Genomic DNA, 288,358 nt, shown 5'->3' with positions numbered 1-288,358 from the left:
GCAATCCTCTTTCAGTGAGTTTGGTGGTCCTATGAATATCATATGAATGTATCTATGAGGAGCTATATCAGAATTTTCAAATTGGTTCCATTGGTCAGTGTGTCTCTCCTTGTGTCAGTACCATGTTGTTTTCACTACTGTACTATGTTTTGAAGTAAGGTAGTGTAATTCCTCCAATTTTGTTTTTTCTTTTTCAATATGTCTTTGGCTATTCGGGGCCTCTTTCCTTTCCAAATAAATTTCTTAGCGAGTTTTTCTAGTTCATTAAAGAATGTTGTGTTGATTTTCATTGGGATTGCATTGAATGTGTAGATCAGTTTTGGTAGGATAGACATATTAATAATATTTAGCCTTCTTATCCATGAACAGGGAGTATTCTTCCATTTATTTAAGTCTTCTTTGATTTCCTTGAACAGTGTTGTGTAGTTTTCTGTGTATAAATTTTTTACATCTTTAGTTAAATTTATTTCTAGGTATTTGATTTTTCAATTTACTATTGTAAAAGGTATTTTTTCTTGATTTCCTCCTCAGGTTTTTCATTAGTGTTGTACAGACATGCTACTGATTTTTGCGCATTGATCTCATAATCTGTGACATTACTGAACTCATTTATAAATTCCAGAAGCTTTGTTGTAGATTTCTCAGGGTTTTCTATGTATAGGGTCATATCATCTGCAAATAGTGGAATTTTCACTTCTTCCTTTCCAATTTGAATGCCTTTTATGTCTGGTTCTTGCCTCAATGCTCAGGCAAGTACTTCTAACGCAATATTAAATAGAAGGGGTAATAATGGGCATCCTTGTCTTGTTCCTGATCTTAAAGGGAAAGATTTTCAGATTTCAAAATTGTAAATGATGTTAACTGGGGGTTTTCCATATATATCTTTTATCATGTTCAGAAAGTTTCCCTCTACCCCAATCTTTTGCAGAGTTTTTATTAAGAAATAGTGCTGTATTTTGTCAAATGCTTTTTCTGCATCTATAGATATGATCATGTGATTTTTTTACTTCAATCTGTTTATGTGGTGTTTACATTAATGTATTTTCTTATGTTGAACCATCCTTGCACACGAGGAATGAATTCCTCCTGGTCATCGTGTATAATTCGTTTAATGTGCTGCTGAATATGATTAGTAAGTATTTTATTGAGGATTTCCACATCTATGTTCATTAGAGAGATTGGTCTGTAATTTTCCTTTCCTGTGGTGTCTTTGTTCAGCTTTGATATTAGGGCAATATTGGCATCATAGTGTAAGTTAGGCAATGTTCTTCTGTTTCAATTTTTTGGAAGAGTTTCAGCATATTGGTGTTAGTTCTTTATGGAAAGTTTGGTAGAATTCACTTCTGAAGCCATCTGGCCCAGAACTCTTCTTAGTTGGGAGGCTTTTGATGACTGATTCTATATCTTTACTTGTGGTTGATTTGTTGAGATTGTCAGTTTCCTCTTTCAATAATGTAGGTTGCTTATGTGTTTCCAGGAATTTGTCCATTTTCTCTGAATTTTCATTTTTGTTGGAATATAGTTTTTCAAAGTATCCTCTTATGATAGTCTTTTTTCTGTGGGGTCAGTGGTGATATCCCCTTTCTCATTTTTTTTCTGTATTTCCATCTTTTTTTTTTTTTTCTTGTTAGTCTAGCTAAGGGTTTGTCAATTTTATAGATCTTGTCAAAGAACTGGCTCTTGGTTTTGTTTATTTTTTCAAGTGCTTTCTTATTTTTTCATTTAGTTCTGCTCTGATCTTTGTTATTTCTTTCCTTTTCCTTTGGGTTTAGTTTGTCATTGTTTTTTTACTAAATCCTCCAACTGTGAAGTTAGTTCTTCAATTTTAACTTTTCTTTTATCACGTGTGAATTTATGGCTATAAATTGCCCTCTCAGTACCACTTTTGCTGCATCCCATAAGTTTTGATATGTGCATTATCATTTTCATTTGTTTCATGGTAGTTACTGATTTCTTTTGAGAGTTCCTCCGTGACCCACTGTTTTTCTAAGAGTGTGTTATTTAACTTTCATATCTTGTTGCCAAATCCGGGTCTCTTCATTCCACTGTAGTCAGAGAAATTATTTTGTATGATTTCGAACTTTGAATTCATTGAGACTTTCTCAGCACTATCCTGTTGTCTATCTTGGAGAATGATCCATGTGCACTTGAGAAGAATGTGTATCCTGATTTATTTGGGTGTAATGTTCTGTATATGTCTATTAGGTCCAGTTCCTCTAATATATTTTCAAAGTCTTTTCTTCTTTATTGATTTTCTTTTGAGATGTTCTGTCCAAAGGTGATAGTGGTGTATTAAAGTTCCCCACTATAACTGTAGAGGCTTCAATTCCTTCCCTTAGTTTCTCCAGTGTTTGTCTTACATATATGTGGGCACCCTTGTTAGGAGTGTATTGTTTTTTGTTTGTTTTTGTTTTTGTTTTTGTTTTTAAAGATGTATTTATTTATTTCTCTCCCCTTCCCCCCACAACAGTTGTCTGTTCTCTGTCTTTTTGCTGCATTTTCTTTGTCCACTTCTGTTGTCAGTGGCACTGGAATCTGTGTTTCTTTTTGTTGCATCATCTTGCTGTGTCAGCTCTCTGTGTGTGCAGTGCCATTCCTGAGTAGGCTGCACTTTCTTTCACACTGAGCAGCTCTCCTTACAGGGTGCACTCCTAATGCTTGGGGCTCCCCTACACGGGGACACCCCTGAGTGGCACAACAATCCTTGTGCGCATCAGCACTGTGCATGGGCCAGCTCCACATGGGTCGAGGAGGCCCCAAGCAGGCCCAGGGTTTGAACCGTGGACCTCCCATGTGGTAGACAGATACCCTAATCACTGGGCCAAGTCTGCTTCCCAGGAGCATAAATGTTTATACCTGTTCTTTCCTTTTTGAATGATTATCCCTTTAATATGTAGTGTCCATATTTGTCTCTCACAATTATTTTGCATTTAAAGTCTATTTTGTCTGATATTAACATAGTTACTCCTGCATTTTTGGTTATTATTTGCCTGTAAGATGTTTTCCAGACATTCACTTTCAACCTCCTTGAATCCCTAGGTCTAAGATGTTTTTCATGTAGACAACATATAGATGGATCATACTTTTTTTATCCAATCTTCCAGTCTGAGTCCCTTGACAGGTGAGTTTAACCCATTGACATTCAGTGTTATCACTTTCAAGGAATTATTTATATTAGCCGTATTTTCTTTGGATTTGTGTTTGTTATATTTTGTTTGGTTTTTAACTTTTTTGTCTTTTTATTGTTCTTACACTCTCCTCCAACTCTGTCTCTCCTGTTCTTTCCTCCTATAGACCTTCCTTTAGTATTTCTTGAAGGGCAGGATTCTTGTTGGTATAATCTATTAATTTCTGTTTATCTGTGAATATTTGAACTCTCTATGATATTGAATGTCAGTTTAGGTGGACAGAGTATTTTTTTTGGAAATTCTTTTCTTTTAGTACTTTGACTATATCATGCCACTGCCTTCTTGCCTCCTTGGTTTGAAATGAGCAATCAGCACTTAATTTTATGAAGCCTCCTTTGTATGTGATGTTTCTCTTTTCTCCTGCTGCTTTTAGTATTTTCTCTTTGTCTCGAGCATTGGATAATTTGACAAGTATATGTCTTTGGGTAGGCCTGTTGGGATTTATGCTATTTAGGGTGCATTTTGCTTCCTGGATGTGGACATTCATCTCCCTCAATAGGTTTGGGAGGTTTTCACCCATTATTTCCTCCAAAATCCCTTCTGTTCCCTTTCCCTTCTCTTCTTATCCTGGGATGCCTATAATGCATATGTTTTCACATTTTGCATTGTCATTCAGGTCCCAAAGTCCCTGTTGATTTTTTCTCTCTTTTTATCTATCAATTCTACTGTCTGTTTGATTTAGGATGTACTGTCTTCCATAATGGAACATCACTAGTTCTTTTCTCTCCCTCTTCAAATCTGCTGTTACTTGCTGAGAGTATTTTTGATTTCTTGGATTGTGCTGTTACTCCCCATCATATCCATTGTCTTTTTTTTGCATGATTGCAATTTCTTCTGTATGCTCTCCAAGTGTTTTCTTCATAGTCTTATCTCTTCATTCACCTCATTAAATTGGCCCCTATTAAATGTTTTTTTAAAATTTTGTAATAATATTACATTAAAAATATATATATATGAGGTCCCTTTGAACCCTACCACCCCCCACCCTACCTCTCCCCCCCCCCCCCCGGCAACACTCCTTCCCATCATCATGACATATCCATTGCATTTGGCAAATACATGTTTGGGCACCTCTGCACCTCATGGTCAATGGTCCACATCATGGCCCATACTCTCCCCCATTCCATCCAGTGGGCCCTGTGAGGATTTACAATGTCCGGTGATTGCCCCTGAAGCACCATCCAGAGCAGCTCCATGTCCCAAAGACGCCTCCACCTCTCATCTCTTCCTGCCTTTCCCCATACCCATCAGCCATCATGTCCACTTTTCTCAATCCAATGCCACCTTTTCTATGTGGACATTGGATTGGTTGTGTCCATTGCACCTCTATGTCAAGAGGAGGCTCAGATTCCACATGGATGCTGGATGCAATCCTCCCACTTTCAGTTGTAATCACTCTAGGCTCCATGGTGTGGTGGTTGTCCTTCTTCAACTCCATCTTAGCTGAGTGTTTGATGTTCTGCTCTTCTTCCTACTTTTTAGTTTGTTCATTTCTTTGAGTCATGTTTTCCTGATAATTGGTTTGGTTTGTAGTTTTTTGTTGCTGTCTGGTCATCATTTTATCTTGTTAGGTTGATTAGCTTCTTTGTCTAGTGTCAGGGTTTAATTAGTTGGTGCTTTTCATGTGTGTTAAGTATTCTCTTTGGCATTTTGTTCTTCTTATTCTATTTCTGTCCTGTTGGCTAAGTTAACTAAAGGAAAATATTAGGGTAAGTGAAAGCAAAAAGAGTAAGAAAAGAAAAAAGTATAATAGTAGTATTGTTAGTAAATATTAGCAGAACCATGTGAAATCTAGAAGAATGGGTATTAGACTCATATAAGCTGTGTAGAGTTATAACAGTAAGAAAAATGGAGTATCTATAATGAGACAGTAACCTGAATATGGTGAGGAATATAGTATGAATTAAAAGACCAGTGTGGTCAGGAAAGTGGGAAGAGAAAGGAAAGGACAATAATATAGAGAGTGAATAAAAGACAGAAAACAGTACAAAGGTATTAGAAATAAAAATTGGGGGCTAAATTAAGAGCAGTGGAATGTAAGAGAAACACTAAATGATGGAGGATAGAAAGATGTAGAGGAAAGGGGTTTGTAGTGGTAGCCAAAATCAGTACACACAGAAAAGTGGAAATAGAGGATGAGGAAACACAGCAAATGTGAATCACTCCCTGCCACACCTAATATAAAAAATATAAAAAAGAAGAGAAAGGGAAAAAATGGGGGAAAGTGGGGGTGGAAATTCAATCAAGAAAAGGCGATGAAGAGGAAGAGGATGAGGAGGAGGAGAAGGAGGACGGGGAGGAGGAAAGGGCTGTGGCGTTATAAAGAGGAAGGAAAAACAAAAAAATAAACCAATAAAAAAAACCAACGTTTCAAGCAAGGAATCCTCTTTGCATTTAAATAAAATGCTTAGGGGTCTGACCTTCCCCCTTTCTCCCTTCTCTCTCTCCCAGGGCAGCAGGAAAGCTGTGTGAGGTGTCCAGTAGGAGAATCAAGTGGGTCCTTGGTGAACCAAATCACCAGAGAAAACAATGTCTCTTAATTTCCAAAGAGAGCATGCCCACACATCACCAGAAACACCAAATATGCTAATGGAAGTTTTCAAAACACATCTTACAGTCCATCTCCCTTAGATGTACTACAGGAGGGCTAGTTGATTTTTTTTTTAAGATTTATTTATTTATTTATTTCTCTCCTCTTCCCCCCACCCCAGTTTTCTGTGTCTATTTGCTGTGTCTTCTTTGTCCTGCTTCTGTTGTCAGTGGCACGGGAATCTGTGTTTCTTTTTGTTGCATCATCTTGTTGTGTCAGCTCTCCGTGTGTGCGGCACCAATCCTGGGCAGACTGCACTTTCTTTCATGCTGGGTGGCTCTCCTTACAGGGCGCACTCTTTGCACATGGGGCTCCCCTATATGGGGGACCCTCCTGAGTAGCAGGGTACTATTTGCGTGCATCAGCACTGCGCATGGGCCAGCTCCACACAGGTCAAGGAGGCCCGGGGGTTTGAACCGCAGACCTCCCATGTGGTAGGCAGACACTATAACAACTGGGCCATGTCTGCTGCCTAGTTGATTTTCTGACTCCACCTTCTCCCAGACCAAGTTTCCGATCCCAGCACTTTTAGGTAAATTGGGCTTTCTCAGCAGATTTGCCTTTCCTTTCTTCCCCAGTTTTCCCCAAGCAAGCTGGAATGCTCCTCAGCTCAAAAAAAAAGGGGGGGAGTGGCAGGACATGAAAATTGAACCCCCATCTCATTTGGCCCCTCTGCACCTCCCACCAAAACACTCCAACTCACAGAGTCACTCCAAAACTGAACGGCTAGTGTATTCCCTTACCGCAGGGAGCACTGGATTTGGGAGAATGCTGGATTTGGGAGTGGGAAGTCTGGGATATTGTCGGCTTGGGGTCTGTGGGTCTGTGGAATGTGGGCTGTGGTGGCTTAGGGGTCATGGACCTGGGGAGCATTCTTCTGGGGAACACAGGGCTTGGGAATGTCGCCCGCACTACTAACAGTCCAGGGAATGCCCTAGGGGGAAGAGTCCCACCTCTCCACAACTTCTGACCTCAGTGTTAGAAACCCACAATTCTACCCTTAGCAAGCAGGACTTCTGTTCCAGTCTCTCCAAATCAATGTCCAAACACTTCCTGCCTTGCAAGTCCCCAAAACAGCCCACTGCAGCAAGATTCCAACTGTACTCAGCCAGCCTTTTGCAGGAACAATTATGAAGTGCATTCACTCAGGTGCCATCTTGTCCCACCCATCAGCTATCATCTTTTAATATCTCCATTTGTTCATCCCAGCTTGTCCTTAAAGAGAAAGTACGTCTGCCTCATTATCTAAAAAAGATGAAGAAATGCACTTGCTAGCTGTTCTTTAATCCTCCCCTGGTTAGCCATGTATATCACTTTGGCTGCTTATATCCTCCCGACAGTGAACTCCAACACTTGGTCTTGCTGGATTTGGGCAGGATCAGGTCTCGAACCTAATGCCAGGTTGCCTAAGTTTGTTTTTTTTCCTTACTTTTTATCTCTGGGTGGGTAACAAAAGGAAGCATTTCTACCAACTACAAGGCACAAGGTAGAAAGTACAGTTAAGAGAATGCAGCACATATGCAGAGTATGTTGGAAAACCCAGTAACCCCCAAGCTCACTGACTCCAGGAACTCAGACTGGGTGAAAGCAGCTTCAATTGAGTCTCTACAGACCCTTCACACACCTTCCATCCTGTGCAAGACACCTGGTCATTCTGGCGGAGGTGTGAAGATAAGTCAGCCTGGTTGTTGTCCACAGCCACCCTGCTAAGGCCAGCAAGGCAATCCTTAGTATTGTCTTAAAGTTCTTAAGAACTCCAGGGGTGCCATGCTAAAAGAACTTGGCTCATGGCTGCTGGAAATCCTGGTGTGCCTGTGCTCCAAATCACTTTACAGGATGGGAAGGACAGAAAACCTCCCAGTATGGGCTCAGGGCTCCTGCTCACACACCACCACTGGCCAGTACAAGCCCCCCACACCTGAGCTTCCTCCCACTGCAGCCTTCAAGCTTGTCCGCTTCTGGTGAGGACACAGGTTGCCCTGGTCCACTGTGGCCTTCACTTCTGTGGAAAGCATCACCTCCAGTATGGCTTCTACACTCCTAGGTTAACAAGAAGCCCAAACCATGGCCAGTGATAAAGTTTTCAGTGTTTGGTACTGTGAAAACTGGATATCTCTTTGGGTTAAAAATAAACTTGTATTTTCCCACTTCATTGCAGACAAAAGAAAATTCTGGATGGATTTTAAAAGGTAAGTGAAAAAACAGCTCTAAGGGCCTTTTTATCATCAAAGCAATGGGGAGAAATCAAAAAGAAAATATCAAACACTTTGACTATATGCATTAGTCAACAAAAGTGGTACTGATGCAAAGTACAAGAAATCTGTTGGCATTGACAAAGGGGGTTTATTTTGGGTAGAAGCTTACAGTCGCAAGACCATAAAGTGTAAGTTATTTTCCTCACCAAAGTCTGTTACCACATGTTGGAGCAAGATGGTTGCTGGTCTCTGTGAGGATTCAGCCTTCTTCTTCAGACTCCATGGTCCCAGCTTCTTCTGGTCTCAGCTGTAGGCTGGCATAAGGCTTGTCTCTCTGTCTGGGGCTTGTTTCTTTATGGGCTTGGCTGCTCTGGTGTCGCCACAAGGTCAACTGTAGACCATCAGGTTCTCTTTCTTCCCAGGCCTCTGCCATGTCTATGGAGCCATCTCTGTTCCTCTGTGTTCTTCTCCTGTGTGTTTACTTCCCTGGGATCCAGCATCAAAACTCCAACTACTTCCTTTGCCATGTCTTTTTCTCAGTGAGTCCATGCCCACCAAGGGGGTGAAGACTCAATGTCCTACTGACATGGGCCATTTCAACCCCTGATCATAATTTAATAAAGTAAAAGTGAAACCTCTGAAGTTAATACAATCTATTATGCCCATAGGAAGAGACCAGTTTACAAACATAATCCAATATCTATGTTTGGAATTCATAAACAGTATCAAATGGCTACACTATATAAAAATTAAAGATATTTGAATTAACCAAATAAAATCCAATATTTTAAGAAATGTAATACACCATGGAGAGATCACATTATCTTTAACATACATAACGTAGGATGTTGATTGGCCAAGAGTCACCTCTAGCTGGCAGTGTTATGTCCTCTTGAAGGAAACTTTGTAGGTAAACCCCCAGACCAGAAGACCCTTCAGGAACCCAAGGAAGTCCAACATCCCACCCACTCTTCTGGCATGATACAAGGTCAATTCAGAACTTGGTCTCCTGTCAGGGAAAGTTCTGGAATCCAGACCCTCCCCTCTGAGGTTCAGAGTTACTGCCCAGCCCACTTGAGGCCAGCTGGAAAGAAAAAAGATAACATGGTCCCCATCACTCACATCACCTCCATATGCCCAGTAAGTTAAGGACTTTGAAGGAAGCTGGGCTCATGGTCATTCTGTGGCTTAAGTCCTTCCTGGCCAGCCCACCAGTGGAACACATGTGTGGCTGGAGAAGAGCCACAGTGTCCAACACATAGACCAGGCCTCCAGACACCTGGTGGAGAGGTGGGAGGCACCTTCCTCTCTCACACCTGAAAGCCAGGTGCCAAAGGGGACAGGGCAGCAGGTCAGCCAGCAGGGGGCAGCGCTAACAGCAGGGGAACAAGGAAACAGAAGATCCTCATGGAAAAGGCTGGGCTTGTGCTTCCTCTGACCCTTCTGAGCTGAGTTAACCCCAAGGTTCTTATTCTGAGAGAAAGATCCTACAGGGGAAGGATGGACTCAAGAACAGAACATGCAATCATCCTACACTGAATGTAAGAGCTAATGGCACTTTATTTTGTTCCCTAAGCTGGAGATAACCAGCATAATAGAGTATGCTATGCAACATTATTGAAAAATGCCCATTTCTTTTCCTAATCAGTTCTAAATCTCTCTTTAAAGTAAGAAAGATGAGTAAACAGCAATGCCTGTCCCCCAAGCCCTGGATTAGTTACCAGGAGCCTATCATAGTTCAGAATAACTTTCCTTAGCAATGCTGGTGGATGTTATCAGAATCTTAGACAGCTCTTCCTCGTGGGGATTTCGCATATTCAGAACTTTTGAAGAACAAAATGAAATTTTCTATCACAGAAAAATAAAGAAAAAAGTATTCATCACCATCCAGCCTCAGTTAGTAACATGACTATCCATTTCCAACAACTAATCAAACTGAAAAATCTGCTTTTCCTTGATTCGTTTCACCAATTTTTCTTCTTTCCTCTTTTTTTCTTTCACTACTTTATGGACTGAAGCAGAATATCATTAATAAAACCGACCCAGATTTACATGCTACCACAAAACGGAGCTTCTGGGTTTATTGGTATTTCATTATTACCATTTCTCAAGGGATTTCTTGTTTCACACAGGATGTTACTTTTAAAACACAAAGCAAAAGGAACCCCACTTACTTTTCTCTCTTGATATCCATTTGGCCCTTTGTGTTTTGAGTATTGTTGAAATTGAGTGTTTCCTGATACTGGTTTGGCCCTTGCTGTCTACCATCAGTTTTCCCACAGAAAATAGCTGAGGTGTGAACAAAGTGCAGGGTGACACAGAAGGAGGGTTGCTGAGGTCGTTGGTGCTGGGGGTAGGAAACAGACATAACAGCGGAGGAGACCTTGCTACTGCAGGTAGATAGAGCTGCTGGCTGAAAGGGCACTTGGTAGGAGAAGCAAGGGCTTTCTAACAGTGGGAAGTGGAGCCAGAGACACAACCCCAGAGTGTTCTTCAGGATCAGCTGAGTGGTAGATGGCACCAATAGCCAATTCTCCTCCACTCCTGGTCACCCACAGGAGTAACCATCCCTGCTCCTCTGCTAGGTGCTTGCATGTGACCAAGGAGCCATGCGCAACTCTTCAGGCAGAAGCATGTAAGCACCCATGGCCAGGAGCTCCAGAGACTTCACACTGAAAGGACTACAGCCTGAGTGCTGACCCTCCCTCCACCTGGGTTCCTGAGACTGGACTGAGCAGAGCCTCCCTGCCACACACACACACACACACACACACACACACACAAACACACACACCTTGGCATGGGAAGTCTATCTTTACTTTTAGCCACTGTCTCAGTTTGCCAGGGCTAGTCTGACAATGCCCCAGAACTGCTTATTTAAGCCCCCAGGTTGAAGGTTCTAGCATGTGCCTCTCTGACAGTGATCAGATCAGGAAGGAAAGGCTTGGCCCAGTGGACCCAGTCCTTAGCAAAAGGGCACTGACCATCACTAGCCAAAGCCAATTAGTCTATGGGGTGCAGCAGTGCTCCAAAATGTATTCACCAAATACAATGAATGTGCCACACTAATGAAAGAGGTTGTTGATGTGGGAGGAGTGGAGTGAGGCGGTTGGGGGTATATGGGAACCTCTTATATTTTTTGAATGTAACATTTTTTGTGATCTATGTATCTTCAAAAAATACAACTAAAAAATTGATAGGGGTGGGGGTGGGGAGTGGGGTATATGGGAACCTCTTATGTTTTTTAATGTAACGATTTGTGTGATCTATTAACTTTGAAAAATATAATTAAAAAATAAAAAAATAAAAACTAACAAGTAATTTGAGCTCCACCGACCCAGGGCTTACTGTGAGCCACTGTATGCGCACTAAGCACATTCATTCTCTTAAGTGGTCCATGAGGTCAGTTCTGTTTGATCTGTTCTAGAATGGCAAAGTGAGACAGAGAGGCTGTGACTTGTGAAGGCTCCAAAGCTAGTCACCATAGAGCTGATACTTCCACTCGGGGCTCCTCAGCCTGGGCTGCTAACCAACACACTGACTACTGTTAACTGTGCTCCAAGGAAATTGATTTAGGAATTAATTTGATCAGCTTTAGTACAGAGTTTGATCAGCTGTAGTACAGAATTCACCCTCTTTATGAGCAATGATCCCAAGGTCAGAGAAACCGCTCCTGGAGCCCTGGAGCTGATCAGACACCAGTGCCCATAATCCCAATACCATGGTGTGAACAATGGTTCAAATAGACTTTGAAATGCCTTTTGCTGTTCTTGTTGCTTTTAAGGCTCTTTTCTTTAGATTTTAATTAATATTTATTTCAGTTGCATCATTTCCTTTTGGCATGCACAAAGCCCCAGGACTTGAATTTGCCTGTAACCTCAGCTAACCAAAACTGCCCTGAAATGCTTTAAACACATAAAATCCCATTTGAATGCATGCGTTCTAAAGACAGTTACCAGACATTGTATGTCCTCCCATGGCCCAGTGGGTGGACTGTGGGAGAGTGTGGGCTATAATGTGGACCATTGACCATGAGATGCAGTGGTGCTCAGAGATGTATTCACCAAATGCAATGAATGTCTCATGATGACGGAGGAGATTGTTGCTATGGGGGGAGGAGAGGGGTGAGGGGAGTGGGGGATATATGTGGACCTATATTTTTTGAATGTAATATTATAAAATAATACAAAAAAATAAATAAATAAAGACATTTCCCATTTTCCAGGAGGCAATAAGGCATTCGAGCAGCAGTCAGCGACTTTCTTTCTGGAGGGCCAGGGGGGAACTCTTCTGGCCCTGTGGGCTCTGTCATTATCACTCAACCCCAACATCCTGCACAGGAACGTTAGAGAAATGAATGGGTGTGGGTGTGTTCTAATAAAACTTAATCAAAACAGGCAGACGGCCAGATTTGGCCTGCAGGCCTTAGTTTGCTGACCCTGTCATATAGAAAAGTGTGCTTATGGCTCATTCCTGATGTCCCACCAAGAGATAGAGCCCTGGTCACTTCTTACCTCGGGGCCCCTCTCTGGCCCTTGTTCAGTTAGCCCTGGAAGGTGGGGCCATTTATCAGACCGCCAAATTCTGGAAGGAGACACTGAGTCTTCAGGCTCACTCTGCCCTTCTCCCTCTTGGGCCTGGCCCGCAGGGGGCAGGGGCTCTGCTCTGCATTTCTACCACATTTAAGCTTCAGAATCCACAAGCCCCACTGTGCAGTCCTCAGCGGTACCTTCCATCAGTGACACCCCATCGAGGAGCAGTCTACAGTCCACCTTATGGAAAGGGACTCCTCAAAGGTACAAACAAAACCGTGTAGTGTGAACTGTCTTTGTTATGCTGAAAATCCAGATGAATTTTATATTCTCTAGATAAAGAAGATTTGAACAACTTCATACACCAAGAGTCTTGACTTTTTGACTATTATCTCATGATGGCCATCAACTCACTGGCAGTTTCATAGGTACCGTAGACTCAAAATGTAAACCCCACTTAGTAGTGAAACTATTTACAGTTGTTCAAAAGCTATTGCTCACAGGAAGAAAACAGATGAGGTGTGTGTTTACAGAAGGTCAGGAACCCTTCCATTCCACCCCCCTCCTGTTTTAATGGCCAGCAGAGACAGGTACATTGTCAGACGGCCCCAGAAGTCCCCTTCCTCCATCCAGTTCTTCCACAGGCTAGAAGCCAGGCAGAGGGGTACCTCAGATTCAAGAGACATCCCGGGGGGCAGGCTGAGGGCCATGGTTGCTTCAACTGGAAACTACGCTTCTGTGTGTGAAGTGAAGCTCATGAGACTCAAGGGGCCTCCCATCAGTACTCGAGAAAGAGTTGACCTGAACTGGGGACTCGCCTGGGCACCACTGATAGTGGGTAGCTAGGAGAAGAGGAAGGAGGCATTTTGCGGGATTATTTTTTTTTTTTTATTTTTTATTTTTTATTTTTTAAAATTATTTATTTATTTTTTTAAATTACATTATGAAAATTTGAGGTCCCATTCAACCCCACCGCCCCCGCCCCCCACTCCCCCCACAGCAACACTCTCTCCCATCATCATGACACATCCATTGCACCTGGTAAGTTCATCTCTGAGCATCACTGCACCCCATAGTCAATGGTCCACATCATACCCCAGACTCTCTCACGTTCCATCCAGTGGGCCCTGGGGGTATCTATAATGTCCCGTAATTGTCCGTGAAGCACTATCCAGGACAACTCCACGTCCCTAATTATTTTATACACCATTAACTTCCTTTCCAAGGGAATCTGTGTTCCACGTTATGGGTTGAGCTGTGTACCCCAAAAAGATACCTTGAAGTCCTAATCCTGGGTACCTGGGAACACGAACTTTTTGCAAAAGCGTTATTGCAAGCAGAATCATTTAAATTGAATGAGGCTGACTGCAGTGGGTGGACCCTTAGTCCAGGATGGCTGGTGTCTTTAGAGGGGGGTGGACACAGACAAAAGTGGGGGGCGGGAGCACCATGGGAAAAGAGACAGAGCAGGCCATAGGGTGACTGAGGAGGCACTGAAAACCCAAGGCTTGCTGGCCAAGGGACAGGCGCCCCAGCGGCCAGGACTGACACACCAGCAGGGCCCACGCACTTGCGGCTTCAGCCTGCCGGGCTGAGAGAGCCGTTTCTGGTGTTTTTAGCCACCCAGTTCATGGCACTTGTGACAGCAGCCTGAGAAAAGTGAGATGTCCCTCTTCTGGCAGTCCCATCCCTCCAGGAGGCCTGAGGGATAGCCCAGGTGCCCAGCTGTCCGCCAGGCTGAGGGTCCCCAATCAAGGCTTTTATCTAATCAGATGCCCTGAGGAACACCCTGGGACGGACAGAAACAATGTTGAAAAGAAAGGAATGGGTGACCTGGACAACTCTGAACACCCTTCTCTTCCTTCCTTCCGCCCTCTCTTAGGGCTTTGGCTGCTTAGACCCCCGAGGTCTTCCCACCAACCACACCTTCCCAGAGGGGCCGGGCCAGACGGTGCAGACCTATTCCTGGTTCTCCTTGTCGGTGGGAAGGCGGCCCGAGGGTTCCAGTGGCCCAGGACCGTCCATCAGCCTGGTTGCTTATTCATGGCCACGGGAACCACCGCACATACTGCTCAGGGGGCCGCATCCTGCACACGGGATAGCCTCGGGGCTCCCTTTCTAGACTGTCCGCACACCCCCGGATTGCTGCAAGGCCCCTCCAGCCCGGGGGAGGGGTGCCTCTGTGTCTTGCAGTACTAAAAGCTCTGCTCTTTCGGGTCCAGGCGCCCATCTCACCGACCCTGCCGAGCAGCCCCTGCCCCCACCACCCCCAGGCGCCCCATCGAGTCTTCCTCCCTGGTGAGCACTCCCTCCTTGCCCGCCCCCCACTTGACCTTCCCGGTAGCCCTTTCCCACTATGATATCCTGCTCCCACCCCCACAGAAGCATCCCCCACCCTGCCCGGGTCCCGCCCCCACGCCCTTGCTTGGCCCCCAGATCCCTTCCACGCAGTGCCGCTGGGTGTCCAGTCCCCGCTCCGGGTGGCACAGCCCTGCCCCAGCCCCTCCCTGGAAGGGGAACGCTGCCCCCAGCACCGCCTCACCCCCGCCGCGCGGTGCCGCCCCTCCCGCCTCACCCGGGCCTGGAGGGAGAAGTAGCTGCGCTCCTTGGGGTCCAGGCGCCGCTGCCGCACGTAGCTGAAGGCGGACTGCGCGGAGATGGGCGGCGGCCCTGGCGTACCCCGCAGCGTGGCGGCGGTGATCTCCTCCTCATCCGCCAGGCCGCCCGCGTCCAGCTTCTCCGCCCAGGCCATGTCGGTCCCACCCGGCCGGGTGCCCCGCCCGAGTCCGCCTCCCTGGCTGCCCGGCGCCCGCGTTCAGCAGTTGCCGGGGAACCGCGGTCTCGCGTCACAAATCTGGGTGGCGGGCGTAGGGCTGGGGCGCAGGGCCAGGGGCGCAGGGCGGAGGGCGCAGCTGGGCTGGGGATGGGACCGTGCCCTCCCGTCTCCTTGCGGGTCCCTGGAGGGCCCACTTGGGACACAAGGAGTCGCGTCTGCTGGACTGGGGGCCTGCGCCGGCTTGCCCTTGCCCTTGCCCTTGCGCTCCCGGAGGGTTCCAAGCGGGCTGTCAGGTAGAAGTGCAGGCCACGCCACCGCGGCATCTGAAACTCTCCAGGAGCCGCGGAACAGTAGTGGAAGACTCAGGTGGAATTCACTGCCATGGTATATTAACTCAGTGTGTCCGCAGCAGCATCGTGTCAACGTGCAACGAGTTGGTTTTCAGCGCCTCGGTCACCACGAGGGGCAGAGCTCACCGTACTGGCAGGTACTGTTGTGCAGCGGCACAAATCGAATCCATTCAAGTGGTATCTGGCAAAACTGAGCTGTTCCGCAGCGCTCTGCTGTTTCTTGAGTCAAATGCTGGTTCAAGGGGTGTGTTCCTTCTGTCGAAAATTCGCTTAACTCTCAAGCCTGGGATGTGTGTATATCAGTAAAAAGGAAAAGGAGAACTAAACAGGCCTTGGGTATACTTTAACCAGGGCAGCTCTAGGAAGACTGGCTTGAAACATAAATGATAATGAGGGGCAAGACTTGTGAAATCTGGGGAACAGTCGGTCATTCCAGGCAGAGGGAAGAGCATCTGTGGTGGCCCTGAGGCCGAGCCCATTGATGTGCAGGCGGCAGAAAGGGAGGACAATGACGGTGCAGCTTTCAGAAGGGGTAGGCAGCAAGGAGTGCAGGTGGACAGGCAGGCAGGGGAGGGGGCGGTCTCAGGCCCGGACCAACGAGCACCCCTCTCAGGAGGCTTCTTGCCTGTATGTCCTTGATTCAGGCAGAGGTTTCAGAGATTTTTCAGTACCATGTCCTTGATGCTAATTAACAAAAGCAATAACCACACACTTACAGTGGCACCCCTAGAAGTAGAGCACCCTAGAAATATGGCACCCCTAGAAGTACAGCACACCTAGCAGTAGGGAACCCTAGAATTATGGCACCCCTAGAAGTATGACCCAGCAAGCCAGTCTGTGCTCCTCCTACACCACCTTACACATGGACACAACCATTCTAAGGTCCACAGGATGGAGGAATAGAGTATGGATTGGAGTGGACTTACTGATATTTCTATTCATGAACTATTGTGATTAGTAATTGAAGAAAATGTGGCATTGGTGTGGAGAAAGTGGCCATGTTGGCTGCTGGGGGTGGGAGTGGGAGGAAGAAATGTAAATGTGGGGGCATTTTCGGGATTTGGAGTTGTCCTGGGTGTTGCTGCAGGGACAGTTACTGGGTATTGTATGTCCTCCCATGGCGCACTGGGTGGACTGTGGGAGAGTGTGGGCTATGGTGTGGACGACTGACCATGAGGTGCAGCGGTACTCAGAGTTGTATTCACCAAATGCAATGAATGTCTCATGATGATGGAAGAGATTGTTGTTATGGGGGTTGGAGTGGGGTGAGGGGGGTGGGGGGTATAGGGTGTGACAAGGAGGGACAAGAGAGCTCACAGAAGGCAGAAGTGACACTGGGCTTGGTCTGGGTAGCAAAGAGGGACTGTGGAAGGGTTTCCGAGGCATAGTATGATCCAGAATAGTGCTCAGGCCCAAAGCTTTGAAATGCTCTAAGAACTGTAAGTGAGACCACTTCACAGGTTTCCCAGAGATGTGAGAATCATTTTGGCCTGGCCCCCAGGTGAGCGGGAATTCACTTGGGTATATGAACACATCCGAATCGATTGCACCTCTCTCCTGGTCAATCTTTCATTTGCTTCTATTTGTCTCATTCCTTCTCTGCAAAGAAGCATAAAATTTAAAAGTGAACTTAGAGCTCTAGAACTCATAGAGTTTCAATAACCTATACTAAAGCTTAAAAAGCCTTAAAAAGTAAAGATAAAGAGATCTAAAATGTTACAGCATGATGGGGTCATGCGATGGTTTATCACCATCCAGTTGGTGCCGAGTCATTGGATGATGCAAGCCCTGGCCTGCCAGTGTGAGGGCATTCTGTAGGTGGCTTTAGACCATTAGGCAGTTGCAGCTATGGCTGATGACATCCACAAACAAGGGCGACTGCCTTCAGCAAGGAGGGGACTCCCATCACCCCAGCAGCTGGAGGTCTTAAAGCAACAACAAGGCCCTCAGCATTGGCAAATCCTTTCTCGCCTTCTCCAGCTTCTCCCAAGGAAGTCATCCCCTGTGCTGTCTCCAATGCATGGCCTGCCCTAGGAAATCTGAACTTGCCTATCCCCAGGGTCACTGAGCCAATTCTACTAACAAATCCCTCCCTATTTACGTATGGACCCATATCCTGTTGGCTGTTTCTTCAGAGAATCCTAATACTGGTAGAAATGCAGACGTTACTAGCTAATATGTCCTGTGATTACTTTGTGGTGGGACTTTTTCTAAATGTTTTTATGTGTATTAACTCATTTCATCCTTATTTTTTGATTAACCATTTGGAAATGAGGCCCAAGGTCATACAATTTGCAAGAGAGGTTGAAATCAACCCCACGTGCCTGACTCCTGAACACAGATTCTCAGTCCTCTGTTACATTGCTGCTCAGACCAGGTTCAACTCTCATCTTCACCCGTGGTTCTGTATCCAAGGCAGTCATTGACCATCTGTGAGCTTTGGAGAGGAAACACTGCCCAAGTCCAAGGCCCCTGGAAATCATACAAGCCTGTGTTCAAGTGCTTAGCATAGAGCTCAGCACAGAGCGGGTGAGAAGTAAATGGAAGCTCCTTTCCCTGTCCAAGGCCCCGGAACTAGCCAGAGGTAGAAACCCAGTCTCCAAACTGTGCGGCCCTTTCCACATCTGCCTGCCTTGTCTCACTCTCCCCTCAAGCTTTAATCTGACCGTAATTGGAGAGTGAAGCATCTGTACTTCACTAAATACAATGTAATTCACGCATGATTTACATTTTAGATTTTCCCCCAATCAAACCTGCCCCCTTACAACCCTACCTAAATTTACTTTACTTCATTGTATATTTAAAAAGAGAATACTCCTGAATATATATATACTTAAAGATTTTATTTTAATTTACCCCTCTCCCTGGTTGTTTGCACTTGCTGTCTGCTCATCTTCCTTTTAGGAGGCACTGGGAACCGATCCCTAGGCCTCCAATGTGGGAGGGAGGCACCTAATTACTCAAACCACCTCTGCTCCATTTCATATGTCTCATTGTGTTTCTTCACTGTGTCTCTTACTGCATCATCTTGTTGCATCAGCTAACTGAGTCATCTTGTTGCATCAGCTCACCAAGTCAGCTAGTCCTGTCAGCTTGCTATTTGGCTCATCATCTTTACGAGGCACTGGGAACTGAACCTGGGATCTACCACAGTGTGGGTATGAGTCCAGCTGCTTAAGACACATCCACTTCCCTATATTTTATTAAAGGATTATATCTGTATAATTCTACAATTATAAATGTTATAGTAATCCAAAGTGCTGTCATCTGTTTTCCCATTGCTCCTCCTCACCATACATTATATCTGCTAACAAAGTACATCAGGAAATGGGAAAAAAAACATTTCTTATATTTGTAGGAGGAGGAAATGAAGGTCTCTAAAAAGCATACTCTTTTCATTTAGCAGATAACTGTTACAAGATGGCAGATTTAAAAATAGTCATTCATTGTATTCATTTATTATACTTGATCGATTCTGTTTGACATATAAAATCAAGTATCTATGATACTAATATTAAATTGAACTTTAATTTTAAATCAATCACTGACACTTGGTATTCACGGTATAGGGAAAATAAAGGCTCCTTTCATGTCTCTGTAAGATCTAGACAGATCCTTTTCAGATCACCAAATAGTCCATAATTCTGCAAAATGGCTAATTCACAAATAAGGCTCTTTTTATGCTGAGACCCATAAAAACACAACTTCTTTCATGATCTGAGTTCTGAAGTCACTATTCCTTCTTGTCAGCACTGAACCCCGGGGTTTTGAGAAAACAATTTTCTTGATAAAGATTTGATAAATTCAAGCCTTGATTTTAGCATCTCAGCCTCATGAAAATGGATCTGTTATGGGAAGAATAAAAAAAAAAAGGAACTGGCTAGTATAATCCTTCACAATTGAAATTACCGTGTTGAACTTGTTTGTCTCTAAGAACCTGCCCACAAATACTTGCACACACATAAGAATGGAAGCTCCTTGCGGGCAAAGTCACAGTTATCTTACTTGCGTACTCCCAGAGCCCAGAACAATGCTTAGTACATAATAAGAGCTCAATAAATATTAGTTGCTTAAATAAGAGGGATATTTAAAGGATCAAAGATGATCCCTGTCCTCAAAGACACAATCAATACTAGAAGTATGCAACAAGCCAATACAGAGTGTGAAGAAAATCAACATTCCAGCCCTCAGAGGAGGTCAGGGTTTTAGGTTGTGGGGAAAGAAGAGACCTGAGTGGGGTGTTGCTGAATGGACAGAATTTAGTCATGAGGAGATGCTGTCTGGAGGGAGAAGGGGGCACCTGGTCAAAGGAGCAAGGGGAGAGAGAATGGAGTGGGTTAGGTGGAAGGGAAGAGACCGCCAGCTTGAGACAGGTAACAAGGTGCAGCCTCAGGGGATCTCAAAAGTCAGAGCAGAGGAGGTTCTACTGTATCCCGTGAGTAGGAAAGAAACAAGGCTTCTGCTCACAGGCTGGCATGCTGAGGGTTTTCAGAAGATTAGTCTGGGGTGTGCAAGATGAACTGGACAAGAGTAAGCCAGACAGGAAACCGGGAAGCAGACTAGCACCAATACCTTAGAGAACTTGGGAAATTCATCTACATTCTAGTCACTCATCATCATAATGCCTTATTAAGTAACTTACAAAGGAAACAATAAGGTCTTAGACATTAGGTAGTGATGAAGATACTGGTTTTAGTGAGTCATCCTGTCCATTCTTACACTTACATCAGGGGGAAATTAAAACAGATATTCCAATAATTTAATAACTCTAAAAGCAGAGTTGAGCATATCTTATGAAGAATATAGGCATATTCTGCTTTTGGAAAACTGAAGATCAGAAAATTCTGTATTTCAAGGGAAGCAGACTTGGCCCAGTGGTTAGTGCATCTGTCTACCACATGGGAAGTCCATGGTTCAAACCCCGGGCCTCCTTGACCCGTGTGGAGCTGGCCCATGCACAGTGCTGATGCACGCAAGGAGTGCTGTGCCATGCAGGGGTGTTCCCCGCATAGGGGAGCCCCACATGCAAGGAGTGTGCCCCATAAGGAGAGCAACCCAGCATAAAAGAAAGTGCAGCCTGCCCAGGAATGGTGCTGCACACACGGGGAGCTGACACAACAGGATGACGAAACCAAAAGAGACACAGATTCCCATGCCACTGACAACAACAGAAGTAGACAAAGAAGATGCAGCAAATAGACACAGAGAACAGACAACCGGGGTGGGGGTTGGGAGGGGAGAGAAATAAATAAAATAGATAAATCTTAAAAAAAGAAAGAAAAATCTGTATTTCAAAACATAAGCCAAAGATTTAAAAAAATATCAAGTACACTGAAAAGCCTAATTAACAAAGTGGGTACTTCAATTAGAGATATGAGATTCTCAGCCCACTGTCCTAGCAGAATACTTAGGACCCTGGAAAAAGCAAGTATGAATGCGGGATTACTTTGGGGGGTGGAGGGAATGGACCCATACCTGGACAACTTGATAACCAAGTAAATGGAGTTGCCGTTGTTTAATAGCCTCTTTTCCTAGTAAATTTTTGCTGTTAAAACAAACTCTTTTGGGGCCATTAATGCATAGTGCTACTCTGAAGAAAAAATCAAAGAGAAATAATCTTAGTTTTTATTTTTTATTTTTTATTTTATTTTTTATTTTTTTAATGACTTTGTAATAATATTACATTAAAAATATATATGTGAGGTCCCATTCAACCCCATCTCCCACCCCACCTCTCCCCCACCCAGCAACACTCGTTCCCATCATCATGACACATCCATTGGATTTGGTAAGTACATCTTTGGGCACCTCTGCACCTCATAGTCAATGGTCCACATCATGGCCCATACTCTCCTCCATTCCATCCAGTGGGCCCTGTGAGGATTTACGATGTCTGGTGATTGCCTCTGAAGCACCATCCAGGGCAGCTCCATGTCCCAAAGACGCCTCCACCTCTCATCTCTTCCTGCCTTACCCCATACCCATCAGCCACCATGTCCACTTTTCCCAATCCAATGCTACCTCTTCTATGTGGACATTGGATTGGTTGTGTCCATTGCACCTCTATTAAACTTAGTTTTTATAACAATCCAAAACATTATTTTTTTGGCCAAAATTTACTCAAAATGTGGCTTTTCCTAATGGCCAATACTCTCACATCAATCATGAATGAGTTACTCTTTAGTCTATTGAAAAAGTACTTGGCTTAATTAATGGTGCTGTTTATAAAATATTACAAGGAATTTCCAGAAAACATATCCTGAAATGTAGTTTTAATTTCTGGAATCATCTATTTTTCTCACCTTTTTAAGAAAATGATCCTTTCCTATTCACCTCAACAGGCCTTTTAATATAAAAACTAGAACAATTTCTTTATCTTTTGTGTACATCTTCATCAACTGTAAAAGGTAATACAAATCCTTCTTTATCTAATTTAATTTCAATATCTAGTGAGAGAAGGAAAAAATTCTTCATGTGATACCCTCACAAACACTATCTTCCTTTACTACTTTGTTCTGTTTTGATTTCTTCCAAACTGTATTTACCAATAGGACAGAAGGCTGCAAAGTAATGACCACAACCGAATGAGGATGTTCACTCACTCAGCTTCAAGAACAAGCCTGTCAGCCTGAAATTAAGGAGGCTTCCTGGGCTAAAGCAAGGAGTAGGTCCTCAAATTAACAGGGGAAGAGTAGGAACCACACACTTTCTCCTTCTCCTTACAAATGGTGGCACACTTTCAATTCAGACAGTGAAGAAAATGTTCTAAGTTCAGCAAAATTAGACAACTAAGCAGCTCAACACATCCCTCTCTTCCATGTCTCCTGACAGCTAATGCAGCCCATGACCATGGCACCCCACAACTGCAACATGTGACCAAGGGGAGTAGCTGGAGTTCCCTTCCCAGCCCTCTGGTATATGCCATTCCTTCCGTAGAAAGGACCATGAGAGCAGGAGAGGTGGAACATGTGACCATTTGAAGCCTATCAGAGATGGTTCTCTTTGAGATGATTTTTAATTGATGAAAGGAAGGACTTCGACTCAAAGTCAGCATAGTTCAGCAGCTATTTCTGGGAGGATTTGTGTGCTTATATCTGTGCTAATGTGGTAGCCACCAGATATGGGAGGCTTTGGAGCACTTGAAATGTGATATATGATTAGGGAAATGAAGTATAAACTTTACTTATGTTTAATGTAAATTTAAGTAGCCATCTGCACTAGTGGCTACTATACTGGACAGTGCAGGCCTAGACTATAAGAGCAGCTCAACAGACATGAGCACTTACTGTGTTATTCCCTCATTTATTCCTTCTTACCATAAGTGTTTGAGGTCAATATTCTTCTTACTCACATTTTACAGATGAGGAAGCAAACAGAAAAAGGTTAAAAAGGGTAAGTACACTGTGCAAAGACATTCTGCTACTCTGTGGCAAGCTGGATTCAAATACAGTCTATATACTATATTCTACCGTCTACACTCTAGAGCCTCATGTGGGGCAGGGAAGATTCCATTTTGCATTCTGTGGCTACTAAGCTCCACCTGTCTCCCAAAGAGATAACAACCACTAAGGTTCTCTAAATAAATCCCCTGTTACTTACCTACTGTATACCAATAGGTTATTAACATTTTGGAAGCAAAGTAGGATCTTGCTCCTAAAAGGGCGATCAATTCAATTACCAGAGATTTATGAAAGTGAAAATCCACAGGGGTCTCCAGGGAATGGTATGGAGTAAAAAATGATTTCATTTGATATTTAGGAAGGAGTTTGGGATCCTAAAAATCATATATTCAAATATGAGAGAAAAATAAGATACAAAACCAGAGAATAAAGTGAAGGTAGTGAGTTACCTATGTATAAAAGTTTGATACAAAATTCCTTTAATGAATGATATTTTTCTAGGACTTAGGACTGATATCTTTCTTAACACAGCAATAAAAATATTCTTGTTATAGTTAAAGTCTAATAGCTCAACATATTCTTAAAATGTGTTTTAAAAGTAGTCACTGAAAAAAGAACAATAAACATCATGACAATGCTGTCAAATTCAAGAAACATCTCTGAAACTCTCAGAATTGCTTTAAGGAGGACACTCAGTTAAAATTTTTAATCCAAGAAGAAATGATAAAACTGACATCTCAATTCAATAAATAAAGGATTGCAATGGAACAACTAGTGCTGGAAAATTAGTTATCTGTCTAGTAAAGAAGAGTTAAACTCTTACCAAACATCAGACTATGAGCATATCTCCTTTTACTGAGTTTTGCTTTATTGCACTTTGCAGATATTGTGTTTGTTTGTTTTTTTAAATAAACTGAGGGTTTGTGGCAATCCTGGGTCAAGCAAGTCTATCAGTTCCAGTTTTCCAACAATGTGTGCTTTCTTCATCTGTGTCACATTTTAATTGAGGTATATACATTTAAAAATAAAAATAATGCTTTTGCATATTTAAAAGGCTATAGTACATGTGCACTGGGAAACAAAAACATGCATGTAACTCACTTTATTATGGTGGCCTGAAACTCAACCAGCCAAATGTCTGAGGTATACCTATATAATAAATCACAGGTGGATTAAAGATCCAATGGGGAAAAATTAGTAAATATTTGCACTAACACATATTTGGTGAAATACTCTTATGCATGATGGAAAAGTCAGGAACCATTAAAAGACAGGTAGATTTGGTCACACAAAACTTAAAAACACAAAGCAATAGAAAGATGAATAAGGGAGCAGGAAGGCAATACCTAGGAAATACAAATGGCCAATAAACATTTGACAAAATGCTCAACTTCATTACTGCTCACTCAAATGCAATTTAAATACATGACAAGACACCCTTTTCCACTGAACTCAGTGGCAAAAGCTAACAGGACTAAAAAAACACAGCCACCTTCACTCACTGCTGGGGAGGTGTGACATCTACCATTCAGAGTCACTACTGACATTTCACCAGTGGTCCCACTCTTAACATTCTAGTCTGCAGCTTAAAGGAACATGGGCTGCAGTAGAATGGCACACAAGGGTGTTTACTACAGCACTGCTGATAGAGACCAAAGTTGGAAAGATCCTGAAAGATCATAAGCTGGGAAACTGGTGAGTAAGTCCCATAAAATACTGCACCACTTTGAGGAAGAACATATTTGTTCCACACACATTGGCCTTGAGGAAGGTCTATGTATACTGTACATAATGGTAAATTATATGATATACTGGACATAAAGAGAAAAGAAAATTGGTTTATATATTTGTGTATGTTGGGCATAGAAAGCACAGTTACAAATTTGTTATTTCAGGGAAGGGAGGTGTTTGGGGTTAACTAATTTTAGTGTTTATATGCCTTGGCATTGTTAAAAATGTTTTAAAAGAAAAGAGTAACGACTTTCCACTTCTTTACCTTTTACCAGAATATGATCCTGAGTCAAGTTTGAAGGACAAAGCAGAAGGTGATGAAGTTTGTTGGGTCTATTTCCAATCACACAAAAAAGATGTGCTGTGAAGTTTATGAGAGTGAATCTTTATAGCACAGATACCACCTAAAATAAAGTCTACCAGAGAAGAGTGAAATTTCTGACTTGGTTAAAAAATACACTCAGAAATAATTAGGATTTGTAGAGTTCAGAGATTCAGACTTTTTAATCAAATGGCTATTGTGCGTGCTAAGCCATTTAAAACCCTTGAAATGAATCAAGGAATATTAAGATTTGTATGCCTTCAACACTTGAAACCATCTAGAAATCTAACACAGCAGGAATTGGTCCTATAGGACAAGACAGAAATGGGGTCAATTTATCAAAGAAAAGGCCAGCTGTTGCACCTAGCTCCAAGTAAATGAAAGTTTTCCCTTTTAATAAAGTTATGGAGACAGGTCAAAAGAGAAGCGACTTAGTTTTCAGAAGGGGCACAAGAAACCTGTTTGCCCTCCTTGAAATAATGCCATACACCTTTTGTTTTTACCTTATAGAAAGGATATTCTATGACTGAGAATAAGTAAAGTTGTGTCAGTTGTGCTAGCCTCAGTCTGTCCAGATATGATTCTTCACCTGAAATGAAAACATCCCAATCAGTTATGCTTGAATTTTGGTACATGTAATGAAAAAAATCATGAACATACAGCACTAATTCATTCATTCCAGAAGTGTGATGTATTTTTAAGTGACACTAGAAAGTGAAGTTGTTAGAATTATGCTCTCATGCTTGTTTAACCAATGACATCTCATTTTGACTTCTATGAACCCAAGCTCCTACCTTCTGCCCCTTTGCATGATTCAGGCAGCTACAGCAGCAGACCCCTGCTAATGGGAGCATCTCAATGATCCCCTACAGGAGCATGAATGGCCCATTGAGGTGCTGATGTCTTCCACCTATGGGAAGCACATCCACCAGCCCATCAAGCCACTGAACCACCACCATGGCTGTGCCAACCACGTGAGGGCTGACTTCTACAGGAAGAACGACATCCCCAGCATCAATTCTCCTGGCTTTGGGTACTTTTCTCCAGTCTGAGGCTCACCCCAGGCTCCAAAGGCCCAGGGTCTCCTTTTACAGGGGGTGGGGAACCTAGGGCCTTATATCCTGGTTCTGCTGACATCTAGAAACTGCAGAGATGCCCCCATCTGGCCTTATGGTGGGGACAATGAAAGACAAGCAGCTTCCATAAGGGCCCTTGGTCAAGAGCCTGGAAGACACCTTTAGGATATAGGCACATCCAGCAGGTGGACTTTTACATGAGACTATTTCAGATTAAGTGATGCTGGTGACTCATTGACTGCAGGCACCTTCACAACATTAAAAATACCCCCCCACCTTAAGTGACTGGGATTTCTGTTCATGGATTCTCTGCATTTGTATTTGGGGAGGGGTGTGCAGTTATTTTCCTAATAGTCACAGAAGCCACTACTACCTGATATTATCTCTAGTGTACCTAAAACAATGCTTGCATTTTACTTTCTTCAAGAGGAAATATCAGGAAAGTTACATTTTAGCACAATTGAACTCTAGATATACTGCAATGCACTTTCTCCCCAATGATCTGAACTGCAAATAATGGAATTTTGTTCACTCGAGGACAAAATCCCTAGGAGGATGGATGGCCCTGGTGTCCAGCATTTTCTGTTGTCACCCTGTAAGTGAGAAGCAGCTGAGGTCATGAGGAAAGCATGGGGCTTGGCATTCACCAGGGTTGGGTAAAATTCTGGCTCCTCCTTTTTCTAGCTCTGAGGTCTAGTGTAAGTCATGTCATCTCTTTGAGCCTACATTCCCCCATCTTTACAGTGGGGAATGCTAACCTCATCTGTCTGAGTCTGGCTGGTTGACTGTGACACATACCATAGGCAGCAGGAATTCAGTGTCTCAGGGTTTGGAGGCTAGACATCAAATCAAGGGATTAGCAGCCACATGGTCGTGCAGGGGGGCATCCTACTGGCTCAAACTCTGCTCATCACATGGCCATCTGAATCCTGTGGTCTCCACTTCTGCACAGGGGTCCATCTGCCTAGATCCTCTCCTTGTGAGGTCTCCAGTCCGGTAGGATGAAGGCCCTCCTGGCTCAATTTGGTTTTATCTTAAAAGGATCTTAGAGATTCTTCCAAATAGCTCCCACCCACAGCACCAGGGACCAGGATTTGAATGTGTCTTGGGGAATATGAGTCAGCCCCCATCACTAAGTCTGTGAGGGGCTTGGTGTGCTCCTGGAGTTGGTCATGAAACAGGTGGCCCTGTGGTACACCACCCTGCTCAACAATCGTGGTGATGATCACCAACTTTGGGTGGTTTTTAAGGCAGTCACTTTTAACCTCATTTGGAAATGTTTACTTTGGATAGAATATGAAAAATTGTTTGAGTGTTAAGATACTATCTATATTTTTAATGAAGTGATCCCTTGGAAAAGATAATCCCTCATCTTTTGTGATTAAATTCTCCAGTTTAGTAGTTGAAAGGTAGGTGATTCAGTTGATTTCAACCCTGATTCCTCAATCATTGGTTTTATTGTTTTGAAGACCAGGTCATTCTCAAAGGACACATGACATTGAATTACTGGTAATTTCAAGGCTGAGTGACTTCTAAATATGTCTTTATTAATTCGAAGCCAGCTTTTTTCACAATATTTGCCTTTTATTTTTTTCAAACAATTAACAATATTTTATTCAGAATGCCTTTGGGTCCATGATATCATATTAGTAATGCCATAAAAGAAAATATATAAAGTTTGGGTTATAGACATTTTTGTAAATAACTCTTTCTTCAGTCTAGATTACCAAGAAAAACAATGCATCTGTGGGAGATGCCTTCATCTGAAAGTGACAGCAATAAATTAATTTCAAACTTAAGTTATTTTCCTTTAGTTTAAATTAGACCTTTAACCTTTTAGTGCTTACTTTTAATAAGCAGGGTTTGAAATGGGCAAGATTTCAAAAGCTCTCATGTTTGTTAGACAGCTAGGGAAATTAAATGTATTTCTGTAGATGAGACATTTTCAACTTAAATGTGTTAAGTATGCCGATTAGAGCTATATCAAGCAGAAACATATTCTTAGATTAAAATAATTTGTTTTACTTAATCAGATATCCACCATTAGTCAAAAATGAATTTTCTATTGTTAGACATATCTAGAGCAAGGGGAAGTGGAGTGGTTGCTGGCTTTAAGAATTGCACATTGAGTTTGGAAAAAGAATATTATAGAGAATTCAAGACAAAGCCTAGTCATTTCTAAACAGATGCTTTGAAATACTGGAATTTTAAAGGGTGTGGACTTAAAGTGTTTTTGTGTTTTCTAAAGATTTTATTATTTATTTACTTATTCATTTATTTATTTAATTTATCTCTATATTTCTCACCCTCTCATTGTTTGTACTCACTGCCTGCTCTCTATGTCTAGTGTTTATTTTTGTTTTTGTTTCTTTTAGGAGGCATCTAGAACAGAACCCAGGATCTCTCATATGGGTGGGAGGTGTTCAGCCACTTGAGATACATCTGCTCCCTGCTTGTAGCATCTTTTGTAGTGTTTCCTCATTGTGTTGTCTCATTGTGTCATTTTGTTGTGTCAACTTGCTGCACCAACACTTTGCATCAGCTCTCTGTCTTGTTAGTTTTCTTTAAGAGACACTGGGAACTGAAGCCAGGACTTCCCAAGTGGTGCCCAACTGCTTGAGCCAATTCTGCTTCCCCTAAAGTGCTTGTAATGAAAGAATACTTCCTACAAAGCTTAAGCGTTTAGAAGAACTTTGAGTATGGGCATTTTTACTCACCTATGGATGTCACTGTTCATTGGCTTGACAGAAGTGAACTCCAAGGCTTCTGATTTGCATTTTTAGTTCATAGAGTTGTTCAGTTGCCTGAAGCTTTGCATAGGTTTTACTCTGTCTTGGAATTCAGGGAAGAGGCAATTTTCCATTCCATTCTTGCCTCAGCCATTGGACAACTGTGAAAATTTGGAGATGTCCCTTATCCTCTCTGCAATTCAGTTTTGTTTTTGTAAAATACAGGGGCTGGTCTAGTGCCTGGACTCTCAGCCACAGGGTCTCAAGATTGACCTTGAATCAGAGTCTCCTGGACAACTGTTAACTAAAACAGCCTGCCCTATCCCTGGACTTTCTGATTCAGCAGGTCTGGATCTGGGTCTGAGAATTTGCCTTTCTAACAAATTCCCAGGTGATGCTGTGGCTGCTAGTAGGTGGGTTGGGGGAACCCCACTTAGCCAGGCCCTTGTATGCATAGAGTTTCATCAGGTAGACTCTGATCATAATGCTGATTGCTTTTAAGGCCTATTGGTTAGAAAGACTGCTGATAAAGCCTCAGGAAAGAAAAATCTTCCCTTTGTGTTCTTTTTGCCATAAACCCCAAATTGAGATAATCTCATGGGGGTAGAGGGGAGGGACCATATTTGAGAGGATTTAGCAATCACTAGCTGTGGACATTTCCATGGGCTAGCAAAGGGGACGGCTGTGCTACCTCAGGAAGGTCTCTATGACATGGGCTATGGGTGGGAGGCTCTTTGTCTCTTCAGAGATAAATTAAACTGTCTGACTTGTGGGTGTGAAATGGTAAGAGGCTGCAGTCCTGCCCTTGGTGACAATGGCAACATCTCCAGTCCCAGGAAACAGTTTAACAATGCAAGGTCTATAAACTTTAAGTATTAAGGGGAAATGTAAACCAAATATGCTAAAAGCTTATCTAGAATGTATGAAGTCCATGCTAAAACCTAACCTAGGATGTGGAAGATATATATGCTAATTCAAGCCTATTGAGAACTGAAACAAAGGGACCATTTAATGTTTCCTCCATATAAAAGGGATTCAAAAATCTTGTTCAGGGCTCAGGATTGAAACAGAAAGCTCCTGAGTCCGACCACCATCAATAAACCATTTTTCCTTCTCAAAATCATTCCTGAGTCCTGGCCTCTCTATACACAAATAATTGAACCTCTCTCAAATTCTACAACAATATCATACTATTTTCTGTCTTTTAACCATTTATTTCACCCTTTGTAATAATCTTCATTTCAACACTCTTCTCCAAGTCTCTCTCTTTTTTTCCCTTTCAGGATGCAGTAGTCCCTTTTGTATCTCTTGTAAGTCTTTTGGTAACATTCTATTAGTGTTCATTTTATTTTCCTGTGAAAACTTTGGACTCACCCTCATTTTTGAAGTTCAGTTTTACCAGATACAAAATTCTTGGCTGATGGTTTTTCTTTTTAAGTACATTAAGTACTTCATACCACTTTCTTCTCTTCTTCATGGTTTCAGATGTGAGGGCAGCACTTAATCTTACTGAGGTTCTATTGCATGTGATGCTTTTCTTTTCCTGCTTTCAGAATTCTTTTTATCTCTTATGTTTGTCATTCTGAATAGCAGGTGTCTCAGAGTAGGTCTATTTGGATTTACTCTACTTCTGGTGCATTGTCCTTCTTGGATTTTGATATTTATATCTTTCATAAGGGTTGGGAAGTTTCCATTTGCTATTCCCTCAAATATTCTTTCTACCCCTTTTCCATTCTCTTCTTCTGGGAAACCAACAGTGTAAATTTGTGTACTTTGCATTGTTTTTTGATTTCTTGAACACTTGTTTCACTTTTTCCACTGTCTTCTCTTTTACTCTCCTGTCTTTTCCAGTTCAGGTGTTCTGTTTTTGAAATCACTAATTCTGTCATTGAACATTGAAAATCTGCATTTATTGCCTCTAATGTATTTTTAAATTCATTGAACTATATCACTCATACATAAACATACATAAACAGTAAGTGTATAATAGTTGTAAACTTACAAAACATATATAACATCAAACAAACATATATAATATCTCACCCTACCACCAATAACTTATATTATTTTTAAAACTTTTTAACTAATAAAAAGTATTGTCAAAATATTACTACTAAACAATTTTCCCCTAACCAATCCAATTATTATCTTTACATCATTCATATATGAGCATACATAAACAATTAAGTGTATAGTATAAGTTGTGAACTTACCAAGCAAACCTGCATAACATCATACAGGGGTCCCATACATCAACCCTCCACCAACACCTTGCACTGTCATGAGACATTTGTTACAAATTATGAAAGAATATTGTCAAAATCTTACTATTAATCATAGTCCTTATATTACATTTGTTGTGTTTTCCCCCAACCCACCTCATTATTTTTTAAATATTTTCTATGACAGAAGTTGTAACCTTATAAAAAATCATGCATATGTGCAGAATTCCCAAACAACACCCTCCATCAACACACCACAATGTGGTGTGTGTCATTTGCTACAGATGAAATAATATCAACTGATTGTTACCATGTCCATAGTGTACATTTGGCTCACTTTTTCTGTACTGCCTCAGTACCAACACAGTACATCTTTCACACAGATGCAAGAATATTATATTATTACTACTAACCACAGTCCATAGGTCACTCCAGCTGTGTTTTTCCCATCCTTCTCCATATTCCCAACACCCAGCAGTAGTGATCTACATTTGTTTTACCTAACAAAGGACACTCTTGCATCTGTATCATCAATCACAATTTTCACCCACCTCTTAGTTTACTATGCTACTCAGTTCCTAGATTATTTCCTAGCATACTGTCAATTGGCATTTTCAGAACTAGACTACCATTTTCAGCCACATCTCCATTTATAAACTAGCTGTTACTCACTGTGTGTTACCATCCACTCTATATATTTCCATACCTTTACAGTAAAGCTAATTAAAAATTCTACATACATTAAACATCAGTAGTCCACTCAGTCCTTCTCTTATCTCTTCTAAGAATCCACCACCCACCACCAGGTATTGAAGATATGTTCCTAAAATGTCTTCTATAAGTTTTATGGTGCTTGCTTTTATTTTCAGTTTGTGATATATTTTGAGTTAATTTTTGGATAAGGTGTGAGATAGGAGTCCTCTTTCCTATTGTCAGCTATGGATGTCCAATATTTTCAGTGCCATTTGTTGAGTGGATTGTTCTGTCCAAGCTGTGTGACTTTGACAGGCTAGTAAAAAATCACTTGAATATATATGTGAGTCTGTTTCTGAACCATGAATTTGATTCCATTGGTCTATTGTGTCTGTCTTTAGGCTAGAACCATGCTATTTTTACCACTATATGTAGGTATTATGATTTAAAGTCTGGAGATGAGGGCTTGCTTTTCTTTTTTATGATGTTTCTGGCTATTCAGGACTCCTTACCATCCCAAATAAATTTAATGATTGTGTTTTCAATTTTTTCTTTAATGCTGGTGGAATTTTTATTAGGATTGCATTAAGTTTATATATCAACTTGAGTAGAATTGACATCTTGATGATATTTAGTCTTCCAATCCATGAGCATGGAATGTTCTCCCAGTTATTTAGGCCATTTTTGAATTGTTTTAACACTGAGTTGCAGTTTTCTGAATACAAGTGCTTTGCAACTTTGGTTAGGTTTATCCCTGACTATTGAGTTTTATCTGTTATATTATATTTTCACCACTCTTTGACAGTATTAGTTACTTTTATTGATATAATCTTCATTTCTATACTTTCTTCCAGGCCCCTCTCTCCCGTCTTTTCTTTTCAGGCTCTAGCACACCCTTTAGTATTTCCAAAAAATCTGGTCTCTTGCTTAGAAATTCTCTCAGTTTCTGTTCATCTGTGAATATTCTAATCTCACCCTCATTTTTGAATGACAGACTTGCTGGATATAAGATTCTTGGCAGAAAGTTTTTCTCTTGTAGTATCTTAAATATATCAGACCACTGTCTTCTTGCCTCCATGATTTCTGGTGAGAAATCAGCATATACTCTTATTGGATATCCCTTATATGTTATGTATTTCTTTTCTCTTGTTGCTCTCAGAATTCTCTGTCTTAGGCCCTTGACATTTTGATGAATATGTGTCTCGGAGTTGGTCTATTTGGATATTTTTTGGATGGAAGTACATTGTGCTTCTTGGACAGGGATCTGTCCTTCAATAAGGTTGGGAAATTATCTACCATTTTTTCTTCAAATATTTCTTCTGCCCCTTTTCCCTTCATTTCTCCTTCTGGGACACCCATGACTTTTATGTTTGCATGCTTTTGCTGTCATTTCTTTCCCCAAGACCTTGTTCAATTTTTTTCCATTCTTTTCTTCATCTGTTCTTTTATATGTTCACTTTCAGAGGCCATTTCTTCAAGTTCACCAATCCTTTCTTCTGCCTCCTCAAATCTGCTCTTATATGATTCCAATGTTTTTAAAATTTCATTGATTGCACCTTTCATTCCCGTAAGATCTGCTATTTTTCTATGTATGTTTTCAAATTCTTCTTCGTGCTCATCCAGTGTCTTCTTTTTTATTTTTTATATTTTGTCTTTATTTTTTATTTTAATATTACATTAAAAAAAATGAGGTCCCCATATACCCCCAACTCCCTCCCTCCCCCTCCCCCCATAGCAACAACCTCCTCCATCATCATGAGACATTCATTGCATTTGTTGAACACATCTCTGAGCACCACTGCACCTCATGGTCAATGGTCCACATTATAGCCCACACTCTCACACGTTCAATCCAGTGGGCCATGGGAAGACATACAATGTCCAGTAACTGTCCCTGCAGCATCACCCAGGACAACTCCAAGTCCCAAAAACACCTCCAGTGTCTTCTTAATATCCTTAATCTCTTTGGCCATCTCATTGAATTTATTAAGAAGATCTCTTTGAACATCTATAATTAGTTGTCTCAACTCCATTATGTGATCTGTACGCTTATCTTGTTTCTTTAACTGGGTCATAGCTTCCTATTTCTTGGTGTGGATTGTACTATTTTTGTTGGTGTCTTGGCATCTGGCTTACTAGAGAATTTATTCTGGGTGCAGTTTTTCTCTTTAGTTTAGGGCTTCCTATCATTTCTCCCTTGCTGGTTGAGCAGTAGGATCCAAGCATGTAGTTGGTGCTGTAAGCTATGGAGGCTCAAGCTGCCCTCATTGTGCCAGGGGCCAATGAAGCTTCTTCCAACTTTCTCCTTTGCCAGGGGTAGGAACAGAGTCACAGCTATGTAGAATAACCCAAGTGCAGGCCTAGACTGTAGTTGCCCAGAGAGACTGATGAAGCTTCATAACTTTTTCTCCCTGCCTGGGACAGGGATGGAGCTGCAGGTGTGGGCAGCACTCTATACAGTGCAGGTCATAGATGACTACAGTTGCCCTGGTAGACTTCTGATTTTTCAGTCTTTTACAGCCAAAGTTACCTGCAGTTACCTGTATAGGCTGGTGCAGGGCTCCTCAGGCTTCTCCCTGCCAGAGGCAGGGCTGAAAGCCTAGGTGGGCTGCAGGCTGATCTGCATGAAAGAAACTGGTTCCTGCCAACACTGAGAATTTCAGTCAGCCTGGCTTCCCCTCAGGCTGGAGGTGAAGTCAGAATGATGGCTACTGGCCTCTTTTTGACTTGGGCTGGTTCACACCCCAGCTTTTCCCAGGGTTATATCTTAGCCAGCTGAGCCTACCAATCAGCAGCCCAAATTGGCAGCCAACTGTCTCCTCCTTCCCTATTTCTGGGAAATGGAGCTTCCAATTCCAGCCACAGAATAGCCTCTGGGGTGGCTCCTGCAGCCAGAGTAGGATAGTCACCAGCCTCCACGGCTTGGCTGGTAATTTCCCAGAGAGGCTGATGCAGGTCTCTGCAGCTTCCTCCCTGCTGAATAAGGCACTGGGGCCTAGGCTTGAGCTGTAATATGATCTGGGTGGGAAGAAGCCGGTCCCCACCAGCACTGGGATCCTCAGTCTACCCCGCTTCCCCTCATACCAGGCGCAGAGTTAAGTTGGTGGCTCCCCACCTCTTTCTGACTTGGACAGTCTCAAACTTTAGCTGTTCTCAGGATTATATCATAGCACACTGAATTTACTCATCAGTAGCTGAAATTCGTGCCCAGCTGACTCTTCCTCCCCCATTTTGGGGAAGTGGAGCTTTCAGTTCCAGCCATGGAACAGCTCCCAAGGTGGCTTGTGCCTTCAGTGGATGATAAGCACCGAACTCCGTGGCATGGAGTACTCTACTTATGAGTCTTCTCTGAAGATTCATCTTGAGATGAATCATCTACTCCTTCAAGGACATTGCAGGATGCTCTTCTGGCTTCCTGGAGCACCCAAAGAGGTGCTTCAGCTAGCTCCAGAGAGCTCTCTGTGTTTACTAAGTGCCCCGTAGCAGGAGCTGATTCTAGGAGCTCCTTACCCTGCCGCCATCTTGCTGGTTCCTCTAATATATATTTTATATATATATAAATATTTTAAAGATACATAGATTACACAAAATGTTACATTAAAAAATATGGGAGGTTCCCATATGGCCCACCCCCACATCCCCCACTTTTCCTTCATCAACTACTTCTTTCATTAGTGTGGTGCATTCATTGTATTTGCTGAATACATTTTGGAACACTGCTACACAGCATGAATTATAGTTTATGGTGTGGATTACACTACCCCAGTCCACCTAGTGGGTTATGTCCCTGCAATATCATTCAGGATAACTCCATGTCCCCAAAAAGCCCCATATCACACCTCTTACTCCCTCCCCCTGCCCTCAGTAGCTTCCATGCCCACAATCTCCACATCAGTGACATAATTTTCTTCCATTGCTAGAGTCACAGTAGTTCTATAGTAGAATACCAGCAAGCCCACTAAAATCTGTAATATATTCCTCCATCCTGTGTAACTTGGGATGGAGATGTACACTCCACCTCTAGAATCAAGTGGGGACTTAGATTCCACATGACTGATGGATGCAATTCTCCTGCTTGCAGTTGTAGACATTCTTGGTTGCCTGGTGCGGTGGTTGACCATTATACTTCCCCATCAGCTGATCTGGGTAAGTCCAAGGAAACACAGAGTAGGTGTTCCAACTCTGTCGATGTTCAGGGCCCAGATGACACATGGACCATCCAGAGATTCCAGTCTTCTGAGCATACACAAACTGCAGCATCAGTCACAGGTTCAGTAAAAATGACAGAAGAGGCATGTGTAGAGAAGTCACATCTGAGTCCAACTCCATCACAGTCAGGAGCACAAATTCCAAAGTAAGGCCCACTGCAAGGCAATGAATTCCACAGTCATCTGTCATGACTATAGGACCTGTGTGTCTCTGTAGCCCTCAGGAGCACCAGTATCTGGGGTTGTATCTACTTTGGCTGTCTTTCAGATCCTACTGAGATGTGCATTAGTGCGACCCCTCTGATGACCTTCCAACTCATTTTGAAATCTCTTAGCCCTATAAATTAATTTGTCTTTACCACTTCCCCCTTTGATTTAAGGTCTTTTTCTAGTTGCATCACCAGCAGGTGATTGGTAGCAATCCATCAGCACTAGGTAGGCTCATCCCCGAGTGTCATGTCCCACGCTGGGGAGAAGGCAGTGCATTTACATGCTGAGTTTGGCTTAGAGAGTGGCCACATTTGAGCAACATGGAGGCTCTGAGGAGGTAACTCTTAGGCACCCTGCAGCTCATGGCCTAGTTTAAATATCAAGCACAGAAGCTCATAAGCATAGTCATCAGTACAAAGGGCCCATCATTGGGCCATTCTTCTTCATGGGTCTTTTCCCTTGCACCTGGGGGATTATGCTCTTCCACTGGGGGATGCAACAGAGCTCCCCAGGATGGGAACTCAGCACTCCCTCAGTTGTCATGTGTAACTCTATTCACTATGACAATATCCAATGAACATCTGAACATATCTATATATCCTATATGCATACCCTGGAGAACTCCCTCCCACCCATATATTCCCTTTCAATGACACCCCTCACCAGTACTCTTCCCCTGTCATAGTGGATCCTCTCTGTAATCCAAAACTTCTTCAAAAATTAAGTCTAATATATTGCCAAATCCAATTAGAAGGATAATGAAACAGTATTGACATGCTTATAGATTAGACATAGAATTTATAATAATTTAGAAAAACTAAAATAAAGAAATAAATTGGGATGTTAAAAAATGAAAAATATCATAAAACTTTGTTCCTGATGTTCTGTGTTTCATCATTGTAATAGGTGTTGCCCTGCAAGTACAGTGGCAAGGCAATCTCTTCCATTCCTTCTGCAGTATCTACATCATTTTAAAAAATTTTAATTTTAACTTCTAAAGTTTTAGATCACAATAAAATCACATATACAATTAGGGGACCCCCATATACCCAATATCAAACCCTTTTCCCCCTTCCTCAGCAATGATCTTTTTACATGTGCATGTTGCATTTGCTACAGCTGATGTACAGATTTTAAAATATAACTATTAACCATGATTCTGTTATGGCTAACATTATGGCTTATATTTTAGACTGTATACTTTTTGGTTACTGTATAGTTTACATTATGTTTTACATTTTTGACTATTCACTTTTATAAATTTTTGGTGAAATTTAACAGGGCTTACATCCATTTTTGTAAGATCTTGTGGAACACTTCCATTGCCCTCCAGTAAACCCCACTTCCATCTATTCTATTCCTCTCTCCCACTCCCCTCAGGGCCCACAGCGACAACCAAGCCTCACTGCTTGGAGAACAAGATTCATAGATACTTACAACAATGCTGAGGGCTTGACACTCTAGTCTATCCTCCCCCTTTGGGAACCACCCATGCTCTTGAGAGACACCTTCTCCTCTGTTTGAGAACATCAGGCCTCCCCAGGATGGGCGTACAATACCTTCCCACTCATTGTAAGTATCTCCACCCACTAATAAAACACAATATGACAAGATGAACCCTCACACACTCCCTAGAAGTCTGTCCCAGGTACATCCTGTGCCAAATGTTCCCCATCAAACACCTTAAACAAGTATCCTTTCCTTAATATATTTTCTAAAGAGTTTTCTCAACATGTAGTTTTAATCACATACCTGACAATCTCCCATGTTCTCCCCCTCCCCCAACCCTTGTCCTCAACTACATAGGCCAGCTGACCCACCCTCCCAATCCTAACCCCCCAAGCCTTCAAAACCCCACCCAATAGTATACCTATGCCCTCATCTTATCCCTTCACTCCACAAAAACTTACCCACATTTTATCATAGATTTCTCTCATGTAGACATCAGCTCACACACACACACACACACACACACACACACATTTCCTATAAGCATATCGTCCAGTCTCTAGCTCTCTGAAACAGTCTGTTTTGCTTAATTCATGTCAGATAAGATATGTAGTATTTGTCCTTCAATGTTTGGGTTACCTACTCAATGTAAGGTCCTCAAGGTTCATCCATGTTATCACTTGTGTTAGTACTGTATTCTTTCTTACAGATGAGTAGTATTCTGTTGTATGTATATACTACATTTTGTTTATCCATTCATCTTTTGATGGGCATTTGGGTTGATTCCAACTTTTGGCAAAAGTGAATAATGCTGCTATGAACATTGGTGTGCATGTTTCAGTTTATGTCCTGGTTTTCAGTTCTTCTGGGGATATACCGAGCAGTAAAATTGCTGGTCATATGGCAAATCTATAGCTAGTTTTTGAGGAACTGCCAAACTGTCATCCAGAAAGGCTGGATTCTTCTACATTTCCACCAATGGTGGATAAGGGTTCCCATTCATCTGCATCCTCTCCAACACTTGCACTTCTCTATTTCTTTAATAGCCTCAAGTCTAATTGGTAAGATGGTATCTCATTGTAGCTTTGCTATGTATTTCCCTAATAGGTAGTGATGTTGAGCATCTTTTCATGTGTCTTTTATCCATTTGTATTTCTTCTTTGGAGAAACATCTGCTCAAATCTCTTGCCCACATTTTGAATCGGTTGTTTGTCTTTTTATTTTTGAGAAATAGGATTTTTTATATATGTTGGATATTAGGATCCTATCAGATATATGGTTACTAAATATTTTCTTCCATTGGGTAAGCTGTCTTTTACTTTCTTGATAATCTCCTTTGAGGTGCAAAATGCTTTAATTTTGAGGAGGTCCCATTTATCTATTTTTTTTTGCTTTTGTGTTTTGGGTGTGAAGTTCATGTAGCAATTTCCTATTACAAGTTCCTGTAGATGCTTCCCTACATTGTCTTCCAAGGTCTTTATGGTCTTGGCTCTTATATTTAGATCTCTCATTTATTTGAGTTGATTTTTGTATAAGGCATGAGTTGGTAATCCTCTCGTTCCTTTGCATATGGATATCCAGTTCTCCAAGGACCATTTGTTTAAGAGGCCATTCTTCCCAGTTTAGTGGACTTTGTACTTTCTTGAATATCAGATGACTGTATATATGAGGATGTGTGTCTGAACTCTCAATTCAGTTTCATTGGTCAGTGTGTCTATCCTTCTGCCAATACGATGTTGTTTTGACCACTGTAGCTTTATTGTATGATTTAACATCAGGTAATATTGTTCCTCACATTTAATTTTTCGTTTTCAAATGTCTTTGACTGTTTGGGGCCACTTTCCCCTCTAAATAAATTTCATAGTTAGACATTCCAGTTCATTAAAAAATGGGTTTGCATTAACTGTGTAGATGAGTTTGTATAGGATAGTCATCTTAATGATGTTTATTCTTCCTATTCATGAACAGGGAGTATTCTTCCATTTATTTAAGTGTTCTTTGATTTCCTTTAACAATGTTGTGTAGTTTTCTCTAATATAAGTCCTTTACATGTTTAAATTTATTCCTAGGTATTTGATTTTTTAATTGGTATTGCAAATGGTATTTTTTTCTTGATTTCCTCCTCAGATTGTTTAATATTGGTGTGGAGAAATCCTACTGATTTTTACACATTTGATATTATACCCTGTGACTTTACTGAACACATTTATAAGTTCTAGAAGCTTTGTTTTAGATTTCTCATGGCTTTCTATGTAGAGAATCATGTCATCTGCAAAGAGTGAAATTTTACCTCTTCCTTTCCAATTTGGATACCTTTTATATCTGTTTCTTGCCTCATGCCCGACAAGGTACTTCTAACACAATTTTAAATGGGAGAGGTGATAATTGGTATTCTTGTCTTGTTCCTAATCTTAGAGGGAAAGATTTTACAATTTCAACATGTATATGATGTTAGATGTGTGTTTTTCATATATATCCTTTATCCTGTTCAGAAAGTTTCCTTCTATTCTTATCTTTTGCAGTATTTTTATTGGGAAAGGGTGGGTATTTTGTCAAATGCTTTTTTCTACATCTATAGACATGATCATGTGATTTTTATTTGACCTGATTATATGGTGTATTACTCTGATTAATTTTCTTATGTTTAGATTTCATTGCATACTAGGGATGAAATCCACTTTGTCATGGTGGATAATTCATTTGATGTGTTGCTGAATACAATTAGCAAGTATTTTGTTAAGGATTTTAGTATATAGGTTCATTTGAGAGTTTGGTCTGTTAATTTCCTTTCTTGTGGTGTCTTTGTTTGCCTTTGGTATTATGGTAATGTTGACATCCTAGAATGAGTTACACAATGTTTCTTTTATTTCAATTTTTTGTAAGAGTTTAAGCAGAATTGGAGGTAGTTCCTTCCAGATGTTTGGTGGAAGTCACCTGCGAGGCTGTCTGACCCAGGGCTCTCCATATTTGGGTGGATTTAATGACAGGTTTTTTCTCTTTACTTGTGATTGGTTTGTTGAGATCATCAGTTTCTTCCTTTGTAAATGTCAACTGCTTATGTGCTCTTGTTGGTATATAGTTTTTCAAAATATTCTCCTATGATTCTTTTTATTTCTGTAGGTTCAGTGGTAATATCCCCTTTCTCATTTCTTATTTTGTCTATTCACATCTTTGGTCTTTTTTCTGTGTTAAAAAAAAACACAGGAAAAAGCTAAGGGTTTGTCAATTTTATTGTTTTTTTCAAAGAACTAACTCCTTGTTTTGTTTATTTTTTCTAGTGCTTTCTTATTTTCTTTTTCATTTAATTCTGCTCTGATCTTTGTTATTTCTTTCTTTCTTCTTCCTTTGGGGTTATTTATTCTTTCAACAATTCCTCTAAATGTGCAGTTATTTGTTTGATTTTAGCTACTTTTTCTCTTATGATATATGAATTTATGGCTAAGAATTTCCCTCTCAGTACAGCTTTTGCTGCATCCCATAAGTTTTAATATGTTGTGTTACCATTTTCACTTATTTCAAAGTAGTTGCTGATTTCTTTTGAGATTTCCTCCTGGGCCCACTGTTTGTCTAAGAGTGTGTTGCTTGACTTCCTTATCCTTGTGCCTAATCTGGTTCTCCAGCCCTTGCAGACTTTCAGTTTCATCCCACTGTGGTCAGAGAAATTATTTTGTATGATTCCAATCTTTCTGAATTCATTGAGACTTTCTCTGTGGCCTAGCCTGTGGTCTATCTGGGAGAATGATCCATATGCACTTGAGAAGAATGTATTTATGCTGTATTTTGTTGTAGTGCTCTGCATATGTCTATTAGGTTCAGATCCTCTAATAAATTATTCAAATCTTTGTTTCTTTATTGATTCTCTGTCAAGATGTTCTGTCTAGTGATGATAATGGTATATTAAAGTCTCCCACAATGATTGTGGAGTCATCTATTCCTCCATTTAGTTTATCCAGTGTGTGCCTCATGTATTTTGAGGCACTCTGATTAGGTGCATAAATATTTATGATTGTTCTTTCTTGATAGATTACCACTTTTACTAATATGTAGTGCCCATTTTTGTCTCTCACAATAGTTTTGTTTTTAAAGTCTGTTTTGTCTGATATTAGTATAGTTACTTTTGCCTTTTTTGGTTATTAGTTGCTTGTAATATTATTTTTCAGCTATTCACTTTCAACCTTCTTGAATCACTGGGTCTATGGTGAATTTCATATAGACAGCATATAGATTGGTCACATTTCCTTATCCATTCTGCCAATCTGTGTCTCTTGACAGGTGAATTTAATCCATTAACATTCAGCGTTATTACTCACAAGAAATTACTTACATTAGCCATATTTTCTTTGAAGTTGTGTGTGTCATATGTTATTTTTATTTCTTTTTTGTCTCTTATGTTCGTCTTAAACTGTCCTCCAACACCGACTTCAGTTTTTTTCTTTCAAGCTACAGAATTCCCCTTCGTATTTCTTGAAGAGCACATTCATTATTGGCATTCACTGTTAGTTTCTGTTTATCTGTGAATATTTTGAGCTCTCCATCAATTTTGAATGCCAGTTCTACTCAATAGAGTATTCTTGGCTGGAAAATTTTTTCTTTTAGTATCTTGACTATGTCATACTACTGTCTTCTTGCATCCATGTTTTCAGATGAGAAATCAGCACTTAATCTTATTGAGCCTCCCTTGTGTTCAATGGTTCTCTTTTTTCTTGCTGCTTTCAATATTTTCTCTTTGTCTTGAGCATCAGATAATTTCGCAGATATGTTTTGTATTAGGTCTTTGGGATTTATACTGTTCGGGTTGTGCTGTGATTCCTGGGCATGTACCATCCATCTCCCTCAGTAAGTTTGGGAATTTTTCAGCCATTATTTCCTCCAAAAAACCTTCTGTCCCCTTTCCCTTATCTTCTCCTTCTGGGATATTTGTGCATTTTGTGTTGTCATTCAGATCCCTAAGTCTCAATTGGATTTCTTCTAAATTCTTATCTAATAATTCTACTCTTTCTTTGATTTCAAATTTAATGTTTTCCACCTCAATGATTCTTTCCTCTGCCTATTCAATTCTGGTGTTATTTGCTTAGAGTGTTTTTTTTTTAATTTATTTTTTATTTCTTGGATTGTGCCATTCGTTACCAACAATTCTGTTATCTTTTTCCATATGTTTACAATTTCTTTAGTAGGCTCTGCAAGTGTTTTCTTAATATCCTTAATCTCTTCTTTCACTTCATTATAATGAGCCATGATATTAGTTTGGACATCTTTGTTTAGTTGTTCAAAGTTCTGCTCCTCTTTCTGGTTTTAAGTTTTTTTCATTGGTGTGAGCCATGTCTTCCTGATTATTGGTATGTTTTGTAATTTTTTGCTGCTCTCTGCTCATCATTTTATCTTGATGGGTATCTTCAGTTGGTTATGTCCTCCATGTAGTCTCAGGTTTTATTTAGTTGCTGTTTTTGTGGGTGTATTAAGTTTTCTATTTTACACTTTGTTCTTCTTATTCTATTTCCTTGTTGTTGTCTAGGTTCCCTTGAATGAAAAAGTTTACATCCAGGGGAAGCAAAAGAAGTTAAAAAGAAGATTTAATAGTAATATTGATAGTAAATGTTAGGAGAAGAATCATATAAGACCTAAGAGATTGAATATTAAACTAATGTAACTGTGTAGAAATACAGGAATAAAAAAGTGGTGCACCTACAAGGAAATGGGAAACTGAATATCAAAAAGAATATAGTGTGAATTAACAGGTCAGTGTGATGAAGAGAGAGGGAAACAGAAAAGAAAGGATAAAAATAGAAAGGTAATAAAGGATAGAAAACAGAACGGTTAGAATTAAAAAGTAAGGAAAATTGGGGATTAAACAAAGGTAATTGGAATGTAAGGACAACAACAGAAGGTAGAAGTTAGAAAGATGCAGGAGGGAAATGAGACAGCATTGATTGCCAAAATAAGTACACACAGAAATGAGAAAATCAAGAAAGTGGAATCACACCAATCAAGAAACAAGCTGGCAGCATCGAAATGACTCTCAGTCTCTTTGAAAGAGAGCACCCACACCTTGCTGGGAACCCTAAATATGCTCTTGGAAGCTTATTAAGCACTTCCTACTGTCCCCCTCCCTTAGAGGAGTTGCACAGGACTAGTTAATTGCCTGGCTCCACCTTCTCCCAGACCAATTTTCCCTATCCCAGGGAGGCTAGGTAAATCAGACGGCCTCAGCAGATTTACCTCTCCCATCTTCCTGGTTTCTCCAGAGGCCAGCTGGTATGCTTCTGAAAGCTAAAAAAAGGGGGGTCCAGACCATAGAACCCACACTCAGAGGATCCCTCTCCACCTTTCAACAGAACCCTCCCACTCTCAGAATTTGTCTCTTTTAGATGACTGACTGGCAAGGGTCAGGGAGTGCTGTGGCTCCTGCCCTGAGGGAGGGGCTCAGCTGTCCAATAGCTCCTGCATGAAGCATCAGAAACTCATGGTTTGACCTTGCACAATCACGCTTTTTGTTATGCTCTCTGCAGATGGATGCCCTTAAGCCTCCTGCTTTTTGGGTTCCCAAAACAGCTCAGTCAGGAAGGATTTTGCTGAACTCAGTTGTTTTACTTAGGAGAGATGATGTAAGTGTACTTAATCTGTCACCATCTTGCCTCTCTCCATTTTTTTTTCTTGATTGAATTTTTTATACAAAGTCTTTGTTAATTTCAGAAGAAAAGAAGTTAATATAGGAAGGAAGAGAAGTTGGGAAGAGTGCTGGTGAAGGAAGGGATGGGTCTGTGTGAAAGGACCTTTGTGCAGGAATGCCAAACCCAGCAGTTAGACAGGGTGAAGGACATGTCACTGCTATTTGATAGGATTTGTTATCTTGTTGGTGAATGAATTGCAGTTGCTTAAAGAATTTTATCATATCACAGTTTACATAATGATTTCAAGTACTTTTCACAAGTGAATCAATTTTCTCAGTTTATTCAACTATTTTAAAAGCAGAAATCTGGGAATGATATCTATCCTTTCCCCCCACATACCAACTAACTCTGTAGGGCACAGCTTTCTACTGGGATTCCCTCATTTTTGTCTGGAGCCAGAACCCTCAGCCCAGAAGAGAAGTGGCTCTTCTCATTCAAGACCCCCAGCACTTGCCCTCTGAATTTGAGTCATTTTCTGGTTGCATAGCAAACAGGAAATCTGCTTCTCCTCCCTTGGGTCTGACCAAGGCCACCAGACATTGAGCAGTGGGGCCAGGGCTGATGAGACCACAGTAAGCAGTAGCCATGTTTAAGGGTAAAGAACACATGTTGAGGTCTGGACCTCAGAAATTCAGGGTCACCCTATTCCTCTCTGCACCCCACCTTGGTCTGCAGGCAACATCTTCAGACTATCACACATAGCTTCAGAGAGAGGGAACCCACCCCATTCCCCACAGACAAAACACCAAAGGTCAGCCCGAATAGGGGTCCTGAATGTGAAAGAGAGCCCAGTGTTGACCCTGGTTCTCCCTTGCCTCTTCACGTTTATGGGTCTTGGTCTGTCCCTTTCCTTCACATGGCCTCAGTGTCCCCATCCCTAAATGAGGGCCTAGGACTCATATGTCAGTTGTAGAATTGGAATAGAGCCTGAGGGAGCTTTTGTTGATTCACTATCTTTTACCTTATTTATCCTTGAGTAAGCCAGCATAAGCAAACTATGTCTAGAATTAAATTCATGATCATCTTTGGGAATGGTTATTATGAAAAGGAAACTAATATTTTAATCACAGATATTTTCTTGTTTAAAAATTATTTCAAAGCTGTTTTGACTCTTGACCCCTAACTGAAATCCTAAAATGACTGGGCATAAATAAGACATTAACAGAGTAAGGGATTTATTGTTCTTTTTTATTCTCCCAATTACTATGAACAATTAAAAGAATCAGGGAGTTATTGTTAAGTAAAAACAGTTCAGGAGAGTGACTGTGGCTCATGTATTGAGTGCCTGTCTCTGACATGGGAGATCCTGGGTTTGGTTCCTGGTGCCTTTTGAAAAACACAACAAAAAAGAAACACCAAGGAAACAAATGAAAAAAAACCCTCAGGGGATAAGTGATGATTTCTCACTTAAAATGTCCCAGGTTCAATCTCTGGCCCTGGAACTTCAAAAAAACCCACCACATCACAAAAATTCAAAGCCCCTTACCTGGCAGATCCAGTCACAGAAATTCCTCTATTGTTTTATTTTTCCATAAATAATATAACACCAGTTTGTTATTTCATTTATATACCAAACTCTCCTAACTGGCTCTCCTGTTCATAGAAATCCTTTAAATAAAATACATTCCAAGAACTAAAAGCATCTGTAAGTAGTTAAGATTTCTACTTTGAAATCATCATCAGGACTAACAGGGATGCCTAGGCCCGCCATGACCCTGGACCACCACGTGGCATTAATCTGCATCTTCTGCCCACAGGATCAGAGCTGTGAAAGGGGGACTGTGTATCTGTGGGTCTCGGGCCCAGGAGGAACAGGACTCAGAGAAGGTGACCACGCAGGGGATGGCTGGTGGGGAAAGACAGAGAATGAGCAGGATTCTGCTGACCAAAAACAGCATTTGTCCTGAGCTTATGGAGGAATGGGAGGGTTAGGGACTATATAAAAAGGACAGGGAGGGGGAAAGGAGTTGTCTTAAATTTTCGTGTTTCCATGCAAAAAAAAATCATGTACAATTGTGTTAAAGCACCTGTAAACAGAGTGATAGAGAGGGTATATTGTGTACTTTTAAGTTAATATGCATAGACAAATATAAATAGGTAAAAATTAATATTGTTGTGAATGTGTCTGTAGGTAAATATAGCCACAGTTAGTTTGGCCTCACTGGCCCCAGGGCCTATAGTCAGTCTTATTTAGGCAACTGCGTGAAGTAGGAAACAGGGTTGTGGTCTGTAGACCAGGACAGAAAGTGGTCATAAGAGACCCAGGTGGGACTTTGCCTTGATTTAGGAGTCCCCATGGGAGTTTACTTTAAGAAAGTCAGTTGACATTAAAAAAAGGATCAGGAAGCCATTATAAATGGGAAACATGTCATGGGGAGTCAAGAAGGAGGAACAGGTGCCAGAGAGCATCCTCCCTTCACCCAGACTCTTCTCTCCATATTTTATCCCAGCTCCAGCTGTCACACCCAGGCTCCGATTGTAGCACCGGGGACATCTTGATCACACATATGTGATGTTACACTGGGGCACCACTTCACATCACCCTCCTCCCCCCAGGTGCTTGGCTCCCTCCATGGAGTCCCCACCCTCTCAGAGCCCTCCCTCTCTTATGCCCATCAACTCTCTGCTGTGTCCTTTTAGGAAATGTCCACAGAGATCTAGAAAGTTCATCTGGGTAGAAGCTAAATGTCTGCCTCCATGCCAGTGAATCTCTAATAGGGGTAGGAAAAGTGAGGAATGGGATTTGCCCCAGACTGGGGGTTTCCCAGAGGCCCTCTAATTTTCAACCTGCGACCTGGGTGGGGGGGGGGGAGTAGTTGAAAGAAGCCTGTGGCTGTATCCCATACTCCATTTACACTGATGCTTCTAGCTTTCAGAATGTCTGCATTTGAAAGAAGTGATTGAAATCTGCTATGGGTTTGGGAGCAAAGGTAAGGGATTGTATCATTTTTTTCTATCTGGTTGCACCATCCTCTTTTTGGTGCTTCATTTTGCATGTGGGGTCAGGGGCTGCACCTCACTGCACAGGTCTGGGATGCCTTTATTTTTTAACAGGAGGTTCCAGGAATTGAACCTGAGTCCTACATATGGTAAATGGGAGCTCAATTGCTTGAGCCACAGCTGCTTCCTTAGAGTTGCATCTGAAACGATCAACCAAGCCTGAAGCCATCTATAGGAAATTATTCTCAGATAACTAAAAGAACTTCATTAATGCCACATTTGGCAACCTGCACTAAATTCCTGTGACAGGTGACATCCTTCCATCTAAGCTCAGAAGCTTCCTGTGGAATAACAGTGTGAGGACTGGTCTCTAAAGGTAAGTTCATTCTTAAGCTGAAATTCAACAAGTGTTTTAGGCAAAGTCCCCATAGTGGTGACCCATTTGGGGATGAGACCTTTATCCTGGGATTGCCCTTCATATATCTCTGCTTTGGGATCTGGTTTTGGCTGTGAAAATCCTGGGGAGGCCTGTGGAAGGAGGTTGGTAAGGGAAGACCATACGATGGCCAGCCAGTGGCCACTATATGGAGCTGATGCCACCCTTGACCTGAGAACACAGAGACCGCTGATCTCCAGATCTTGGGAAAGGGCAAATGGGAACCATCTGTGATCTTATGTATGCAATTGTCAGGGATTCTGTTTATTCCAGGCAAGGTGTTAAGACATTAATAACAATACTACGGGAAGTAATACCAATAGAAGTGACTACTAGTCACTGCTTTCGGATAAGAATTGTTTCAATATTCACAGTTCCTCAAGGGGCAGGGGACTGGGCTTTTTATACAGGAGGAGGAGGCAGGGACACTTCTGTAAAGGTGTGTGGACCCATGTAGAGTGGGTGCCTGGGTTTGATCTGTGACTGATGTGTGACCCTCCCTCCTGCTGATAGCTCACTGGCCCAAGACTTGCTGGCAGTAGGAGCCTTGGTTGATCCAGGCTGCCTGGTAACATGGGCAGAGGGATTTCCTCACAAAAAATGTTCCATGACTGTGTCAAACGGGCCTCCCCAAGGCTGGAGATATACTCAGGGTATCTTCTATCACAAGGCTCAAAGAAAAGTTCTGTCCATAGCATCATCTGCATCTTTTTATGTAAAAACGTGGCCTTATGAATTGTTGGTGGGAATCTGCCTTGTCTATCAGCCAGCTCTGCAGAGAACTGTCTCTCTCCTTTTGTATGTAAATAGAGGAGGGCCTCAGAGTCTTTAGTGTTAGGAGTCAATTACCTCTGTCTCTTTTCTTTCTGGAATGAGAGGGGCCACTCACACCCCCAGTTACACTTACCAGGCTGCCCTTTCTCCTCATTCCTCTATTTTTCACCCTGTTCATGATCATTTTTATTGTTATTTTTTTGAGTTCTTGTGACCAAGAAAACAGCTGCTTAAAGATTTGTGTACAAGATTGTATGTGGAAATATTTTCCATTCTCTTGAGTAAATATTTACAAGTGGGACTAAAGGAATATTTGTTAAGTGTATGATTTACTTTAGAAGAAACTGATATTATATTCCAAAGTGGCAGTTTTGTTTTGTTTGGTATTCATATGAGTAAAACATATGAGTTCCTGTTGTTCTGCATTCATGCCACTATTTGATATTCTCTTTTTTTCAAACTAGTGGTAGTGGTGTCCTACGAGGTTCTAATTTGCATTTCCCTCATGGCTAATATGTAGAACTTTTTTTCATGTATTTTTTCCTACCTATGTATTTTTTTAAAAGGTACTATTAGGATCACTTAGCTATTTCTAAAATTAGAATGTTTGTATTCTTATAGTTGAGGTTTTTTCTAATGGTCAGAGAAGAAGCTTCCTTCCTTCATTTTTCTCCCCATTGAAAGTAACTGTGACATTCAGAACATAGCCTGCTGCAAACTCACAATGAGACATTTAATCATGAGCTGTACTAGGTTAGACATGCTCATGATTAACCAGGAATATAGATTCATGTGTTATGTTTCATTTTTAATTCTCCATCAATGATAGAAACAGGAGAATATATATGGTTGAGTTTTGAGTATTCTTTGTATATATCTCTAAGGAAGAAATACAAATGGCCAAAAAGCACATGAAAAGATCCACAGTTCTGTGGTAACCGCTCTGGTCAAGGGCAGTCTGGGGCACCTCCCTGAAAAAAAACCCTCTTCCAAGTCCCGAGCTTATATTGACTTGCTTAGGCTAAGAGGCGCCTTGTGTTCCCACAATGGACACAGCTGGGGATGGTTGAAACAAAAGGCTGAGTGAGTGTTGTGCAGTGTCAACACACAGAGGAAACATGGGAAGCACAGAAAGTAGGACCCCATTAAGTTATATGCAGTAAAACTTTCCCTGAGTTTTCCACGAAGATGTGGCATAAAGTTCTAACCAGGAAATGTTAGAATGCTTTGTGAACTACAATGGCTGGCTTTTGGCATGGGCTGGCCCCAGGAGGGCACCTTTGACCCCGGATCATCTGTAAAGTCCATGAGATGTTAACGAGAAAACCAGAGTGCCCTGGCCAGTTCCCCTACATTGATGCCTGGCAGGACACTGCCAAGTCAAAGTCCGCCCTAGTTAAGGGTGAGTAAGGAAGCCAGGACTTGCCTGTTACAGAAGCCCACAGGTGCTGTCTGAGGAACCAGGCCAAACAGGTGCCTTGCAAAGGGTCCAGAGAAAGTAAGCCCCAAATCTAGTGACAACCCACCCATTCTAGAGGGGCCACCAACTTATGAGATTGTTCCTACAGTGCCAGTGCCGAGGAGTGGGGATGAGCCAATTTTCCCAAGCAATGCAACCTCGCTGCCCCGACTGCCATCTCCACTGCCATCCTCCCTGAGCAGTATGACCTCGCTACCCTGACAGCTATCTCCACTGCCATCCTTCCTGAACAGCGTGACCTCACTGCCCCCACACCCACCGTCCTCCCTGAGCAGCGCTACCTCGCAGCCGTACCTGCAGCCGCTTCCACAGCCATTCCCACAGCCGATTCTGCAGCTGCTTTCTCCAAGCAACACAGCCCAGCTGTTCCTACAGCCCCTCCCACAGTCCTTTCCACAGCCGGTTCAGTTCCACGGCCACTTTCTCCAAGAAACAGGAGCCAGCTGCTCCTGCAGCTGTTTCCACAGCCGGTTTCGCAGCTGCTTTCTCCAAGCAACACAGCGCAGCTGCTGCAGCAGCCGCTCCCACAGCAGGTTCTGCTGGCAATTTCTCCAAGCAACATGGCCCAGCCACTCCCGCAGCCACTCCCACAGCCGCTTTCTCCAAACAGTGCAGCCTCTGCACCTCTGCAATGGCTGTCTCCACCAATCTTGACCACTGGCAGCATAGTGCTGGCCATCACTCAGGAGGAGTCCCTAAAAGATAGCAACTCAGACCAAGAGGAGCCCCAGGGACAGGTGGAGCAGGGAGAAGTGACACCCTGCAGCTACCTCTCTCTGAAGTCTGGGCTCCAATTTATTATGATGCTGATGACCATATACAAGGAGGACACTTCACTACTACTGATCTCTTTATCTGGAAAAGTCACACCCCACATACCTGGAGAAGCCTCAGGTCATGATGGACCTCTTCCAGTCTATCATTCAAACCTGCAAACCCCCCTGGGCTGACTGACTGAGAGCAGCTCCTTATGACCTTACTCAACTTCAAGGAGAGAATGTGAGTCACAAAAGGAGCTTTCACCTGGCTTAAAGAGCACCCATCTGGTGGAAGCCTGGACAGGGATCAATATGCCCACACTCAGTTCCCAGACAAGGACCCCCAATGGGATCCCAATGACATGACCAGGCCCAACTGTTTAGAAACTTTCCATAGGGCCTTAGTTGAAGGTTTCAGAGCTGGGAGACAAAAGGTAGTAAACATGGCAAAGACCACCCAAGTCCTACAGACTCTCGAGGGAAGTTGGCTCAATTCTGACAGGATTGACTCCTGACATTTATTTCAAACTTTGGGGTGTGATACGATACTACTTTTGTTGTTGATTTTCAATTTGTTCTACTTTTTAGTCATGGTAGCTCTTTGCAGTGCATCCTATTGCTCTTTACTATAACCCTATCATTGACGGGTTTATTTTACATCTATTTACTTTTTGGTACTACAAAATATTCCAGATCCTTCTTGCATATTTCTTTCCTAGAAAGAGCAATTTCTCTAAGAAGGCATTTATTGGAGAATGGTTTTAAAACCTAAAGTCTTGGCATTATCTCTGCTCATTGTTACTGCAGCCTTGAGGGCCTCTCTGCAGAGAGTGTAAGGAAATATATGTGTATATACTAAGATGTGTACATGCACATATCTAGAACAACAAGAAACCTCCCCTTTAAGAAATTCTAAAGAGAATTCTGCAGGAAGAAAGGAAAAAACAGGACAGGCAGAGATCGAGGAGAGTGGAAGAGCAACAAAAAAGACAAAAAGACAAGGGAAAAAAAAGCACACAAAATATGACAAACACAACTCCAATCAAAATATGGCTAACACAAATAATTCCTTGAAAGTGATAACACTGAATGTCAACGAAATTAACTCACCTATCAAAAGATTCAGACTGGGACATTGGATAAAGGAATATGACCCATCTATATGCTGTCTACAAGAGACACATCTTAGACCCAGAGACTCATGGAGGTTGAAAGTGAATGGTTGGAAAATAATCTTACAAGCAAACAATAATCAAAAAATTGCAGGAGTAGCTATATTAATATTAGACAAAATAGACTTTAAATGCAAACAATGTTGAGAGACAAAGAAGGATACTACATTTTAGTAAAAGGGAAAATCTGTCAAGAAGATCAAAGAATCATAAATATTTATGCTCCTAACAAGGGGGCCTCTAAATACGTGAGGCAAACGCTGGAAAAACTAAGTGAAAGAATAGATGCATCTACAATTATAGTGGGGGATTTTAATACACCACTATCAACACTGGACAGAACATCTCAAAAGAGAATCACTAAAGAAACAAAACATTTGAACAGTATATTAGAGGAGCTGGATCTAATAGACATATATAGGTCATTACACCCAAACACAGCAGGATATACATTTTTCTCAAGTGCACATGGATCATTCTCCAGGATAGACCATATGCTAGGCCACAAAGAAAGGCTTAATGAATTCAGAAAGATCGAAATCATACAAAATAATATCTCTGACCACAGTGGAGTGAAGCTGGAAATTTGCAAGGGCCAGAGGCCCAGATTTCAGACCATGATTTGGAAATTAAACAGCACACTCTTAGAAAAAGAGTGGGTCAAAGAGGAAATCTCAAAAGAAATCAAAGACTACCTTGAAACAAATGATAATGATAACACAACATACAAAAATTTATGGGATGCAACAAAAGCAGTACTGAGAGGGAAATTGATAGCCATAAATTCGTATATCAAAAAGAAGAAAGAGCAAAAATTTAAGAACTAACTGCACATTTGGAGGAATTAGAAAAACAACAACAAAGTAATCTAATAGGAAGAAGAAGGAAGGAAATAACAAAGATAAGAGCAGAACTAAACAAAATAAAAAATAAGAAAGTACTTGAAAAGATCAACAAGACCAAGAACTGTTTTTTTGAGAAAATCAATAAAATTGACAAACCTTTAGCGAGACTAAAAGTAAAAAAAGAAAAAAGATGCAAATACACAAAATAAGAAATGAGAAAGGCGATATTACCACTGACCCCACAGAAATAAAGACTATCATAAGAGGATACTTTGAAAAAACTATATTCCAACAAAAATGAGAATTCAGAGGAAATGGACAAATTCCTAGAAACACATAAGCAGCCCATATTGACAAAAGAAGAAATTGATGATCTCAACAAACCAATCACTAGTAAAGAGATAGAATCAGTCATAAAAACCTCCCAACTAAGAAGAGCCCAGGGCAAGACGGCTTCACAGGTGAATTCTACAAAACATTCCAGAAAGAACAAACACCAATCCTGCTGAAACTATTTCAAAAAATTGAAACAGAAGGAACATTGCTGAACTCCTTCTATGATGCCAACATTACCCTAGTACCAAAGCCAAAGACACCACAAGAAAAGAAAATGACAGACCAATTTCTCTAATGAACCTAGACGCAAAAATACTTAACAAAATACTTGCTCATTGTATTCAACAACACATTAAACGAATTATACACCATGACCAAGTGAGATTCATTCCAGGTATGCAAGGATGGTTCAACATAAGAAAATCAATCAAATGTAATACACCATATAAATAGATTGAAGGAAAAAAATCACATGATTATAACTATAGATGCAGAAAAACCATTTGACAAAATACAGCACACTTTCTTGATAAAAATCCTCCAAAAGATCGGAATACAAGGAAATTTTTTGAACATGATAAAGAGTATATATGAAAAACCCACAGCCAACATCGTTTACAATGGAGAAATCCTAAATTCCTTCTCTCTAAAGTCAGGAGGAAGACAAGGATGCCCATTGTCTCCCCTTCTATTTAACATTGTCTTAGAAGTACTTGCTGAAACACTGAGGCAAGAACCAGATATAAAAGGTATTCAAATTGGAAAGGAAGAAGTCAAAATTTCATTATTTGAAGATGACATGATCCTATACATAGAAAACCCTGAGAGATCTACAACAAAGCTTCCAGGACTCATAAATGTGTTTAGTAAAATAGCAGGTTATAAGTTCAATGTGCAAAAATCAGTAGCATTTTTGTACACCAATAATGAGCATGATCAGGAGGATATCAGGAAACAAATACCATTTACAACAGTAAGTAAAAAAATAAAATATTTAGGAATAAATTTAACTAAAGATGTAAAAAACTTATACACTGAGAACTATACAAGACTGTTCAAGGAAATCAAAGAAGACCTAAATAAATGGAAGAATATTACCTGTTCATGGATAGGAAGACTAAATATTACTAAGATGTCTATTCTACAAAAACTGATCTACACATTCAATGCAATCCCAATAAAAACCAACACAGCCTTCTTTAAGGAACTAGAAAAACTAACTATGAAATTTATGTAGAAAGGAAAGAGGTCCAAATAGCCAAGGACATATTGAAAATGAAAAACGAAATTGGAGGAATCACACTACCTGACTTCAAAACATACTACAAAGCAACAGTAGTGAAAACAGCATGATATTGGCATAAGGAGAGACACACAGACCAATGGAATCGAATTGAAAGTTATGATATAGGACCTCATATATATAGCCATTATAATATGTGATAAAGCCACCAAACCCTCTCAAATGGGAGAGAATGGCCTATTCAACAAATGGTGTCTGGAGAACTGGATCTCCAGATGTAGAAGAATGAAAGAGGATTACCATCTCACACCTTATACAAAGATCAACTCAAGATGGATCAAAGACCTAAATATAAGAGCCAAGACCATAAAGACCTTGGAAAGCAGTGTAGGGAAACATCTACAGGACCTTGTAATAGAAAATGGCTTCATGAATATCACACCAAAAGTACGAGCAGCAAAAGAACTAATAGATAAATGGGACTTCCTCAAAATTAAAGCCTTCTGCACCTCAAAGGAGTTTGTCAAGAAAGTAAAAAGGGAACCCACACAATGGGAGAAAATATTTGGTAACCATATATCTGATAAGAGACTTATAACTTGCATATATAAAGAACTCATATATCTTGAAAATAAAAAGATAAACAACCCGTTAAGAAATGGGAAAAAGATTTAAACAGAACTTTTCCATAGAAGAAATACAAATGGCTAAAAAGCACATGAAAAAATGCTCCAAATCTCTAGCTATCAGGGAAATGCAAATCAAAATTACAATGAGGTACCATCTTATTCCCATAAGATTGGCAGCTATGAAAAAAACAGAAGACTACAAATGCTGGAGAGGATGTGAAGAAAGGGGAACACTCATCCACTGCTGGTGGGAATGCAGAAGGATCCAGCCATTCTGGATGACAGTTTGGTGGTTTCTCAAAAAACTAACCATAGATTTGCCATATGACCCAGCAAAACCACTCCTGGGTTTATACCCAGCAGAACTGAAAACAAGGACACAAACCGATATATGCACACCAATGTTCATAGCAGTATTGTTCACTATCGCCAAAAGTTGGAATCAACCCAAATGCCCATCAACAGACGAGTGGATCAATAAAATGAGGTATATACATACAATGGAATACTACGCAGCTGTAAGAACAAATACACTACAAACACACGTGATAACATGGATGAATCTTGAGAACCTTATGTTGAGTGAAGCAACCCAGGCATTGAAGGACAAATACTACATGACCTCAATGATATGAAATAAGCAAGCTGCTCAAAGAGCTAGAGACTGGAAGATAGGCTTACAGGAAATCGGGGGGTGGAGGAAGGATGTGAGCCGACGTCTGCAGGTGTGAAATCTATGATGAGCTGATGGTAAGTATGAGCACAAAGAAGAGATAAAATGGGGGCAAGGGGTTGCCTTTGGGTGGGGATTTGCAGATTTGAGGGGGGCTAGGGATGGGTGGATGGGTAATATTGCCCAAAAATTGGGAGGAGGGAGGGGCAACATATGAACATAGGAGAGAGTCAGGTGTTGGTTAAGAGTAAAATACTGAGAAAATCGTATCAAAATATAATCAGGAGTGTTACCTGTTTAGGATGCTCGGAGGGAATGGTCTGATGCAGGATGGACTCCTGGGGAATGTCTGAATGCTCATTTTGCCAGGGTGGGTTGCAAGGGGTAGAGACCCAAGTAGTGAGAGTGGGGGTGGACCCACATCCTGGGGAGGACTAATGCCATCAAATAGAGGGAACTGTATCTCTTGAGAGAAAGGGTGGCTCCCAGGGCATTAGGGCAGCTGAGCAAGTCAGGCCCTGAACACTGTTGCAATTATCTCTGTACGTGGCTCCTTGGGAAATGGAGGTTGACTGTCACTTTGGGCCACAAGGGGAGGGGAAAATGGATGTTGAATGGATAGAACCAAGGTAAATGTAGGGATAAGAGAGGAGTTTCATGAGAGTACACAAGGATGGATATAAAACATGTAATATTACACCATAAACATATAGGGGACGACAGACTAATAATGTAAACCATAATGTAAAACATAGGATAACTAAAAATTTAGAAACCTGTGTATCCTAAAGTATGGACCACGATGTAAGCACAGATGTCACCTTGTTTGAAAGCTATTGTCTCAGAGTCTGTACATCAGTTTCAGTAAATATGATATGAATAAGTTATTAGAATATCACTGTGGAAGGGAAAAGGTTTTATGGTGGATGTGTGGGAGTACTGTATATAATGTATATATGAATTACTGTGATCTAGGGCTCTTGTGAAGAGAAGCTCAATATTTAGGAGAAAAGAAAAGAAAAAGAGAGGACATAGACACTGAGGAAAAGACGGAAGTACTTGCCTTGCCTATTTGCATACAGGGCAACACTTACTGCCGTGATGGAAGGTAAAACATCCAAAACAAAGCTTTTGCATTTTTAAATTTTTTGATACCCCAATTTATTTTTACCTTAATTTTTCCAAGTTAATATGTATTCTATATCTAACCTTTAAACTCATCACTATATTCCATTTTACTATTAATGGAACCTGGCAATATATTGGGTTTCACTTTTCATGATGTTTTGGATCACAGAGAGGTTCATCAATGGCAGGGGAGGAATACTGGTGTGGGATGTTATTGACAGGGGACACATGGTTGGCAGGATGTTCTACAGGGCATATATCCAGGGTACATAAAAATGTTTGGATATTTTCATAGTGGATACAATTAAAAACAACTGAGGGAGTGCTGAGTTCCTAGCCAGGGGAGCTCTACCACAGCACCTAAAGGAACATTAACAATCCCCCAAGTGCAATAGCAAAGACCAAAAAATAAGTAAGGTCCAACAATGAGCCCTTGATACTAATGATTATGCTTGTGAGCCTGTGCACCTGAAATAAGAATAAGGCCTAGAGCTGCAGGGTGCCTAAGAGTTACCTCCTGAGAGCCTTCATGTTGCTCAAATGTGGCCAGTCTTGAAGCCAAACTCAGCATGTAAATGTGTTGCCTCCCCCTCAGATTGGGACATGACTCCCAGGAATGAGCCTCCCTGGCATGGAGGGATTACTACCAAGTACCAGCTGATGATGTAACTAGAAAATGACCTTGAATAATAGGTCAACTCGCACCAGCAAAATATCTCAATCTACATAGAATACCAGGAGTTAAAAATGCTGTGTGACCTGAATCAAAGGGGGAAATGGAAAGGACAAATTAGTCTATATGGCTGTGAGTCTCCAAAAAGATCCAGGAGATTATCAAAGGGGTTGCCCTTATGCATTCCTCAGCAGAGTTCCAGTGACAGATAAAGTAGATACAACCCCGGGTATTGGTTCTTTGGAGGGCTACAGAGATCCACAGGTCCTATGGTCATGGCACTTGGAGTTCAGTGCCATGTCAGTTGGCCCTACTTTGGAGTTTGTGTTTCTGTGTGATGGAGCTGGACTCAGATGTGATCTTTGTTCACAAGCCTCTCCTGTTGATATAGATGTGAGGTGGACACAACCATTCCAAGGTCCACAGGATGGACGAATAGAGTATGGATTAGAGTGGACTTACTGATATTCTATTCATGAAATATTGTGATTAGTAATCGAAGAAAATGTGGCATTGGTGTAGAGGAAGCGGCCATGGTGGCTGCTGGGGGTAGGGAATGGGAGGAAGAGATGAGATGTGGGGGCATTTTCAGGACTTGAGGTTGTCCTGGGTGGTGCTGCATGGACAGTTACCAGACATTGTATGTCCCCCCATGGCCCAGTGGGTGGAATATGGGAGAGTGTGAGCTATGATGTGGACCATTGACCATGAGGTGCAGTGGTGCTCAGAGATGTATTCACCAAATGCAATGAATGTATCATGATGATGGAGGAGGTTGTTGTTATGGGGGGGAAGTAGGGTGAGGGGGTTGGGGGGTGTACGGGGACCTCATATTTTTTAAATGTAATATTAAAAAATAAAGACAAAAATATAAATGATATTCACCTATTCCTAGAAAAATAAAAGTTGCCAAAAAATAGGCCCCCAAAATAAAAAATCTGAAAAGATTCATATCTTCTTCAGTGATTGAATCTATAGATTAAAACATTCTCATAAATTTTCATATTGACCAATGGCCTTATTGGTGAATTCCACTAAACTTTCAAGGAAAAATTAATACTTATTTCTTCAAACTTTTCCAAGGAATAGGAAAAAAATGGGAAAATATCTCCATTTATGATTATGGCTTAACATTTGTATCAAAATCTTATAAGGCCATTAAAAATAGGAAATTTACAGGTTTCTAGCTTTTTGAAACATAAGCTCACATATCATAAAAAAATAATCTGCAGTCTAATTCCAGCAATATTTTATAAAGAGGATTTATCCTGGCAAAGCAAGGTAATTCAGTATATGTACCCCCTGAAAAGTAGAAACTGTCATCTCAGTCAATGAAGGAAAATACTTAATAAAATTCAACACCCACCAGTGATTTTAGAACAAACAACAAAAGCATAACTTATCAAATAAAAATTGAGAAGAACCATCTTCATCCTTTAAAAGATACTTCCTGAAAACTAACACAAATTTCACATCATATTGAAGTATTTCATGCCTGGGAGATCAATAACAAAACAAAAATTTTCAATATTAACACATCTAACAATGCACTGGAGATCCTTCCCAAAGCAATATTGGCAAGAAAAAGATTGGAAGGAATAATTAATTGAAAGGATAAAGTAAAATTGACATAATTTGGAAAGGAGTTTATTGCATAAGTTGAAGATCTGGAAGATTTTATAAACTCAGTTTAGTGGTCTGAATACAAGGGTAATATAAAAGCTTCTTATATATGCAACTCATAGGGCTTTATAAAATGAAACTTCCAAACATGATATTTAAAATATCTTGAAAGTATTAAATGCCTAAAAATAATATTTAGGAAACTTTGGAAAGACTTCTGTATAATAAAGGTATCAAGAAAAATTTAAAGAAAACTAAATAAATGGAGGGATGAACCATGTTCATAATTGAAAGGACTGAATATTGTAAAGATATCATTATTCTCCAAGTTGATTGACTGAGTCAATGCAATTGTTATCACAATCACAACTTTATGGGGCAATTACAACTTATTAAATCATTCCTATGAGATCATTTTCAAAAAGCTTTGCTAAGACAAACTTTAAAACAAAGAGTGAAATGGGAATGTATATTCTACCTGTTTCTTTTTTTAAGTCACTATAATGTTGTTTCATCATAAGGACAAAAAGGAAATAAAATGAACCAAATGACATATCTAGAAACAAATTGGTCACATGCAGATTCATCAATATCAGGAAAATTGTAATTCTAAATGTAAAAATAAAAACCTTAAAGAAACAAAAAGGAGAAGAATGTTTTCATTTTCAAAGGAGAAAATTTGTTTAATAAGACATGTATCATCATATATCATCAACCTTAAAGGAAAAGTTTAATGAATGTTAATTACATTAATACTGATATTTTCTGTTTGGCAATGAATGGTCAAGCCACAAGTGGAATACATTATTTAACATAGATCTAGTCAATAGTGAATTACATCAAAATTATACAGGGACCATCTACAGAAACAAGCAGAAAATCCACTAGAAAAAGTATGATGTGTGGACAAGAAAAGAATGGAAGCTCAACAGTAAATAAATTACACTGTTATCAAATTGATGGACTGAATGTTTAAAAGAAAGCCAGAGGTCTAAGAGAAAGTTTATGGAAGGAACAACAAGCACATTAAAGCACAGGGTTATTTAAAATCATCACAAGCTGGACAAATTTGGCTGAAAGTGTCCAATGTTATTCTTTTGGGTCAAGTGAATAAGTGAGAATTACTGAACATGGGCTGATGACACTTTGCATTTCTCGCCAGATGTAGAACACTGTGTGAAGTGTCCAGATCATCAGAGTGCAAACAATGAGAGAACTCATTCCCTCCAAAAGACCCATTGGGGTTGACTCTGGTCTGCACAGCTCTTTGCTTCTCTTTCCTCACTACTGTTATTCTTGGGGTCTTTGTGAAGCACCAAGACACTCCCACCGTCAAGGCCAATAAATGGATCCTCAGCTACATCCCGCTCATCTCCCTTACCCTGTGTTTCCTATGCTCCTTGCTCTTCATCATTTATCCCAACACAGCCATCTGCATCCTCTGACAAATCACATTTAGAATTGTTTTTGCAGTGGCTGTGCCCACTGTTTTGGCCAAAACAATCACTGTGGTTCTGGAATTCAAGGTCCCTGCTCTAGGGAGAAGGATGAGGCAGTGTTTGGAATCAGGGCCACCTAACTTTGCTATTTCCATTTGCTCCCTAATCCAGATGATACTCTCTGGAATCTGGTTCAGAACCTCTCCCCCATTCATTGATAAAGATGCACACACTGAGCCTGGTTATATTACCATTGAGTGTCTTAAGGGCTCAGCTACTGCCTTCTACTGTGTCCTGGGATACCTGGGCTGCTTGGCCCTCTGGAGCTTCAATGTATCTTTCATGGCCAGGAACCTGCTTGACACCTTGCTGGTGTTCTGCAGGGTTTGGGTCAGTTTCCTCTCTGTCTACCACAGCACCAAGGGGAAGGTAATGGCAGCCATTGAAATCTTCTCCAGCTTGGCTTCCAGTGCTGGATTACTAGGCTACATCTTTGCTCCTAGGTGCTATATTATTTTATTAAGACCAGATAGGAACACTCACCATGGATTATGGTATAGAACATATTCTGTGGACAATAAGACTTACTTCTTAAGTTGTAACTGAATATTGTCCTGCAATAAATAGAATGCCTGAAGAAAATCAACACCATGCTTGCATTTACCTTCACCAATTAAGAAGTGATTCACATTTTTTCTCTAATAATGTCAGGAGAATGACAGTCACATCATCCAACTTTTCAACATTAAATTACAATTTTTGTCCTTTTTCATTACATTAAATCTAATATTGAATACTCATATTCTAGTTAATTTTGTATGTTTGGAATACATTTGAATAGACTTCCACTTTGGTTTTCAGTTTTTTGTTTATAAATTTCCTTTTTTCCTAATTATCCTGGAAAGCATGAGAAAGGTTTCCCTCCTTTCTTCTGTCTGTGGTTATTTTAAAGATCCAACAACATTATGGGAATATTCCTTATTTTTCGACATATTTGAATTGCTATATATTGAGGATAATAAATACGTACATATAAGTTCTGTTTCTGGACACACTCTGTAGCAGTTTGATATTGATTATGAATTCCAAAAATAGATGTTAGATTTTGTTTGTGAACTGGTCAGCTCCTCTGGGCATATTAGATTAAATTGATTCAGAGGTTTCACTTTTACTTGATTGAATAATAAGCAAAGCTTTGATCGGGCCACATCTGTAGCACACTGGGTGTCCATAACTTTGGTTTCTGAGATTCCAGCTTTTGGACTCAGAAACCAATAATTCCCCAACATCAGAATAGTTTGCAGTGCAAACAGCGCACAGATGAATACCCTGTTGCCCCTAGCCCTAGAGGTGCTCGCAGTCAAGACATGGAGACCAAGCTGATACGTAAACGTTAACTGACTTCTGTACCAAGAAACACAGCATTTTTCCATTACTAGAGGCTGCAGAAACAATGGCAGGCACAGACAAGTAGTTTATTGAGGAAATAGCATGGACCAGGTGTGAAAACCATGTGGTGTATGAATGGTGGAATGGACCATTGTATAGCTCTTGCCCAGTCATTTTAGGTATCATATTAAAACAATTTTTGTACCCCTCTTTCACCTGAATGCACTAAAAATGAATATACTTGCTTACTGGAAGTACTAAAGTGGAAGATGGGATCACATTTTTAATCCCTCTACTTCTGAATCACATTCAACCTGGTATAATTTATAGTCACTAGTACTGATTTACTGGACCTGAATTTACCCTGACATTGAAATGACATTATGCGTTTTACTCTTTAAGCCTTCAGAGGAAATGTTTCCTGTGCACAACACCTTGTGCACACTAGACATCAATATGTTAACTGAATAAATTTTGTGAATGTATAAAAGTGTGATACTATGTGTGCATTTCATTTGTGTGTGTATGTTCATTCATTCAACATGTCTGCATTAATACACCTTAAGTATTTATTCCATGAAGATACAAAATTGAATACCATAGAGCCAGAAACTGTCCTCATTAGTCTAACTGAAAAGTTCAATTGTTGGCATTGGCCTTTGAAGGGCGATTCAGGATGCAATGAGAAAATAGAATGGGATGCCCTAATCTGGATATGGCAATAAGAAAAACCCTTCCATGGTAAGGAAATTAGAGAAGATACCTTGAGGAGGAGTAGGAATTGAGACTAGACAGGGAAAGGGGACATAGATGTAGAAAATGATATTACAAGCATGGGGACAAGCTGAGCATAGACCCCAAGTTTGACAGGTGCATTGAAGAAGACAGAGGCTCTGGAATCCAATGAGGAGGGAGAAGTGAGAATAGATAGGCATGAGTCAGAATGTATGGTTTTTGTAGTTCATTTTAGGGGGAGTATGAACAATTTTATGCTACTTTTATGCTAAAAAAACTAGACAATGTAGATAAAATAGAAAACTTCCTAAGAATGTACAAACAACCTACACTGATGCTCAAAGAAATAGAAGACTCAACAAAACAATCACAAGTAAAGAGATTGAAACAGTCATTTAACAGTTCCCCAAAATGAAAAGCCCTTGACCAGACAGTTTCACAGGTGAGTACTACCAAGCATTCAAAGAAGATTTAATACCAATGTGACTCAAGTTCTTCCAAAAAATCGAACAGGAAGGAATGCTACAAAACTCATTCTATGAAACCAATATCACCCTAACACTAAAGCCAAATAAAGCTATTACAAAAAAATAAAGTTATAGGCCCATTTCTCTAATGAATATAAATGCAAAAATCCTCAATAAAATACTTGTTAATCAAATCGAACAACACATTAAAAGAATTATCCTTCTTTATCAAGTGGATTATATACAAGGCATGTAAGGCTGGTTCAACACAAGAAAATCAATCAGCGTAATACACCACATTAATAAGTCAAAGAAGAAAAATCACATGATCTTATCAATTGACACAGAAAAGGCATCTGACAAAATACAGTATCCTTTCTTGAGAAAAATACGCAAAGAAATAGGAATTGAAGGAAACTTCTCAACATGATAAAAGCCATATAAGAAAAACCCACAGCTAACATTGTATTCAATGGTGAAAGACTGAAAACTTTCTGATTGACATCAGGGAAAGGACAAGGATGCTCACTAACCACATTGTTCTTCAATGTAGTGGTAGAGTTTCTAGCTAAAGCAATTAGACAAGAAAAAGAAATAAAAGGCATGCAAATTGGAAAAGAAGAATTAAAATTTTCACTATTCGCAGATGATGATTATATATCTAGAAAGTCCTGAAAAATCCTCAACAAAGCTGCTAGAGCTAATAAATTATTTCAGTAGAGTGTCAGTATTCAAGATCAATAAGCAAAATTCAGTAGTGTTTCTTTACATGAAAAATGCACAATCTGAGGAGGAAGTCAAGAAAAATGCTTCATGTACAATAGTAACAAAAGACTCAAATATTTAGGAATAAACTTAACCTAGGATGCAAAACACTTGTATTCAGAAAACTATAATGCATTGCAAAAAGGAATTTAAAACTCCTAAATAATTGGAATAACATTTCTTGCTCATGGATTGGAAGACTAAATATCATTAAGAAGTCAATTCTACCCAAATTGATATACAGATTCAATGCAATGCAAATAAAAATTCCACCAGTATTTTTTTTTTAGCAAATGGAAAACACAATTATCAAGTCTATATGGAAGTGTAAGAGTCCCCAAAAGGCCAAAAACATTTTCAAAAGGAAAAGTGAAGTTGGAGGACTCTCACTTACAGACTTTAAATCATATAATTAGCTACAGTGGTAAAAACAACATGGTATTGTCATAAACATAGACACATAGACCAATGGAACCAAATTGATGGTTCAGAAACAGACACTCACATCTATGGCCAAGTGATTTTTGACAATCCTGTCAAGCCCTCCCAGTTGGGGAAGAAAAGCTTATTCAAAAAATTTTGTTGGGAGAACTGGATATCCATAGCCAAAAGAAAGAAAGAAGACCCCTATCTCACATATTATACAAAAATAAACTCAAAGTCGACCAAATACCTGAATATAAAAGGAAGTACAATAAAGCCTCTAGAGGAATATGTAGGAAAACATCTTCAAGACCTGGCGGTAGGTGAAGGATTCATAAACCTTACACCAAAAGTACGAGCAAAAAAAGAAAACATGGATAAATGGGACCTCCTCAAACTTAAACATTTCTATGATTCAAAGGGCTTCATCAAGAAGGTGAAAAGGCATCAAGACAATGGGAGAAAATATTTGGAAACCAATTATCTGATAAGGGTTTGATTTCCATGCTATATAAAGAGATCATACAACACAACAAAAAAAAAGTAAGCAATAAATTTAAAAATGGACCAAAGATTTAAATAGACATTTCTCCAAAGAGGAAATACAAATGGCCAAAAAGCACAGGAATAAATGTTTCATATCACTAGCTATTAGGGAAACGCAAATTAAAACAACAATAAGATATCATTTAACACTACATAGAACGGCCATTATTAAAAAAAAAATAAACAGACAACAATATGTGCTGGAGAGGATGTGGAGAAACAGGAACACTCCTTCACTGTTGGTGGGAGTGTAAAATGGTGCAGCCTTCATGGAATACAGTTTGGAGGTTCCTGAGGAAGCTAAATATAGAACTGTCACATGATCCAGCAATTCCTCTACAAGGAATATATCCAGATGAACTAAAAACTAGGCCATAAACAGACATCTGCACACCAATGTTCATAACGAAGTTGTTCACAATTGCCAAAGATGGAAACAACTCAAGTGTCCCTTCATGATTGAATGTATAAACAAATGTGGTCTATACAAAGGAATATTATGCTGCAGTAAGAAGAAATGAAATTGGGACATATGTGATAACATGGATGAGTCTTGAAGACATTGTACTAAGTGAAGTAAGCCAGACACAAAAGGACAAATATTGCATGGTCTCATTAATATAAACTAAATACAAATAATAAACACATGGAATTGTATATGTTATTAGGAGATAAGAGGATTTTTGAGAATAAAGATGCTTAATGTATGTAGAAGTTTTTTTTCTTTATTTTCTTTTAAATGTTACATTAAAAAAATAACAGGCCCCTTTATACCTCCCACCACCCTCACCCCACTCCTCCCACAACAACAACCTCTTGCATCATCATGGCACATTCACTGCACCTGGTGAATACATTTTGGAGCACTGCAGTCCCGCATGTACAGTGGTCTACATAGTAATCTACACTCTTCTCCAGTCCACCCAGTGGGTCATGGCAGGAAACACAATGTCCGGCAGCTGTCCTGCATCATCACCCAGGACAACTCCAAATCCTGAAAATGCACCCACATCATATCTTTTCTTCCTTCTCCCTAACATCAGCAGCTACCGTGACCACTTTCTTCACATCACTACTACAATTTCTTCCCTTACTTATCACAATAGTTCCCCAGCAGAACACCAGTAAGTTAACTCTAATCGATATCCTACTCCTCCATCCTGTAGACCCTGGGATGGTTCTGTCCAGTCCACCTCTACATCAAGAAGGGACTAACATTCCACATGGATGATGGATGCACTTCTCCTGCTTGCAGTTGTAGGCACTCTTGGCTCCCTGGTGTGGTGGTTGACCTTCTTCACCTCCCTGTTAGCTGGCCAGGATAAAAGCAATAAACCAGAGGGTAGGAGTTGCAAGCCTGCTGAGGCTCAGGGCCTGGCTGTCACATGGACAGTCCAGAGATTCAGGCCTCCTGAGTATACCCGAAACCCAAAGCCAACTACAAGTCTGGTAAAAGTAACAGAAGAGGCATGTGTAGAAAGATCACATCTGAGTCTAACTCCATCTCACTCAGGAATGCAAACTCAAAGCAGGGCCAGCTGACATGGCACTGAACTGCAGAGCCATCTGCCATGAACATAGGGTCTCTGCAGCCCTCAGGAGAACCAGTACCTGGGTTTCTATCTACTTTGGCTGTGTCTGGGCCCCTGCTGAGATGTGCATAAACGTTACTCCATTGATGACCTCCCAACTGTTTTTGGAGAATCATAGCAAGACAAACTCATTTGTCCTTTCCATTTCCACCTTTTGTCCAAGACAAAAAGCAGTTTTAAACACTTGATATTACATGTAGGCTGAGATATTCTGCTGGTCTGAGTTGGCCCTTTTATTCAAGGTCTTTTTCTAATTACATCATCAAATGGTGCTTGGTAGTAATGCCTTGGCACCAGGGAGGTTCATCCCCAGAAGTCATGTTCCATGCTGGGGGGAAGGTAATGCATTTACATGCTAAGTTTGGCTTAGTGACCACATTTGAGCAACATGGAGGTCCTCAGGAGTTAACTATTCAGCACCTTGGAGCTCTACGCCTAGTTCATATTTCAGGCACACCAGCTCATAATCGTAGCCACCAGTATCAAGGGCTCATTGCTGGGCCGCCCATCTTTATTGGTTTTTGACATTGCACTTGGGGTATTGTTGCTGTTCATTTGGGAATGTGATAGAGCTCCCCTGGATTGGAACTCAGCACTCCCTCAGTTGTCATTTTTAACTGAAACCACTATGAAAATACCCAAACATTTTCATGTACCCTGTGTACACACCGTGGAGAACTCCCTCCCAATCACGTGCCCCCTTTCAATAACACACCACACCAGTATTCCTCCCCTGCCATAGTTGAACCCTTCTGTACTCCAAAACTTCTTTAGAAAGTAAGCCTAATATATTGCCAGATTCCATAAATAGCAAAATGGTGTATAATGATGGGTTTAAAGGTTAGATACAGAATATATACTAATTTAGAAAAATTTAAAAAAGGAAAAATAAATTGGAGTATCAAAAAATGAAAAACTGAAAGTTTTGTTTTAACATTTTGCCTTTCATCACTGCTGTAGGTGTTGCCCTGCATATACCGTGGCAAGGCAATTTCTTCCATTTCTTCCTCAGTGTCTACATACTTTCTTTTTTTTTCCTCTTCCAACTATTAAGTTTATCTTCACATAAGTTTTAGATCACAATAATTCACATATACAATATATGGTACTCCCACATATCCAACATCAAACCCTTTGTCCGTTCACAAACATTGATCTTTCTACATGTTCATATTCTATTTGCTGCAGTTCATGTACAGATATTGAAACAATAGCTTTCAAACATGATTCCATTTGAGTTTCCATTATGGTTTATACTTTAGACTATACAATTTTCTAAATTTTTAGTTATCTTATGTTTTACATTATCATTTATATTTTAGCCTATAGACTTTAATACATTTTTGGTGTAATTTAACATGTCCTATATCCATCATTGCATGATCTTATGGAATACTTCCATTGACACACAGTTACACTGATTCCATCTATTCAACACCTTTTTCCCCATCCTCTCAGGGCCCACTGTGACATTCAATCTTCATTACATGAAGGACCATATTCAGAGATATTTGCAACAATGTTGAGAGCTTGACGTACTCGACTGCCCTAACCCACTGGGAGCCACCAATTCTCTCAAGAGGTAAAATTCCCTCTATTTGAGAACATCAGTTCTCCCCAGGATGTGGGTATACTTTCACCCTCATTGTATGGGTCTCCACCCAATAGTATAACCCATTATGACACTCTCCCTAGAAGCTTTCCATGTGTCAGACCCCCCCCTTAAGCATCTTAAAACAGGTAACCTTCCATACTATATTTTCTAGAGTTTTCTCTAATTTATAATTTCAACCACATACCTGACAGTTTCCTATGTTCAAATGTTCTGCCCACCGTCCCCCCCAAAAATTGGGCCATCTGATCCATCCTTTCATCTCCAGCCCCCCTCATGCTCACAAAGCCCTGCCTCGAGGTATCTTTATGCCCCCATTTTATCCCTCCTCTGTACAAATACTTATATTCAGCTTATCATAGCTTTCACCCATGCAGGTGTCAGCTTGCACCCTTTTTCTACTCCCCAGCTTCCTTTAAAGCATATCATCCAGTCACTCTGAAGCTGTTTCTATCTGTCTGAAACAGCTTGGTTTACTTATTTCTTATCAGAGAGGTCATGTAGTATTTGTCCTTCAATGCCTGGGTTACTTCACTCAATATAAAGTTCTCAAGATTCATCCATGTTATCAAATGTGTTTGTAGTGTATTTTTTCTTATAGCTGAGTAGTATTCCATTGTATGTATACACATTTTATTTATCCATTCATCTCTTGATGGCATTTGGATTGATTCCAACTTTTGCCAACAGTGGATAGTGCTGCTATGAACATTGGTGTGTGTATATCAGCTTGTGTCCTTGTTTTCAGATCTTCTGGGTATATACCCAGCATTGGAATTGCTGGTTCATATGGTAAATCTGCACCTAGTTTTTGAGAAACTACCAAACTCTCCTCCAGAATGGCTGGGTCCTTTTGCATTCCAACCAGCAGTGGATGAGAGTTCTCATTCCTCCACATTCTCTCCAGCACCTGTAGATCTCTGATTTTTTGATAGCTGCCAGATTTATGGGAGTAATATGGTATCTCATTGTGTTTTGACTTGCATTTCCCTAGTAGCTAGTGATTTTGAGCATTTTTTCATGTGCCTTTTAGCTATTTGTAAAACTTCTTTTGAGAAGCATCTGTTCAAATCTTTTTCCCATTTTTTAAATGGGTTGCTTGTCTTTTTATTTTCAAGATATAGGAATTCTTTATAAATGCAGGATATTTCTCCCATTAGATATATGGTTACCAAATATTTTCTCCCAATGTGTAGACTCTCTTTTCACTTTCTTGACAAAATCCTTTGAGGTGCAGAAGGCTTTAATTTTGAGGAAGCCCATTTATCTATTTGTTCTTTGGCTGCTCATGCTTTGGGTGTGAAGTTCATGAAGCCGTTTCCTATTACAAGGTCCTGTAGATGCTTCCCTACATTGCTTTCCAAAGTCTTTATGGTCTTGGCTCTTATATTTAGGTCTTTCATCCATCTTGAGTTGATTTTTGTAAAAGGTGTGAATTGGTAATCCTCTTTCATTCTTTTAAATATGGATATCCAGTTCTCCAGGCACCATTTGTTGAAGAGGCCATTCTCTCACAGTTGAGAGGTTTGGTGGCCTTGTTGAATACCATATGGCTGTTTATTTGAGGATCTATATCAGAACTCTCATTTCAAGTCCATTGGTCAGTATGTCTATCCTTCTGTCAATACGATGCCATTTTCACAACTGTAGCTTTGTAGTACGTTTTGGAGTCAGGTAGTGTGATTCCTCCAATTTCATTTTTCTTTTTCAATATGTCTTTGGCTATTTGGGAACACTTTCCTTTCCAAATAAATGTCATAGTAAGTTTATCTAGTTCATTAAAGAATGCTGCGTGGATTTTTATTGGGATTGCATTGAATCCATAGATCAGTTTTGGTAGGATAGACATTTTAATGATATTTAGTCTTCCTATCCATGGGCAGGGAATATTCTTCCATTTATTTAGGTCTTCTTTGATTTCCTTGAGCAGTGTTTGTAGTTTTCTGTGTATAAGTCCTTTACATCTTTATTTAAATTTATTCCTAGGTATTTTATTTTTTTTATTTACTATTGGAAATGGTATTTGATTTCTGATTTCATCCTCAGATTGATCATTATTGGTATACAGAAATGGTATTGATTATTGCATATTGATTTTGTAACCTGTGACTTTACTGAACTCATTTATGAGTTCTAGAAGATTTCTTGTAGACTTCCCAGGGTTTTCTATGAATAGGATCATATCATCTGCAAATAGTGAAATTTTCAATTCTTCCTTTCCAATTTGGATGGCTGTTATGTCTGGTTCTTCCCTCAGTGCTTGAGCAAGTAGTTCTAAGACAATGTTTAATAGAAGGGCTGATAGTGGGCATCCTTCTTTTTTTCTTGATCTTAGAGAGAAAGATTTTAGATTTTCAACATTGTAAATGATGTTAGCTGTGGGTTTTTCATATATGCTCTTTATCATGTTGAGAAAATTTCCCTCTATTCTGATCATTTGCATTTTTTTATTAGGAAAGTGTGCTGTATTTTGTCAAATGCTTTTTCTGCATCTATAGATATGATCATGTGATTATTTTTCCTTCAATCTGTTTATATGGTGTATTACATTAATTGATTTTCCTATGTTGACCCATCCTTGCATACCTGGAATGAATCTCACTTGGGCATGGTGTATAATTTATTTAGTGTATTGTTGAATAAGATTAGCAAGTATTTCTTTGAGGATTTTCATGTCTAAGTTCATTAGAGGGATTGATCTGTAATTTTCCCTTCTTGTGGTGTCTTTGGCTTTGCTATTAGAGTAATGTTGGCATCATAGAATGAGTTAGGCAATATTCCTTGTATTTTTATTTTTTGGAAGAGTTTAAGCATGATTGGTGTTAGTTTTTTCTGGAATGCTTGGTAGAATTCACCTGTGAAGCTGTCTGGCCCAGGGCTCTTCTTAGTTGAGAGGTTTTAATGACTGATTCTATCTCTTTACTTGTGATTGGTTTGTTGAGATCATCAGTTTCTTCTTTCATCAATGTAAGCTGCTTATGTGTTTCTAGGAATTTGTCCATTTCCTCTAAATTGTCCTTTTTCTTGGAATATAGTTTTTCAAAGTATCCTTTTATAATTGTCTTTATTTCTGTGGGGTCAATGTTGATATCTCCTTTCTCATTTCTTATTTTGCATATTTGCATCATATTGCTTCTCTTTTTCTTTGTTAGTCTAGGTAAGGGTTTGTCAATTTTATTGATCTCAAAAAACCAGCTCTTGGTTTTGCTCATTTTTTCAAGTGCTTTCTTTTTTTCTATTTCATTTAGTTCTGTGCTGATCTTTGTTATTTCATTCTTTCTTCTTCCTTTGTATTTAGTTTGTTGTTTTTTTCACTAATTCCTCCAATTGTACAATTAGTTATTCAATTTTAGCTCTTTCTTCTTTTCTGATGTATGAATTTATGGCTATAAATTTCCCTATCGGTATTGCTTTTGCTGCATCCCATAAGTTTGGATATGTTGTGTTATAATTTTCATTAGTTTTAAGGTAGTTATTAATTTCTTTTGTGATTTCCTCCTTGACCCACTGTTTTTCTAAGAGTGCTGTTTATCTTCCAAATCTTGGTGCCAAATCTTGGTCTCTGTCCCTTGAAGATTTCCAGCTTCATTCCACTGTGGTCAGAGAAATTATTTTGTATGATTTCAGTCTTTCTGAATTCATTGAGACTTTTTCTGTGGCCTAGCACGTAATTGTACAAGTATATGTCTTGGGTAGGCCTGTTGGAATTTATGCTGTTTGGAGTGCATTGTGCTTCCTGGACATGTACATCCATCTCCCTCAGTAGATTTGGGAAGTTTTCAGCCATTATTTCCTCCAACACCCCTTCTGTCCCTTTTCCCTTCTCTTCTCCTTCTGGGATGCCTGTAATGTATATGATTGTGTGTTTTCCATTGTCATTCAGATCCCTAAATCCATGCTGGAATTTTTCTTTCTTTTTATCGATCACTTCTACTATCTGTTTGATTTCAGATATACTGTCTTCCACACCACTAATTCTTTTCTGTGCCTCTTTGAGTCTGCTGTTATTTGCTGAGAGTGTATTTTTGATTTCTAGAATTGTGCTATTCATCACCATCACATCTTTTATCTTTTTGTGTATGATTGCAATTTCTTCTGTATTCTCTCTAAGCGTTTTCTTCATATTCTTAATCTCTTCCTCCACCTCATCAAATTTGTCCCTAATATATGTTTTGAGAGCTTTAATTACTTCTTTGATGTTCTGTTACTCTTCCTGATTTTAGTTTGTTCATTGGATTGGAGCATGTTTTCCTGATTATTATTTTGGGTTGTAATTTTTTGTTGCTGTCTTGTCATCATTTTATATTGATGGTTTTAATCAGTTGCTTATCTTCTTTGTCTAGTTTGGTGCTTAATTAGTTGTTTTTGCATGTGTGTTAATTCTTCTCTTTGTCACTTTGTTCTTCTTATTCTATTTCCTTGTTGTTGGCTATGTTCACTTGAAGGAAAATATTAAGGTCAGGGAAAGCCAAAAGAGTAAGAGAAGAAAAATGAACAATAGTAGCATTGATAATAAATATTAAGAGGAACCATGTGTGATCTAGGAGAATGGATATTTGACTCATGTAAGGTATGTATACTTATAACAGTATGAAAAGTAGTGTATGTATAATGAGACAGTAACTAAATATGGGGAGGAATATAGTGTGAATTAAAAGGCCAGTGTGTTCAGGAGAGAGGGAAAGAGTAAAAAAAGGACAGTAATATAAAAAGTAAATATAAGACAGAAAACAGAGCAAAGCTATTAGAAATAAATTCAGAAAAATAGGGGGGCAAACAAAGAGATGTGTAATGTAAGAGAAACAATAAATGATGGAGGATAGAAAAATGTAGAGGAAAGGGGATAGTGTTGGTGACCAAAATCAATATACACACAAAAGTGGAATGGAGGATGAGGAAATACAGCAAATGTGAAGCACTCCCTGCAGCACCTAATATTTTAAAAAATATAAAAAAGAGATGAAAGAAAGAAAAGGAAAAAAGGGAAAAAGGAGGGGGTAAGTAAGCAAGAAAAAGAAAAAGAGAAAAAAGAAAAAGAAAGAGAAAAAGGACCTTGGGGGATTAAGAGAAAGAAAACAAGAAGACAACCCAATAAAATGCCAGACAAAGTTTCAAGCAAGGTATCTCTTTGCAGTTAAATAAAATGCTTAGGGATTTGACATTCTCCCCTTTTCCCCTCCTTACTTCCCTGTCACCCAGGGCAGCAGGAAAGCTGCCTGAGAGGTCCAGTACGAGATTCAAGTGGGTCCTTGTTGAACCAGCTCTGCACAGAAAACAGTGACTTTTGTTTTCCAGAGAGAGAGCACCCACAGCTCACCAGGAACCCCAAGTATGCTATTGGAAGCTTGGAAAGCACCTCCTACAGTCCCTCTCTTTTAGGTGTGCTATGAGAGGGCTAGTTGATTTTCCGACTCCACCTTCTCCCAGACCAAGTTTCATATCACAGGGTATTTAGGTGAATTGGGTTTTGACAGCAGATTCACTACTCCTTTCTTCCCAGGCTCTCCCCAAGCCAGCTGGTATGCTCCTCGAAGCACAGATACACAGAAAAAGGAGGGAGGGAGAACCAGAAAATTGAACCTTCACTCGCTTGGCCCCTTTGCTGCACCTTCTACCGGATCCCTCCCACTCATGGAGTCAGTCCAAAACTGGAGGGCTTGGGCAATCCCGGACCTCCAGAAGTGCTGGACTTGGGAAACGGAAGCCCAGGACACTGCAGACTCAGAGTATGTAGGTGTGTGGAATGCGGGCTATGGAGCTTAGGGGACACAGACCTGGGGACCACGTATCTGGGGATCATGGTGCCCAGGGACACCACCACACAACTGACAGTTCTCAGGGAACATTGTGGCCACCAGCCATAAGTGGAAGGGTCCCGCCTCCCCACAGCTTTCAACCTCTGTGCTTGTAACCTGCAATTCTACCTTTACCAAGCACTACTTCTGTCACTGTCTCTAAAAAACAGACGTCCATACACCACCTGCCTTGCAAGGTCCTGAAACAGCCTGCTCCGGCAAGACTCCAACACCACTTTGCTGCTTCTTTGCAGTTGTACTCACTCAGACACCACCTTGCCCTGCCTCCTCCTGTAGAAGTTTTAATTAACTGGACTTAAAAGTGTAGTGATGGATAGAGTTGATAATAACACATTATAGTGAGTAGTAACTGGATTATAAATGGGATTGTGGCTGAAAAAGTTAGTCTGGGGAAGTAAATGTCAATAGAAAAAAAGCTAAAGAATAACTGAGAGGGAAGCAGACTTGGCCCAGTGGATAGGGCATCCATCTACCACATAGGAGGTCCGCAGTTCAAACCCCAGGCCTCCTTCACCCATGTGGAGCTGACCCATGTGCAGTGCTGATGCACACAAGGAGTGCCCTGCCACACAGGGGTGTGCCCGCATAAGGGAGCTCCATGCACAAGGAGTCAGCCCCATAAGGAGAGCCGTCCAGTGCAGAAGAAATTTCAGCCTGCCCAGGAATGGCAGGCAGCACACAGCAAGATGACGCAACAAAAAGAAACACAGATTCCCGTGCCACTAACAACAACAGAAGCGGACAAAGAAGAGCACACAGGAGATAGACACAGAGAACAGACAACTGGGGCAGGGTGGGGGTAGAAATAAATAAATAAATCTTTAAAAAAAATAAAAGAGTACCTGAAGGACTGAAATACACAGTAAACCCAGAGGCAGTTGAGAATTGTGGTTAAGGGTGCAAATACAAGCAAGTTCTTCTGTGAACTAGAGCAGATGTATATCACTATTGTATATACATGGAAAACTACAATTAGTGTGACCTATAGACTGTGGTTATCAGCAATACTATAATATTCTTGCATAAATGTCAAGCTGTACTGTGTTGATAAAGGAGGTGTATGGAAAAAGTGTGCTAAATGTATGCTATGGGCAGCGGACGTGGCCCAGTGGTTAGGGCATCCATCTACCACATGGGAGGTCCGCAGTTCAAACCCTGGGCCTCGTTGACCCATGTGCAGCTGGCCCATGTGCAGTCCTGATGCACACAAGGAGTGCCCTGCCATGCAGGGGTGTCTCCTACGTAGGGGAGCCCCATGCACAAGGAGAGCACCCCAGAAGGAGAGCTGCCCAGCGTGAAAGAAAGTGCAGCCTGCCCAGGAATAGTGCCACACACACAGAGAGCTGACACAATAAGATGACACAACAAAAAGAAACACAGATTCCTGTGCTGCTGACAATAACAGAAGCGGACAAAGAAGACACAGCAAATAGACACAGAGAACAGACAACTGGGGTCGGGCTGGGGAAGGGTAGAGAAATAAATAAATAAATAAATCTTAAAAAAAAAGAAAGATAAAGGTTTGCATGACTCTAAAAAAAAAGGATGCTAATGGACCATGATTGATAGTAATAATCTGGTCATATTGTCTCATAATCTGTAACAAATGTTCAACAAGGGTGTGGAATTGTATGGGAAATTTACACATCTGTATGATTGTTTTGCAAGTTCACAATATTTGTAATAAAAATATATTTAAAAAATAATATGGGTTGGGGAAAAAATACACCAAATGTAAGATAGGAACTATAGTTGGTAGTAATATTGTGATGATGTTCATGCACAGTTTGTGACAAATGTTTCACAATGCAAAGAGTTGGTGAAAGGGTGATGTATGAGACACCTGTGTGATGTTATGTATGTATATTTTGTAAGATCACAATCTTTAGTGTGCATGTTAATGTATGAATGATATACTTCCATAAAATATAAAAAGTTTTTTAAGAATAGAGTGTTCAGAGATGATGAAGAAAGAGTTGGCCTTGCTGATTCTGAAACTTCAAGATTCAGAGAGCCACTTACGCACACATTGTTGTGACTGGCAATGGAAGAAATTGAGCACTGATGTGGAGTAAGTGGCCACAGTAGTTGCTGAGGGCAGGGAGAGGGAAGAAAAGAGGTGATGTGGGGACAATTTTGGGACTTGGAGTTGTCCTAAATGATATTGCAAGGACAGATGCTGGACATTATATATCCTGCCATAACCTACTGAATGGACTGGGGGAGAGTGTAAACTAAAATGTAAACTATAATCCACGTGGTGCAGCAGCGCTCCAAAATGTATTCACCAAATGCAACAAATGTACCACAACGATGAATGAGGTTGTTGATGTGGGAAGAGTGGGGTAGGGGGTTTATGGGAACCTCTTATTTTTTTGATGTAATTTGTGATCTATGTATCAATACAATTAAAAATGATGCAATTGGGGGTGGGGAGTGGGGTGTAAAGGAACTTCTTATATTTTTTCAGTGTAACATTTTGGAAAAAAATCTATTCATTCCCTATAAATGTGTATTATTTTCATAATTAATTATCTTTAAAGACATTTTCAATGATATGTATTAAACTTTAAAAAAAGAAGTAATATTGGATATGAATGGACTCTGTAAAATAAAGCCAAAAGAAACTATGAAAGTACAGTTCTATAATTAACAATGTACCAACCCACCATGTATGGATTAACAATTCTAATACTTCTATGCATTTGCACTGGAATCAAGTTTCATAGATAGTTGACAGATGAGGGAATATTTTTCACACTGTGAAATAGGTGATTATAGATAAGCAAGGGAGGAGACTAGAATGTTCTATATGTTAACAGTTTAGATTTATTAACTCATGTATCAGTAAATATAGAGTGTTGTATGTAGGCATATTTATAAACATGTATATACACACATATGTTTCCTCACACTCTCTTCAGAGAGGCCTTAGAAGGCACAGTACCATGGCACTCAGAACATGGAATTTATCACCATTATCCAATAAGTGTCTTCTTGGAGAAATTGTTGACTCTAGGAGAGAAACATGCAAGAAATGACTGGCACAATTTATAGTACCATAGAGTCAATATGTGCTAAAATAAAACTCTCAATGATGGGGTTATACTACAGATAAAGAGTACAGCTGACATTTTACCCCCATGGCCAAAATGGAACAAATTAAACAAGAAAAGTAATATTGTATCACTACTAAAAGTATCATATAAATTTCATGAGTTCATCCTGATATTAATTAATAATTGATTAAATAAATAAGAAGAGACAAATCTCTCTTGCAGGAAAAAAATCAATAATTTATGTAGATATTACTTTTTCAAGGCCATGGAGAAAAATCCCACTCTTGAAGTATGGGGTTCACTTAGTGACTTCTTCCCAAAGGTGATATAAGGAAGGTTAGAGATATGAGGAACTTTATGCTGGGGAACCACAAAACACTGCTGAAAGAAGTCAATATCAACAATGATAAGTCATGTTGATAGGATGCACCCTGGTTATGATGGTAAGAAAATGATACTTTATTTCTGGTGCATTCTTCCAAAAACCCATAAGCTCAGTCTAATCATGAGAAGAACATCAGAAAATTCAAACTGAGGGAAACTTTACAATATATCTTACCTACACTCCTCGAAAGTATCCAGGTTATCAAAACCAAGAAGAGTCTGAGAAGCTGCCACAATCACAAAGTGACTAAGAAGTTATGACAAATAAATAAAAGGTGTTATTTTGGATGGCAGATGGTACAAACAGGGGAAAGGGGGTAAGAGGTTCTTGGAAACTATCTATAACATCCTTACAGGATTTCTGCAACTCTAAAACTGTTCTAAATATTAAGTTTATTAAGAAGTAAAATTTTTAGTGAAATGCAAATTCCTGGGATCATAAAACTCCAAGATTCAATACCGACACAATTATGTGCATTGGAAAATTACTCTGATTTCACAGAGTAATTGGAATAACTAAATAAAATGATAAACATGAAATGACTGACATTATGCCAAGCATTAATAGTGAACACTTTATGATTCAACCCCACATATACTAACTCATCACACCTCCTTCCATGCATCCAATCTTCTATTTTCATCCCTCATCATCTTTCCAAAGTTTTTACAACAGATAGAGTCATATTAACCCAGAGAAATCTTTCTACTTGGCAAGGGTTTTCATGAACATCACTCTCTCTAAACCATACACAGACTCCAATAACCTCAAACGTAAAGATCCAATTTGTTGACAGAATACAAGACTCTCTTTTACAAGGCTCATTTTCAGCTTTTCATGAATGCCCATCATTGTGCATCAGATATTCAGAATTATTTCTAAAACTGCACCACATCCTATAGTTATACTGAACGCACATTTGTGTCCCTCTTATCTCTTTTGTTGTGCTTCTACCTCCACATCCTCATGGAATTATTCCAATTCATCCTTCAAGGCTCAGTTCAATCATGAGGTCCCATATGATGCCTTCATTAACTCGCACAACACAGGATGAGTCCAAAGTTCTAGACCCTCTTCACTAGGAATTCAGAGCCAGCTCAGGATATTGCATGTACTCATTTCTATGTCTCTTAAATTCTTTAGATATAATCTTTTATAAAAGAAACAATGTGTCGCTCAATTCTTCATTCCCAAATTCATATTTAGTTCTTCATATTGTTTGATGACTAAATGTCATGTGTTGAACTGGATTCTTCCCAAAATTTTAGAAAAAGAAAAAGCAGTGAAACAAAAATCTCTATCTATGAAATTATGTTCCACTGTGTGTCTTCTCCAGTGTATCTTCATGAGTGAGTGTTCATTTATATAGGACACCAAGGGGGCAGGGACTCAACCATGAGTACCGCCAGTGATGTGATCAAATCAAAGCTCTAATCTTGATTTAATTAAGTAAATGTAAAAATAATGAATTTAAATCAATCAAAGGGTATCATATACAGAGGAACAGACCAGTTTACAAACATAATTGAAATCTCTTCTTGGAATTCATAAATAGTATCAACCTGCCACAGAGACCTTTAGGGATTTCATTCCCATGAAACTCATTAATGAATTATTCTTTTGTCTCTCTTCTTGATAAGATACATACTTCTCTGGAGGTAAGAAAGGAAACCACAAAGCAAACTCATGCCAGTTTTGAACCTCAGAAGACAGATAAGGAGAATCATGTCCATCTCTTATCCCACTGAACACCTTCCTTCCCTGTAGGAAGTCACCTTTCTTTAGATGTGAACTCTAATATTACAAGGTTTCCCAAAATGGTTTCTCTATCACTGATAGTAAAAAAGATTCTGGGTACACTAAAATATCTTGTTTCCAATCTGTCTCCTTTGGAGTCACGGGACTTCCCTCTCTCAACAAGATTTCCTTTTCTCTCACTTCTTCTCCATTCTCCCCAAAACTTAGCAATATATGTGCAAATCACTCAATCATTTATTTCTTAATCATTTGACAAATATTTATTCAACAATACTGTATGGTAAATAGTAAGGTATATTCTGGGAATGAATAGAAGAGTGAGATATTTTGCTTCTGCTCAAACAGTTCACAGACCTTAGAAGGCATGAGATAAGCAAATAAGTAAATGCAACATAATAAGATGGTACTGGAATCCTCCTGGAGTATATTTCCATATATCAGGATCAGCTTTTCCATTTCTGCTAAAAAGGCTCTTAGGACTTAGATGGGAATTACATCGAAGCTGTAGATAACTTTGGGTAGTACTGACATCTTAACAATATTAATTCTCCCTATTCATGAACACAGAATACCTTGCCATTTACTTAGTTCTTTTATTATTTCATTCAACTCTTTTTTTGAAGTTTTCATTGTGCATCCTTTTTAGTTAAAGTTATTCCTATGCATTTTCTTCTTTTAGATGGTATGGTGAGTGGATTTTTTTATTGTCCATTTAAGAATGTTCTTTCTGTTGTATAATATAAAACTTTTTTTTCATGTAAACCTGATAGGTTTCATTTGGTTGAATTCATTTATGATCTCTAGGGTTTTCTTGGGGCAGCTTGTCATGATATAGATAAGGATCACCACATTTCTTAAAAGAGATGACTTTACTTTTTCTTTCTAAATTGGGTAGACTTTATTTAGTTTTATGGCCTAATTTCTTAACTTCCAGTATAATGCTGAATAGCAATATTGACAGCAGTCTTCCTTGTTTTGTTCCAGATCTCAAAGAGATAACTTCCACTCTTTCAGGATTGAGGATAAGATTACCTGTGTTTTCTTATATATTTTGTTTATTCTGTTTAGGGAGTTATTTATATTCTTATTTTTCTAAGTAATTTTATCATGAAAAGGTGTTGGAATTTATCATTCACATTTTCTGCATCAATTTAAATTTTCATGTGATTTCCTTTTCATTAGGTTAATGGGTATATAACATTGATTTTCTTAAGTTGAACATTCATTTTAAATCCTATTTTGTCTTAGTGGGTAATTCTTGTAATATTCTCTTGGATTTGACATGCTAGTATTTGTTAAGTGCTTTGCATCTATATTTATGAGAGAAATTGCTCCTTGCTTTACTTTCTTTGATATGCTTTATGTAGTTTTGGCATCAAAATAACTTTAGTCTCATAGAATGAGTTTGGAAGCTTTATGTATCTTGATTTCAAGTTGGAAGGTTATGAAAAATATTGTCATTAATTCTTCTTTGAATATTTCATAGATTTCATTTTGGAAGATGTCTGATCCTAGACTTCTAGTTTTGAGAAGTTTTTGATAACTAATTGAATTTCTTTACTCATTATGTTTTTGTTGAGATCTATTTCTTTTCAGTCAATTTAGATAAATTGCATGTTTTTAGGAATTGGTCCATTTCTTCTATTTTCTAGATTTCGGTAGACAATTATTCATAGATTTAATTCATAATCCCTTTAATGTCAGCAATATTTAGCAACATCCCTGATTACATATTTTATTTTGGTAATTTACATCCTCTTTCTTGTTTCTTTTTCAATCTAAATAAACCTTTTCTATTTTATTGATCTTTTCCAAGAAACAATTTCATTGGTTCACACAATTGTTTTTTCTATACTCTAGTTCATTTCTCTTCACTGAAATCTATATTGTTTTTCTCCTTCTTCTAGATTTAGGTACAGTTTGCCCTTCTTTTTCTATTTCCCACAAATCTGTAGTTAGGCTTTTTTAAAAAAATTTTCTCTCCCCTTCCTCCCTGCCCCCACCCCCCACTTGTCTGTTCTCTGTGTCTATTTGCAGCATATTCTTTGTCCGCTTCTGTTGTTGTCAGCAGCATGGGAATCTGTGTTTCTTTTTTGTTGTGTCATCTTGCTGCGTGAGCTCTCCGTGTGTGTGGTGCCATTCCTGGGCGGGCTGAACTTTCTTTCACACTGGGTGGCTCTCTTTATGGGGTGCATTCCTTGCGCATGGGGCTCCCTTATGCAGGGACACCCCTGTGTGGAATGGTACTCCTTGCATGCAATAGCACTGTGCGTGGCCAACTGGACACAGGTCAAGGAGGCCCTGATTTGAACCGCAGACCTCCCATGGGGACCTCCCATGTGTTAGACAGATGCCCTATCCACTGGGCAAAGTCTGCTTCCCTGTAGATAGGTTTTTTTTTTTTTTTTAATTTTTTTATTTTTTATTGACTTTGTAATAATATTACATTAAAAATATATATGTGAGGTCCCATTCAACCCCACCCCCCCACCTCCCCTCTCCCCCCCCCCCAATAACACTCGTTCCCATCATCATGACACATCCATTGGATTTGGTAAGTACATCTTTGGGCACCTCTGCACCTCATATACATTGGTTCACATCATGGCCCATACTCTCCTCTATTCCATCAAGTGGGCCCTATGAGGATTTACAATGTCTGGTGATTACCTCTGAAGCACCATCCAGGGCAGCTCCATGTCCCGAAGAAGCCTCCACCTCTCATCTCTTCCTGCCTTTCCCCATACCCTTTGTCCATTATGTCCACTTTTCCCAATCCAATGCCACCTCTTCTATGTGGACACTGGATTGGTTGTGTCCATTGCACCTTTATGTCAAGAGGAGGCTCAGATTCCACCTGGATGCTGGATGCAATCCTCCCATTTTCAGTTGTAATCACTCTAGGCTCCATGGTGTGGTGGTTGTCCTTCTTCAACTCCATCTTAGCTGAGTGTGGTAAGTCCAATAAATCAGATTGTAGGTGCTGGAGTCTGTTGAGGCTCAGGATCTGGCTATCACATTGTCAGTCCAGAGATTCAAATCCCCTAAATATATCTTAAACCCCAACATTAACTGCACCTCCAGCACATTAGCATGAAAGTCTTATGAAGGGAGATCCCATCTGAGTCCAGATTCATCACACATAAACACCATTTCCAAAGAGGGGCCATCTGCCCTTGTAGTTAACTCCATCGGCCATGACCATAACTCCCATGGGTCTCTTTAGCCCTCAAAGGAACCAATATCTGGGGGTTGTATCTGCTTTATCTGTCTCTCTGACTCTGCTCAGTTGTGCATGAGGGCAAACCTTCTGCCAACCTCCAGACTCTTTTTTAGAAACTCGTAGCCATATAAACTCATTTCTCCTTTCCATTTCCCCCTTACTTTAGGTCAAACAGCATTTTAAAGTCATGGTATTTTATGTAGACATGGATATTCTGCTGATCCGCATTGAACCTTCCATATAAGGTCATTTTCCAGTTGCATCATCAGTTGGTAGTTGATAGTGGTCCCTCGTTGCCAGGGAGGCTCATCCCCGGGTGTCATGTCCCACGCTGGGGGGAAGGCATTGCATTTACATGCTGAGTTTGGCTTCGAGACTGGCCACATTTGAGTAACTTGAAGGCTGACAGAAGGAAATTCCCAGGCACAAAGTTGCTCTAGGCCTTGTTCTTATTTTGGGTTTATCAGCTCACAAGCATAGTCATTAGTATCAGGGGCTCACTGTTGAACCCTCACTCCCTCCCGGTCCCCACCACTGTACCTGGGAGACTGTCGCTGCTCCCCTAGGGACCACGACAGAGCACCACTGGCCAGGAACCCAGTACCCCCCCTGGTGTGGTTTTTAGTTGTTGCCACTATGAGTATATCCAAACATTACCATTCACCCTAGACATATGTTCTGTACAGCTCCCTGTCAGTCATATATCACCTGTCATTGGTATCCCATACCAGTATCCCTCCATTGCCATTGTTGAAACACTCTGTGATCCAGAACTCCCCGAAATTTGAAGCCCAATATAATGTCATGGTCCCTTACTAGGGAATGGCATATAGCGATGAGTTTAAAGGATAGATAAAGAACTTGGATAAAGTTAGATAAAGAACTTAGATAAAGAATGTTGACTTGAAAAAATTCCACATCCTATTTTCCCCCCCCCCCCTAATTATTCAGCTTTTCTTCACAGGAGTCCTAGACCACAGCAATGTATATATATAATATACAGCACTCCCACACATCCACCAGAAAACCTTTTCCCTTCCACAGTGATACTCTTACGCCCTATTCATATCATATTTACTTAAAGTGATGTACAGAGTCTGAGACATTAGCTTTCTAACAAGGTGACATCTGTGCTTACATTATGGTGCATACTTTAGGATACACAGTTCTTTACATTTTTAGTTATCCTATGTTTTACATTATGGTTTACATTATCAGTCTGTCATCTCCTATATGTTATGGTGTGATATTACATGTTTTATATCCATCCTTGTGTACTCTCAAGAAACTCCTCTCTTGCCCCCCATTTACTTTGGTTCCACACATTTAACATCCATTTTCCCTTCCACCTTGGTGCCCTCAGTGATAGCCAACCTCCGTTTCCTGAGGAGCCACTTCCAGAGATAGATGGAATAGTGTTCAGGGCCTAACTTGCTCAACTGCCCCAATGCCCTGGGAGCCACCCTTTCTCTCGAGGGATACAGTTCCCTCTATTTGATGGCATTAGTCCTCCCCAGGATGTGGGTCCACCCCCACTCTCACTACTTGGGTTTCTACCCCATGGTGTCACCCACTCTGGCAGAATGAGCATTTAGACATTCCCCAGGAGCCCGTCCTGCATCAGACCCTCCCCTCCGAGCATTCTAAACAGGTAACCCTCTTTATTATATTTTGATATGATTTTCTCGGCATTTTACTCTCCACCAACACCTGACCCTCTCCTGGTTCGTATGCTACCCCTCCCTCCCCCCACTTTTGGGCAACGTTACCCATCCGTCCCTCCCCAGCCACCCTCAAACCCGCAAAGCCCCAAGCAAAGGCAACCCCTTGCCCCCCTTTTATCTCTTCTTTGTGTTCATACTTACCACCATCTCGTCTTAAATTCCACCCCTGCAGACATCGGCTCATATCCTTCCTCCACCCTCCGATTTCCTGCAAGCCTATCGTTCAGTCTCTTGCTATCTAGGGCAGCTTGTTTATTTCATATCATTGAGATCATGTAGTATTTGTCCTTCAATGTCTGGGTTGCTTCACTCAACATAAGGTTCTCAAGATTCATCCATGTTATCACATGTGTTTGTAGTGTGTTTGTTCTTACAGCCGAGTAGTATTCCATTGTGTGTATATACCACATTTTATTGATCCACTCGTCTGTTGATGGGCATTTGGGTTGATTCCAACTTTTGGCAATAGTGAACAATGCTGCTATGAACATTGGTGTACATATATTGGTTTGTGTTCTTGTTTTCAGTTCTGCTGGGTATATTCCCAGCAGTGGTATTGCTGGGTCATATGGCAAATCTATGGCTAGTTTTTTGAGAAACCGCCATACTGTTCTCCAGAATGGTTGGATCCTTCTGCATTCCCACCAGCAGTGGATGAGTGTTCCCCTTCCTTCACATCCTCTCCAGCACTTGTATTCTTCTGTTTTTTTCATAGCTGCCAATCTTATGGGTGTAAGATGGTATCTCATTGTGGTTTTGATTTGCATTTCCCTGATAGCTAGAGATTTGGAACATTTTTTCATGTGCTTTCTTGCCATTTGTATTTCTTCTTCGGAGAAGTGTCTGTTTAAGTCTTTTTCCCATTTTTTTAAATGGGTTGTTTATCTTTTTATTTTCAAGATATAGGAGTTCTTTATATATGCAAGTTATAAGTTTCTTATCAGATATATGATTGCTAAATATTTTCTCCCACTGTGTGGGCTCCCTTTTTACTTTCTTGACAAACTCCTTTGAGGTGCAGAAGGCTTTAATTTTGAGGAAGTCCCATTTATCTATTAGTTCTTTTGCTGCTCGTGCTTTTGGTGAGATATTCATAAATCCATTACCTATTACAAGGTCCTGTAGATGTTTCCCTACACTGCTTTCTAAGGTTTTTATGGTCTTGGCTCTTATATTTAGGTCTTTGATCCATCTTGAGTTGATCTTTGTATAAGGTGTGAGATGGTAATCCTCTTTCATTCTTCTACATATGGCTATCCAGTTCTCCAGACACCATTTGTTGAATAGGCCACTCTCTCCCAGTTGAGAGGGTTTGGTGGCTTTATCGAATATTATGTGGTTGTATATGTGAGGTTCTATATCAGAGCTTTCAATTCGATTCCATTGGTCTATATGTCTCTCCTTATGCCAATACCATGCTGTTTTCACCACCGTTGCTTTATAGTATGTTTTGTAGTCAGGTAGTGTGATTCCTCCAATTTCGTTTTTCTTTTTCAGTATGTCTTTGGCTATTCGGGGTCTCTTTCCTTTCCAAATAAATTTCATAGTTAGTTTTTCTAGTTCCTTAAAGAAGGCTGCATTGATTTTTATTGGGATTGCATTGAATGTGTAGATCAATTTTGGTAGGATAGACATCTTAATAATGTTCAGTCTTCCTATCCATGAACAAGGAATAGTCTTCCATTTATTTAGGTCTTCTTTGATTTCCTTGAACAATCTTGTATAGTTCTCAGTGTATAAGTTCTTTACCTCTTTAGTTAAATTTATTCCTAAGTATTTGATTTTTTTATTTACTATTGTGAATGGTATTTGTTTCTTGATTTCCTCCTGATCTTGCTCATTATTGGTGTACAGAAATGCTACTGATTTTTGCGCATTGATCTTATAACCTGCGACTTTACTAAACTCATTTATGAGTTCTAGAATCTTCGTTGTAGATCTCTCAGGGTTTTCTATGTATAGGATCATGTCATCTGCAAATAATGAAATTTTGACTTCTTCCTTTCCAATTTGAATGCCTTTTATTTCTGGTTCTTGCCTCAGTGCTCGAGCAAGTACTTCTAAGAGAATGTTAAATAGGAGCGGCGACAGTGGGCATCCTTGTCTTGTTCCTGAGTTTAGAGGGAAGGAGTCTAGGATTTCTCCATTGTAAACAATATTGGCTTTAGGTTTTTCATATATACTCTTTATCATGTTCAAAAAATTTCCTTGTATTCCAATCATTTGGAGTGTTTTTATCAAGAAAGGGTGCTGTATTTTGTCAAATGCTTTTTCTGCATCAATAGATATAATCATGTGATTTTTTTCCTTCAATCTGTTTATATGGTGTATTACGTTGATTGATTTTCTTATGTTGAACCATCCTTGCATACCTGGGATGAATCCCACTTGGTCGTGGTGTATAATTCGTTTAATGTGTTGTTGAATACGATTAGCAAGTATTTTGTTAAGTATTTTTGCGTCTAGGTTCATTAGAGAAATTGGTCTGTAATTTTCCTTTCTTGTGATGTCTTTGTTTGGCTTTGGTACTAGGGTAATGTTGGCATCATAGAAGGAGTTGGGTAATGTTCTTTCTGTTTCGATGGTTAGGAATAGTTTCAGCAGGATTGGTGTCAGTTCTTTCCGGAATGTTTTGTAGAATTCACCTGTGAAGCCATCTGGCCCTGGGCTCTTCTTAGTTGGGAGATTTTTAATAACTGATTCTATCTCTCTGCTTGTGATTGGTTTGTTAAGATCATCAATTTCTTCTTTTGTCAATATGGGCTGTTTATGTGTTTCTAGGAATTTGTCCATTTCCTCTAGATTGTCATTTTTGTTGGAATATAGTTTTTCAAAATATCCTCTTATGATAGTCTTTATTTCTGTGGGGTCAGTGGTGATATCGCCTTTCTCATTTCTTATTTTGTGTATTTGCATCTTCTCTCTTTTTTTCTTTGTTAGTGTTGCTAAAGGTTTGTCAATTTTGTTAATCTTCTCAAAAAACCAGCTCTTGGTCTTGTTTATCTGTTCAAGTGCTTTCTTATTTTCTATGTCATTTAGTTCTGCTCTTATCTTTGTTATTTCCTTCCTTCTTCTTCCTGTTGGGTTACTTTGTTGTTGTTTTTCTAATTCCTTCAAATGTGCAGTTAGTTCTTCAATTTTTGCTCTTTCTTCTTTTTTGATATATGAATTTATGGCTATAAACTTCCCTCTCAGTACTGCTTTTGCTGCATCCCATAAATTTTGGTATGTTGTGTTATCATTATCATTTGTTTCAAGGTAGTCATTGATTTCTTTTGAGATTTCCTCTTTGACCCACTGTTTTTCTAAGAGTGTGTTGTTTAATTTCCAAATCGTGGTGTGAAATCTGGGCTTCTTTCCCTTGCAAATCTCCAGCTTGACTCCACTGTGGTCAGAGATAATGTTTTGTATGATTTCAATCTTTCTGAATTCGTTCAGCCTTTCTTTGTGGCCTAGCATATGATCTATCTTGGAGAATGATCCATGTGCGCTTGAGAAAAATGTATATCCTGCTGTGTTTGGGTGTAGCGATCTATATATGTCTATTAGATCGAGCTCCTCTAATATACTATTCAGATGTTTTGTTTCTTTGGTGATTCTCTTTTGAGATGTTCTGTCCAGAGTTGATAGTGGTGTATTAAAATCCCCCACTATAATTGTAGATGTATCTATTCTTTCACTTAGTTTTTCCAGCGTTTGCCTGACGTATTTAGAGGCACCCTTGTTAGGGGCATAGATATTTATGATTGTTCGATCTTCTTGACAGATTTTCCCTTGGACTAAAATGTAGTATCCTTCTTTGTCTCTCACAATTGTTTCACATTTAAAGTCTATTTTGTCTGATATTAATATAGCTACTCCTGCCTTTTTTTGGTTATTGTTAGCTTGTATGATTGTTTTCCAGCCTTTCACTTTCAATCTCCATGCATCTCTGGGTCTAAGATGTGTCTCTTGTAGACAGCATATGGATGGGTCATATTTCCTTATCCAATGTCCCAGTCTGAATCTTTTGATAGGTGAGTTTAATACGTTGACATTCAGTGTTATTACTATCAAGGAATTATTTGTGTTAGCCATACTTTGATTGGATTTGTGTTTGTCATATTTTGTTTGTATATTTTTTTTGTCTTTTTTGTTGTTGTTGTTGGTCTTATACTCTCCTCCAACTTTGCCTTTCCTGTTTTTTCCTTTCTTCCTGCAGCACTCCCTTTAGAATTTCTTGAAGGGGAGGTTTCTTGTTGGTATACTCTTTCAGTTTCTGTTTGTCTGCAAATATTTTGAACTCTCCATCATATTTGAATGCTAGTTTAGCTGGATAAAGTATTCTTGGTTGGAAGTTTCTTTCCTTTAGTACCTTGACTATATCATACCACTGTTTTCTTGCCTCCATGGTTTCAGAAGAGAAATCAGCACTTAATCTAATTGAGCTTCCCTTGTATGTGATGGTTTTCTTTTCTCTTGCTGCTTTTAGGATTTTCTCTTTGTCTTGAGCATTGGATAATTTGACAAGTATATGTCTTGGGGTGGGCCTGTTGGGGTTTATGACTTGTGGAGTGCGCTGTGCTTCTTGGATATGTACATCTGTCTCTTTCAGTAGATTTGGGAAGTTTTCAGCCATTATTTCCTGCAACACTCTTTCTGACCCCTTTCCCTTCTCTTCACCTTCTGGAATGCCTATAATACGTATGTTTGAGCGTTTTGCATTGTCATTCAGGTCCCTAAATCCTAATTGGATTTTTTCTATCTTCTTATTGACCCCTTCTACTATCTGTTTGATTTCTGATGTACTGTCTTCCACATCACTAATTCTCTGCTCTGTCTCTTCTAGTCTGCTGATATTTGCTGCAAGTGTATTTTTAATTTCTTGAACTGTGGTGTTCATTCCCATCATATCTGTTATGTTTTTGCGTATGTCTGCAATTTCCCCTCCAAGTGATGTCTTCATGTTGTTAACCTCTTTCATTACTGCATCAAATTTGTCGGTGATAAATGTTCTGAGATCTTTCATTGCTTGTGCCAAGTTTTGCTCCCCTTCGTGATTATTGGTTTGTTGATTGGATTCAGCCATGTTTTCCTGATTATTGGTTTGGTTTGTAGATTTTTGTTGCTTTCTGGTCATCTCTTTATTTTGACGAATTTAATCAGTTCCTTAGCTTCTTTGTCTGCTCTTGGAGGTTAATTAGTTGTTATTTTTGCACAGGTGTTATATCTTCTCTTTGTCACTTTTTTCTTCTTATTCTAGTTACTTGTTGTTGGTTAAGTTCACTTTAGAGGAAAGTATTAGTGTTGGGGAAAGGCAATTGTGTAAGCAAGGGAAAAGTGTAAAGTTGTATTGGTGATGTATGTTAATAAAGCAAGAATATGAGATCTGGAAGGATGGAGGTTAGATTCATGTAGATTGTATAGAGTTATAGCTGTAGGTAGAGTACCTTTTATGAAGTTGATGACTGAATTTGGGAGGAATATGGTATGAACTACACAGCTATTGTTTTCATGAGAGAGGGAAAAAGAAAAGAAAGGTAATAGTTTCAAGAGTGGATAATAGACAGAAAACAGAACAAAGGTATTAGAAATTAAGAGTTAGACACTTTGTGGATCAAAGAACGGGAGGTGGGGGGTGGAATATAGGAGAGACAGTAGATGATAGTGGATATCAAGATGCAGGGGAAGGGGGATAGTGTAGGTAGCCTAAATCAGTTCACACAGAAATGAGGCAGTGGAGGATGGGAAAACCCAGCAAATGGGTAGATAGGTTTTTGATGTGTTATTTTTCAAAACATGAGGATTCACACCTACAAATTTCCCTGAATATTTCAAATTCATCCCAAATCTGGCCTAACAGAATGAATTAGTTTAGCCACAAAATAAATAATAAAATGGACTGTGATGTGTAGTGGATTTCAAATGCCAGCTGCAGTTTTGAGAGACTGTCCACATTAAGGAATTTGAGATTCCATATTACTAAATAAGTTCTATATGAAAATGAATTAGAAAATTATCCTAAGTGGGAACTCTGGTAAGAGATTCCTGTATAAAAGATGGATCCTTAGAATTATAGTTGCATTGTAAAGGTTAACAAAGTATAAATACATTAATCAAGTATGTGTATGAAGAGACACACTTCTCCTGACCATGGTGCTACAAGTGCCAAAGCTCTCTGAATGAGGACCCAGCATGCAGTCTGAAATCACAGAAGCTTTGTGACCTTAAAGGCTCAAGGTGCACAACTTAACTTTAAATTGTTTTAGCTTGCTAATTTCCAAATAATGTAAAACGTGAATCCTCTCTTTTCCACTGAGACCTCCAAGAATTCACACAAATATGTCCTCAAATTAAACAGCAGAATTTTAATACTCAGTATATCAATGGATAAATTCTTACATTGCTAGAATCACAATAAGTCCATAGTAAGATACCAGTAAGTCTACTTTAGTCCAAATTTCATTCCCCAAACCAGAGGATTCTGGGATGGTGATGTCTACTCCACATCTAATAGAGAGGGGCTGTGATCCTTTAGAGCTGATGGATGGGACTATGTTGCTTGCAGTTTTAGGCTTTCTTTGTTACTTGGTATGTAGTTGTCCATCATCAACCCCTTGCCTGTTGTCTTGGGTGAAAGCAATTAACTGGAGAGTAAGTGTTGCAAATCTATTGGGATTCAGGGCCCAGCTGGCACATGGGCAGCCCCCAAACTTAAGTCACTTGTACATAAACCTACAAACTCTAGTACTAATTACAAGTACAAATGAAAGGACAGAAAAGCCACATGTAGGGAATCTGAAGGTAGTGGTCACTGGAGGTTCTGAGGGTAGGAAACAGTAAAAAGTGTTATAAGACAGGGGCATTTTTTGGAATTGGGAATTGTCCTAAAAGACATTGCAATAACAGATGCAAACCATTATATATCTTCCCATAACCTATGGAATTATGTCGAAGAGAGTGTAAACTACAATGTAAACATTTGTCCATGCTTAGTGGCAATGCTCCACAGTTTGTTCATCAATTGCAATGAATGTACCTCACTAATGAAAGATGTTGTTCATGTGGGAAAATGTGGGAAGTGTGGGGAGTGGGGCATATTAGAATCCCCTATCTTTTTCATATGATATTTGTGTAATCTAAGTATCTTTTCAAAAATTAAAAATATCTATACAGACCCTAAGAAAGCAAGTTACCATGACTAAAAGACAGAAAAAAAGACAGACAATAGGAATAAAAGCTTTTAAGTTTTTCAGATTTTGAAAATATTCAGAGAATATGAAACAACACTTTTTAATGAGTTTTAGAAGATTAAAAAGAATATTGCAATTATATTAAATGGTATATTTCAATAATTAAATAAATAGAACCTCTGAAGCTAAAATGTACAATGATGAAAATGTAAAATTTCCAAGTAGGAATGGGAGAAATTTATCTACCATGGGAATCAAAGACCCACTAATCCTGAAACAGAAATGGAAAATAAACCAAATTTATATCTGTGGACCTACTACACTTGACATTTTATCCATGTCCCTCCATGTACTGCCAGTAAAACATTCCCTTTCATATTTTCTTTGCACAGTGAAACAGATCTACAGGTTGATTTCAGTGATTTATTGTTCCACTGATGTTTTCCTTCTTGGATAATAAATAAATACAAAATATTTTCATTCAGGAAACGAAAAAAAATATATATATATATATAACCACACTTAGGATGATGTATCTCAGAGCTATTAATATGCAGGTGCTTCCAATTCTTCTGAGAGGGATGATCTGGAAATGAGGAGAAATGGGAAGTGTGACATTGGAGAAAGACATTAGAATGTGAAATCCAGGACCTTCTCATTCAATACTGTTACTCGAGAATTTGCTTCTCTTGCAAACTCAGTTCTTGGCAGTGGAGGGAGGAGTAATTGCTCCTATGTTTGAAATATACTCACTTAGGCATGGGCTGCCTTATTACAATGCATTATAATAGATAAGCGTTCTGTTACAGTTTTCTACTTTCTCTTGGTTTAAATGATGTTCCTTGGACCTGGGTGTGTTTATTCTCACTTTCCCACTCTGGACAGTAAATCTTCAATTGGCAGTATTCATCTTTTCTAAATTTCTCATGTTAGGGTCCCAAAGTATTTATTCTACTCATAAAACATTCAATTAAACAGAACACAGATCACTCAAAATGTATCTTGCCCTCCTTCTATGTAACATATATTTCATGGTTTTCAGACAGCAAATAAATCCCCCACTTATCCAGGAATAAAAACAGTTTTTCCCTTTGTAACTTGCTGTTTATCTCTCACTGAAATTATGGAAGTGTCTTTCGATGAAATCTATATTTTAGGAACTCTCTGCAAGGTTTCCCTTTTTAAAAAAACCTAACTGTACTTAAGTTTCACTGATAAAAGACAATATGATGCTTTTTCCCCCTTATAGCCATTTATAGACTCTTAAGGAATAAACTTTGTTTTACATGAGAACAAATTTTACCCTCAGTTTAGAGTGAATCATTGTTTTCACATATTTTAGGATCCTGGAGAAGAATAAAATTCTACTGGCAAAACCAGGAATACTTTTTTATTTTAAAGGAAAAGAGAAGATGCAGGAATGGGGAAATAAGAAAAGATCTTTGTAATAACATAAGTTCGAGGAGAATATAATAGAGTTGAAAAGGTCTCCATCACTCACATATGATATTTGCTTAATAAAAATGTTACCTTATGAATCAGTGTACCAGCTAAATATTTAGAAAGGAAACAGGAAGTTTCTTAGGGGATTTTGAAAGATACCAATCACCCTCTCTTCATAAATACAATCAAAGTGTAAGTTTGGCATCCACAACTGAGTCTTCTTAGGGTGTGACTTCAGTAGGGTAGGTGATTCTTAGCAGTCTTTTCTCCCTCTTTCTGGCTTGTATTCCTGTCCTCCAGATGGGGAAACTGCAGATGGGGAATCAATACTGAAGACATGAGCCTCCTTCTCCCTGAATGCAGAAAGGGGGCATATTTGTGTGGTCAATAATTCCAGTGGAGTCTTCTTGATTATACAGTGTTCCTGATTATAACAGAAGTATCACCTTTCTTAGCTGGACTGTTTTTCACTCTTTTCCATACTTCCAAATATTGAAAGACATAACTCTAGTTTCTTCAGTAACATGAGTGTTCATGACTACCACGTTTTTTCTCAAGATTCTTTTTCAAAATTTTCTTAATGTTTTTATTTTTAAAGAAGCTTTAGATTACATAAATGTTACATTAAAAATACAGGAGATTCCCACATGCTCCAGCCCCTCAAGATCCCACACTTTACCACATTAACAACTTGTTTCATTCGAGTTGTACTTTTGTTAACATTGAAGGACACATATTGAAGCATTGCTACTAACCATGGACTACACTGTAGATTATAGTTTACCCTCAGTCTCAGACAATTTTATAGGCTGTGACAAAATGTATAATGGCCTTGTTTCCATCATTGAAAGGTCATGTAGGAGAATTCTTATGTCTCCAAAATGTCTCCATATTACTCCTTATTCTTCCCTTTCCTCCACTCAGAACCTCTGGTGGCCAATGCCTTTATTTCAATGATAAAATTCTTTAATTACTATAATAACACATCTATAATAGAATAATAATATCTAGTTATTATAATGTACAATGGACTAAAGTAAAAATTCTTAAAAGCTTTTATTTGGAAAGAGATTTCTGCTCAAAAATAAGCCTTTCATGTAAACTATTTTGTACCAGAACTGATTACAAAATAGCAGTCTTGCAGGGTAGCAATTGGGAACTGATACATCAAGTTGTTGGGAGTGAGAAGACCACTGACACTATTTCCATGTGGTAAATGTACATAATTGCTCTTGTATAGCTTGGAAAAAATGATTCACAATATATTGTTTGCAGTAAAATTTAAAGAAAGCACCTAGGAAAGGTATTGACAAACTGGTTTATGTGAAAAATGATTTTACTGAGAATCCTAATTCAAGTTAATGTGGAATAAGGTGGGCCTCTTACTTGCACTGGAGAGAATTCCAGAAAAAAGTGACAAGGTGAGGATTTTTAATTTTCAGATTAATGTGTAATCAAAACATAGACATTTTATAAAACTGCATGAATGAAATATCTTTTCCTGAAAATTTCAGTTCTGATAAGTGTATGACTCACATCAGAGACTGAACCTGTGTGTCAATAAATTACAAGTAAAAATGAATTCACAGTTTTGCCAAAGAATTTGACGTGAATACAAATATGTAAGCAATTATTAACATCTTCAAATATGACCATTAGCACAGAGAAATCATTACCTCCAAAATGCCACTCTGGTTTGCCATTTGTAGTGTTGGCAAGGAAATCAGTTGATGAATGAAGCATTCACCTTAGTCTACCCAGAAGAAAACAGCAAGCTTACATAAAAGTCTGAAATTATGTCTTAATATCTGGGTTTAATATAAGAATAAGATATAGTAGGAAAGGCAGAAAAACACATATTTGCTTTTTATGACCCATAAATGAGGACTATTATTGTAGGGAGTGCTGAAAGAAATTTCCAGAAAATATCCTTCAATATGGAAATATTTTTTAAAGGGCAAACTTACATCGCTGGAAGAATGATAGAAATTATTGAAACCATCATTGTTTGAAAAATCAGGGAATGTGTTGTTGATTACAACCTCGCTTGAATTATGATTTTGAAGGTGCAGGAGAAAGGCACATATTTGAGATAGAATGTGGACTAATATAAAGCAGTCAGATGACATCTCCAGTTCAGGATGTGACCTCTTTCAGGAACTAATGAACAAGCCCTGGTAGCTGGTACAGATCCTTTGCTAGGAGAGCTTATTTTTCACTAACACCATAAAACAAAAGCAGTTTCTTTCATCTGGAGTGACTGCAATACACTTTCATCCCTCCAGCACCTGCTATAATTTTATATATACAGAATAAACTGAATGAAATATTTTACTGCTGAAAATCAGGCAGCAGTTTCTATCTTCAATCCTGATTCCAGGAATACAATGAGAGAGCACATGATGTAAAACAATACAAAATAAATAGGAATCCATGATATACAAAAATGAAACAAATGTAAGTTTTTATTGGGTGAATGCCAGATTATCTCTCTATACACTTACAAAGTACCTACATTAAGATCTCCTCTAATCCATATTTTATTCCTCCACCTTGTGTACCCTGGGATGGTGATGTCCACTCCACCTCTAAATTGAAAGTTGGCTTAGATCCCACATGGCTGATGGGTGGAATTCTCCTGCTTGCACTTGTAGACTCTCTCGGTTCCCTGGTATGGTGGTTGACCATCCTCACCTCCCTGTTAGCTGACACTGGCAAATCCAATGAATTTGAGAGCAGGTGTTGCAACTCTCCTGAAGCTCATTCAAGTCTCCTGACCGTACAACAACCCCAGCACCAACAAAAGGTTGAGTAAAAGTGACAGAGAGGCACATGTAGAAAGATCACATCTGAGTCCAACTCCATCACACTTCAGGGTACAAATTCCAAACTAGTATCTTCTGGCAAGGCACCGAACTCCAGAATCATCTGCCATGACCATAGGAATGAGGTGTCTCTGTAGTCCTCAGGAGAACCACTACCTGGGGTAGTACCTACTTATGCTGTCTCTGAGATCCTGCTGAAAGATGCATAAGCCCAACTCATCTGAAGACCTGACTCATTTTGAAGTCTCTTAGCCATATGAACTCATTTGTCATTCCCATTTCCCCTTTTTATGCAAGGTATTTTTCTAATTGTATCATGAGCTGGTGGTTGGTAGTAATTCCTCAGCACCAGGGATTCTCAACCCAGCGGATATGTCCCATGCTGGAGGGAAAGTAATGTTGAGTTGACTTAGGGAGTGGCCACATTTGAGCAACATGGAGGCTCTCAGGAGGTTACTCTTAGGCACCTTGCATCTCTAGACCTAGTTGAAATTTCAAGTACACAGGCTCATAAGCATTGTCATCAGTATCAAGGGCCCATCGTAGGACCACCCTTCTTCACTGGCCTTTGTTCTTGCACTTGGGGCATAGTTGCTCCTCAACTGGGGAGTGCAACATAGTTTCCCAGAATAGGAACTTAGCACTTCCTCAGTTGTCATGTCAAACTCTATCTAATATGACAATTAATATCCAAAATATATTTATATACCCTACATGAATGCCCTGGAGAACTGCCCCCTGCCCATGCATCCCCCATCAACGACATCCCACACCAGTGCTCCTGCCCTGCAATTGTTGAAACACTCTGTGATCCAAAAATTCTTCAAAACTATATGCTAATATATTTCTAAACTCAATTTACAGGAAAATGAAATATTAGTGATAGGTTTAAAGATAAAAAATAGAATATTTTTATTCTATATTTAAGAAAAAATAAAGTAAAAAATAAATCAGGGTATTAAAATGCAAAATATCATAAAATACATTTTACATTTTGCCTTCATAACTGTAATAGGTGTTGCTGTGTATGTACAGTAGAAAAGCTCTCTCTCCCATTCTTTTCTCAGGGTCTTCATCCTTTGTTTAAAAAAACTTATAATGTCTTCAAAAAAGTTTTAGATCACAATAAAGTCACATATACAATATAAGGGAATCTGATATGCCAACATCAAACACTTTTCTCTCTTCCCCCTGCAATTATCTTTTTAATGTGCGTATATTTGCTATAGCTGATGAACAGATATTGAAACATAGATACAAACCATGGTTTCACTATGGTTTACATTATGGTTTATATTTTAGATTGTACAATTTTATAAAAATTTGGTTGTACTATGGTTTACATTTAATTTTTTAGTGAAATTTAACAAGGCCTATATCCATCACTGCATAATCTTGTGGAACACTTCCACTGCCCCCAGTTGTCCCATCTTCCATCTATTCTATTCCTCTCTCCTCCACCCCTTGGGGCCCACAGTGACAACCAAGCTTCACTGCCTGAAAGACACGATTCACAGATACTTGCAACAATGCTGAGGATTTGACACACTAGTCTGTCTGGAAACAGTGGCTGTGGGAGTTGCTGAGTGCTGGGAGAGGGAAGATGTGTGATATGGAGGCATTTTTAGGACTTGAAGTTGTCCTGAATGATATAGTACGGATAGATGAAGGACATTACATATCATGCCATAAGCCATTGAATGGACTGTGGGGAGTTGCAAACTACAATGCAAATGATAATCCACACAACCAGAAGTTGTTGGTGTGAGAGGAGTGGGGGTGGGGTGGGGAGTGGTATATATGGGAACCTCATATTTTTAATGTTACGTTTTGCGTTATCTATGTATCTTCAAAAAAAGACAACAAAATATTTCATTTTCAAAAAAAGAATCTTCTAGTGTTTGATCTCTGTTAATCATGAGCACTTTTGTAAACTTGAGACAAAGTATCCTTTTATAGACAGAATGTTTCCCAGCTTTTTAAAGGCCTGCTTTATGTCCTTGTTTCTAAGAATGTAAATAAAGGGGTTCAACATGGGAGTAATCACTGTGTACATCACTGGGGCTATTGCATTTGCCTTTGAGTTTTTGGTAGCAGCAGAGCTAAGATACACTCCAATACCTACCATAAAACAAGGTCACTACTGAGAGGTGAGATCCACAATTAGAAAATGCTTTATATTTACCACGAGCTGTTGAGATTCTCAAAATTGAGGATATAATTTTATAGTAAGAGAAAAAGATCCCAGTGAGTGGTATAACCCCCAGAAGTCCACCTGCAAAATACATCACAAGGTCATTGAGGAAGGTGTCAGAACAAGCATGTCTGACTACCTGATTAAGTTCACAGAAAAAGTGGGGCATTTCCATCTCTGTAGAAAAAGACAATTGTAAAACCATTAAGTTATGCAAAAGAGAGTCCAAAACACTCAATAACCAGGATGCCAGCAGTAGGAGGCCACAGAGCCAGGGGTTCATGATGACTGTGTAGTGCAGGGGGTGACAGATGGCCACAAAGCGGCCATAGGCCATTGCAGTTCAAGAAGGAGTTATCTAATTGTCCAAAAAGCATGAAAAAATACATCTGGGTGAGACGGTTTTCAAAAGTTATGATTTTGTTGCCTGTCTGAATGTTCAGCAGCATCTTTGGTTTCGTGGTGGAGGTGAAACAGATATCAGTAAAAGACAGGTTGGAGAGGAAGAAGTACATGGGTGTGTGGAGATGGGAGTCCAAGATGATGGCCAGGATGATGAGCAGGCTGCCAATGAATGTAACCAGGTACATGGACAGGAACATTCCAAAGAGGAGGGACTGCACCTCTGTATTTTCTGAGAGCCCCAGGAGGATGAATTCTAAAGCATATGTTTGGTTTTCTGTTTCCATGTGGATGATGAATTTCCTGAGGAGATATTCAATACAATGCAATTTAGCCTCAAGCCATAATCAGAAAAATATAATAAATGGTACTGTTTGTATTGTAATTACATTACATTAATATTTTTATGGATTTTATAGAGATCTAGTACCCTTTTCTGAAAATAGGGAAAACATATGTTCCTGCTTCTCCTTGATAGTTGTGATGGCTAGAAACCCTTGGTCATAATAGAATACACTTTGCCAAGGCAATAATTTCCATGATAAATTCTCTCAGACTTTATTTTAAGCAACAAACATTATGACCATGTTTTTGTACCCTGTGACAAAATAGAAAAGAAGAACAAAGTAGTAGGAACCATGTTATTTGGTTGTAACAGTTATTATAAAAACACAATAATTTAAAAAATCTTTTTGGTGAAATGGACAAATGACCCTACACAAATGTGTTCCACTGATGTTTCACAGAGGACAAGGGTAATTCAGTGTAGAAAGTATGATCTTTTCAAGAAGTGGTGTTGGAACAAAAGTGAAGCAGGCTAGTAAGATAGGGAATAGATGGATCTAGAACCTGACAGAGTCCACATGGACAGCAAAACCCCCTAATGATGGCTGCTGGAGGAATTTCACCCTGGGATTTGCTACCCAGAACAAAGCCTCCTTCCTGAGAATATGGAAAAGCCTGGATCTTCCCTAGGAACTTTATCACTGGGTCCTCACTAAGGAATTGATGGGCAGGGTAATCAATCCAAAGAGCAAACAGCTGAAACCCCCTCCCCTGCCATTAGCAAAGGGGTGGATAACTAGCAGTTTAAAAGCAAACCATGAGGTTTGAGCTTGCTCTTGCCTAGCTTTTTGCCTATTGACCCGTCTTGCCTTCTGCATGTCACTTTCATCATTTTTCCTCTGCCATGTGGCCATGCAAGTTACCCTTGGGACTTATAATCTATAATGGGGAATTGTAGCTTGTAAATTAGCCCTCTTCATCCCTTTTCAGCCCCGTCCTCACTACCTGCTGGGGCCCTGCTCTGTTATTTTCTCCCATTTCTCTTCCCTTCCTACCTGAATTAATTACTGGCCTAACTCACCTGGCGTGTTCTTGAAATTCACTTCTGCAGCATAGCCAAGAACTTAGTTAGAATATGGTAACAATAGGATGCACTCATGCCAAATAAAAAAGGAACTTAGGCACTGATTGAATTCATTTCACAAAAATTAAATCAAAATGAATCATACCATTTTAAAGTAAAATGCATTGTGAAAGTGCTAGACTAAAATGTGAAGAAAAAATAAAGGGCCCATAGGTTGGAAAAGAGTTTTTAGATATAGTAATGGAAACATGATTCATGAGAGATTAAAATTTATAAGTCAGTTTTTATTCAAATGTAAAATATCTACTCTGTGAAAGACATTGATAAGGGGTTGTAAGAAAACATGCAGATTTGGAAAAATAATTACAAAACACATCTGATAAAAGATTTGTATACAAATGTAGAAATTAATATTAACACCACAAAATAAGAAAGCATAAGCTGAATTTAAAAATCTGCAAAAGATATAAACAGAATCCTAACTTAGGAAGAAATTCAAAATACAAATACAAAATACAATATATAAAAAGAAATTCAACTTCACTGGCACCTAGGTATTATGACCAAATGCCAACTAGCAATGTATCTGAAAAAGACCTTGGCCAAAAAGAGGAAATATTCAGTGCAGATGAAATTTTATGTTTAAGAGATTTTAAAGTGAGTTTGGTGGTCATTCCAGAGTTTATGCTTATGCTCATCTCAGCAGAATCTCACTATCTGTTACAGTAAACAGTGCCTCAAACAGTAGGGATCCTGATGGTTCTAGAGATATCTAGACACTGTAAATAGTGCAGGGAATCTCAGGAATTTGGCACCCTGTCAGTAGACCTTACTTTGGAATTTATGCTCCCCAGTGTAAAAGAGTTAGCCTCATTTGTAGATTCCCAACATGTGGCTCTTCTCTAAATGTTATTTACATAAAGCCATGTGTTGGCACTATCCTTGTTAAATACATGAGCCAGAGCATTATGTTTTTGGTCTGTTCATGTGCCAGTTGAACCCTTAATCTAAGCAGAGTTTCAACACTTACTCTCCAGTTCATTGGACCTGTGTAGAACAACTAATAAGGAGATGGTAATGGACAACACCTATCCCAAGGAGCAAAGAATGTCTGCACCTCTAAGCAAGCTAGTTCCACCCATATATCCCAAGGGATCTAAGCCCCCTCTCAATTAGAAACAGTGGGCATCACCATCACAAAATCCTGAAGATTGGGGAATGAACAATGGACTAAAGTAGACATTATTTTTATATTATAGACTTACTATTCTAGCAATGGAAGAATGTTTATCATTGATATAAAGGCCATGACCACCAGAGATTCTGAGAGGAGGGAGCAGGCAGAATAGGTGTAATATCAGGGCATTTTCAGGACATTGGGATTGTTCTGCATGACATTGCAATGACGGATACAGGCCATTATATGTTTTATCATTACCTAAAATTGTGCAGGACAGGCTCTTAACTATAATATAAACTATAATTCATGGTTATCAGCATTGTTTCTATATGCATTCATCAATTGTAGCAAATGTACTATACTAATGAAAGTTGTTGTTACTATGGGAAAGAGTGGGAGGGTGAAGGGGTGGGGCATATGGGTCCCCTCTATATTTTATGTAACATTTATGTAATCTAAACCTGTTTTAAAATTTTAAAAATTTAAATAAATAAATGAATAAATAAACTCATTAAAACTCTTTTAAAAATTAAGCATCATCTGTCATTAGGGACTTGGAAGACTATGAACACAATAATATATGACCACATGTTCATTAGAAGAGATAAAAACCTAAAAACTGAGAATACCAATTGCTGTTGAGTATATGGAGCAATATATCTCTCATTCACTGCTAGTGAGAACACAAAATGGTTCATCCAGAAGACAGTTTCTTTTAAAACTAAACATTGTGTTACCATACAATCCAGCAGTTTTGCTTTTAGGTGTATATATATATATATATATATATATATATACACACCATATCATATATATATATATATGATATGAAAATTAGAGTCCACACAAAAGTCCACACATGAACGTTTACAGCAGCTATATTTTTAAACTCCAAATCTGAAAGCAAACAAAATGTTGGTCAACCACCACACCAGGGAACAGAGAGAGTCCACAACTGCAAGCAGAATTCCATCCATCAAACATGTGGTATCTAAGGCCCCTCTTGATTTAGAGGTGGAGTGGTCATCACCATCCCAAGATCCTCAAGATAGAGGAATAAAATAATAATTAGAGTGGGCTTAGTGGTATTCTACTATAGACTTATTGTGACTCTAGCAATGGAAGAAATTGTGTCACTGTCATGGAGACAGTGACCACTGGAGTTGTTGAGTGCAGGGAGAGGGAAGAAGAGGGTGTGATATGGTGGCTTTTTTGGGGACTTGGAGTTGTCCTGAAATATATCTCATGGACAGATGCAGGATATTATATATCCTACCATATCACACTGAATGGACTGGAAGAGAGTGTAAACTAACATGTAAACAATAATCCAAGCTTTGTAGCAATGATCCAAAATGTATTCATTAAATAAAAGGAATGTGCCACACTGAAGAAAGGTTGTTAATGTGGGAGGATGGGGAATTTAGGGAGTGGGGTATATGGGAATGTCATATTTTAAAATGTAAAATTTAGTGTGATCTATGTATCTTAAAAAAAGAAGACCATAATAATTTTTGCTAAAGAAATCTCATAGCGAATTTATAAAAACAAACAAGAAAAATCTTTACATCTCAGTGAACATACTCTAATAATGACTGAAGTAATAAATGCACAATTATGTCATTAAGGCAAATACAACAAATTTTACATGTCACAGGAACTGTATGCTTTTTAATATGTATCAATAAAGTTGATTTCTTTTTTAAAAAGAACTATTTTTAAAACCTCACCACACCATATAATTATTGACTCCATATTTGTGTCCATGTCATCTCTTCTTCATGTACTTCTATCCTTTTCTCCTTCTGAAATTACTCTAAATCCTCCTTCAAGCCTTATTGCAATTAAAATCTCCCTTGTGATGCCTTTACTAACCTCCCCAGGATGAGTCTGTAATTTCTGATCCACTTCACCAGAATTCCAGAGCCACATATATTGAATGACTAAAAGAAAAAAAATGAATAAACACAGGTAAACAGAAAATTTCTACAAGTATAGAGAAAGAAGAATGAGTGAAACAAGGAAACAATGCTTCTGAGAGAGGGAAGACCCAAGAGTAAGAGATAAGAGGAAGCAGATTGGGAAAAAAAATCTATTTTAGGTTATCTGCTATTTTCACTCAGGCTTTTTAATAAGACAGAACTTTGTGTTTTAAGTTTTCTCTGTGGTCATAATCTGCTGATTTCCTTAAAGCTTCTACCAATAAAAGGTGTCCATGGAGTCAAAAATATATTCCCCCAGTACCTGTGATGTACCTGAAATTATCAAGTCAGGGTCTAAGTTCACCAATGCAGGTTCTTCCTTGTCAGATGAATGAAGTTGGAAACTCTGTTCCCAAGAAGTGAAGTGATATGGAATGAGTCATAAGGTCTGTAGAAGACAAATTGTGTTTTCTTTGATACAGTGAAGGAGAAGCACATAGAGTATCTGAGCAATTAGGGATTCCATTCCCATGAACAACATTAATAAAGTATTCTTTTGTATCAATCTCCCTGAGATAATTATTTCTCTGGAGATAGGAAAGGAAAACACAATGCAAATTTGCACCACTTTAGTCCCTTGTGACCGCTTTGGAGCTCCATGTTCATCTCTTATCCCTGTGGACACCTACCTCCCAGGAGGAGGTCACCCTTATTAAGGTGTGGGCTCTAGTCTTGTCAGGTTTCCCATACTGATTTCCCTCTTGTTGCTTCTGGAGTAAGATTCTGAATACACTAAACTATCTTATTTCCCAATTTTTCTCCTCTGGAGTTGGCTGTCATGAATGGAGACACCCACTCACAAGTGAATTTCCTCTTGTCTCACTGCTTCTCCTTTCTCCCCCATAATTAGCAATATCTGTTCAACCCACACAACCATCTGGTTTCCTAGTCATTCAACAATATTTATTCAGCAATACTGTATGGTAAATCCTAAAGTACATTCTGGGAATGAAGAGAAGACAAAGGTACTATGTTTCCTAACAAACTGTTCACAGTTTTAAAAAGCCAAGAAATGAGCACTCACACACTCTCTAGAAGCCTGCCCCTGGTGCACCTTGTGCCAGATGTCCACCATCCAATACCCTAAAACAGTAACCCTTCCTTATTATATCATCAACAGTGTTTTCTCAAGGATGGATATAAGACATTTAAAATTACACAAAAAATATACAGGGGCTGATAGGCTAAATATAAATCATAATGTAAAACATAAGATAACTAAAAATATAGAAAATTGTATAGTCTAAAAAATAAACCACAATGTAGACACAAATGTTACCTTATTTGAAAGCTATTGTCTCATATCTGTACATCAGTTTTAGTAAATATGGTATGAATATGTTAAAAGATTACTGCTGTGGAAGGGAAAAGATATTATGTTGGATATGTGGGATTACTGTATATTGTATATATGAATTACTGTGATCTAAAACTCTTGTGAAGAAAAGCTTAATAATTAGAAAAAAGAAAAGGAAAAGATAGGATGTTGAATTTTTCCAAATTAATATGTACTGTATATCTACCTTTAAACTCATCGCTATATTCCATTTTACTATTAAGGGAACCTGGCAATATATTGGGCTTCACTTTTCAGGAAGTTTTGGATCACAGAGAGGTTCAACAATGGCAGGGGAGGAATACTGGTGTGGGATGTTATTGACAGGGGACACATGGTTGACAGGGAGTTCTACAGGGCATATATCCAAGGTACATAAAAATGTTTGGATATTTTCATAGTGGAAACAATTAAAAACAACTGAGGGAGTGCTGAGTTCCTAGCCAGGGAAGCTCTATCACAGTCCCTAAAGGAATAGCAACAATCCCCCAAGTGCAACAACAAAGACAAATAAGAATGAAGGTCCAACAATGAGCCCCTGATACTAATGACTATGCTTGTGAGCCTGTGCACCTGAAATAAGAACAAGGGCTAGAGCAGCAATGTGCCTAAAAGTTACCTCCTGAGAGCCTCCGTGTTACGCAAATATGGCCAGTCTTGAAGCCAAACTCAGCATGTAAATTTGTTGCCTTCCCCCCAGCGTGGGACATGAATCCCAGGGATAAGCCTCCCTGGTGCCGAGGGATTAATACCAAGTACCAGCTGATGATGTAACTAGAAAATGACCTTGAATAAAAGGTTCAACTCGGACCAGCAGAATATCTCTGTCTACATATAATAACAGGAGTTAAAAATGCTTTTTGACCTAAATCAAGGGGCAAATGGAAAGGGCAAATGAGTTTATATGGCTATGAGTCCAAAAAAGAGCTGGGAGTTTATCAGAGGGGTTGCCCTTATGCACAACTCAGCGGAGTCTTAGAGACAGATAAAGTAGATAGAACCCCAGGTATTTGTTCTTCTGAGGGCTACAGAGACCCACAGGTTTTATGGTCATGGCAGATGGAGTTCAGTGCCATGTCAGTTGGCCCTTCTTTGGAGTTTGTGTTTCTGTGTGATGGAGCTGGACTCAGATGTGATCACTTTTCACAAGTCTTTCCTGTTACTTTACCAGAATTGTAGTTGGTGATGGGGATTAATATATACCCAGGGGATCTGAATCTCTGGACTGACCATATGATAGCCAGGCCCTGAGCCTCAACAGACTTCAGCTCCTACACTGGTTTATTTGAATTACCCCACTCAGAGAACATGGAGTTGAAGAAAGTCAACCACCACACCATGGAGTCAAGAGTGCCTACAACTGAAAGCAGGAGAATTGCATCCAGCATGCATGTGGAATCTAAGCCCCCTGTTGACATAGATGTGGAATGGACACAACTAATCCAAGGTCCACAGGATGTAGGAATAGAATATGGATTAGAGTGGACTTACTGATATTCTACTCATGAACTATTGTGATTAGTAATCGAAGAAAATGTGGCATTGGTGTGGAGAAATTGGCCATGGTGGCTGCTGGGTGTGGGGAATGGGATGAAGAGATGAGCTGTGGAGGCGTTTTTGGGGACTTGGAGTTGTCCTGGGTGGTGCTGCAGGGACAATTAGTGGACATTGTAGGTCCTCCCATGGCCCACTGGATGGAACATGGGAGAGTGTGGGCTATGATGTGGACCATTCACCATGAGGTGCAGCGATGCTCAGACATGTATTCACCAAATGCAATGAATGTGTCATGATGATGGAGGAGAATGTTGCTATGGGGGTGTAGTGGGGTGAGGGGAGTAGGGAATATATGGGGACCTCGTATTTTTTGAATGTAATATTTAAAAAATAAATAAAGACCAAAAAAGTGAAAATAAAATAAAGATGCAGAATCAGGATTATAGTGAAAAAAAAAAGTGTTTTCTCAACATTATAATTTCAACCACGCACACATCAATCCTGCGTGTTCACCTTTCCACACTGAACATACCCACAATTCCATGGACCATCTGACCCAGTGTGTTATATTCGTGAGTGTAGAGCAATACAATGAGCAAGAATTGTTGTACACCGATAATGGAGAGGACACTTAGATGTTCTCAAATAGAGCGGAAAGTATCTCTCAAGAGCAAGGCTTGCTCCTAATGGGAGAGGATAGACCATTTTGTCAAGCCCTCAGCATTGTTGCAAGTATCTATGAATCTTGTCCTTCAAGCAGTGAAGCTTGCTTGCCAATGTGAGCCCCAAGGAGAGGGAGAGAGAGAGAAAATAGATGGAAGAGGGGGTAAATGGGGGTAAATGGAAGTGTTCTGTATGATCTTGCAATGATGGATACAGGCCATGATAAATTTCAACAAAAATTTATAAAAGCGTATGGTCTAAATTGTAAACCATATTGTGTACTACTGAGCATGGTTGGTAGCTATCCAATATTTGTACATCAGTTGTAGCAAATGTAACATCCACAAGTAAAAACATCATTGGTGAGGAAGAGGGATGATGTTGGGTATATGGGAGATACCTATATTCTGTGCATGATTTTACTGTGACCTTAAACTTTTTTGAAGATATAATGAAAAATAAAAAAGGCCAGACACTGAGGAAGAAATGAAAGAGATTGCCTTGCCACTATATATACAAGACAACACCTATTAGAGTGATAAAAGGCAAAACCTTAAAAAAAATTTATAAAAATTTTCATTTTTGTTTTCTTTATATGAGGTCCTCATATACCCCCTCTATATGAGGTCTCCATATACCCCCCACACCCTCACCACACTCCTCCCCCCATAACAACAATCTCCTCCATCATCATGAGACATTCATTGCATTTGATGAATACATCTCTGAGCACCACTACACCTCATGGTCAGTGGTGCACACCATAGCGCACACTCCCACATTCCACCCAGTGGGCCATGGGAGGACATACAATGTCTGGTAACTGTCCCTGAAGCACCATCCAGGACAACTCCAAGCCCAAAATTCGCCCCCACATCTCATCTTCTCCCACTCCCTACCCCCAGAAGCCACCATGGCCACTTTCTCCACACCAATGCCATATTTTCTTCGATTACTAATCACAATAGTTCATGAATAGAATATCAGTAAGTCCACTCTAATCCATACTCTATTCCTCCATCCTGTGGACCTTAGAATGGTTGTGTCCACTCCACATATATATCAAGAGGGGGCTTAGATTCCACATAGATGCCGGATGCACTTCTGCTGCTTTCAGTTGTAGGCTCTCTTGGCTTCCTGGTGTGGTGGTTGACCTTCTTGACCTTCATGTTATCTGAGTGGGGTAAGTCCAATAAACCAGAGTACAGGGGTTACAAGTCTGTTGGGGCTCAGGGCCTGGCTCTCAGATCATCAGTCCAGAGATTCAGGTCCTCTGGGTATACACTAAACCCTAGCACCAACTACAGATACAGTAAAAGCAACAGGAGAGGCTTGTGGACAAAGAACACATCTGAGTTCAGCTCCATCACACAGAAACACAAACTCCAAAGTAGGGCCATCTGACATGGCACTGAACTCCATCTGCCATTACCATAAAACCTGTGGGTCTCTGTAGCCCTCAGAAGAACCAATACCTGGGGTTGTATCTACTTTATCTGTCTCTGGGACTCTGCTGAGGTGTGCGTAAGGGCAACCCCTCTAATAAGCTCTCAGCTAATTTGGAGACTCAAAGCCATATAAACTCATTTGTCCTTCCCATTTTCCCCTTTTATTCAGGTCAAAAAACATTTTAACTCCTGGTATTCTATGTAGACTGAGATATTCTGCTGGTCTGAGTTGACCCTTTTATTCAAGGTCATTTTCTAGTTACATCATCAGCTGGTACTTGGTAGTAATCCCTCGGTGCCAGGAAGGCTCATCCCCAGGAGTCATTTCCCACACTGGGGGCAAGACAACACATTTACGTGCTGAGTTTGGCTTTGAGACTGGCCACATTGTAGCAACACGGAGGCTCTCAGGAGGTAACTCTTAGGCACCCTGCAGCTCTAGGCCTTGTTTTTATTTCAGGTGCACAGGCTTAAGAGCATAGTTATTAGTTTCAAGGGCTCATTGTTGGACCTTCCTTCTTTTTTGGTCTTTGCCATTGCACTTGGGGGATTGTTGCTGTTCGTTTCAGGATTGTGATAGAGCTCCCCTGGCTAGGAACTCAGCACTCCCTTAGTTGTTTTTAATTGTAACCACTATGAAAATATCCAAACATTTTTATTTACCCTGGATATATGCCCTAGAAAACTCCCTCCCAAACGTGCATCACCTGTCCATAACATCCCACACCAGTATTCCTACCCTGCCATTGTTGAGCTTCTCTGTGATCCAAAACTTCTTCAAAAATGAAGTCAAATATATTGCCAGGTCCATTATTAGTAAAAAGGAACATAGTGATGAGTGTAAAGGTTAGATATAGAATACATATTAAATTAGAAAAAATAACGTACAAATAAATTGGGGAATCAAAAAATTAAAAAATTCAAAGCTTTGTTTTTGATGCTCTGTCTTCCATTACTGCAATAAATGTTGCCCTGTATGCACATTGGCAGGCAACTTCTTCCGTCTTTTCCTCACTGTCTATGTCCTTTTTTTTCTTTTATTTCCTAATTATTAAGCTTACCTTCACAAAAGTTTTAGGGCACTGTAATTCACATATACAATATACAGTACTCTCACATATCCAACATTAAACTCTTTTCCCTTCCACAGCAATAATTTTTTTACATATTCATACTATATTTACTGAAACTGATGTACAGATATTGACACAATAGCTTTCAAACAAGGTAAAATTTGTGTTTACATTGTGGTTTATATTTTAGACTATACAATTTTCTAAATTTTTAGTTATCTTATGTTTTACATTATGATTTACATTTTAGCCTATCAGCCCCTATACATTTTTGGTGTAATTTAACAGGTCTTATATCCATCCTTGCATAAACTTGTGGAACACTTCTATTGCCCACACAGTTATATTGGTTCCATCTATTCAATACTTCTTTCCCCCTCCCATCAGGGCCCACAGTGACAGCCAATCTTCACTGCTTGAAGGGCCATGTACAGAGATACTTGCAACAGTGTTGAGGGCTTGACATGGTCAACTGCCCTAGTGCATTGGGTGCCACCATTTCTCTCAAGAGATACAATTTCCTCTAATTGAGAACATCAGTCCTCCCCAGGAAATGGGTATAACTTTGCTCTCATTATAGGGGTCTCTATCCAATTATATAACCCGCTATGGCAAAATGAGCACTCACACACTCCCTAGAAGCCTGTTCTGCATCAGATTATTACCTTTCAGCATCTTAAATAGGTAACTTTCCTTATATTTTTGAAAAAGTTTTCTCAGCATTGTATTCTCAACCAAATACCTGAGAATCTCCTATGTTCCTATGTTCCCCCACCGTCCTCCTAATTTCTTGGGCAATATTACCCATCCTCCCATTGCTAGCCCCCCTCAAGTCCACAAAGCCCTACCCAAATTTAGCCCTATGTCCCATTTTACCCCTTCTTTGTGCAAATACCTTCAGCTTATATAGATTTCTCCCATGTAGGTGTCAGCTTACATCTTTCCTCTACCCCCCAATATTCTTTAAACCTATCATCCAGTCTCTAGCTCTCTGAGGCAGCTTGGTTTACTTATTTCATATCATTGAGATCATGTAGCATTTGTCCTTCAATGCTTGGGTTGTTTCACTCAGTATAAGGGTCTCAAGATTCATCCATGTTATCACTTGTGTTTGTAGTGTATTCATTCTTAAAGCTGAGTAGTATTCCATTGTATGGATATACCACATTTTATTTATTTATTTATCCATTCATCTGTTGGTGGGCATTTGGGTTGATTCCAACTTTTGGCAATAGTGAACAATGCTGCTATGAACATTGGTGTGCATATATCGGTTTGTGTCCTTGTTTTCAGTTCTACTGGGTATATACCCAGCAGTGGAATTGCTGGGTCATATGGCAAATCTATAGCTAGTTTTTTGAGAAACTGCCAAACTGTCCTCCAGAATGGTTGGATCCTTCTGCATTTCCACCAGCAATGGCTGAGTGTTCCCATTCCTCCACATCCTCTCCAGCACTTGTAGTCCTCTGTGTTTTTGATAGCTGCCAGTCTCATGGGAGTAAGACGATATCTCATTGTAATTTTGATTTGCGTTTCCATAACATCTAGTGATTTTGAGTATTTTTCATATGCTTTTTAGCCATTTGTATTTTTTATTTGGAGAAGTGTCTGTTTAAGTCTTGCCACTTTTTAAGATGTGTAGGTTGTCTTTTTATTTTTTGAGGTATAGAAGTTCTTTATATTTGAAGGATATTAGTCTCCTATCATATACATGGTTACCAAATATTTTTTCCCATTGGGTAGGCTCTCTTTTCATTTTCTTGACAAAGTCTTTTGAGGTTCAAAAGGCTCTAATTTTGAAGAAGTCTCATTTATCTATTTGTTCTTTTGCTGCTCGTGTTTTGGGTGTGAAATTCAGGAAGTCATTTCCTACTACAAGGTCCTGTAGATGTTTCCCTACATTGCTTTCTAAGTCCGTATAGTCTTGGCTCTTATATTTAGGTCTTTGATTCACCTTGAGTTCGTTTTTGTATAAGGTGTGAGTTGGTAATTCCCTTTCAGTGTGTTTGGTGGCCTTTGGAATATCATGTGTCTGTATCTATCAGGATCTATATCAGAATTTTCAAATTGGTTCCATTGATCAGTGTACCTCTCCTTGTGCCAATACCATGCTGTTTTCACTCGTGTACTATGTTTTGAAGTCAGGTAGTGTGATTCCTCCAATTTCATTTTTCTTTTTCAATATATATTTGGATATTCGTGGCCTCTTTCATTTCCAAATAAATTTCATAGCTAGTTTTTCTAGTTCCTTAAAGAATGCTGTGTTGATTTTTATTGGGATTGTATTGAATGTGTAGATCAGTTTTGGTAGGATAGACATCATACGAATATTTAGCCTTCCTATCCATGAACGGGGAGTATTCTTCCTCTTGTTTAAGTTTTCTTTGGTTTCGTTGAATAGTGTTGTGTAGTTTTCTGTGTATAAATTTTTTACATCTTTAGTTAAATTTAATCCTAGGTATTTGATTTTTAAATTTACTATTGTAAATGGTATTTTTTTCTTGATTGCCTCCTCACATTTTTCATTATTGGTGTACAGACATGCTACTGATTTTTGCGCATTGATTTTATAACCTTCAACATTACTGAACTCATATATAAGTTTTAGAAGTTTCATTGTAGACTTCTCAGGGTTTTCTATGTATAGGATCATATCATCTGCAAATAGTAAATTTTGACTTCTTCCTTTCCAATTTGAATGCCTTTTATGTCTGATTCTTGCTTCAATGCTCACCCAAGTACTTCTAACAAATATTAAATAGAAGAGGTGATAATGGGTTCCTTGCCTTGTCCCTGATTTTAGAGGGAAAAGATTTTCAGATTTCAAAATTGTAAATGATGTTAACTGGAGGTTTTCATATATATCTTTTATTATGTTCAGAAAGTTTCCCTCTACTCCAATTTTTGCAGTGTTTTTATTAAGAAATAGTGCTGTATTTTGTCAAATGCTGTTTCTACATCTATAGATATGATCATGTGATTTTTTTCCTTCAATCTGTTTATGTGGTTTTTACATTAATGTATTTTCTTATGGTGAACAATCCTTGCACACCAGGAATGAATTCCACCTGGTCATGGAGTATAATTGATTTATGGTGCTGTTGAATATGATTAGTAAGTATTTTGTTGAGGATTTCCACATCTATGTTCATTAGAGAGATTGGTCTGTAATTTTCCTTTCCTGTGGTGTCTTTGTTTGGCTTTCATATTAGGGTAATTTTGGCATCATAGTATGAGTTATGCAATGTTCTTCTGTTTCAAATTTTTGGAAGAGTTTCAGCAAGATTCATGTTAGTTCTTTATGGAAAGTTTGGTAGAATTCACCTGTGAAGCCATTTGGCCCAGGGCTCTTAGTTGGGAGGTTTTTAATGACTGATTCTATCTCTTTACTTGTGATTAGTTTGTTGAGATCATCCATTTCTTCTTTCATCAATATAGGCTGGTTATGTATTTCTAGAAATTTGTCCATTTCCTCTGAATTGTCATTTTTGTTGGAATATAGTTTTTCTAAGTATCCTCTTATGATTGTCTTTTTTTTAAAATATTTATTTATTATAATTTTTTAAATTACATTAAAAAATATATATGAGGTCCCATTCAACCCCACCGCCCCCACCCCCCACTCCCCCCACAGCAACACTCTCTCCCATCATCATGACACATCCATTGCACCTGGTAAGTACATCTCTGAGCATCTCTGCACCCCATAGTCAATGGTCCACATCATAGCCCAGACTCTCTCACTTTCCATCCAGTGGGCCCTGGGGGGATCTACAGTGTCCCGTAATTGTCCGTGAAGCACTATCCAGGACAACTCCACGTCCCGAAAACGCCTCCACATCTCATCTCTTCCTCCTGTTCCCCACACCCTGCAGCCCCCATGGCTACCGTTCCCACACCCATTCCACATTTTCTCTTTGGACATTGGATTGGTTGTGTCCATTGCACACCTATGTCAAGTGAGGGCTTAGATTCCACATGGGTATTGGATGCACTCTTCCCGCATCTAGTTGTAGATACTCTAGGCTCCATGTTGTGGTGGTTGACCTTCTTCAACTCCATGTTAGCTGAGTGGAGTAAGTCCAATAAGTCAAAGTGTAGGAGCTGAAGTCTGTTGAGGCTCTGGGCCTGGGTGTCATATTATCAGTCCAGAGATTCAAATCCCCTACATATATCTTAAACTCAGCACCAACTACAATTCCAATAAAGTAGCATGCAAGTCTTGTGAAAAGAGATCCCTTCTGAGTCCATTTCCATCACGGAGAAACACCAGCTCCAAAGAAGGGCCATCTGTCATGGCAGTGAACCCCTTCTGCCATGATCATAGAACCCATGGGTCTCTTTATCCCTCAAAAGAACCAATACCTGGGGTTGTATCTACCTTATCTGTCTCTTAGACTCTGTTCAGTTGTACATAGGGGTATTCCTTCTGACAACCTCCAGTCTCTTTTTTAGAGACTCACAGCCTTATAATCTCATTTCTCCTTTCCATTTCCCCCTTACATTAGGTCAAACCACTTCCCGAAGTCATGTTATTATATGTAGACAGGTATATTCTGCTGTTCCGCATTGAATCTTTAATTCAAGGTCATTTTCTAGTTGCTTGTTCAGCTGGTATGTGGTAGTGATCCCTCGGTGCCAGGGAGGCTCATCCCCGGGTGTCGTGTCCCACGCTGGGGGGAATGCATCACATCTACACGCTGAGTTTGGCTGTGAGAGTGGCCACATTTGAGTAACATGAAGGCTCTCAGGAGGAAACCCCCAGGCACAATGCTACTCTAGGCCTTGTTCTTATTGCAGGTGCATAGGCTCAAAAGTGTAGCCATTAGTATCAAGAGCCCACTGTTGGGCCCTCCTTCCTTCCTGGTTCTTGCCGTTGCACCTGGAGGATTGCCGCTGCTCTCCCAGGGCCCACAATAGTGACCCCCCGGCCAGGAGCCCAGTACCCCCCCCCAGCTGTTGTTTTTAATTGTTTCCACTATGAGTATATATAGACATTACCATATACCCTGGGCATATGCCCTGTATAACTCCCTGTCAACCATATATATCCTGTCAATAATATCCCATGTCAGTATTCCTCCGCTGCCATTGTTGAACCACTCTGTGATCCAAAACTTCCCGTAAAGTGAATCCCAACATAATGTCAGCTTCAGAAGAGTCTTAGATCACCAATATTCATATATACAATATACAGTATTTCCCCAGATCCACCATAAAACCTTTTCCCTTCCACAGCAATAATCTTTTAACTTATTCATATCATATTTCCTGAAACTGATGTACAGATTCTGAAACTATAGTTTTCAAACAAGGTAACATTTGTGCTTACTATGTGGTCCATACTTTAGGTTGTACAGTTTTCTAATTTTTTTAGTTATCCTATGTTTTGTCTTATGGTTTTCATTATTAGTCTTTCATCCCCTATATGTTTTTGGTGTAATATTAGCTGTTTTATATTCATCCTCGTGTACTCTCACATAACTCCTCTTTTGCCCCCTTATTTACCTTTGTTCTATCCATTGCACGTCCATTTTCCCCTCCCCTTAGGGCCCACAACGCCTGCCAATCTAATGCCCTGGGAGCCGTCCTTTCTCACGAGAGATACAGTTCTCTCTATTCAATGGTGTTAGTCTTCCCCAGGATATGGGTCCACCCCACCCAATGGTAGAACCCACCTTGGCAAAATGAGCCTTCAGCTATTCCCTCCGGAGTCCGTCCCGCATCAGACCATACCCCCTGAGCATCCTAACCAGGTGACCCTCCTACTTATACTTTGATACGTTTTACTCAACATTTAGTTCTCAACGAACTTCTGTCACTCTCCCATGTTTATATGTTGCCCCTCCCTCCCACCTCTTTCTTGGACCATATTACCCCTCTTCCCATCCCCAGCCCCCCTCAAACCCAGAAAACCCCACCCGAAGGTAACCCCTTGACCCCATTTTGTCCCTTCTTTGTGCTCATACTTACCCCCAGCTCATCACAGATTCCACCCCTACAGACATTAACTCACATCCTTCCTCCACCCCCCGATTTCCAGTAAGCCACTTTTCCAGACTCTAGCTCTCTGAGGCAGTTAACTTATTTCATATCATTGAGGTCATATAGTATTTGTCCTTCAATGCCTGGGTTGCTTCACTTAACATAAGATTCTCAAGGTTCATCCATGTTATCACGTGCGATTGTAGTGTATTGGTTCTTACAGCTGAGTAGTATTCCATTGTGTGTATATACCACATTTTATTGATCCACTCATCTGTTGATGGACTTTTGGATTGATTCCAACTTTTGGCGATGGTGAACAATGCTGCTATGAACATTGGTGTACATATATCGCTTTGTGTCCTTGTTTTCAGATCTGATGGGTATATACCCAGCAGTGGTATTGCTGGGTCATATGGCAAATCTATGGATAATTTTTTGAGAAACTGCCAAACTGTCCTCCAGAATGGTTGGATCCTTCTGCATACCCACCAGCAATGGATGAGTGTTCCCCTTTCTTCACATCCTCTCAAGCATTTGTATTCTACTGTTTTTTTCATGGCTGCCAATCTTATGGGAGTAAGATGGTATCTCATTGTAGTTTTGATTTGCATTTCCCTGATAGCTAGAGATTTGGAGCATTTTTTCATGTGCTTTTTAGCCATTTGTATTTCTTCTTTGGAGAAGTGTCTGTTTAAATCTTTTTCCCATTTTTTAAATGGGTTGTTTATCTTTTTGTTTTCGAGATATATGAGTTCTTTATATATGCAAGTTATAAGTCTCTTATCAGATATATGGTTGCCAAACACTTTCTCCCATTGTGTGGGTTCCCTTTTTACTTTCTTGACAAACTCCTTTGAGGTGCAGAAGGCTTTAATTTTGAGGTAGTCCCATTTATCTATTTGTTCTTTTGCTGCTCGTGCTTTTGGTGTGATATTCATGAAGCCATTTCCTATTACAAGGTCCTGTAGATGTTTCCCTACACTGCTTTCTAAGGTCTTTATGGTCTTGGCTCTTATATTTAGGTCTTTGATCCATCTTGAGTTGATCTTTGTATAAGGTGTGAGATGGTAATCCTCTTTCATTCTTCTACATATGGCTATCCAGTTCTCCAGGCACCATTTGTTGAATAGGCCATTCTCTCCCAGTTGAGAGGGTTTGGTGGCTTTATCGAACATTATATGGCTATATACATGAGGTTCTATATCTGAACTTTCAATTCGATTCCATTGGTCTGTGTGTCTCTCCTTATGCCAGTACAATGCTGTTTTCACTACTGTAGCTTTGTAGTATGTTTTGAAGTCAGGAAGTGTGATTCTTCCTATTTCGTTTTTCTTTTTCAATATGTCTTTGGCTATTCGGGACCTTTTTTTATTCCAAATAAATTTCATAGTTAGTTTTTCTAGTTCCTTAAAGAAGGCTGTGTTGATTTTTATTGGGATTGCATTGAATATGTAGATCAGTTTTGGTAGGATAGACATCTTAATAATATTCAGTCTTCCTATCCATGAACAGGGAATATTCTTCCATTTATTTAGGTCTTCTTTGATTTCCTTGAACAATCCTGTATAGTTCTCGATGTATAAGTTTTTTACCTCTTTAGTTAAATTTATTCCTAAGTATTTGATTTTTTTATTTACTATTGTGAATGGTATTTGTTTCTTGATTTCCTCCTGATCTTGCTCATTATTGGTGTATAGAAATGCTACTGATTTTTGCGCATTGATCTTATAACCTGCGACTTTGCTAAACTCATTTATGAGTTCTAGGAGCTTTGTTGAAGATCTCTCAGTGTTTTCGATATATAGGATCATGTCATCTGCAAATAATGAAATTTTGACTTCTTCCCTTCCAATTTGAATGCCTTTTATATCTTGTTCTTGTCTCAGTGCTCGAGGCATTACTTCCAAGACAATGTTAAATAGGAGCGGAGACAATGGGCATCCTTGTCTTGTTCCTGATTTTAGAGGGAAGGATTTCAGGATTTCGCCATTGTAAACAATGTTGGCTTTAGGTTTTTCATATATACTCTTTATCATGTTCAAAAAGTTTCCTTGTATTCCGATGTTTTGGAGTGTTTTTATCAGGTAGGGGTGCTGTATTTTGTCAAATGCCTTTTCTGCATCTATAGATTTAATCATGTGGTTTTTTTCTCTCAATCTGTTTATATGGTGTATTACATTGATTGATTTTCTTATGTTGAACCATCCTTGCATACCTGGGATAAATCCCACTTGGTCATGGTGTATAATTCGTTTAATGTGTTGTTGAATACGATTAGCAAGTATTTTTGCGTCTAGGTTCATTAGAGAAATTGGTCTGTAATTTTCCTTTCTTGTGGTGTCTTTGTTTGGCTTTGGTACTAGGGTAATGTTGGCATTATAGAAGGAATTAGGCAGTGTTCCTTCTTTTTCGATTTTTTGGAATAGTTTCAACAGGATTGGTGTTAGTTCTTTCTGGAATGTTTTGTAGAATTCAACTGTGAAGCCATCTGGCCCTGGGCTGTTCTTAGTTGGGAGATTTTTAATGACTGAATCTATCTCTTTGCTTGTGATTGGTTTGTTAAGATCATCAATTTCTTCTTTCGTCAGTATGGGCTGCTTATGTATTTCTAGGAATTTGTCCATTTCCTCTAAATTGTCATTTTTGTTGGAATATAGTTTTTCAAAGTATCCTCTTATGATAGTCTTTATTTCTGTGGGGTCAGTGGTGATATCACCTTTCTCATTTCTTATTTTGTGTATTTGCATCTTTTCTCTTTTTTTCTTTGTTAGTCTCGCTAAAGGTTTGTCAATTTTGTTGATCTTCTCAAAAAACCAGCTCTTGGTCTTGTTTATTTTTTCAAGTGCTTTCTTATTTTCTATTTCATTTAGTTCTGCTCTTATCTTTGTTATTTCCTTCCTTCTTCTTCCTGTTGGGTTACTTTGTTGTTGTTTTTCTAATTCCTTCAAATGTGCAGTTAATTCTTCAATTTCTTCTCTTTCTTCTTTTTTGATATATGAATTTATGGCTATAAATTTCCCTCTCAGTACCGCTTTTGCTGCATCCCATAAATTTTGGTATGTTGTGTTATCATTATCATTTGTTTCAAGGTAGTCATTGATTTCTTTTGAGATTTCCTCTTTGACCCACTGTTTTTCTAAGAGTGTGCTGTTTAATTTCCAAATCGTCGTGTGAAGTGTGGGTCTCTGTCCCTTGCAAATTTCCAGCTTGACTCCACTGTGGTCAGAGATATTGTTTTGTATGATTTTGATCTTTCTGAATTCATTAAGCCTTTCTTTGTGGCCTAGCATATGGTCAATCTTGGAGAATGTTCCATGTGCGCTTGAGAAAAATGTGTATCCTGCTGTGTTTGGGTGTAATGATCTATATATGTCTACTAGATCCAGCTTTTCTAATATAATGTTCAAATGTTTTGTTTCTTTAGTGATTCTCTTTTGAGATGTCTGTCCAGAGTTGATAGTGGTGTATTAAAATCCCCCACTAAAATTGTAGATGCATCTATTCTTTCACTTAGTTTTTCCAGCATTTGCCTCACATATTTAGAGGCGCCCTTGTTAGGAGCATAAATATTTATGATTGTTCAATCTTCTTGACAAATTGTCCCTTTCCCTAAAATATAGTATCCTTCTTTGCCTCTCACAATTGTTTCACATTTAAAGTCTATTTTGTCTGATATTAATATAGCTACTCCTGCCTTTTTTTGGTTGTTGTTTGCTTGTATTATTGTTTTCCAGCCATTCACTTTCAACCTCCATGAGTCTCTGGGTCTAAAATGTGTCTCTTGTAGGCAGCATATAGATGGGTCATATTTCCTTATCCAGTGTCCCAGTCTGAATCTTTTGATAGGTGAGTTTAATCCGTTGACATTCAGTGTTATTACGTTTAGAGAGTTATTTATGGTAGCCATATTTTGGTTGGATTTGTGTTTGTTATATTTTGTTTGTATTATTTTATTTTCCCCTTCTATTTTTGTCTTTCTTGTTGCTTTTACACTCTCCTCCATCTCTGACTGTCCTGTTTTTTCCTTTCTTCCTGCAGAATTCCCTTAAGAATTTCTTGAAGGGGAGGTTTCTTGTTGATATACTCTTTCAGTTTCTCTTTATCTGTGAATATTTTGAACTCTCCATCATTTTTGAATGCTAGTTTAGCTGGATAGAGTATTCTTGGTTGGAGATTTTTTTCCTTTAGTACCTTGACTATATCATACCACTGCCTTCTTGCCTCCATCGTTTCAGATGAGAAATCAGCACTTCATCTTAAGGAGTTTCCCTTGTATGTGATGGTTTTCTTATCTCTTGCTGCTTTTAGAATTTTTTCTTTGTCTTGAGCATTGGATAATTTGACAAGTATATGTCTTGGGGTGGGCCTGTTGGGGTTTATGACCAGTGGAGTGTGCCGTGCTTCTTGGATATGTACATCTGTCTCTTTCAGTAGATTTGGGAAGTTTTCATTCATTATTTCCTGCAACACTCCTTCTGACCCCTTTCCCTTCTCTTCTCCTTCTGGAATGCCTATAATACGTATGTTTGAGCGTTTTGCGTTATCATTCAGGTCCCTAAGTCCTATCTGGATTTTTTCTACCTTTTTATTGACCACTTCTACTATCTGTTTGATTTCCAATGCACTGTCTTCCACATCACTAATTCTCTGCTCTGCCTCTTCTAGTCTGCTGATATTTGCTGCAAGTGTATTTTTGATTTCTTGAATTGTGGTGTTCATTTCCATCATATCTGTTATTTTTTTGCGCATGTCTGCAATTTCCCCTCCAAGTGTTGTCTTCACGCTGTTAACCTCTTTCATTACTTCATCAAATTTGTCGGTGATAAATGTTCTGAGATCTTTCATTGCTTGTGCGAAGTCCTGCCCCCCTTCCTGATTTTCAGTTTGTTGATTGGATTCAGCCATGTTTTCCTGATTACTGGTTTCATTTGTAGATTTTTGTTGCTGTCTTGTCAACATTTTTTCTTGACGGGTTTAATCAGTTCCTTAGCTTCTTTGTCTAGTCTTGGAGATTAATTAGCTGTTGTTTCTGTGTAAGTGTTATATCTTCTCTTTGTCACTTTGTTCTTCTTATTCCAATTTCTTATTGCTAGTTAAGCTCACTTTAAAGGAAAATATTAGTGCTGGGGAAAGTCAATTGTGTAAGGAAGGAAAAAGTGTAAAGTAGTATTGGTGATATATGTTTACAAAGCAACAATATGAGTTCTGGGAGGATGGAGGTTAGATCATGTAAATTGTGTAGAGTTATAGTAGTAGGAAAGTACCTGTAATGAGGTAGATGACTGAATATGGGAGGAATGTGGTACGTACTAAGAGGCTATTGTTTTCGTGAGAGAGGGAAAGAGAAAAGAAAGGTAATAGTTTCAGGGACGAATATCAGATGGAAAACTAAACAAAGGTATTAGAAATTAAGAGTTAGACACTTTGTGGATAAAAGAAAGGGATATGGAATATAGGAGAGATAGCAGATGGTGGAGGATATCAAGTTGTAGGGGAAAGGGGATAGTATAGATAGGCTAAATCTATTCACAGAGAAATGAGGCAGTGGAGGGTGAGGAAACCCAGCAAATGTGAGGTATTTCCTGTAGGACCTATTGAATTGTTAAAGTAAAATAGTATAAGAAGAATATTGGGGACAAGAAAGAGAGGATTGAAAAAAAAAAAAGAACAACAAGAAGAACAACATCAAAAAAAAAAAAAAAAAAAAAAAACAGAAACCCCGCCGCCAGGCTCGCCTGGGCTCAGCTGAGCTCCGGTCCCCCGCCCGCCGCCCGCCGCGGCTTGGCTGGGCTCGGCTGGGCTCGGGTCCCCCACCTGCTGCCCCCCACGGCTCGGCTGGGCTCGGCTTCCCCTCCTGCCGCGGCTCGGCTGGGCTTGGCTGGGCTCGGCTTTCCCGCCCGCCACCTGGCGTGGCGCAGCGTGGCTCGGCTCTCCCGCCCGTCGCCCGGCGCGGCGCGGCTGGGCTCGGCCGAGCTCAGCTGAGCTCGGCCCCCCTGCCCGCCGCGGCTCAGCTGGCCTCGGCTGGACTCGGCTTCCCCGACCACCGCCCGCCGCCGCGGCGCAGCGCGGCTCGGCTCTTCCGCCCGCCGCCCGCCGCGGCACAGCGCGGCTCGGCTCTCCCGCCACGGTGCTAGCTGCCTCGGCTCCACCTACCCAAGGAGGGAGTCCTCCACACGTAGCTGGGATCTCCGTGTATATTTCACAGATGGATCCTCTCTGTTACCTTCCCTCCAAATCAATGTCCAGACACCTCCGGACCAGGAAAAATCCCGAAACAGCCAGTCCCAAAGAGTCTCCAATGCCTCCCAGCCGATTCCCCCCAGGAGCTAGTAACCGGGAAGTTCACTCAGCCGCCATCTTGCCTCCCCCTTCTGAATAGTCCCAAATTATATCTTATAGACCAGTCCTTTCCATTACCTTCCCACCAAATCGATGTCCAGACACTTCCTGCCCTGAAAAAATCCTGAAAAAGCCTGGTCCCGGAGAACCTCCAGCGGTGCCCAGCTGCCTCTTCCCAGGAGAGACGGCAAGGCAAGGTCACACAGCCACCATCTTGCTGGAAGTCCCTTATGATAGTCTTTATTTCTGTGGGGCCAGTGGTGATATCTCCTTTGTTATTTCTTATTTTGTGTATTTGCATCTTCTCTATTTTTTTCTTTGTTAGTCTAGCTAAGGGTTGGTCAATTTAATTGATCTTCCCAAAGACCCATCTCTTGGTTTTGTTTATCTTTTCAAGTGCTTTCTTATTTTCTATTTCACTTAGTTCTGCTCTTATCTTTGTTCTTTCTTTCTTTCTTCTTCTGGCAGGGTTACTTTGTTGTTTTTTTCCTAATTCCTCCAAATGTGCAGTTAGTTCCTCAATTTTTCCTCTTTCTTCTTTTTTGATGTATGAATTTATGGTTATAAGTTTCACTCTCAGTACTGCTTTGCTGCATCCCATAAGTTTTGGTATGTTGTGTTATCATTTTCATTAGTTTCAAGGCAGTTATTAATTTCTTTTGAGATTTCCTCTTTGACCCACTGTATTTCTAAGAGTGTGCTGTTTAATTTCCATATCATGGTGTGAAATCTGGGCCTCTGGCCCTTGCAGATTTTCAGCTTGATAGTGGTGTATTAAAGTCCCCCACTATAATTGCAGAGACATCGATTCCTTCACTTAGTTTCTCCAGTGTTTGCCTCAGATATTTGGAGGTACCCTTGTTAGGAGCATAAATGTTTATAACTGTTCTTTCTTTTTGAATGATTATCCCTTTCACTAATATGTAGTGTCCATATTTGTCTCTCACAAATGTTTTGCATTTAAAGTCTGTTTTGTCTGATAATAACGTAGTTACTCCTGCCCTTTTTTGGTTATTATTTGCTTGTAAGATTCTTTTCCAGCCATTCATTTTCAACCTCCTTGAATGCCTGGGTCTAAGATGTTTTTCATGTAGACAACATATAGATGGATCATACTTTCTTATCCAATTTTCCAGTCTGAGACTCTGGACAGGTGAGTTTAATTCATTGACATTCAGTGTTATCACTTTCAAGGAATTATTTATATTAGCAATTTTTTCTTTGGATTTGTGTTTGTTATATTTTGGTCATTTTTTTAGTCTTTTTAGTTGTTCTTACACTCTCCTCCAACTCTGTCTCTCCAGTTTTTTTCTTTCCTCCTATAGAATTTCCTTTAGCATTTCTTGAAGGGCAGGATTCTTGTTGGCATACTCTATTAATTTTTGTTTATCTGTGAGTAATTGAACTCTCTATCATATTTGATTGTTAGTTTAGCTGGAAAGAGTATTCTTTTTCGGAAATTTTTTTTCATTTAGTATCTTGACTATGACGTAAGACTGCCTTCTTGCCTCCATGGTTTCAGATGAGAAATCAGCACTCAATCTTATGAAGCCTCCTTTGTATGTGTGGTTTTTTTCTCTTGCTGCTTTTAGAATTTTCTCTTTGTCTTGAGCATTGGATAATTTGACAAGTATATGTCTTTGTGTAGGCCTGTTGGGATTTATGCTATTTAGGGTGCATTGTGCTTCCTGGATGTGGATGTTCATCTCCCTTACTAGGTGTGGGAAGTTTTTATCCATTATTTCCTCCAACACCCCTTCTGTTCCCTTTCCCTTCTCTTCTTTTTCTGGGATGCCTATAATGCATATGTTTTCACATTTTGCATTGTCATTCAGGTCCCAAAGTCCCTGTTGAATTTTTTCTCTCTTTTTATCTATCAATTCTACTAACTGTTTGATTTCAGATGTACTGTCTTCCACATCACTAGTTCCTCTCCCTCTTCAAATGTACTGTTATTTGCTGAGAGTGTATTTTTGATTTCTTGGATTATGCTGTTCCTTCCCATCATATCCGTTGTCTTTTTTTTTTTTTTGCATGATTGCAATTTCTCCTGCACGCTCTCCAAGTGTTTCTTCATATTCTTATCTCTTACTTCACCTCATTAAATTGGCCCTTATTAAATGTTTTGAGAGGTTTAATTACTTGCTTGATGTTCTGCTCTTCTTCCTAATTTTAGTTTGTTCACTGGATTGGGTCATGTTTTCCTGATTGTTGGTTTGGCTTATAGTTTCTTGTTGCTGTCTGGTCATCATTTTATCTTGATGGCTTGATTAACTTCTTTGTCTAGTCTCAGGGATAACTAGTTGTTTTTGCGTGTGTGTTAAGTCTTCTCTTTGCCACTTTGTTCTTATTCTATTTCCTTGCTGTTAGCTAAGTTCACTTGAAGTAAAATATTAGGGCAAGTGAAAACAAAACAAGTAAGGAAAGAAAAAAGTAGAATAGTAGTATTGATAGTAAATGTTAGCAGAAGAACCATGTGAGATGTAGGACAATGGGTATTAGACTCATGTAAGCTGTGTAGAGTTAGAACAGTAAGAAAAATGGAGTATCTATAATGAGACAGTAACCTGAATATGGGGAGGAATATAGTATGAATTAAAAGACCAGTGTGGTCAGGAAAGTGGGAAAGAGAAAGGAAAAGACAATAATATGGAGAGCGAATAAAAGACAAAACCACACAAAGGTATTAGAAATGAAAATTGAGGGCTAAATTAAGAGCAGTGGAATGTAAGAGAGACACTAAATGATGGAGGATAAAAAGATGTAGAGGAAAGGGGTTAGCATTGGTAGCCAAAATCAGTACACACAGAAAAGAGGAAATCGAGGATGAGGAAACACAGCAAATGTGAATCACTTCCTGGAACACCTAATATTAAAAAAAAGAAGGAAAAAAGGGAGGGAAAGGGGGGAAACGGGGGTGGAAATGTAAGCAAGAAAAACAGGAAGATGAAGAAAAAGAAGAAGAGGAGGAGGAGGAGGAGGAGGAAAGGGCTGTAGGGGTAAAAAGAGGAAGGAAAAAATGAGAAAATAAACCAATAAAAAAGACCAAAATTTCAAGCAAGGAATCCTTTCTGTATTTAAATAAAATGCTTAGGAGTCTGACCTTCCCCCTTTCTCCCTTTCTCACTTCCCTCTCTCCCAGGGCAGCAGGGAAGCTCTGTGAGGTGTCCAGTAGGAGATTCAAGTGGGTCCTTGGTGTACCAAATCACCAGAGAAAACAATGTGTCTTAATTTCCAAAGACAGAGTGCCCCCACCTCACCAGGAACCCCAAATATGCTAATGGAAGTTTTCAAAACACATCTTACAGCTATCTCCCTTAGGTGTGCTACAGGAGGGGCAGTTGATTTTCTGACTCCACCTTCTTCCAGACCAAGGTTCCTAACCCAGCATTTTTAGGTAAATAGGGCATTCTCGGCAGATTTGCCTCTCCTTTCTTCCCCAGCTTTCCCCAAGCCAGCTGGTATGCTCCTCCAAGTTCAAAAAAAAAAGGGGGGTCAGGACCTGAGAATGAACCCGCACTCATTTTGCCCCTCTGCACCTCCCACCCAAACCCTCCAACTCACAGAGTCAGTCCAAAACTGAATGGCTAGTGTATTCTTTTACTGCAGGGAGCTCTGGATTTGGGAGTGGGAAGTCTGGGATATTGTAGACTTAGGGTATGTTGTTCTGTGGAACGTCCGCTGTGGTGGCTTAGGGGACATGGATCTGGAGACCATGCTTCTGGGGAACAGAGGGCCTAGGAATGCCACCACACTACTGACAGTCCAGGGAATGCCTAAGGGGGAAGAGTCCCACCTCTCCACAACTTCCGACCTCGGTGCTAGAAACCTACAATTCTACCTTAGCAAGCATGATTTCTGTCTCTCCAAATCAATGTCCAAACACCTCCTGCCTTGCAAGTTCCCAAAACAGCCCACTGCAGCAAGATTCCAACCCTACTCAGCTGCTCTTCTGAGGGCGCAATTATGAAGTGCATTCACTCAGATGCCATCTTGCCCCACCCATCAGCTATCATCTTTTAATATCTCCATTTGTTCACCCCAGCTTGTCCTTAAAGGGAAAGTACATCTGCCTCATTATCTAATAAAAGATGAAGAAATGCATATGCTAGTTGTTCTTTAATCCTCTCCTGGTTAGCCATGTATATCACTCTGGCTGCTTAGATACTCCCAACACTGAACTCAGACACTTGTTCTTGCTGGATTTGGGAAGTATCAGGCCTCGATGCCAGGTTACCTAAGTTTGTTTTTACATTACTTTTTTCCTCTGGGTAGTAATGCTAGGAAGCATTTCTACCAACTGCAAGGCACAAGGCAGAAAGTACAGTGAAGAGAATGCAGCACATATGCAGAGTATGTTGGAAAACCCAGTAACCCCCATGCTCACTGACTCCAGGAACTCAGATTGGGTGAAAGTAGCTTCAATTGAGTCTCTACAGACCCTTCACACACCTTCAATCCTGTGCAAGACACCTGGCCATTCTGGGAGCGGTGTGAAGATAAGTCAGCCTGGTTGTTGTCCACAGCCACCTGCTAAGGCCAACAAGGCAATCCTTAGTATTGTCTTAAAGTTCTTGAGAATTCCAGGTGTGCCATACTAAAGGAACTTGTCCCACGGCTGCTGGAAATCCTGGTGTGCCTGTGCTCCAAGTCACTTTACAGGACGGGGAGGACAGAAAACCTCCCAGCATGGGATCAGGGCTCCTGCTCCCACACCACGGCTAGCCAGAACCAGCCCACCATAACCGAGCTTCCTCCCACAGCTGCCTTCAAGTTTGTCCACTTCTGGGATGGTCACAGGGTGCCCTGGTCCACTGTGGCCTTCACTTCTGTGGAAAGCATCACCTCCAGTATGGCTCCTACACTCCTAGGTTAACAAGAAGCCCAAACAATGGCCAGTGATAAAGTTTTCAGTGTTTGGTACTGTGAAAGTTGGATAGCTCTTTAGGTTAAATTAAACTTGTATCTTCCCACTTCATTGTAGACAAAAGAAAATTCTGGATGGATTTTAAAAGGTGAAAAACAGCTCTAAGGGTCTTCTAATCATCAAAGCAATGGGGAGAAATCACAAAAAAATATCAACCACTTTGACTATATGTATTAGTCAACTAAAGGGGTACTGATGCAAAGTACCAGAAAGCTGTTGGTATTTACAAAGAGGGTTTATTTTGGGTAGAAGCTTACAGTCACATGATCATAAAGTGTAAGTTACTTCCCTTACCAAAGTCTGCTGCCACATGTTGGAGCAAGATGGCTGCTGGTCTCTGTGAGGATTCAGGCTTCTTCTTCACACTCCATGGTCCCAGCTTCTTCTGGTCTCAGATGTAGACTGGCATAAGGCTTGTCTCTCTGTCTGGCACTTGTTACTTTATGGGCTTGGCTTCTCTGGTCTCTCCACAAGGTCAGCTGTAGACCCTCAGGTTATCTCTCTTCCCAGGCCTCTGCCATGTCTAAGGCGCCATCTCTATTTCTCTGTGTTCTTCTCCTGTGTGTTTACTTCCCCAAGTTCCAGCATCAAAACTCCAACTACTTCCTTTCTGATGTCTTTTTCTTGCTAAGCCCCTGGCCACCAAGGGGGTGAAGACTCAATGTCCTACTGACATGGGCCATTCAAACCCCTGATCATAATTTAATACGTAAAAATGAAACCTATGAAGTTAATACAATCTATCATGCCCAGAGTTACAGACCAATTTACAAACATAATCCAATATCTATGTTTGGAATTCATAAACAATATCAAATGGCTACACTATATAAAAATTAAAGATATTTGAATTAAATCAAATAAAATCCAACAGTTTAAAAAACGTAATGCACCATGGAGAGACCTCATTATCATTAACATACATAACATAGGATGTTGATTGGCCGAGAGTCACCTCTAGCTAGCAGTGTTATGTCCTCTAGAAGGAAACTTTGTTGGTAAGTCCCTAGACCAGAAGGCCCTTCAGGTACCCAAGGAAGCCCAAGCACCCCACCCACACTCCTGGGATGATGGAAGGTCAATTCTCCAAAGAAGGACTTGGTCTCCTGTCAGGCAAAGTTCTGGAATCCAGAGGTTCAGAGTTACTGCCCAGCCCACTTGAGGCCAGCTGGCAAGAAAGAAAGATAACATGCTCTCCATCACTCACACCACTTCCATATGCCCAGTAAATTAAGGACATAGAAGGGAGCTGGGTTCCTAGTCATTCTGTGGCTTAAGTCACTCCTGGCCAGCCCACCCGTGGAACACATATGTGGCTGGAGAACACATAGACCAGGCCTCCAGACACCTGGTGGAGAGGTGGGAGGCACCTTCCTCTCTCACACCTGAAAGCCTGGTGCCAAAGTGAATAGGGCAGTAGGTCAGCCAGCTGGGGGCAGCACTAACAGCAGGGGAACAGGGAAAGGGAAGATCCTCATGGAAGAGCCTGGGCTTGTGCTTTCCTCTGATCCTTCTGGGCTGAGTAGGTCCCTAAGGTTCTTATTCTGAGGGGAAGATCCTAAAGGGGAAGAAGGGACTCAACAACAGAACATGCAATCACCCTACACTGAATGTGAGAGCAAATGGCACTTTATTTTGTTCCCTAAGCTGGAGAAAATCAGCATAATAGAGTATGATACGCAACACGACAGAAAAATGCCCATTTCTTCTCCTTCTAATTAGTTCTAAAACTCTCTTTAATGTACGATTGATAAGAAAGCAGCAATGCCTGCCTCCCAAACCCTCGATTAGTTACCAGGAGCCTATCATAGCTCAGAATAACCTTCCTTAACAATGCTGGTGGATGTTATCAGAATCTTAGACAGCTCTTCTTTGTGGGGATTTCGTGTCTTCAGAACTTTTGCAGAACAAAATTAAATTTTTTTTCACAGAATAATAAAGAAAATAATATTCATCACCAGTCAACCTCAGTTAATAACATGGTAATCCATTTCCAACAACTAATCAAATTGAAAAATCTGCTTTTCCTTGATTTGTGTCATCAATTTTTCTTATTTCCTCTTTTTTTTTCTTTCACTACTTTATGGATTGAAGCAGAATGTCATTAATAAAACTGATCCAAATTTAGATGCTACCACAAAACGGAGCTTCTGGGTTTATTGGTATTTCATTATTACCATTTCTCAAGGGAGTTCTTGTTTCACAAAGGATGTTGCTTTTAAAACACAAAGCAAGGCTATACTCAGGCAGGACGGCGTCTGAGTGAGTGCACCTTATAACCTCTCCTGCAAAGAAGCAGCTGAATAGGGTTGGAATTTTGCTGGACTGGGCTGTTTCAGACATTTGCAGGGCAGGAGGTGTCTGGATATCAAATTAGTGGCACGGTGAAAAAGAAGATTCGTGTATAATGTAGAATTTTGGGTCTCTTTCATGGAGATTGGAGCTGCTCATACGAAGCTTCCCCCTGGGGTGGACAGTCCTGGAGACTTTGCTGAACCAGGGAATTCCCAAGACCTGAGTGGGCTATTCGGGGGCTTGCAGGGTGGGAGGTGTCTGGAAGTCGATTTGGTGAGACAGAGATGGAGGCATTCTTGTGAGATGTGGAATTTTTGGTTTATGACACAGAGATCAGAGCTTCCAGCTAGAGCCCCTCCCACTAGCGCAGACAGCCCATCTACCGCATCCCCAAACTGTTTGTAGTACAGCGGTGCCCCCAGCAGGCTGTTTCAGGGGCTTGCAGGATGGGAGGTGTCTGGAAGCCAATTAGACAAAGACGGAGATGTTTGCGAGATGTGGAATTTTGGATTTCTGAGATGGAGCTCAGAGCTTCTGGCTAGAGCCCCTTGTCGTAGGGCTGGCGGCCCATCTGCAGCAGTCTCTGAATTGTCTATAGTACAGTGGCATCCCCAGCAGGCTGTTTCAGGGGCTTGCAGGGCAGGAGGTGTCCTGAAGTTGACTTGGTGAGACAGTGACAGAAGAGACTCTTGTGAGAGGGGGAATTTTGGGTTTCTGACATAGAGGTCAGAGTTTGTGGGCGTGACCCCTCCCTATAGGGCTGGTGCCCAGCTGTGGGGATCCCTGAAGGCTGTGTTGCACTGTGGTGCTCCCAGGCTCCCTGTTAACTGGATTCGTGGTTCCCAGGTCTGTGCCCCCTAAACCCTGGTGGCTCGCAGCCCAGAGACTCACACCTCTTGAGTCTGCAATATCACAGACTTCCTATCCCTGAATCCTCCATGCCCTGAGGGCCATCAAGGTCCTTGACTGTTCTAGCCCTTGGCGTTTGTGTTTTTTTTTTCCTTTTTTCTTTTTTTTAACTGTCTTGGTTGCTAATATTGCATTATCTCCTGGTCTTTTCTCCCATTGTATCCCTCAAGGTCCTTTTTTGTTTATTGGGTTTTTTTTTCTTTCTTCTTTTCTTTTTCTTGCTTGTTTCCCTCTCTTTTCTTTGCCCACCCCCTTTTTTCCTTCTCTTTTTTTTCTTTTCTCTCTTTTCCTTCCTATTTTATATTATTTTATTTATAAAATAGGTGCTGCAGGGAGCGCCTCACATTTGCTGTGTTTCCTCATCCTCCATTTACTCAGTTCTGTGTGAATTGATTTTGGTCACCTACACTAACCTCTTTCCCCCACATCTTTCTATCCTCCACCATCTACTGTTTTTCTTACATTCCACCTCCATTTCTTTGGTCCCCAAATTGTTTAACTTTTATTTTCTAATACCTTTGTTCTGTTTTCTGTCTTTTATCCACTCTTGATACTATTGTCTTTCTTTTCTCTTTCCTCTCTCATGAAAACACTGGCCTTTTAATTCATACTATATTCTCCCCATAATCAGTCGACTGTCTCATTATAGATACTTTAATTACTGCTATAACTCTACACAACTTACATGAATCTAATATCCATTCTTCCAGATCTCATATTGTTGCTCTGTTAACATTTATTACCAATACTACTTTAAACATTTTCTCTTCTTATACAATTTCCTTTCCCTGGCCCTAATATTTTCCTTCAAAGTGAACTCATCCAGCAACAAGAAATTAGAATAAGAAGAACAAAGTTACAAAGAGAAGATATGAGACACTTATGCAAGAACCTCAACTAATTAATCCCCTAGACTAGACAAAGAAACTAAGGATGATTAAACTCATGAAGATAAAACGATGGCCAGACAGCGAAAAAAAGCTACAAACCAAAAGAATAATCAGGAAAACATGCTGAATCCAATGAACAAACTAAAAACCAGGAAGGGGCAGAACATTGGACAAGTAATTAAAGATCTCAGAACATATATTAGAGACCAACTTAATGAAGTAAAGGAAGAGTTTAAAAATATGAAGAAAGCACTTGGAGAGGAAATTGCAGACATACACAAAAAGATAACAGATATGATGGGAATGAACACCACAGTTCAAGAAATCAAAAATACACCCGCAGCAAATAGCAGATTAGAAGAGGCAGAGGAGAGAATTAGCAACGTGGAAGGCAGTACATCGGAAATCAAACAGATATTAGAATTCATCGATAAAAAGATAGAAAAAATCCAGCTAGGACTTAGGGACCTGAATTACAATGCAAAATGCACAAACATACGTATTATAGACATCCCAGAAGGAGTAGAGAAGGGAGAGGGGTCAGAAGGGGTGTTGCAGGAAATAATGGCTGAAAATTTCCCAAATCTACTGAGAGAGACAGATGTACATATCCAGGAAGCACAATGCACCCCAAACATCATAAATCCCAACAGGCCCACCCCAGGACATATACTTGTCATATTATCCAATGCTCAAGACAAAGAGAAAATTCTAAAAGCATTAAGAGAAAAGAAAATGATCACATACAAGGAGGGTCCATAAGATTAAGTGCTGATTTCTCATCTGAAACCATGGAGGCAAGAAGGCAGTGGTATGCTATAGTCAACGTACTAAAAGAAAAGATTCCAACCCAGAATACTCTACCAAGCTAAACTAGCATTCAAAAATGATGGAGAGTTCAAAATATTCACAGATAAACAGAAATTGAAAGAGAATGCCAACAAGAAACCTCCCCTTCAAGAAATACTAAAGGGAGCTCTGCAGGAAGAAAGGAAAATACAGGAGAGACAGAGTTTGAGGAGAGTGTAAGAGCAACAAAAAAGACAAAAAGAGAAGGAAAAAAACAAACAAAATATGACAAACACAAGTCCAATCAAAATATGGCTAACATAAATAATTCCTTGAAAGTAAAAACACTGAATGTCAATGGATTAAGCTCACCTATCAAAAGATTCAGAGTGAGACATTGGATAAGGGAATATGACCCATCTATATGCTGTCTACAAGAAACACATCTTAGATCCAGGGATTCATGGAGGCGGAAAGTGAATAGTTGGAAAACAATCTTACAAGCAAACAATAACAAAAACAAAACAAAAAAAGCAGCAGTAGCTATATTTTTATCAGACAAAATGGACTTTAATTGCAAAACAATTGTGAGAGACAAAGAAGGATACTACATATTAGTGAAAGGGACAATCTCTCAAGAAGAATGAACAATCATAAATATTTATGCTCCTAACTAGGGCGCCTCCAAATACGTGAGGCGAACACTGGAAAAACTAAGGGAAAGAATAGATGCCTCTACGACTATAATGGGAGACTTTTTTTTTTAATATTACATTCAAAAAATTTGAGGTCCCATTCAACCCCACCACCCCCACCCCCCACTCCCCCCACAGCAACACTCTCCCATCATCATGACACATCCATTGCACCTGGTAAGTACATCCCTGAGCATCACTGGGCCCCATAGTCAATGGTCCACATCATAGCCCACACTCTCCCATGTTCCATCCAGTGGGCCCTGGGGGGATCTACAATGTCCCGTAATTGTCCATGAAGCACCACCCAGGACAACTCCATGTCCCGAAAACACCTCCCCATCTCATCTCTTCCTCCCATTTCCCGCACCCAGCAGCCACCATGACCACCCTTCTCACGCCCATGTCACATTTTCTCTGTGGACATTGGATTGGTTGTGTCCATTGCACATCTATGTCAAGTGGGGGCTTGGATTCCACATGGATACTGGATGCACTCCTCCTGCTTTCAGTTGTAGACACTCTAGGCTCCATGGTGTGGTGGTTGACCTTCTTCAACTCCATGTTAGCTGAGTGGGGTAAGTCTAATAAATCAGAGTGTAGGAGTTGAAGTCTGTTGAGGCTCAGGGCCTGGCTATCATATTGTCAGTCCAGAGATTCAAATCCCCCAAATATATTTCAAACGCCAGCACCATCTACAATTCCGGGAAAGTAGCATGCGAGTCTTGTGAAAAGAGATCCCCTCTGAGTCCAGTTCCATCATGCAGAAACACCAACTCCAAAGAAGGGCCATCTGACATGGCAGTGAGCCCCATCTGTATAATGGAAATAAAGACTATAATAAGAGGATACTTTGAAAAAGTATGTTCCAACAAAAATGACAATTCAGGGGAAATGGAGAAATTCATAGAAAAACATAAGCAGCCTATACTGACAAAAGAAGAAATTACTGATCTCAACAAACCAATCACAAGTAAAGAGATAGAATCAGTCTTTAAAAACCTCCCAACTAAGAAGAGCCCAGGGCCAGATGGCTTCACAGGTGAATTCTACAAAACATTCCAGAAAGAACTAACACGAATCTTGCTAAAACTTTTCCAAAAACTGAAACAGAAGGAACATTTTCAAACTCATTCTATGATGCCAACAATAAACAATACCCTTGTACCAAAGCCAAACAAAGACACCACAAAAGGAAAATTACAGACCAATTTCTCTAATGAACTTAGACGCAAAAATACCTAACAAATACTTGCTAACCATATTCAACAACACATTAAACGAATTATATACCATGACCAATTGGGATTCATTCCAGGTATGCAAGGATGGTTCAACATAAGAAAATCAATGAAAGTAATACACCATCTAAACAGATTGAATGAAAAAAATGACATGATTATATTTATAGATGCAGGAAAAGCATTTGACAAAATACAGCACCCTTTCATGATAAAAACACTGCAAAAGATTGGAATACAAGGAAATTTTTTGAACATGATAAAGAGTATATATGAAAAACCTACAGCCAACATCGTTTACAATGGTGAAATCCTAAAATTCTTCCTCTAAGATCAGGAACAAGACAAGGATGTCCACTATCACGTCTTCTATTAAACATTGTCTTAGAAGTACTTGCTCAAGGACTGAGGCAAGAACCAGATATAAAAGGCATTCAAATTGGAAACGAGGAAGTCAGAATTTCATTATTTGCAGACGACATGATCCTATACATAAAAAACCCTGAGAGGTCTCCAAGAATGCTTCTCGAACTCATGAGTTTAGTAAAGTCGCAGGTTATAATATCAATGCGCAAAACTCAGTAGCATTTCTGTACAACAATAATGAGCAAGCTCAGGAGGAAATCAAGAAACAAATACCATTTACAATAGTCAATAAAAATATCAAATACCTAGGAATAAACTTAACTAAAGAGGTAAAGAACTTATACACACAGAACTACACAAGATTGTTCAAGGAAATCAAAGAAGACCTAAATAAATGGAAGAAAATTCCCTGTTCATGGATAGGAAGACTAAATATTATTAAGATGTCTATCCTACCAAAACTGATCTACACATTCAATGCAATCCCAATAAAAATCAACACAGCATTCTTTAAGGAACTAGAAAAAAGTAATTGTGAAATTTATTTGGAAAGGAAAGAGACCCGGAATAGCCAAAGACATATTGAAAAAGTAAAATATAATTGGAGGAATCACACTACCTGACTTCAAAACATACTACAAAGCTACAGTAGTGAAAACAGCATGGTATTGGCATAAGGAGAGACACACAGACCAATGGAACCGAACTGAGAGTTCTGACATAGATTCTCATATATATAGCCATATAATATTTGATAAAGCCACCATACACTCTCAACAGGGAGAGAATGGGCTATTCAACAAATAGTGCCTGGAGAACTGGATATCCATATGTAAAAGAATGAAAGAGGATTACCATCTCACACCTTATACAAAGATCAACTCAAGATGGATCAAAGACCTAAATATAAGAGTCAAGTAATAGGAAATGGCTTCATGAACTTCACACCAAAAGCACACGCAGCAAAAGAACAAATAGATAAATGGGACTTCCTGAAAATTAAAGCCTTCTGGACCTCAAAGGAGTTTGTCAAGAAAGTAAAAAGGGAGCCTACACAATGGGAGAAAATATTTGGTAAACATATATCAGATAGGAGACTTAAAACTTGCATATATAAAGAAATCCTATATCTTGAAAATAAAAAGATAAACAACCCATTTAAAAAATGGGGGAAAGGTTTAAACAGACACTTCTCCAAAGAAGAAATACAAATGGCTAAAAAGGACATGAAAAAATGCTCCAAATCTCTAGCTATCAGGGAAATGCAAATCAAAACTACAATGAGATACCATCTTACTCCCATAAAATTGGCAGCTATGAAAAAAACAGAAGATTACAAATGCTGGAGAGGATGTGGAGGAATGGGAACACTCATACACTGCTGGTGGAAATGCAGAAGGATCCAACCATTCTGGAGGACAGTTTGGCGGTTTCTCAAAAAACTAACCATAGATTTGCCATATGACTCAGCAATTCCGCAGCTGGGTATATACCCAGCAGAACTGAAAACAAGGACACAAACTGATAGATGCACACCAATGTTCATAGCAGCATTGTTCACTATTGCCAAAAGTTGGAATCAACCGAAGTGCCCCTCAACAGATGAATGGATCAAGAAAATGTGGTATATACATACAATGGAATACTACTTGGCTTTAAGAACAAATACACTACAAACACATGTGATAACATGGATGAATCTTGAGAACCTTATATTGTGTGAAGAAACCCAGGCATTGAAGGACAAATACTACATGACATTAATGATATGAAATAAGTAAACACAAGGTGCCTTAGAGAGCTAGAGACTGGATGATAGGCTTACAGGAAATCGTAGTGTAGAGGAAGGATGTAAGCTGACATCTACATGGGTGAAATCTGTGATAACCTGGAGGTAAATATGTGTACCCAGAAGGGATAAAATTGGGGCATAGGGTTACCTTGGGGTGTGGCTTTGTGGGCTTTAGGGGGGCTAGGGATAGGCAAATGGGTAACATTGCCAAGAAATTGGGGGGAGTTTGGGGCAACATACGAACATAGAAGATTGTCAGGTATTTGGTTGAGAGTATAATGCTGAGAAAACCTTTTCAAAAATATAATAAGGAAAGTTACCTGTTTAACTTCCTTAAAGGGGATAATCTGATGCAGGACAGACTCCTAGGGAATATGTGAATTCTCATTTTGCCAGAGAGGTTTATATCACTGGGTAGAGATCCTTATAATGAGAGTGAAGGTATACCCACATCCTGGGGAGGACTGATGCCATCAAATAGAGGGAACTGTATCTCTCAAGAGAAATGGTGGCTCCCAGGGCATTATGGCAGTTGCGCATGTTAAGCCCTCAACACTGTTGCAAGTATCTCTGAACAAGGCTCTTCAAGAAATGAAGATGTACTGTCACTGTAGGCCCTAAGGGGAGGGGGAAATAGGTATTGAATAGATGGAACCAACATAACTGTGAGGGCAATAGAAGTTTTTCATAAGAGTACACAAGGATGGATAAAAGACATGTAAAATTACACCAAAAATACATAGGGGCTGATAGCCTAAAATGTAAATCATAATGTAAAACATAAGATAACTATAAATTTAGAAAATCGTATAGCCTAAAGTATAAACCACAATGTAAACACAAATGTTAACTTGTTTGAAAGCTATTGTCTCCATATCTGTACATCAGTTTCAGTAAATATGGTATGACTATGTTAAAAGATTATTGCTGTGGAAGGGAAAAGGTTTTCTGTTGGATATGTGGGAGTACTGTATATTGTATATATGAATTACTGTGATCTAAAACTCTTGTGAAGATAAGCTTAATAATTAGAAAAAAGAAAAGAAAAAGATAGGATGTTGAATTTTTCCAAATTAGTATGTACTCTATATCTAACCTTTAAACTCATTGCTATATTCCATTTTACTATTAAGGGAACCTGGCAATATATTGGGCTTCACTTTTCAGGAAGTTTTGCATTACAGAGTAGTTCAACAATGGCAGCAGAGGAATACTGGTGTGGTATGTTATTGACAGGGGACATATGGTTGACAGGGAGTTCTACAGGGCATATATGTTTGGATATTTTCTTAGTGGAAACAATTAAAAATAACAACTGAGGGAGTGCTGAATTCCTAACCAGGGAGCTCTATCACAGTCCCTAAGGGAACAGCAACAATCCCCCAAGTGCTACGGCAAAGACGAAAAAGGAATGAAGTTCCAACAATGAGCCCCTGATACTAATGACTATGCTTGTGAGTCTGTGCACCTGAAATAAGAGCAAGGCCTAAAGCAGTAGTGTGCCTAAGAGTTACCTCCTGAGAGCCTCTGTGTTGCTCAAATATGGCAAGTCTCGAAGCCAAACTCAGCATGTAAATGCATTGCCTTCCCCACCCCCCCACCCCCAGCATGGGACATGACTCCTGGGGATGAGCCTCCCTGGTGCTGAGGGATCACTACCGAGTACCAGCTGATGACATAAATAGACAATGAACTTGTATAAATGATTCAACTCGGACCAGCAGAATATCCCTGTCTACATATAATAACAGGAGTTAAAAATGCTTTTTGGCCTAAATCAAGGGGGAAATGGAAAGGACAAATGAGTTTATATGGCTATGAGTCTCTAAAAAAGAGCCTGGAGTTTATCAGAGGGTTTGCCATTATGCACACCTGAGCAGAGTCTCAGAGACAGATAAAGTAGATACAACCCCAGGTATTGGTTCTTCTGAGGGCTACAGAGACCCACAGGTCTTATGGTCATGGCAGATGGAGTTCAGTGCCATGTCAGTTGGCCCTTCTTTGGAGTTTGTGTTTCTGTGTGATAGAGCTGGACTCAGATGTGATCTCTTTTCACAAGCCTTTCCTGTTACTTTATCAGAATTGTAGTTGGTGCTGGGGTTTAAGATATTTCTAGGGCATCTAAATCTCTGGACTGACCACGTGATAGTCAGGCCCTGAGCCTCAACAGACTTCAGCTCCTACACTCTGGTTTATTGGACTTACCCCACTCAGATAACATGGAGATGAAGAAGGTCAATCACTACACCATGGAGCCTACAGTACCTACAACTGAAAGCAAGAGGAATGCATCCAGCATCCATGTGGAATCTGAGCCCCCTGTTGACATAGATGTGGAATGGACTCAACCAATCTAAGGTCCACAGGATGGAGGAATAGAATATGGATTAGAGAGGATTTACTGATATTCTATTCATGAACTATTGTGGTTAGTATTCAAAGAAAATGTGGCATTGGTATGGAAAAAGTGGACATGGTGGCTGCTGCGTGTGGGGAATGGGAGTAAGAGATGAGATGTGGAGGCATTCTCGGGACTTGGAGTTGTTCTGGGTGGTGCTGCAGGGACAATTACTGGACATTGTAGATCTTCCCATGGCCCACTGGATGGAACGTGAGAGAGTGTGGGCTATGATGTGGACCATTGACCATGAGGTGCAGCGATGCTCAGAGATGTATTCACCAAATGCAATGAATGTGTCATGATGATGGAGGAGAATGTTGCTATGGGGGGAGTAGTGGGGTTAGAGGGATGGGGGGTACATGCAGACCTTATATTTTTTTAATGTAATATTTTAAAAAATGAATTAAAAAAATAAAGACACAAAACAAAACAAACTCCATTTACCTTTCTCTCTTGATATCCATTTGGCCCTTTGTGTTTTGAGTATTGTTGAAATTCAGTGTTTCGTGATACTGGTTTGGCCCTTGTTGTGTACCATCAGTTTCCCCTCAGGAAATAGCTGAGGTGTGAACAAAGTGCAGGGTGACACAGAAGGAGGGTTGCTGATGTTGGTGGTGCTGGGGGTAGGAAATGGACGTGACAGTGGAGGAGACCTTGGTACTGCAGATAGAGATGCTGGCTCAGAAAGGGCACTTGGTAGGAGAAGCAAGGGCTTTCCAGCAGTGGGAAATGGAGCCAGAGACCCAACCCTGGAGGGCACTTCAGGATCAGCTGAGTGGTAGATGGCACCAATAGCCAATTCTCCTGCACTCCCGGCCACCCACAGGAATAACCGTCCCTGCTCCTCTGCTAGGTGCTTGCATGTGACCAAGGAGCCATGTGTGACTCTTCAGGCAGAAGCATGTAAGCACCCATGGTCAGGAGCTCCAAAGACTTCACACTGAAAGGACAACAGTCTGACTGGTGACCCTCCCTCCACCTGGGTTCCTGAGACTGGACTGAGCAGAGCCTCCCTGCCACACACACACACACACACACACACACACACACACACACACACACACACACACCTTGGCATGGGAAGTCTATCTTTACTTTTAGCCACTGTTTCAGTTTGCCAGGGCTCGTCTGACAATGCCCCAGAACTGCTTATTCAAGCCCCCAGGTTGAAGGTTTTATCATGTGCCTCTCTGACAGTGATCAGATCAGGAAGGAAAGGCTTGGCCCAGTGGACCCAGTCCTTAGCAAAAGGGCACTGACCATCACTAGCCAAAGCCAATTAGTCTATGGGGTGCAGCAGTGCTCCAAAATGTATTCACCAAATAGAATGAATGTGCCACACTAATGAAAGAGGTTGGTGATGTGGGAGGAGTGGAGTGAGGGGGGTGGGGGTATATGGGAACCTCTTATATTTTTTGAATGTCACATTTTTTGTGATTTATGTATCTTTAAAAAATACAACTAAAAAATTGATGGGAGTGGGGAGTGGAGTATATGGGAACCTCCTATGTTTTTTAATGTAACTTTTTGTGTGATCTATTAACTTTAAAGAAAGATAATTAAAAGATTAAAAATTAAAAACCAAACAGTAATTAGAGCTCCACTGACCCAGGGCTTACTGTGAGCCACTGTATGCATGCTAATTACATTCATTTTCATAAGTGGCTCATGAGGTCAGTTCTGTTTGACCTGTCCTAGAATGGCAAAGTGAGACAGAGAGGCTGTGACTTGTGAAGGCTCCATAGCTAGTCACCGTAGCGCTGATCCTTCCACCTGGGACTCCTCAGCCTGGGATGCTAACCAACACACTGACTACTGTTAACTGTGCTCCATGGAAATTGACTTAGGGAGTAATTTGATCAGCTTTGTTAGGGGCTGAACGTACCTGCAATGAATTTTGGGGCAGTTTGGTCCTTCAGCAAACCTGTAGTACAGAATTCACACTCTTTATGATCAATGATCCCAAGGTTGGAGAAACTGCGCCTGGAGCCCTGGAGTTGATCAAATACCAGTGCCCATAATCCCAGTACCATGGTGTGAACATTGGTACAAATGGACTTTGAAATGCCTTTTGCTGTTCTTGTTGCTTTTAAGGCTCCTTTCTTTAGATTTTAATTAATATTTATTTCAGTTGCATAATTTCCTTTTGGCATACACAAAGCTCCAGGACTTGAATTTGCCTGTAACCCCAGCTAATCAAAATGACCATGAAATGCTTTAATCACATAAAATCCCATTTGAATGAATGTATTCTAAAGACAATTCCCATTTTCCAGGCGGCAGTAAGGCATTAGAGCAGGAGTCAGCGACTTTCTCTGTGAAGGGCCAGGTGGGAACTCTCCTGTCCCAGGGGCTCTGTCACTATCACTCAACCATGACATCCTACACAGGGAGGATAGAGAAATGAATGGGTGTGGCTATGTTCTAATAAAACTTTATCAAAACTGGCTGGGGGCCAGATTTGGCCCACAGGCCTTAGTGTGCCTACAGTGTCATATAGAAAGGCGTGCTTATGGCTCATTCTTGATTTTCCTCCAAGGGGCAGAGCCCCAGTCACTTCCTACCTCCAGGCCCGTCTCCGGCCCTTGTTCAGTCAGCCCTGGAAGGTGGGACTGCTTATCAGACCGGCAAATTCAAGAAGGAGATACTGAGTCTTCAGGCTCACTCTGCCCTTCTTCGTCTTGGGCCTGGCCCACAGGGGGCAGGGGTTCTGCTCTGCTCTTCACCACATTTGAGCTTCAGAAACCACAAGCCCCACTGTGCAGTCCTCAACAGTACTTTCCATCAGTGACACCCTATCAAGGAGCAATCTACAATCCACCTTAGGGTGCTATGGAAAGGGACTCCTCAAAGGTACAAACAAAATGGTGTAGCATGAACTCTCTTTGTTATTCTGAAAATCCAGATGAATTTTATATTCTCTCAATAAAGAAGCATTGAACAACTTCAAACACCAAGAGTCCTGGCTTTTTCACTATTTTCACATGATGGCCATCAACTCACTGGCAGTATCATAGGTACCATAGACTCAAAATGTAAACCCCATTTAATAAGTGAAACTATTTACAGTTGTTCAAAACCTATTGCTCACAGGAAGAAAATACATGAAGTGTGTGTTGGCAGAAGGTCAGGAACCCTTCCGTTCCACCCCTCTCTGTTTCAATGGCCAGCAGAGACAGGTACCTTGTCAGATGGTCCCAGAAGTCCCCTTCCTTCCTTCCTTCCTCCATCCAGTCCTTCCACATGCTAGAAGACAGGCAGAGGGGTACCTTGGATTCAAGAGACATCACGGGGGGCAGACTGAGGGCCATAGTTGCTTCAACTGGAAACTATGCTTCTATGTGTGAAGTGAAGCTCATGAGACTCAAGAGGCCTCCCACTAGTACTCCAGCGAGAGTTGACCAGAACTGGGGACTCACCTGGGCACCACTAATACTGGGTGGCTAGGAGAAGAGGAAGGAGGCATTTTTTGGAATTATTTTCCACACCATTAACTTCCTTTCCAAGGGAATCTGTGTTCCACGTTATGGGTTGACCTGTGTGCCCCAAAAAGATACCTTGAAGTCCTAATCCCAGGTACCTGGGAACATGAACTTTTTGCAAAAGCATTACTGCAAGCAGAATCATTTAAACTGAATGAGGCCGACTGCAGTGGGTGGACCTTTAGTCCAGGATGGCTGGTGTCTTTAGAAGGGGGGTGTGGGCACAGATAGAAGGGCAGTGCGCCATGGGAAGAGAGACAGAGCAGGCCATAGGGTGACTGAGGAGGCACTGAAAACCGAAGGCTTGCTGGCAAAGGGACAGGTGCCCCAGCGGCCAGGACTGACCCACCAGAACGGCCCACGCACTTGAGGCTTCAGCCTGCAGGGCTGAGAGAGCGGTTCCTGGTGTTTTTAGCCACCTAGTTCATGGCACTTGTGACAGCAGCCTGAGAAAAGTGAGATGTCCCTCTTCTGGCACTACCATCCCTCCAGGAGGGCTGAGGGATAGCCCAGGTGCCCAGCTGTCCGCCAGGCTGAGGGTCCTCAACCAAGGCTTTTATCTAATCGGATGCCTTGAGGAACGCCCTGGGGACGGACAGAAACAATGTTGAAAAGAAAGGAATGGGTGACCTGGACAACTCTGAACACCCTTCTCTTCCTTCCTTCTGCCCTCTCTTGGGTGCTTCCGGTGCTTAGACCCCAGAGCTCTTCCCACCACGCATATCTTCCCAGAGGGGCCGGGCCAGACGGTGCAGACCTATTCCTGGTTCTTGGTGGGTGGGAAGGCGGCCCAAGGGTTCCCGGGATCCAGGACCGTCCATCAGCCTGGCTGCTTATTCACAGCCCCAGGAACCACGGCACATACTGCTCAGGGGGCCGCATCCTGCACACTGGATAGCCTCGGGGCTCCCTTTCTAGACTCTTCGAGCACCCCCGGATTGCCGCGGGGCCCCTCCAGCTCTGGGGGGGAGGGGTGCATCTGTGTCTCTCAGTAATAGAAGCTCTGCTCTTCAGGGTCCAGGTGCCTGTCCCAACGACCCCGCGGAGCAACCCCTGCCCCCTCCACTCCCAGGTGCCCCATTGAGAGTCTTCCTCCCTGGTGAGCAATCCCCGCCCCCCTCCCGTCACTTGACCTTCCTGGTAGACCTTTCCCAGTATGATGTCCTGCTCCCACCCCCACAGAAGCATCCCCCTCCCTGCCCGGGCCCCGCCCCCACCCCCTGCCTGGTCCCCAGACCCCTTCCACGCGGTGACGCTGGGTGTCCAGTCCCCGCTCCGGGTGGCACAGCCCCGCCCCAGCCGCTCCCTGGCAGGGGAGCCCTGCCCCCAGCACCGCCTCACCCCCGCCGCTCGATGCCGCCCCTCCCGTCTCACCCTGGCCTGGCGGGAGAAGTCGCTGTGCTCCTCGGGGTCCAGGCGCCGCGGGGGGAAGTAGCTGAAGGCGGACAGCGCCGAGGTGGGCGGCGGCCGGGGCTTGCCCCGCAGCGTGGCGGCGGCGATCTCCTCGTCCCCCAGGCCGCCCCCATCCAGCTTCTCCGCCCAGGCCAGGTCGGTCCCACCCGGCCGGGGGCCCCGCCCGAGTCCGCCTGGCTGCCAGGCGCCCGCGTTCGGCAGTTGCCGGGAAACCGCGGCCTCGCGTCACAAAGCTGGGCGGGGAGCGCAGGGCTGGGGCGCAGGGCCAGGGGCGCAGGGCCGAGGGCGCAGCCGGGCTGGGGATGGGACCGTGCCCTCCTGTCTCCCTGCGGGTCCCTGAAGCGCCCACTTGGGATGCGAGGAGCCGCGTCTGCTGGACTGGGGTCCTGCGCCGGCTTGCCCTTGCCCTTGAGCTCGCGGAGGGTCCCAAGCGGGCTGTCTGGAAGAAGTGCAGGCCACCCGCGCGCTGCATCTGAAACCCTCCAGGAGCCGCGGAACACTAGTGGAAGAAAAAGGTGGAATTCATTGCCATCGTATATTAACTCAGTGTGTCCGCAGCAGCATCGTGTCAACGTGCAACGAATCAATTTTCAGCGCCTAGGTCATCATGAGGGATCACCGCTCAGGGTACTGGCAGGTGCGGGTTTGCAGCGGCACGAATCGAATCCAGCCAAGTAATATCTGGGAAAACTGAGCTGTTCCGCAGCGCTCTGCTGTTTCTTGAGTCAATGCTGGTTCAAGAGGTGCGTTCCTTTTGTCGAAAATTCACTTAATTCTAAAGCCTCGAATGTGTGTGTGTGTATCAGTAAAAAGGAAAAGGGGAACAAAACTGGCCTTGGAAATATTTTAATCAGGGGGGCTCTAGGAAGACGGGCTTGAAACATAAATGGTAATGAGGAGCCAGACTTGTGAAATCTGGGGAACAGTTGGTCATTCCAGGCAGAGGGAAGAGCATCTGTGGTGGCCCTGAGGCCGAGCCCATTGATGTGCAGGCGGCAGAAAGGGAGGACAAGGACGGTGCAGCTTTCAGAAGGGGTAGGCAGCAGGGAGAGCAGGTGGACAGGCAAGCAGGGGAGGGGTCGCTCTCAGGCCGGGACCAACGAGCACCCCTCTCAGGGGGCTTCTTGCCCGCAGGTCCTTGCTGCAGGCAGAGGTTTTAGAGATTTTTCAGTACCATGTCCTTGATGCTAATTAACAAAAACAGTAACCACACATTCACAGTGGCACCCCTAGAAGTAGAGGACCCTAGAAGTATGGTACCCCTAGAAGTACAGCACACTAGCAGTAGGGGACCCTAGAATTATGGCACCCCTAGAAGTATGACCCATCAACCCAGTCTGTGCTTCTCCTACCCCTCCTTACACGTACCCTCACCAAAAGCTGTGTCAATAAAATCTGACTGGAAAAGAAAGCACCCTAGCACCTCTATGAGAAGCGATGATAGCACCTGCCATTGACTAAGCATTCCCTTCACTGTTTGCCAGGTGCTGCCCTAAGCAAATCCATGGCAAGTTTCATTGACTATCCTCCACTATTTAGACTACACTTGTTTGAAATTTTGGGGATATCTCAGCCTCCAGAGGTGCTCAGTTCACCAATGAGCCAAAATCCCCTCTGGATTTGTGGCCCAAGCCCTTGTGGTGGTGTAGCATTTTTGGAGGGAACTGACTGTTCTTCTTCCCCAGGACTATCTCAACTACACTGATTTCTGCTCCTCCCTAGTTTTCCTTCCATCTGACAAGCATTCCCCAAGTTCCTTATGCACCAGCCTACGAAGGCTTGGAAGGCAGCAACTTTAGGACCACACACTCCACAGGCACGTCTCCCAGCAGCACCATCCATCTGCCTCCAGGCCTGGCTCAGGCAAAGTGCTTCTTCACTGGGAGGAAGGTAAGCAGTGAAAGTGAAACTGCTCCCCTTTTGCTCAGCCGGAACGGTCACTGTACCCTTCTGCAGCTACTGCTCTGCCCAGCAATTACAGGATCCAGGGACCATCCAGAGTTTCATGGGTGGCCAATAAATCTAAGCTTTGCTGCCCCCTACTGACCGGAGAATACCTCCATTGCTTAAGAGGTGATGCTCACAAGTACAGCTCTTTTTAATCATTTTCCTTTCTCTGCTTTAATTTTGAAGACTAATGGCAAGAAGATGCTGTGTTCAAAATTATCTTCAAATGCATGGCTCCAACACTTCCAACAGGGACACTGGGAAATGTCTTGCTAATCTCTAACCATTTATGTGAATGTCACCTCAAATTCTTCAGGGTCATCATCAGAAACCAGTGCTACGCAGTGGATACTAAAATGGTTTGAATCTTGGTTTCACTTGCTACTAGATGTCACCTGCTTTGTCTAACACCACTACAGGGTTGGTGGGCAGACTATATGAGGAAATTCAGATGGCCCCAGCATTATCGCCCATTTGGCTTGTGTCTATAGAAACATTAGAATTAGATATACATGAGGATTCGGGTCATAAGGACTGGACTTTGAAATCTAACAACTTGTCAAATCCCTCCTCTTGTAGTGGGATGGTTAGTGAAAGCAGCAGTCATGTACTCAGTAGCTTAAATTTTTCATAACAAGCACATGCATTCTTGCAGGATGAAACATTTTAAGCAGTTGCAGAGGGAGCGCCAGCCCCGTGGCCTAACTTTGCTTCATGCATTGCACAGTGTGCTGCAGCCGCGCCATGTCTCAGATGCTCCCCATCCACGGCAGCCTGCAACTCAGGAACCCACCCAAGGGCCTCCTCTCACTCCCTGGGTTGGCCTGAAGTCTCCTGCACTCCCGCAGAGGTTTGCAGAATGCCGGCTGCACATCACTGGAATGTGGGCTCACTTATCTCTTTGTCCCACACAACTGCTAAGGCAAGCACAGGGGGTCTTTTCTCCTTTACCCTGGAGCACTTAGCACAACACCTGCAAGTGGGAATCCCTTATATGATAGATGTGTGAAGTGGGCAGGGGGAGACCAGATGAGGCAAGGGCTCCATGGAGGAGGGAACTGAAAGAGCAATGCAGGAAAAGACCATGATGGACGAGGACCTGAGTGGAGAGGGTGGAGGAATGTTCTAGGCTGCACATTTTCTTCACAGTATTCACAGCCACATTACCAATGTGCATGGCAATGTAGTCAGGTCTCCCCTCTTTAAACTCAAAACTCAGGGTTTACTTTCATACCAAGGGTGAGCTGAGAAACAAGGAGGATTGCCTAGAGTTGTGGGTTGGTGGGGGAGGGCTGCAAGGTGAGGCAGAGAAGGACAAGAGAACTCACAGAAGGCAGACGTGACACTGGGCTTGGTCTCGGTAGCAAAGAGGGACTGTGGAAGGGTTTCTGAGGCATAGAATGATCCAGAACAGGGCTCAGGCCCAAAGCCATGAACTGCACGAACTGTAAGTAAGTACCACTAAGAACTGTAAATGAGACCACTTCACATGTTTCCAAGATGTGAGAGTCCTTTCAGCCTGGCCCCCAGGTGAGTGGCAATTCACTTGGGCATATGAACACATCCGAATCGATTGCATCTCTCTCCCGGTCAATCTTTAATTTGCTTCTATATGTCTCATTCCTTCTCTGCAAAGAAGCATAAAATTTTAAAGGGAACTTAGAGCTCTAGAACTCATAGAGTTTCAATAACCTATGCTAAAGATAAAAAAAAAAAACCTTAGAAAGTAAAGATAAAGAGATCTAAAAAGTTACATGTGATGGTTAATCACCATCCAGTTGGTCCCGAGTCATTGGATGATGCAAGCACTGGCCTGCCACTGTGAGGACATTCTGTTGGTGACTTTAGCTTATTAGGCCGTTGGTTGCATCTAAGGCTGGTTACATCCACAAACAAGGGTGACTGCCTTCAGCAAGGAGGGGAGTCCCATCACCCCAGCAGCTGGAGGTCTTAAAGCAACACCAAGTCTCTCAGCAGTCACAACTCCTTTCTCTACTTCTTCAGCTTCTCCCGAGGAAGTCATCTCCTGTGCTGTTTCCAATGCATGGCCTGCCCTAGGAAATCTGTACTTGCCTATCCCTAGGGTCACTAAGCCAATTCTACTAACAAATCCCTTCCTATTTACATATGGCCCCATATCCTATTGGCTGTTTCTTCAGAGAACCCTAATACTGGTAGAAATGCAGATATTACTAGCTAATATGTCCTGTGATGACTTTGTGGTGGGCCTTTTGCTAAATGTTTTTATGTGTATTAACTCATTTCATCCTTATTTTCTGATTAGCCATTTGGAAATGAGGCCCAAGGTTATACAATTTGCAAGAGAGGTTGAAATCAATCCCACGTGCCTGACTCCTGAACACAGATTTGCAGTCCTCTGCTGCATTGCTGCTCAGACCAGGTTCAAGTCTCATCTTCACCCGTGGTTGTATATCCAAGGCAGGCATTGACCATCTCTGAGCTTTGGAGAGGAAACATTGCCCAAGTCCAGGGCCCCTGGAAATCATACAGGCCTGTGTTCAAGTGCTTAGCATGGAGCTCTGCACAGAGCAGGTGCAAAGTAAATGGCAGCTACTTCCCCTGTTCAAGGTCCCAGAAATAGCCGGAGGTAGAAACCCAGTCTCCTAACTCTGCAGCCCTTTCCACACCTGCCTGCCTTGTCTCACTCTCCCCTTAGGCTTTAACCTGACCGTAATTGGAGAGTGAAGCATCTGTACTTCACTAAATGCAATGTAATTCACTCATGATTTACGTTTTAGAAGATTTCCCCCACAATCAAACCTGCCCCCTCACAACCCTCCCTAAATTTACTTTACTTCATTGTACATTTCAAATAAAAGCTCCTGAATACATATATACTTAAAGATTTTATTTTCATTGACCCCCCCAGTTGTTTGCACTTGCTGTCTGCTCATCTTCTTTTTAGGAGGCACTGGGAACAGAACCTGGGGCCTCCCATGTGGGAGGGAGGCACCTAATTACTCAAACCACCTCTGCTCCATTTGATATGTCTCATTGTGTTTCTTCACTGTGTCTCTTAGTTACATCACTCACTGCATCATCTGGTTGCATCAGCTCACTGTGTCACCTTATTGCATCAGCTCACCAAGTCAGCTCGTCCTGTCAGCTTGTTATTTGGCTCATCCTCTTTAGGAGGCACTGGGAACTGAAACTGGGACCTACCACATTGTGGGTAGGAGTCCAGCTGCTTAAGACACATTCACTTCCCTGAATTTTATTAAATGATTTTTTTCTGTATCGTTCTATAATTATAAATGTTATAGTAGTCTAAAGCGCAGTCATCTGTTTTCCCATTGCTCCTCCTCACCATACATTATATCTGCTAACAAAGTCCATCAGGACATGGGGAAAAAATATTTCTTATATTTGTAAAAAGAGGAAATGAAGTTCTCTCTAAAGAGCATACTCTTTTCATTTAGCAGATAACTGTTACAAGATGGCAGATTTAAAAATAGTCATTCATTGTATTCCTTTATTGTACTTGATCAGTTCTGTTTGACATATAAAGTCAAGTATCTATGATACTAATATTAAATTGAACTTTAATGTTAAATCAATCACTGACACTTGGTATACACAGTATAGGGGAAAAAAAGGCTCCTTCCATGTCTCTGTAAGATCTGGACAGATCCTTTTCAGATCACCAAATAGTCCATAATTCTGCAAAATGGCTAATTCACAAGTAAGGCTTTTTTTATACTGACTCCCATAAAAACACAACTCCTTTCATGATCTGAGTTCTGAAGTCACTATTCCTTCTTGTCAGCACTGAAACCCAGGGATTTGAGAAAAGAATTTTCTTTATAAATATTTGAACAAATTCAAGCCTTGATTTTACCATCTCAGCCTCATGAAAATGGATCAGTTATGAGAAGAAGAAAGAAAAAAGGAACTGGCTGGTATAATACTTCATAACTGAAATTACCATGTTGAACTTGTTTGTCTCTAACAACCTGCCCACCAACACTTGCACACACATAAGAATGGAAGCTCCTTGAAGGCAAAGTCACAGTTTTCTTACTTGTTTACTCCCAGAGCCCAGAACAATGCATGGCACATAATAAGAGCTCAATAAAACTTTGTTGGTTAAATAAGAGGGATATTTAAAGAAGGATCAAACATGATTCCTGTCCTCAAAGACACAATCAATACTAGAAGTATGCAACAAGCCAAAGCAGAGTGTGTGAAGAAAATCAGCATTCCAGCCCTCAGAGGAGTTCAGGGTTTTAGTTTGTGGGGAAAGAAGAGTCCTGAGTTGGGTGCTAATGAATGGACAGAATTTAGTCACAGGGAGATGCTGTCTGGAGGGAGAGGGAGCACTGGGCAAAGGAGCAAGGCAAGAGAGAATGGAGTGGATTAGGTGGGAGGGAAGAGACCACCAGCTTGGAGCCAGGTAACAAGGTGCAGCCTGCAGGGGTTGCAAAAGTCAGAGCAGAGGAGGTTCTACTGTATCTTGTGAGTAGGAAAGAGACAAGGTTTTTGATAACAGGCTGGCATGCTGAGGGTTTTCAGAAGATTAGTCTGGGGTGTGCAAGATGAACTGGACAAGAGTAAGCCAGAGAGGAAACCAGGAAGCAGACTAGCACCAAAGCTTAGAGAACTTGGGAAACTCATCTACATTCTAGTCACTCATCATCATAATGCCTTATTAAGTAACTTACAAAGGAAACAATAAGGTCTTAGGCATTGGTTTTAGTGAGTCATCTTGTCCATTCTTTCCCTTATACCAGGGGGAAATTAAAACAGATATTCCAATAATTTAATAACTCTAAAAACAGAGTTGAGAATAGCTTATGAAGAATATAGGCATGTTCTGCTTTTGGAAAACTGAAGGTAAGAAAATTCCATATTTCAAAACAGAAGCCAAAGATTTATAAAAAATATCCAGTACCCAGAAAAGCCTAATTAACAAAGTGGGTACTTAAATTAGAGATATGAGATTCTTAGCAGACTACTTAGGACCCTGGAAAAAGGAAGTCTGAATTAGGGATTACTTTGGGAGTGGGGGAAATGGAACCATACAAGGATAACTTGATAATCAAGCAACTGGAAGTGGCATTGTTTAATAGCCTCTTTTCCTAGTAAATTTTTGCTGTTAAAATCTTTTGGGGCCATTAATGCGTAGTGCTAATCTGAAAAAAAATCGAAAAATAAACTTATTTTTTATACCAATCCAAAACTTTCTTAATATTTTTTGGCCAGTGTTTACTCAAGATTTGGCTTTTCCTAATGGCCAATACTTTCACATCAATCTCAAATCTGTTACTCTTTAGTCTACTGAAAATGTACTCGGCTTTATTAATTATGCTATTTATAAAATATTATAAGGAATTTCAAAAAGAAATATCCTGAGAAGTAGTTTTAATTTCTGAAATCATCTATTTTTCTCACCCTTTTAAGAAAATAATCCTTGCCTATTCACTTCAACAGGCCTTGTAACGTAAAAATCACAATAGTTTCTTTACCTTTTGTGTACATCTTCATCAACTGTAAAAGGTAATACAAATCCTTCTTTATCTAATTTAATTTCAATATCTGGTGAGAAAAGGAAAAAAGTTTTCATGTGATACCCTCACAAACACTATCTTCCTTTACTTCTTTGTTCTATTTTGATTTCTTCCAAACTATTTATCAATAGGACAGAAGGCTGCAAAGAAATGACCACAACCAAATGAGGATGTTCACTCACTCAGCTTCAAGAACAAGCCTATAACCTGAAATTAGGGAGCCTTCATGCACTAAAGCAAGGAGTAGGTTCTCAAATTAGCCAGGAGCAGTAGGAACCACCCACTCTCTCCTTCTTCTTACAAATGGTGGCACACTCTCAATTCAGACAGTGAAGAAAATCTTCTAAGTTCAGCAAAGTTAGACACCTAAGCAGCTCAACACATCCATCTCTTCCATGCCTCCTGACAGCTAATGCAGCCCATGACCATGGCACCCTATGACTGCAACATGTGGCCAAGGGGAGTGGCTGGAGTTCCCTTCCCAGCCCTCTGGTGTATGCCATTCCTTCTGTAGAAAGGACCATGAGAGCAGCAGAGGTGGAACATGTGACATGAAGCCTATCAGAGATGGTCCTCTTTGAGATGACTTTTTAATTGATGAAAGGAAGGATTTGGACTTGAAGTCACCATAGTCCAGTAGCTATTTTTGGGATGATTCATGTGCTTACATCTGTGCTAATGTGGTAGCCACCAGCAATGGGAGGCCTTGGAGCACTTGAAATGTGATATATGACTAGGGAAAGGAATTTTAAATTTTACTTATGTTTAATTTAAATTTAAGTAGCCATCTGCACTAGTGGCTACTACACTGAACAGCATAGGCTTAAACTATAAGAACAGCTAAACAGACATGAGCACTTCTTGTGTTATTCCCTCATTTATACCCTCTTGCCATATATGTTTGAGGTCAATATTCTTCTTACTCACATTTTACAGATGAGGAAGAAAAGAGAAAAAGGTTAAGAAGGGTAAATACACTGTGCAAAGACATTCTGCTGATCTGTGGCAAGCTGGATTCAAATACAATCTATATACTATATTCTACCATCTACACTCTAGAGCCTCATGTGGGGCAGGGAAGATTCCATTTTGCATTCTGTGGCTACTAAGCTCCACCTGTCTCCCAAAGAGATAACAACCACTAAGGTTCTGTAAACAAACCCCCTGGTACTTACCTTTTGTATACCAATAGGGTGTTACATTTTGGAAGCAAAGTAGGATCTTGCTCCTAAAAGGTCAACCAATCCAATCACTAAAGATTTATGAAAGTGAAAATCCACAGGGATCTCCAGGGAACGGTATGGAATAAGAAATGATTTCACTTGATATTTAGGAAGAAGTTTGGGACCCTAAAAATTATATATACAAACATGAGAGAGAAAAACAAGATACAAAACCAGAGAATAAAGTGAAGGTAGTGAGTTACCTATGTATAAAAGTTTGATACAAAATTCCTTTAATAAATGATGCTTTTCCAGGACTTAGGACTGATACCTTTCTTAACACAGCAATGAAAAATATCATTGTTATAGTTCAAGTCTAATAGCTCAAAATATCTTTAAAATGTGTTTTAAAAGTAGTCACTGGAAAAAGAACAATAAACATAATGACAATGCTGTCAAGTTCAAGAAACATCTCTGAAAATCTCAGAATTGCTTTAAGGACCTAAAGGACACTCAGTTAAATTTTTTAATCCAAGAAGAAATAATAAAACTGACATCTCAACTCAATAAATAAAGGATTGCAATGGAACAAATAGTGATGGAAAATTGGTTATCTGTCTAGAAAAGAACAGTTAAACTCCTACCAAACATCAGATTTTGGGCATATCTCCTTTTACTGACTTTTGCTTTATTGCACTTTGCAGATATTGTGTTTGTTTGTTTTTTTTAAATAGACTGAGGGTTTGTGGCAATCCTGTGTCAAGCAAGTCTATCAGTGCCAGTTTTCCAACAACGTGTGCTTGCTTCATCAGTGTCACATTTTATTTTGCCCGTTTTCCAACAACATGTGCTCGCTTCATCTGTGTCACATTTTAATTGAAGTATATGTATTTAAAAATAAAAAATAATGTTATAGCATACTTAAAAGACTATAGTATATGTGCACTGGGAAACCAAAACATGCATGAAACTCACTTTATTATGGTGGTCTGGAACTGAACCTGCCAAATCTCTGAGGTATACCTATATAATAAATCCCAGGTGGATTAAAGATCCAATGGGGAAAAATTAGTAAAATATTTGCACTAACACATATTTAGTGAAATAATCTTATGCATGATGGGAAAGTCAGGAACCATTAAATGACATGTAGATTTGGTCACACAAATCTTAAAAACACAATGCAATAGAAAGATGAGTTAGGGAGCAGGAAGACAATTCCTAGAAAATAGAAATGGTCAATAAACATTTGACAAAATGCTCAACTTCATTATTGCTCACTCAAATGCAATTTAAATACATGACAAGACACCCCTTTCCACTGAATTGAGTGGCAAAAGCTAACAGGACAAAAAAACTGTACAGTGGAGGTGGGGGTGACCCAGCCACCTTCACTCTCTGCTGGGGAGGTGTGACATCTACCATTTAGAATCACTATCTACTGACATTACACTAGTAGTCCCACTCTTAGCATTCTAGTCTGATGCTTGAAGGAGCATGGGCCCCAGTAGAATGACATGCAAGGATGTTTACTACAGCATTGTGGATAGAGACCAAAGATGGAAAGAACCTGAAAGATTATAAGCTGGGGAACTGGTGAGTAAGTCCCATAAAATACACAACTTCAAAAAAGAACATATTTGATCCACACACATTGGTCTTGAGGAAGGTCTACGTATACTGGACATAATGGTAAATTGTATGATACACTGGACATAACAAAGAGAAAAGAAAATTGGTTTCCATATTTGTGTACGTTTGGCATAGAAAGCACAGTTACAAATTTGTTATTTCAGGGAATTGAGGTGGTTGGGGTTAACTAATTTTAGTGTTTACCTTTATAGGCCTTGGCATTGTTAAAAATTTTTTAAAAGAAAAGAGTAATGACTTTTCATGTATTTAGCTTTTACCAGAATATGATCCTGAGTCAAGTTTGAAGGACAAAGCAAAAGGTGTTGAAGTCTGTTGAGACTATTTCCAATCACACAAAAAAGTTGTGCTGTGAAATTGATGAGAGTGAATCTTTATAGCTCAGATACCACCTAAACTAAAGTCTCCCAGAGAAGAGTGAAATATCTGACTTGGTTTAAAAATGCACTCAGAAATAATTAGGATTTGTAGAGTTCAGAGATTCAGACTTTTTAATCAAATGGCTATTGTGTGTGCTAAACCCTTTAAAACCCTTGAAGTGAATCAAGGAATACTAAGACTTATACACCTTCAACACTTGAAACCATCTAGAAATCTCATACAGCAGGAACTGGTCTTATAGGACAAGACAGAAATGGGGTCAATTTACCAAAGAAAAGGCCAGCTATTGCACATAGCTCCAAGTAAATGAAAGTTTTCCCTTTTAATAAAGTTATGGAGAAAGGTCAAAAGAGAAGCGACTTAGTTTTCAGAAGGGGCACAAGAAAACTCTTCGCCCTCAGTGAAATAATGCCATACACTTTTTGTTTTTACCTTATAGAAGGGATATTCTAGGACTGAGGATAAGTACAGTTGTGTCAGTTGTGCTAGACTCAGTCTGTCCAGACATGATTCTTCACCTGAAATGAAAAGCATCCCAATCAGTTATGTTTCAATTTTCCTACATGTAATGAAAAAAATCATGAACATCCAGCACTAATTCATTCATTCCAGAATTGTGATGGATTTTTAAGTGACACTAGAAAATGAACTTGTTAGAATTATGCCCTCATGCTTGCTTAACCAGTGACATCTCATTTTGACTTCTACAAACCCAAGCTCCTAACTTCTGCCCCTTGTTGGGATTCAGGCAGTTACAGCAGCAGACCCCTGCTAATGGGAGCATCTTGATGATCCCCCACAGGAGCATGAATGGCCCATTGAGGTGCTGATGGCTTCCACCTATAGGAAGCACATCCACCTGCCCATCAAGCCACTGAACAACCACCATGGCAGCACCAACCACGTGAGGGCTGACTTCTAAGGAAAAACGACATCCCCAGCATCAAGGCTCCTGGCTTTAGGTACTTTTCTCCAGCCTGAGGGTCACCTCAGGCCCCAAAGGCCCAGGATCTCCTTTCACGGGGGAGGAGGGACACCTGGGGCCTTAAATCCTCATTGTGCTGACATCTCAAAATTGCAGAGATTCCCCCATTTGGCCTTGTGGTGGGGACAATGAATGACAAGCAGCTTCCCAAAGGGGCCCTGGTCAAGAACCTGGCAGACACCTTTAGAATGTAGGCACATCCAGCAGGTGGATTTTTACATGAGGCTATTTCAGATTAAGTGATGCTGGTGGTTCATTCACTGCGGGCACCTTCACAACATTAAAAATATCCCCCCCACCATAAGTGACTGGGATTTGTGTTCATGGGCTTTCTGCATTTGTATTCTGAGAGGGGTGTGCAGATATTTTCCTAATAGCCACAGAAGCCACTACTGCCTGATATTATCTCTAGTGTACCTAAAACAATGTTTGCAATTTACTTTCTTCAAGAGGAAATATCAGGAAAGTTACATTTTAGCACAACTGAACTCTAGATATACTGCAGTGCAATTTCTCCCCAGTGGTCTGAACTGCAAATAATGGAATTTTGTTCACTCGAGGACAAAAATCCCTTGGAAGGATGGATGGCCCTGGTGGCCAGCATTTTCTGTTGTCACTCTGTAAGTGAGAAGCAGCTGAGGTCATGAGGAATGCATGGGGCTTGGCATTCACCAGCGTTGGGTAGAATTCTGGCTCCTCCATTTTCTAGCTCTGAGGTCTAGTGTAAGTCTTGTCATCTCTCTGAGCCTACATTCCCCCATCTCTACAGTGGGAAATGCTAACCTTGTCTGTGTCTGAGTCTGACTGGTAAACTTTGACACATACCACGGGCAGCAGGAATTCAGTGTCTCAGGGTTTGGAGGCTAGACATCAGATCAAGGGGTTAGCAACCACACAGTCCTGCAGGGGGGCTTCCTGATGTTGGCTCAGCCTCTGCTCATCACATGGCCATCTGAATCCTGTGGTCTCCACTTCTGCACAGGGGTACATCTGTCTAGATCCCCTCCTTGTGAGGTCTCCAGTCCTGTAGGATGAAGGCCCTCCTGGCTCAATTTGGTTTCATCTTAAAAGGATCTTTGAGATTCTTCCAAATAGCTCCCACCCACAGCACTAGGGACCAGGATTTGAATGTGTCTTGGGGGATATGAGTCAGCCCCCATCACTAAGTCTGTGAGGGGCTTGGTGAACTCCCAGAGTTGGTCATAAAACAGGTGGTCCTCTGGTACACCACCCTGCTCATCAATCGTACTGAAGATCATCAACTTTTGATGATTTTAAAGCAGTTGCTTTTTTTTTTTTTCAAATTCTACTCAATTTATTCATTTTTTTAAAAGATATTACATTAAAAAAATATGAGGTCCCCATTCACCCTCACCAGCCCCACCCCACCACTCCCCCCACAGTAACACTCTCCCCCATCATCATGTCACATCCATTGCATCTGGCGAGTACATCTCCAGGCATCGCTGTACCCCATGTCCCGTATTCCACACCATAGCCCACACTTTCCCACCTTCCATCGGGTGGGCCATGGGAGGACAAAAAACATCCGGCAATTGTCCCTGGGGCACCACCCAGGACAACTCCAAGTCCTGAGAATGCCTCCACATCTCTTCTCTTCCTCCCCTTCCCTGCACCCAGCAGCCACCATGGCCACTTTTTCCTCATCAATGCCACATTTTCTCGATTATTAACCACAATAGCTCATGAATAGAATATCATTAAGTCCACTCTGATCCTTACTGTATTCCTCCTTCCTGTGGACCTTGGCTTGGTTGTGTCCATTCCACATCTATGTCAAGAGGGGGTTTAGATTCCACATGGATATTGGATGCAATCCTCCTGCTTTCAGTTGTAGGCACTCTAGGTTCCATGTTGTGGTGGTTGACATTCTTCAACTCCATGTTAGCTGAGTGGAGTAAGTCCAATAAATCAGAGTGTAGGAGCTGAAGTCTTTTGGGGGCAGGGCCTGCCTATCATATTGTCAGTCCAGAAATTCAAACCCCCAAGATATATCTTAAGCCCCAGCACCAACTACAATTCCAGTAAAGTAGCATGAAAGGCTTGTGAAAAGAGATCCCATCTGAGTCCAGCTTCATCACGCAGAAGCACCAGTTCCAAAGAAGGGTCATCTGACATGGCAGTGAACCCCATCTGCCATGACCATAGAAACTGTGGGTCTCTTTAGCCCTCAAAACGACCAATACCTGGGGGTGTATTTACTTTATCTGTCTCTAAGACTCTGCTCAGGTGTGCATATGGGCAATCCTTCTGACAACCTCCAGACTCTTTTTTAGAGACTCATAGCCATATAAACTCATTTGTCCTTTCCATTTCTGCCTTAATTTAGGTCAAACAGCATTTTTAACTCCTGTTATTATATGTAGATAGGGATATTCTGCTGGTCCGCATTGAACCTTTAATTCAAGGTCATTTTCTAGTTACATCATCAGCTGGTACTTGGAAGTGACCCCTCGGTGCCAGGAAGGCTCATCCCCAGATGTCATGTCCCACGCTGGTGGGAAAGCATTGCATTTACATGATGAGTTTGGCTTCAAGACTGTCCACATTTGAGTAACACTGAGGCTGTCAGGAGGGAACTCCTAGGCACAGTGCTGCTCTAGGCCTTGTTCTTATTTCAGGTGTATAGGCTCACAAGCATAGTCATTAGTATCAGGGGCACACTGTTGGACCCTCATTCCTTCCTGATCCTTACCGTTGCACCTGGGGGACTACCGCTGCTCCCCTCCAGACAATGGCAGAGTCCCACTGGCCAGTAACCCAGTACCCCCCCAGCGGTTGTATTTAATTTTTTTCACTATGAGTATATCCAAACATTTCCATACCTTCTGGACGTATGCCTTGTATAACTCCCTGTCAATCATATATCGCCTGTCAATAACATCCCATACCAGTATTCCTCCACTGCCATTGTTGAACCGCTCTGTGATCCAAAACTTCCTGAAGAGTAAAGCCCAATATAATGTCAGGTTCCCTTACTAGTAAAATGGAATATAGCGATGAGTTTAAAGGTTAGATATAGAATGCATATTGATTTGGAAAAAAATCTACATCCTATCTTTTTCATTTCTTTTTTCCTAATTATACAGCTTCTCTTCAGAGGAGCCCCAGATCACAGTAATTCATATATACAATGTATAGTACTCCCACACATCCACCATAAAACCTTTTCCCTTCCACAGCGATAATCTTTCAACTTATTCATATCATATTTACTGAAACTGATGTACAGAATCTGAGACAATAGCTTTCAAACAAGGTGACATCTGTGCTTACATTGTGGTCCATACTTTAGGCTATACAGTTTTCTAAATTTTTTAGTTATCCTATGTTTTACATTATGGTTTACATTATTAGTCTGTCGTCCCCTATATGTTTTTGGTGTAATATTACATGTTTTATATTCATCCTTGTGTACTCTCGTGAAACTCCTCTCTTGCCCCCACATTTACATGGTTCCATCCATTCAACATCCATTTTCCCCTGCCCTTGGGTCCTACAGCGACAGCCAATCTCCATTTCCCAAGGAGCCACGCCCAGATATACTTGCAACAGTGTTCAGGGCCTAACTTGCTCAACTGCCCTAATGCCCTGGGAGCCATCCTTTCTCTCGATTGATACAGTTCCCTCTGTTTGATGGCATTAGTCCTCCCCAGGATGTGGGTCTACCCCCACTCTCACTAGTTGGGTCTCTACCCAATGATACAACCCACCCTGGCAAAATGAGCATTCAGACATTCTCCAGGAGTCTGTCCCGCATCAGACCGTTCCCTCCGAGCATCCTAAACAGGTAACCCATCTAATTATATTTTGATACAGTTTTCTCTGCATTTTACTCTCAACCAACACCTGACACTCTCATATGTTCATATGTTGCCCCTCCCTCCCCCAATTTTTTTCACAATATTACCCTTCCGCCCATCCCCAGGCCCCCTCAAACCCCCAAAGCCCCACCCAAAGGCAACCCCTTGCCCCCATTTTATCTCTTCTTTGTGCTCATACTTACCGCCAGATCATCATAGATTCCACCCCTGCAGACGTCAGCTTACATCCTTCCTCTACCCCCCAATTTCCTGTAAGCCTATCTTCCAGTCTCTAGCTCTCTGAGACAGCTTGCTTATTTCATATCATTGAGGTCATGTAGTATTTGTCCTTCAATGCCTGGGTTGCTTCACTCAATATAAGGTTCTCAAGATTCATCCATGTTATCACATGTGTTTGTAGTGCATTTGTTCTTAAAGCCGAGTGGTATTCCATTGAATATATATATACCACATTTTATTGATCCCCTCATCTGTTAATGGACATTTGGGTTGATTCCAACTTTTGGCAATAGTGAACAATGCTGCTATGAACATTCGTGGGCATATCGGTTTGTGTCCTTGTTTTCAGTTCTGCTGGGTATATACCCGCAGTGGTACTGCTGGGTCAAATGGCAAATCTATGGTTAATTTTATGAGAAACCACCAAACTGTCCTCCAGAATGGTTGGATCCTTCTGCTTTCCCACCAGCAGTGGATGAGTGTTTCCATTTCTTCACATCCTCTCCAGCATTTGTACTCATCTGTTATTTTCATAGCTGCCAATCTTAAGGGAGTAAGATGGTACCTCATTGTAGTTTTGATTTGCATTTCCCTGATATCTAAAGATTTGGAGCATTTTTTCGTGTCCTTTTTAGCCATTTGTATTTCTTCTTTGGAGAAGTGTCTGTTTAAACCTTTCTCCCATATTTTAAATGGGTTGTTTATCTTTTTATTTTCAATATATTGGAGTTCTTTATATATGCAAGTTATTCATCTCTTATCAGATATATGGTTGCCAAATATTTTCTCCCATTGTGTGGGTTCCCTTTTTACTTCCTTGACAAACTCCTTTGAGGTGTAGAAGGCTTTAATTTTGAGGAAGTCCCATTTAACTATTTGTTCTTTTGCTACTCGTGCTTTTGGTGTGATGTTCATGAACCCATTTCCTATTACAAGGTCTTGTAGATGTTTCCCGACACTGCTTTCCAAGGTCTTTAAGTTTTTGGCTCTTATATTTAGGTCTTTGATCCATCTTGAGTTGATCTTTGTATAAGGTGTGAGATGGTAATCCTCTTTCATTCTTCTACATATGGATATCCAGTTCTCCAGGCACCATTTGTTGAATAGGCCATTCTCTCCCAGTTGAGAGGGTTTGGTGTCTTTATCGAATATTATATGGCTATATATATGAGGTTCTATATCAGAAATTTCAATTCAATTCCATTGGTCTGTGTGTCTCTCCTTATGCCCATACCATGCTGTTTTCACTTCTGTAGCTTTGTAGTATGTTTTGATGTCAGGTAGTGTGATTACTCCAATTTTGTTTTTCTTTTTCAAAATGTCTTTGGCTATTCGGGGCCGCTTTCCTGTCCAAATAAATTTCATAGTTAGTTTTTCTAGTTCCTTAAAGAAGGCTGTGTTGATTTTCATTGGGATTGCATTGAATGTGTAGATCAGCTTTGGTAGGATAGACATCTTAATAATATTTAGTCTTCCTATCCATGAGCAGGGAATATTCTTCCATTTATTTAGGTCTTCTTTGATTTCCTTGAACAGTATTCTGTAGTCCTCGGTGTATAAGTTTTTTACCTCTTTAGTTAAATTTATTCCTAAATACTTGATTTTTAAATTTACTATTTTGAATGGTATTTGTTTCTTGATTTCTTCCTGATCTTGCTCATTATTGGTGTACAGAAATGCTACTGATTTTTGCGCATTGGTCTTGTAACCTGTGACTTTACTAAACTCATTTATGAGTTCTAGAAGCTTTGTTGTAGACCTCTCAGGGTTTTCTATGTATAGGATCATGTCATCTGCAAATAATGAAATTTTGACTTCTTCCTTTCTAATTTGAATTCCTTTTATATCTAATTTGAATTCCTTTGAATTCTTGCTTCAGTGCTCGATCAAGTACTTCTAAGACAATGTTTAATAGAAGGGGAGACAGTGGGCATCCTTTTCTTGTTCCTGACTTTAGAGGGAAGGATTTTAGGATTTCTCCATTTTAAACAATGTTGACTGTAAGTTTTTCATATATACTCTTTATCATGGTCAAAAAATTTCCTTGTATTCCAATCTTTTGGAGTGTTTTTATCAAGAAAGGGTGCTGTATTTTGTCAAACACTTTTTCTGTATCTATAGATATAATCATGTGATTTTTTTCCTTCAGTCTGTTTATATGGTGTATTACATTGATTGATTTTCTTATGTTGAACCATTCTTGCATACCTGGAATGAATCCCACTTGGTCGTGGTGTATAATTCATTTAATGTGTTGTTGAATATGATTAGCAAGTATTTTGTTAAGTATTTTTGCGTGTAAGCTCATTAGAGAAATTGGTCTGTAATTTTCCTTTCTTGTGGTGTCTTTGTTTGGCTTTCGTCCTAGGGTAATGTTGGCAAGAAAGAGGGAGTTAGGTAATGTTCCTTCTGTTTCGATTTTTTTGGAAGAGCTTCACCAGAATTGGTGTTAATTTTTTCCAGAATGTTTTGTAGAATTCACCTATGAAGCCGTTTGGCCCTGGGCTCTTCCTAGCTGTGAGGTTTTTAATGACTGATTCTATCTCTTTACTTGTGATTGGCTTGTTGAGATCATCAATTTCTTCTTTCATCAATATAGGCTGCTTATGTGTTTCTAGGAATTTGTCCATTTCCTCTGAATTGTCATTTTTGTTGGAATATAGCTTTTCAAAGTATCCTTTTATGATAGTCTTTATTTCTGTTTGGTCAGTGGTGGTATCTCCTTTCTCGTTTCTTATTTTGTGTATTTGCATCTTCTCTCTTTTTTCTTTGTTAGTCTTGCTAAAGGTTTGTCAATTTTATTCATGTTCTCAAAAAAACAGCTCTTGGTCTTGTTTATCTTTTCAAGTGCTTTCTTATTTTCTATTTCATTTAGTTCTGCTCTTATCTTTGTTATTTCCTTCCTTCTTCTTCCTGTGGGATTACTTTGTTGTTTGTTTTCTAATTCCTCCAAATATGCAGTTAGTTCTTCAATTTTTGCTCTTTCTTCTTTTTTGATGTATGAATTTATGGCTATAAATTTCACTGTCAGTACTGCTTTTGCTGCATCTCATAAATTTTGGTATGTTGTGTTATCATTATCATTTGTTTCAAGGTAGTCATTGATTTCTCTTGAGATTTCTTCTTTGACCCACTGTTTTTCTAAGAGTGTTCTGTTTAATTTCATTATTTTGGTGTGAAATCTGGGCCTCTGGCGCTTGCAGATTTCCAGCTTCACTCCACTGTGGTCAGAGATATTATTTTGTATGATTTCGATCTTTCTGAATTCATTAAGCCTTTCTTTGTGGCCTAGCATAGGTCTATTTGGAGAATGATCCATGTGCACTTGAGAAAAATGTATATCCTGCTGTGTTTGGGTGTAATGATCTGTATATGTCTATTAGACAAGCTCCTCTAATATACTGTTCAAATATTTCATTTCTTTGGTGATTCTCTTTTGAGATGTTCTGTCCAGAGTTGATAGTGGTGTATTAAAATCCCCCACTATAATTGTAGATGTGTCTATTCTTTCACTTATTTTTTCCAGCATTTGCCTCACGTATTTAGAAGAGCTCTTGTTAGGAGCATAAGTAGTTATGATTGTTCATTCTTCTTGACAGATTGTCCCTTTAACTAATATATAGTATCCTTCTTTGTCTCTCACAATTGTTTCACATTTAAAGTCTACTTTGTCTGATATTAATATAGCTACTCCTGCCTTTTTTTGGTTATTGTTTGCTTGTAAGATTGTTTTCCAACCATTCATTTTCAGCCTCCATGAATCTCTGGCTCTAAGATGGGTCTCTTGTAGATAACATATAGATGGGTCATATTTTCTTATCCAATGTTCCAGTCTGAATCTTCTCATAGGTGATTTTAATCCATTGACATTCAGTGTTATTACTTTCAAGATATTATTTATGTTAGCCATATTTTGATTGGACTTCTATTTGTCATATTTTGTTTGTTTTTTTCTTCTTCTCTTTTTGTCTTTTTTGTTGCTCTTACACTCTCCTCCAACTCTGCCTGTCCTGTTTTGTCCTTTCTTCCTGCAGAACTCCCTTTAGAATTTCTTGAGGGGGAAGTTTCTTGTTGGCATACTCTTTCAATTTCTGTTTATTTGTGATTATTTTGAACTCTCCATCATTTTTGAATGCTGGTTTATCTGGATAGAGTATTCTTGGTCAGAAATTTTTTTCCTTTAGTACTTTGACTATATCATACCACTGCCTTCTTGCCTCCATGGTTTCAGATGAGAAATCAGCACTTAATTTTATGGAGCTTCCCTTGTATGTGACGGTTTTCTTTTCTCTGGCTGCTTTTAGAATTTTCTCTTTGTCTTGAGCATTGGATAATTTGACAAGTATGTGTCTTGGGGTGTGTCTGTTGGGGTTTATGATGTTTGGGGTTCACTGTGCTTCTTGGATATGTACATCTGTCTCTTTCAGTAGATTTGGGAAGTTTTCAGCCATTATTTCCTGCAACACTCCTTCTGACTCCTTTCTCTTCTCTTCTCCTTCTGGGATGCCTATAATACGTATGTTTGTGCATTTTGCATTGTCATTCAGGTCTCTAAGTCCTAGCTGGATATTTTCTATCTTTTTATCAATCAATTTTTCTATATCTTTGATTTCCGGTGTACTGTCTTCCACATCACTAATTCTCTGCTCTGCCTCTTCTAATCTGCTGCTATTTGCTGCAGGTGTATTTTTGATTTCTTGAACCGTGGTGTTCATTCCCATCATATCTGTTATCTTTTTGCATATGTCTGCAATTTCCCCTCCAAATGTTGACTTCATATTGTTAACCTCTTCCTTTACTTCATTAAATTTGTCTGTGATATATGTTCTGAGATCTTTAATTACTTGTGCGAAGTTCTGCTCCCCTTCCTGATTTTTAGTTCATTCATTGGATTCAGCCATGTTTTCCTGATTACTGGTTTGTTTTGTAGTTTTTTGTTGCTGTCTGGTCATCATTTTATCTTGATGGGTTAATCAGTTTCTTAGCTTCTTTGTCTAGTCTTGGGGATTAATTAGCTGTTGTTTTTGTGTAAGTGTTATATCTTGTCTTTGTCACTTTGTTCTTCTCATTCTAATTTCTTGTTGCTGGATGAGTTCAATTTGGAGGAAAGTATTAGGGCCAGGGAAAGGCAATTGTGTAAGAAAGGAAAATGCATAAAGTTGTATTGGTAAGAAATGTTAACAGAGCAACAATATGAGTTCTGGGAGAATGGATATTAGGTTCATGTATGTTGTGTAGAGTTATAGCAGTAGGTTGAGTACCTATAATGAGGTAGTTGACTGAATATGGGAGGAATATGGTATGAATTAAAAACCTAGTGTTTTCGTTAGAGAGGGAAAGAGAAAAGAAAGCAATAGTTTCAAGAGTCGATAAAAGACAGAAAACAAAACAAAGGTATTAGTAATTGACAGACAATTTGGGGGATCAAAGAAAGGTAGGTGGAATATAGGAGAAACAATAGATGATGGAGGATATCAAGATGTGGGGGAAAGGGGATAGTGTAGGTAGCCAAAATCAATTCACACAGAAATGAGGCAGTGGAGGATGAGGAAACCTAGCAAATGTGAGGTGTTCCCTCCAGCACCTATTGTATAAGTAAGATAAAATAAGAAGAAAATGAGTGACAAGAGAGAAAGAAGAAAAAAAAAAGACCTTGGGGGATACAATGGGAGAAAAGATTAGGAGATAATGCAATGTTAGCAATCACTACAATAAAAAATAAAAAAATAAAACAAAACAAAACAAAACAAAAAAACAAAAAAGAAAAAACACAAATGTTGAGGGCTAGGACATTCAATGACATCAGATGGATCTCAGGGCGTGGTGGATTCAGGGATGGAAAATCTGTGATATTGCAGACTCAAGAGGTGTGATTCTTGGGGTGTAGGTCACCAGGGTTTAGGGGACACAGACCTGGCAACCTCAAATCTAGTTAACAGGGAGCCTAGGAGCACCGCAGTGCAACAGAGCCTTCAGGGATCCCCACAGCTCAGTGCCAGACGTATGGGGGAGATCACATTCACAAACTCTGACCTATGCTTCAGAACCCCACAATTCAGCCTCTCTCTAGTGTCTCCTCTGTGGCTGTATCACTAATTCGACTTCAGGACAGCTCCAGCCCTGCAATCACCCGAAACAGCCACCTCTGGGTCCCTCTACACTGCAGTCAATTTAATGACACTGCAGATCAAGAGCCAGGCCCAGCCGGCGTGGCTCCAGCCGGAAGCGCAGATATCAGTGTCCTAACCCGAAATTCCCATGCCTTGCAAAAGATTCCCCTAATCGGCTTCCAGACATCTCCCACCCTGCAGGCCCCTGAACCAACCTCCTGGTGATGTCATTTTTTTTGTGAGTGATTTAAGCCTGCTACAGATTGGCAGCCAGCCTTGGGCATGGGGCTCTAGCCGGAAGCACTATTATTCATGTCAGAAATAAAAAATTTCCCCATCTCACACAAAACTCCCATCTGTCTCCCCAAATCAGTATGCAAAGGCCTCCTGCAGCTCCACCCACCCCAGCAGGGAACATCCCACACACAGCCCCCACCACTGTGTAAGAGAAACTCCATTTTATCTTATACATGAATTTTCTCTATTGCCTTCCCACCAAATCAATGTCCAGACACCTCCTGCCCTGCAAAATCCTGAAACTACCTGGTCCCGAAGAATTTCCAATGCTGCCCAGTTGCTTCTATGCAGGAGAGACACTCAGGTGCACTCACTCAACCACCATCTTGCCCCGTCCCTCGCCCCCTGCCTTTGAATTCAGCCCCCTGCCCTCCAGCAAGTGTGAGGGAGGAACAATTCTTATCCAACAGTGGCCCCTAGTGGTGGTAGTTTTGCCTCTGACTTTCCACCACAGAGCCGCTTTCTTTTTCCTATAGCTTCTTCTGCCTCTTTTCTTCCCATCAGACATACATGAGAGAACTGTCCAGGACACAAGAGCAGAGGTTCTCTTCTCACAAAATGATTTTAAGAGCCAAAGATGGGTTCCACATATTAGTAAAAGGGGTAAACTTTCAAGAAGAAAGAACGAAAATAAACTTTTATCCACCTAAGCACAAGGCTCAAAATACATGAGGCAAACACTGGGAAAATTAAGTGGAGAAAATAGATGCTTATACAAGTATAGTGGGGGGATTTAATACAAAATTATTATGACTAGACAGAACATCTCAACGGAGAATCAATAAAGAAACAAAGAGTCTGAATAATACACTAGAGGATCTCGACCTAATTAACATATACAGAACAATACACCCAAATACAGTGGGATATACTTTCTTCTCAAGTGCACATGGACCATTACCCAATATACACCGCATACTAAGCCACAGAATAACACTCAAAGAATTAAAAAAGATTGAAATTATACAAAGTAATTTCTCTGATTATAATGGTATGAAGCTTGAAATTAGCAGCAGCCAGAAAACAAGGTCAGACACAAATATACGGAAATTAAACAACACACTCTACAACAAACACTAGGTCAAGGAGGAAATTACAAAAGAAATCAGGAAATACCTTGAAATGAATGAAAAGGACAACAATACATATCAAAACTTATTGGATTCAGCCAAAGCTGTATTGAGAGGGAAATTTATAGACATAAATATATAAATGAAAAAAAAAAAGGAAGAGCAAAAATCAAAGACCTAACTACACACCTGTAGGAATTAGATAAAGAAAAACAAACTAACCCCAAATGAAGTAAAAAGAACTAAATAAAGATTAGAGTAGAGTTAAATGAAATAGAAAATAAGAAATCACTAGAAAAAATTAAGAAAACTAAAACCTGGCTCTTTGAGAAGATCATTAAAATTGAAAAACTCTTAGCTATACCAACAAAGAAAAAAGGAGATCAGATGTAAATACACAAAATAATAAATGAAGAAGGGGATATCACCATTAACCCCATAGAAATAGAGTAACAGAAGAGGATACTTTGAGAAATTATATGCCAACAAGAAGGATAATTTAAAGGAAATGAAATATTACTTAGAAACACACAAGCAGCTTACATTGACAAAAGAATTTGATGAACTCAACAGACCAATCACAAGTAAATATGGAATCAGAACCTCCCAAATAAGAAGAGTGCAGGATCAGACAGCTTCACAGGTGAATTCTACCAAACATTCCACAGAGAACTAACACCAATCCTGCTTAAACTCTTCCAAAAAAAGAACAGAAGTAGAAGGACCATTGCCTAGCTCATTCTATGATGCCAAAATTACCCTAAAAACAAAGCCAAACAAAGACACCACAAGAAAGGAAAAATACAGAATAATTTCTGCAATGTCCTTAGATGCTAAAATCCTCAAAAAAATACTTGCTAATCATATTCAAAAACACATCAAATTAATTATATACCATAACCAAGTGAGATTCATCCCAGGTATATAAGGATTATCCAACAAAAGAAAATCAATCAATGTAATACACCACATAAACAGATTGAAATAAAAAATCACATGATCATATCTACAGATGCAGAAAAGCATTCACCAAAATACATCACCCTTTTCCTGATAAAAATCCTGCAAAAGAGAGAGTAATAGGAGGAAAATTTTTGAACTAGAGTATATATGAAAAAGCCATAGCTAACAACATGTACAATGGTGAAATCCTAAAACCTTTCCCACTAAGATCAAGAACAAGACAAGCATCTCCACTGCCACTGCTTCTATTTAACATTGTGTTAGAAGTACTTACTCAAGCACTTAGGCAAGAAAAAGATATAAAATGCATCCAAATTGAAAGGAAGAAGTCAAAATTTCACTATTTGCAGATATCATGATCCAATGTATGAAAGGCCCTGAGAAATCTACACCAAAACTTGTAGAACTTATAAATTATTTCAGTAATGTCACAGGTTATAATATTAATGCACTAAAGTCAGTAGCATTTCTGTACACTAGTAATGAGCAATCTGTGAAGGAAATCATGACAAAAATCCAATGTACAAGAGCAAATAAAAGAATCCAATACATAGGAATAAACTTATCGAAAATGTAAAGGATTTCTACACAGAAAACTACACAGCCCTGTTAAAGTAAATCAAAGAAGACTTTTTTAAAAAGGAAGAATATTCCATTTTCATGGATGGGAAGACTAAACTTGATTAAGATGTCCATCCTACTGAAAATGATCTACACATTTAAAACAATCTCAATAGTAATCAACACATCATTTTAATTGAATTGGAAAAACTAAATATGAAATTTAAATGGAAGGGCAAGAGTCCCCAAATAGCAAAAGATATATTGAAAAAGGAAAATGAAATTGGAGGAATCACACTTTTTGACTTTAAAACATTCTATAAAGCTACAGTGGTCAAAACTTCATGGTATTGACACAAGGATAAACATACCAACAAATTGAGCCAATTTGAGAGTTCTGATATAGAATCAGATATTCAAAAAGGCCACCAAACACATTCAACTGGGAGAGAATGGCATCTCCAACAAATTGTGCTTGGAAAACTGGAATCCATATCCAAAAGAATTTGAAAGAAACACCATCCCACACCATATACAAAAATCAACTCAGGATTGATCAACGATCTAAATGTAAGAGCAAACAGCATAAAGACCTTGAAAGATAATCTAGTGGAGCATTTACAGGACCTTGTAATAGGGAATATTTTTTCATCTTTTTATTGTTTTTAATGTTACATTAAAAAAATATGAGGCCTCCATATACCCCCCACCGCCCTCACTCCACTCCTCCCACATCAACAACTTCTTTCATCATTGTGGGATATTCATTGCATTTGGTGAATATAATTTGGAGCACTGCTTCACCACATGGATAGTGGTTTACATTGTAGTTTACACTCTCCCCCAGTCCACCTAGTGAGCCATGGCAGGACATACATTGCACAGTGTCTTTCCTTGCAGTACCACCGAGGACAACTCCAAGTCCTGAAAATGCCCCCACATCATATCCTTCTTCCCTCTCCCTAACCTCAGCAGGTACTGTGGCCACTTTCTCCACATCAATGCTACAAATTCTTCCATTACTAATCACAATAGTTCCATAGTTGAATATATCAGTAAGTTTACTCTAATCCATACTCTAATCCTCCAGCCTGTGGACCCTAGGATGTTTATGTCCACTCCACCTCTATATTGCAGGAGCTTAGGTTCCACATGGATGAAGGATGCAATTTTCCTGCTTGCAGGTGTAGGCACTCTTGGCTCTGTGGTGTGGTGGTTGACCTTCTTCACCTCTCTGTTAGGTGGCCAGGGTAAGTCCAATAAACCAGACAGTATAAGTTGCAAATCTGCTGAGGCTTAGGGCCTGACTATCACTTGGACAGTCCAGAGATTCAGGTCTCCTGAATATACACCAACCCCAGCGCTAACCACAGGTCCAGTAAAAGTGACAGAAGAGGCATGTGTAGAAAGGTCATATGTGAATCCAACTCCATCACACTCAGGAACACAAACTCCAGAGTAGGGCCCACTGACATGGCACTGAACTCCAGAGCCATCTGCCATGACCATAGAACCTGTGGGTCTCTATAGCCCTCAGGAGAACCAGTACCTGAGGTTGTATCTACTTTGGCTGTCTCTGGGACCTTGCTGAGGTGTGTGTAAGCACAACCTCTCTGATGACCTCCTGACTCTCTTTTAGAGACTCATAGCCATATAAACTCATTTGTTCTTTTCATTTCCTTTTATTCAAGATCATAAAGCAGTTTTTAACGCCTAATATTACATGTAGGCTGAGGTAGTCTGCTCTTCTGAGTTGACCCTTTTATTCAAAGTCTTTTTCTAGTTACATCACCAGCTGGTGATTGGTAGTAATTCCTCAGCACCAGGGAGGTTCATCCCTGGGAGTTGTGTCCCATGATGGGGGGAAGTTAATGCATTTACATTCTGAGTTTGGCTTGAACTTCACATCCAAATCCCAAGCAGTGAAAGAAAAAATAGATAAATGGGAACTCCTCAATATTAAAACTTTTACACCTCAAAGGTGTGATGGAAGAAAATATTTGGTAATTATATATCTGATAGGAGCCTAACATACAGCATATATAAAGAAAACATATCTAAAAACAAAAGACAAACAACCCTTTTAAAAATGGGGAAAAGAGAAAGACAAAGTAGATACAACTCCAGGTATTGGTGCTCCTGAGAGGTATGGAGACACACAGATTCTACTGTCATGGCAGATGGCTCTGGACTGGGCCTTACTATGGAAATTGTGCTCCTGAGTTTGATGGAATTGGACTCAGATGTGACCTTTCTACACATGCCTCTTTTGTCACTTTTATTGAACTTGTAGTTTGTCACTGGGGTTGGTGTATCCTAAGAAGACTTGAAGCTATGGACTGGCCATGTGGCAGCTGGGCTCTAAGCCTCAGCAGATTTGAACTCCTATTCTCTGGTTTGCTGAACTTGCACAGGCCAGCTAACAGGAAAGTGAAAATGGCTAACCACCACACCAGGGATCTGAGATTGCCTACAACTTTAAGTAAGAGAATCATATCCACCAACCATGGTGGATATAAGTCCCCTCTCAATATAGAGGTGGAATGGACATCACCAACCCAGGGTCTACAGGATGGAGGAATAAATTATGGAATAGTGTGAACTTATTAGTATTCTTCTGTAAAATTATTTTGAATAGTAAGGGAAGCAGCTGTAACATTGATCTGGAGAAAGTGGCTATGGTAGTTGCTGAGGGAAGGGAGAAGGAAGAGTTGAGATGTGGGACATTTTTGCTACTTGGAGTTGTCCTAAATGATATTGCAGGGACAGATGCTGGACATTATATATCCTGCCATAACCCACTGAATGTACTGGGGAGAGTGTAAACTACAATGTAAATTACAATCCATGCGGTCTGGCAATGCTCCAAAATGTAGTCACCAAATGCAAATAATATGCCACAATGATAAACAAGGCTTATGATGTGGGAGGAGTGGGAGGGTGGTGTGTCGGAAATGGAAGAACCTTTTACATTTTTTTAATACAACTTTATTTTGTGATCTATGTATCTTTAAGAAACATACAATTTAATAAGTAAAAAGAAAGAATACGGAACTAGCTCATGGAATAACATGGATGAACCTTGAGGTCCTTATGTTGAGTGAAGCAAGTCAGACATTGAAGGACAAATATTACATGACTTTTGATATAAATGAAGCAAATCAAGCAGACTCAGAGAGCTATTGTCTGTAAGAGATATTTAGAGGAAATACAAAGGGAGAAGTTTGTGAGCCAATGCCCATATGGACCAAATCTATGATAAGGTGAAAGTGTGTCATTGGGTAGTGAAGGACTATGACAAAACATTGGTGATACTATTGGGTTAGGCATTGTTGGTTTGACAGGGTTGGGGTAGTGAAGGTACGTTGGACGGCTCATCGAACTGGGGGAGTGTTGGGCAATGGACCATGTGAACACTAGGAATTGTCAGGTATGTGGTTGAATGTAAAAAGTTGAGAACACTCCTATGGCAATATGACAAGGGAGGGTTACTGCCTTATGGTGTTGGATGGGGAGCATTCAGGACAGGGTGCACCTGGGGCAGGCTTCTAGGGAGAGTGTGCGTGATCATTTTGTCATAATGTTTTGTGTCGGTGTGTGGAAACCCACATAATGAGTGGGAAGCTGTTGAACTCCCATCCTGGGGAGAACCTATATCTTCTCAAACAATGGGACAGGAGTCATTTGAGGGCATAGTTGATTCCTAAGAGGGGAGGACAAACCAGAATGTCAGGACTTCAGTGTTGCAAGTAACTATGAATCTTATCCAAGTAGTGAAGCCAGATGATCAATATTGGCCCCAAGGGGAGGCAGAGGTAGCACATAGAGTATATGAAAGAGAGTTGTTTATTGGGCAATGGAAGTGTTCTACATGATCTTACAATGATGGACACTGGTCATGTTAAATGTCATCAAAATTTATAAATGACCACACCATGGAGCCTAGAGTGTCTACAACTGAAAGCAGGAGGAGTGCATCCAGTCTCCATCTGGAATTTAAGCCCCCACTTGACATAGATGTGCAATGGACACAACCAATCCAATGTCCACAGAGAAAATGTGGAATGGGTGTGGGAAGGGTAGCCATGGTGGCTGCTGGGTTTGGGGAATGGGAGGAAGAGATGAGATGTGGAGGCGTTTTCGGGACGAGGAGATGTCCTGGGTGGTGCTTCATGGACAATTACGGGACATTGTAGATCCCCCCAGGGCCCACTGGATGGAACGTGGGAGAGTGTGGGCTATGATGTAGACCACTGCCTAGGGGTGCAGTGATACTCAGAGATGTACTTGCCAGGTGCAATGGATGATTCACGATGATGGGAGAGAGTGTTGCTGTGGGGGGAGTGGGGGGTGGGGGTGGTGGGGTTGAATGGGACTTCATATTTTTTGAATGTAATTTTTAAAAATAAATAATCTATTAAATAATTTATAAATTAATGTGCTGTAAAATGTAAACCATAATATAAACCATTGACCGTGGTTAGTAGCTATGATTTACTGCTTGTATAACAGTTGAAACAAATGTACCATCCACATGTAAAACGGTATTAACATGGGAAGGGGAAAAGGGGGGAGGATGTTGGGTATATCGGGTCCCCTATATGCTGTGTGTGACTTTTCTGTGACCTAAAACTTCTTTGAAAACAAAATTTTATACTTTAGTTTAATGGAATAAACAAAATGGAGTAAATGGAAGGAAATGTCAGTATACACACAGTACAATATATATTAAACTGATGAAAGAAAAAAGTTTTTTAAAAAAATAATAGTTTTCATTATTTTGTAATATCCCAAATTTTAAATTTTATTTTAAATTTTTTTGTATTTTATTTTTAATATTTAACCTATCATTATTATTTGATTTTCCTAATAATTGTATTTGGCTATTTTATTGGCTTCATTTTTGAAGAAGCTTTAGATCACAGAAGAGTTACAATTGGAGAAGGGGAGAATCATTAGTGTGGAGTGTCAGTAATGAGGGATACATGGGAGGAATTTCTCCTGGAAATACACGTAAGGTATATAAATGTTTTCACATATTCATGTGGCATTGCCACAGTGGGTGGAGAGACACACAATAATTGAGAGAATATTGAATTCTAATCCTGGAGAGCTCTGCTACATTCTCTAATGGAACAGCAGCAATCCCCCAAGTACAGGGGCAATGACTAGTGAAGATAGATGGCCCATTGATGGACCCTTGATATTGATGACTATGCTTATGAGCCTTTGCTCTTGAAATTGAAACTTAGCCTTGTGTTTAGGGTGCCTAAAATTACCTTCTGAGATCCTCCTTGTTGCTCAAATGTAGCCTCTTTCTAAGACAAATTCAGCATACAAATGCATTGTCTTCCCCCCAGAGTAGGACATGACTCCTAGGGATGAGCCTTCTGTACACCGAGGGATTACCATCACCAATCAAATAGCAGGGTAACTGGAAAAAGATGTAAAAGAAAAGGGGGGGGGAATGTAAAAACAAATGAGTTCAGAAGGCTGAGAGACTTCAAAGTGAATTGGGAGGTCATTTCAGAGGTAGCACTTATGCACATCTCAGCAGGATCTCATAGACTGCCAAAATAGATACTACCCCAAATAGTGAGTCTCCTGAGAGCTCTGGAGACACCTAGGTCCTATGGTCATGATAGATAGGTCAGGAATTTGGTGCCTTCCCAGTGGGCCTACCTTGGGGTTTGTGCTCCCCATTGTGACAGTGCTGGGACTCAGTTATGACTTCCCTACACATAGCTCATCTGTCCCTTCTATTTGAACTTGTACTTGGTGATGGTGTTAGTAGGTGTACACCCAAGAAACTTAAGTCTTTGGACTGCCCATGTGCCAGCTGTGCCCTGAGCCTCAGTGGAGTTGCAACACCTACTCTCCAGTTCATTGGACCCACCCAGGGCAATTAACAAAGAGGTGAGGATGGGCAACCACTCTACCAAGGAAATAAGAAAGCCTACAACTGCCAGCAAGAGCATCCCATCCATATATGGGATCAAACTCCCCTCTCAATTAGAGGTGGATTGGGCATCACCATCCCAGAATCCTTAAGAATGGGAAAGAACTATGGACTAGAGTGGACTTACTGGTATTCTTCTATAGCCTTATTGTCTATACTTATTGTTACTTATTGTAATTCTAGCAATGGAAGAAATTATAACATTGGTGTGGAGGCAGTGACCGCTGGAGGATCTGAGGGCAAGGAGAGGGAAAAACAGTTGTAACATGGGGGCATTTTGGGGACTTGGAGTTGTTCTGAATCGCTTTGCAATGAAAGTTAAAGGCCATTATATGTCTTCCCATAACCTACAAAATTATGTGGGAGAGAGTGTCAACTACAATGTAAACTATAATCAATGCTCAGTAGCAATATCCTGAAATGTGTTTATCAATTGCAATGAATGTATGTCCCTAATGAAAGATGTTGTTTATGTGGGAGAATGTGGGAGCTACGAGGAGCAGGGCATATGGAAATTCCTACACTTTTTATGTAACATTTATGTAATCTAAGTACCTATAAAATAATTTTAAAAAAATATTTAAAAAAAAAGAAACCAGTCTAATAGGATAAGACAAAACAGCAGAGATATTAGAATGATCACTGTTTACCCAGGCCTTAGGCAGAGGGAGGTACATTGAGTAGGTGAAGCTCAGAAATTTTCAGAACAGTGAAATTATTCTCTATTATACTGGGATTGCAGGCATATGACATTATGCATTTTTCAAAACCCATTGAACTTGACAACATCCAAGTTCAAAAATAATCTAACTGTATTGTAAATGCATCAAATGCCCTATCTGAGGGGTATGGGAGGAAAAGATGCTGGATTAGTAATATTGGATATGAACAGTGTCTGTAATATGAAATCAATGGGCACTGTACACAGGTATGCTACTCTATTTGATATTGTGTCCCATCAGGGTATGGGTTAACAAATTTTACTTTTATACATGTACACCGGAATTAAGCAATGAAGTAAATGAATGGAATATGGGAAATATGCTAACCAACATGGTGTGGAAGGATTCAGATAAGCAAGGGGAGGATGTTAGATTGTTCTGTTAATGATTTAGAGACAGACACATCAGTGTGAATTCGTGTGGAGGTAAATATAGTTACACAGGGTTGCTTGTAGAAATATTTGCAGATATGTATATATACATAGGGTTGTGTACACACATGTGTGTTTTTGTAATATCCATGGAGATGGCCCAGTAGCAAGGCACATATATCGTCCAGACTTTAGATATTAAAAGCATTTTTGCAATAAGAATTTTTTTGGAGAAATAGCTGCCTGCAAGACTAGGTCAAGAAATATACAAAAAGAGTCTGGAGTATCTCTTAGTACCAAAAAGTTAGTATGCGTTAAAATAATACTGGTAATGTTGGGGATAATTTCAAATAGACACAGGACATAGCCAAAAGGGTTCCAAAGGTCAAAACTGGAATAAACTGAAAAACAAAATAAAGTAGTACTGTATCACAACACAAAGTAAGAAATAAATGTCATGAGGCAATCCTAATATAAATAATTGATTTTTAAAAGATACATATTTATTGTGAAGATGAATTCCATAATATATGGAGATATTTTTCTCTCAAGGCAGTGGCACAAACATCACACTCCTGAATGTGGGCTTCATGTATTAATTTCATTCCAAAAGCCATATATGGAAATGCAGAGAATTGATGAGTATTGGGGAAGCTAGGGAAGCTCCAAACACTGTTGATCAAGGTCAACATCAAGAGTGATAAGTCATGTTGATAGGACGCACCCTAGATATGATGCAATGAAAATAACACATTATCCTGGGATCTTCCTCCAAAATCCCATTAACCCTGTCTAAACATGAGAAGAATATCAGGCAAATTCAGAGTGAGGGGCACTTTACAAAATACCCAAACTACACTCCTCAAAATTATACAAGTCATAAAACATGAGGAGAAAATCTGAGACGATGTCACTACCTGAATGGCTTAAGAATTTTTGAAAATAAATATAATTTGCTATTCTGGCTTGGAGGTGTTAAGATATTGGAAAAGTATGTGAGAAGTTCTTGAAAATCCTCTCTACTATCCTTGCACCTTTTCTGTAAATCTAACACAGTTTTAAAATATTAATTTTATTAATAAATAAATTATTAGTGAAGTGCAAAATTCTAGAAACTTTGAACTCCAAGTTTCAATCCATGACAATTACATTTACATACCTTGGATAAGAATATAGCATTGCTGCCTCACATTATTCTTCCAACCACCACACCATGGAGCCTAGAGTGATTACAACTGAAAATGGGAGGATTGCATCCAGCATCCAGGTGGAATCTGACCCTCCTCTTGACATAGAGGTGCAATGGACACAACAAATCCAATGTCCACATAGAAGAGGTGGCATTGGATTGGGAAAAGTGGACATAATGGACAAAGGGTATGGGGAAAGGCAGGAAGAGATGAGATGTGGAGGCGTCTTCGGGACATGGAGCTGCCCTGGATGGTGCTTCAGAGGTAATCACTGGACATTGTAAATCCTCACAGGGCCCACTTGATGGAATAGAGGAGAGTATGGGCCATGATGTGAACCAATGTATATGAGGTGCAGAGGTGCCCAAAGATGTACTTACCAAATCCAATGGATGTGTCATGATGATGGGAACGAGTGTTGTTGGGGGGGGAGAGGGGGGGGTGGGGGGGTGGGGTTGAATGGGACCTCACATATATATTTTTAATGTAATATTATTACAAAGTCAATAAAAAATAAAAAAATTAAAAAAAAATCAGAATAGTGAAAAACAATTTCATGGAATAATTGAATTAAATGAAATAATGAATACAAAATGCCTGACATTGTGCTTAGGATAAAAATGAATATTTTTCTTTGTAGTCCAAGCCCACACAGATTCACTTCCCACTACAATTGTGCTATTTCCATCCCTCATCCTCTCTGTAGGGTTTTGGCAACAGCGATCGTCATGTTGACTGAGAGTAAGCTTTCATCATGGCAAGTAATTTCACGACCATCACCTACTATAAACCTGCCCTGACTCTCAATAATTTAAACCATAAATATCCATCTTCTGCACAAAACACCAGGCTCTCTATACTATGGCTACTGCCAAACTGGTCAGGCTGCTTATCCCCTTTTCACATCCTACCTCTTCATTGTTCATCAGATAGCAAGAACTAATTTTAAAACCTCACCACACCATATGGTTACCTTGATTGGATTGTTTCCCTCTTGTTTCTTCTTGGTGTGCTTCTACACCTTTCTCCTCTTAAAGTTACTCCAATCTCTACTTTCATTGTCAGTGCAGTCATCTCCCTTGTGAAGCCTTCACTTGTCTCCACAGAATGAGCATAAACTTTTAGATCCACTACACCAGGATGTCAGTGCCATCTCAGGGTATTTCATGTAGTCACTATTATTTTTGCTTGCACATAATCTCTATAAGATGTGGAAGAATATTTTACTTATCTCTTTATTCACAAAATATTATTTAGTAACTTCCATGATGTGTTTGATGACTAAATGGTTGTTGAATGACTAAAATTAAAAATGAATGAGGGATGTGCAGAAAGGTCACATCTGAGTAAAATTCCATCATACTCAGGAATACAAACTCCAAAGTAGGGCCCACTGACATGGCACTGAACTCCAGAGCCAGCTGCCATGACCATAGAACCCGTGGGTCTCTGCAGCCTTCAGGAGAACTAGTACCTGGGCTTCTATCTACTTTGGCTGTCTCTGGGACCCTGCTGAGGCATGCATAAGCACGACCCTTCTGATGACCCCCTTACTCTTTTTTGGAAACTCATAGCCATATAAACTCATTTCTCCTTTCCATTTCCCCCTTTTATTCAAGGTCAAAAAACAGTTTTTAACAACTGTTATTACGTTATTACATGAAGGTTGAGATATTCTGCTGGTCTGCCTTGACCCTTTTATTCAAAGTCTTCTTCTAGTTACATCATCAGCTGGTGCTTGGTAGTAATCCCTCAGCACCAGGGAAGCTCATCCCTGGGAGTCATGTCCCATGCTGGGGGAAAGGAATGCATTTTCATGCTGAGTTTGGCTTAGAGAGTGGCCACATTTGACCAACATGGAGGATCTCAGGAGGTAACTCTTAGGCAAACTGCACCTCTAAGCTTAGTTCATATTTTAGGCACACAGGCTCATAAGCATAGTCTTCAGTATAAAGGGCTCATTGTTGGACCATCCTTATTAGTCTTTGTCATTGCATTTGGGGATTGATGCTGTTCCACTGGGGAATGTGATAGAGCTCCCTAGTTTAGGAACTCAACATTCCCTTATTTGAAGTTTTTAATTGTAACCACTATGAAAATATCCAAACATTTGTATGTACCCTATATACATGCCTGGAGAACTCCCTCCCAACCATGTGGCTCCCATCAATAACATCCCACACAGTGTTCCTCCCCTGCCAGAGTTGAACCTCTCTGTTCACACTGAGACTATTTTAATATTTACTCTTTGAAATCTAAATGTGATTTTGAAAATAATTGATTCTTCCTTCCAATGTACAATATATAGTCAAAATAACCTGCTGGATGTTGATTAAATTTAGAATATTAAAATTTTGTTCAACACACACAAAAAAAAACTTCTTAAAAAATGAAGCCTAATATATTGTCAAGTTCCACAAATAATAAAGTGGAAGATAGTGATGGATTTAAAGGTTAGATATAGAATACATAGTAATTTAGAAAAACTAAATAAAGTAAAAATAAATTGGGGTATCAAAAAATGAAAATGCTTCATTTTTGATGTTTTGTCTTTCGTTAATGCAATAGGTGTTGCCCCGTATGTACAGTGGCAAGGCAATTTCATTTCTTCCTCAGTGTCTACATCCTTTCTTTTTTTCTAATTATTTGTTTTGTCTTCACAAAATGAAAATGTTTAGATCACAGTAATTCACATATATAATACAGGGTATTCCCACATATACAATATCAAACATTTTGTCCCTTCCCTAGCAATGATATTTTCACATGTTCATATTGTGTTTGCTGCACTTGATGTACAGATATTGAAACATAGATTGCAACCAATGTTCCATTTTGTCTTACATTATGATCTATATTTTAGACTATACAATTTTCTAAATTTTTAGGTATCTTATGTTTTACATTATAGTTTACATTTTAACCTATATACTTTTATACAATTTTGGTGTAATTTAACATGTCCTATATCCATCATTGCATGATCTTGTGGAACACTTCCATTACCCTACAGTTACCCTGATTCCATCTATTCAACACCCCTCTCCCCCTCCCCATAGCACCCACAGTGACAATCAGTCTTCATTACTTGAAGGACCATATTCAGAGATACTTGCAACAGTGTTGATGGCTTGACATACTCGACTGTCCTAACCCATTGAGAGCCACCAGTATTCTTGAGAGACACATTTCCCTGTTTGAGAACATCAGTCCTCAGGATGTGGGTATAACTTCACACTAATTGTATGGATCTCCACCAAGTGATATAACCCACTATGACAAAATGAGCATTCACACACTACCTGGAAGCCTGACCTGTGTAAGATGTCCTCCCTTAAGCATCTTAAACATGTAAACTTCCTTATTATATTTTCTAAAAAGTTTTCTCAACATTACAGTTTCAACCACATACCTGACAATCTACTATGTCCAAATATTTCCCCACCCTCCCCCCAATTTCTAGGGCCATCTGACCCTTCCTCCCATCCCTAGCCCCCCTCAAGCCATTAAAGCTCCACCCAAGGCATTTGTATGCCCCCATTTTATCCCTTCCCTCTACAAATATGTACATACAGCTTATCATAGATTTCACCCATGTAGGTGTTAGCTCTCTTCCAAACTTTCTTTAAGACTATCAACCAGTCTGTAGCTCTCTGAGACAACTTATCATGTAATATTTGTGCTTCAATGCCTGGGTTGCTTCACTCAACATAAGGTTTTCAAGATTCATCCATGTTATCACATGTGTTTGTACTGTATTCCATCTTATAGCTGAGTAGTTGTCCATTGTATGTATATGCCACATTTTATTTATCCATTCATCTATTGATGGGCATTTGCATTGATTCCAACTTTTGGTAATAGTAAATAATGCTGCTATGAACATTGGTGTGCATATATCAGTTTGTATCCTTGTTTTCAGTTCTACTGGGTAAATACCCACCAGTGGACTTGCTGGGCCATATGGCAAATCCATAGCTAGTTTTTTTTTGACAAACCACCAAACTGTTCTCCAGAATGGCTGTATCCTTCTGCATTTCGACCAGCATGAGTGAGTGTTCCCATTCCTACACATCCTCTCCAGTACTTGTAGTCTTCTGTGTTTTTGATGGCTGCCAGTCTCGTGGGAGTAAGATGGTATCTCATTGTAGTTTTGATTTGCATTTCCCTAATATCTAGTGATTTTGAGCATTTTTCATGTGCTTTTTAGTCATTTGCATTTCTTATTTGGAGAAGTTTCTATTTATTTTTTTATTTTTATTTTTTATATATTTATTTATTTTTTATTGACTTTGTAATAATATTGCATTAAAAAAATATATATATATATATGAGGTCCCATTCAACCCCACTACCCCCACCCCACCTCTGCCCCCCCAGCAACACTCATTCCCATCATCATGACACATCCATTGCATTTGGTTAGTACATCTTTGGGCACGTCTGCACCTCATGGTCAATGGTCCACATCATGGCCCATACTCTCCCCCAATCCATCCAGTGGGCCCTGTGAGGATTTACAATGTCCGGTGATTGCCCCTGAAGCACCATCCAGGGCAGATCCATGTCCCAAAGACGCCTCCACCTCTCATCTCTTCCTGCCTTTCCCCATACCCATCAGCCACCATGTCCACTTTTCCCAATCCAATGCCACCTTTTCTATGTGGACATTGGATTGGTTGTGTCCATTGCACCTCTATGTCAAGAGGAGGCTCAGATACAACCCCCAGATATTGGTTCCTTTGAGGGCTGAAAATGGGAGGATTGCATCCCGCATCCATTTACTTTTCACCCGCTCTCTATGGCTCAGATTCCACCTGGATGCTGGATGCAATCCTCCCACTTTCAGTTGTAATCACTCTAGGCTCCATGGTGTGGTGGTTGTCCTTCTTCAACTCCATCTTAGCTGAGTGTGGTGAGTCCAATGAATCAGATTGTAGGTTCTGGAGTCTGTTGAGGCTCAGGACCTGGCTATCACATTGTCAGTCCAGAGATTCAAATCCCCTAAATATATCTTAAACCCCAACACTAATTGCACCTCCAGCACATTAGCATGAAAGTCTTATGAAGAGAGATCCCATCTGAGTCCAGATTCATCTCACATAAACACCATTTCCAAAGAGGGGCCATTTGACCTGGTAGTTAAGCCCATCGGCCTTGACCATAACTCCCATGGGTCTCTTTAGCCCTCAAAGCAACCAATACCTGGGGGTTGTATCTGCTTTATCTTTCTCTCAGACTCTGCTCAGTTGTGCATAAGGGCCATCCTTCTGCCAGCCTCCAGACTCTTTTTTAGAGACTCGTAGCCATATAAACTCATTTCTCCTTTCCATTTCCCCCTTACATTAGTCAAACAGCATTTTAAAGTCATGTTATTTTATGTAGACAGGGATATTCTGCTGATCCGCATTGAACTTTCCGTATAACATCATTTTCCAGTTGCATCATCAGTTGGCAGTTGATAGTGGTCCCTCGGTGCGAGGGAGGCTCATCCCCGGGTGTTATGTCCCACGCTGGGGGGAAGGCATTGCATTTACATGCTGAGTTTGGCTTTGAGACTGGCCACATTTGAGTAACATGAAGGCTGACAGGAGGAAATTCCCAGGCACAATGCTGCTCTAGGCCTTGTTCTTATTTTAGGCTTATCAGCTCACAAGCATAGTCATTAGCATCAGGGGCTCACTGTTGAACCCTCACTCCCTCCCGGTCCCCGCCGCTGCACCTGGGAGACTGTCGCTGCTCCCCTAGGGACCACAAAGGAGCACCACTGGCCAGGAACCCGGTACCCCCCCTGCTGTGGTTTTTAATTTTTGCCACTATGAGTATATCCAAACATTACCATGCACCCTGGACATATATTCTGTACAGCTCCCTGTCAGCCATATATGACCTGTCAATGGTATCCTATACCAGTATCCCTCCATTGCCATTGTTGAACCACTCTGTGATCCAGAACTCCCTGAAGTTTGAAGCCGAATATAATGTCAGGGTCCCTTACTAGGAAATGGCATATAGCGATAGGTTTAAAGGTTAGATAAAGAATACGTGATGACTTGGAAAAAATTCTACATCCTATCTTTTTCTTTTTTTTTCCCTAATTATTGAGCTTCTCTTCACAGGAGCCCTAGACCACAGCAATGCATATATATAATATACAGCACTCCCATACATCCACCACAAAACCTTTTCCCTTCCACAGCGATACCTTTACACCCTATTCACATCATATTTACTTAACGTGATGTACAGAGTCTGAGACAATAGCTTTCTAACAAGGTGACATCTGTGCTTACATTGTGGTGCATACTTTAGGATACACAGTTTTTTACATTCTTAGTTATCCTATGTTTTACATTATGGTTTACATTATCAGTCTGTCATCTCCTATATGTTATGGTGTAATATTACATGTTTTATATCCATCCTTGTGTACTCTCACGAAACTCCTCTCTTACCCCCCATTTACCTTGGTTTGCGTGTTTGAGGGTGGCTGGGGAGGGGCGGATGGGTAACAATGCCCAAAAGTGGGGGGAGGGAGGAGTAGCATACTAACACAGGAGAGGGTCAGGTGTTGGTGAAGAGTAAAATGTGGAGAAAATCATATCAAAATATAATAAAGAGGGTTACCTGTTTAGAACGCTCGGAGGGGAGGGTCTGATGTAGGACGGGCTCCTGGGGAATGTCTACATGCTCATTCTGCCAGAGTGGGTGACACCATGGGGTAGAAACCCAAGTAGTGAGAGTGGGGGTGGACCCACATCCTGGGGAGGACTAATGCCATCAAATAGAGGGAACTGTATCCCCTTGAGAGAAAGGGTGGCTCCCAGGGCATTGGGGCAGTTGAGCAAGTTAGGCCCTGAACACTATTCCATCTATCTTTGGAAGTGGCTCCTCGGGAAACGGAGGTTGGCTGTCACTGTAGGCAGCAAGGTGGAAGGGAAAATGGAAGTTAAATGTGTGGAACCGAGGAGTTTCTATTTAAGTCTTGCCACTTTTTAAAATGGGTGGGTTGTCTTTTTATTTTTGAGATATAGGAATTCTTTATATTTGAAGGATATTGGTCTCCTATCAGATATATGGTTACCAAATATTTTTACCCATGGGGTAGCCTCTCTTTTCATTTTCTTGACAAAGTCCTTTGAGGTGCAAAAGGCTTTAATTTTGAAGAAGTCTCATGTATCTATTTGTTCTTCTACTCGTGCTTCTGGTGTGAAGTACATGAAGCCATTTCCTATTACAAGGTCCTGTAGGTGTTTCCCTACTTTGCGTTCTAAGGTCCTTATGGTCTTATGGTCTTGGCTCTTATATTCAGGTCTTTGATCCATCTTGAGTTGTTTTTTTATAAGGTGTGAGTTCGTAATCCTCTTTCAGTGGGTTTGGTGGTCTTGTGAATATCATATGACTGTATCTATGAGGAGCTATATCAGAATTTTCAAATTGGTTCCATTGGTCAGTGTGTCTCTCCTTGTGCCAGTACCATGCTGTTTTCACTACTGTACTATGTTTTGAAGTCAGGTAGTGTAATTATTCCAATTTTGTTTTTTCTTTTTCAATATGTCTTTGGCTATTCGGGGCCTCTTTCCTTTCCAAATAAATTTCTTAGCGAGTTTTTCTAGTTCACTAAAGAATGTTGTGTTGATTTTCATTGGGATTACATTGAACGTGTAGATCAGTTTTGGTAGGATAGACATCTTAATAATATTTAGCCTTCTTATCCATGAACAGAGAGTATTCTTCCATTTATTTAAGTCTTCTTTGATTTCCTTGAACAGTGTTGTGTAGTTTTCTGTGTATAAATTGTGTACATCTTTAGTTAAATTTATTTCTAGGTATTTGATTTTTTAATTTACTATTGTAAATGGTATTTTTTCTTGATTTCCTCCTCAGGTTATTCATTAGTGTTGTACAGACATGCTACTGATTTTTGTGCCTTGATCTCATAACCTGTGACATTACTGAACTCATTTATAAATTCTAGAAGCTTTGTTGTAGATTTCTCAGGGTTTTCTATGTATAGGGTCATATCATCTGCAAATAGTGGAATTTTGACTTCTTCTTTTCAAATTTGAATGCCTTTTATGTCTGGTTCTTGCCTCAATGCTCAGGCAAGTACTTCTAACACAATATTAAATAGAAGGGGTAATAATGGGCATCGTTGTCTTGTTCTTGATCTTAGAGGGAAAGATTTTCAGATTTCAAAATTGTAAATGATGTTAACTGGGGGTTTTCCATATATATCTTTTATCATGTTCAGAAAGTTTCCATCTACTCCAATCTTTTGCAGAGTTTTTATTAAGAAATAGTGCTGTATTTTGTCAAATGCTTTTTCTGCATCTGCAGATATGATCATGTGATTTTTTTCCTTCAATCTGTTTATGTGGTGTTTACATTAGTGTATTTTCTTATGTTGAACCATCCTTGCATACAAGGAATGAATTCCTCCTGGTCATGGTGTATAATTCATTTAATGTGCTGCTGAATATGATTAGTAAGTATTTTGTTGAGGATTTCCACATCTATGTTCATTAGAGAGATTGGTCTGTAATTTTCCTTTCCTGTGGCGTCTTTGTTCAGCTTTGATATTAGGGCAATATTGGCATCATAGTATAAGTTAAGCAATGTTCTTCTGTTTCAATTTTTTGGAAGAGTTTCAGCCAGATTGGCATTAGTTCTTTATGGAAAGTTTGGTAAAATTCACCTCTGAAGCCATCTGGCCCAGAACTCTTATTAGTTGGGAGGCTTTTAATGACTGATTTTATATCTTTACTTGTGGTTGATTTATTGAGAGTGTCAGTTTCCTCTTTCATTAATATAGGTTGCTTATGTGTTTCCAGGAATTTGTCCATTTTCTCTGAATTTTCATTTTTGTTGGAATATAGTTTTTCAAAGTATCTTCTTATGATAGTCTTTTTTTCTGTGGTGTCAGTGGTGATATCCCCTTTCTCATTTCTTATTTTCTGTATTTGCATCTTTTTTTTTCTTGTTAGTCTAGCTAAGGGTTTGTCAATTTTATAGATCTTGTCAAAAAACTGGCTCTTGGTTTTGTTTATTTTTTCAAGTGCTTTCTTATTTTTTCATTTAGTTCTGCTCTGATCTTTGTTATTTCTTTCCTTTTCCTTTGCGTTTAGTTTGTCATTGTTTTTTTTTTTTTACTAAATCCTCCAACTGTGAAGTTAATTTTTCAATTTTAGCTCTTCTTTTATCACGTGTGAATTTATGGCTATAAATTGCCCTCTCAGTACCACTTTTGCTGCATCCCATAAGTTTTGATATGTGCATTATCATTTTCATTTGTTACAAGGTAGTTATTGATTTCTTTTGAGAGTTCCTCCTTGACCCACTGTTTTTCTAAGAGTGTGTTATTTAACTTTCATATCTTGTTGCCAAATCCAGGTCTCTGACCTTTGCAGATTTCCAGCTTCATTCCACTGTAGTCAGAGAAATTATTTTGTATGATTTCAAACTTTCTGAATTCACTGAGACTTTCTCAGCAACCTATCCTGTTGTCTATCTTTGAGAATGATCCATGTGCACTTGAGAAGAATGTTTATCCTGCTTTATTTGGATGTAATGTTCTGTATATGTCTATTAGGTCCAGTTCCTCTAATATATTGTTCAAAGTCTTCTTTATTGATTTTCTTTTGAGATGTTCTGTCCAAAGGTGATAGTGGTGTATTAAAGTCACCCACTATAACTGTAGAGGCATCAATTCCTTCCCTTAGATTCTCCAGTGTTTGTCTTACATATTTGAAGGCACCCTTGTTAGGAGTGAAATGTTTTTTGTTTGTTTTTGTTTTTGTTGTTAAAGATGTATTTATTTATTTCTCTCCCCTCCCCCACACACTAGTTGTCTGTTCTCTGTCTTTTTGCTGCATCTTCTTTGTCTGCTTCTGTTGTCAGTGGCATTGGAATCTGTGTTTCTTTTTGTTGCATCATCTTGCTGTGTCCGCTCTCTGTGTGTGCAGTGCCATTCCTGAGTAGGCTGCACTTTCTTTCACACTGAGCAGCTCTCCTTACAGGGTGCACTCCTTACGCTTGGGGCTCCCCTACACGGGGACACCCCTGCATGGCACAACAATCTGTGTGCGCATCAGCACTGTGCATGGGCCAGCTCCACATGGGTCAAGGAGGCCCCAAGCAGGTCCAGGGTTTGAACCGTGGACCTCCCATGTGGTAGACAGATGCCCTAATCACTGAGTCAAGTCTGCTTCCCAGGAGCATAAATGTTTATACCTGTTCTTTCCTTTTTGAATGATTATCCCTTTCACTAATATGTAGTGTCCATATTTGTCTCTCACAATTATTTTGCATTTAAAGTCTATTTTGTCTGATATTAACATAGTTACTCCTGCCCATTTTTGGTTATTATTTGCCTGTAAGATGTTTTCCAGCTATTCATTTTCAACCTCCTTGAATCCCTAGGTCTAAGATGTTTTTCATGTAGACAACATATAGATGGATCATACTTTCTTATCCAATCTTCCAATCTGAGTACCTTGACAGGTGAGTTTAATCCATTGACATTCAGTGTTATCACTTTCAAGGAATTATTTATATTAGCCATATTTTCTTTGGATTTGTGTTTGTTATATTTTGTTTGGTTTTTTACTTTTTTTTGTCTTTTTATTGTTCTTACACTCTCCTCCAACTCTGTCTCTCCTGTTTTTTATCTTTCCCCCTATAGAACTTCCTTTAGTATTTCTTGAAGGGCAGTATTCTTGTTGGTATAATCTATTAATTTCTGTTTGTCTGTGAATATTTGAACTCTCTATCATATTGAATGTCAGTTTAGGTGGACAGAGTATTCTTTTTTTGAAATTATTTCTTTTAGTACTTTGACTATATCATACCACTGCCTTCTTGCCTCCTTGGTTTGAGATGAGAAATCAGCACTTAGTTTTATGAAGCCTCCTTTGTATGTGATGTTTCTCTTTTCTCCTGCTGCTTTTAGTATTTTCTCTTTGTCTTGAGCATTGGATAATTTGACAAGTATATGTCTTTGGGTAGGCCTGTTGGGATTTATGCTATTTAGGGTGCATTGTGCTTCCTGGATGTGGGCATTCATCTCCCTCAATAGGTTTGGGAGGTTTTCACCCATTATTTCCTCCAACACCCCTTCTGTTCCCTTTCCCTTCTCTTCTTATTCTGGGATGCCTATAATGCATATGTTTTCACATTTTGCTTTGTCATTCAGGTCCCAAAGTCCCTGTTTAATTTTTTCTCTCTTTTTATCTATCAATTCTACTGTCTGTTTGATTAAGGATGTACTATCTTCCATAGTGGAAGACAGTACATCACTAGTTCTTTCCTCTCCCTCTTCAAATCTGCTGTTATTTGCTGAGAGTGTATTTTTGATTTCTTGGATTGTGCTGTTACTCCCCATCATATCCATTGTCTTTTTTTTTGCATGATTGCAATTTCTTCTGTATGCTCTCTAAGTGTTTTCTTCATAGTCTTATCTCTTCCTTCACCTCATTAAATTGGCCCCTATTAAATGTTTTGAGAGCTTTAATTACTTGTTTGATGTTCTGCTCTTCTTCCTACTTTTCAGTTTGTTCATTGGATTGGGTCATGTTTTCCTGATTATTGGTTTGGTTTGTAGTTTTTTGTTGCTGTCTGGTCATCATTTTATCTTGGTGGGTTGATTAGCTTCTTTGTCTAGTGTCAGGGTTTAATTAGTTGCTGCTTTTCATGTGTGTTAAGTCTTCTCTTTGCCATTTTGTTCTTCTTATTCTATTTCTGTCCTGTTGGCTAAGTTCACTTGAAGGAAAATATTAGGGTAAGTGAAAGCAAAAAGAGTAAGAAAAGAAAAAAGTATAATAGTAGTACTGTTAGTAAATATTAGCAGAAGAACCATGTGAGATCTAGAAGAATGGGTATTAGACTCATGTAAGCTGTGTAGAGTTATAACAGTAAGAAAAATGGAGTATCTATAATGAGACAGTAAACTGAATATGGTGAGGAATATAGTATGAATTAAAAGACCAGTGTGGTCAGGAAAGTGGGAAGAGAAAGGAAAGGACAATAATATAGAGAGTGAATAAAAGACAGAAAACAGTACAAAGGTATTAGAAATAAAAATTGGGGGCTAAATTAAGAGCAGTGGAATGTAAGAGAAACACTAAATGATGGAGGATAGAAAGATGTAGAGGAAAGGGGTAAGTATTGGTAGCCAAAATCAGTACACACAGAAAAGAGGAAATAGAGGATGAGGAAACACAGCAAATGTGAATCACTCCCTGCCACACCTAATATAAAAAATATAAAAAAGAAGAGAAAGGGAAAAAAGGGGGAAAAGTAGGGGTGGAAATTCAAGCAAGAAAAGGGGGATGAAGAAGAAGAGGATGAGGAGGAGGAGAAGGAGGAGGGGGAGGAGGAAAGGGCTGTGGGGTTATAAAGAGGAAGGAAAAACAAAAAAATAAGCCAATAAAAAAGACCAACATTTCAAGCAAGGAATCCTCTTTGCATTTAAATATAATGCTTAGGAGTCTGACCTTCCCCCTTTCTCCCTTTTTCCCTTCTCTCTCTCCCAGGGCAGCAGGAAAGCTGTGTGAGGTGTCCAGTAGGAGAATCAAGTGGGTCCTTGGTGAACCAAATCACCAGAGAAAACAATGTCTCTTAATTTTCAAAGAGAGCATGCCCACACATCACCAGGAACACCAAATATGCTAATGGAAGTTTTCAAAACACATCTTACAGTCCATCTCCCTTAGTTGTACTACAGGAGGGCTAGTTGAATTTTTTTTAAAGATTTATTTATTTATTTCTCTCCCCTTCCCCCCCCCCCCCCCAGTTTTCTGTGTCTATTTGCTGTGTCTTCTTTGTTCGCTTCTGTTGTTGTCAGGGGCACGGGAATCTGTGTTTCTTTTTGTTGCATCATCTTGTTGTGTCAGCTCTCCGTGTGTGCGGCATCAATCCTGGGCAGACTGCACTTTCTTTCATGCTGGGTGGCTCTCCTTACAGGGCACACTCCTTGCACATGGGGCTCCCCTATGTGGGGGACCCTCCTGCTTAGCAGGGTACTCTTTGCGTGCATCAGCACTGCGCATGGGCCAGCTCCACACAGGTCAAGGAGGGCCGGGTTTTGAACCGCAGACCTACTATGTGGTAGGCAGACACTATAACAGCTGGGCCAATTCTGCTGCCTAGTTGATTTTCTGACTCCACCTTCTCCCAGACCAAGTTTCCGATCCCAGCACTTTTAGGTAAATTGGGCTTTCTCGGCAGATTTGCCATTCCTTTCTTCCCCAGTTTTCCCCAAGCCAGCTGGAATGCTCCTCAGCTCAAAAAAAAAAAAGAGGGGGGGTGTCAGGACCTGAATATTGAACCCCCATCTCATTTGGCCCCTCTGCACCTCCCACCAAAACCCTCCAACTCACAGAGTCACAACAAAATGAACGGCTAGTGTATTCCCTTACCGCAGGGAGCACTGGATTTGGCAGAGCGCTGGATTTGGGAGTGGGAAGTCTGGGATATTGTCAGCTTGGGGCCTGTGGGTCTGTGGAAAGTGGGCTGCGGTGGCTTAGGGGTCATGGACCTGGGGACCATTCTTCTGGGGAACACAGGGCTTGGGAATGTTGCCACACTACTAACATTTCAGGGAATGCCCTAGGGGGAAGAGTCCCATCTCTCCACAACTTCTGACCTCAGTGTTAGAAACCCACAATTCTACCCTTAGCAAGCACGACTTCTGTTCCAGTCTCTCCAAATCAATGTCCAAACACTTCCTTCCTTGCAAGTCCCCGAAACAGCCCACTGCAGCAAGATTCCAACTGTACTCAGCCGGCCTTTTGCAGGACCAATTATGAAGTGCATTCACTCAGGTGCCATGTTGCCCCACCCATCAGCTATCATCTTTTAATATCTCCATTTGTTCATCCCAGCTTGTCCTTAAAGGGAAAGTACGTCTGCCTCATTATCTAAAAAAGATGAAGAAATGCACTTGCTAGCTGTTCTTTAATCCTCCCCTGGTTAGCCATGTATATCACTTTGGCTGCTTATATCCTCCCGACAGTGAACTCAGACACGTGGTCTTGCTGGATTTTGGCAGGATTAGGTCTCGAACCTAATGCCAGGTTGCCTAAGTTTGTTTTTGCCTTACGTTTTTCCTCTGGGTGGGTAACAAAAGGAAGCATTTCTACTAACTACAAGGCACAAGGTAGAAAGTACAATGAAGAGAATGCAGCACATATGCAGAGTATGTTGGAAAACCCAGTAACGCCCAAGCTCACTGACTCCAGGAACTCAGACTGGGTGAAAGCAGCTTCAATTGAGTCTCTACAGACCCTTCACACACCTTCGATCCTGTGCAAGACACCTGGTCATTCTGAGAAAGGTGTGAAGATAAGTCAGCCTGGTTGTTGTGCACAGCCACCCTGCTAAGGCCAGCAAGGCAATCCTTAGTATTGTCTTAAAGTTCTTAAGAACTCCAGGGGTGCCATGCTAAAAGAACTTGTCTCACAGCTCCTGGAAAATCTGGTGTGCTTGTGCTCCAAGACACTTTACAGGATGGGGAGGACAGAAAACCTCCCAGTATGGGCTCAGGGCTCCTGCTCACACACCACCACTGGCCAGAACAAGCCCACCACACCTGAGCTTCCTCCCACTGTGGCCTTCAAGCTGGTCCACTTCTGGCATGGTCACAGGGTGCCCTGGTCCACTGTGCCTGTCCACTTCTGGCATGGTCACAGGGTGCCCTGGTCCACTGTGGCCTTCACCTCTGTGGAAAGCATCACCTCCAGTATGGCTCCTACACTCCTAGGTTAACAAGAAGCCCAAACCATGGCCAGTGATAAAGTTTTCAGTGTTTGGTACTGTGAAAACTGGATAGCTCATTGGGTTAAAAATAAACTTTTATTTTCCCAATTCATTGCAGACAAAAGAAAATTCTGGATGGATTTCAAAAGGTAAGTGAAAAAACAGCTCTAAGGGCCTTTTAATCATCAAAGCAATGGGGAGAAATCAAAAAGAAAATATCAAACAGTTTGACTATATGCCTTAGTCAACAAAAGGGGTACTGATGCAAAGTACCAGAAATCTGTTGGCATTGACAAAGGGGGTTTATTTTGGGTAGAAACTTACAGTCACAAGGCCATAAAGTGTAAGTTATTTCCCTCACCAAAGTCTGTTGCCACATGTTGGAGCAAGATGGCTGCTGGTCTCTGTGAGGATTCAGCCTTCTTCTTCAGACTCCATGGTCCCAGCTTCTTCTGGTCTCAGCTGTAGGCTGGCATAAGGCTTGTCTCTCTGTCTGGGGCTTGTTTCTTTATGGGCTTGGCGGCTCTGGTGTTGCCACAAGGTCAACAGTAGACCATCAGGTTCTCTCTCTTTCCAGGCCTCTGCCATGTCTATAGAGCCATCTCTGTTCCTCTGTGTTCTTCTCCTGTGTGTATACTTCCCTGGGATCCAGCATCAAAACTCCAACTACTTCCTTTGCCATGTCTTTTTCTTAGTGAGTCCCTTCCCACCAAGGAGTGAAGACTCAATGTCCTACTGACATGGGCCATTTCAAACCCTGATCATAATTTAACAAAGTAAAAGTGAAACCTCTGAAGTTAATACAATCTATTATGCCCATAGGAAGAGACCAGTTTACAAACATAATCCAATATCTATGTTTGGAATTCATAAACAGTATCAAATGGCTATACTATATAAAAATTAAAGAAATTTGAATTAAATCAAATAAAATCCAACATTTTAAGAAATGTAATACACCATGGAGAGATCACATTATCTTTAACATACATAACGTAGGATGTTGATTGGCTGAGAGTCACCTCTTGCTGGCAGTGTTATGTCCTCTTGAAGGAAACTTTGTAGGTAAACCCCCAGATCAGAAGGCCCTTCGGGAACCCAAGGAAGCCCAAGCACCCCACCCACTCTTCTGGGATGATACAAGGTCAATTCTCCAAAGGAGGAACTTGGTCTCCTGTCAGGGAAAGTTCTGGAATCCAGACCCTCCCCTCTGAGGTTCAGAGTTACTGCCCAGCCCACTTGAGGCCATCTGGAAAGAAAAAAAGATAACATGGTCCCCATCACTCACATCACCTCCATATGCCTATTAATTAAGGACTTAGAAGGAAGCTGGGCTCCTGGTTATTCTGTGGCTTAAGTCCTTCCTGGCCAGCCCAACAGTGGAACACATGTGTGGCTGGAGAAGAGCCACAGGGTCCAACACATAGACCAGGCCTCCAGACACGTGGTGGAGAGGTGGGAGGCACCTTCCCCTCTCACACCTGAAAGCCTGGTGCCAAAGGGGACAGGGCAGCAGGGCAGCCAGCAGGGGGCAGCGCTAACAGCAGGGGAACAAGGAAACAGAAGATCCTCATGGAAAAGGCTGGGCTTGTGCTTCCTCTGACCCTTCTGAGCTGAGTTAACCCCTAGGGTTCTTATTCTGAGAGAAAGATCCTAAAGGGGAAGGATGGACTCAAGAACAGAACATGCAATTCCCCTACACTGAATGTAAGAGCTAATGGCACTTTATTTTGTTCCCTAAGCTGGAGAAAACCAGCATAATAGAGTATGATATGCAACATTATTGAAAAATGCCCATTTCTTTCCTAATGAGTTCTAAAACTCTCTTTAAAGTAAGAATGATGAGTAAGCAGCAATGCCTGTCCCCCAAGTCCTGGATTAGTTACCAGGAGCCTATCATAGCTCAGAATAACTTCCCTTAGCAATGCTGGTGGATGCTATCACAATCTTAGACAGCTCTTCTTTGTGGGGATTTCGCATATTCAGAACTTTTGCAGAACAAAATGAAATTTTCTATCACAGAAAAATAAAGAAAAAAATATTCATCACCAGCCAGCCTCAGTTAGTAACATGACTATCCATTTCCAAAAACTAATCAAACTGAAAAATCTCCTTTTCCTTGATTTGTTTCACCAATTTTTCTTCTTTCCTCTTTTTTTCTTTCACTACTTTATGGATTGAAGCAGAATGTCATTAATAAAACCGACCCAGATTTACATGCTACCACAAAACGGAGCTTCTGGGTTTATTGGTATTTCATTATTACCATTTCTCAAGGGATTTCTTGTTTCACACAGGATGTTGCTTTTAAAACACAAAGCAAAAAGAACCCCACTTACTTTTCTCTCTTGATGTCCATTTGGCCCTTTGTGTTTTGAGTATTATTGAAATTCCGTGTTTCCTGATACTTGTTTGGCCCTTGCTGTCTACCATCAGTTTTCCCTCAGAAAATAGCTGCGGTGTGAACAAAGTGCAGGGTGACACAGAAGGAGGGTTGCTTAGGTTGTTGGTGCTGGGGGTAGGAAACAGACGTGACAGTGGAGGAGACCTTGCTACTGCAGGTAGATAGAGCTGCTGGCTGAAAGGGCACTTGGTAGGAGAATCAAGGGCTTTCCAACAGTGGGAAGTGGAGCCAGAGACACAACCTCAGAGCGTTTGTCAGGATCAGCTGAGTGGTAGATGGCACCAATAGCCAATTCTCCTCCACTCCTGGTCACCCACAGGAGTAACCATCCCTGCTCCTCTGCTAGGTGCTTGCATGTGACCAAGAAGCCATGTGTGACTCTTCAGGCAGAAGCATGTAAGTACCTATGGCCAGGAGCTCCAAAGACTTCACACTGAAAGGACAACAGCCTGACTGGTGAACCGTCCTCCACCTGGGTTCCTGAGACTGGACTGAGCAGAGCCTCCCTGCCACACACACACACACACACACACATACACACACACACACCCCTTGGCATGGGAAGTCTATCTTTACTTTTAGCCGCTGTCTCAGTTTGCCACGGCTAGTCTGACAATGCCGCAGAGCTGCTTATTTAAGCGCCCAGGTTGACGGTTCTATCATGTGCCTCTCTGACAGTGATCAGATCAGGAAGGAAAGGCTTGGCCCTGTGGACCCAGTCCCTAGCAAAAGGGCACTGACCATCACTAGCCAAAGCCAATTAGTCTATGTGGTGCAGCAGTGCTCCAAAATGTATTCACCAAATACAATGAATGTGTCACACTAAAGAAAGAGGTTGTTGATGTGGGAGGAGTGGGGTGAGGCGGTTGGGGGTATATGGGAACCTCTTATATTTTTTGAATGTAACATTTTTTGTGATCTATGTATCTTCAAAAAATACAACTAAAAAATTGATAGGGGTGGGTGATGGGGAGTGGGGTATAGGGGAATCTCTTATGTTTTTTAATGTAACATTTTGTGTGATCTATTAACTTTGAAAAAAGATAATTAAAAAATAAAAAAAATAAAAACAAAACAGTAATTAGAGCTCCACCGACCCAGGGCTTACTGTGAGCCACTGTATGCACACTAAGCACATTCATTCTATAAGTGGTCCATGAGGTCAGTTCTGTTTGATCTGTCCTAGAATGGCAAAGTGAGACAGAGAGGCTGTGACTTGTGAAGGTTCCACAGCTAGTCACCATAGAGCTGATACTTCCACCCAGGACTCCTCAGCCTGGGCTGCTAACCAACACACTGACTACTGTTAACTGTGCTCCAAGGAAATTGATTTAGGAAGAATTTGATCAGCTTTAGTACAGAGTTTGATCAGCTGTAGTACAGAATTCGCCCTCTTTATGACCAATGATCCCAAGGTCAGAGAAACTGCTCCTTGAGCCCTGGAGCTGATCAGACACCAGTGCCCATAATCCCAATACCATGGTGTGAACATTGGTTCAAATAGACTTTGAAATGCCTTTTGCTGTTCTTGTTGCTTTTAAGGATATTTTCTTTGGATTTTAATTAATATTTATTTCAGTTGCATAATTTCCTTTTGGCATGCACAAAGCCCCAGGACTTGAATTTGCCTGTAACCTCAGCTAACCAAAACTGCCCTGAAATGCTTTAAACACATAAAATCCCATTTGAATGCATGCGTTCTAAAGACAGTTACCAGACATTGTATGTCCTCCCATGGCCCACTGGGTGGACTGTGGGAGAGTGTGGGCTATAATGTGGACCATTGACCATGAGGTGCAGCGGTGCTCAGAGATGTATTCACCAAATGCAATGAATGTCTCATGATGATGGAGGAGATTGTTGCTATGGGGGGAGGAGAGGGTTGAGAGGAGTGGGGGGTATATGGGGACCTCATATTTTTTTAATGTAATATTAAAAAAATAAAGACAAAAAAATAAATAAAGACATTTCCCATTTTCCAGGAGGCAATAAGGCATTCGAGCAGCAGTCAGCGACTTTCTTTCTGGAGGGCCATGGGGGAACTCTTCTGGCCTTGTGGGCTCTGTCGTTATCACTCAACCCCAACATCTTGCACAGGAACGTTAGAGAAATGAATGGGTGTGGGTGTGTTCTAATAAAACTTTATCAAAACAGGCAGGCAGCCAGATTTGGCCTGCAGGCCTTAGTTTGCCAACCCTATCATATAGAAAAGTGTGCTTATGGCTCATTCCTGATGTCCCACCAAGAGATAGAGCCCTGGTCACTTCTTACCTTGGGGCCCCTCTCTGGCCCTTGTTCAGTTAGCCCTGGAAGGTGGGGCCATTTATCAGACCGCCAAATTCTGGAAGGAGACACTGAGTCTTCAGGCTCACTCTGCCCTTCTCCCTCTTGGGCCTGGCCCGCAGGGGGCAGGAGCTCTGCTCTGCATTTCTACCACATTTAAGCTTCAGAATCCACAAGCCCCACTGTGCAGTATTCAGCGGTACCTTCCATCAGTGACATCCCATCGAGGAGCAGTCTACAGTCCACCTTATGGAAAGGGACTCCTCAAAGGTACAAACAAAACGGTGTAGTGTGAACTGTCTGTTATTCTGAAAATCCAGAAGAAATTTATATTCTCTAGATAAAGAAGATTTGAACAACTTCCTACACCAAGAGTCTTGGCTTTTTGACTATTATCTCATGATGGCCATCAACTCACTGGCAGTATCATAGGTACCTTAGACTCAAAATGTAAACCCCAATTAGTAGTGAAACTATTTACAGTTGTTCAAAAGCTATTGCTCACAGGAAGAAAACAGATGAGGTGTGTGTTTACAGAAGGTCAGGAACCCTTCCGTTCCACCCCCCTCCTGTTTTAATGGCCAGCAGAGACAGGTACTTTGTCAGACGGCCCCAGAAGTCCCCTTCCTCCATCCAGTTCTTCCACACGCTAGAAGTCAGGCAGATGGGTACCTCAGATTCAAGAGACATCCCGGGGGGCAGGCTGAGGGCCATGGTTGCTTCAACCGGAAACTACGCTTCTGTGTGTGAAGTGAAGCTCATGAGACTCAAGGGGCCTCCCATCAGTACTCGAGCGAGAGTTGACCTGAACTGGGGACTCACCTGGGCACCACTGATTGTGGGTGGCTAGAAGAAGAGGAAGGAGGCATTTTGTGGGATTATTTTATACACCATTAACTTCCTTTCCAATGGAATCTGTGTTCCACATTATGGGTTGAGCTGTGTACCTCAAAAAGTTACCTTGAAGTCCTAATCCTGGGTACCTGGGAACACGAACTTTTTGCAAAAGCGTTATTGCAAGCAGAATCATTTAAATTGAATGAGGCTGACTGCAGTGGGTGGACCCTTAGTCCAGGATGGCTGGTGTCTTTAGAGGGGGGGTGGACACAGACAAAAGTGGGGGGCGCGAGCACCATGGGAAATAGACAGAGCAGGCCATAGGGTGACTGAGGAGGCACTGAAAACCCAAGGCTTGCTGGCCAAGGGACAGGCGCCCCAGCGGTCAGGACTGACATACCAGCACGGCCCACGCACTTGCGGCTTCAGCCTGCCGGGCTGAGAGAGCCGTTTCTGGTGTTTTTAGCCACCCAGTTCATGGCACTTGTGACAGCAGCCTGAGAAAAGTGAGGTGTCCCTCTTCTGGCAGTCCCATCCCTCCAGGAGGCCTGAGGGATAGCCCAGGTGCCCAGCTGTCTGCCAGGCTGAGGGTCCCCAATCAAGGCTTTTATCTAATCAGATGCCCTGAGGAACACCCTGGGGATGGACAGAAACAATGTTGAAAAGAAAGGAATGGGTGACCTGGACAACTCTGAACACCCTTCTCTTCCTTCCTCCCGCCCTCTCTTGGGGGCTTCGGCTGCTTAGAACCCCGAGGTCTTCCCACCACTCACACCTTCCCAGAGGAGCGGGGCCAGACGGTGCAGACCTATTCCTGGTTCTCCTTGTGGGTGGGAAGGCGGCCCGAGGGTTCCAGTGGCCCAGGACCGTCCATCAGCCTGGTTGCTTATTCACGGCCGCAGGAACCACCGCACATCCTGCTCAGGGGGCCGCATCCTGCACACTGGACAGCCTCGGGGCTCCCTTTCTAGACTGTCCGCGCACCCCCGGATTGCTGCAACGCCCCTCCAGCCCGGGGAAGGGGTGCCTCTGTGTCTCGCAGTACTAAAAGCTCTGCTCTTTCGGGTCCAGGCGCCCATCTCACCGACCCCGTGGAGCAGCCCCTGCCCCCTCCACTCCCGGGCGCCCCATCGAGTCTTCCTCCCTGGTGAGCTCTCCCTCCTTGCTCGCCCCCCACTTGACCTTCCCGGTAGCCCTTTCCCACTATGATGTCCTGCTCCCACCCCCACAGAAGCATCCCCCACCCTGCCCGGGTCCCTCCCCCACGCCCTTGCTTGGCCCCGAGATCCCTTCCACGCGGTGCCGGTGCCGCTGGGTGTCCAGTCCCCGCTCCGGGTGGCACAGCCCTGCCCCAGCCCCTCCCTGGCAGGGGAACCCTGCCCCCAGCACCGCCTCACCCCCACCGCGCTGTGCCGCCCCTCTCGCCTCACCCGGGCCTGGCGGGAGAAGTAGCTGTGCTCCTTGGGGTCCAGGCGCCGCTGCGGGACGTAGCTGAAGGCGGACTGCGCGGAGATGGGCGGCGGCCCTGGCGTGCCCAGCAGCGTGGCGGCGGTGATCTCCTCCTCATCCGCCAGGCCGCCCGCTTCCAGGTTCTCCGCCCAGGCCATGTTGGTCGCATCCGGCCGGGGGCCCCGCCCAAGTCCGCCTCCCTGGCTGCTAGGCGCCCGCGTTCAGCAGTTGCCGGGGAACAGCAGCCTCTCGTCACAAAGCTTGGCGGCGGGCGCAGGGCTGGGGCGCAGGGCCAGGGGCGCAGGGTGGAGGGCGCAGCTGGGCTGGAGATGGGACCGTGCCCTCCCGTCTCCTTGCGGGTCCCTGGAGGGCCCACTTGGGACACAAGGAGCCGCGTCTGCTGGACTGGGGGCCTCCGCCGGCTTGCCCTTGCCCTTGCCCTTGCGCTCCTGGAGGGTTCCAAGCGGGCTGTCCGGAAGAAGAGCAGGCCATGGCAGCGCGGCATCTGAAACCCTCCAGGAGCCGCGGAACAGTAGTGGAAGACTCAGGTGGAATTCACTGCCATGGTATATTAACTCAGTGTGTCCACAGCAGCATCGTGTCAACGTGCAACGAGTCGGTTTTCAGCGCCTCGGTCACCAGGAGCGTGCACCGCTCACAGTACTGGCAGGTGCTGTTGTGCAGCAGCACAAATCAAATCCATTCAAGTGGTATCTGGCAAAACTGAGGTGTTCCGCAGCACTCTGCTGTTTCTTGAGTCAAATGCTGGTTCAAGAGGTGTGTTCCTTCTGTCGAAAATTCTCTTAACTCTAAAGCCTGGGATGTGTGTTTATCAGTAAAAAGGAAAAGGAGAACTAAACAGGCCTTGGGAATACTTTAACCAGGGCAGCTCTAGGAAGACTGGCTTGAAACATAAATGATAATGAGGGGCAAGACTTGTGGAATCTGGGGAACAGTGGGTCATTCCAGGCAGAGGGAAGAGCATCTGTGGTGGCCCTGAGGCCGAGCCCATTGATGTGCGGGTGGCAGAAAGGGAGGACAAGGGCGGTGCAGCTTTCAGAAGGGGAAGGCAGTAGGGAGTGCAGGTGGACAGGCAGGCAGGGGAGGTGGCGGTCTCAGGCCCGAACCAACGAGCACCCCTCTCAGGAGGCTTCTTGCCTGTATGTCCTTGATTCAGGCAGAGGTTTCAGAGATTTTTCAGTACCATGTCCTTGATGCTAATTAACAAAAGCAATAACCACATACTTACAGTGGCACCCCTAGAAGTAGAGCACCCTAGAAATATGGCACCCCTAGAAGTACAGCACACCTAGCAGTAGGGAACCCTAGAATTATGGCACCCCTAGAAGTATGACCCAGCAAGCCAGTCTGTGCTCCTCCTACACCACCTTACACATGGACACAACCATTCTAAGGTCCACAGGATGGAGGAATAGAGTATGGATTGGAGTGGACTTACTGAAATTTCTATTCATGAACTATTGTGATTAGTAATTGAAGAAAATGTGGCATTGGTGTGGAGAAAGTGGCCATGTTGGCTGCTGGGGGTGGGAGTGGGAGGAAGAAATGTAAATGTGGGGGCATTTTCGGGATTTGGAGTTGTCCTGGGTGTTGCTGCAGGGACAGTTACTGGATATTGTATGTCCTCCCATGGCGCACTGGGTGGACTGTGGGAGAGTGTGGGCTATGGTGTGGACGATTGACCATGAGGTGCAGCGGTACTCAGAGTTGTATTCACCAAATGCAATGAATGTCTCATGATGATGGAAGAGATTGTTGTTATGGGGGTTGGAGTGGGGTGAGGGTGTGGGGGGTATAGGGTGTGACAGGGAGGGAAAAGAGAGCTCGCAGAAGGCAGAAGTGACACTGGGCTTGGTCTGGGTAGCAAAGAGGGACTGTGGAAGGGTTTCCGAGGCATAGTATGATCCAAATAGTGCTCAGGCCCAAAGCCATGAAATGCTCTAAGAACTGTAAGTGAGACCACTTCACACGTTTCCCAGAGATGTGAGAATCCTTTTGGCCTGGCCCCCAGGTGAGCGAAAATTCACTTGGGTATATGAACACATCCGAATCGATTGCAGCTCTCTCCTGGTCAATCTTTCATTTGCTTCTATTTGTCTCATTCCTTCTCTGCAAAGAAGCATAAAATTTAAAAGTGAACTTAGAGCTCTAGAACTCATAGAGTTTCAATAACCTATGCTAAAGATAAAAAAAAAACCTTAAAAAGTAAAGATAAAGAGATCTAAAAAGTTACATGTGATGGTTAATTACCATCCAGTTGGTGCCGAGTCATTGGATGATGCAAGCCCTGGCCTGCCAGTGTGAGGGCATTCTGTAGGTGGCTTTAGACCATTAGGCAGTTGCAGCTACGGCTGATGACATCCACAAACAAGGGCGACTACCTTCAGCAAGGAGGGGAGTCCCATCACCCCAGCACCTGGAGGTCTTAAAGCAACACCAAGGCCCTCAGCAGTGGCAAATCCTTTCTCTCCTTCTCCAGCTTCTCCCAAGGAAGTCATCCCCTGTGCTGTCTCCAATGCATGGCCTGCCCTAGGAAATCTGAACTTGCCTATCCCCAGGGTTACTGAGCCAATTCTACTAACAAATCCCTCCCTATTTATGTATGGACCCATATCCTGTTGGCTGTTTCTTCAGAGAATCCTAATACTGGTAGAAATGCAGACGTTACTAGCTAATATGTCCTGTGATTACTTTGTGGTGGGCCTTTTTCTAAATGTTTTTATGTGTATTAACTCATTTCATCCTTATTTTCTGATTAGCCATTTGGAAATGAGGCCCAAGGTCATACAATTTGCAAGAGAGGTTGAAATCAACCCCACGTGCCTGACTCCTGAAAACAGATTCTCAGTCCTCTGCTGTATTGCTGCTCAGACCAGGTTCAAGTCTCATCTTCACCCGTGGTTCTGTATCCAAGGCAGGCATTGACCATCTGTGAGCTTTGGAGAGGAAACACTGCCTAAGTCCAAGGCCCCTGGAAATCATACAAGCCTGTGTTCAAGTGCTTAGCATAGAGCTCAGCACAGAGCGGTGAAAAGTAAATGGAAGCTCCTTTCCCTGTCCAAGGCCCCGGAACTAGCCAGAGGTAGAAACCCAGTCTCCAAACTGTGCGGCCCTTTCCACATCTGCCTGCCTTGTCTCACTCTCCCCTCAAGCTTTAACCTGACTGTAATTGGTGAGTGAAGCATCTGTACTTCACTAAATACAATGTAATTCACACATGATTTACATTTTAGATTTTCCCCCAATGAAACCTGCCCCCGTACAACCCTACCTAAATTTACTTTACTTCATTGTATATTTAAAAAGAGAATACTCCTGAATATATATATACTTAAAGATTTTATTTTAATTTACCCCTCTCCCCGGTTGTTTGCACTTGCTGTCTGCTCATCTTCTTTTTAGGAGGCACTGGGAACTGAACCTGGGGCCTCCAATGTGGGAGGGAGGCACCTAATTACTCAAACCACCTCTGCTCCATTTCATATGTCTCATTGTGTTTCTTCACTGTGTCTCTTACTGCATCATCTTGTTGCATCAGCTAACTGAGTCATCTTGTTGCATCAGCTCACCAAGTCAGCTAGTCCTGTCAGCTTGCTATTTGGCTCATCATCTTTACGAGGCACTGGGAACTGAACCTGGGATCTACCACAGTGTGGGTATGAGTCCAGCTGCTTAAGACACATCCACTTCCCTATATTTTATTAAAGGATTATTTCTGTATAATTCTACAATTATAAATGTTATAGTAATCCAAAGTGCTGTCATCTGTTTTCCCATTGCTCCTCCTCACCATGCATTATATCTGCTAACAAAGTACATCAGGAAATGGGAAAAAAAACATTTCTTATATTTGTAGGAGGAGGAAATGAAGGTCTCTAAAAAGCATACTCTTTTCATTTAGCAGATAACTGTTACAAGATGGCAGATTTAAAAATAGTCATTCATTGTATTCATTTATTCTACTTGATCGATTCTGTTTGACATATAAAATCAAGTATCTATGATACTAATATTAAACTGAACTTTAATTTTAAATCAATCACTGACACTTGGTATTCACAGTATAGGGAAAATAAAGGCTCCTTCCATGTCTCTGTAAGATCTAGACAGATCCTTTTCAGATCACCAAATAGTCCATAATTCTGCAAAATGGCTAATTCACAAATAAGGCTCTTTTTATGCTGAGACCCATAAAAACACAACTTCTTTCATGATCTGAGTTCTGAAGTCAATATTCCTTCTTGTCAGCACTGAACCCCGGGGTTTTGAGAAAACAATTTTCTTGATAAAGATTTGACAAATTCAAGCCTTGATTTTAGCATCTCAGCCTCATGAAAATGGATCTGTTACGGGAAGAATTAAAAAAAAAAGGAACTGGCTAGTATAATCCTTCACAATTGAAATTACCGTGTTGAACTTGTTTGTCTCTAACAACCTGCCCAAAAATACTTGCACACACATAAGAATGGAAGCTCCTCGAGGGCAAAGTCACAGCTATCTTACTTGTGTACTCCCAGAGCCCAGAACAATGCTTAGTACATAATAAGAGCTCAATAAATATTAGTTGCTTAAATAAGAGGGATATTTAAAGGATCAAAGATGATTCCTGTCCTCGAAGACACAATCAATACTAGAAGTATGCAACAAGCCAATGCAGAGTGTGTGAAGAAAATCAACATTCCAGCCCTCAGAGGAGGTCAGGGTTTTAGGTTGTGGGGAAAGAAGGGACCTGAGTGGGGTGTTGCTGAATGGACAGAATTTAGTCATGAGGAGATGCAGTCTGGAGGGACAGGGGGCACATGGTCAAAGGAGCAAGGGGAGAGAGAATGGAGTGGGTTAGGTGGGAGGGAAGAGACCACCAGCTTGAAGAGAGGTAACAAGGTGCAGCCTCAGGGGATCCCAAAAGTCAGAGCAGAGGAGGTTCTATTGTATCCTGTGAGTAGGAAAGAAACAAGGTTTCTGATCACAGGCTGGCATGCTGAGGGTTTTCAGAAGATTAGTCTGGGGTGTGCAAGATGAACTGGACAAGAGTAAGCCAGAGAGGAAACCACGGAGCAGACTAGCACCAATACATTAGAGAACTTGGGAAATTCATCTACATTCTAGTCACTCATCATCATAATGCCTTATTAAGTAACTTACAAAGGAAACAATAAGGTCTTAGACATTAGGTAGTGATGAAGACACTGGTTTTAGTGAGTCATCCTGTCCATTCTTACACTTACATCAGAGGGAAATTAAAACAGATATTCCAATAATTTAATAACTCTAAAAGCAGAGTTGAGCATATCTTATGAAGAATATAGGCATATTCTGCTTTTGGAAAACTGAAGATCAGAAAATTCTGTATTTCAAGGGAAGCAGACTTGGCCCAGTGGTTAGTGCATCTGTCTACCACATGGGAAGTCCACGGTTCAAACCCTGGGCCTCCTTGACCCGTGTGGAGCTGGCCCATGCACAGTGCTGATGCACGCAAGGAGTGCTGTGCCATGCAGGGGTGTTCCCCGCATAGGGGAGCCCCACACGCAAGGAGTGCACCCCATAAGGAGAGCAACCCAGCATAAAAGAAAGTGCAGCCTGCCCAGGAATGGTGCTGCACACACGGAGAGCTGACACAACAGGATGACGCAACCAAAAGAGACACAGATTCCCATGCCACTGACAACAACAGAAGCAGACAAAGAAGATTCAGCAAATAGACAGAGAACAGACAACCGGGGTGGGGGTTGGGAGGGGAGAGAAATAAATAAAATAGATAAATCTTAAAAAAAAAAAGAAAAATCTGTATTTCAAAACATAAGCCAAAGATTTATAAAAAATATCAAGTACACTGAAAAGCCTAATTAACAAAGTGGGTACTTCAATTAGAGATATAAGATTCTCAGCCCACTGTCCTAGCAGACTACTTAGGACCCTGGAAAAAGCAAGTATGAATGAGGGATTACTTTGGGGGGTGGAGGGAATGGACCCATACCTGGACAACTTGATAACCAAGTAAATGGAGTTGCCGTTGTTTAATAGCCTCTTTTCCTAGTAAATTTTTGCTGTTAAAACAATCTCTTTTGGGGCCATTAATGCATAGTGCTACTCTGAAGAAAAAATCAAAGAGAAATAAACTTAGTTTTTATAACAATCCAAAACATTATTTTTTTGGCCAAAATTTACTCAAAATGTGGCTTTTCCTAATGGCCAATACTCTCACATCAATCATGAATGTGTTACTCTTTAGTCTACTGAAAAAGTACTTGGCTTAATTAATGATGCTGTTTATAAAATATTACAAGGAATTTCCAGAAAACATATCCTGAAATGTAGTTTTAATTTCTGGAATCATCTATTTTTCTCACCTTTTTAAGAAAATCATCCTTTCCTATTCACCTCAACAGGCCTTTTAATATAAAAACTAGAACAATTTCTTTATCTTTTGTGTACATCTTCATCAACTGTAAAAGGTAATAAAAATCCTTCTTTATCTAATTTAATTTCAATATCTAGTGAGAGAAGGAAAAAATTCTTCATGTGATACCCTCACAAACACTATCTTCCTTTACTTCTTTGTTCTGTTTTGATTTCTTCCAATCTGTATTTACCAATAGGACAGAAGGCTGCAAAGTAATGACCACAACCAAATGAGGATGTTCACTCACGCAGCTTCAAGAACAAGCCTGTCAGCCTGAAATTAAGGAGGCTTCCTGGGCTAAAGCAAGGAGTAGGTCCTCAAATTAACAGGGGAAGAGTAGGAACCACACACTTTCTCCTTCTCCTTACAAATGGTGGCACACTTTCAATTCAGACAGTGAAGAAAATGTTCTAAGTTCAGCAAAATTAGACAACTAAGCAGCTCAACACATCGCTCTCTTCCATGTCTCCTGACAGCTAATGCAGCCCATGACCGTGGCACCCCACAACTGCAACATGTGACCAAGGGGTGTGGCTGGAGTTCCCTTCCCAGCCCTCTGGTATATGCCATTCCTTCTGTAGAAAGGGCCATGAGAGCAGGAGAGGTGGAACATGTGACCATTTGAAGCCTATCAGAGATGGTTCTCTTTGAGATGATTTTTAATTGATGAAAGGAAGGAGTTTGACTCAAAGTCAGCATAGTTCAGCAGCTATTTCTGGGAGGATTTGTGTGCTTATATCTGTGCTAATGTGGTAGCCACCAGATATGGGAGGCTTTGGAGCACTTGAAATGTGATATATGATTAGGGAAATGAAGTATAAACTTTACTTATGTTTAATGTAAATTTAAGTAGCCATCTGCACTAGTGGCTACTATACTGGACAGTGCAGGCCTAGACTATAAGAGCAGCTCAACAGACATGAGCACTTACTGTGTTATTCCCTCATTTATTCCTTCTTACCATAAGTGTTTGAGGTCAATATTCTTCTTAATCACATTTTACAGATGAGGAAGCAAACAGAAAAAGGTTAAAAAGGGTAAGTACACTGTGCAAAGACATTCTGCTACTCTGTGGCAAGCTGGATTCAAATACAGTCTATATACTATATTCTACCATCTACACTCTAGAGCCTCATGTGGGGCAGGGAAGATTCCATTTTGCATTCTGTGGCTACTAAGCTCCACCTGTCTCCCAAAGAGATAACAACCACTAAGGTTCTGTAAATAAATCCCCTGTTACTTACCTACTGTATACCAATAGGTTATTAACATTTTGGAAGCAAAGTAGGATCTTGCTCCTAAAAGGTCGATCAATTCAATTACCAGAGATTTATGAAAGTGAAAATCCACAGGGGTCTCCAGGGAATGGTATGGAGTAAAAAATGATTTCATTTGATATTTAGGAAGGAGTTTGGGATCCTAAAAATCATATATTCAAACATGAGAGAAAAATAAGATACAAAACCAGAGAATAAAGTGAAGGTAGTGAGTTACCTATGTATAAAAGTTTGATACAAAATTCCTTTAATGAATGATATTTTTCTAGGACTTAGGACTGATATCTTTCTTAACACAGCAATGAAAAATATTCTTGTTATAGTTAAAGTCTAATAGCTCAACATATTCTTAAAATGTTTTTAAAAGTAGTCACTGAAAAAAAACAATAAACATCATGACAATGCTGTCAAATTCAAGAAACATCTCTGAAACTCTCAGAATTGCTTTAAGGAGGACACTCAGGTAAAATTTTTAATCCAAGAAGAAATGATAAAACTGACATCTCAATTCAATAAATAAAGGATTGCAATGGAACAACTAGTGCTGGAAAATTAGTGATCTGTCTAGTAAAGAAGAGTTAAACTCCTACCAAACATCAGACTATGAGCATATCTCCTTTTACTGAGTTTTGCTTTATTGCACTTTGAAGATATTCTGTTTGTTTTTTTAAATAAACTGAGGGTTTGTGGCAATCCTGGGTCAAGCAAGTCTATCAGTTCCAGTTTTCCAACAATGTGTGCTTTCTTCATCTCTGTCACATTTTAATTGAGGTATATACATTTAAAAATAAAAATAATGCTTTTGCATATTTAAAAGGCTATAGTACACGTGCACTGGGAAACCAAAACATGCATGTAACTCACTTTATTATGGTGCCTGAAACTCAACCAGCCAAATGTCTGAGGTATACCTATATAATAAATCACAGGTGGATTAAAGATCCAATGGGGAAAAATTAGTAAATATTTGCACTAACACATATTTGGTGAAATAATCTTATGCATGATGGAAAAGTCAGGAACCATTAAAAGACAGGTAGATTTGGTCACACAAAACTTAAAAACACAAAGCAATAGAAAGATGAATAAGGGAGCAGGAAGGCAATACCTAGGAAATACAAATGGTCAATAAACATTTGACAAAATGCTCAACTTCATTACTGCTCACTCAAATGCAATTTAAATACATGACCAGACACCCTTTTCCACTGAACTGAGTGGCAAAAGCTAACAGGACTAAAAAAACACAGCCACCTTCACTCACTGCTGGGGAGGTGTGACATCTACCATTCAGAGTCACTACTGACATTACACCAGTGGTCCCACTCTTAACATTCTAGTCTGCAGCTTAAAGGAACATGGGCTGCAGTAGAATGACACACAAGGGTGTTTACTACAGCACTGCTGATAGAGACCAAAGTTGGAAAGAACCTGAAAGATCATAAGCTGGTTAACTGGTGAGTAAGTCCCATAAAATACTGCACCACTTTGAGGAAGAACGTATTTGTTCCACACACATTGGCCTTGAGGAAGGTCTATGTATACTGTACATAATGGTAAATTATATGATATACTGGACATAAAGAGAAAAGAAAATTGGTTTATATATTTGTGTATGTTGGGCATAGAAAGCACAGTTACAAATTTGTTATTTCAGGGAAGGGAGGTGTTTGGGGTTAACTAATTTTAGTGTTTATATGCCTTGGCATTGTTAAAAATGTTATAAAAGAAAAGAGTAACGACTTTCCACTTCTTTACCTTTTACCAGAATATGATCCTGAGTCAAGTTTGAAGGACAAAGCAGAAGGTGATGAAGTCTGTTGGGACTATTTCCAATCACACAAAAAAGATGTGCTGTGAAGTTTATGAGAGTGAATCTTTATAGCACAGATACCACCTAAAATAAAGTCTACCAGAGAAGAGTGAAATTTCTGACTTGGTTAAAAAATACACTCAGAAATAATTAGGATTTGTAGAGTTCAGAGATTCAGACTTTTTAATCAAATGGCTATTGTGCATGCTAAGCCCTTTAAAACCCTTGAAATGAATCAAGGAATATTAAGATTTGTATGCCTTCAACACTTGAAACCATCTAGAAATCTAACACAACAGGAATTGGTCCTATAGGACAAGACAGAAATGGGGTCAATTTATCAAAGAAAAGGCCAGCTGTTGCACCTAGCTCCAAGTAAATGAAAGTTTTCCCTTTTAATAAAGTTATGGAGACAGGTCAAAAGAGAAAAGACTTAGTTTTCAGAAGGGGAACAAGAAACCTGTTTGCCGTCCTTGAAATAATGCCATACACCTTTTGTTTTTACCTTATAGAAAGGATATTCTATGACTGAGAATAAGTAAAGTTGTGTCAGTTGTGCTAGACTCAGTCTGTCCAGATATGATTCTTCACCTGAAATGAAAACATCCCAATCAGTTATGCTTGAATTTTGGTACATGTAATGAAAAAAATCATGAACATACAGCACTAATTCATTCATTCCAGAAGTGTGATGTATTTTTAAGTGACACTAGAAAGTGAAGTTGTTAGAATTATGCTCTCATGCTTGTTTAACCAATGACATCTCATTTTGACTTCTATGAACCCAAGCTCCTACCTTCTGCCCCTTTGCATGATCCAGGCAGCTACAGCAGCAGACCCCTGCTAATGGGAGCATCTCAATGATCCCCTACAGGAGCATGAATGGCCCATTGAGGTGCTGATGTCGTCCACCTATGGGAAGCACATCCACCAGCCCATCAAGCCACTGAACCACCACCATGGCTGTGCCAACCACGTGAGGGCTGACTTCTACAGGAAGAACGACATCCCCAGCATCAATTCTCCTGACTTTGGGCACTTTTCTCCAGTCTGAGGCTCACCCCAGGCTCCAAAGGCCCAGGGTCTCCTTTTACAGGGGGTGGGGAACCTAGGGCCTTATATCCTGGTTCTGCTGACATCTAGAAACTGCAGAGATGCCCCCATCTGGCCTTATGGTGGGGACAATGAAAGACAAGCAGCTTCCGTAAGGGCCCTTGGTCAAGAGCCTGGGAGACACCTTTAGGATATAGGCACATCCAGCAGGTGGACTTTTACATGAGACTATTTCAGATTAAGTGATGCTGGTGACTCATTGACTGCAGGCACCTTCACAACATTAAAAATATCCCCCCACCTTAAGTGACTGAGATTTTTGTTCATGGATTCTCTGCATTTGTATTTGGGGAGGGGTGTGCAGTTATTTTCCTAATAGTCACAGAAGCCACTACTACCTGATATTATCTCTAGTGTACCTAAAATAATGCTTGCATTTTACTTTCTTCAAGAGGAAATATCAGGAAAGTTACATTTTAGCACAATTGAACTCTAGATATACTGCAATGCACTTTCTCCCCAATGATCTGAACTGCAAAAAATGGAATTTTGTTCACTCGAGACAAAATCCCTAGGAGGATGGATGGCCCTGGTGTCCAGCATTTTCTGTTGTCACCCTGTAAGTGAGAAGCAGCTGAGGTCATGAGGAAAGCATGGGGCTTGGCATTCACCAGGGTTGGGTAAAATTCTGGCTCCTCCTTTTTCTAGCTCTGAGGTCTAGTGTAAGTCATGTCATCTCTTTGAGCCTACATTCCCCCATCTTTACTGTGGGGGATGCTAACCTCGTCTGTCTGAGTCTGGCTGGTTGACTGTGACACATACCATAGGCAGCAGGAATTCAGTGTCTCAGGGTTTGGAGGCTAGACATCAAATCAAGGGATTAGCAGCCACATGGTCGTGCAGGGGGGCATCCTACTGGTGGCTCAACCTCTGCTCATCACATGGCCATCTGAATCCTGTGGTCTCCACTTCTGCACAGGGGTCCATCTGCCTGGATCCTCTCCTTGTGAGGTCTCCAGTCCGGTAGGATGAAGGCCCTCCTGGCTCAATTTGGTTTTATCTTAAAAGGATCTTAGAGATTCTTCCAAATAGCTCCCACCCACAGCACCAGGGACCAGGATTTGAATGTGTCTTGGGGAATATGAGTCAGCCCCCATCACTAAGTCTGTGAGGGGCTTGGTGTGCTCCCGGAGTTGGTCATGAAACAGGTGGCCCTGTGGTACACCACCCTGCTCAACAATCGTGCTGATGATCACCAACTTTCAGTGGTTTTTAAGGCAGTCACTTTTAACCTCATTTGGAAATGTTTACTTTGGATAGAATATGAAAAATTGTTTGACTGTTAAGATACTATCTATATTTTTAATGAAGTGATCCCTTGGAAAAGATAATCCCTCATCTTTTGTGATTAAATTCTCCAGTTTAGTAGTTGAAAGGTAGGTGATTCAGTTGATTTCAACCCTGATTCCTCAATCATTGGTTTTATTGTTTTGAAGACCAGGTCATTCTCAAAGGACACATGACATTGAAATACTGGTAATTTCAAGGCTGAGTGACTTCTAAATATGTCTTTATTAATTTGAAGCCAGCTTTTTTCACAATATTTGCCTTTTATTTTTTTCAAACAATTAATATTTTATTCAGAATGCCTTTGGGTCCATGATATCATATTAGTAATGCCATAAAAGAAAATATATAAAGTTTGGGTTATAGACATTTTTATAAATAACTCTTTCTTCAGTCTAGATTACCAAGAAAAACAATGCATCTGTGGGAGATGCCTTCATCTGAAAGTGACAGCAATAAATTAATTTCAAACTTAAGTTATTTTCATTTAGTTTAACTTAGACCTTTAACCTTTTAGAGCTTACTTTTAATAAGCAGGGTTTGAAATGGGCAAGATTACAAAAGCTCTCATGTTTGTTAGACAGCTAGGGAAATTAAATGTATTTCTGTAGATGAGACATTTTCAACTTAAATGTGTTAAGTATGCCGATTAGCGCCATATCAAGCAGAAACATATTCTTAGATTAAAATAATTTGTTTTACTTAATCAGATATCCACCATTAGTCAAAAATGAATTTTCTATTGTTAGACATATCTAGAGCAAGGGGAAGTGGAGTGGTTGCTGGCTTTAAGAATTGGACATTGAGTTTGGAAAAAGAATAATATAGAGGATTCAAGACAAAGCCTAGTCATTTCTAAACAGATGCTTTGAAATACTGGAATTTTAAAGGGTGTGGACTTAAAGTGTTTTTGTGTTTTCTAAAGATTTTATTATTTATTTATTTATTCATTTATTTATTTAATTTATCTCTATATTTCTCACCCTCTCATTGTTTGTACTCACTGCCTGCTCTCTATGTCTAGTGTTTTTTTTGTTTTTGTTTTTTTTTAGGAGGCATCTGGAACAGAACCCAGGATCTCTCATATGGGTGGGAGGTGTTCAGCCACTTGAGGTACATCTGCTCCCTGCTTGTAGCATCTTTTGTAGTGTTTCCTCATTGTGTTGTCTCATTGTGTCATTTTGTTGTGTCAACTTGCTGCACCAACACTTTGCATCAGCTCTCTGTCTTGTTAGTTTTCTTTAAGAGACACTGGGAACTGAAGCCAGGACTTCCCAAGTGGTGCCCAACTGCTTGAGCCAATTCTGCTTCCCCTAAAGTGCTTTTAATGAAAGAATACTTCCTACAAAGCTTAAGCGTTTAGAAGAACTTTGAGTATGGGCATTTTTACTCACCTATGGATGTCACTGTTCATTGGCTTGACAGAAGTGAACTCCAAGGCTTCTGGTTTGCATTTTTAGTTCATAGAGTTGTTCAGTTGCCTGAAGCTTTGCATAGGTTTTACTCTGTCTTGGAATTCAGGGAAGAGGCAATTTTCCATTCCATTCTTGCCTCAGCCATTGGACAACTGTGAAAATTTGGAGATGTCCCTTATCCTCTCTGCAATTCAGTTTTGTTTTTGTAAAATACAGGGGCTGGTCTAGTGCCTGGACTCTCAGCCACAGGGTCTCAAGATTGACCTTGAATCAGAGTCTCCTGGACAACTGTTAACTAAAACAGCCTGCCCTATCTCTGGAGTTTCTGATTCAGCAGGTCTGGATCTGGGTCTGAGAATTTGCCTTTCTAACAAATTCCCAGGTGATGCTGTGGCTGCTGGTAGGTGGGTTGGGGGAACCCCACTCAGCCAGGCCCTTGTATGCATAGAGTTTCATCAGGTAGACTCTGATCATAATGCTGATTGCTTTTAAGGCCTATTGGTTAGAAAGACTGCTGATAAAGCCTCAGGAAAGAAAAATCTTCCCTTTGTGTTCTTTTTGCCATAAACCCCAAATTGAGATAATCTCATGGGGGTAGAGGGGAGGGACCATATTTGAGAGGACTTAGCAATCACTAGCTGTGGACATTTCCATGGGCTAGCAAAGGGGACGGCTGTGCTACCTCAGGAAGGTCTCTATGACATGGGCTATGGGTGGGAGGCTCTTTGTCTCTTCAGAGATAACTTAAACTGTCTGACTTGTGGGTGTGAAATGATAAGAGGCTGCAGTCCTGCCCTTGGTGACAATGGCAACATCTCCAGTCCCAGGAAACAGTTTAGCAATGCATGGTCTATAAACTTTAAGTATTAAGGGGAAATGTAAACCAAATATGCTAAAAGCTTATCTGGAATGTATGAAGTCCATGCTAAAACCTAACCTAGGATGTGGAAGATATATATGCTAATTCAAGCCTATTGAGAACTGAAACAAAGGGACCATTTAATGTTTCCTCCATATAAAAGGGATTCAAAAATCTTGTTCAGGGCTCAGGATTGAAACAGAAAGCTCCTGAGTCCGACCACCATCAATAAACCATTTTTCCTTCTCAAACTCATTCCTGAGTCCTGGCCTCTCTATACACAAATAATTGAACCTCTCTCAAATTCTACAACAATATCATACTATTTTCTGTCTTTTAACCATTTATTTCACCCTTTGTAATAATCTTCATTTCAACACTCTTCTCCAAGTCTCTCTCTTTTTTTCCCTTTCAGGATGCAGTAGTCCCTTTTGTATCTCTTGTAAGTCTTTTGGTAACATTCTATTAGTGTTCGTTTTTTTTTCCTGTGAAAACTTTGGACTCACCCTCATTTTTGAAGTTCAGTTTTACCAGATACAAAATTCTTGGCTGATGGATTTTTCTTTTTAAGTACATTAAGTACTTCATACCACTTTCTTCTCTTCTTCATGGTTTCAGATGTGAGGTCAGCACTTAATCTTACGGAGGTTCTATTGCATGTGATGCTTTTCTTTTGCTGCTTTCAGAATTCTTTTTATCTCTTATGTTTGTCATTCTGAATAGCAGGTGTCTCAGAGTAGGTCTATTTGGATTTACTCTACTTCTGGTGCATTGTCCTTCTTGGATTTTGATATTTATATCTTTCATAAGGGTTGGGAAGTTTCCATTTGCTATTCCCTCAAATATTCTTTCTACCCCTTTTCCATTCTCTTCTTCTGGGAAACCAATAGTGTAAATTTGTGTACTTTGCATTGTTTTCTGATTTCTTGAACACTTGTTTCACTTTTTCCACTGTCTTCTCTTTTACTCTCCTGTCTTTTCCAGTTCAGGTGTTCTGTTTTTGAAATCACTAATTCTGTCATTGAACATTGAAAATCTGCATTTATTGCCTCTAATGTATTTTTAAATTCATTGAACTATATCACTCATACATAAACATACATAAACAGTAAGTGTATAAGATTTGTAAACTTACAAAACATATATAACATCAAACAAGCATATATAATATCTCACCCTACCACCAATAACTTATATTATTTTTAAAACTTTTTAACTAATAAAAAGTATTGTCAAAATATTACTACTAAACAATTTCCCCCTAACCAATCCAATTATTATCTTTACATCATTCATATATGAGCATACATAAACAATTAAGTGTATAGTATAAGTTGTGAACTTACAAAGCAAACCTGCATAACATCATACAGGGGTCCCATACATCAACCCTCCACCAACACCTTGCACTGTCTTGAGACATTTGTTACAAATTATGAAAGAATATTGTCAAAATCTTACTATTAATCATAGTCCTTATGTTACATTTGTTGTGTTTTCCCCAACCCACCTCATTATTTTTAAAATATTTTCTATGACAGAAGTTGTAACCTTATAAAAAATCATGCATATGTGCAGAATTCCCAAACAACACCCTCCATCAACACACCACAATGTGGTGTGTGTCATTTGCTATAGATGAAATAATATCAACTGATTGTTACCATGTCCATAGTGTACATTTGGCTCACTTTTTCTGTACTGCCTCAGTACCAACACAGTACATCTTTCACACAGATGCAAGAATATTATATTATTACTACTATCCACAGTCCATAGGTCACTCCAGCTGTGTTTTTCCCATCCTTCTCCATGTTCCCAACACCCAGCAGTAGTGATCTACATTTGTTTTACCTAACAAAGGACACTCTTGCATCTGTATCATCAATCACAATTCTCACCCACCTCTTAGTTTACTATGCTACTCAGTTCCTAGATTATTTCCTAGCATTCTGTCAATTGGCATTTTCAGAACTAGACTACCATTTTCAGCCACATCTCCATTTATAAACTAGCTGTTACTCACTGTGTGTTACCATCCACTCTATATATTTCCATACCTTTACAGTAAAGCTAATTAAAAATTCTACATACATTAAACATCAGTAGTCCACTCAGTCCTTCTCTTATCTCTTCTAAGAATCCACCACCCACCACCAGGTATTGAAGATATTTTCCTAAAATGTCTTCTATAAGTTTTATGGTGCTTGCTTTTATTTTCAGTTTGTGATATATTTTGAGTTACTTTTTGGATAAGGTGTGAGATAGGAGTCCTCTATCCTATTGTCAGCTATGGATGTCCAGTATTTTCAGTGCCATTTGTTGAGTGGATTGCTCTGTTCAAGCTGTGTGACTTTGAAAGGCTAGTAAAAAATCACTTGAACATATATGTGAGTCTGTTTCTGAACCATAAATTTGAATCCATTGGTCTATTGTGTCTGTCTTTAGGCTAGAACCATGCTATTTTTACCACTATATGTAGGTATTATGATTTAAAGTCTGGAGATGAGGGCTTGCTTTTCCTTTTTATGATGTTTCTGGCTATTCAGGACTCCTTATCATCCCAAATAAATTTAATGATTGTGTTTTCAATTTTTTCTTTAATGCTGGTGGAATTTTTATTAGGATTGCATTAAGTCTATATATCAACTTGAGTAGAATTGACATCTTGATGATATTTAGTCTTCCAATCCATGAGCATGGAATGTTCTCCCAGTTATTTAGGCCATTTTTGAATTGTTTTAACACTGAGTTGCAGTTTTCTGAATACAAGTGCTTTGCAACATTGGTTAGGTTTATTCCTGACTATTGAGTTTTATCTGTTATATTGTATTTTCACCACTCTTTTGACAATATTAGTTACTTTTATTGATATATTCTTCATTTCTATACTTTCTTCCAGGCCCCTCTCTCCTGTCTTTTCTTTTCAGGCTCTAGCACACCCTTTAGTATTTCCGAAAAATCTGGTCTCTTGCTTAGAAATTCTCTCAGTTTCTGTTCATCTGTGAATATTCTAATCTCACCCTCATTTTTGAATGACAGACTTGCTGGATATAAGATTCTTGGCAGGAAGTTTTTCTCTTGTAGTATCTTAAATATATCAGACCACTGTCTTCTTGCCTCCATGATTTCTGGTGAGAAATCAGCATATACTCTTATTGGATATCCCTTATATGTTATGTATTTCTTTTCTCTTGTTGCTCTCAGAATTCTCTGTCTTAGGCCCTTGACATTTTGATGAATATGTGTCTCGGAGTTGGTCTATTTGGATATTTTTTGGATGGAAGTACATTGTGCTTCTTGGACAGGGATCTGTCCTTCAATAAGGTTGGGAAATTATCTACCATTTTTTCTTCAAATATTTCTTCTGCCCCTTTTCCCTTCATTTCTCCTTCTGGGACACCCATGACTTTTATGTTTGCATGCTTTTGCTGTCATTTCTTTCCCCAAGACCTTGTTCAATTTTTTTCCATTCTTTTCTTCATCTGTTCTTTTATATATTCACTTTCAGAGGCCATTTCTTCAAGTTCACCAATCCTTTCTTCTGCCTCCTCAAATCTGCTCTTATATGATTCCAATGCTTTTAAAATTTCATTGATTGCACCTTTCATTCCCGTAAGATCTGGTATTTTTCTATGTATGTTTTCAAATTCTTCTTCGTGCTCATCCAGTGTCTTCTTTTTTTATTTTTTATTTTTTGTCTTTATTTTTATATTTTAATATTACATTAAAAAATATGAGGTCCCCATATACCCCCCACTCCCTCCCTCCCCCTCCCCCCATAGCAACAACCTCCTCCATCATCATGAGACATTCATTGCATTTGTTGAACACATCTCTGAGCACCACTGCACCTCATGGTCAATGGTCCATATTATAGCCCACACTCTCACACTTTCAATCCAGTGGGCCATGGGAAGACATACAATGTCCAGTAACTGTCCCTGCAGCATCACCCAGGACAACTCCAAGTCCCAAAAACACCTCCAGTGTCTTAATATCCTTAATCTCTTTGGCCATCTCATTGAATTTATTAAGAAGATCTCTTTGAACATCTATAATTAGTTGTCTCAACTCCTTTATTTCATCTGTAGGCTTATCTTGTTCCTTTAACTGGGCCATAGCTTCCTATTTCTTGGTGTGGATTGTACTATTTTTGTTGGTGTCTTGGCATCTGGCTTACTAGAGAATTTATTCTGGGTGCAGTTTTTCTCTTTAGTTTAGGGCTTCCTATCATTTCTCCCTTGCTGGTTGAGCAGTAGGAGCCAAGCATGTAGTTGGTGCTGTAAGCTATGGAGGCTCAAGCTGCCCTCATTGTGCCAGGGGCCAATGAAGCTTCTTCCAACTTTCTCCTTTGCCAGGGGTAGGGACAGAGTCACAGCTATGTAGAATAACCCAAGTGCAGGCCTAGACTGCAGTTGCCCAGAGAGACTGATGAAGTTTCATAACTTTTTCTCCCCTGCCTGGGACAGGGATGGAGCTGCAGGTGTGGGCATCAATCTGTGCAGTGCAGGACAAAGATGACTACAGTTGCCCTGGTAGACTTCTGATTTTTCAGTCTTTTACAGCCAAAGTTACCTGCAGTTACCTGTATAGGCTGGTGCAGGGCTCCTCAGGCTTCTCCCTGCCAGAGGCAGGGCTGAAAGCCTAGGTGGGCTGCAGGCTGATCTGCATGAAAGAAACTGGTTCCTGCCAACACTGAGAATTTCAGTCAGCCTGGCTTCCCCTCAGGCTGGAGGTGAAGTCAGAATGATGGCTACTGGCCTCTTTTTGACTTGGGCTGGTTCACACCCCAGCTGTTCCCAGGGTTATATCTTAGCCAGCTGAGTCTACCAATCAGCAGCCCAAATTGGCAGCCAACTGTCTCCTCCTTCCCCATTTCTGGGAAATGGAGCTTCCAATTCCAGCCACAGAATAGCCTCTGGGGTGGCTCCTGCAGCCAGAGTAGGATAGTCACCAGCCTCCACTGCTTGGCTGGTAATTTCCCAGAGAGGCTGATGCAGGTCTCTGCAGCTTCCTCCCTGCTGAATAAGGCACTGGGGCCTAGGCTTGAGCTGTAATACGATCTGTGTGGGAAGAAGCCGGTCCCCACCAGCACTGGGATCCTCAGTCTACCCCGCTTCCCCTCATGCCAGGCGCAGAGTTAAGTTGGTGGCTCCCCACCTCTTTCTGACTTGGACAGTCTCAAACTTTAGCTGTTCTCAGGATTATATCATAGCACACTGAATTTACTCATCAGTAGCTGAAATTCGTGCCCAACTGACTCTTCCTCCCCCATTTTGGGGAAGTGGAGCTTTCAATTCCAGCCATGGAACAGCTCCCAAGGTGGCTTGTGCATGCAGTGGATGATAAGCACCGACCTCCGTGGCATGGAGTACTCTACTTATGAGTCTTCTCTGAAGATTCATCTTCAGATGAATCGTCTACTCCTTCAAGGACATTGCAGGATGCTCTTCTGGCATCCTGGAGCACCCAAAGAGGTGCTTCAGCTAGCTCCAGAGAGCTCTTTGTGTTTATTAACTGCCCCGTAGCAGGAGCTGATTCTAGGAGCTCCTTACTCTGCCGCCATCTTGCTGGTTCCTCTAATATATATTTTATATATATATAAATATTTTAAAGATACATAGATTACACAAAATGTTACATTAAAAAATATGGGAGGTTCCCATATGGCCCACCCCCACATCCCCCACTTTTCCTTCATCAACAACTTCTATCATTAGTGTGGTGCATTCATTGTATTTGCTGAATACATTTTGGAACACTGCTACACAGCATGAATTATAGTTTATGGTGTGGATTACACTACCCCAGTCCACCTAGTGGGTTATGTCCCTGCAATATCATTCAGGATAACTCCATGTCCCCAAAAAGCCCCATATCACACCTCTTACTCCCTCCCCCTGCCCTCAGTAGCTTCCATGCCCACAATCTCCACATCAGTGACATAATTTTCTTCCATTGCTAGAGTCACAGTAGTTCTATAGTAGAATACCAGCAAGCCCACTAAATTCTGTAATATATTCCTCCATCCTGTGTAACTTGGGATGGAGATGTACACTCCACCTCTGGAATCAAGTGGGGACTTAGATTCCACATGACTGATGGATGCAATTCTCCTGCTTGCAGTTGTAGACATTCTTGGTTGCCTGGTGCGGTGGTTGACCATTATACTTCCCCATCAGCTGATCTGGGTAAGTCCAAGGAAACACAGAGTAGGTGTTCCAACTCTGTCGAGGTTCAGCACCCAGATGACACATGGACCATCCAGAGATTCCAGTCTTCTGAGCATACACAAACTGCAGCATCAGTCACAGGTTCAGTAAAAATGACAGAAGAGGCATGTGTAGAGAGGTCACATCTGAGTCCAACTCCATCACAGTCAGGAGCACAAATTCCAAAGTAAGGCCCACTGCAAGGCAATGAATTCCACAGTCATCTGTCATGACTATAGGACCTGTGTGTCTCTGTAGCCCTCAGGAGCACCAGTATCTGGGGTTGTATCTACTTTGGCTGTCTTTCAGATCCTACTGAGATGTGCATTAGTGCGACCCCTCTGATGACCTTCCAACTCATTTTGAAATCTCTTAGCCATATAAATTAATTTGTCTTTACCACTTCTCCCTTTGATTTAAGGTCTTTTTCTAGTTGCATCACCAGCAGGTGATTGGTAGCAATCCATCAGAACTAGGTAGGCTCATCCCCGGGTGTCATGTCCCACGCTGGGGAGAAGGCAGTGCATTTACATGCTGAGTTTGGCTTAGAGAGTGGCCACATTTGAGCAACATGGAGGCTCTGAGGAGGTAACTCTTAGGCACCCTGCAGCTCATGGCCTAGTTTAAATATCAAGCACAGAAGCTCATAAGCATAGTCATCAGTACAAAGGGCCCATCATTGGGCCATTCTTCTTCATGGGTCTTTTCCCTTGCACCTGGGGGATTATGCTCTTCCACTGGGGGATGCAACAGAGCTCCCCAGGATGGGAACTCAGCACTCCCTCAGTTGTCATGTGTAACTCTATTCACTATGACAATATCCAATGAACATCTGAACATATCTATATATCCTATATGCATACCCTGGAGAACTCCCTCCCACCCATATATTCCCTTTCAATGACACCCTCACCAGTACTCTTCCCCTGTCATAGTGGATCCTCTCTGTAATCCAAAATTTCTTCAAAAATTAAGTCTAATATATTGCCAAATCCAATTAGAAGGATAATGAAACAGTATTGACATGCTTATAAATTAGACATAGAATTTATAATAATTTAGAAAAACTAAAATAAAGAAATAAATTGGCATATTAAAAAATGAAAAATATCATAAAACTTTGTTCCTGATGTTCTGTGTTTCATCATTGTAATAGGTGTTGCCCTGCAAGTACAGTGGCAAGGCAATCTCTTCCATTCCTTCTGCAGTATCTACATCATTTTAAAAAATTTTAATTTTAACTTCTAAAGTTTTAGATCACAATAAAATCACATATACAATTAGGCGACCCCCATATACCCAATATCAAACCCTTTTTCCCCTTCCTCAGCAATGATCTTTTTACATGTGCATGTTGCATTTGCTAAAGCTAATGTACAGATTTTAAAATATAACTATTAACCATGATTCCGTTATGGCTAACATTATGGCTTATATTTTAGACTGTATACTTTTTGGTTACTGTATAGTTTACATTATGTTTTACATTTTTGACTATTCACTTTTATATATTTTTGGTGAAATTTAACAGGGCTTACATCCATTTTTGTAAGATCTTGTGGAACACTTCCATTGCCCTCCAGTAAACCCCACTTCCATCTATTCTATTCCTCTCTCCCACTCCCCTCAGGGCCCACAGCGACAACCAAGCTTCACTGCTTGGAGAACAAGATTCATAGATACTTACAACAATGCTGAGGGCTTGACACTCTAGTCTATCCTCCCCCTTTGGGAACCACCCATGCTCTTGAGAGACACCCTCTCCTCTGTTTCAGAACATCAGGCCTCCCCAGGATGGGCGTACAATACCTTCTCACTCATTGTAAGTATCTCCACCCACTAATAAAACACAATATGAGAAGATGAACCCTCACACACTCCCTAGAAGTCTGTCCCAGGTACATCCTGTGCCAAATGTTCCCCATCAAACACCTTAAACAATTATCCTTTCCTTAAAATATTTTCTAAAGTGTTTTCTCAACATGTAATTTTTTTTTAATTTTTTTATTTTTTATTGACTTTGTAATAATATTACATTAAAAATATATATGTGAGGTCCCATTCAACCCCACTCCCCCACCCCCCCCTCTCCCCCCCCCAACAACACTCGTTCCCATCATCATGACACATCCATTGGATTTGGTAAGTACATCTTTGGGCACCTCTGCACCTCATATACATTGGTTCACATCATGGCCCATACTCTCCTCTATTCCATCAAGTGGGCCCTGTGAGGATTTACAATGTCCGGTGATTACCTCTGAAGCACCATCCAGGGCAGCTCAATGTCCCGAAGACGCCTCCACCTCTCATCTCCTCCTGCCTTTCCCCATACCCTTTGTCCATTATGTCCACTTTTCCCAATCCAATGCCACCTCTTCTATGTGGACATTGGATTGGTTGTGTCCATTGCACCTCTATGTCAAGAGGAGGGTCAGATTCCACCTGGATGCTGGATGCAATCCTCCCATTTTCAGTTGTAATCACTCTAGGCTCCATGGTGTGGTGGTTGTCCTTCTTCAACTCCAACTTAGCTGAGTGTGGTAAGTCCAATAAATCAGATTGTAGGTGCTGGAGTCTCAACATGTAATTTTAATCACATACCTGACAATCTCCCATGTTCTCCCCCTCCCCCAACCCTTGTCCTCAACTACATGGGCCAGCTGACCCACCCTCCCAATCCTAACCCCCCAAGCCTTCAAAACCCCACCCAATAGTATACCTATGCCCTCATCTTATCCCATCACTCCACAAAAACTTACCCAGATTTTATCATAGATTTCTCTCATGTAGACATCAGCTCACACACACACACACACACACACACACACATTTCCTATAAGCATATCGTCCAGTCTCTAGCTCTCTGAAACAGTCTGATTTGCTTAATTCATGTCAGAGAAGATATGTAGTATTTGTCCTTCAATGTTTGGGTTACTTACTCAACGTAAGGTCCTCAAGGTTCATCCATGTTATCCCATGTGTTAGTACTGTATTCTTTCTTACAGATGAGTAATATTCTGTTGTATGTATATACTGCATTTTGTTTATCCATTCATCTTTTGATGGGCATTTAGGTTGATTCCAACTTTTGGCAAAAGTGAATAATGCTGCTATGAACATCGGTGTGCATGTATCAGTTTATGTCCTGGTTTTCAGTTCTTCTGGGGATATACCCAGCAGTAAAATTGCTGGTCATATGGCAAATCTATAGCTAGTTTTTGAGGAACTGCCAAACTGTCATCCAGAAAGGCTGGATTCTTCTACATTTCCACCAACGGTGGATAAGGGTTCCCATTCATCTGCATCCTCTCCAACACTTGCACTTCTCTATTTCTTTAATAGCCTCAAGTCTAATTGGTAAGATGGTATCTCATTGTACCTTTGCTATGTATTTCCCTAATAGGTAGTGATGTTGAGCATCTTTTCATGTGTCTTTTATCCATTTGTATTTCTTCTTTGGAGAAACATCTGCTCAAATCTCTTGCCCACATTTTGAATGGGTTGTTTTTCTTTTTATTTTTGAGAAATAGGATTTTTATATATGTTGGATATTAGGATCCTATCAGATATATGGTTACTAAATATTTTCTTCCATTGGGTAAGCTGTCTTTTTACTTTCTTGATAATCTCCTTTGAGGTGCAAAATGCTTTAATTTTGAGGAGGTCCCATTTATCTATTTTTTCTTTTGCTTTTGTGTTTTGGGTGTGAATTTCATGTAGCAATTTCCTATTACAAGTTCCTGTAGATGCTTCCCTACATTGTCTTCCAAGGTCTTTATGGTCTTGGCTCTTATATTTAGATCTCTCATTTATTTGAGTTGATTTTTGTATAAGGCATGAGTTGGTAATCCTCTCGTTCCTTTGCATATGGATATCTAGTTCTCCAAGGACCATTTGTTTAAGAGGCCATTCTTCGCAGTTTAGTGGGCTTTGTACTTTCTTGAATATCAGATGACTGTATATATGAGGATGTGTGTCTGAACTCTCAATTCAGTTTCATTGGTCAGTGTGTCTATCCTTCTGCCAATACGACGTTGTTTTGACCACTGTAGCTTTATTGTATGATTTAACATCAGGTAATATGGTTCCTCACATTTCATTTTTCTTTTTCAAATGTCTTTGACTGTTTGGGGCCACTTTCCCCTCTAAATAAATTTCATAGTTAGACATTCCAGTTCATTAAAAAGTGCTGTGTTGATTTTTATTGGGTTTGCATTAACTGTGTAGATGAGTTTGGATAGGATAGTCATCTTAATGATGTTTATTCTTCCTATTCATGAACAGGGAGTATTCTTCCATTTATTTAAATGTTCTTTGATTTCCTTTAACAATGTTGTGTAGTTTTCTCTAATATAAGTCCTTTACATGTTTAAATTTATTCCTAGGTATTTGATTTTTTAATTGGTATTGCAAATGGTATTTTTTTCTTGATTTCCTCCTCAGATTGTTTAATATTGGTGTGGAGAAATCCTACTGATTTTTACACATTTGATATTATACCCTGTGTCTTTACTGAACACATTTATAAGTTCTAGAAGCTTTGTTTTAGATTTCTCATGGCTTTCTATGTAGAGAATCATGTCATCTGCAAAGAGTGAAATTTTACCTCTTCCTTTCCAATTTGGATACCTTTTATATCTGTTTCTTGCCTCATGCCCTACAAGGTACTTCTAACACAATTTTAAATGGGAGAGGCGATAATTGGTATTCTTGTCTTGTTCCTAATCTTAGAGGGAAAGATTTTACAATTTCAGCATGTATATGATGTTAGATGTGTGTTTTTCATATATATCCTTTATCCTGTTCAGAAAGTTTCCTTCTATTCTTATCTTTTGCAGTATTTTTATTGGGAAAGGGTGGGTATTTTGTCAAATGCTTTTTTCTACATCTATAGACATGACCATGTGATTTTTATTTGACCTGATTATATGGTGTATTACTCTGATTAATTTTCTTATGTTTAGATTTCATTGCATACTAGGGATGAAATCCACTTTGTCATGGTGGATAATTCATTTGATGTGTTGCTGAATACAATTAGCAAGTAATTTGTTAAGGATTTTAGTATATAGGTTCATTTGAGAGTTTGGTCTGTTAATTTCCTTTCTTGTGGTGTCTTTGTTTGCCTTTGGTATTATGGTAATGTTGACATCCTAGAATGAGTTACACAATGTTTCTTTTATTTCAATTTTTTGTAAGAGTTTAAGCAGAATTGGAGGTAGTTCCTTCCAGATGTTTGGTGGAAGTCACCTGCGAGGCTGTCTGACCCAGGGCTCTCCATATTTGGGTGGATTTAATGACAGGTTTTTTCTCTTTACTTGTGATTGGTTTGTTGAGATCATCAGTTTCTTCCTTTGTGAATGTCAACTGCTTATGTGTTCTTGTTGGTATATAGTTTTTCAAAATATTCTCCTATGATTCTTTTTATTTCTGTAGGTTCAGTGGTAATATCCCCTTTCTCATTTCTTATTTTGTCTATTCACATCTTTGGTCTTTTTTCTGTGTTAAAAAAAGAAACACAGGAAAAAGCTAAGGGTTTGTCAATTTTATTGTTTTTTTCAAAGAACTCACTCTTTGTTTTGTTTATTTTTTCTAGTGCTTTCTTATTTTCTTTTTCATTTAGTTCTGCTCTGATCTTTGTTATTTCTTTCTTTCTTCTTCCATTGGGGTTATTTATTCTTTCAACAATTCCTCTAAATGTGCAGTTATTTGTTTGATTTTAGCTACTTTTTCTCTTATGATATATGAATTTATGGCTAAGAATTTCCCTCTCAGTACAGCTTTTGCTGCATCCCATAAGTTTTAATATGTTGTGTTACCATTTTCACTTATTTCAAAGTAGTTGCTGATTTCTTTTGAGATTTCCTCCTGGGCCCACTGTTTGTCTAAGAGTGTGTTGCTTGACTTCCTTATCCTTGTGCCTAATCTGGTTCTCCAGCCCTTGCAGACTTTCAGTTTCATCCCACTGTGGTCAGAGAAATTATTTTGTATGATTCCAATCTTTCTGAATTCATTGAGACTTTCTCTGTGGCCTAGCCTGTGGTCTATCTGGGAGAATGATCCATATGCACTTGAGAAGAATGTATTTATGCTGTATTTTGTTGTAGTGCTCTGCATATGTCTATTAGGTTCAGATCCTCTAATAAATTATTCAAATCTTTGTTTCTTTATTGATTCTCTGTCAAGATGTTCTGTCTAGTGATGATAATGGTATATTCAAGTCTCCCACAATGATTGTGGAGTCATCTATTCCTCCATTTAGTTTATCCAGTGTTTGCCTCATGTATTTTGAGGCACTCTGATTAGGTGCATAAATATTTATGATTGTTCTTTCTTGATAGATTACCACTTTTACTGATATGTAGTGCCCATTTTTGTCTCTCACAATAGTTATGTTTTTAAAGTCTGTTTTGTCTGATATTAGTATAGTTACTTTTGCCTTTTTTGGTTATTAGTTGCTTGTAATATTATTTTTCAGCTATTCACTTTCAACCTTCTTGAATCACTGGGTCTATGGTGAATTTCATATAGACAGTATATAGATGGGTCATATTTCCTTATCCATTCTGCCAATCTGTGTCTCTTGACAGGTGAGTTTAATCCATTAACATTCAGTGTTATTACTCACACGAAATTACTTACATTAGCCATATTTTCTTTGAAGTTGTGTGTGTCATATGTTGTTTTTATTTCTTTTTTGTCTTTTATATTCGTCTTAAACTGTCCTCCAACTCCGACTTCAGTTTTTTTCTTTCAAGCTACAGAATTCCCCTTAGTATTTCTTGAAGAGCACATTCATTATTGGCATACTCTGTTAGTTTCTGTTTATCTGTGAATATTTTGAGCTCTCCATCAATTTTGAATGCCAGTTCTACTCAATAGAGTATTCTTGGCTGGAAAATTTTTTCTTTTAGTGTCTTGACTATGTCATACTACTGTCTTCTGGCATCCATGGTTTCAGATGAGAAATCAGCACTTAAACTTATTGAGCCTCCATTGTGTTCGATGGTTCTCATTTCTCTTGCTGCTTTCAATATTTTCTCTTTGTCTTGAGCATCAGATAATTTCGCAGATATGTTTTGTATTAGGTCTTTGGGATTTATACTGTTTGGGTTGTGCTGTGATTCCTGGGCATGTACCATCCATCTCCCTCAGTAAGTTTGGGAATTTTTCAGCCATTATTTCCTCCAAAAAACCTTCTGTCCCCTTTCCCTTATCTTCTCCTTCTGGGATATTTGTGCATTTTGTGTTGTCATTCAGATCCCTAAGTCTCTATTGGATTTCTTCTAAATTCTTATCTAATAATTCTACTCTTTCTTTGATTTCAGATTTAATGTTTTCCACCTCAATGATTCTTTCCTCTGCCTATTCAATTCTGGTGTTATTTGCTTAGAGTGTTTTTTTTTTATTTATTTATTTTTTATTTCTTGGATTGTGCCATTCATTACCAACAATTCTGTTATCTTTTTCCATATGTTTACAATTTCTTTAGTAGGCTCTGCAAGTGTTTTCTTAATATCCTTAATCTCTTCTTTCACTTCATTATAATGAGCCATGATATTAGTTTGGACATCTTTGTTTAGTTGTTCAAAGTTCTGCTTCTCTTTCTGGTTTTAAGTTTTTTTCATTGGTGTGGGCCATGTCTTCCTGATTATTGGTATGTTTTGTAATTTTTTGTGGCTCTCTGCTCATCATTTTATCTTGATGGGTTTCTTCAGTTGGTTATGTCCTCCATGTAGTCTCAGGTTTTATTTAGTTGCTGTTTTTGTGGGTGTATTAAGTTTTCTATTTTGCACTTTGTTCTTCTTCTTCTATTTCCTTGTTGTTGTCTAAGTTCCCTTGAATGAAAAAGTTTACATCCAGGGGAAGCAAAAGAAGTTAAAGAAAAGATTTAATAGTAATATTGATAGTAAATGTTAGCAGAAGAATCATATAAGACCTAAGAGATTGAATATTAAACTAATGTAACTGTGTAGAAATACAGGAATAAAAAAATGGTGCACCTACAAGGAAATGGGAAACTGAATATCAAAAAGAATATAGTGTGAATTAACAGGTCAGTGTGATGAAGAGAGAGGGAAACAGAAAAGAAAGGATAAAAATAGAAAGGTAATAAAGGATAGAAAACAGAACGGTTAGAATTAAAAAGTCAGGAAAATTGGAGACTAAACAAAGGTAATTGGAATGTAAGGACAACAACAGAAGGTGGAAGTTAGAAAGATGCAGGAGGGAAATGAGACAGCATTGATTGCCAAAATCAGTACACACAGAAATGAGAAAATCAAGAAAGTGGAATCACACCAATCAAGAAACAAGCTGGCAGCATCGAAATAACTCTCAGTCTCTTTGAAAGAGAGCACCCACACCTTGCTGGGAACCCGAAATATGCTCTTGGAAGCTTATTAAGCACTTCCTACTGTCCCCCTCCCTTAGAGGAGTTGCACAGGACTAGTTAATTGCCTGGCTCCACCTTCTCCCAGACCAATTTTCCCTATCCCAGGGAGGCTAGGTAAATCTGACGGCCTCAGCAGATTTACCTCTCCCATCTTCCTGGTTTCTCCAGAGGCCAGCTGGTATGCTTCTGAAAGCTAAAAAAAGGGGGGTCCAGACCATAGAACCCACACTCAGGGGATCCCTCTCCACCTTTCACCAGAACCCTCCCACTCTCACAATTTGTCTCTTTTAGATGACTGACTGGCAAGGGTCAGGGAATGCTGTGGCTCCTGCCCTGAGGGAGGGGCTCAGCTGTCCAATAGCTCCTGCATGAAGCATCAGAAACTCATGGTTTGACCTTGCACAATCACGCTTTTTGTTATGCTCTCTGCAGATGGATGCCCTTAAGCCTCCTGCTTTTTGGGTTCCCAAAACAGCTCAGTCAGGAAGGATTTTGCTGAACTCAGTTGTTTTACTTAGGAGAGATGATGTAGGTGTACTTAATCTGTCACCATCTTGCCTCTCTCCATTTTTTTTTCTTGATTGAATTTTTTATACAAAGTCTTTGTTAATTTCAGAAGAAAAGAAGTTAATATAGGAAGGAAGAGAAGTTGGGAAGAGTGCTGGTGAAGGAAGGGATGGGTCTGTGTGAAAGGACCTTTGTGCAGGAATGCCAAACCCAGCAGTTAGACAGGGTGAAGGACATGTCACTGCTATTTGATAGGATTTGTTATCTTGTTGGTGAATGAATTGCAGTTGCTTAAAGAATTTTATCATATCACAGTTTACATAATGATTTCAAGTACTTTTCACAAGTGAATCAATTTTCTCAGTTTATTCAACTATTTTAAAAGCAGAAACCTGGGAATGATATCTACCCTTTCCCCCCACATACCAACTAACTCTGTAGGGCACAGCTTTCTACTGGGATTCCCTCATTTTTGTCTGGAGCCAGAACCCTCAGCCCAGAAGAGAAGTGGCTCTTCTCATTCAAGACCCCCAGCACTTGCCCTCTGAATTTGAGTCATTTTCTGGTTGCATAGCAAACAGGAAATCTGCTTCTCCTCCCTTGGGTCTGACCAAGGCCACCAGACATTGAGCAGTGGGGCCAGGGCTGATGAGACCACAGTAAGCAGTAGCCATGTTTAAGGGTAAAGAACACATGTTGAGGTCTGGACCTCAGAAATTCAGGGTCACCCCATTCCTCTCTGCACCCCACCTTGGCCTGCGGGCAGCATTTTCAGACTATCACACATAGCTTCAGAGAGAGGGATCCCGCCCCATTCCCCACAGACAAAACACCAAAGGTCAGCCCGAATAGGGGTCCTGAATGTGAAAGAGAGCCCAGTGCTGACCCTGGTTCTCCCTTGCCTCTTCACGTTTATGGGTCTTGGTCTGTCCCTTTCCTTCACATGGCCTCAGTGTCCCCATCCCTAAATGAGGGCCTAGGACTCATATGTCAGTTGTAGAATTGGAATAGAGCCTGAGGGAGCTTTTGTTGATTCACTATCTTTTACCTTATTTATCCTTGAGTAAGCCAGCATAAGCAAACTATGTCTAGAATTAAATTCATGATCATCTTTGGGAATGGTTATTATGAAAAGGAAACTAATATTTTAATCACAGATTTTTTGTGTTTAAAAATTATTTCAAAGCTGTTTTGACTCTTGACCCCTAACTGAAATCCTAAAATGACTGGGCATAAATAAGACATTAACAGAGTAAGGGATTTATTGTTCTTTTATTATTCTCCCAATTACTATGAACAATTAAAAGAATCAGGGAGTTATTGTTAAGTAAAAACAGTTCAGGAGAGTGACTGTGGCTCATGTATTGAGTGCCTGTCTCTGACATGGGAGATCCTGGGTTTGGTTCCTGGTGCCTTCTGAAAAACACAACAAAAAAGAAAAACCAAGGAAACAAATGCAAAAAAAACCTCAGGGGATAAGTGATGATTTCTCACTTAAAATGTCCCAGGTTCAATCTCTGGCCCTGGGACCTCAAAAAACCCCACCACATCACAAAAATTCAAAGCCCCTTACCTGGCAGATCCAGTCACAGAAATTCCTCTATTGTTTTATTTTTCCATAAATAATATAACACCAGTTTGTTATTTCATTTATATACCAAACTCTCCTAACTGGCTCTCCTGTTCATAGAAATCCTTTAAATAAAATACATTCCAAGAACTAAAAGCATCTGTAAGTAGTTAAGATTTCTACTTTGAAATCATCATCAGGACTAACAGGGATGCCTAGGCCCGCCATGACCCTGGACCACCACGTGGCATTAATCTGCATCTTCTGCCCACAGGATCAGAGCTGTGAAAGGGGGGCTGTGTATCTGTGGGTCTCAGGCCCAGGAGGAACAGGACTCAGAGAAGGTGACCACTCAGGGGATGGCTGGTGGGGAAATACAGAGAATGAGCAGGATTCTGCTGACCAAAAACAGCATTTGTCCTGAGCTTATGGAGGAATGGGAGGGTTAGGGACTATATAAAAAGGACAAGGAGGGGGAAAGGAGTTGTCTTAAATTGTCATGTTTCCATGCAAAAAAAAATCATGTACAATTGTGTTAAAGCACCTGTAAACAGAATGATAGAGAGGGTATATTGTGTACTTTTAAGATAATATGCATAGACAAATATAAATAGGTAAAAATTAATATTGGTGTGAATGTGTCTGTAGGTAAATATAGCCACAGTTAGTTTTGCCTTACTGGCCCCAGGGCCTATAGTCAGTCTTATTTAGGCAACTGCCTGAGTAGGAAACAGGGTTGTGGTCTGTAGACCAGGACAGAAAGTGGTCATAAGAGACCCAGGTGGGACTTTGCCTTGATTTAGGAGTCCCCATGGGAGTTTACTTTAAGAAAGTCAGTTGACATTAAAAAAAGGATCAGGAAGCCATTATAAATGGCATTACTTGGCCTAGAATTGTCTCTTAATAAACAAACATCTATCTTCTGTTATGGATTAGTGATATTAACCAGACTCAGACTTTGAATAAAGTTCAAATTGAGAGCTTCAGTAGCTGTGCAGTGACTGTCTCATCCTATGCGGAGGAGACAGCAGCCCTGAGTTAAGGGAAGAGGTGTTTTTATAGCCTTTGAGGATGGGGGGGAGAGTTACTAGCAAGCAAGCAGGCACAGAAGCAGAACACTGTGGTTAGCTGAAGATAGTGTATCTATTTTTTTCTTTTTTCAAAGCCCTTTCTTGTGATCAGTCCCATGTTATTTTTTGGCCCTTTTCTTGGTGACAGCCCTAAGTTATTTACTGACACTCTCCTTGGAGACAGTCTAAGTTATTTATTTATCTGAAGGCACATGCAATTCCCATTTCCTAATGTAGTTCTATTCCTATTTTCCCAATGTGGCCTTACCCTTACACTACCAAGAAAAGAAAGACCTTCCAAATGGTGTGTTTAACTTTATGATGATTGTCATCCTGTGCAGCAGCCCTTGGGGATGCATCCCTAGGAGGAAGGTTCCCTAGGAATCCCTCCACATTGAAAGCCCTCAGCACAGAGTCAGGGACAAATCATTTGTGGGAGGGGCTTAGCAGTGTTGGGAATGCTGATGAGTCATTTCAGATATAGTAGCTTTAAAACTCTCATGACTGGCTTGCCTAGCTGTCAATTTTGCAGAAAATCCTCTTGAGAAAATACCTGTGGAGAAATAAATTTATTTTGAGATCTTTGAGGCACAGCTAAACTCAAGTAATTACACTTGCAATTGTCTTAAAATTAGCCCAATAAACATTTTTTAGCCATTTAGCATTAACTGGCTTTGCATACCCCAGGAAACTAGCTCAACATAGGCTCTCAATTTGTAGGTAAGCAGGGATGTTTATATGGTCCCAAGCTGCCTTGGCACTTCTTGCCCTGCTTCCCCTTCAGCGGACTCCTTCCCACCTGTGGCCTTTGGAAGCTTTTCTGTAGGGGTCCATACTACAAAACAGTCAACACCATGTCCGATGAATAGATTGTCACTGCCATCTGGTGGTTATGTCTTCTGGGTCAACGACAAAATCCTCCATTTAAATTCCCCACAGTTGCACATCCTGTTAATGTGCTTTCTGTGTTCCCTGAGCATGTGAATTGTGGAATTTCCTTTCCGACCCAAAAAGGGGCTTCACCTGGTGTTCCACTGCTTTTTCTTTAGCTGCCCCAAGGGTAGAGAGGGAAGCTGTGGAAGGGGAGCAGATACCTGGATCCTGGCCCCAGATTTGGACAGGAGTATGTCCCAAGTGGGAAACATGTCATGGGGAGTCAAGAAGGAGGAACAGGTGCCAGAGAGCATCCTCCCTTCACCCAGACTCTTCTCTCCATATTTTATCCCAGCTCCAGCTGTCACACCCAGGCTCCGATTGTAGCACCGGGGACATCTTGATCACACATATGTGATGTTACACTGGGGCACCACTTCACATCACCCTCCTCCCCCCAGGTGCTTGGCTCCCTCCATGGAGTCCCCACCCTCTCAGAGCCCTCCCTCTCTTATGCCCATCAACTCTCTGCTGTGTCCTTTTAGGAAATGTCCACAGAGATCTAGAAATTTCATCTGGGTAGAAGCTAAATGTCTGCCTCCATGCCAGTGATTCTCTAAGAGGGCTAGGAAAAGTGAGGAATGGGATTTGCCCCAGACTGGGGGTTTCCCAGAGGCCCTCTAATTTTCAACCTGTGACCTGGGTGGGGGGGAGGAGTAGTTGAAAGAAGCCTGTGGCTAATCCCATACTCCATTTACACTGATGCTTCTAGCTTTCAGAATGTCTGCATTTGAAAGAAGTAATTGAAATCTGCTATGGGTTTGGGAGCAAAGGTAAGGGATTGTATCGTTTTTTTCTATCTGGTTGCACCATCCTCTTTTTGGTGCTTCATTTTGCATGTGGGGTCAGGGGCTGCACCTCACTGCACAGGTCTGGGATGCCTTTATTTTTTAACAGGAGGTTCCAGGAATTCAACCTGAGCCCTACATATGGTAAATGGGAGCTCAATTGCTTGAGCCAGAGCTGCTTTCTTAGAGTTGCATCTTAAACAATCAACCAAGCCTGAAGCCATCTATAGAAAATTATTCTCAGATAACTAAAAGAACTTCATTAATGCCACATTTGGCAACCTGCACTAAATTCCTGTGACAGGTGACATCCTTCCATCTAAGCTCAGAAGCTTCCTGTGGAATAACAGTGTGAGGACTGGTCTCTAAAGGTAAGTTAATTCTTAAGCTGAAATTCAACAAGTGTTTTAGGCAAAGTCCCCATAGTGGTGACCCATTTGGGGATGAGACCTTTATCCTGGGATTGCCCTTCATATATCTCTGCTTTGGGATCTGGTTTTGGCTGTGAAAATCCTGGGGAGGCCTGTGGAAGGAGGTTGGTAGGGGAAGACCATAGGATGGCCAGCCAGTGGCCACTGTATGGAGCTGATGCCACCCTTGACCTGAGAACACAGAGACCGCTGATCCCCAGATCTTGGGGAAGGGCAAATGGGAACCATCTGTGATCTTATGTATGCAATTGTCAGGGATTCTGTTTATTCCAGGCAAGGTGTTAAGACATCAATAACAATATTACAGGAAGTAATACCAATAGAAGTGACTACTAGTCACTGCTCTCGGATAAGAATTGTTTCAATATTCACAGTTCCTCAAGGGGCAGGGGACTGGGCTTTTTATACAGGAGGAGGAGGCAGGGACACTTCTGTAAAGGGGTGTGTGGACCCATGTAGAGTGGGTGCCTGGGTTTGATCTGTGACTGATGTGTGACCCTCCCTCCTGCTGATAGCTCACCTGGCCCAAGGATTGCTGGCAGTAGGAGCCTTGGTTGATCCAGGCTGCCTGGTAACATGGGCAGAGGAATTTCCTCACAAAAAATGTTCCATGACTGTGTCAAAGGGGCCTCCCCAAGGCTGGAGATATACTCAGGGTATCTTCTATCACAAGGCTCAAAGAAAAGTTCTGTCCATAGCATCATCTCCATCTTTTTATGTAAAAACGTGGCCTTATGAATTGTTGGTGGGAATCTGCCTTGTCTATCAGCCAGCTCTGCAGAGAACTGTCTCTCTCCTTTTGTATGTAAATAGAGGAGGGCCTCAGAGTCTTTAGTGTTAGGAGTCAATTACCTCTGTCTCCTTTTTTTCTGGGATGAGAGGGGCCACTCACAACCCCAGTTACACTTACCAGGCTGCCCTTTCTCCTCATTCCTCTATTTTTCACCCTGTTCATGATCATTTTTATTGTTATTTTTTTGAGTTCTTGTGACCAAGAAAACAGCTGCTTAAAGATTTGTGTACAAGATTGTATGTGGAAATATTTTCCATTCTCTTGAATAAATATTTACAAGTGGGACTAAAGGAATATTTGTTAAGTGTATGATTTACTTTAGAAGAAACTGATATTATATTCCAAAGTGGCAGTTTTGTTTTGTTTGGTATTCATATGAGTAAAACATATGAGTTTCTGTTGTTCTGCATTCATGCCACTATTTGATATTCTCATTTTTTTCAAACTAGTGGTAGTGTTGTCCTACGAGGTTCTAATTTGCATTTCCCTCATGGCTAATATGTAGAACTTTTTTTCATATATTTTTTCCTACCTATGTATTTTTTTAAAAGGTACTATTAGGATCACTTAGCTATTTCTAAAATTAGAATGTTTGTATTCTTATGGTTGAGGTTTTTTCTAATGGTCAGAGAAGAAGCTTCCTTCCTTCATTTTTCTCCCCATTGAAAGTAACTGTGACATTCAGAAAATAGCCTGCTGCAAACACACAATGAGACATTTAATCATGAGCTGTACTAGGTTAGACATGCTTATGATTAACCAGGAAAATAGATTCATGTGTTATGTTTCATTTTTAATTCTCCATCAATGATAGAAACAGGAGAATATATATGGTTGAGTTTTGAGTATTCTTTGTATATATCTCTAAGGAAGAAATACAAATGGCCAAAAAGCACATGAAAAGATCCACAGTTCTGTGGTAACCGCTCTGGTCAAGGGCAGTCTGGGGCACCTCCCTGAAAAAAAACTCTCTTCCGAGTCCCGAGCTTATACTGACTTGCTTAGGCTAAGAGGCGCCTTGTGTTCCCACAATGGACACAGCTGGGGATGGTTGAAACAAAAGGCTGAGTGAGTGTTGTGCAGTGTCAACACACAGAGGAAACATGGGAAGCACAGAAAGTAGGACCCCATTAAGTTATATGCAGTAAAACTTTCCCTGAGTTTTCCACGAAGATGTGGCATAAAGTTCTAACCAGGAAATGTTAGAATGCTTTGTGAACTACAATGGCTGGCTTTTGGCATGGGCTGGCCCCAGGAGGGCACCTTTGACCCCGGATCATCTGTAAAGTCCATGAGATGTTAACGAGAAAACCAGAGTGCCCTGGCCAGTTCCCCTACATTGATGCCTGGCAGGACACTGCAAGTCAAAGTCCGCCCTAGTTAAGGGTGAGTAAGGAAGCCAGGATTTGACTGATACAAAAGCCCACAGGTGCTATCTCAGGAACCAGGCCAAACAGGTGCCTTGCAAAGGGTCCAGAGAAAGTAAGCCTCAAATCTAATGACAACCCACCCATTCTAGAGGGGCCGCCAACTTATGAGATTGTTCCTACAGTGCCAGTGCCGAGGAGTGGGGATGAGCCAATTTTCTCAAGCAATGCAACCTCGCTGCCCCGACTGCCATCTCCACTGCCGTCCTCCCTGAGCAGTATGACCTCGCTACCCTGACAGCTGTCTCCACTGCCATCCTTCCTGAACAGCGTGACCTCACTGCCCCCACACCCACTGTCCCCCCTGAGCAGCGCTACCTCGCAGCCGTTCCGGCAGCCGCTTCCACAGTCATTCCCACAGCCGATTCTGCAGCTGCTTTCTCCAAGCAACACAGCCCAGCTGTTCCTACAGCCACTCCCACAGTTCTTTCCACAGGCGGTTCAGTTCCACGGCCACTTTCTCCAAGAAACAGGAGCCAGCTGCTCCTGCAGCTGTTTCCACAGCCGGTTTCGCAGCTGCTTTCTCCAAGCAACACAGCGCAGCTGCTGCAGCAGCCGCTCTCACAGCAGGTTCTGCTGGCAATTTCTCCAAGCAACATGGCCCAGCCACTCCCGCAGCCACTCCCACAGCCGCTTTCTCCAAACAGTGCAGCCTCTGCACCTCTGCAATGGCTGTCTCCACCAATCTTGACCACTGGCAGCATAGTGCTGGCCATCCCTCAGGAGGAGTCCCTGAAAGATAGCAACTCAGACCACGAGGAGCCCCAGGGACAGGTGGAGCAGGGAGAAGGGCCACCCTGCAGCTACCTCTCTCTGAAGCCTGGGCTCCAATTTATTATGATGCTGATGACCATATACAAGGAGGACACTTCACTACTACTGATCTCTTTATCTGGAAAAGTCACACCCCACATACCTGGAGAAGCCTCAGGTCATGATGGACCTCTTCCAGTCTATCATTCAAACCTGCAAACCCACCTGGGCTGACTGACTGTAAGTAGCTCCTTATGACCTTACTCAACTTCAAGGAGAGAATGTGAGTCACAAAAGGAGCTTTCACCTGGCTTAAAGAGCACCCATCTGTTAGAAGCCTGGACAGGGATCAATATGCCCACACTCAGTTCCCAGACAAGGACCCCCAATGGGATCCCAATGACATGACCAGGCCCAACTGTTTAGAAACTTTCCATAGGGCCTTAGTTGAAGGTTTCAGAGCTGGGAGACAAAAGGTAGTAAACATGGCAAGGACCCCCCAAGTCCTACAGACTCTAGAGGGAAGTTGGCTCCATTCTGACAGGATTGACTCCTGACATTTATTTCAAACTTTGGGGTGTGATACTATACTACTTTTGTTGTTGATTTTCAATTTGTTCTACTTTTTAGCCATGGTAAGCTCTTTGCAGTGCATCCTATTGCTCTTTACTATAACCCTATCATTGACGGGTTTATTTTACATCTATTTATTTTTGGTACTACAAAATATTCCAGATCCTTCTTGCATATTTCTTTCCTAGAAAGAGCAATTTCTCTAAGATGCATTTATTGGAGAATGGTTTTAAAACCTAAAGTCTGGGCATTATCTCTGCTCATTGTTACTGCAGCCTTGAGGGCCTCTCTGCAGAGAGTGTAAGGAAATATATGTGTATATACTAAGATGTGTACATGCACATATCTAGAACAACAAGAAACCTCCCCTTTAAGAAATTCTAAAGAGAATTCTGCAGGAAGAAAGGAAAAAACAGGACAGGCAGAGTTCGAGGAGAGAGTAAGAGCAACAAAAAAGACAAAAAGACAAGGGAAAAAAAAGCACACAAAATATGACAAACACAACTCCAATCAAAATATGGCTAACACAAATAATTCCTTGAAAGTGATAACACTGAATGTCAACGAACTTAACTCACCTATCAAAAGATTCAGACTGGGACTTTGGATAAGGAAATATGACCCATCTATATGCTGTCTACAAGAGACACATCTTAGACCCAGAGACTCATGCAGGTTGAAAGTGAATGGTTGGAAAATAATCTTACAAGCAAACAATAATCAAAAAATTGCAGGAGTAGCTATATTAATATTAGACAAAATAGACTTTAAATGCACATCAATGTTGAGAGACAAAGAAGGTTACTACATTTTAGTAAAAGGGAAAATCTGTCAAGAAGATCAAACAATTTTAAATATTTATGCTCCTAACAAGGGGGCCTCTAAATACGTGAGGCAAATGCTGGAAAAACTAAGTGAAAGAATAGATGCATCTACAATTATAGTGGGGGATTTTAATACACCACTATCAACTCTGGACAGAACATTTCAAAAGAGAATCACTAAAGAAACAAAATATTTGAACAGTATATTAGAGGAGCTGGATCTAATAGACATATATAGATCATTACACCCAAATACAGCAGGATAAACATTTTTCTCATGTGCACATGTATCATTCTCCAGGATAGACCTTATGCTAGGCCACAAAGAAAGGCTTAATGAATTCAGAAAGATCGAAATCATACAAAATAATATCTCTGACCACAGTGGAGTAAAGCTGGAAATTTGCAAGGGTCAGAGGCCCAGATTTCAGACCATGATTTGGAAATTAAACAACACACTCTTAGAAAAACAGTGGGTCAAAGAGGAAATCTCAAAAGAAATCAAAGACTACCTTGAAACAAATGATAATGATAACACAACATACAAAAATTTATGGGATGCAGCAAAAGCAGTACTGAGAGGAAATTGATAGCCATCAATTCATATATCAAAAAGAAGAAAGAGCAAAAATTTAAGAACTAACTGCACATTTGGAGGAATTAGAAAAACAACAACAAAGTAATCTAATAGGAAGAAGAAGGAAGGAAATAACAAAGATAAGAGCAGAACTAAACAAAATAAAAAATAAGAAAGTATTTGAAAAGATCAACAAGACCAAGAGCTGTTTTTTTGAGAAGATCAATAAAATTGACAAACCTTTAGCGAGACTAAAAGTAAAAAAAGAAAAAAGATGCAAATACACAAAATAAGAAATGAGAAAGGCGATATTACCACTGACCCCACAGAAATAAAGACTATCATAAGAGGATACTTTGAAAAAACTATATTCCAACAAAAATGAGAATTCAGAGGAAATGGACAAATTCCTAGAAACACATAAGCAGCCCATATTGACAAAAGAAGAAATTGATGATCTCAACAAACCAATCACTAGTAAAGAGATAGAATCAGTCATTAAAAACATCCCAACTAAAAAGAGTCCAGGGCAAGACGGCTTCACAGGTGAATTCTACAAAACATTCCAGAAAGAACAAACACCAATCCTGCTGAAACTATTCCAAAAAATTGAAACAGAAGGAACATTGCTGAACTCCTTCTATGATGCCAACATTACGCTAGTACCAAAGCCAAACAAATACACCACAAGAAAAGAAAATGACAGACCAATTTCTCTAATGAACCTAGACGCAAAAATACTTAACAAAATACTTGCTCATTGTATTCAACAACACATTAAACGAATTATACACCATGACCAAGTGAGATTCATTCCAGGTATGCAAGGATGGTTCAACATAAGAAAATCAATCAATGTAATACACCATATAAATAGATTGAAGGAAAAAAATCACATGATTATAACTATAGATGCAGAAAAACCATTTGACAAAATACAGCACACTTTCTTGATAAAAATCCTCCAAAAGATCGGAATACAAGGAAATTTTTTGAACATGATAAAGAGTATATATGAAAAACCCACAGCCAACATCATTTACAATGGAGAAATCCTAAATTCCTTCTCTCTAAAGTCAGGAACAAGACAAGGATGCCCATTGTCTCCCCTTCTATTTAACAGTGTCTTAGAAGTACTTGCTGAAACACTGAGGCAAGAACCAGATATAAAAGGTATTCAAATCGGAAAGGAAGAAGTCAAAATTTCATTATTTGAAGATGACATGATCCTATACATAGAAAACCCTGAGAGATCTACAACAAAGCTTCCAGGATTCATAAATTAGTTTAGTAAAATCACAGGTTATAAGTTCAATGTGCAAAAATCAGTAGCATTTTTGTACACCAATAATGAGCAAGATCAGGAGGAAATCAGGAAACAAATACCATTTACAATAGTAAGTAAAAAAATAAAATATTTAGGAATAAATTTAACTAAAGATGTAAAAAACTTATACACTGAGAACTATACAAGACTGTTCAAGGAAATCAAAGAAGACCTAAATAAATGGAAGAATATTCCCTGTTCATGGATAGGAAGACTAAATATTACTAAGATGTCTATTCTACCAAAACTGATCTACACATTCAATGCAATCCCAATAAAAACCAACACAGCCTTCTTTAAGGAACTAGAAAAACTAACTATGAAATTTATTTAGAAAGGAAAGAGGCCCAAATAGCCAAGGACATATTGAAAATGAAAAACAAAATTGGAGGAATCACACTACCTGACTTCAAAACATACTACAAAGCAACATTAGTGAAAACAGCATGGTATTGGCATAAGGAGAGACACACAGACCAATGGAATCGAATTGAAACTTATGATATAGAACCTCATATATATAGCCATATAATATGTGATAAAGCCACCAAACCCTCTCAACTGGGAGAGAATGGCCTATTCAACAAATGGTGTCTGGAAAACTGGATCTCCAGATGTAGAATGATGAAAGAGGATTACCATCTCACACCTTATACAAAGATCAACTCAAGATGGATCAAAGACCTAAATATAAGAGCCAAGACCATAAAGACCTTGGAAAGCAGTGTAGGGAAACATCTACAGGACCTTGTGATAAAAAATGGCTCATGAATATCACACCAAAAGTACGAGCAGCAAAATAACTAATAGATAAATGGGACTTCCTCAAAATTAAAGCCTTCTGCACCTCAAAGAAGTTTGTCAAGAAAGTAAAAAGGGAACCCACACAATGGGAGAAAATATTTGGTAACCATATATCTGATAAGAGACTTATAACTTGCATATATAAAGAACTCATATATCTTGAAAATAAAAAGATAAACATCCCGTTAAGAAATGGGAAAAAGATTTAAACAGAACTTTTCCTTAGAAGAAATACAAATGGCTAAAAAGCACATGAAAAAATGCTCCAAATCTCTAGCTATCAGGGAAATGCAAATCAAAATTACAATGAGATACCATCTTATTCCCATAAGATTGGCAGCTATGAAAAAAACAGAGGACTACAAATGCTGGAGAGGATGTGAAGAAAGGGGAACACTCATCCACTGCTGGTGGGAATGCAGAAGGATCCAGCCATTCTGGATGACAGTTTGGTGGTTTCTCAAAAAACTAACCATAGATTTGCCATATGACCCAGCAAAACCACTCCTGGGTATATACCCAGCAGAACTGAAAACAAGGACACAATCCAATATATGCACACCAATGTTCATAGCAGTATTGTTCACTATTGCCAAAAGTTGGAATCAACCCAAATGCCCATCAACAGACGAGTGGATCAATAAAATGAGGTATATACATACAATGGAATACTACGCAGCTGTAAGAACAAATACACTACAAACACACGTGATAACATGGATGAATCTTGAGAACCTTATGTTGAGTGAAGCAACCCAGGCATTGAAGGACAAATACTACATGACCTCAATGATATGAAATAAGCAAGCTGCCTCAAAGAGCTAGAGACTGGAATATAGGCTTACAGGAAATCGGGGGGTGGAGGAAGGATGTGAGCCGACGTCTGCAGGTGTGAAATCTATGATGAGCTGATGGTAAGTATGAGCACAAAGAAGAGATAAAATGGGGGCAAGGGGTTGCCTTTGGGTGGGGCTTTGCAGATTTGAGGGGGGCTAGGGATGGGTGGATGGGTAATATTGCCCAAAAATTGGGAGGAGGGAGGGGCAACATATGAACATAGGAGAGAGTCAGGTGTTGGTTAAGAGTAAAATACTGAGAAAGTCGTATCAAAATATAATCAGGAGTGTTACCTGTTTAGGATGCTTGGAGGGGATGGTCTGATGCGGGATGGACTCCTGGGGAATGTCTGAATGCTCATTTTGCCAGGGTGGGTTGCACCATTGGGTAGAGACCCAAGTAGTGAGAGTGGGGGTGGACCCACATCCTGGGGAGGACTAATGCCATCAAATAGAGGGAACTGTATCTCTTGAGAGAAAGGGTGGCTCCCAGGGCATTAGGGCAGCTGAGCAAGTCAGGCCCTGAACACTGTTGCAAGTATCTCTGTACGTGGCTCCTTGGGAAATGGAGGTTGACTGTCACTTTGGGCCACAAGGGAAGGGGAAAATGGATGTTGAATGGATAGAACCAAGGTAAATGTAGGGATAAGAGAGGAGTTTCGCGAGAGTACACAAGGATGGATATAAAACATGTAATATTACACCATAAACATATAGGGGACAACAGACTAATAATGTAAACCATAATGTAAAACATAGGATAACTAAAAATTTAGAAACCTGTGTATGGACAGGTTTCCATATGTATGGACCACGATGTAAGCACAGATGTCACCTTGTTTGAAAGCTATTGTCTCAGAGACTGTACATCAGTTTCAGTAAATATGATATGAATAAGTTATTAGAATATCACTGTGGAAGGGAAAAGGTTTTATGGTGGATGTGTGGGAGTGCTGTATATAATGTATATATGAATTACTGTGATCTAGGGCTCTTGTGAAGAGAAGCTCAATAGTTAGGAGAAAAGAAAAGAAAAAGAGAGGACATAGACACTGAGGAAAAGACGGAAGTACTTGCCTTGCCTATTTGCATACAGGGCAACACTTATTGCAGTGACGGAAGGTAAAACATCCAAAATAAAGCTTTTGCATTTTTAAATTTTTTGATACCCCAATTTATTTTTACCTTAATTTTTCCAAGTTAATATGTATTCTATATCTAACCTTTAAACTCATCACTATATTCCATTTTACTATTAATGGAACCTGGCAATATATTGGGTTTCACTTTTCATGATGTTTTGGATCACAGAGAGGTTCATCAATGGCAGGGGAGGAATACTGGTGTGGGATGTTATTGACAGGGGACACATGGTTGGCAGGATGTTCTACAGGGCATATATCCAGGGTACATAAAAATGTTTGGATATTTTCATAGTGGATACAATTAAAAACAACTGAGGGAGTGCTGAGTTCCTAGCCAGGGGAGCTCTACCACAGCCCCTAAAGGAACAGTAACAATCCCCCAAGTGCAGTAGCAAAGACCAATAAATAAGTAAGGTCCAACAATGAGCCCTTGATACTAATGATTATGGTTGTGAGCCTGTGCACCTGAAATAAGAATAAGGCCTAGAGCTGCAGGTTGCCTAAGAGTTACCTCCTGAGAGCCTTCGTGTTGCTCAAATGTGGTCAGTCTTGAAGCCAAACTCAGCATGTAAATGTGTTGCCTCCCCCTCAGATTGGGACATGACTCCCAGGAATGAGCCTCCCTGGCATGGAGGGATTACTACCAAGTACCAGCTGATGATGTAACTAGAAAATGACCTTAAATAAAAGGTCAACTCGCACCAGCAAAATATCTCAATCTACATAGAATACCAGGAGTTAAAAATGCTGTGTGACCTGAATCAAAGGGGGAAATGGAAAGGACAAATTAGTCTATATGGCTGTGAGTCTCCAAAAAGATCCAGGAGATTATAAAAGGGGTTGCCCTTATGCATTCCTCAGCAGAGTTCCAGTGACAAATAAAGTAGATACAACCCCGGGTATTGGTTCTTTGGAGGGCTACAGAGATCCACAGGTCCTATGGTCATGGCACTTGGAGTTCAGTGCCATGTCAGTTGGCCCTACTTTGGAGTTTGTGTTTCTGTGTGATGGAGCTGGACTCAGAAGTGATCTTTGTTCACAAGCCTCTCCTGTTGATATAGATGTGGAGTGGACACAACCATTCCAAGGTCCACAGGATGGACGAATAGAGTATGGATTAGAGTGGACTTACTGATATTCTATTCATGAAATATTGTGATTAGTAATCGAAGAAAATGTGGCATTGGTGTAGAGGAAGTGGCCATGGTGGCTGCTGGGGTTAGGGAATGGGAGGAAGAGATGAGATGTGGGGGCATTTTCAGGACTTGAGGTTGTCCTGGGTGGTGCTGCATGGACAGTTACCAGACATTGTATGTCCCCCCATGGCCCAGTGGGTGGAATATGGGAGAGTGTGAGCTATGATGTGGACCATTGACCATGAGGTGCAGTGGTGCTCAGAGATGTATTCACCAAATGCAATGAATGTATCATGATGATGGAGGAGGTTGTTGTTATGGGGGGGAAGTGGGGTGAGGGGGTTGGGGGGTGTATGGGGACCTCATATTTTTTTAATGTAATATTAAAAAATAAAGACAAAAAAATAAATGATATTCACCTATTCCTAGAAAAATAAAAGTTGCCAAAAAATAGGCCCCCAAAATAAAAAATCTGAAAAGATTCATACATTCTTCAGTGATTGAATCTATAGATTAAAACATTCTCATAAATTTTCATATTGACCAATGGCCTTATTGGGGAATTCCACTAAACTTTCAAGGAAAAAATAATACTTATTTACTCAAACTTTTCCAAGGAATAGGAAAAAAATGGGAAAATATCTCCATTTATGATTATGGCTTAACATTTGTATCAAAATCTTATAAGGCCATTAAAAATAGGAAATTTACAGGTTTCTAGCTTTTTTAAACATAAGCTCACATATCATAAAAAAATAATCTGCAGTCTAATTCCAGCAATATTTTATAAAGAGGATTTATCATGGCAAAGCAAGGTAAATCAGTATATGTACCCCCTGAAAAGTAGAAACTGTCATCTCAGTCAATGAAGGAAAATACTTAATAAAATTCAACACCCACCAGTGATTTTAGAACAAACAACAAAAGCATAACTTATCAAATAAAAATTGAGAAGAACCATCTTCATCCTTTAAAAGATACTTCCTGAAACTAACACAAATTTCACATCATATTGAAGTATTTCATGCCTGGGAGATCAATAACAAAACAAAAATTTTCAATATTAACACATCTAACAATGCACTGGAGATCCTTCCCAAAGCAATATTGGGAAGAAAAAGATTGGTAGGAATAATTATTTCAAAGGATAAAGTAAAATTGACATAATTTTGAAAGGAGTTTATTGCATAAGTTGAAGATCTGGAAGATTTTATAAACTCAGTTTAGTGGTCTGAATACAAGGGTAATATAAGAGCTTCTTATATATGCAACTCATAGGGCTTTATAAAATGAAACTTCCAAACATGACATTTAAAATATCTTGAAAGTATTAAATGCCTAAAAATAATATTTAGGAAAGTTTGGAAAGACTTCTGTATAATAAAGGTATCAAGAAAAATTTCAAGAAAACTAAATAAACGGAGGGATGAACCATGTTCATAATTGAAAGGACTCAATATTGTAAAGATATCATTATTCTCCAAATTGATTGACTGAGTCAATGCAATTGTTATCACAATCACAACTTTATGGGGCAATTACAACTTTTAAATCATTCCTATGAGATCATTTTCAAAAAGGTTTGCTAAGACAAACTTTAAAACAAAGAGTGAAATGGGAATGTATATTCTACCTGTTTCTTTTTTTAAGTCACTATAATGTTGTTTCATCATAAGGATAAAAAGGAAATAAAATGAACCAAATGACATATCTAGAAACAAATTGGTCACATGCAGATTCATCAATATCAGGAAAATTGTAATTCTAAATGTAAAAATAAAAACCTTAAAGAAACGAAAAGGAGAAGAATGTTTTCATTTTCAAAGGAGAAAATTTGTTTAATAAGACATGTATCATCATATATCATCAACCTTAAAGGAAAAGTTTAATGAATGTTAATTACATTAATACTGATATTTTCTGTTTGGCAATGAATGGTCAAGCCACAAGTGGAATAAATTATTTAACATAGATCTAGTCAATAGTGAATTACATCAAAATTATACAGGGACCATCTACAGAAACAAGCAGAAAATCCACTAGAAAAAGTATGATGTGTGGACAAGAAAAGAATGGAAGCTCAACAGTAAATAAATTACACTGTTATCAAATTGATGGACTGAATGTTTAAAAGAAAGCCAGAGGTCTAAGAGAAAGTTTAGGGAAGGAACAACAAGCACATTAAAGCACAGGGTTATTTAAAATCATCACAAGCTGGACAAATTTGGCTGAAAGTGTCCAATGTTATTCTTTTGGGTCAAGTGAATAAGTGAGAATTACTGAACATGGGCTGATGACACTTTGCATTTCTCGCCAGATGTAGAACACTGTGTGAAGTGTCCAGATCATCAGAATGCAAACAATGAGAGAACTCATTCCCTCCAAAAGACCCATTGGGGTTGACTCTGGTCTGCACAGCTCTTTGCTTCTCTTTCCTCACTACTGTTATTCTTGGGGTCTTTGTGAAGCACCAAGACACTCCCACCGTCAAGGCCAATAAATGGATCCTCAGCTACATCCCGCTCATCTCCCTTACCCTGTGTTTCCTATGCTCCTTGCTCTTCATCATTTATCCCAACACAGCCATCTGCATCCTCTGACAAATCACATTTAGAATTGTTTTTGCAGTGGCTGTGCCCACTGTTTTGGCCAAAACAATCACTGTGGTTCAGGAATTCAAGGTCCCTGCTCTAGGGAGAAGGATGAGGCAGTGTTTGGAATCAGGGCCACCTAAATTTGCTATTTCCATTTGCTCCCTAATCCAGATGATACTCTCTGGAATCTGGTTCAGAACCTCTCCCCCATTCATTGATAAAGATGCACACACTGAGCCTGGTTATATTACCATTGAGTGTCTTAAGGGCTCAGCTACTGCCTTCTACTGTGTCCTGGGATACCTGGGCTGATTGGCCCTCTGCAGCTTCAATGTAGCTTTCATGGCCAGGAAACTGCTTGACACCTTGCTGGTGTTCTGCAGGGTTTGGGTCAGTTTCCTCTCTGTCTACCACAGCACCAAGGGGAAGGTAATGGCAGCCATTGAAATCTTCTCCAGCTTGGCTTCCAGTGCTGGATTACTAGGCTACATCTTTGCTCCTAGGTGCTATATTATTTTATTAAGACCAGATAGGAACACTCACCATGGATTATGGTATAGAACATATTCTTTGGACAATAAGACTTACTTCTTAAGTTGTAACTGAATATTGTCCTGCAATAAATAGAATGCCTGAAGAAAATCAACACCATGCTTGCATTTACCTTCACCAATTAAGAAGTGAATCACATTTTTTCTCTAATAATGTCAGGAGAATGACAGTCACATCATCCAACTTTTCAACATTAAATTACATTTTTTTGTCCTTTTTCATTACATTAAATCTAATATTGAATACTCATATTCTATTAGTTTTGTATGTTTGGAATACCTTTGAATAGACTTCCACTTTGGTTTTCAGTTTTTTGTTTATAAATTTCCTTTTTTCCTAATTATCCTGGAATGCATGATAAAGGTTTCCCTCCTTTCTTCTGTCTGTGGTTATTTTAAAGATCCAGCAACATTTTGGGAATATTCCTTATTTTTCCACATATTTGAATTGCTATATATTGAGGATAATAAATACCTACATATAAGTTCTGTTTCTGGACACACTCTGTAGCAGTTTGATATTGATTATGAATTCCAAAAATAGATGTTAGATTTTGTTTGTGAACTGGTCAGCTCCTCTGGGCATATTAGATGAAATTGATTCAGAGGTTTCACTTTTACTTGATTGAATAATAAGCAAAGCTTTGATCGGGCCACATCTGTAGCACACTGGGTGTCCATAACTTTGGTTTCTGAGATTCCAGCTTTTGGACTCAGAAACCAATAATTCCCCAACATCAGAATAGTTTGCAGTGCAAACAGTGCACAGATGAATACCCTGTTGCCCCTAGCCCTAGAGGTGCTCGCAGTCAAGACATGGAGACCAAGCTGATACGTAAACTTTAACTGACTTCTGTACCAAGAAACACAGCATTTTTCCATTATTAGAGGCTGCAGAAACAATGGCAGGCACAGACAAGTAGTTTATTGAGGAAATAGCATGGACCAGGTGTGAAAACCATGTGGTGTATGAATGGTGGAATGGACCATTGTATAGCTCTTGCCAAGTCATTTTAGGTATCATATTAAAACAATTTTTGTACCCCTCTTTCACCTGAATGCATTAAAAATGAATATACTTGCTTACTGGAAGTACTAAAGTGGAAGATGGTGCCCCTAACAAGGGTGCCTCTAAATACGTCAGGCAAACGCTGGAAAAACTAAGTGAAAGACTAGATACATCTACAATTATAGTGGGGGATTTTAATACACCACTATTAACTCTGGACAGAACATCTCAAAAGAAAATCACCAAAGAAACAAAACATCTGAATAGTATATTAGAGGAGCTCAATCTAATAGACATATATAGATCGCTACACCCAAACACAGCAGGATATACATTTTTCTCAAGCGCACATGGATCATTCTCCAAGATAGATCATATGCTAGGCCACAAAGAAAGGCTGAACGAATTCAGAAAGATTGAAATCATACAAAACATTATCTCTGACCACAGTGGAGTCAAGCTGGAGTTTTGCAAGGGAAAGAAGCCCAGATTTCACACCACGATTTGGAAATTAAACAACACACTCTTAGAAAAACAGTGGGTCAAAGAGGAAATCTCAAAAGAAATCAATGACTACCTTGAAACAAATGATAATGATAACACAACATACCAAAAATTATGGGATGCAGCAAAAGCAGTACTGAGAGGGAAGTTTATAGCCATATATTCATATATCAAAAAAGAAGAAAGAGCAAAAATTGAAGAACTAACTGCACATTTGAAGGAATTAGAAAAACAACAACAAAGTAACCCAACAGGAAGAAGAAGGAAGGAAATAACAAAGATAAGAGCAGAACTAAACGAAATAGAAAATAAGAGAGCACTTGAACAGATAAACAAGACCAAGAGCTGGTTTTTTGAGAAGATTAACAAAATTGACAAACCTTTAGCAACACTAACAAAGAAAAAAAGAGAGAAGATGCAAATACACAAAATAAGAAATGAGAAAGGCGATATCACCACTGACCCCACAGAAATAAAGACTATCATAAGAGGATATTTTGAAAAACTATATTCCAACAAAAATGACAATCTAGAGGAAATGGACAAATTCCTAGAAACACATAAACAGCCCATATTGACAAAAGAAGAAATTGATGATCTTAACAAACCAATCACAAGCAGAGAGATAGAATCAGTTATTAAAAATCTCCCAACTAAGAAGAGCCCAGGGCCAGATGGCTTCACAGGTGAATTCTACAAAACATTCCGGAAAGAACTGACACCAATCCTGCTGAAACTATTCCAAACCATCGAAACAGAAAGAACATTACCCAACTCCTTCTATGATGCCAACATTACCCTAGTACCAAAGCCAAACAAAGACATCACAAGAAAGGAAAATTACAGACCAATTTCTCTAATGAACCTAGACGCAAAAATACTTAACAAAATACTTGCTAATCGTATTCAACAACACATTAAATGAATTATACACCACGACCAAGTAGGATTCATCCCAGGTATGCAAGGATGGTTCAACATAAGAAAATCAATCAACGTAATACACCATATAAACAGATTGAAGGAAAAAAATCACATGATTATATCTATTGATGCAGAAAAAGCATTTGACAAAATACAGCACCCTTTCTTGATAAAAACACTCCAAATGATTGGAATACAAGGAAATTTTTTGAACATGATAAAGAGTATATATGAAAAACCTAAAGCCAATATTGTTTACAATGGAGAAATCCTAGACTCCTTCCCTCTAAACTCAGGAACAAGACAAGGATGCCCACTGTCGCCGCTCCTATTTAACATTCTCTTAGAAGTACTTGCTCGAGCACTGAGGCAAGAACCAGAAATAAAAGGCATTCAAATTGGAAAGGAAGAAGTCAAAATTTCATTATTTGCAGATGACATGATCCTATACATAGAAAACCCTGAGAGATCTACAACGAAGATTCTAGAACTCATAAATGAGTTTAGTAAAGTCGCAGGTTATAAGATCAATGCGCAAAAATCAGTAGCATTTCTGTACACCAATAATGAGCAAGATCAGGAGGAAATCAAGAAACAAATACCATTCACAATAGTAAATAAAAAAATCAAATACTTAGGAATAAATTTAACTAAAGAGGTAAAGAACTTATACACTGAGAACTATACAAGATTGTTCAAGGAAATCAAAGAAGACCTAAATAAATGGAAGACTATTCCTTGTTCATGGATAGGAAGACTGAACATTATTAAGATGTCTATCCTACCAAAATTGATCTACACATTCAATGCAATCCCAATAAAATCAATGCAACCTTCTTTAAGGAACTAGAAAAACTAACTATGAAATTTATTTGGAAAGGAAAGAGACCCCGAATAGCCAAAGACATACTGAAAAAGAAAAACGAAATTGGAGGAATCACACTATCTGACTTCAAAACATACTATAAAGCTACGGTGGTGAAAACAGCATGGTATTGGCATAAGGAGAGACATATAGACCAATGGAATCAAATTGAAAGCTCTGATGTAGAACCTCACATATACAACCACATAATATTCGATAAAGCCACCAAACCCTCTCAACTGGGAGAGAGTGGCCTATTCAACAAATGGTGTCTGGAGAACTGGATAGCCATATGTAGAAGAATGAAAGAGGATTACCATCTTACACCTTATACAAAGATTAACTCAAGATGGATCAAAGACCTAAATATAAGAGCCAAGACCATAAAAACCTTAGAAAGCAGTGTAGGGAAACATCTACAGGACCTTGTAATAGGTAATGGATTTATGAATATCTCACCAAAAGCACGAGCAGCAAAAGAACTAATAGATAAATGGGACTTCCTCAAAATTAAAGCCTTCTGCACCTCAAAGGAGTTTGTCAAGAAAGTAAAAAGGGAGCCCACACAGTGGGAGAAAATATTTGGCAATCATATAACTGATAAGAAACTTATAACTTGCATATATAAAGAACTCCTATATCTTGAAAATAAAAAGATAAACAACCCATTTAAAAAATGGGAAAAAGACTTAAACAGACACTTCTCCGAAGAAGAAATACAAATGGCAAGAAAGCACATGAAAAAATGTTCCAAATCTCTAGCTATCAGGGAAATGCAAATCAAAACCACAATGAGATACCATCTTACACCCATAAGATTGGCAGCTATGAAAAAAACAGAAGAATACAAGTGCTGGAGAGGATGTGAAGGAAGGGGAACACTCATCCACTGCTGGTGGGAATGCAGAAGGATCCAACCATTCTGGAGAACAGTATGGCGGTTTCTCAAAAAACTAGCCATAGATTTGCCATATGACCCAGCAATACCACTGCTGGGAATATACCCAGCAGAACTGAAAACAAGAACACAAACCAATATATGTACACCAATGTTCATAGCAGCATTGTTCACTATTGCCAAAAGTTGGAATCAACCCAAATGCCCATCAACAGACGAGTGGATCAATAAAATGTGGTATATACACACAATGGAATACTACTCGGCTGTAAGAACAAACACACTACAAACACATGTGATAACATGGATGAATCTTGAGAACCTTATGTTGAGTGAAGCAACCCAGACATTGAAGGACAAATACTACATGACCTCAATGATATGAAATAAACAAGCTGCCCTAGATAGCAAGAGACTGAACGATAGGCTTGCAGGAAATCGGAGGGTGGAGGAAGGATATGAGCCGATGTCTGCAGGGGTGGAATTTAAGACGAGATGGTGGTAAGTATGAACACAAAGAAGAGATAAAAGGGGGGCAAGGGGTTGCCTTTGCTTGGGGCTTTGCGGGTTTGAGGGTGGCTGGGGAGGGAGGGATGGGTAACGTTGCCCAAAAGTGGGGGGAGGGAGGGGTAGCATATGAACCAGGAGAGGGTCAGGTGTTGGTGGAGAGTAAAATGCCGAGAAAATCATATCAAAATATAATAAAGAGGGTTACCTGTTTAGAATGCTCGGAGGGGAGGGTCTGATGCAGGACGGGCTCCTGGGGATTGTCTAAATGCTCATTCTGCCAGAGTGGGTGACACCATGGGGTAGAAACCCAAGTAGTGAGAGTGGGGGTGGACCCACATCCTGGGGAGGACTAATGCCATCCAATAGAGGGAACTGTATCCCTCGAGAGAAAGGGTGGCTCCCAGGGCATTGGGGCAGTTGAGCAAGTTAGGCCCTGAACACTATTCCATCTATCTCTGGAAGTGGCTCCTCAGGAAACGGAGGTTGGCTATCACTGAGGGCACCAAGGTGGAAGGGAAAATGAACGTTAAATGTGTGGAACCAAAGTAAATGGGGGGTAAGAGACGAGTTTCTTGAGAGTACACAAAGATGGATATAAAACATGTAATATTACACCATAACATATAGGAGATGACAGACTGATAATGTAAACCATAATGTAAAACATAGGATAACTAAAAATGTAAAGAACTGTGTATCCTAAAGTATGCACCATAATGTAAGCACAGATGTCACCTTGTTAGAAAGCTAATGTCTCAGACTCTGTACATCACTTTAAGTAAATATGATATGAATAGGGCGTAAGAGTATCATGTGGAAGGGAAAAGGTTTTCTGGTGGATGTGTGGGAGTGCTGTATATTATATATATACATTGCTGTGGTCTAGGACTCCTGTGAAGAAAAGCTGAATAATTAGGGGGGGGGGGGAAGAAAAAAACAGGATGTGGAATTTTTTCAAGTCAACATTCTTTATCTAAGTTCTTTATCTAACTTTATCCAAGTTCTTTATCTATCCTTTAAACTCATCGCTATATGCCATTCCCTAGTAAGGGACCATGACATTATATTGGGCTTCAAATTTCGGGGAGTTCTGGATCACAGAGTGTTTCAACAATGGCAATGGAGGGATACTGGTATGGGATACCAATGACAGGTGATATATGACTGACAGGGAGCTGTACAGAACATATGTCCAGGGTGCATGGTAATGTTTGGATATACTCATAGTGGCAACAATTAAAAACCACAGTAGGGGGGGTACTGGGTTCCTGGCCAGTGGTGCTCTGTCGTGGTCCCTAGGGGAGCAGCAACAGTCTCCCAGGTACAGTGGTGGGGACCGGGAGGGAGTGAGGGTTCAACAGTGAGCCCCAGATGCTAATGACTATGCTTGTGAGCTGATAAACCCAAAATAAGAACAAGGCCTAGAGCAACTTTGTGCCTGGGAATTTCCTTCTGGTAGCCTTCATGTTACTCAAATGTGGCCAGTCTCGAAGCCAAACTCAGCATGTAAATGCAATGCCTTCCCCCCAGCGCGGGACATGACACCCGGGGATGAGCCTCCCTGGCAACGAGGGACCACTATCAACTACCAACTGATGATGCAACTGGAAAATGACCTTATACGGAAGGTTCAATGCGGATCAGCAGAATATCCATGTCTACATAAAATACCATGACTTTAAAATGCTGTTTGACCTAAAGTAAGGGGGAAATGGAAAGGAGAAATGAGTTTATATGGCTACGAGTTTCTAAAAAAGAGTCTGGAGGCTGGCAGAAGGTTTGCCCTCATGCACAACTGAGCAGAGTCAGAGAGACAGATAAAGCAGATACAACCCCCAGATATTGGTTCCTTTGAGGGCTAAAGAGACCCATGGGAGTTATGGTCATGGCCGATGGGGTTAACTACCAGGGCAGATGGCCCCTCTTTGGAAATGGTGTTTATGTGTGATGAATCTGGACTCAGATGGGATCTCCCTTCATAAGACTTTCATGCTAATGTGCTGGAGGTGCAGTTAATGTTGAGGTTTAAGATATATTTAGGGGATTTGAATCTCTGGACTGACAATGTGATAGCAAGATCCTGAGCCTCAACAGACTCCAGCACCTACAATTTGATTTATTGGACTTACCACACTCAGCTAAGATGGAGTTGAAGAAGGACAACCACCACACCATGGAGCCTAGAGTGATTACAACTGAAAATGGGAGGATTGCATCCAGCATCCAGGTGGAATCTGACCCTCCTCTTGACATAGAGGTGCAATGGACACAACCAATCCAATGTCCACATAGAAGAGGTGGCATTGGATTGGGAAAAGTGGACATAATGGACAAAGGGTATGGGGAAAGGCAGGAAGAGATGAGAGGTGGAGGCATCTTCGGGACATGGAGCTGCCCTGGATGGTGCTTCAGAGGTAATCACCGGACATTGTAAATCCTCACAGGGCCCACTTGATGGAATAGAGGAGAGTATGGGCCATGATGTGAACCAATGTATATGAGGTGCAGAGGTGCCCAAAGATGTACTTACCAAATCCAATGTATGTGTCATGATGATGTGAACGAGTGTTGTTGGGGGGGGGAGAGGGGGGGTGGGGTGGTGGGGTTGAATGGGACCTCACATATATATTTTTAATGTAATATTATTACAAAGTCAATAAAAAATAAAAAATTAAAAAAAAATAAAGTGGAAGATGGGATCAGATTTTTAACCACTCTACTTCTGAATCACATTTAATCTGGTATAATTTATAGTCACTAGTACTGAATTACTGGACCTGAATTTACCCTGACATTGAAATGACATTATGAAATGACATTTTACTCTTTAAGCCTTCAGAGGAAATGTTTCCTGTGCACAACACCTTGTGCACACTAGACATCAATATGTTAATTGAATAAATTTTGTGAATGTATAAAAGTGTGATACTATGTGCGCATTTCATTTGTGTGTGTATGTTCATTCATTCAACATGTCTGCATTAATACACCTTAAGTATTTATTCCATGAAGATACAAAATTGAATACCATAGAGCCAGAAACTGTCCTCATTAGTCTAACTGAAAAGTTCAATTGTTGGCATTGGCCTTTGAAGGGCGATTCAGGATGCAATGAGAAAATAGAATGGGATGCCCTAATCTGGATATGGCAATAAGAAAAACCCTTCCATGGTAAGGAAATTACAGAAGATACCTTGAGGAGGAGTAGGAATTGAGACTAGGCAGGGAAAGGGGACATAGATGTAGAAAATGATATTACAAGCATGGGGACAAGCTGAGCATAGACCCCAAGTTTGACAGGTGCATTGAAGAAGACAGAGGCTCTGGAGGAGGGAGAATTGAGAATAGATAGGCATGAGTCAGACTGTATGGTTTTTGTAGTTCATTTTAGGGGGAGTATGAACAATTTTATGCTACTTTTATGCTAAAAAAACTAGACAATGTAGATAAAATAGAAAACTTCCTAAGAATGTACAAACAACCTACACTGATGCTCAAAGAAATAGAAGACTCAACAAACCAATCACAAGTAAAGAGATTGAAACAGTCATTTAACAGTTCCCCAAAATGAAAAGCCCTTGACCAGACAGTTTCACAGGTGAGTACTACCAAGCATTCAAAGAAGATTTAATACCAATGTGACTCAAGTTCTTCCAAAAAATCGAACAGGAAGGAATGCTACAAAACTCATTCTATGAAACCAATATCACCCTAACACTAAAGCCAAATAAAGCTATTACAAAAAAATAAAGTTATAGGCCCATTTCTCTAATGAATATAGATGCAAAAATCCTCAATAAAATACTTGTTAATCAAATCGAACAACACATTAAAAGAATTATCCTTCTTTATCAAGTGGATTATATACAAGGCATGTAAGGCTGGTTCAACACAAGAAAATCAATCAGTGTAATACACCACATTAATAGGTCAAAGAAGAAAAATCACATGATCTTATCAATTGACACAGAAAAGGCATCTGACAAAATACAGTATCCTTTCTTGAGAAAAATACGCAAAGAAATAGGAATTGAAGGAAACTTCTCAACATGATAAAAGCCATATAAGAAAAACCCACAGCTAACATTGTATTCAATGGTGAAAGACTGAAAACTTTCTGATTGACATCAGGGAAAGGACAAGGATGCTCACTAACCACATTGTTCTTCAATATAATGGTAGAGTTTCTAGATAAAGCAATTAGACAAGAAAAAGAAATAAAAGGCATGCAAATTGGAAAAGAAGAATTAAAATTTTCACTATTCGCAGATGATGATTATATATCTAGAAAGTCCTGAAAAATCCTCAACAAAGCTGCTAGAGCTAATAAATTATTTCAGTAGAGTGTCAGTATTCAAGATCAATAAGCAAAATTCAGTAGTGTTTCTTTACATGAAAAATGCACAATCTGAGGAGGAAGTCAAGAAAAACACTCCATGTACAATAGCAACAAAAAGAATCAAATATTTAGGAATAAACTTAACCTAGGATGCAAAACACTTGTATTCAGAAAACTATAATGCATTGCAAAAAGGAATTTAAATCACCTAAATAATTGGAATAACATTTCTTGCTCATGGATTGGAAGACTAAATATCATTAAGAAGTCAATTCTACCCAAATTGATATACAGATTCAATGCAATACAAATAAAAATTCCACCAGTATTTTTTTTTAGCAAATGGAAAACACAATTATCAAGTCTCTATGGAAGTGTAAGAGTCCCCAAAAGGCCAAAAACATTTTCAAAAGGAAAAGTGAAGTTGGAGGACTCTCACTTACAGACTTTAAATCATACAATTAGCTACAGTGGTAAAAACACCATGGTATTGTCATAAACATAGACACATAGACCAATGGAACCAAATTGATGGTTCATAAACAGACACTCACTTCTATGGCCAAGTGATTTTTGACAATCCTGTCAAGCCCTCCCAGTTGGGGAAGAAAAGCTTATTCAAAAAATTTTGTTGGGAGAACTGGATATCCATAGCCAAAAGAAAGAAAGAAGACCCCTATCTCACAGAGTATACAAAAATAAACTCAAAGTCGACCGAAGACCTGAATATAAAAGGAAGTACAATAAAGCCTCTAGAGGAATATGTAGGAAAACATCTTCAAGACCTGGTGGTAGGTGAAGGATTCATAAACCTTACACCAAAAGCATGAGCAAAAAAAGAAAACATGGATAAATGGGACCTCCTCAAACTTAAACATTTCTATGATTCAAAGGGCTTCATCAAGAAGGTGAAAAGGCATCGATACAATGGGAGAAAATATTTGGAAACCAATTATCTGATAAGGGTTTGATTTCCATGCTATATAAAGAGATCATACAACACAACAATAAAAAAGCAAGCAATAAATTTAAAAATGGACCAAAGATTTAAATAGACATTTCTCCAAAGAGGAAATACAAATGGCCAAAAAGCACATGAATAAATGTTTCCTATCACTAGCTATTAGGGAAATGCAAATTAAAACAACAATAAGATATCATTTAACACCACATAGAACGGCCATTATTAAAAAAAAATAAACAGACAACAATATGTGCTGGAGAGGATGTGGAGAAACAGGAACACTCCTTCACTGTTGGTGGGAGTGTAAAATGGTGCAGCCTTCATGGAATACAGTTTGGAGGTTCCTGAGGAAGCTAAATATAGAACTGTCACATGATCCAGCAATTCCTCTACAAGGAATATATCCAGATGAACTAAAAACTAGGCCATAAACAGATATCTGCACACCAATGTTCATAACGAAGTTGTTCACAATTGCCAAAGATGGAAACAACTCAAGTGTCCCTTCATGATTGAATGTATAAAAAAATGTGGTCTATACAAAGGAATATTATGCTGCAGTAAGAAGAAATGAAATTGGACATATGTGATAACATGGATGAGTCTAGAAGACATTATACTAAGTGAAGTAAGCCAGACACAAAAGGACAAATATTGCATGGTCTCATTAATATAAACTAAATACAAATAATAAACACATGGAATTGTATATGTTATTAGGAGATAAGAGGATTTTTGAGAATAAAGATGCTTAATGTATGTAGAAGTTTTTTTTCTTTATTTTCTTTTAAATGTTACATTAAAAAAATAACAGGCCCCTTTATACCTCCCACCACCCTCACCCCACTCCTCCCACAACAACAACCTCTTGCATCATCATGGCACATTCACTGCACCTGGTGAATACATTTTGGAGCACTGCAGTCCCGCATGTACAGTGGTCTACATAGTAATCTACACTCTTCTCCAGTCCACCCAGTGGGTCATGGCAGGAAACACAATGTCCGGCAGCTGTCCTGCATCATCACCCAGGACAACATCAAATCCTGAAAATGCACCCACATCATATCTTTTCTTCCTTCTCCCTAACATCAGCAGCTACCGTGACCACTTTCTTCACATCACTACTACAATTTCTTCCCTTACTAATCACAATAGATCTCCAGCAGAACACCAGTAAGTCAACTCTAATCTATATCCTACTCCTCCATCCTGTAGACCCTGGGATGGTTCTGTCCAGTCCACCTCTACATCAAGAAGGGACTAACATTCCACATGGATGATGGATGCAATTCTCCTGTTTGCAGTTGTAGGCACTCTTGGCTCCCTGGTGTGGTGGTTGACCTTCTTCACCTCCCTGTTAGCTGGCCAGGATAAAAGCAATAAACCAGAGGCTAGGAGTTGCAAGCCTGCTGAGGCTCAGGGCCTGGCTGTCACATGGACAGTCCAGAGATTCAGGCCTCCTGAGTATACCCGAAACCCAAAGCCAACTACAGGTCTGGTAAAAGTAACAGAAGAGGCATGTGTAGAAAGATCACATCTGAGTCTAACTCCATCTCACTCAGGAATGCAAACTCAAAGCAGGGCCAACTGATATGGCACTGAACTGCAGAGCCATCTGCCATGAACATAGGGTCTCTGCAGCCCTCAGGAGAACCAGTACCTGGGTTTCTATCTACTTTGGCTGTCTCTGGGACCCTGCTGAGATGTGCATAAACGTTACTCCATTGATGACCTCCCAACTGTTTTTGGAGAATCATAGCCAGACAAACTCATTTGTCCTTTCCATTTCCCCCTTTTGTCCAAGACAAAAAGCAGTTTTAAACACTTGATATTACATGTAGGCTGAGATATTCTGCTGGTCTGAGTTGGCCCTTTTATTCAAGGTCTTTTTCTAATTACATCATCAAATGGTGCTTGGTAGTAATGCCTTGGCACCAGGGAGGTTCATCCCCAGAAGTCATGTTCCATGCTGGGGGGAAGGTAATGCATTTACATGCTAAGTTTGGCTTAGTGACCACATTTGAGCAACATGGAGGTCCTCAGGAGGTAACTCTTCAGCACCTTGCAGCTCTACGCCTAGTTCATATTTCAGGCACACAAGCTCATAATCGTAGCCATCAGTATCAAGGGCTCATTGCTGGGCCGCCAATCTTTATTGGTTTTTGACATTGCACTTGGGGTATTGTTGCTGTTCATTTGGGAATGTGATAGAGCTCCCCTGGATTGGAACTCAGCACTCCCTCAGTTGTCATTTTTAACTGAAACCACTATGAAAATACCCAAACATTTTCATGTACCCTGTGTACACACCGTGGAGAACTCCCTCCCAATCATGTGCCCCCTTTCAATAACACACCACACCAGTATTCCTCCCCTGCCATAGTTGAACCCTTCTGTACTCCAAAACTTCTTTATAAAGGAAGCCTAATATATTGCCAGATTCCATAAATAGCAAAATGGTGTATAATGATGGGTTTAAAGGTTAGATACAGAATATATACTAATTTAGAAAAATTTAAAAAAGGAAAAATAAATTGGAGTATCAAAAAATGAAAAACTGAAAGTTTTGTTTTAACATTTTGCCTTTCATCACTGCTGTAGGTGTTGCCCTGCATATACCGTGGCAAGGCAATTTCTTCCATTTCTTCCTCAGTGTCTACATACTTTCATTTTTTTTCTTCTTCCAACTATTAAGTTTATCTTCACATAAGTTTTAGATCACAATAATTCACATATAAAATATATGGTACTCCCACATATCCAACATCAAACCCTTTGTCCGTTCACAAACATTGATCTTTCTACATGTTCATATTCTATTTGCTGCAGTTCATGTACAGATATTGAAACAATAGCTCTCAAACATGATTCCATTTGAGTTTCCATTATGGTTTATATTTTAGACTATACAATTTTCTAAATTTTTAGTTATCTTATGTTTTACATTATCATTTATATTTTAGCCTATAGACTTTAATACATTTTTGGTGTAATTTAACATGTCCTATATCCATCATTGCATGATCTTATGGAATACTTCCATTGACCCACAGTTACACTGATTCCATCTATTCAACACCTTTTCCCATCCTCTCAGGGCCCACTGTGACATTCAATCTTCATTACATGAAGGACCATATTCAGAGATACTTGCAACAATGTTGAGAGCTTGACGTACTCGACTGCCCTAACCCACTGGGAGCCACCAATTCTCTCAAGAGGTAAAATTCCCTCTATTTGAGAACATCAGTTCTCCCCAGGATGTGGGTATACTTTCACCCTCATTGTATGGGTCTCCACCCAATAGTATAACCCATTGTGACACACTCCCTAGAAGCGTTCCATGTGTCAGACCCCCCCCCTTAAGCATCTTAAAACAGGTAACCTTCCATACTATATTTTCTAGAGTTTTCTCTAATTTATAATTTCAACGACATACCTGACAGTTTCCTATGTTCAAATGTTCTGCCCACCGTCCCCCCAAAAATTGGGCCATCTGATCCATCCTTTCATCTCCAGCCCCCCTATGCTCACAAAGCCCTGCCTCAAGGTATCCTTATGCCCCCATTTTATACCTCCTCTGTACAAATACTTATATTCAGCTTATCATAGCTTTCACCCATGCAGGTGTCAGCTTGCACCCTTTCTCTACTCCCCAACTTCCTTTAAGCATATCATCCAGTCACTCTGAAGCTGTTTCTATCTCTCTGAAACAGCTTGGTTTACTTATTTCTTATCAGAGAGGTCATGTAGTGTTTGTCCTTCAATGCCTGGGTTACTTCATTGAATATAAAGTTCTCAAGATTCATCCATGTTATCAAATGTGTTTGTAGTGTATTTGTTCTTATAGCTGAGTAGTATTCCATTGTATGTATACACATTTTATTTATCCATTCATCTCTTGATGGCATTTGGATTGATTCCAACTTTTGCCAACAGTGGATAGTGCTGCTATGAACGTTGGTGTGTGTATATCAGCTTGTGTCCTTGTTTTCAGATCTTCTGGGTATATACCCAGCAGTGGAATTGCTGGTTCATACGGTAAATCTGTACCTAGTTTTTTGAGAAACTACCAAACTGTCCTCCGGAATGGCTGGGTCCTTCTGCATTCCAACCAGCAGTGGATGAGAGTTCTCATTCCTCCACATTCTCTCCAGCACCTGTAGATCTCTGATTTTTTGATAGCTGCCAGAATTATGGGAGTAATATGGTATCTCATTGTGTTTTGACTTGCATTTCCCTAGTAGCTAGTGATTTTGAGCATTTTTTCATGTGCCTTTTAGCTATTTGTAAAACTTCTTTTGAGAAGCATCTGTTCAAATCTTTTTCCCATTTTTTAAATGGGTTGCTTGTCTTTTTATTTTCAAGATATAAGAATTCTTTATAAATGCAGGATATTTCTCCCATAAGATATATGGTTACCAAATATTTTCTCCCAATGTGTAGACTCTCTTTTCACTTTCTTGACAAAATCCTTTGAGGTGCAGAAGGCTTTAATTTTGAGGAAGCCCATTTATCTATTTGTTCTTTGGCTGCTCATGCTTTGGGTGTGAAGTTCATGAAGCTGTTTCCTATTACAAGGTCCTGTAGATGCATGCTTCCCTACATTGCTTTCCAAAGTCTTTATGGTCTTGGCTCTTATATTTAGGTCTTTCATCCATCTTGAGTTGATTTTTGTAAAAGGTGTGAATTGGTAATCCTCCTTCATTCTTTTAAATATGGATATCCAGTTCTCCAGGCACCATTTGTTGAAGAGGCCATTTTCTCACAGTTGAGAGGTTTGGTGGCCTTGTTGAATACCATATGGCTGTTTATTTGAGGATCTATATCAGAACTCTCATTTGAAGTCCATTGGTCAGTATGTCTATCCTTCTGTCAATACGATGCCATTTTCACAACTGTAGCTTTGTAGTACGTTTTGGAGTCAGGTAGTGTGATTCCTCCAATTTCACTTTTCTTTTTCAATATGTCTTTGGCTATTTGGGAACACTTTCCTTTCCAAATAAATGTCATAGTAAGTTTATCTAGTTCATTAAAGAAAGCTGCGTGGATTTTTATTGGGATTGCATTGAATCCATAGATCAGTTTTGGTAGGATAGACATTTTAATGATATTTAGTCTTCCTATCCATGGGCAGGGAATATTCTTCCGTTTATTTAGGTCTTCTTTGATTTCCTTGAGCAGTGTTTGTAGTTTTCTGTGTATAAGTCCTTTACATATTTATTTAAATTTATTCCTAGGTATTTTATTTTTTTTATTTACTATTGGAAATGGTATTTGATTTCTGATTTCATCCTCAGATTGATCATTATTGGTATACAGAAATTGTATTGATTATTGCATATTGATTTTGTAACCTGTGACTTTACTGAACTCATTTATGAGTTCTAGAAGATTTCTTGTAGACTTCCCAGGGTTTTCTATGAATAGGATCATATCATCTGCAAATAGTGAACTTTTCACTTCTTCCTTTCCAATTTGGATGGCTCTTATGTCTGGTTCTTCCCTCAGCGCTTGAGCAAGTAGTTCTAAGACAAATAGAAGGGCTGATAGTGGGCATCCTTCTTTTTTTCTTCATCTTAGAGAGAAAGATTTTAGATTTTCAACATTGTAAATGATGTTAGCTGTGGGTTTTTCATATATGCTCTTTATCATGTTGAGAAAATTTCCCTCTATTCTGATCTTTTGCATTGTTTTTATTAGGAAAGTGTGCTGTATTTTGTCAAATGCTTTTTCTGCATCTATAGATATGATCATGTTATTCTTTTTCCTTCAGTCTGTTTATATGGTGTATTACATTAATTGATTTTCCTATGTTGACCAATCCTTGCATACCTGGAATGAATCTCACTTGGGCATGGTGTATAATTTATTTAGTGTATTGTTGAATATGATTAGCAAGTATTTCTTTGAGGATTTTCATGTCTAAGTTCATTAGAGGGATTGGTCTGTAATTTTCCCTTCTTGTGGTGTCTTTGGCTTTGGTATTAGAGTAATGTTGGCATCATAGAATGAGTTAGGCAATGTTCCTTGTATTTTTATTTTTTGGAAGAGTTTAAGCATGATTGGTGTTAGTTTTTTCTGGAATGCTTGGTAGAATTCACCTGTGAAGCTGTCTGGCCCAGGGCTCTTCTTAGTTGAGAGGTTTTAATGACTGATTCTATCTCTTTACTTGTGATTGGTTTGTTGACATCATCAGTTTCTTCTTTCATCAATGTAAGCTGCTTATGTGTTTCTAGGAATTTGTCCATTTCCTCTAAATTGTCCTTTTTCTTGGAATATAGTTTTTCAAAGTATCCTTTTATAATAGTCTTTATTTCTGTGGGGTCAATGTTGATATCTCCTTTCTCATTTCTTATTTTGCATATTTGCATCATCTTCCTTCTTTTTTTCTTTGTTAGTCTAGGTAACGGTTTGTCAATTTTATTGATCTCAAACAACCAGCTCTTGGTTTTGCTCATTTTTTCAAGTGCTTTCTTTTTTTCTATTTCATTTAGGTCTGTGCTGATCTTTGTTATTTCTTTCTTTCTTCTTCCTTTGTATTTAGTTTGTTGTTTTTTTCACTAATTCCTCCAATTGTACAATTAGTTATTCAATTTTAGCTCTTTCTTCTTTTTTGATGAATGAATTTATGGCTATAAATTTCCCTATCGGTATTGCTTTTGCTGCATCCCATAAGTTTGGATATGTTGTGTTATAATTTTCATTAGTTTTATGGTAGTTATTAATTTCTTTTGTCATTTCCTCCTTGACCCACTGTTTTTCTAAGAGTGCTGTTTAACTTCCAAATCTTGGTGCCAAATCTTGGTCTCTGTCCCTTGAAGATTTCCAGCTTCATTCTATTGTGGTCAGAGAAATTATTTTGTATGATTTCAGACTTTCTGAATTCATTGAGACTTTTCTGTGGCCTAGCATGTAATTGTACAAGTATATGTCTTGGGTAGGCCTGTTGGAATTTATGCTGTTTGGAGTGCATTGTGCTTCCTGGACATGTACATCCATCTCCCTCAGTAGATTTGGGAAGTTTTCAGCCATTATTTCCTCCAACACCCCTTCTGTCCCTTTTCCCTTCTCTTCTCCTTCTGGGATGCCTGTAATGTATATGTTTGTGTGTTTTCCATTGTCATTCAGATCCCTAAATACATGCTGGAATTTTTCTTTCTTTTTATCGATCACTTCTACTATCTGTTTGATTTCAGATATACTGTCTTCCACACCACTAATTCTTTTCTGTGCCTCTTTGAGTCTGCTGTTATTTGCTGAGAGTGTATTTTTGATTTCTAGAATTGTGCTGTTCATCACCATCACATCTTTTATCTTTTTGTGTATGATTGCAATTTCTTCTGTATTCTCTCTAAGTGTTTTCTTCATATTCTTAATCTCTTCCTCCACCTCATCAAATTTGTCCCTAATATATGTTTTGAGAGCTTTAATTACTTGTTTGATGTTCTGTTACTCTTCCTGATTTTAGTTTGTTCATTGGATTGGAGCATGTTTTCCTGATCATTATTTTGGTTTGCAATTTTTTGTTGCTGTCTTGTCATCATTTTATATTGATGGTTTTAATCAGTTGCTTATCTTCTTTGTCTAGTTTGGTGTTTAATTAGTTGTTTTTGCATGTGTGTTAATTCTTCTCTTTGTCACTTTGTTCTTCTTATTCTATTTCCTTGTTGTTGGCTAAGTTCACTTGAAGGAAAATATTAAGGTCAGGGAAAGCCAAAAGAGTAAGAGAAGAAAAATGAACAATAGTAGCATTGATAATAAATATTAAGAGGAACCATGTGTGATCTAGGAGAATGGATATTTGACTCATGTAAGGTATGTATACTTATAACAGTATGAAAAGTAGTGTATGTATAATGAGACAGTAAACTAAATATGGGGAGGAATATAGTGTGAATTAAAAGGCCAGTGTGTTCAGGAGAGAGGGAAAGAGTAAAAAAGGACAGTAATAGAAAGAGTAAATATAAGACAGAAAACAGAGCAAAGGTATTAGAAATAAATTCAGAAAAATAGGAGGGCAAACAAAGAGATGTGTAATGTAAGAGAAACAATAAATGATGGAGGATAGAAAGATGTAGAGGAAAGGGGATAGTGTTGGTGACCAAAATCAATATACACACAAAAGTGGAATGGAGAATGAGGAAATACAGCAAAAGTGAAGCACTCCCTGCAGCACCTAATATTTTAAAAAATTTAAAAAAGGAGATGAAAGAAAAGGAAAAAAGGGACAAAAAGGAGGGGGTAAGTAAGCAAGAAAAAGAAAAAGAGAAAAAAGAAAAAGAAAGAGAAAAAGGATCTTGAGGGATTAAGAGAAAGAAAACAAGAAGACAACCCAATAAAATGCCAGACAAAGTTTCAAGCAAGGTATCTCTTTGCAGTTAAATAAAATGCTTAGGGATTTGACATTCTCCCCTTTTCCCCTCCTTACTTCCCTATCACCCAGGGCACCAGGAAAGCTGCCTGAGAGGTCCAGTAGGAGATTCGAGTGGGTCCTTGTTGAACCAGCTCTGCACAGAAAACAGTGACTTTTGTTTTCCAGAGAGAGCACCCACAGCTCACCAGGACCCCCAAGTATGCTATTGGAAGCTTGGAAAGCACCTCCTACAGTCCCTCTCTTTTAGGTGTGCTATGAGAGGGCTAGTTGATTTTCCGACTCCACCTTCTCCCAGACCAAGTTTCATATCACAGGGTATTTAGGTGAATTGGGTTTTGTCAGCAGATTCACTACTCCTTTCTTCCCAGGCTCTCCCCAAGCCAGCTGGTATGCTCCTCGAAGCACAGATACACAGAAAAAGGAGGGAGGGAGAACCAGAAAATTGAACCTTCATTCGCTTGGCCCCTTTGCTGCACCTTCTACCGAATCCCTCCCACTCATGGAGTCAGTCCAAAACTGGAGGGCTTGGGCAATCCCGGACCTCCAGAAGTGCTGGACTTGGGAAACGGAAGCCCAGGACACTGCAGACTCAGAGTATGTAGGTGTGTGGAATGCGGGCTATGGAGCTTAGGGGACACAGACCTGGGGACCACGTATCTGGGGATCATGGTGCCCAGGGACACCACCACACAACTGACAGTTCTCAGGGAACATTGTGGCCACCAGCCATAAGTGGAAGGGTCCCGCCTCCCCACAGCTTTCAACCTCTGTGCTTGTAACCTGCAATTCTACCTTTGGCAAGCACTACTTCTGTCACTGTCTCTAAAAAACAGACTTCCATACACCACCTGCCTTGCAAGGTCCTGAAACAGCCTGCTCCGGCAAGACTCCAACACCACTTTGCTGCTTCTTTGCAGTTGCACTCACTCAGACACCACCTTGCCCTGCCTCCTCCTGTAGAAGTTTTAATTAACTGGACTTAAAAGTGTAGTGATGGATAGAGTTGATAATAACACATTATAGTGAGTAGTAACTGGATTATAAATGGGATTGTGGCTGAAAAAGTTAGTCTGGGGAAGTAAATGTCAATAGAAAGAAAGCTAAAGAATAACTGAGAGGGAAGCAGACTTGGCCCAGTGGATAGGGCATCCATCTACCACATAGGAGGTCCGCAGTTCAAACCCCAGGCCTGCTTCACCCATGTGGAGCTGGCCCATGTGCAGTGCTGATGCACACAAGGAGTGCCCTGCCACGCAGGGGTGTCCCCGCATAAGGGAGCTCCATGCGCAAGGAGTGAGACCCATAAGGAGAGCCGTCCAGTGCAAAAGAAATTTCAGCCTGCCCAGGAATGGCAGGCAGCACACAGCAAGATGACGCAACAAAAAGAAACACAGATTCCCGTGCCACTAACAACAACAGAAGTGGACAAAGAAGAGCACACAGGAGATAGACACAGAGGACAGACAACTGGGGCAGGGTGGGGGGGAGAAATAAATAAATAAATCTTTAAAAAAAATAAAAGAATACCTGAAGGACTGAAATACACAGTAAACCCAGAGGCAGTTGAGAATTGTGGTTAAGGGTGCAAATACAAGCAAGTTCTTCTGTGAACTAGAGCAGATGTATATCACTATTGTATATACATGGAAAACCACAATTAGTGTGACCTATAGACTGTGGTTAACAGCAATACTATAATATTCTTGCATAAATGTCAAGCTGTACTGTGTTGATAAAGGAGGTGTATGGAAAAAGTGTGCTAAATGTATGCTATGGGCAGAGGACGTGGCCCAGTGTTTAGGGCATCCATCTACCACATGGGAGGTCCGCAGTTCAAACCCTGGGCCTCCTTGACCCATGTGCAGCTGGCCCATGTGCAGTCCTGATGCACACAAGGAGTGCCCTGCCACACAGGGGTGTCCCCGCATAAGGGAGCTCCATGCGCAAGGAGTGAGACCCATAAGGAGAGCCGTCCAGTGCAAAAGAAATTTCAGCCTGCCCAGGAATGGCAGGCAGCACACAGCAAGATGACGCAACAAAAAGAAACACAGATTCCCGTGCCACTAACAACAACAGAAGCGGACAAAGAAGAGCACACAGGAGATAGACACAGAGGACAGACAACTGGGGCAGGGTGGGGGGGAGAAATAAATAAATAAATCTTTAAAAAAAATAAAAGAATACCTGAAGGACTGAAATACACAGTAAACCCAGAGGCAGTTGAGAATTGTGGTTAAGGGTGCAAATACAAGCAAGTTCTTCTGTGAACTAGAGCAGATGTATATCACTATTGTATATACATGGAAAACCACAATTAGTGTGACCTATAGACTGTGGTTAACAGCAATACTATAATATTCTTGCATAAATGTCAAGCTGTACTGTGTTGATAAAGGAGGTGTATGGAAAAAGTGTGCTAAATGTATGCTATGGGCAGAGGACGTGGCCCAGTGGTTAGGGCATCCATCTACCACATGGGAGGTCCGCAGTTCAAACCCTGGGCCTCCTTGACCCATGTGCAGCTGGCCCATGTGCAGTCCTGATTCACACAAGGAGTGCCCTGCCATGCAGGGGTGTCTCCTATGTAGGGGAGCCCCATGCACAAGGAGAGCACCCCAGAAGGAGAGCTGCCCAGCGTGAAAGAAAGTGCAGCCTGCCCAGGAATAGTGCCACACACACAGAGAGCTGACACAATAAGATGACACAACAAAAAGAAACACAGATTCCTGTGCTGCTGACAATAACAGAAGCAGACAAAGAAGACACAGCAAATAGACACAGAGAACAGACAACTGGGGTCGGGCTGGGGAAGGGTAGAGAAATAAATAAATAAATAAATCTTAAAAAAAAAAAGAAAGATATAGGTTTGCATGACTCTAAAAAAAAAGGATGCTAATGGACCATGATTGGTAGTAATAGTCTGGTCATATTGTCTCATAATCTGTAACAAATGTTCAACAAGGGTGTGGAATTGTATGGGAAATTTACACATCTGTATGATTGTTTTGCAAGTTCACAATATTTGTAATAAAAATATATTTAAAAAATAATATGGGTTGGGGAAAAAATACACCAAATGTAAGATAGGAACTATAGTTGGTAGTAATATTGTGATGATGTTCATGCACAGTTTGTAACAAATGTTTCACAATGCAAAGAGTTGGTGAAAGGGTGATGTATGAGACAACTGTGTGATGTTATGTATGTATATTTTGTAAGATCACAATCTTTAGTGTGCATGTTAATGTATGAATGATATACTTCCATAAAATATAAAAAGTTTTCTAAGAATAGAGTGTTCAGAGATGATGAAGAAAGATTTGGCCTTGCTGATTCTGAAACTTCAAGATTCAGAGAGCCACTTACGCACACATTGTTGTGACTGGCAATGGAAGAAATTGAGCATTGATGTGGAGTAAGTGGCCACAGTAGTTGCTGAGGGCAGGGAGAGGGAAGAAAAGAGGTGATGTGGGGACAATTTTGGGACTTGGAGTTGTCCTAAATGATATTGCAAGGACAGATTATATATCCTGCCATAACCTACTGAATGGACTGGGGGAGAGTGTAAACTAAAATGTAAACTATAATCCACGTGGTGCAGCAGCGCTCCAAAATGTATTCACCAAATGCAACAAATGAACCACAATGATGAATGAGGTTGTTGATGTGGGAAGAGTGGGGTAGGGGGTTTATGGGAACCTCTTATTTTTTTGATGTAATTTGTGATCTATGTATCAATACAATTAAAAATGATGCAATTGGGGGTGGGGAGTGGGGTGTAAAGGAACTTCTTATATTTTTTCAGTGTAACATTTTGGAAAAAAATCTACTCATTCCCTATAAATGTGTATTATTTTCATAATTAATTATCTTTAAAGACATTTTCAATGATATGTTTTAAACTTTAAAAAAAGAAGTAATATTGGATATGAATGGACTCTGTAAAATAAAGCCAAAAGAAACTATGAAAGTACAGTTCTATAATTAACAATGTACCAACCCACCATGTATGGATTAACAATTCTAATACTTCTATGCATTTGCACTGGAATCAAGTTTCATAGATAGTTGACAGATGAGGGAATATTTTTCACACTGTGAAATAGGTGATTATAGATAAGCAAGGGAGGAGACTAGAATGTTCTATATGTTAATAGTTTAGATTTATTAACTCATGTATCAGTAAATATAGAGTGTTGTATGTAGGCATATTTATAAACATGTATATACACACATATGTTTCCTCACACTCTCTTCAGAGAGGCCTTAGAAGGCACAGTACCATGGAACTCAGAACATGGAATTTATCACCATTATCCAATAAGTGTCTTCTTGGAGAAATTGTTGACTCTAGGAGAGAAACATGCAAGAAATGACTGGCACAATTTATAGTACCATAGAGTAAATATGTGCTAAAATAAAACTTACAATGATGGGGTTATACTACAGATAAAGAGTACAGCTGACATTTTACCCCCATGGCCAAAAGTTAAACAAATTAAGCAAGAAAAGTAATATTGTATCACTACTAAAATATCATATAAATTTCATGAGTTCATCCTGATATTAATAAATAATTGATTAAAAAATAAGAAGAGACAAATCTCTCTTGCAGGAAAAAAATCAATAATTTATGTAGATATTACTTTTTCAAGGCCATGGAGAAAAATCCCACTCTTGAAGTATGGGTTTCACTTAGTGACTTCTTCCCAAAGGTGATATAAGGAAGGTTAGAGATATGAGGAACTTTATGCTGGGGAACCACAAAACACTGCTGAAAGAAGTCAATATCAACAATGATAAGTCATGTTGATAGGATGCACCCTGGTTATGATGGTATGAAAATGATACTTTATTTCTGGTGCATTCTTCCAAAAACCCATAAGCTCAGTCTAATCATGAGAAGAACATCAGAAAATTCAAACTGAGGGAAAGTTTACAATATATCTTACCTACACTCCTCGAAAGTATCCAGGTTATCAAAACCAAGAAGAGTCTGAGAAGCTGCCACAATCACAAAGTGACTAAGAAGTTATGACAAATAAATAAAAGGTGTTATTTTGGATGGCAGATGGTACAAACAGGGGAAAGGGGGTAAGAGGTTCTTGGAAACTATCTATAACATCCTTACAGGATTTCTGCAACTCTAAAACTGTTCTAAATATTAAGTTTATTAAGAAGTAAAATTTTTAGTGAAATGCAAATTCCTGGGATCATAAAACTCCAAGATTCAATACCGACACAATTATATGCATTGGAAAATTACTCCGATTTCACAGAGTAATTGGAATAACTAAATAAAATGATAAACATGAAATGACTGACATTATGCCAAGCATTAATAGTGAAAACTTTATGATTCAACCCCACATATGCTAACTCATCACACCTCCTTCCATGCATCCACTCTTCTATTTTCATCCCTCATCATCTTTCCAAAGTTTTTACAACAGATAGAGTCATATTAACCCAGAGAAATCTTTCTACTTGGCAAGGGTTTTCATGAACATCACTCTCTCTAAACCATACACAGACTCCAATAACCTCAAACATAAAGATCCAATTTGTGGACAGAATACAAGGCTCTCATTTACAAGGCTCATTTTCAACTTTTCATGAATGCCCATCATTGTTCATCAGATATTCAGAATTATTTCTAAAACTGCACCACATCCTATGGTTATACTGAACTCACATTTGTGTCCCTCTTATCTCTTTTTGTTGTGCTTCTACCTCCACATCCTCATGGAATTATTCCAATTCCTCCTTCAAGGCTCAGTTCAATCATGAGGTCCCATATGATGCCTTCATTAACTCGCACAACACAGGATGAGTCCAAAGTTCTAGACCCTCTTCACTAGGAATTCAGAGCCAGCTCAGGATATTGCATGTACTCATTTCTATGTCTCTTAAATTGTTTAGATATAATCTTTTATAAAAGAAACAATGTGTCGCTCAATTCTTCATTCCCAAATTCATATTTAGTTCTTCATATTGTTTGATGACTAAATGTCATGTGTTGAACCGGATTCTTCCCAAAATTTTAGAAAAAGAAAAAGCAGTGAAACAAAAATCTCTATCTATGAAATTATGTTCCACTGTGTGTCTTCTCCAGTGTATCTTCATGAGTGAGTGTTCATTTATATAGGACACCAAGGGGGCAGGGACTCAACCATGAGTACCGCCAGTGATATGATCAAATCAAAGCTCTAATCTTGATTTAATTAAGTAAATGTAGAAAAAATGAATTTAAATCAAAGGGTATCATATACAGAGGAACAGACCAGTTTACAAACATAATTGAAATCTCTTCTTGGAATTCATAAATAGTATCAACCTGCCACAGAGACCTTTAGGAATTTCATTCCCATGAAACTCATGAATGAATTATTCTTTTGTCTCTCTTCTTGATAAGATACATACTTCTCTGGAGGTAAGAAAGAAAACCACAAAGCAAACTCGTGCCAGTTTTGAACCTCAGAAGACAGATAAGGAGAATCCTGTCCATCTCTTATCCCACTGAATACCTTCCTTCCCTGTAGGAAGTCACCTTTCTGTAGATGTGAACTCTAGTATTACAAGGTTTCCCAAAATGGTTTCTCTATCACTGATAGTAAAAAAGATTCTGGGTACACTAAAATATCTTGTTTCCAATCTGTCTCCTTTGGAGTCATGGGACTTCCCTCTCTCAACAAGATTTCCTTTTCTCTCACTTCTTCTCCATTCTCCCCAAAACTTAGCAATATATGTGCAAATCACTCAATCATTTATTTCTTAATCATTTGACAAATATTTATTCAACAATACTGTATGGTAAATAGTAAGTTATATTCTGGGAATGAATAGAAGAGTGAGATATTTTGCTTCTGCTCAAACAGCTCACAGACTTTAGAAGGCATGAGATAAGCAAATAAGTAAATGCAACATAATAAGATGGTACTGGAATCCTCCTGGAGTATATTTCCATATATCAGGATCAGCTTTTCCATTTCTGCTAAAAAGGCTCTTAGGACTTAGATGGGAATTACATCGAAGCTGTAGATAACTTTGGGTAGTACTGACATCTTAACAATATTAATTCTCCCTATTCATGAACACAGAATACCTTGCCATTTACTTAGTTCTTTTATTATTTCATTCAACTCTTTTTTTGAAGTTTTCATTGTGCATCCTTTTTAGTTAAAGTTATTCCTATGCATTTTCTTCTTTTAGATGGTATGGTGAGTGGATTTTTTTATTGTCCATTTAAGAATGTTCTTTCTGTTGTATAATATAAAACTTTTTTTTCATGTAAACCTGATAGGTTTCATTTGGTTGAATTCATTTATGATCTCTAGGGTTTTCTTGGGGCAGCTTGTCATGAAATAGATAAGGATCACCACATTTCTTAAAACAGATGATTTTACTTTTTCTTTCTAAATTGGGTAGACTTTATTTAGTTTTATGGCCTAATTTCTTAACTTCCAGTACAATACTCAATAGCAATATTGAAAGCAGTCATCCTTGTTTGGTTCCAGATCTCAAAGAGATAACTTCCACTCTTTCAGGATTGAGGATAAGATTACCTGTGTTTTCTTATATATTTTGTTTATTCTGTTTAGGGAGTTATTTATATTCTTATTTTTCTAAGTATTTTTATCATGAAAAGGTGTTGGAATTTATCATTCACATTTTCTGCATCAATTTAGGTTTTCATGTGATTTCCTTTTCATTGGGTTAATGGGTATATTACATTGATTTTCTTAAGTTGAACATTCATTTTGAATCCCATTTTGTCTTAGTGGGTAATTCTTGTAATATTCTCTTGGATTTGACATGCTAGTATTTGTTAAGTGCTTTGCATCTATATTTATGAGAGAAATTGCTCCTTGCTTTACTTTCTTTGATATGCTTTATGTAGTTTTGGCATCAAAATAACTTTAGTCTCATAGAATGAGTTTGGAAGCTATATGTATCTTGACTTCAAGTTGGAAGGTTATGAAAAATATTGTCATTAATTCTTCTTTGAATATTTCATAGATTTCATTTTGGAAGATGTCTGATCCTAGACTTCTAGTTTTGAGAAGTTTTTGATAACTAATTGAATTTCTTTACTCATTATGTTTTTGTTGAGATCTATTTCTTTTCAGTCAATTTAGATAAATTGCATGTTTTTAGGAATTGGTCCATTTCTTCTATTTTCTAGATTTCGGTAGACAATTATTCATAGAATTAATTCATAATCCCTTTAATGTCAGCAATATTTAGCAACATCCCTGATTACATTTTTTATTTTGGTAATTTACATCCTCTTTCTTGTTTCTTTTTCAATCTAAATAAACCTTTTCTATTTTATTGATCTTTTCCAAGAAACAATTTCATTGGTTCACACAATTGTTTTTTCTATACTCTAGTTCATTTCTCTTCACTGAAATCTATATTGTTTTTCTCCTTCTTCTAGATTTAGGTACAGTTTGCCCTTCTTTTTCTATTTCCCACAAATCTGTAGTTAGGCTTTTTAAAAAAAATTTTCTCTCCCCTTCCTCCCTGCCCCCACCCCCCAGTTGTCTGTTCTCTGTGTCTATTTGCAGCATGTTCTTTGTCCGCTTCTGTTGTTGTCAGCAGCATGGGAATCTGTGTTTCTTTTTTGTTGTGTCATCTTGCTGCGTGAGCTCTCCGTGTGTGCGGTGCCATTCCTGGGCGGGCTGAACTTTCTTTCACACTGGGTGGCTCTCTTTATGGGGTGCACTCCTTGCGCATGGGGCTCCCCTATGCAGGGACACCCCTGCGTGGAATGGTACTCCTTGCATGCAATAGCACTGTGCGTGGCCAACTGGACAGAGGTCAAGGAGGCCCTGATTTGAACCGCAGACCTCCCATGGGGACCTCCCATGTGGTAGACAGATGCCCTATCCACTGGGCCAAGTCTGCTTCCCTGTAGATAGGTTTTTGATGTGTTATTTTTTAAAATATGAGGATTCACACCTACAAATTTCCCTGAATATTTCAAATTCATCCCAAATCTGGCCTAACAGAATGAATTAGTTTAGCCACAAAATAAATAATAAAATGGACTGTGATGTGTAGTGGATTTCAAATGCCAGCTGCAGTTTTGAGAGACTGTCCACATTAAGGAATTTGAGATTCCATATTACTAAATAAGCTCTATATGAAAATAAATTAGAAAATTATCCTAAGTGGGAACTCTGGTAAGAGATTCCTGTATAAAAGATGGATCCTTAGAATTATAGTTGCATTGTAAAGGTTAACAAAGTATAAATACATTAATCAAGTATGTGTATGAAGAGACACACTTCTCCTGACCATGGTGCTACAAGCTCTCTGAATGAGGATCCAGCATGCAGTCTGAAATCACAGAAGCTTTGTGACCTTAAAGGCTCAAGGTGCACAACTTAACATTAAATTGTTTTAGCTTGCTAATTTCCAAAAAATGTAAAATGTGAATCCTCTCTTTTCCACTGAGACCTCCAAGAATTCACACAAATATGTCCTCAAATTAAACAGCAGAATTTTAATACTCAGTATATCAATGGATAAATTCTTACATTGCTAGAATCACAATAAGTCCATAGTAAGATACCAGTAAGTCTACTTTAGTCCAAATTTCATTCCCCAAACCAGAGGATTCTGGGATGGTGATGTCTACTCCACATCTAATATAGAGGGGTTGTGATCCTTTAGGGCTGATGGATGGGACTATGTTGCTTGCAGTTTTAGGCTTTCTTTGTTACTTGTTATGTAGTTGTCCATCATCACCCCCTTGCCTGTTGTCTTGGGTGAAAGCAATGAACTGGAGAGTAAGTGTTGCAAATCTATTGGGGTTCAGGGCCCCGCTGGCACATGGGCAGCCCCCAAACTTAAGTCACTTGTACATAAACCTACAAACTCTAGTACTAATTACAAGTACAAATGAAAGGACAGAAAAGCCACATGTAGGTCATCTGAAGGTAGTGGTCACTGGAGGTTCTGAGGGTAGGAAACAGTAAAAAGTGTTATAAGACAGGGGCATTTTTTGGAATTGGGAATTGTCCTAAAAGACATTGCAATAACAGATGCAAACCATTATATATCTTGCCATAACCTATGGAATTATGTCGAAGAGAGTGTAAACTACAATGTAAACATTTGTCCATGCTTAGTGGCAATGCTCCACAGTTTGTTCATCAATTGCAATGAATGTACCTCACTAATGAAAGATGTTGTTCATGTGGGAAAATGTGGGAAGTGTGGGGAGTGGGGCATATTAGAATCCCCTATCTTTTTCAAATGATATTTGTGTAATCTAAATTTAAAATATCTATATTAAAATTAAAAATATCTATACAGACCCTAAGAAAGCAAGTTATCATGACTAAAAGACAGAAAAAAAGACAGACAATAGGAATAAAAGCTTTTAAGTTTTTCAGATTTTGAAAATATTCAGAGAATATGAAACAACACTTTTTAATGAGTTTTAGAAGATTAAAAAGAATATTGCAATTATATTAAATGGTATATTTCAATAATTAAATAAATAGAACCTCTGAAGCTAAAATGTACAATGATGAAAATGTAAAATTTCCAAGTAGGAATGGGAGAAATTTATCTACCATGGGAATCAAAGACCCACTAATCCTGAAACAGAAATGGAAAATAAACCAAATTTATATCTGTGGACCTACTACACTTGACATTTTATCCATGTCCCTCCATTTACTGCCAGTAAAACATTCCCTTTCATATTTTCTTTGCACAGTGAACCAGATCTACAGGTTGATTTCAGTAATTTATTTTTCCACTGATGTTTTCCTTCTTGGATAATAAATAAGTACAAAATATTTTCATTCAGGAAATGAAATATATATATATATATATATATATATAACCACACTTAGGATGATGTATCTCAGAGCTATTACTATGCAGGTGCTTCCAATTCTTCTGAGAGGGATGATCTGGAAATGAGGAGAAATGGGAAGTGTGACATTGGAGAAAGACATTAGAATGTGAAATCCAGGACCTTCTCATTCAGTACTGTTACTCTAGAATTTGCTTCTCTTGCAAACTCAGTTCTTGGCAGTGGAGGGAGGAGTAATTGCTCCTGTGTTTGAAATATACTCACTTAGGCATGGGCTACCTTATTACAATGCATTATAATAGGTAAGCGTTCTGTTACAGTTTTCTACTTTCTCTTGGTTTAAATGATGTTCCTTGGACCTGGGTGTGTTCATTCTCACTTCCCCACTCTGGACAGTAAATCTTCAATTGGCAGTATTCATCTTTTCTAAATTTCTCATGTTAGGGTCCCAAAGTATTTATTCTACTCATAAAACATTCAATTAAACAGAACACAGATCACTCAAAATGTATCTTGCCCTCCTTCTATGTAACATATATTTCATGGTTTTCAGACAGCAAATAAATCCCCCACTTATCCAGGAAAAAAACAGTTTTTCCCTCTGTAACTTGGTGTTTATCTCTCACTGAAATTATGGAAGTGTCTTTCGATGAAATCTATATTTTAGGAACTCTCTGCAAGGTTTCCCTTTTTAAAAAAACCTAACTGTACTTAAGTTTCAATGATAAAAGACAATATGATGCTTTTTTCCCCTTATAGCCATTTATAGACTCTTAAGGAATAAACTTTGTTTTACATGAGAACAAATTTTACCCTCAGTTTAGAGTGAATCATTGTTTTCACATATTTTAGGATCCTGGAGAAGAATAAAATTCTACTGACAAAACCAGGAATACTTTTTTATTTTAAAGGAAAAGAGAAGATGCAGGAATGGGGAAATAAGAAAAGATCTTTGTAATAACATAAGTTCGAGGAGAATATAATAGAGTTGAAAAGGTCTCCATCACTCACATATGATATTTGCTTAATAAAAATGTTACCTTATGAATCAGTGTACCAGGTAAATATTTAGAAAGGAAACAGGAAGTTTCTTAGGGGATTTTGAAAGATACCAATCACCCTCTCTTCATAAATACAATCAAAGTGTAAGTAAGTTTGGCATCCACAACTGAGTCTTCTTAGGGTGTGACTTCAGTAGGGTAGGTGATTCTTAGCAGTCTTTTCTCCCTCTTTCTGGCTTGTATTCCTGTCCTCCAGATGGGGAAACTGCAGGTGGTGGTGCCTATTTATTCAATACTGAAGACATGAGTCTCCTTCTCCCTGACTGCAGAAAGGGGGCATATTTGTGTGGTCAATAATTCCAGTGGAGTCTTCTTGATTATACAGTGTTCCTGATTATAACAGAAGTATCACCTTTCTTAGCTGGACTGTTTTTCACTCTTTTCCATACTTCCAAATATTGAAAGACATAACTCTAGTTTCTTCAGTAACATGAGTGTTCATGACTACCACGTTTTTTCTCAAGATTCTTTTTCAAAATTTTCTTAATGTTTTTATTTTTAAAGAAGCTTTAGATTACATAAAGGTTACATTAAAAATACAGGAGATTCACATATGCTCCAGCCCCTCAAGATCCCACACTTTACCACATTAACAACTTGTTTCATTAGAGTTGTACATTTGTTAACATTGAAGGACACATATTGAAGCATTGCTACTAACCATGGACTACACTGTAGATTATAGTTTACCCTCAGTCTCAGACAATTTTATAGGCTGTGACAAAATGTATAATGGCCTTGTTTCCATCATTGAAAGGTCATGTAGGAGAATTCTTTTGTCTCCAAAATGTCTCCATATTACTCCTTATTCTTCCCTTTCCTCCACTCAGAACCTCTGGTGGCCAATGCCTTTATTTCAATGATAAAATTCTTTAATTACTATAATAACACATCTATAATAGAATAATAATATCTACTTATTATAATGTACAATGGACTAAAGTAAAAATTCTTAAAAGCTTTTATTTGGAAAGAGATTTCTGCTCAAAAATAAGCCTTTCATGTAAACTATTTTGTACCAGAACTGATTACAAAATAGCAGTCTTGCAGGGTAGCAATTGGGAACTGATACATCAAATTGTTGGGAGTGAGAAGACCACTGACACTATTTCCATGTGGTAAATGTACATAATTGCTCTTGTATAGCTTGGAAAAAATGATTCACAATATATTATTTGCAGTAACATTTAAAGAAAGCACCTAGGAAAGGTATTGACAAAGTGGTTTATGTGAAAAATGATTTTACTGAGAATCCTAATTCAAGTTAATGTGGAATAAGGTGGGGCTCTTACTTGCACTGGAGAGAATTCCAGAAAAAAGTGACAAGGTGAGGATTTTTAATTTTCAGATTAAGGTGTAATCAAAACATAGACATTTTATAAAACTGCATGAATGAAATATCTTTTCCTGAAAATTTCAGTTCTGATAAGTGTATGACTCACATCAGAGACTGAACCTGTGTGTCAATAAATTACAAGTGAAAATGAATTCACAGCTTTACCAAAGAATTTGAAGTGAATACAAATATGTAAGCAATTATTAACATCTTCAAATATGACCATTAGCTCAGAGAAATCATTACCTCCAAAATGCCACTCTGGTTTGCCATTTGTAGTGATGGCAAGGAAATCAGTTGATGAATGAAGCATTCACCTTAGTCTACCCAGAAGAAAACAGCAAGCTTACATAAAAGTCTGAAATTATGTCTTAATATCTGGGTTTAATATAAGAATAAGATATAGTAGGAAAGGCAGAAAAACACATATTTGCTTTTTATGACCCATAAATGAGGACTATTATTGTAGGGAGTGCTGAAAGAAATTTCCAGAAAATATCCTTCAATTTGGAAATATTTTTTAAAGGGCAAACTTACATCGCTGGAAGAATGATAGAAATTATTGAAACCATCATTGTTTGAAAAATCAGGGAATGTATTGTTGATTACAACCTCACTTGAATTATGATTTTGAAGGTGCAGGAGAAAGGCACATATTAGAGATGGAATGTGGATTACTATAAAGCAGTCAGATGACATCTCCAGTTCAGGATGTGACCTATTTCAGGAACTAATGTACAAGCCCTGGTAGGTGGTACAGAGCCTTTTCTAGGAGAGCTTATTTTTCACTAACACCATAAAACACAAGCAGTTTCTTTCATCTGGAAGTGACTGCAATACGCTTTCATCCCTCCAGCACCTGCTATAATTTTATATATACAGAATAAACTGAATGAAATATTTTACTGCTGAAAATCCAGGCAGCAATTTCTAACTTCAATCCTGAATCCAGGAATACAGTGAGGGAACACATGATGTAAAATAATACAAAAGAAATAGGAATCCATGATATACCAAAATGAAACAAATGTAAGTTTTTATTAGGCAAATGCAAGATTATCTCTATATACACTTACAAAGTACCTAGATTAAGATCTCCTCTAATCCATATTTTATTCCTCCACCTTGTGTACTCTGGGATGGTGATGTCCACTCCACCTCTAAATTGAAAGTTGGCTTAGATCCCACATGGCTGATGGGTGGAATTCTCCTGCTTGCACTTGTAGACTCTCTCGGTTCCCTGGTATGGTGGTTGACCATCCTCACCACCCTGTTAACTGACACTGGCAAATCCAATGAATTTGAGAGCAGGTGTTGCAACTCTCCTGAGGCTCATTCAAGTCTCCTGACCATACAACAACCCCAGCACCAACAAAAGGTTGAGTTAAAGTGACAGAGAGGCACATGTAGAAAGATCACATCTGAGTCCAACTACATCACACTTCAGGGTACAAATTCCAAAGTAGTATCTTCTGGCAAGGCACCGATCTCCAGAATCATCTGCCATGACCATAGGAATGAGGTGTCTCTGTAGTCCTCAGGAGAACCACTACTTGGGGTAGTACCTACTTAGGCTGTCTCTGAGATCCTGCTGAATGATGCATAAGTCCAACTCATCTGAAGACCTGACTCATTTTGAAGTCTCTTAGCCATATGAACTCATTTGTCATTCCCATTTCCCCTTTTTATTCAAGGTATTTTTCTAATTGTATCACGAGCTGGTGGTTGGTAGTAATTCCTCAGCACCAGGGATTCTCAACCCAGTGGATATATCCCATGCTGGAGGGAAAGTAATGTTGAGTTGACTTAGGGAGTGGCCACATTTGAGCAACATGGAGGCTCTCAGGAGGTTACTCTTAGGCACCTTGCATCTCTAGACCTAGTTGAAATTTCAAGCACACAGGCTCATAAGCATTGTCATCAGTATCAAGGGCCCATCATTGGACCACCCTTATTCACTGGTCTTTGTTCTTGCACTTGGGGGATAGTTGCTCCTCAACTGGGGAGTGCAACATAGTTTCCCAGAATAGGAACTCAGCACTTCCTCAGTTGTCATGTCAAACTCTACCTAATATGACAATTAATATCCAAAATATATTTATATACCCTGCATGAATGCCCTGGAGAACTGCCCCCTGCCCATGCATCCCCCATCAATGACATCCCACACCAGTGCTCCTGCCCTGCAATTGTTGAAACACTCTGTGATCCAAAACTTCTTCAAAACTATATGCTAATATATTTCTAAACTCAATTAACAGGAAAATGAAATATTAGTGATAGGTTTAAAGATAAAAAATAGAATATTTTTATTCTATATTTAAGAAAAAATAAAGTAAAAAATATATCAGGGTATTAAAATGCAAAATATCATAAAATATATTTTACATTTTGCCTTCATCACTGTAATAGGTGTTGCTGTGTATGTACAGTAGAAAAACTCTCTCTCCCATTCTTTTCTCAGGGTCTTCATCCTTTGTTTAAAAAAATTATAATGTCTTCAAAAAAGTTTTAGATCACAATAAAGTCACATATACAATATAAGGGAATCTGATATGCCGACATCAAACACTTTTCTCTCTTCCCCCTGCAATTATCTTTTTAATGTGCGTATATTTGCTATAGCTGATGAACAGATATTGAAACATAGATACAAACCATGGTTTCACTATGGCTTACATTATGGTTTATATTTTAGATTGTACAATTTTATAAAAATTTGGTTGTACTATGGTTTAAATTTAATTTTTTGGTGAACTTTAACAAGGCCTATATCCATCACTGCATAATCTTGTGGAACACTTCCACTGCCCCCAGTTGTCCCATCTTCCATCTATTCTATTCCTCTCTCCCCCACCCCTTGGGGCCCACAGTGACAACCAAGCTTCACTGCCTGAAAGACACGATTCACAGATACTTGCAACAATGCTGAGGATTTGACACACTAGTCTGTCTGGAGACAGTGGCCGTGGGAGTTGCTGAGTGCTGGGAGAGGGAAGATGTGTGATATGGAGGCATTTTTAGGACTTGAAGTTGTGCTGAATGATATAGTATGGATAGATGAAGGACATTACATATCATGCCATAAGCCATTGAATGGACTGTGGGGAGCTGCAAACTACAATGCAAATGATAATCCACACAACCAGAAGTTGTTGGTGTGAGAGCAGTGGGGGTGGGGTGGGGAGTGGTATATATGGGAACCTCATATTTTTAATGTTACATTTTGCGTTATCTATGTATCTTCAAAAAAAGACAACAAAATATTTCATTTTCAAAAAAAGAATCTTCTAGTGTTTGATCTCTGTTAATCATTAGCACTTTTGTAAACTTGAGACAAAGTATCCTTTTATAGACAGAATGTTTCCCAGCTTTTTAAAGGCCTGCTTTATGTCCTTGTTTCTAAGAATGTAAATAAAGGGGTTCATCATGGGAGTAATCACTGTGTACATCACTGAGCCTATTGCATTTGCCTTTGAGTTTTTGGTAGCAGCAGAGCTAAGATACACTCCAATACCTACCATAAAACAAGGTCACTACTGAGAGGTGAGATCCACAATTAGAAAATGCTTTATATTTACCACGAGCTGTTGAGATTCTCAAAATTGAGGATATAATTTTATAGTAAGAGAAAAAGATCCCAGTGAGTGGTATAACCCCCAGAAGACCACCTGCAAAATACATCACAAGGTCATTGAGGAAGGTTTCAGAACAAGCATGTCTGACTACCTGATTAAGTTCACAGAAAACGTGGGGCATTTCCATCTCTGTACAAAAAGACAATTGCAAAACCATTAAGTCATGCAAAAGAGAATCCAAAACACTCAATAACCAGGATACCAGCAGTAGGAGGACACAGAGCCAGGAGTTCACGATGACTGTGTAGTGCAGGGGGTGACAGATGGCCATGAAGCGGTCATAGGCCATTGCAGTCAAGAAGGAGTTATCTAATTGTCCAAAAAGCATGAAAAAATACATCTGGGTGAGACGGTTTTCAAAAGATATGATTTTGTTGCCTGTCTGACTGTTCAGCAGCATCTTTGGTTTCGTGGTGGAGGTGAAACAGATATCAGTAAAAGACAGATTGGAGAGGAAGAAGTACATGGGTGTGTGGAGATGGGAGTCCAAGATGATGGCCAGGATGATGAGCTGGCTGCCAATGAATGTAACCAGGTACATGGACAGGAACATTCCAAAGAGGAGGGACTGCACCTCTGTATTTTCTGAGAGCCCCAGGAGGATGAATTCTAAAGCATATGTTTGGTTTTCTGTTTCCATGTGGATGATGAATTTCCTGAGGAGATATTCAATACAATGCAATTTAGCCTCAAGCCATAATCAGAAAAATATAATAAATGGTACTGTTTGTATTGTAATTACATTAAGTTAATATTTTTATGGATTTTATAGAGATCTAGTACCCTTTTCTGAAAATAGGAAAGACATATGTTCCTGCTTCTCCTTGATAGTTGTGATGGCTAGAAACCCTTGGTCATAATAGAATACACTTTGCCAAGGCAATAATTTCCATGATAAATTCTCTCAGACTTTATTTTAAGCAACAAACATTATGACCATGTTTTTGTACCCTGTGACAAAATAGAAAAGAAGAACAAAGTAGTAGGAACCATGTTATTTGGTTGTAACAGTTATTATAAAAACACAATAATTTAAAAAATCTTTTTGGTGAAATGGACAAATGACCCCACACAAATGTGTTCCACTGATGTTTCACAGAGGACAAGGGTAATTCAGTGTAGAAAGTATGATCTTTTCAAGAAGTGGTGTTGGAACAAAAGTGAAGCAGGCTAGTAAGATAGGGAATAGATGGATCTAGAACCTGACAGAGTCAACATGGACATCAAAACCCCCTAATGATGGCTGCTGGAGGAATCTCACCCTGGGATTCTGCTACCCAGAACAAAGCCTCATTCCTGAGAATATGGAAAAGCCTGGATCTTCCCTAGGAACTTTATCACTGGGTCCTCACTAAGGAATTGATGGACAGGGTAATCAATCCAAAGAGCAAACAGCTGAAACCCCCTCCCCTGCTATTAGCAAAGGGGTGGATAAGTAGCAGTTTAAAAGCAAACCATGAGGTTTGAGCTTGCTCTTGCCTAGCTTTTTGCCTATTGACCCGTCTTGCCTTCTGCATGTCACTTTCATCATTTTTCCTCTGCCATGTGGCCATGCAAGTTACCCTTGGGACTTATAATCTATAATGGGGAATTGTAGCTTGTAAATTAGCACTCTTCATCCCTTTTCAGCCCCTTCCTCACTACCTGCTGGGGCCCTGCTCTGTTATTTTCTCCCATTTCTCTTCCCATCCTACCTGAATTAATTACTGGCCTAACTCACCTGGCGTGTTCTTGAAATTCACTTCTGCAGCATAGCCAAGAACTTAGTTAGAATGTGGTAACAATAGGATGCACTCATGCCAAATAAAAAAGGAACTTAGGCACTGATTGAATTCATTCCACAAAAATTAAATCAAAATGAATCATACCATTTTAAAGTAAAATGCATTGTGAAAGTGCTAGACTAAAATGTGAAGAAAATCTAAGGGCCCATAGGTTGGAAAAGAGTTTTTAGATATAGTAATGGAAGCATGATTCATGAGAGATTAAAATTTATAAGTCAGTATTTATTCAAATGTAAAATATCTACTCTATGAAAGACATTGATAAGGGGTTGTAAGAAAACATGCAGATTTGGAAAAATACTTACAAAACACATCTGATAAAAGATTTGTATACAAATGTAGAAATTAATATTAACACCACAAAATAAGAAAGCATAAGCTGAATTTAAAAATCTGCAAAAGATATAAACAGAATCCTAACTTAGGAAGAAATTCAAAATACAAATACAAAATACAATATATAAAAAGAAATTCAACTTCACTGGCACCTAGGTATTATGACCAAATGCCAACTAGCAATGTCTCTGAAAAAGACCTTGGCCAAAAAGGGGAAATATTCAGTGCAGATGAAATTTTATGATTAAGAGATTTTAAAGTGAGTTTGGTGGTCATTCCAGAGTTTATGCTTATGCTCATCTCAGCAGAATCTCACTATCTGTTACAGTAAACAGTGCCTCAAACAGTAGGGATCCTGATGGTTCTAGAGATATCTAGACACTGTAAATAGTGCAGGGAATCTCAGGAATTTGGCACCCTGTCAGTAGACCTTACTTTGGAATTTATGCTCCCCAGTGTAAAGAGTTACCCTCATTTGTAGATTCCCAACATGTGGCTCTTCTCTAAATGTTATTTACATAAAGCCATGTGTTGGCACTATCCTTGTTAAATACATGAGCCAGAGCATTATGTTTTTGGTCTGTTCATGTGCCAGTTGAACCCTTAATCTAAGCAGAGTTTCAACACTTACTCTCCAGTTCATTGGACCTATGTAGAACAACTAATAAGGAGATGGTAATAGACAACACCTATCCCAAGGAGCAAAGAATGTCCGCACCTCTAGGCAAGATAGTTCCACCAATATATCCCAAGGGATCTAAGCCCCCTCTCAATTAGAAAGAGTGGGCATCACCATCACAAAATCCTGAAGATTGGGGAATGAACAATGGACCAAAGTAGACATTATTTTTATATTATAGACTTACTATTCTAGCAATGGAAGAATGTTTATCATTGATATAAAGGCCATGACCACCAGAGATTCTGAGAGGAGGGAGCAGGCAGAATAGGTGTAATATCAGGGCATTTTCAGGACATTGGGATTGTTCTGCATGACATTGCAATGACGGATACAGGCCATTATATGTTTTATCATTACCTAAAATTGTGCAGGACAGGCTCTTAACTATAATATAAACTATAATTCATGGTTAGCAGCATTGTTTCTATATGCATTCATCAATTGTAGCAAATGTACTATACTAATGAAAGTTGTTGTTACTATGGGAAAGAGTGGGAGGGTGAAGGGGTGGGGCATATGGGTCCCCTCTATATTTTATGTAACATTTATGTAATCTAAACCTGTTTTAAAATTTTAAAAATTTAAATAAATAAATGAATAAATAAACTCATTAAAACTCTTTTAAAAATTAAGCATCATCTGTCATTAGGGACTTGGAAGACTATGAACACAATAATATATGACCACATGTTTATTAGAAGAGATAAAAACCTAAAAACTGAGAATACCAATTGCTGTTGAGTATATGGAGCAATACATCTCTCATTCACTGCTAGTGAGAACACAAATTGGTTCATCCAGAAGACAGTTTCTTTTAAAACTAAACATTGTCTTACCATACAATCCAGCAGTTTTGCTTTTAGGTGTGTATATATATATATATATATATATACACACCATATCATATATATATATGATATGAAAATTAGAGTCCACACAAAATTCCAAACATGAACGTTTACAGCAGCTATATTTTTAAACTCCAAATCTGAAAGCAAACAAATGTTGGTCAACCACCACACCAGGGAACAGAGAGAGTCCACAACTGCAAGCAGAATTCCATCCATCAAACATGTGGAATCTAAGGCCCCTCTTGATTTAGAGGTGGAGTGGTCATCACCATACCCAGATCCTCAAGATAGAGGAATAAAATAAGAATTAGAGTGGTCTTAGTGGTATTCTACTATAGACTTATTGTGACTCTAGCAATGGAAGAAATTGTGTCACTGTCATGGAGACAGTGACCACTGGAGTTGTTGAGTGCAGGGAGAGGGAAGAAGAGGGTGTGATATGGTGGCTTTTTTGGGGACTTGTTGTTGGCCTGAAATATATCTCATGGACAGATGCGGGATATTATATATCCTACCATATCACACTGAATGGACTGGAAGAGAGTGTAAACTAACATGTAAACAATAATCCAAGCTTTGTAGCAATGATCCAAAATGTATTCATTAAATAAAAAGAATGTGCCACACTGATGAAAGGTTGTTAATGTGGGAGGATGGGGAATTTAGGGAGTGGGGTATATGGGAATGTCATATTTTAAAATGTAAAATTTAGTGTGATCTATGTATCTTAAAATAAGAAGACCATAATAATTTTTGCTAAAGAAATCTCATAGCGAATTTATAAAAACAAACAAGAAAAATCTTTACATCTCAGTGAACATACTCTAATAATGACTGAAGTAATAAATGCACAATTATGTCATTAAGGCAAATACAACCAATTTTACATGTCACAGGAATTGTATGCTTTTTAATATGTATCAATAAAGTTGATTTCTTTTTAAAAAAGAACTATTTTTAAAACCTCACCACACCATATAATTATTGACTCCATATTTGTGTCCATGTCATCTCTTCTTCATGTACTTCTAGCCTTTTCTCCTTCTGAAGTTACTCTAAATCCTCCTTCAAGCCTTATTGCAATTAAAATCTCCCTTGTGATGCCTTTACTAACCTCCCCAGGATGAGTCGGTAATTTCTGATCCACTTCACCAGAATTCCAGAGCCACATATATTGAATGACTAAAAGAAAAAAAGTGAATAAACACAGGTAAACAGATAATTTCTACAAGTATAGAGAAAGAAGAATGAGTGAAACAAGGAAACAATGCTTCTGAGAGAGGGAAGACCCAAGAGTAAGAGATCAGAGGAAGCAGATTGGGAAAAAAATCTATTTTAGTTTATCTGCTATTTTCACTCAGGCTTTTTAATAAGACAGAACTTTGTGTTTTAAGTTTTCTCTGTGGTCATAATCTGCTGATTTCCTTAAAGCTTCTACCAATAAAAGGTGTCCATGGAGTCAAAAATATATTCCCCCAGTACCTGTGAATTACCTGAAATTATCAAGTCAGGGTCTAAGTTCACCAATGCAGGTTCTTCCTTGTCATATGAATGAAGTTGGAAACTCTGTTCCCAAGAAGTGAAGTGATATGGAATGAGTCATAAGGTCTGTAGAAGACAAATTGTGTTTTCTTTGATACAGTGAAGGAGAAGCACATAGAGTATCTGAGCAATTAGGGATTCCATTCCCATGAACCACATTAATGAAGTATTCTTTTGTATCAATCTCCCTGAGATAATTATTTCTCTGGAGATAAGAAAGGAAAACACAATGCAAATTTGCACCAGTTTAGTCCCTTGTGACCGCTTTGGAGCTCCATGTTCATCTCTTATCCCTGTGGACACCTACCTCCCAGGAGGAGGTCACCCTTATTAAGGTGTGGGCTCAAGTCTTGTCAGGTTTCCCATACTGATTTCCCTCTTGTTGCTTCTGGAGTAAGATTCTGAATACACTAAACTATCTTATTTCCCAATTTTTCTCCTCTGGAGTTGGCTGTCATGAATGGAGACACCCACTCACAAGTGAATTTCCTCTTGTCTCACTGCTTCTCCTTTCTCCCCCATAATTAGCAATATCTGTTCAACCCACACAACCATCTGGTTTCCAAGTCATTCAACAATATTTATTCAGCAATACTGTATGGTAAATCCTAAAGTACATTCTGGGAATGAAGAGAAGACAAAGGTACTGTGTTTCCTAACAAACTGTTCACAGTTTTAAAAAGCCAAGAAATGAGCACTCACACACTCTCTAGAAGCCTGCCCCTGGTGCACCTTGTGCCAGATGTCCACCATCCAATACCCTAAAACAGTAACCCTTCCTTATTATATCATCAACAGTGTTTTCTCAAGGATGGATATAAGACATTTAAAATTACACAAAAAATATACAGGGGCTGATAGGCTAAATATAAATCATAATGTAAAACATAAGATAACTAAAAATATAGAAAATTGTATAGTCTAAAAAATAAACCACAATGTAAACACAAATGTTACCTTATTTGAAAGCTATTGTCTCATATCTGTACATCAGTTTTAGTAAATATGGTATGAATATGTTAAAAGATTACTGCTGTGGAAGGGAAAAGATATTATGTTGGATATGTGGGATTACTGTATATTGTATATATGAATTACTGTGATCTAAAACTCTTGTGAAGATAAGCTTAATAATTAGAATAAAGAAAAGGAAAAGATAGGATGTTGAATTTTTCCAAATTAGTATCTACTCTATATCTAACCTTTAAACTCATCGCTATATTCCATTTTACTATTAAGGGAACCTGGCAATATATTGGGCTTCACTTTTCAGGAAGCTTTGGAACACAGAGAGGTTCAACAATGGCAGGGGAGGAATACTGGTGTGGGATGTTATTGACAGGGGACACATGGTTGACAGGGAGTTCTACAGGGCATATATCCAAGGTACATAAAAATGTTTGGATATTTTCATAGTGGAAACAATTAAAAACAACTGAGGGAGTGCTGAGTTCCTAGCCAGGGAAGCTCTATCACAGGCTCTAAAGGAATAGCAACAATCTCCCAAGTGCAACAACAAAGAAAAATAAGAATGAAGGTCCAACAATGAGCCCCTGATACTAATGACTATGCTTGTGAGCCTGTGCACCTGAAATAAGAACAAGGGCTAGAGCAGCAATGTGCCTAAGAGTTACCTCCTGAGAGCCTCCGTGTTATGCAAATATGGCCAGTCTTGAAGCCAAATTCAGCATGTAAATTTGTTGCCTTCCCCCCAGCGTGGGACATGAATCCTAGGGATAAGCCTCCCTGGTGCCGAGGGATTAATACCAAGTACCAGCTGATGATGTAACTAGAAAATGACCTTGAATAAAAGGTTCAACTCGGACCAGCAGAATATCTCTGTCTACATATAATAACAGGAGTTAAAAATGCTTTTTGACCTAAATCAAGGGGCAAATGGAAAGGGCAAATGAGTTTATATGGCTATGAGTCCAAAAAAGAGCTGGGAGTTTATCAGAGGGGTTGCCCTTATGCACAACTCAGCAGAGTCTTAGAGACAGATAAAGTAGATAGAACCCCAGGTATTTGTTTGTCTGAGGGCTACAGAGACTCACAGGTTTTATGGTCATGGCAGATGGAGTTCAGTGCCATGTCAGTTGGCCCTTCTTTGGAGTTTGTGTTTCTGTGTGATGGAGCTGGACTCAGATGTGATCACTTTTCACAAGCCTTTCCTGTTACTTTACCAGAATTGTAGTTGGTGATGGGGATTAATATATACCCAGGGGATCTGAATCTCTGGACTGACCATATGATACCCAGGCCCTGAGCCTTAACAGACTTCAGCTCCTACACTGCTTTATTGGACTTACCCCACTCAGAGAACATGGAGTTGAAGAAGGTCAACCACCACACCATGGAGTCAAGAGTGCCTACAACTGAAAGCAGGAGAATTGCATCCAGCATCCATGTGGAATCTAAGCCCCCTGTTGACATAGATGTGGAATGGACACAACCAATCCAAGGCCCACAGGATGTAGGAATAGAATATGGATTAGAGTGGATTTACTGATATTCTACTCATGAACTATTGTGATTAGTAATCGAAGAAAATGTGGCATTGGTGTGGAGAAATTGGCCATGGTGGCTGCTGGGTGTGGGGAATGGGATGAAGAGATGAGCTGTGGAGGCGTTTTGGGGACTTGGAGTTGTCCTGGGTGGTGCTGCAGGGACAATTAGTGGACATTGTAGGTCCTCCCATGGCCCACTGGATGGAACATGGGAGAGTGTGGGCTATGATGTGGACCATTCACCATGAGGTGCAGCGATGCTCAGACATGTATTCACCAAATGCAATGAACGTGTCATGATGATGGAGGAGAAAGTTGCTATGGGGGGAGTAGTGGGGTGAGGGGAGTAGGGGATATATGGGGACCTCGTATTTTTTGAATGTAATATTTAAAAAATGAATAAAGACCAAAAAAGTGAAAATAAAATAAAGATGCAGAATCAGGATTATAGTGAAAAAAAAAGGTATTTCTCAACATTATAATTTCAACCACGCACACATCAATCCTGCGTGTTCACCTTTCCACACCGAACATACCCACAATTCCATGGACCATCTGACCCAGTGTGTTATATTCGTGAGTGTAGAGCAATACAATGAGCAAGAATTGTTGTACACCGATAATGGAGAGGACACTTAGATGTTCTCAAATAGAGGGGAGAGTATCTCTCAAGAGCAAGGCTTGCTCCTAATGGGAGAAGATAGACCATTTTGTCAAGCCCTCAGCATTGTTGCAAGTATCTATGAATCTTGTCCTTCAAGCAATGAAGCTTGGTTGCCAATGTGGGCCCCAAGGAGAGGGAGAGAGAGAGAAAATAGATGGAAGAGGGGGTAAATGGGGGTAAATGGAAGTGTTCTGTATGATCTTTCAATGATGGATACAGGCCATGATAAATTTCAACAAAAATTTATAAAGCGTATGGTCTAAATTGTAAACCATATTGTGTACTACTGAGCATGGTTGGTAGCTATCCAATATTTGTACATCAGTTTTAGCAAATGTAACATCCACATGTAAAAACATCATTGGTGAGGAAGAGGGATGATGTTGGGTGTATGGGAGATACCTATATTCTGTGCATGATTTTACTGTGACCTTAAACTTTTTTGAAGATATAATAAAAAATAAAAGAGGCAAGACACTGAGGAAGAAATGAAAGAGATTGCCTTG

This window comes from Dasypus novemcinctus, chromosome 22 (assembly GCF_030445035.2).
Source record: "Dasypus novemcinctus isolate mDasNov1 chromosome 22, mDasNov1.1.hap2, whole genome shotgun sequence".
NCBI classification, from domain to species: Eukaryota; Metazoa; Chordata; class Mammalia; order Cingulata; family Dasypodidae; genus Dasypus; species Dasypus novemcinctus.
Note: the sequence above shows the minus strand (reverse complement) of the source record.